Genomic DNA, 264,597 nt, shown 5'->3' on the forward strand with positions numbered 1-264,597 from the left:
TGGAGCAGGGGGAGAGAGGAGGAGGAGGGAGAATAGAGAGAGATGAGGGGAAGAGGGAGGGTGCCTGCATGGAGAGAAGTTTACCCCAGCTCAGAGCTTTTGGCAGTCGTGACTTTCCTTCAGCTCGCTCCGGCCATCAGCTCCTTTGGCGCTCTCTACCTTGACGAGATGAGTGCTGGCATGTGTGTGCGTGTGCGTTTTGTGTGTGTATGTGTGTGTGTTTGTGTGTGTGTGTGTGCACGCACACATGTGCAGAGCCAGCAGGAGGTGTAGCTAATTAGAGCCCAGCCTCGCCCAGCCCCTCGTCCATCCGTCCGTCAGCTAACAAGGAGCCGGTTCCATCTCGACCCAATGGGAGTTGGAGTGTATGTGTATGTGTGTGGGGGGGGGGGGAGCTGGGAGAGGGCTGAGTGATGACCAGCAGCAGAGTCATTCTCATTGCCAGGGGTGGGGGGACCTGTGGAGAGGCCCCCTGAGGAGACCAGCACTTATCTAGGAGTCTGTAGGGTTGGGAAGAGGCCTGAGGAGCAGAATCCCTCTGGAGCCAAGGATCCAATGCTGTAGGCCAGGTGGCCCAGGGAGCCGGAGCCAGGGCAGTGGCATACGATTGGGAGAGAGAATCCTGCCGCTACCCTAGGGACCTGGATTAGTGCGACCACGGGAAGGGTAGATTGGGAAGGGGATGGACAGGAGGGGAAGGACAATGAGGAGGCTGCGGCCAGAGGTGCTGAAGAGACTTATGTGGGGAATGGCTGTGTCCTTGGAAGGGGATGGACAGCTTGCTCGATCCATCCTTTTTTTTAATGGCATTTATTAAGCAAAGCACTGTTCTAAGCGCTGGGGAGGTTACAGGGTGATCAGGTTGTCCCACGGGGGGCTCACAGTCTTAATCCACATTTTACAGATGAGGGAACTGAGGCACAGAGAAGTGAAATGACTTGCCCAAACTCACACAGCTGACAATTGGTGGAGCCGGAATTTGAACCTATGACCTCTGACTCCAAAGCCCGGGCTCTTTCCACTGAGCCATGCTGCTTCTCACCATCCTTCCACCCATCTGTCAGACAGTAGTCTTTACTGAGAACCCGGTTGTCAACCTTGATTGACAAACGAGAGGCTCCGACAGCCCCTCCCCTCCCTCTCACCTGTCAACTCCTGAGCCAGATTCCAGTCCCCCTCGGCACCACTGGTGAACATAATTAATAATAATTAATGAATAAACTGTATTTAGCTGGAGCCGTTTACTCAAAGACCTCTGGGTGTGTGACGCCAGAACGTAATTAAAAGTGGCACCTTTGGAAGTTCATTCATTCATTCAATCATATTTATTGAGAGCTTACTGCGTGCAGAGCACTGTACTAAGCGCTTGGAAAGTGCAATTCGACAACAGGTAGAGACAGCTCCTACCCAACAATGGGCTCACAGTCTAGAATGGGGAGACAAACAACAAAACAAGTTGACAGACATCAATAGCATAATAATAATAATTGTTTAAAGATAGTTTGAATGCAGTTTAAATGTGATATCAATTTTGAGATACTCAGGCTTTTTTAAATTTGAAGCTCATATTTCTTACATAGGCTTTTTGTTGGTAAAATTAACAAGTTGAAATTCAGAACGGAGAGTGGCTCCATTTCCTGGGACAGCCACTGTCTCTGAGGAGCGGACAGATGCGGAACGGTGGTGCTGGCCTCTCGGCCCTCCGGGGATGGGAAAGGAGATGGAATCGCGGCCTTCCCTGGGGGAGAGGGCTTCATCACCATCATCGTCATCAGTGTCGCCGGTCTAGCTGCCCGTCGTGCTCAGAGATGACGCCGCTGACAGACGAGTCCATCCCGGCTGCTGGTCCTTCTTGCTGGAGTCTGGCGGCCTTCAGAGCACGAGGAGGGCATGGCCAGAACAGTCCAGATGTTTCTCCGAGGCAGGGGAATTGCAGGTAATGACATGAATTAATCGCAGTAGTATCGATTCAGCGCTTAACTTGGTACTAAGCTCTGAGGTGGAGCTGAGGTCATCGCAGTCCCCGTCCCACAGCCTGAGGGGTCTGAAGTCCCATTTTGCAGATGGGCCAGGGTCTGATCAAGAACTCTTGGTTCAAGAGAAGAGAAGAGAAGCAGTGTGGCTATGAGAAGCAGTGTGGCTCAGTGGCAAGAGCAGGGGCTTTGGGGTCAGAGGTCACGGGTTCAAATTCCAGCTCTGCCAATTGTCAGCTGTGGGACTTTGGGCAAGTCACTTAACTTCTCTGGGCCTCAGTTACCACATCTGTAAAATGGGGATTAAGACTGTGAGCCCCCCGTGGGACAACCTGATCACCCTATATTTACCCCAGCGCTTAGAACAGTGCTTTGCACATAGTAAGTGCTTAATAAATGCCATTATTATTATTAAGTCCCAACTCTGACCTCCTGGGTGACCTTGGACAAGTCACTCAATCTCTCTGGGCCTCCGTTTGGACTATGTCCAATCTAGGCTCTACCCTAGCGCTCAGCACAGAGCCTGGCACACAGTAAGCACTTTCTAGGTACAAATAATTTGAGAGCCTCTCATTCTGAGGGTGTGAGCCGAGGGGAAGGTCGGGGTACTGGGGAGGACAGGGAATGATTGATCCGGAAAGGCTTCAAGGAGGAGGTGGGGGAAGATTTTGCCTTCCTTGTGGCACTTCAGAATTTTTTGAGTTAGAGACCTCTTTTGTGCCCCTGAATAACTCCTTGAGGTCCACTGTAGTGTTCCCAGCCCTTGCCTTTTTTCTCATCCTGCGTGGAGGGTCCGGGCCCCGAGGCAGGGGGCTAGCTGCCGTGACTGTCCTTTCTGAGGCTTCTCAGCCGGCTGAACGGTGAGATGTCATCCAATACCCTCCCCCTTCTCAATTATCTCTCTTAAATAATTAAACCCCAGGAAATGAATATGCTCAACCTGAAACCCAAATTACACTTTTGGGGGTAATTAGGCTTTTACTGAAGCATTGAAAATGGAAATGTTGCAGGGGGAGGGCTATGGGATCCCACTCAACGCCACTCTGAAATCACTGCACCCTCTCGTCCTGGAAAGGCGGGTGAACCGCCAACTCCAGAGGGCTTCCCACCCATCGCACTTTTCTGGGCTGGGCTCTAGGCCGCTGTTGGTTTTGGTCTTTCTGGAGCGTTTACTCAGTATCCAGCGGTGGGGTTCATGCTCTTAAAAGGGAGGGAGGGCAGAGATCTTACCCTCGTTTTACAGATGAGGAAACAGAGAGGTTAAGTGATTTGTCCTGGGTCAAACACAGATGACATAGGAGCAGAAACCACCCCAGCCACTGACAACAGACAGACAGACAGACAGAAGTCATATGGGAATGGGGGCCCAGGGAAGGACTCCTGGCCCAGCAGACAGAGACAGACAGACAGACAGACAGACAGACACACGTGCAGCAAAGAGCCCATCTGCCTCCACTCCTCCTGGCTAAGGGCTTTCCAGACGGTTCCTATGAGCCTCATGGGATTTTGACTTTGGGGGTGGGGGGAAGAGGTGTGTGGGTGTGGGTGCACCTGCTTGATCTTCATATTTTTGGAGACCTTTTGGTAAAGAGCACTCAGTCGTCCCCTGGGGAAAGGGACACCTCCACAGGTTCTTACTGGGTTACTTTTTTATAGCGATAATAATAATAGTTGTACTTGTTAAACACCTACTGTGTGTCCAGTGCTATCTTAGGTGTGGGGGTCGATATAAGGTATAAGGTCGACATAAGCTTATTCCCCCATAGGCTCACAATCTAAGGGAGGGGGAGAACAGCTACTGAATTGCCATTTTACAGGTGAGGAAACTGAGGCCCAGAGAAATCAAGTGATTTGCTCAAGGCCACGCGACGGGTCGATTGCGGTGTTGGAATTAGAACCACGATCACCTGGCTCCCAGTCCTGTGCTCTTTTCACTAGACTGAAAGAAAGTGACCATCACAGGGTCATTTTCTCCTTCTTCCCCAGGTTCAGCATGGCCTCTTTGCTGGACGTGGCTCCAGTGTGTTCTGTCTTCCCCCTTCTCCTATTTTTCCCTCTTCCGGCTCCAGCTAATTTGCTGCTTCTCCTCTTGGGCTGTGCCTGGGAGTGCAATGAGCCCAGCTGCCTTCCCCCTTTCCCTCCCATCCCCGTTTCCCAGATAAACGGTGAGCCATTAGCTGTCTGTTTGGAGGCCATCTTTCTCCTCTGTGATGAGAGCTCAGTATCTCTCCCAGGAGTTATTACACCAAGATCTTCTAGTCCTGGTCTTTTAAGTATGGAGCAATTACCCGGTACTCTCCCCAGCCCTGCCTGTGTTAAGACTCTTGGGAGCCTCTCTAGTTGCCTCTGGACGACTAGGAACTGGACCCAGCGGAAGAGATAGCCCTATACCCTTCTCTTGGCCTCATCCCCTGGTCCTCCCCCTCCTCTAGCCCCACTCCCACCACTCTCCTTCAGTCAATCAATGAATAATAATAATAATTTTGGTATTTGTTAAGCACTTACTATGTGCAAAGCACTGTTCTAAGTGCTGGGGAGGATACAAGGTGATCAGGTTGTCCCATGTGGGGCTCACAATCTTAATCCCCATTTTACAGATGAGGTAACTGAGGCATAGAGAAATTAAGTGACTTGCCCAAAGTCACACAGCTGACAAGTGGCGGAGATGGGATTCGAACCCATGACCTCTGACTCCCAAGCCCGTGCTCTTTCCACTGAGCCACACTGCTTCTCTATACCATTGAATCCATTAATGGTATTTATTGTGCGCAGAATACTGCCCTGAATGCTTGGGAAAGTACAATACAAAAGAGTTGTTTTGTTGTCTGTCTTCTTCTAGACTGTGAGCCCATTGTTTGGTTGGCTCTTGGGAGAGTCCAACACAACAGAGTTGGTAGACAAGATCATTACCCACAAGGGATTTGCTCCCTTTATTCACCTCTCCCTCAGCCCCCCAGCATGTCTAGCCATAGCTGTAATTTATTTATAATAATAATAATGGTGGCATTTTGTTAAGCGCTTACTATGTGCTAAGCACTGTTCTAAGCACTGGGGGATACAAGGTGATCACGTGGGGCTCACAGTCTTAGTCCCCATTTTTTACAGATGAGAGAACTGAGGCCCAGAAAAGTTAAGTGACTTGCTCAAGTTCACACAGCTGACAAGTGGCAGAGCTGGGATTCGAACCCATGACCTCTGACTCCCAGTGTCTGTCTCGCCCTCTAAGCTTGCTGTATGCAGGGGACCGTCTAACAGCTCTGCCGTATTGGACTCTCCTATGAGCTTAGTACAGTGTTCCGCTCACAGTAAGTGCCCGATAAATAGCTTTGACTGACTGATGGAGCTTACAGTCTGAAGCCCCAGTGTCCAGGGGCCAGTGATTGAGACTCTGAAGTACCTCGAAGATCAAAAGAATAGCTGTAAATCCAAGCATTGCACACACAGAGACGTATATATAGGACCAAATCAGTCAATTGTATTTATTGAGCACTTACTGTGTGCAGGGCACTGTACTAAGCACTTGGGAGATCACGTCACCTCTAGATTGTAAATTCATTGTGGGCAGGGAATGTGTCTGTTATATTATTATATTGTACTCTCCCAAGCATATTGTGCTCTGCATACAGTAAGTGCTCAATAAATAAGATTTACTACTACAACATAATATAGCAGACACATTCCCTGCCCATGAGCTTACAGTCTAGAGACGAGCTTATGATTTAAGCACCTGTGTGCCCATGCCCACAGACCCACATGGAGGCACCCCCACCCCCCACCCCGGCCCTCCATACATGTGCTCAGTCACACCCTTCCACATTCCCTTGCACACCTGCAAACATGCGGGCCCACACTCTGAAACCTGCTCTGGTCTGCACCACCTCCCTTCTTCCCTCCCCTGTGGGCACCGCACGATAAAAATAGTTGGCCAGGTGTAAATCGAGTTACCGGAGGAGGAACACAGAGGAGACAGCCCGACTCCAGACAAGTGGAAAATTTCAAAGGAGCCAGTTAGGAAGGGTTCCCGCTGACGGCAGCGACATTCTCCCCCGCTCGCTTCCCACCGTTAAACAGAGTCGTGGCTGCCGGTGGAGTAGCCATTATCTGATTGGACTGTTCTGCGTCACTCTTGGTGTCCCAGGGCCTGTTGTTGGAAATTGGGCCCTCCTCTGTGGCACTGTGGGACGGTGTCCCCGGAGAGGAGCTGAGCCTCCCTCTGAGAGGGAAAGCCTCCCACCGTGCCTCGTTCTCGCCTGTCCCGCCATCAACCCCCAGCCCATGTCATCCCCCGGGCCTGGAATGCCCTCCTTCTGCCCATCCGCCCAGCTTGCTCTCTTCCTCCCTTCAAGGCCCTACTGAGAGCTCACCTCCTCCAGGAGGCCTTCCCAGACTGAGCCCCTTCCTTCCTCTCCCCCTCGTCCCCCTCTCCATCCCCCCATCTTACCTCCTTCCCTTCCCCACAGCACCTGTATATATGTATATGTGTTTGTACATATTTATTTATTTATTTTACTTGTACATATCTATTCTATTTATTTTATTTTGTTAGTATGTTTGGTTTTGCTCTCTGTCTCCCCCTTTTAGACTGTGAGCCCACTGTTGGGTAGGGACTGTCTCTATATGTTGCCAACTTGTACTTCCCAAGCGCTTAGTACAGTGCTTTGCACACAGTAAGCGCTCAATAAATACGATTGATTGATTGAGAGCCAGCCGAAAGTTCCGAAGAGAAATCAAACCTTATCTAAGGTCGAGGGAGAGGGATCACGTCTACTAACTCTTGTATGGGGCTCTCCCAAGTGCTTAGTCCACTGCTGTACACATAGTAAGCACTCAGTAAATTCCACCCGTTGGTTGATTGTATCTGCCCCAGAGCTTAGTACAGTGCTTGGCACGTAGTGAATGCTCAATAAAGACCATTGATTAATTGACCGTATCTGTCTCAGAGCTTAGGACAGCGCTTGGTATAGAGAAAACACATAAATACTATTATTATTATTATTCATGGGGGAATCTAAGGCTGAATCTCTTGGTTCAACAACAAAACAGCTTGTTCCTTTTGAGTGTGGAAACGAACATTTAGACTGAGTCTTGGAGGAGCACAGAAGTGGTTCTTGACAGACACCTCCAGATCAATTTTTCAAGCCCGGCCAGTGGAGATTCATCCTATAATGAGGTGGTGGTGGGGAGGGGGAAATAAAATCAATGGCGACAATTAATTTAACAGAATCTAGTTGGTCTCCCTCTTTGCAGTCAGTGAGGAGGGGAAGATACTCCGGGGTCGAACTGAACATTTCCCCCTGGGGCCTCTGAAATCAACACTCATCAGGAAGCAGCACTCATAAATTACTTCAAGGCTTTTGCCTTTTTCTAATTAACTGGAGCAGCCTCAGAGCCCTGGATTGAAAGGGAAGATCGTTTTAGGATCGAATCTGTCCTCAGACGCTGTGCTCAGATAGCATTTGGGAGCAGAGGCCCCAGCACTGCCATTAGCTCTGAAAGGCGACGGCGATGACCCATTTAGCGTTTTCATCTGGTCCTCGAGAACTTTCTGGAATTCTCCTGGCTCTGGGGAGGAATACGAGGTATCCCAAGTATTTTATTATCCTGCCATTAATACTAATGGATAATGATTAAGGTACTTGAGTGCTTCTTATGGGCCAATGGACCGTGCTGGGGCAGACACAGGATAATCAGATCGGAAACAGTCCCTGTTCTTTACCGGGCTCGCTGCTCTGCAGGGAGAGCACTGTACTAAGCACTTGGGAGCGTGCGATACAACAGAATTTGCAGATTTGTGTCCCCCCCCGCCCCCCACCCCAGTATTGAGTTTACAGTCTCGTGGCCTAATCGAAAGGGCCTGGGAGTTGGACAGACCTGTGTTCTAATCCCAGCTCTGCCATTTGATTGCCCTGTGACCCTGGGCAAGTCACTTCACTTCTCCAAGGCCTTAGTCTTCTCCTCTGTGAGAGTGGGAATCAAATACCTATTCTGTCTCCTATTTAGACTGTGATTAATGCGTATCTACCCTGGCTCTTAGAACAGTGCTTGACACACAGTAAGCGCTTAACACATCCTGCATTTATTATTATTATTATTGTTGCTGTTGTTATTAAGCCCTGTCACTTCCTCTGAGGGCGCAGTCTCTGTGGTCTCCCCTGGCTCTCTGGCCGCTGGGGAGGTGAATTGCTCTGAAAACAGCTCTCTTGGGCTCCGTGGTGCCTTAAGCCACACAAAGACAAAGTGTCTCTGTGCTACTCACCCCCACCACCTCAACTCCCTTCCCCTTGCCTCCTTTTCCCGTCCACTCTCTCTCCTCCCTGTACTTCCACTGCTTCCTTTCCCCCTTTTCCTTATCTTCTTGCCTTCCTCTCTCCTCCTTTCCCTTCCCTACCCCCCTCCCCATTTACCCCCCCCCATTTCTCTCCTCTCCCATCTCCCTTCTCCCCTATCTTCCCAGGTACCCCCTCCCCTTCATTCAGGGGACCCAGCCCCCCGTCCACTTTGCAGACGGCCGCTGCCCAGGCAGCCGAGGAGGAGAGGGAGGGAGTTGGGGCCGTCGGTCGCCATGGCAACCCCGCTATTGCTCCGGGCCCGCCGGCTCCATCACTGCCCCCACAGGACCCTCCCCACAGAGGGGCCGACCCCCGCGGAGGGCTGGCCTCCAAACCAGCCCCTCTCGTGGCAATTGGAAAATCCCCCACCAAATGGCAGCTGTTGGCTGTAGCCTCAGGACAGGGGTTTGGGGGGGACATTGGCTCTCTGCACAGTCCTGGGGGGGCGGGTGGGGGAAGAGAGAAGAAGAAGAAGAGAGAGCATGCTTTCTGCTCTTTTCCTTTTCTCCTGGTTTTGCAAGGAAATAGAACACGCTTTCTTTCCCTTCTTCCCTCTCCACCTCCTCCCTCCCCCCCACCGAGCCATTCCGAGTATCATATCCTCAATGACGGTTCTACCAAATGGTTAAGGACCCAGAGAGGAGGAGGAGGAGGAGGAGGAGGAGGAGGCAAAGGAGAAAACAGCGCCAGGCACTGCAAACATTAAGCGTGACAGCACAACCAGGAACAGCCTTTTAGTGTGCACACACAGGGGCTGGGAATGGGGGGCTGGGAATGGGGACCTGGGAATGAGGGGCCTGCGTTGGCTCTGGCGGCTACAAATGCAATCGCAGGTGAATTTTATCATCAGTGATGGCTTCACATTCAAGAAAACTATAAAACTCCCTCTCCCTCCTTCTTCCCCTCTTTCCCTCCTTTCTCTTGCTCCTCTTTGTCCCTCTTTCCCTCCCTTTCTCTCCCTCCTTCTTTCTCCCCCTTTCCATTTCTCTTCCTCTTTTTCTCTCTCCCTCTCTTTCTTCTCCCCATTTCACCCCTTTCTTACTCCCTCTGTCTCTCTCCCTTCTCTTTCTCTCCCGCCCCCCCCCCCCCCCTTTCTTTCCCACCAAATGGTGTAAGGGTACAGTGATGTCTGCCACCATCGAGGTTTCAGAGGTATTCTGTTCTGTTCCAGGGGCTCTGAAACTTTCTTCTGTGAAAGCTTCCCCCCATCTCCCCAGGGTTCAGGGAGCTGGCAGCCGTGGTATCCCACCTGGGATATTTAAGCGCTTACTATGCAGCAGACATCGTACTAAGCACTGGGGTAGCTACAAGATAAGCTGGTTGGACGCAGTCCATGCCCCATAGACGGCTCACAGCCCCACATGGGACAGGGACTGTGTCCAACTTGATTTGCGTGTATCCACCCCAGCGCTTAGTACCGTGCTTGGCACATGGTAAGTGCTGAACAAATACCATCATTATCATTATTATTAAGCTCTCAGTAAATATATCGTGCTCTCCCAAGCGCTTGTTACAGTGCTCTGCACACAGTAAGCACTTAATAAATACGATTGAATGAATGATTGACTGACTGAATGTCTACTGACTAAGCTCCTCCTGTCAGTTGTTGCCAGTGGTGATCAGGAGCATCAGACTCCCTGGAGCAGGGAAAACTCATCAGTGTGCCCACTTGGTGGCCCCAGCCTTCCCAGCAGCTTTGGATCCCCGCCCTGGGCCGAGACGGCTCAGCTGCAATAATAATAAATAATAATAATAATGGCATTTATTAAGCGCTTACTATGTGCAAAGCACTGTTCTAAGTGCTGGGGAGGTTACAAAGTGATCAGCTGGTCCCCCGGGGGGCTCACAATCTTCATCCCCATTTTACAGATGAGGTAACTGAGGCCCAGAGAAATGAAGTGACTTGCCCAAAGTCACACAGCTGGCAATTGGTGGAGCCGGGATTTGAACCCATGACCTCTGACTCCAAAGCCCTTGCTCTTTCCACTGAGCCACTTGCAGAACAGTGTACCAAGTGCTTGGGAAAGTTCAGTACAACAGAGTGATTTTGCTTCTTCTTCCTCTCCCTGCCCCTCTCTCTGACTCTGTCCCTGTTTCTGTCTCTGTCTCTGTCTAAATTTCAGTACAACAGAGTGATTTTGCTGCTTCTTCCTCTCCCTGCCCCTCTCTCTGACTCTGTCTCTGTCTAAATTTCAGTACAAAAGAGTGATTTTGCTTCTTCTTCCTCTCCCTGCCCCTCTCTCTGACTCTGTCTCTGTCTAAAGTTCAGTACCACGGAGTGATTTTGCTGCTTCTTCTTCTCCCTGCCTCTCTCTCTGACTCTGTCTCTGTCTCTCTAAGAGGCCTTCCCAGACTGAGCCCTCTCCTTCCTCTCCCCCACCCCATCCCCCCCACCTTACCCCCTTCCCCTCTCCACACCACCTGTATATATGTATATATGTTTGTACAGATTTATTACTCTATTTATTTTACGTGTACATATTTATTCTATTTCATTTTGTTAATACATACAAATATATTGTATATTAATAATATATAATATAATATATTAATATATACAATATATGTTTGTACAGATTTATTACTCTATTTATTTTACTTGTACATATCTATTCTATTTTATTTTGTTAATATGTTTTATCTTGTTGTCTGTCTCCCCCTTCTAGACTGTGAGCCCACTGTTGGGTAGGGACCGTCTCTATACGTTGCCAATTTGTACTTCCCAAGCGCTTAGTACAGTGCTCTGCACACAGTAAGCGCTCAATAAATACGATTGAATGAATGAATGAATGAATAAATGCGATTGAATGAATGAATGAACGTTGCCAATTTGTACTTCCCAAGCGCTTAGTACAGTGCTCTGCACACAGTAAGCGCTCAATAAATACGATTGATGATGAATCTCGCCCCACTCCAGTTCCCCCAGCCTTTACTGCCATCTAGCGGTCAACGAAACCCCTAGCAGCAAGGAGCCTGGCAAGCAACCTTTCTTTTTTTTATATCTATGTATAAATAAACGTATAAATCCATTCAATCGTATTTATTGAGCGCTTACTGTGTGCAGAGCACTGGACTAAATTCATTCATTGACTCATTCAATCGTATTTACTGAACACTTAATCAATCAATCAATCGTATTTATTGAGCACTTACTGTGTGAAGAGTACTATTCTAAGCACCTGGGAGAGAATAAAATAACAATAAGCAGACACAATCCTATACATTTATATACATAGTTTCTATGGTATTTGTTAAGCACTTATCGTGTGGCTATGTGATTGTACTCAGCACTAGGATCGATTCAAAACAATCCGGTTGGATACAATCCCTGTCCCATATGGGGCTCACAATTCATTCATTCATTCATTCATTCAGTCGTATTTATTGAGTGCTTACTGTGTGCAGAGCACTGTACTAAGCGCTTGGGAAGTACAAGTTGGCAACATAGAGAGACGGTCCCTACCCAACAGTGGGCTCACAGTCTAGAAGGGGGAGACAGAGAACAAAACAAAACATATTAACAAAATAAAATAAATAGAATAAATATGTACAAATAAAATAAATAAATAGAGTAATAAATATGCACAAACATATATACAGCTTCACCAAGGATTCAGGTGGCACCCCAGGAAACACATAATAAATATCATGATTATTATTGTCTTAGGGAAGAAGATCCAAAGGCTTCTTGGGGGAGTTGAGAGGCTCGAAGAGTGCGGGTAGGACTGCCCCTAGGAACTACGAGTCCAACTCACCAAACCCCAGGCAAGACACCAGACAACCAGGACCACCGCCCAGCCTCCTTTCTCTGTTCTCGAGAAGCTGTACGGTCTAATGGAAAGAGCCCCAGCGTGGAAGTCAGGGGACCTGGGTTGTAATCCCGACTCTGCCACTTGCCTGTTTTGTCACCTTGGGTAAGTCACTTTTCTGGGCCTTGGTTTCCTCCTCTGCAAAATGGGGATTAAACAGCTGTTCTCGCTCCGCCTTAGCCTGTGAGCCCCATGAGGGACAGGGACTCTGTCTGATCTGATTGTATTGTATCCACCCGAGCGTTTAGTACAGTGTTTGATGCATAGCAAGCACTTAGAAAATACATTATTATTATTATTATTATTATCCCCTGCTGCAGGACACCCATAGGAGGAATTTCAGATCGTGGCGAGACCCCAGTCCCCTAGGCATGGCCTAGGAGCCTAAGAGTCAGAAGGACATGGGTTCTAATCCAGGCTCTGCCACTTTTCTGCTGTGTGACCTTGGGCAAGCCACTTAACTTCTCTGTGCCTCAGTTCCTTTATCTATAAAATGGGGATTAAGACTGTGAGCCCTACGTAGCACAGGGACTGTGTCCAATCTGACTATCTTGTAACTATCTCAGCATTTAGAACAATGCGTGGCACATAGTAAGTGCTTAACAAATAACATTCTTCTTCTTCTTCTTCTTCTTCTTCTTCTTCTTATTATTATTATTATTATTAGGCCCCCAGCCCCAAAGCGTGTGAGTTGAGGGGGAGAAACATTAGCTTCTGGCTCCCAGTCTCACCAAGCCAGTCCATCCTGGCAGAGCAACAAGGCTCCCCTGCTCCCAGCCAGCTCCCACGGTGACCGGTAGACAACCCAGCTGGGCGGATCCTGTTCGGACACCAACCTAACGGACCATGTAGGGACAAACCTATGCTCCCTCCTGCGTAGATTGGGAGCCCTCCACTCCTCCTCCTTCCCGCTGTCACCCGCCAGTCCCAAACCCCTTTCTTTCTTCTCCTTGGGCAGGTGGGCACCTTGTATTTTCCGAGTGACCTTTCCCCACCCTCCTCTCCACACCCAGAGCCAGGAGGAGTTGGTCAAGCACTTTACCCATATACTGGCCAAGTACTGCCCTGCTTCATTGGTTGAGCACTGCCCCTGTTTACTGGTCACCTTCATACCCAAACTCTCTCGGACCGGACCATCATGTTCCGTCGGGCCGACAGGCTTTCCAACCTGGGAGAATGGTTCCAACCCAACTAAATAAACGGGATCTGGGAAGAGAAGTGGATTGGGAAAAGGCATCTAAGGTTGAACCAAGGAAGGAATGTTTGGCCCGGAATGTGGGATACGGGGTTAATGGGCAGGGACGTTTCCAAGCTCAACCAGGGTGTGTGTGTTGGGGGCGAGGGGGTGACTCAGAGACATGGAGATGAAACTCTTTAACCAACTGTTTTTTGGGGTTCTTTTGGTATTTGTTAAGCACTTACCATGTGGCCATGGAGATGAAACTCTTTAACCAACTGTTTTATGGGTTTTTTTTTGGTATTTGTTAAGCACTTACCATGTGTTAGGCACTGTACTAACTGCTGGGGGTAAATACAAGCTAATCGGGTTAGACAGAGTCCCTGTCCCTTACAGGGCTCACAGTCTTAACCTCCATTTTAGAGATGAGGGAACTGAGATGCTGAGAAATGAAGTGACTTTTCCCAGGCCACACAGCAGACAAGTGGCAGAGCTGGGATTAGAACCCAGGTCCTTCTGACTGCCGGGCCTGGGCTACAGCCACTAGATTTCGCTGCCTCTGCTTGGTTTAAGGTGTTAGCCAGGGCTTTTGGCTTCTAGAGGGCCTCTGCTCCCCACTGCTGAGAAAAACACCCACACACCCATGCCTTCTCTTTTTTCTTTTTCCAATCAGCAGAAAATACAATCTCCAGTTGACAGCAACACAAAGAAATAAACTGACCCCTGTCTTCTCAGATATTTCTAGAGCAATTTGCTTTGCTCTTCTATCTTATCGCCACCTTCAAGACACACTCCCTCTATTTTCATTGTAGAAGCGGTTGCCAATTTGGCAGGAGAAGCTCACCCTGTCTGTATCTCTCATTCTCTCTCAGATAAACCTTTCTACCAACCCCCTGGGTGGCTCACACACGACATATCGCTGTTGATACCGTGAACACAGAGTGTCTTGGCAGGAAGCTGTCAGATCAAGTCACCACCTGCCTAAGGAATAGCCCCTTATTATTATTATTATGATTATCATCATCATTGTATTTAACTGCTTAGCGTGTCTTCGGCACTGTTCCAAGTGCCCTGATTAATGAGGTTGGACACAGTCCCTGTTCCACGTGGGGCTCACACGCCTTGGCCCTGACCACCTTTCCCTGCCCCTGCCTCCCCGGCCCTGACCGTCTTCCCCTGCCTCCCCGGCCCTGACCGCCTGCCCCTGCCTCCCCGGCCCTGACCGCCTTCCCCTGCCCCTGCCTCCCCGGTCCTGACCACCTTTCCCTGCCCCTGCCTCCCCGGCACTGACCGCCTGCCCCTGCCTCCCCGGCCCTGACCACCTTCCCCTGCCCCTGCCTCCCTGGCCCTGGCCACCTTCCCCTGGCCCCTGCCTCCCCGGCCTTGACCGCCTGCCCCTGCCCCTGCCTTCCCTGCCCTGACCCCCTTCCCCTGCCCCTGCCTCCCCGGCCCTGACCGTCTGCCCCTGCCTCCCCGGCCCTGACCGTCTTCCCATGCCTCCCCGGCCCTGACCGCCTTCCCTGCCCCTGCCTCCCCGGCCCTGACCGTCTGCCCCTGCCTCCCTGGCCCTGACCGTGTGCCCCTGCCCCTGCCTCCCCGGCCCTGACCGCCTTCCCCTGCCCCTGCCTCCCTGGCCCTGACCTTCTGCCCCTGCCTCCCCGGCCCTGACCGTGTGCCCCTGCCCCTGCCTCCCCGCCCCTGACCGTCTGCCCCTGCCCCTGCCTCCCTGGCCCTGACCACCTTCCCCTGCCTCTGCCTCCCCGGCCCTGACCCGTCTGCCCCTGCCTCCCCGGCCCTGACCGCCTTCCCCTGCCCCTGCCTCCCCGGCCCTGACCGTCTGCCCCTGCCTCCCCGGCCCTGACCGCCTTCCCTGCCCCTGCCTCCCCGGCCCTGACCGTCTGCCCCTGCCTCCCCGGCCCTGACCGTCTGCCCCTGCCCCTGCCTCCCCGCCCCCTGCCCCTGCCTCCCCGGCCCTGACCGCCTTCCCCTGCCCCTGCCTCCCCGGCCCTGACCCCCTTCCCCTGCCCCTGCCTCCCCGGCCCTGACCGTCTTCCCCTGCCTCCCTGACCCTGACCGTTTTCCCCTGCCTCTGCCTCCCCGGCCCTGACCGTCTGCCCCTGCCTCCCCGGCCCTGACCGCCTTCCGCCCCTGCCTCCCCGGCCCTGACCATCTGCCCCTGCCTCCCTGGCCCTGACCGCCTTCCCCGGCCCCTGCCTCCCTGGCCCTGACCGTTTTCCCCTGCCCCTGCCTCCCCGGCCCTGACCGTCTGCCCCTGCCTCCCCGGCCCTGACCGCGTGCCCCTGCCCCTGCCTCCCCGGCCCTGACCACCTTCTCCTGCTCCTGCCTCCCCGGCCCTGACCGTCTTCCCCTGCCTCCCCGGCCCTGACCGCCTTCCGCCCCTGCCTCCCCGGCCCTGACCATCTGCCCCTGCCTCCCTGGCCCTGACCGCCTTCCCCGGCCCCTGCCTCCCTGGCCCTGACTGTTTTCCCCTGCCCCTGCCTCCCCGGCCCTGACCGTCTGCCCCTGCCTCCCCGGCCCTGACCGCGTGCCCCTGCCCCTGCCTCCCCGGCCCTGACCGCCTTCTCCTGCTCCTGCCTCCCCGGCCCTGACCGTCTTCCCCTGCCTCCCCGGCCCTGACCGCCTTCCGCCCCTGCCTCCCTGGCCCTGTCCGCCTTCCCCGGCCCCTGCCTCCCTGGCCCTGACCGTTTTCCCCTGCCCCTGCCTCCCCGGCCCTGACCGTCTGCCCCTGCCTCCCCGGCCCTGACCGCGTGCCCCTGCCCCTGCCTCCCCGGCCCTGACCGCCTTCTCCTGCTCCTGCCTCCCCGGCCCTGACCGTCTTCCCCTGCCTCCCCGGCCCTGACCGCCTTCCGCCCCTGCCTCCCTGGCCCTGACCGCCTTCCCCGGCCCCTGCCTCCCTGGCCCTGACCGTTTTCCCCTGCCCCTGACTCCCCGGCCCTGACCGTCTGCCCCTGCCTCCCCGGCCCTGACCACCTTCCCCTGCCTCTGCCTCCCTGGCCCTGACCGTCTGCCCCTGCCTCCCCGGCCCTGACCGCCTTCCCCTGCCTCTGCCTCCCCGGCCCTGACCGTCTGCCCCTGCCCCTGCCTCCTCGGCCCTGAACGCCTTCCCCTGCCCCTGCCTCCCTGGCCCTGAACGCCTTCCCCTGCCCCTGCCTCCCTGGCCCTGACCTCCTTCCCCTGCCTCTGCCTCCCTGGCCCTGACCGTCTGCCCATGCCTCTGCCTCCCCGGCCCTGACCATCTGCCCCTGCCCCTGCCTCCCCGGCCCTGACCGCCTTCCCCTGCCCCTGCCTCCCTGGCCCTGACCACCTTCCCCTGCCCCTGCCTCCCCGGCCCTGACTGTCTGCCCCTGCCTCCCCAGCCCTGACCACCTTCCCCCGCCCCTGCCTCCCTGGCCCTGGCAGTCTTCCCCTGCCTCCCCGGCCCTGACCGCCTTCCCCTGCCCCTGCCTCCCCGGCCCTGACCGCCTTTCCCTGCCCCTGCCTCCCCGGCCCTGACCGCCTTTCCCTGCCCCTGCCTCCCCGTCCCTGACCGTCTGCCCCTGCCCCTGCCTCCCTGTCCCTGACCGCCTTCCCCTGCCCCTGCCCCCCTGGCCCTGACCGCCTTCCCCTGCCTCAGCCTACCCGACCCTGACCGCCTTCCCCTGCCCCTGCCTCCCCGGCCCTGACCGCCTTCCCCTGCCCCTGCCTCCCCGGCCCTGACCCCCTTTCCCTGCCCCTGCCTCCCCGGCCCTGACCGTCTGCCCCTGCCCCTGCCTCCCCGGCCCTGACTGTCTGGCCCTGACCCTGCCTCCCCGGCCATGACCACCTTCCCCTGCCCCTGCCCCTGCCTCCCCGGCCCTGACCATCTGCCCCTGCCCCTGCCTCCCTGTCCCTGACCATCTGGCCCTGACCCTGCCTCCCCGGCCATGACCGCCTTCCCCTGCCCCTGCCCCTGCCTCCCCGGGCCGGACCGTCTGCCCCTGCCCCTGCCTCCCCAGCCCTGACCGTCTGGCCCTGCCCCTGCCTCCCCGGGCCGGACCGTCTGCCCCTGCCCCTGCCTCCCCGGCCCTGACCACCTGCCCCTGCCCCTGCTTCCCCGGCCCTGACCACCTTTCCCTGCCCCTGCCTCCCGGCCCTGACCATCTGCCCCTGCCCCTGCCTCCCCGGCCCTGACCGCCTTCTCCTGCTCCTGCCTCCCCGGCCCTGACCATCTGCCCCTGCCTATCCGGCCCTGACTGCCTTCCCCTGCCCCTGCCTCCCCGGCCCTGACCATCTGCCCCTGCCTCCCCGGCCCTGACCGTCTGCCCCTGCCCCTGCCTCCCCGGCCCTGACCGCCTTCCCCTGCCCCTGCCTCCCCGGCCCTGACTGCCTTCCCCTGCCTCTGCCTCCCCGGCCCTGACCGCCTTCCCCTGCCTCAGCCTACCCGACCCTGACCGCCTTCCCCTGCCCCTGCCACCCCGGCCCTGACCGTCTACCCCTGCCCCTGCTTCCCCGGCCCTGACCGCCTTCCCCTGCCCCTGCCTCCCTGGCCCTGACCTTCTGCCCCTGCCTCCCCGGCCCTGACCGCCTGGCCCTGCCCCTGCCTCCCCGCCCCTGACCGTCTGCCCCTGCCCCTGCCTCCCCGGCCCTGACCACCTTCCCCTGCCTCTGCCTCCCCAGCCCTGACCCGTCTGCCCCTGCCTCCCCGGCCCTGACCGTCTGCCCCTGCCCCTGCCTCCCCGCCCCCTGCCCCTGCCTCCCCGGCCCTGACCATCTGCCCCTGCCTCCCCGGCCCTGACCGCCTTCTCCTCCTGCCTCCCCGGCCCTGACCGTCTTCCCCTGCCTCCCCGGCCCTGACCACCTTCCGCCCCTGCCTCCCTGGCCCTGACCATCTGCCCCTGCCTCCCTGGCCCTGACTGCCTTCCCCGGCCCCTGCCTCCCTGGCCCTGACCGTTTTCCCCTGCCTCTGCCTCCCCGGCCCTGACCGTCTGCCCCTGCCTCCCCGGCCCTGACCACCTTCCCCTGCCTCTGCCTCCCTGGCCCTGACCGTCTGCCCCTGCCCCTGCCTCCTCGGCCCTGAACGCCTTCCCCTGCCCCTGCCTCCCTGGCCCTGACCGCCTTCCCCTGCCCCTGCCTCTCCGGCCCTGACCGTCTGCCCCTGCCTCCCTGGCCCTGACCGTCTGCCCCTGCCTCCCCGGCCCTTACCGTCTGCCCTTGCCTCCCCGGCCCTGACCGTCTACCCCTGCCTCTGCCTCCCCTGCTCTGACCGCCTTCCCCTGCCCCTGCCTCCCCGGCCCTGACCGTCTGCCCTTGCCTCCCCGGCCCTGACCGTCTACCCCTGCCTCTGCCTCCCTGGCCCTGACCACCTTCCTCTGCCCCTGCTTCCCCGGCCCTGACCACCTTCCCCTGCCCCTACCTCCCCGGCCCTGACCGTCTGCCCCTGCCTCCCCGGCTCTGACCGCCTTCCCCTGCCCCTGCCTCCCCGGCCCTGACCGCCTTCCCCTGCCTTTGCCTCCCTGGCCCTGACCGTCTTCCCCTGCCACTGCCTCCCTGGCCCTGACCGTCTGCCCCTGCCCCTGCCTCCCTGGCCCTGACCATCTGCCCCTGCCTGCCCGGCCCTGACCGCCTTCCCCTGCCCCTGCCTCCCCGGCCCTGACCGTCTTCCCCTGCCCCTGCCTCCCCGGCCCTGACCACCTTCCCCTGCCCCTGCCTCCCCGGCCCTGACCGCATGCCCCTGCCCCTGCCTCCCTGGCCCTGACCGTCTTCCCCTGCCCCTGCCTCCCCGGCCCTGACCGTCTGCCCCTGCCTCCCTGGCCTTGACCGTCTTCCCCTGCCTCTGCCTCCCCGGCCCTGACCATCTGCCCTTGCCTCCCTGGCCCTGACCGTCTGCCCCTGCCTCCCCGGCCCTGACCGCCTTCCCCTGCCCTTGCCTCCCTGGCCCTGACCGTCTGCCCCTGCCTCCTTGGCCCTGACCGTCTGCGCCTGCCTCCCCGGCCCTGACCGCCTTCCCCAGCCCCTGCCTCCCTGGCCCTGACCGCCATCCCCTGCCTCCCCGGCCCTGACCGCCTTCCCCTGCCCCTGCCTCCCCGGCCCTGACCATCTGCCCCTGCCCCTGCCTCCCCGGCCCTGCCCGCCTTCCCCTGCCCCTGCCTCCCCGGCCCTGTCCGCCTTCCCCTGCCCCTGTCTCCCCGGCCCTGACCATCTGCCCCTGCCCCTGCCTCCCCGGCCCTGCCCGCCTTCCCCTGCCTCTGCCTTCCCGGCCCTGTCCGCCTTCCCCTGCCCCTGCCTCCCCGGCCCTGACCATCTGCCCCTGCCCCTGCCTCCCTGGCCCTGACCGCCTTCCCCTGCCTCTGCCTCCCTGGCCCTGACCGTCTGCTCCTGCCCCTGCCTCCCCGGCCCTGACTGCCTTCCCCTGCCCCTGCCTCCGTGGCCCTGACCGTCTTCCCCTGCCCCTGCCTCCCTGGCCCTGACTGTCTGCCCCTGCTTCCCCAGCCCTGACCATCTTCCCCTGCCTCTGCCTCCCTGGCCCTGACCATCTGTCCCTGCCTCCCTGGCCCTGACCGTCTGCCCCTGCCTCCCCGGCCCTGTCCGCCTTCCCCTGCCCCTGACTCCCCGGCCCTGACCGTCTGCCCCTGCCTCCTTGGCCCTGACCATCTGCCCCTGCCTCCCCTGCCCTGACCGTCTTCCCCTGCCCCTGCCTCCCCGGCCCTGACCGTCTTCCCCTGCCCCTGCCTCCCTGGCCCTGACCGCCTTCCCCTGCCCCTGCCTCCCCAGCCCTGACCGCCTGCCCCTGCCCCTGCCTCCCCGGCCCTGACCATCTGACCCTGCCTCCCCGGCCCTGACCGCCTTCCCCTGCCCCTGCCTCCCCGGCCCTGACCGTCTGCCCCTGCCCCTGCCTCCCCAGCCCTGACCGCCTGCCCCTGCCTCCCCGGCCCTGACCGTCTTCCCCTGCCTCTGCCTCCCCGGCCCTGACCGTCTGTCCCTGCCACCCCGGCCCTGATCGTCTGCCCCTGCCCCTGCCCCTGCCCCTGCCTCCCCGGCCCTGACCGTCTACCCCTGCCAATTGTCAGCTGTGTGACTTTGGGCAAGTCACTTAACTTCTTCTATACCTCAGTTACCTCATCTGTAAAATGGGGGTTAAGACTGTGAACCCCCCCGTGGGATAACCTGATCACTTTGTAACCTCCCCAGCACTTAGAACAGTGCTTTGCACATAGTAAACACTTAATAAATGCTATTATTATTATTATCATTAACAAAATAAGCAGAATAGTAAATATGTACAAGTAAAATAAAGTGATAAATCTGTACAAACATATATACAAGTGCTGTGGGGAGGGGAAGGAGGTAGGGCAGGGGGGATGGGGAGGAGGAGAGGAAAAAGGTGGCTCAGTCTGGGAGGCCTCCTGGAGGAGGTGGGCTCTCAGTAGGGCTTTGGAGGAAGGAAGAGAGCTAGCTTGGCGGATGTGCAGAGGGATTGGGGGCATTCCGGGCCAAAGGGAGGACGTGGGCCGGGGGTCGACGGCGGGACAGGCGAGAACGAGGCACAGTGAGGAGGTTAGCGGTGGCAGAGGAGCGGAGGGTGCGGGCTGGGCTGGAGAAGGAGAGAAGGGAGGTGAGGGAGGAGGGGGCGAGGGGATGGACAGCCTTGAAGCTGAGAGTGAGGGGTTTTTGCTTGAAACTTATCCCTCATGGGACTCCCAGTTGTAATCCCCATTTTATGACGAGGTAACCGAGGCCCAGAGAAGTTAAGTGACTTGCCCTAGGTCACGAAACAGCAGGCAAGCGGTGGCGGATGCCGGATCCCCCAGGTCAAGCTGATTCTCCCTTGTGAGGAAAGTGGTTTTCTGGACAACACGATATCCAGAAAACCAACTCCTCCTTTGTGTGGAAGGTGGCTCCTCTTTCTCCTATTGCTCTGGATGAAGATGACGCCTTCAAGGCGGAGGTGGGCCGTTAGAGGGAGGGTTGAGCTCAATTAATCGATCAATGGTATTGAGCACTTACTCTGTGCGGAACAATGTACTAAGCGCTTGGGAGAGGACAATCCCACGGAATTAGCAGATACATTCCCTGCCCTGCAGGAGCTCACAGTTTACAAGGAGAAACAGGAGGGAATGGATTTTTAACTGCAGCAAGAGCGATTTGCAATAGATTATATGCATGTTGAGCAACAAGGCAAGAGGGGTGCGAAGCCTCCCCGGTGACGTTTCCCGGCCCGCAGAGAACAGATATTTTTCCACTGATGATAATAACAGTAATAATACTCATCGCGGTATTTCTGAAGTGCTTATTTTTTGCCAAACACTGTGCTAAGTGCTGGGAAAGATAGAACATAATCAGATTGGACACAGTTCCTGTCCCGCCTGGGACTCACAGTCTAAGTAGGATGTAATCCCCATTTGACAGGTGAGGAAACTGAGGCACAGAGAAGTGAAGTGTTTTGCCCAGGGTCACACAGCGGGCCAGTGGGAGACCAGATCTCCTGAGTCCCAGCATGGGATGGGGAGGAAGGAGCATAGGCCCAGCAGTCAGAGAACCTGATTCTAATCCCAGTTCTGCCATCTGCCTCCGCTTTGACCTTGGGCAAATCACTTAATTTCTCTGTGCCTCCGTTGCCTCATCTGTAAAATGGGGATTAAATACCCCTTCTCCCTCCTTCTGAGACTGTGAGCCCCAGTTGTTGCCCGTCTCCCCCTCCTAGACCTCCTTCCCTTCCCCACAGCACCTGTATATATGTATATATGTTTGTACATATTTATTACTCTATTTATTTATTTTACTTGTACATATCTATTCTATTTATTTTATTTTGTCAATATGTTTGGTTTTGTTCTCTGTCTCCCCCTTCTAGACTGTGAGCCCACTGTTGGGTAGGGACTGTCTCTATATGTTGCCAACTTGTACTTCCCAAGCGCTTAGTACAGTGCTCTGCACACAGTAAGCGCTTAATAAATACGATTGATTGATTGATTAGGGATCATCTCTATATGTTGCCAACTTGTACTTCTCAAGTGCTTAGAACAGTAAGCGCTCAGTAAATACGAATGAATGAATTAAATGCTCTCTAAATACCTTTCTTTGTTTGCTTAGTGCAGTGCCAGGCGCAGAGTGAGCAATGAACAAACCTCCTAGAAGGAAACAAAGAAAAAAAGCTGGAGCAGTGAAGAAGAGCTGCAGACCCTCAAGCAGGGGGTAGAGAAGCAGCGTGACTCAGTGGAAAGAGCACGGGCTTTGGAGTCAGAGGTCATGGGTTCGAATCCCCTGTGTGACCTTGGGCAAGTCACTTAACTTGTTGTCTTATGGAGTCGTGTGCGATGCCATGGACACATCTCTCCCAGAACGCCCCACCTCCAACTGCAATCGTTCTGTAGTATGTTTGGTTTTATTTTGTTAGTATGTTTGGTTTTGTTCTCTGTCTCCCCCTTTTAGACTGTGAGCCCACTGTTGTGTAGGGACTGTCTCTACATGTTGCCAACTTGGACTTCCCAAGCACTTAGTACAGTGCTCTGCACACAGTAAGCGCTCAATAAATACGATTGATTGATTGATTAACTTCTCTGAGCCTCAGTTACCTCATCTGTAAATGGGGATTGACTGTATACATGTGTATATGTATATATGTTTGTACATATTCATTACTCTATTTATTTTACTTGTACATATCTATTCTATTTATTTTATTTTGTTAGTATGTTTGGTTTTGTTCTCCGCCTCTCCCTTTTAGACTGTGAGCCCACTGTTGGGTAGGGACTGTCTCTGCATGTTGCCAACTTGTACTTCCCAAGCGCTTAGTACAGTGCTCTGCACACAGTAAGCGCTCAATAAATACGATTGATTGATTGACTGTGAGCCCCACGTAGGACAACCTGACCATGTTATATCCCCCCAGCGCTTAGAACAGTGCTTTGCACACAGTAAACGCTTAACAAACGCCATCCCACTGTTGGGTAGGGACTGTCTCTATATGTTGCCAACTTGTACTTCCCAAGCGCTTAGTACACTGCTCTGCACACAGTAAGCGCTCAATAAATACGATTGATTGATTGACTGTGAGCCCCACGTAGGACAACCTGATCATGTTATATCCCCCCAGCGCTTAGAACACATAGTAAGCGCTTAACAAACGCCATCCCACTGTTGGGTAGGGACTGTCTCTATATGTTTCCAGCTTGTACTTCCCCAGCGCTTAGTCCAGTGCTCTGCACACAGTAAGCGCTCAATAAATACGATTGATGATGATGATGATTATTGCTTTTTCCCGTGGGGGTCCTCCCGTCCGCGGGGCGGCTCCACCGGAGGACTCGGCGCCCCGCTGGCTGCGGCTCTCTATGCTCCGCCGCCTCGTTGGTGACGTCGTCTCGTTGGGGGGGGGGCGCTGCCGCGCCGCGCATGCGCGGGCGCCTTCGGCCTAGCGGCGGTGGGTGAGTCGTGGGGTGGGTGCACGTGGAGCGCGCTCGGATTACCCTCATTTTACCTCCTTCCCTTCCCCACAGCACCTGTATATATGGATATATGTTTGTACATATTTATTACTCTATTTATTTTACTTGTACATCTCTATTCTATTTATTTTATTTGGTTAGTATGTTTGGTTTTGTTCTCTGTCTCCCCCTTTTAGACTGTGAGCCCACTATTGGGTAGGGACTGTCTCTATATGTTGCTAATTTGTACTTTCCAAGCGCTTAGTACAGTGCTCTGCACACAGTAAGCGCTCAATAAATACAATTGATTGATTGATTGACCGGAAGCCGCACGCGCCTCAGGGGCCTCGGGCCTGGGCCGCCTCAGCCTTGTCTGCTTCCCGCCATCCCTCAGCCCTCCCTGCCCCTCGCCATTTGATAATAATAATAATGATGATGATGGCATTTGTTAAGTGCTTACTATGTGCAAAGCACTGTTCTAAGCGCTGGGGAGGTTACAAGGTGATCAGGTTGTTCCACGGGGGGCTCACAGTCTTCATCCCCGTTTTACAGATGAGGGAACTGAGGCCCAGAGAATAATAATAATAATGATAGCGTTTGTTAAGCGCTTACTATGTGCAAAGCACTGTTCTAAGCGCTGGGGGGGATACAGTGTGATCAAGTTGTCCCACGGGGGGCTCACAGTCTTCATCCCCGTTTTACAGATGAGGGAACTGAGGCCCAGAGAATAATAATAATGATAAAGTTTGTTAAGCGCTTACTATGTGCAAAGCACTGTTTTAAGCGCTGGGGAGGTTACAAGGTGATCAGGTTGTCTCACGGGGGGCTCACAGTTTTAATCCCCATTTTACAGATGAGGGAACTGAGGCCCAGAGAATAATAATAATGATAGCATTTGTTAAACGCTTACTATGTGCAAAGCACTGTTTTAAGTGCTGGGGAGGTTACAGGGTGATCATGTTGTCCCACGTGGGGCTCACAGTTTTAATCCCCGTTTTACAAATAAGGGAACTGAGGCCCAGAGAATAATAATAATAATAATGATAGCATTTGTTAAGCGCTTACTATGGGTAAAGCACTGTTGTAAGCGCTGGGTAGGTTACAAGGTGATCAGGTTGTCCCACGGGGGGCTCACAGTTTTAATCCCCATTTTACAGATGAGGTAACAGGCCCAGAGAAGTGAAGTGACTTGCCCAAAGTCACACAGCCGACAATTGGCAGAGCCGGGATTTGAACCCTGACCTCTGACTCCAAAGCCCGGGCTTTTTCCACTGAGCCACGCTGCTTCATTTGAGAAGCATTTGAGAAGCAGCGTGGCTTAGGAGTCAGAGGTTGTGGCTTCTAATCCAGGCTCCCCCACATGTCTGCTGTGTGACCTTGGGCAAGTCACTTCACTTCTCTGAGCCTGTTCCCCCATCTGTAAAATGGGGATGACTGTGAGCCCCACGTGGGACAACCTGATCACCCTGTATTCCCCCCCCAGCGCTTAGAGCAGTGCCTCGCACATAGTAATAATAATAATGATGGTATTTATTAAGTGCTTACTATGTGCAAAGCACTGCTCTAAGCCCTGGGGAGGTTACAAGGTGATCAGGTTGTCCCACGGGGGGCTCACAGTCTTAGTCCCCATTTTACAGATGAGGTCACTGAGGCACTGAGAAGTGAAGTGACTTGCTCCCAGTCACACAGCTGACGATTGGCGGAGCCGGGGTTTGAACCCATGATCTCTGACTCCAAAGCCGGTGCTCTTTTCCACTGAGCCACGCTGCTTCTCTGTAAAATGGGGATGACTGTGAGCCCCACGTGGGACAACTTGATCACCTTGTATTCCCCCCTCTCCCAGCGCTTAGAACAGTGCCTCGCACATAGTAAGCGCTTAACAAATGCCATTGTTGTTATTATTGTTGTTGTTGTCATCATCCCTCCTCGGCCTTGCCTGGCTCCCGCCAACCAACCCTCAGCCCTCCCTGGCCCTCGAAGCGGTGCGGTTCAGTGGAAAGAGCCCGGGCTTGGGAGTCAGAGGTGATGGGTTCAAATCAGGCTCCGCCATTTGTCAGCTGTGTGACTTGGGGCAAGTTACTTCACTTTTCTGGGCCTCAGTTTCCTTATCTGTAAAATGGGGGTGAAGACTGTGACCCCACGTGGGACAACCTCATTACCTTGTATCCCCCAGCGCTTAGAACAGTGTTTGGCACATAGTAAGCGCCTAATAAATGCCCTCATTATCCCTCCTCGACCTTGTCCGGCCCCCGACAGCCCTAAACCCTGTATGGCCCTGGCCATCCTTTCCCCCGGGCTGGGGGTTTGGGCCGAGGGGAGGCCTGGCGAGGCCAATCCGGGGCGTTATTGTGAGGCAAAAGGGACAACGGGGCGGCCATGCAGGAAGTCCTGTTGAAACCCCACGGGGAGACGGGCCTGAAGGGCCCCGATTCTCCTCCCCCCCCCCGCAACACTTCTGTATATATGTTTACTTCCATAATTCTGTTTATTTATAATGATTCCTGTTTGCTTGTATTGATGTTTGTCTTCCCCTCTCTAGACCGTGAGCTCATTGTGGGCAGGGATTGTCTCTCTTTATTGCTGTATTGTACTCTCCAAGCGCTCAGAAGCGCTCAATAAATACGATTGAACGAATTTGCCTACTCTGTGACCTTGGGCAAGTCACTTAACTGCTCTGTGCCTCAGTTTCCTCAACTGCAAAATGGGGATTCAATCTTCCTCCTTCCTATTTCGACTACTTATTTATTTATTTTACTTGTACATATCTATTCTATTTATTTTGTTAGTATGTTTGGTTTTGTTCTCTGTCTCCCCCTTTAAGACTGTGAACCCACTGTTGGGTAGGGACTGTCTCTATATGTTGCCAACTTGTACTTCCCAAGCGCTTAGTACAGTGCTCTGCACACAGTAAGCTCCCAGCTCCACCAATTGTCAGCTGTGTGACTTTGGGCAAGTCACTTCACTTCTCTGTGCCTCATCTGTAAAATGGGGTTTAAGATTGTGAGTCCCACTTGGGACAACCTGATCACCTTGTATCCTCCCCAGCGCTTAGAACAGTGCTTTGCACATAGTAAGCGCTTAACAAATACCAAAATTATTATTAGTAGTAGTAGTAGTAAGCGCTCAATAAATACGATTGGTTGATTGATTGACTGTGAGCCCCAAGTGGGACAGGGATCGCGTCCAACCTGATTAGCGTGTATCTACCCCAGCGCTTAGAACAGTACTTGACACATAGCATGTAACAAATGCCGTGGTAATCATAATGTCAGTAGCTGGCAAACCCCAGGATTTGTCAACCCCACCTCCGACTTTACATTCAGTTTCCGCAGGAAAGTCCTTCCGAATGAGTGACACGTGCCAGGCCGTCGTTCATCTTAAGCCATGGGAGCCGTTGCCGTTTTCGAAACCGCCCGGAAGGGTGGCCGGCCGGACCTCGCCTTCCCCCGGCTCAGTACCAGGTACCGTTCCCGGCATCCACCGGCCCCGTTGCCGCATTTGCAGCTCGCCCAGTCCCGCCACTGCTTCCCCCCAGTCGTTTTCTCCTCATCCCACCCCCAGCCTGGGGAATGGAGACAGGGACGGGGCAGAAGATGCTGATATAAGCAGAGATAAAAATGTATATGTATCACTGGAACCACATGTGTGTGTCGGGGGGAGGCTGGTGTTCGAGACACGGGGTGGGCAATGAAGCCCCTTGGAATAGGGGTGGGGTGGGATTTGCATTATAGGCCCCAGTCATCTTATTGGTGCTAGTACTGGTACAGAAACCAACAAATCGCAATCCAGCCATTCACATTATACCCACCTTTATGAGGCTTATGTCATTGCTGTATCACACAATACGTTTAATAATAATAATAATAATCAATCGTATTTATTGAGCACTTACTGTGTGCAGAGCACTGTACTTGGGAAGCGCTTGGTAAGTACAAGTTGGCAACATATAAAGACAGTCCCTACCCAACAGTGGGATGGCGTTTGTTAAGCGCTTACTATGTGCAAAGCACTGTTCTAAGCGCTGGGGGGATATAACATGATCAGGTTGTCCTACGTGGGGCTCACAGTCAATCAGTCATTCAATTGTATTTATTGAGCACTTACTGTGTGCAGAGCAGTGTACTAAGCGCTTGGGAAGTACAAGTTGGCAACATATAGAGACAGTCCCTACCCAACAGTGGGCTCACAGTCTAAAAGGGGGAGACAAAACCAAACATACTAACTGTTCTAAGCACTGGGGAGGTTACAAGGTGATCAAGTTGTCCCATGTGGGGCTCACAGTCTTCATCCTCATTTTACAGATGAGGTAACTGAGGCCCAGAGAAGTGAAGTGACTTGCCCAAAGTCACACAGCTGACAGTTGGCAGAGCCGGGATTTGAACCCATGACCTCTGACTCCAAAGCCCGGACTCTTTCCACTGAGCCACGCTGCTTCTCTACGTAGAGGTTTAGGTAGAGATAAAATGGGTGATCTGTGGTTTGTTGTACAAAATACTTTTTTTTTTATCAGCACATGTTTTCCAAACAAATCCCTGAACATAGTGTTCTGAGCGGAGAGCCGGTCCTGTGCCATTTCTTCTCGCTCTCCTGGGGATCTGCGGGCCTGTGCAGGGGGTGGAGAAAAGGCCAGCTGAGGATGGAGCCGGGAAATAGAGCAGCAGCGCTCCGGAGAGGGAAGCGCAGAAGGTAGAAACGATCTGTGCAGAACGGTCGGTACCCGGAACCTCCCGGCAGACGGCGATTTCGGCAGACCGTGGACAGATGGGCCGGACGTTAACGTTTTGGGAGGTGAGTTGGTGAGAAAAGCTGATCCTTGCGAGGGGTTGACCGCGGCCATAGCAGGGCAGACCAGATCCGGACCCTGGGCGGAGGGTGGGTCGCCAGGAAACTCAAATCAATTCGATGAGTGGTATTTACTATATGCAGAGCACTGTACTAAGCTCTTGAGAGAGGACAACACAATAGAGTTGGTAGACAGGATCCCTGCCCACAGGGTGCCGACAGTCTAGAGGGCAGTTGGAAACTGATCCTGCCCATCGGAAAGAGCTCCAGATGGATTTTTGCCCTGGTGACATTTCCGGCAGAGCGCGGCTGGGCTTCCTTTTGGGGGAGATAACGAGGCGGTTGGATCCCCCGATATCGGAATCATGTGGTCATCAAGGAATTACTGAGTCAGTTGCGTCCTTCCCCTTGAACAAGTGTGTAACGCCACCCGGAGCAGGAAGGTTTTCCTATCTTTCCTTAGTAGGCTGTGGGGGGTGGACATATCCGATGGGATGACACAGAGGGGACTTTTGGAAATAAACAGTCATCTGTATATATATATATATATATATATATATATATATATATATATATATATATATATATACATACATATATATATATGTATATTTGTTTGTACATATTTATTACTCTATTTTACTTGTACATATCTATTCTATTTATTTTATTTTGTTAGTATGTTTGGTTTTGTTCTCTGTCTCCCCCCTTTTAGACCGTGAGCCCACTGTTGGGTAGGGACTGTCTCTAGATGTTGCCAATTTGTACTTCCCAAGCGCTTAGTACAGTGCTCTGCACATAGTAAGTGCTCAATAAATACGATTGATGATGATGATCTGTGGGCTATGGGGTTCATGTGATTGGAGTGAATTTCCTACTCCGCCTCGCATGGCCTGTGTAGCTACCGTGGCTACACAGCAGGGTGTAGGGTGGTCTAATGGGCAGAGCCTGGGCCTGGAAATCAGAAAGACCTGGGTTCTAATCCCAACTCTGCCACTTGTCTGCTGGGTGGCCCTGGGCAAGTTACTTCTGGGTCTCAGTGACCTCGTCTGTAAAATGGGGATGAAGACTGAGAGCCCTTTGTGGTTCATGGACTGTGTCCAACCTGACAATCATGCATCTACCCTAGCGCTTAGTACAGTGCTCAGCATATAGTAGGCACTTAGCAGATGCCGTTAAACAAATATCACTCTGGCGTTTGGTCCTGGCATTTCTGAAGAAGACGGATAGCGATGTGGCCGGTCACCGAAGCTGCAGCCACGTCCGGCCCATGGGTGTGGGAGCAAGGCCCTCTGAGAGAGCGGGAGCCGGCCGCAGCTCACCGCCTCGGCTCTGGCGCCCGGAAGGAAGCGCGTTGTCACCCTCGGTCGTATCGCCCGCCCGGCGGGACTGGTGGTCAGGAGAAAGGCTGCTGAGTGGTTGAGCCTGGCCAGCCGGGCACAGCCTTGTAGCAGTTGGCCTTGATCCCCGACCTAGAGTAAACCCCCAGAAGGCTTCTTTCTGGGATTTGAACTTTGCAGTAGCAGGTGTGAGCATTCTAGCAGCAGTTTGATGATCATGTATGATACTGCAAACAAGTTGCCCCCGGCCTCTGCCCTCCCCCTAAAAGCCGCCCAGCACCGGTTGTGGGTGGAGGGGCGGACCAGGGCCACTGGGCTGCACCCTCAGGCCTGGCGATAGGGTTTCATTCCCGTCCATCATGTCTCCCCGTCTCCTCTCCACCTCCGAACTGCACCCCCCACCCGCACCCCACTTCCTATTTAACGTGGCACCTGCTCTCAGGCAAGCGGAGCCTTTTCAGGACTCAGTTTATTTTCTCACCGGTCTTGTTTTTCTGGCTTCCCTGGGTAAGCCACATTCCTATCCAGACTTCCTCCGTTCGTCACCTGTCGGTCTGAAAGTTGGATTCTTCAGCGGGGGTGAGGGGTGGGGGAGATAGGACCAGGAATTCATCCAAACCCGGACTTAATGCCCCAACCCTGTCTTTTCAGGCCAGCGTCCTAGAGGAGCGCCTTGTCACGGTGGTACCAGGGAGGACCCCTCCGTCAGCCATGGATTGAGGTTTGGGTTTTCTTGGTGGGGGGTATTTTTCTCACTGCCGCGCTCGAGTCTTCAGAATAAAACCAGACCGTCGCAATGTGGTTTTGGTTGCTTTGAAGAAGCCGGAGCCGCCGTGTAGAAAGTCTCGTCGTCGACCCAAGCCCTGGTGATCGGAACCGTCAGCCAGTCAATCGGTAATGATGACACGCCTACCGTGGGCAGAGCACGGTCCACAGCGCTTGGGAGAGGATAATGGAATTAGTAGACATGATCCCTGCCCTCAAGGAGCCTACAGTTGGCCATATGTGGTTCACTGTACTAATAATGGCATTTGTTAAGCGCTTACTATGTGCGAAGCACTGTGGTGCTTGAGCTAGTACACTAGAATTAGTAGACTTGGGAAGCGGTGTGGCCTAGTGGAAAGAGCCTGGGCCTAGGAGCCCGAGGACCCAGCTCCGTCACGTGTCCACTGTGTGACCTTGGGTCACTTTATTTCCTCTGTACCTCAGTTACCTCATCTGAAATGGGGATTAAGACTGTGAGCTCCACATGGGATAGGGACCATCTCTGACCTGATTTAGTGTGTGTCTACCCCAGCGCTTAATACAGTGCCTGGCACATGGTAAGTGGTTAACAGATAACCATTAAAAGCAAACCGAAACAAAAAGCAGCTTGATCCCTGCCCTTGAGGAATCTACTGTGTGGGCAGAGAACTGGACTAGGTGCTCGGGCAAGTCCGATGGAATTGGTAGATTTGGTCTCTGCCCTCGAGGAGCTTACAGGCTAGATGGGGAAGGGTTCCAGCCTCGTGCTTGTGGTGCCAATGGGAGGCTTCCCCTACTTCCCAGAGCCAGCGACTGTAAGCTCATTGTGGACAGGAAATGTGTCTGTTTGTCATTCTGTTGTACTCTCCCAAGTACAGTGCTGTGCACACAGTAAGCGCTCAGTGACGACAGTTGACTGACAACGCCAGTCCCGGGATACGCCCTATGGGTGGAGCACGTGCCCGAGGCTGCTTTCCCGGCTGGCGAGAAGGGGAATGGAATGCCGCGGCCGGGGCGACGATGATTACGGATGATGAGAAACATTCCAAGCCACCGACGTGGCCACAGCGTGTCATGCCACCACTCCCCAGATCGCAGCTGGGTTGTCCCGTGAAAGCCTCCCGTGACGGCCACCGGGCCCCGACTGGTCCAAGGGACGAGGGTGAGGGAGGATTCTGCCCTGAGCACGGGCCCCCTCCCAGCAGAGGCTTGCAAACTATACGAGGCCGAGGCCGAAAGGAATGATGAGGCCACCCTTACCCTTGGCCTCAGATGGCGTTCGGGGAAAGAGGTGCCTCGGTGCCGCCGCCGGGGCAGGGCCGGGGGAGATCTTAGAATGAGAGATATGTGGGTGATTGCACGGGCCACTCCTCCAGAGCCTGCTTTGCTGTCTGATAGTCTCACTTGTCTGGACTGTGTTGGTCCGAACTGGCTGTGGAGACGACATGGGGCAACTGTCCCTTTAGGAAACCATCTTTTGGGGGGCTCAGGGTGCCCCCGCCCCAGCTGTCTGATTGGATTTCTGGCCTCACTCCGCACACGCCTCCGACTGGGCCCGAGAGTCTCCAGGCAGGGCTGAGGAGATTCAGAATGGCAGCTCTTTGGGCTGTTAGACGCCAGCCCCCTTCCCAGTCCTCATCTCCCCTAAAGCCCCTGCCCTCAGGGTGAAAAGTCAGCCCCATGGAACCAAAACCTGGGGGTTTGCCGGTGCCGTTCACTGTGAAGATTGTTCCCCCGTGCGGTAGTGTGAGTCGGGAGGCCTGCTGGGTAACCGGGTCGAACAACAGACCCCCTTTGACAGCATTTCTTTTGGTCTAGGCATAGAGCATGTTCTTCTTTGGAGTACTCAAAATGGAGAAATTGGCTGGAAACTGGGGAAATCAGTAGTTTGTGGAAAATAAGGGCTCCGGCACAGAGCGCAATAGTCAGAGTTCTGTAATCTGAAATGTAACTGGTTTCACTTCCATCGCTAAAATGGTTAAAAATCCAGGCAAGACAATATAGTATCGTTGGTTGGTGTGATTACATCCATTTGGTAAATTCAGGCTAAAACCCGTAACAGATGAGAAAGGTCATTCGCCTCATCTCCGGTCCAATGGAGAGTGACAGGCCCTTCACCAGCCAGTGTCAGTGGGTGACACTGGCCCGTGGGAGCCAAGTGAAAATATGAGGGATAACGAGCAGCCACGACCGGGGCTAGCAGCAATTTGTTAAGAAAATTTATGAAGATCTTACCCTGCCATGAAACTTGCGGTAGATATAAGAGAATCAGGTCAGACACGGTCCCCGTCCCACACGGGGCCCCTAGTCGATAAGAGATAGGGAAGGCAGAGATCTCATCTCCATTTTAGACATGAGGAAGTCAAGAGCCAGAGAGGTTAAGCGATTTGCCCAAGATCACACAGTAGGGCCGGGCCGGGATGGAACTCAGGTCTCCTGGATCTCCACCAGGCCTGTTGCCTCCCAATGAAGGGCAAATGTACAAATCTCTCTGATACCTGAATGACATTCGGTTGCATCGTCCTCTCCCAAGGGCTCCGTACAGTGCCCTGCATTTAGTAAGCTTTCAATAAATACCATCGACTGATTAATAGCTTGGCTCTTCGTTTGGAAATGACAAAGGTTTTTCCAGAAAAGAAACGTTAGATCCATGTTCTTGGCAGCTCCCGTGCACGTTCATTCATTCAATGGTATTTATCGAGTCCTTACTGTGTGCGCAAAGCACTGTACTAAGCACTTGGGAAACAGTGACATTCCCTGCCTTCAACAAGCTCACTGAGATAGTTTACCCACTCAGGGCTGCTTCAGCCGAACTCCTAGTGCTGCCCCGCCCTCTTCCCCCATCATCCTCTCCCGACTCCCTGGCCTCCCAAGTGTCAGCCGTGAGTGCTACGGAGCCCGGGAGTCAGAAGGATCTGGGTTCTAATCCTGGCTTTACCACTTGCCTGCTCTGTGGCCTTCACTTCACTTCTCTGGGCCTCTGTTACATCATCTGTAAAATGAGGATTAAGACTGAGCCCCACTTGGGATATTAGCTTGGGACAAGCGATTAGCTTGTCTCTCCCCAAGCGCTTAGTACAGTGCCTGGCACATAGTAAGTGTTTAACAAGTACCATCATTATTATTGCCATATGATGATATTTATTAAGCCCCTCTTATGTGTGAAGCAATATGGGGAAGGGGGCTGTACAAGATAAGCAGCTGGGACACAGTCCCTGACCCATGCCAGGCTCGAGTCTAAGGGGGAGGGAGGCCAGGGTTTGAATCTCCATTTTTCAGATGAAATCGCGGCCCAGAGAAATGAAGTGACCTTTCCAAGGTCATATGGCAGGCAAGTGACGGAATGGGGACTGGAACATGGGTCTCCCGGCTCCCAGGCCGTGTTCTTTCCACGAGGCCACACTGCCACAGATCTGAAGAGGGCTTGGGCTGACCTGGCCGAACCTGCAGAGAACCTACAAACCAGAGCCAGAGCAAATTGCCATTATGTAACAGTGAAACCGCAGTCTGGGCAGCACAAACATTTGGGCTTTGCACAGAATTTACAGTATATTTGCTGCTGCCTGTCCCTAAGGGCTATATGACTAAGCTTCCTCGTGGAGAGAGATTTCATCACCTCCCTTCCACTTACTGGGAAGACTCTAAAAGAGGTGAAGTTTTTTTTTTTTTAATGGCATTAAGTGCTTACTAGGTGCCAGGTACTCTAGTACTGGGAAAGATAGAAGCTAATCAAGTTGGACCCAATCCCTGTCCCACCTGGGACTCACAGTCTTAATCTCCATTTTACAGATGAGGTAACTAAGGCACAAAGAAGTTAAGTGACTTGTCCTAGGTCTGCTGTGGGGCCTCGGGATGCTGGAAATCTGGAGGCGACGAGAAAGGGGTGTTGGTGAAGTCAATCCATAGTGGTTATTGAACATTAACTCTGGGCAGAGCACTCTTCTAGAGTTAGTAGACACCCTCCCCCCTGTTTTATTATCTAACCGGGGAGACAGACACTAAAATAAACTGCAGGTAGAAGGAAGCAAAAGACAATAAGGAATTATACGTGCTGTGGGAGGAGGTGAGGTCCCTTGTGTTCGGCAGAAGGTGGACAGATGAGAGATTAATTAGGGGAAGGCCTCCTGGAGGGTAAGATTTTTGAAGGGATTTCAAGGTGGTGAGAGCAGGCCCGCTGGATGTGAACGGGGAGGGAGCCAGAGATCATGGCAAGAGATGAGTGGTTTGTACATATTTATTACTCTATTTATTTATTTTACTTGTACATATCTATCCTATTTATTTTATTTTGTTAGTGCACAGCACAGCGAGTAAGCTGGTTTTAGCATAGTGAAGTGTGGGAGCTGGGGTGTACTGGGAGGGGAGCAAGGATGAGCAGTGGGGAGAAAGCTGAGAACCATAAAGCTGGCCGGCCGTCAGAGCTGTATGATAATAAAAGTTGTGGGCAGGGAATGTGCCTGCTTATTGTCATCCTCTCCCAAGTGCTTAGTACAGTGCTTTGCACACAGTAAGCTCTCAATCAGTGCAATTGAACAAATGAATGAAGGGTATTTAAGTGCTTACTAAATTCCAGACACTGCCAAGCGCTGGGGACAGGGAATACAAGCAAACAAAATTGGATGCAGTCCCTGTCCCACATGGGGCTCACAGTCTTGATCCCTATTTTACCAGTGAGGTAACTGAGGCACAGAGAAGTGAAGCGACTTGCCCAGGGTCATACAACAGACAAGTGGTGGAGCCGGGATTAAAACCCATGACCTTCTGACCCCCAGGTCTGGGCTCTATCCATTAGGCCTCGCTGCTGCTAAAGAAACTGGGAGAGTGTAGCCACATAATTCATTTGGATTCTGACCTAGCTGTCTGGGGAAGTATCCGCTTCGAATTTCTACATTTCTCCACTAGAGGATGTAAGCAGACCCCGAATGACGTCTTCCCGGAAACCTAGAGCCTCGGAAAATCATTCAGGGAACGGGTCCAGGTTTGGAGTTACCCGGTGCCCAGGAATTCTGCCAAATGGCTCCAATGGAGTGGAATCGCAGATTGGTGTCGGTCACACAAGGAGCCAGCTGAGTAAGGAACGGGCCCTCGCGCTCCGAAGAGGTAGAAAGCGCAACTTTTAGCACAGTGTGATGAAAGGGCTCTAAAAGTGGGCGGCAAGTGTCTAAAGGTCAAAATGGTCTTGAAGGGAAAAGTTTGTTTTTTGCTATTGCCTTGGAAAAGGATTTCTGCTCCCCCCCCCACCCCCCGCACCCAACCCCAACAATTAGGAATTTACGAGTAGTGCCTTGGCCAGAACTTCAGGATTTTACTTATGTTGGATTTTAAGAGCAGCCTGTAATCTGGGCAAGATTGATACAAAACTTCTTATTGTTATTTTTAGACAGTAGAACATAAGCTTCTTGTGGGCGGGAAATGTGGCTATCAACTCTATTGAACCGTCCTTTCCCAAGTACTTAGTACAGTGCTCTGCACGAGGTAAGGTCTCAATAAATGGGATTAATGTATTATTATTAATAATAATAATAGTAATAATAACAATAAACTGGTTACTCACCATGTGCCAAGTGCTGTACTCATTGCAGGGATAGATACAAGCCAATCTGGTCAGACAGTCCTTTGTCCCACATGGGGCTCACAAAACTAAGGGGGACGGAGAACAGGGGTGTTATTTTTTTTTTTTTTTTTACAGATGAGAAAACCGGGGCTCTGAGAAGTGAAGCGGTGCCCAAGGTCACATAGCAAGTAAGTGGCAGAACCAGAATTAGTACCCAGGTCCTCTGAGTCCCAGGCCCATGCTCTTTCCACTAGGCCACACCGCTTCTTCGTCAGACTCAGAGTTAACATTGGCATTTATTTAGGGTCTGTTATATTTTGAAGCCCAACTAAGTCCAGCCCTGCTCCTCCCATGGGGCTGGAGGGTGACGAACTAACAGTGACCATCGAGGGATGGATTAAGTGCTTTCTGTGTGCTCAAGCACTGTGCTAAGTGCTGGGGTGGATCAGAGAAACAGTGTGGCTTAGTGGACAAAGCCCGGGCTGGGGACTCAGAGGACCTGGGTTCTAGGCCCAGCTCTGCCACTTTCCTATTGTGTGACCTTGGGCTGGTCACTTCACTTCTCTGGGCCTCAGTGACCTCATCTGTAAAATGGGCATTCAGACTCTGAGCCCCATGTGGGATACGGATTGTGTCCGATCTGATTAGCTTCTATCTACCCCAGCGCTTAATACAGTGTCTGACTATACAGTACTTTGTAAGCACTATAGACATATATAAACACCATAAAAGAGAGGAGGTAAAGGCAAAAATAGCACCAGGCACTGTGAACTACAAATGTAGCAACACAAGGGACAGTGTGTGGTGTATGTGTGTGTGTGTGCGCATTCATATGCTCAGGGTGTGATCAGGACTGACATTTTTTGAGTTCAGCTGGGTTTGTGTCTCAAAGGTCGGTAGTCTATATTAATCCTGCAAGTGAAACATCTCTGAACTTGCTGTTGATTAATTAAAACTATTTTTTTGACCACTTGCTATGCGCTAAGCCTGAGGGAGATACAAGTGTGGAGACTGGTCACTGACCTTAGCCCACCTGAGGCTCACAACCTCTCTTACCTCCATTTTACCCGTGACGGAACTGAGGTGAGGTGACTTGTCCAAGGACACGTTGCAGGCCAGTGGCTGAGCTGGGACTTGACCCTACGACGCCTGACTCCAAATCCATGGTCTTTCCACCACACCATGATGGAAAGCACCCCGTCTGCGTTTGCACCCAGATTTCCTGACTCCCTCTCCCTCGCCGTCCCCCTTAGGAGAAGCACCGTGGCCTTGTCGATAGAGTACGAACCTGGGAGTCAGAGGACTTATCCTGGCTCTGCCGTTTATCTGCTGGGTTATCTTGGGCAAGCCACTTAACTTCTCTGAGCCTCAGTTGCCTCATCTGTAAAGTGGGGATTAAGACTGTGAGCCTCATGTGGGACAGGGACTGTCTCCAACTGGACTAGCTTTTATCTACCCCAGTGCATAGTAAACGCTTAACAAGTACCATAATTACTATTTTAATTCCCTCCTCCTCTCCCTCCTACTCTTCCTTTACCCCTCTCCACCTCCCACTTTCCCCTCTCTCCCTGGTCTCCTTTCCCTCTCTTCTTTTCTCTCTCCCTCCTCCAAGACACCTAGGTCGGGCACGGTTGACTGACATACGACTAACTGGTACTTCAGTGACCTGAAAGAATTACTGCTTCCCCCCTAGGACCTCCTTTCCAGGGAGTCTCTTATGCTCCGGAAGCCATTAGATGATTAATTAATGAAGCACTTTAATGCCTGAAAGCTCTGAGAAGTCCTGAGTGAAACTGTGGGGTAACATTCTAGTTTGCACTAATCCGGGATCCACAGAAAGTCCAAAGACCCAGGCTCGGACCAATATTTTATACTGGCCACTTGTTCAGGATAATAGCAACTGATTGAATGGTAATAATAATATTAATGATCAGATCCATTCAGCACTTACTATATGCCAAGCATTGTGCTAAGCCATGGGGGTCTGTATAAGATAATCAATCAATCAATCGTATTTATTGAGCGCTTACTGTGTGCAGAGCACTGTACTAAGATAATGAGATGAAACCCAGTCTCTGCCCATCCCGGGTGTACTATCCTCATTTTAAGGAAGAGGAAATGGACACAGGGAAGTGAAGTGACTCACCCAAGGTCACGCAACAGGCGAGTGGTAGAGTTGGGCCTGGATCCCAAGTAGTCCCACTCCCAGGCCCAAGTTTTTTCCACCAGACTGCCTTTAAAGGTTTCTCTTTTCTTAGTGCCTTTGCTCATGGATTGGGGGTGAGGGGTGGGGAAGTAGACAGGTTAAAAGAAGAAAACAGTGATCTGATCATTTAGGGAACATTTATTTACACAATAAAGTCAAGCGCTGTTCTCTATCTAGCCCCGGCTCCAGGAAGTTTGGAAGCATTCCCTAATTGGCCGATTGTATAATCTGTTACATAACCCAACTCTGAAATGCTGCTTCTTCTTAGTAGCAGCATTTTTTTATTTGAGTTATTGCAGGGAAGTTTTCTGATATCGTTGAATTGCTTCCTACTCTGGCTTTGATCTCCCCCCCCCCCCCACTATTTGGAAAGAATTTTGGTCTAGTTTTGTCCTCCATAAAGGGCAGGGAATGAGCGCCTTACTTCCTGGGACACTTTACCCCAAGCACTTAGCACAGCACTTATCACTCAGTAGGCACCCAGGAGGTGCCACTAATTGACTGACTGATTGATTGATTGAGGCAGAGATTCGTTCTGAAGGAATGGGGTGGGAGGAGCAGCGCTTCCAGGCAGAAACATGGTTCAGGCTGCAGCCAACTTGCTTTAAATTCGACTGTTGGAGTGTTCACAAAGGTATTAAGTGCTTACTGTGTGCCAGGCACTGTACTAAGCAGTGGGGTAGATACAAGTTAATCGGGTTGGACAAAGTCCGTGTCACACATGGAGCTCACAGTCTTAATCCCCATTTTACCAGATCTGTCTGGGTGCAAATTTGTCCCCCCTTTGATGATGCGGGAAAAACGAACGAGTGGTGCCAGTAATTGGGAAGTGGTTGTTCCCATCTTCCTCTAGTGCTTAGGACCTTATCTTCAGACTCTAGTGCTTCCCCGTATCTGTGGTTTATTCCAGCGTCTATCTCCCCGACTGGACTTTTAAGTTCCTTGAGGGCAGGGCTCATTTCCACTAACTCTTGTCCTTTCTTCAGGGCCTAAAAATAATAATTGTGGTGTTTGTTAAGCGCCTGCTATCTGCCAGGCACCGTACTAAGCACTGGGGTGGATACAAGCAAATCGGGTTGGACACAATTCCTGTCCCACATGGAGTTCACAGTCTTAATCCCCATTTTACAGGCGAGGGAGCTGAGGCCCGGAGAAGTGAAGTGACTTGCCCATGGTCACACAGCAGACAAGTGATTCCTTCTGACGCCGAGGCTCTGTTCATTAGGCCAGGCTACTGCACGCTGTAAGAGCTCAGTAAATACTATCGATTGAATAGAAATGGCCCCTTCCAGTTCACCCGGGGTAAATCAGCCTGATCTCACTAGCTTTTGCCCCCACAGCGGGAATGTTTTTCTGCCCATTCGAATAGTGAATTAGCAGGAATCTCAGTCATCGGTAGTATTATTGTTGATGGTCTTTATTAAGCGTTTACTATGTGCTTGGGGTAGGTAGCTGATAATCGGATCGGACATAGTCCGTGGCCCACCTGGGACTCAGAGGGCTTAAGAGGAAGGAGAACCATATGATGGATGAGGAAATTGAGGCCCAGAGGTGTCGAGTGACTTGCCCGAAGTCACCCAGCAGGCCGGGTGATTCCATTGCTTCCAGGCCTGGGCTGGGAAGACACTTGTACATCTCGGAACCAAACCGTTCCAGCTCCTGCAGCTTCTCCGGAATCAGCTGACACTGCGGCGGGGTGGAGGCGGGGTGGGGGGAGGCCTCGGCAAGGAGCTTGGAAGCCTCCGTCTCAGCGAAAGCCTCACGCTCCGCTCCTTCCCAAACCCCGGAGAGAAGCCAGCATTCCCCGAATGGCGAAAGACAAAATCAGCCCAGGAGGAGAGACTAGGAACTCCACCTTCCCGGTTTCCTTCCCGTCAGGCGGTGTGCGGTTGGTGTTACATCTGTTTAAAACCCTCATTCCTCCCTCCCCGTCCTCCTCACTGTTCAAGTGGAAAATCCCCTCAGAGGGAGAGAAAATCCAGGCCGATGGGGAAAGGTGGCCTCCCCCAGTAAACGCCAGTCGAGTGGGGGCCCGGGCTGGTCAGCCCCTAGACCCTCCTTGTGCCGTCCGTCGTGTTTCCAGCAGAGCTGAATCTGACACCTCCATCCCGCCGAAAGGTCAGGCATTTTTGCTGCTTGCGGATCCCATTAGGAAGGTTATTTTACACAGGAACAGTATGTTCCAACTCCTGGAATTTCACAGGCCTGTAACAGTCTCCCATTTCACTGCTGAGGTGTAGCCGCTTCTGGAGGGGAGCCTAGCAGGCAGGTTTTGCAGACCTCTTGTAGTGTAACAAAGACGTGAGGAGAAGGAAGTTCGGGGCCCAAAGTCCGGGGCCAAAGCCCTCTTCCCACAAACGGCGACCTCAGACGCCCTTTCCAGCTGGCAGAGGCATGCTCTCTGCCAGATTTTTGTTCAAGGCCCAAACCCCAGGCCCCGCCTCTGCCCTTCCAACCTCCTCCTCCCTCCGCTGCCCTCAGGGGCTAGGGATTTGTATGCAGTGAGGGTATTTTCAGTGCCTGCAAAGAAACCCAAGAGGGAGTTCTGCTAAAGATGGGATCAAAAAGTCTCCCATTCACAGCCTGAGCCTAAATAGGGAAGCAGCAGGGCCTAGTGGAAAGAGCCCGGGCTTGGGTGTCAGAGGACTTGGGTTCTAATCCCAGCTCTGCCCCTTACCTCCTGGGTGACCTTGTGCAAATCAGTTCTCTCTACCTCAGTTGCCTAATTTGTACAATGGGGATTAAGACTGGGAGTCCCAAGTGGGACAGGGACTGTGTCCAACCTGATTACCTTGTGTCTACTCCAGGGCCGAGAACAGTGCTTGGCACATAGCAAGTGCTTTATAAATACCGCTATTATTATTGGTATTAATAATAGTAATGTCACTCAGTGTATCCTGCAGCTTTTAGACTGGATCGAGGGTCATTTAGCTGACAGGGCTGAGGGAACTTTTTCTCTCAGTTGAATTGGCCAGTCTCTGAGCCTGAGTTGATTCTGGCCGCTGGACAAGCCGGGTCTAAGTGTTGGGCGTCACTTTCCCACCCCCTCCACGAAGCCTTCCCCGATTCATTCCCAACCCTCAGCCTGTAGCCCTGGTATTTATGTACACCTGCCCCGTCAGTGTGTAACAAATACCGCAGTTATTGTTATTATACTGCTGCCCATCTGACGGCCTCTGAAATGAATCTGGAGCCGCCTCCCCCAGTGGCTTTCATTTAAAAAAAAACACAAAACCCACCAAAAAAACCTCGGGGAAAAAAACAGATTTCCTAATGCTGGGGTATAATTAAGCTGCAAGGAAGCCTCTTTCCTTTAATTGTTCTCGAGTACAGGGGGTGCCTACAAGTGCAGTTCTTCTATTTAGCTGCCCCCGGATCCTTAGAGCAGAAATTTGGGGTCTGTGTGCAGAAGCACGGCAGTGTTGTCGACTGGCCCGGCGACCCCAGCGGGAAAGAAAGAGCAGCCACCTGCTAGCCATCATCCCAACCGATTCTGTTGTATCGGACTCTCCCAAGCACTCAGTACAGTACTCTGCCCACGATAAGTGCTCGGTAACTGCCAGTGATTGATTTATTGGTCGTTAACTCTATCATCTTCTCCCAAGCACTTAGAAAAGGGCTCTCACACAGAGAAAGTGCTCGGTAAATAAGATCGATGAATTGGTCGGTAAGCATTCCTCCTGCAGGTTTGGTGCATGTTAGAGGCAATTTGTCCAAGGATTTAGTCTTTTCAGCATGGTTTGGTTTGCTGTTTGCCCAAGAAACAAGTTCAGAAGCCCGGGCGACAGGTCGGCAGAGCCCCAGAAAAGGGGGTAAAGATTCCTAATTTGCATAATGGGTTTTGAAACAATGGAGGAGAGGAAGGCAAAAAAAGAGCTTCCTGTTATGTTTCAATGTATTTTTCTCTCGTGTCAATCTCCGCCTGCCTCCCTACCACCTCCTGCTTTATAAAGTTTTTCAACCCCTACTTCTTCCTCTTTGTTTGTGCCACCCCAGGGCCCGTTCTAGAATATTCAAGTCCCAAGTGCCTCCGGAGTGCTATGCCCTGTGCGGAGCACTTGGGAGAAGACAAAAGAAAGCCATTTCCTGCCCCTAAGGACTCTAATTGGGGCAGACAGAAAAATTTCATGTGAAAAAGTGGGAGCAGGAGGGGGCTTCAGATAGAGAAGCAGCGTGGCTCAGTGGAAAGAGCACGGGCTTTGGAGTCAGAGGTCATGGGTTCGAATCCTGACTCCACCACATGTCTGCTGTGTGACCTTGGGCAAGTCACTTAACTTCTCTGAGCCTCAGTTGCCTCATCTGTAAAATGGAGAGTAAGACTGTGAGCCCCACGTGGGACAACCTGATCACTTTGCATCCCCCCAAGCGCTTAGAACAGTGCTTTGCACATAGCGCTTAACAAATGCCAACATTATTATTATTATTATTATTATAGAGGGGCGCAGGGCTGCGCTAGTGCGGGATAGCAGAGGAAATCCAAAGAAATCACAGCCTGGAGGAGGGGTAGAAATAAACAGAGAAGTGCTAGAGGTGGGGAAGGTTGGGGGAAGTTTCATCTCAGGGGTGTTGGGAAGGAATTGAAGAGGAAGCCCGGGAACAGTGAGTAGGCTGGGATGCCCGCCCGCTCCACTCGGGAATGGGACGCTGATCCGTTGTTCCCTGACATGACCGTACTGGCCTTTGTCCTGGAAGAAGACGCTCTGGACGGAGCGGCTCCACGGGCGAGTGCAGGGCTGGAAAGGGCCGACGCGGGGCCCGCGTTCCTGGCTGCACCCTGTTCGGGCACAGTCCATTCCTTGTTGCGCTGTTGTGTAACGCTGCCGCCTCAGGGACCGGTCACTTCCCAAGCCCTGAGGCCCACTTGTACCCTCCCCCGCCCCTGGGGTCCTGGCGCCGCTGTCTCCGCCTAGCAGAGATCCAGGCTGAAAACCACCTTTGTCTTGGACTGACTGGGCCGGGCGCTGGGACTGCATCTCCTTCCCTCCCCCTCCTGCCCCAACCCACGTCCTTCCTTCAACTATTCTAGAACCATAGGCGCTTGTGGAATAGGCATGGGGGGTTTACGTGGGAGAGGTGGGCCACGGACCCTAGCACTCGCCTGCAAGGTGGGTTGCGATACCCTTCCGTAGGAGGGGGAAACTGCTTCCAGCTGGGGCTTGTGGATCTCTGGGAAGAGGACAGGAAGACCCCTGTGGTCCCCAGAGGCTGGTCGGGTGGTGTCTCTCCATGGTAGGCCCAACGCAGTCCTCACTCCCAGTCAGCTGATTGCCGGAGATAGCTGGGATGGCATATTCATGGTGGGTGGACAGGCCCTCCTCCTGTTGGGGGGCTTCTGGGTACCAGCTGGGAGCCAGGGACCCCGTGACTCTGTGTGCAGCCTGACACTTTTTTGGGGACATACACACATACACACCCTGCCCTGGGTGTCGGCAAGGGAGCCCGTGGTTGGGTAGGGACCATCTCTATATGTTGCCAACTTGTACTTCCCAAGTGCTTAGTACAGTGCTCTGCACACAGTAAGCGCTCAATGAATATGAATGAATGAATATCCGGGTCTCACTCTTCTGCTGGCAGAGGCAGCCGGGAGGCCTGAACTCCTAAACCCTCATCCGGAGGGATGGGGCCTGGGGAAAAAGAAGCGAAGGAGCAGGGAGGATGCCTTAGCTCAGTCGTCGGTTGCTCCTCCTCCTCCTTTTTCTTTCATCTATCGGCTCAGCATCTTTCCGGAGTTTGAACCCCTGAGAATTGAGGTTTTGGCCCAGGGAGGACGGGCTTTTGTGCTTTTCACTAGGGTACGTTTTCAGAGTCTCCGCTTCCACAGATAGAGAGTAGGCCCCTCGAGGGCAGGGATTGTACCTTCTACCTATCGCACACTCCCAAGGGCTCAGTTCAGTGCTCCATTCACAGCAGGCATTCAGTTGATGCTTCACAACACTCAGTTCTCCCATTCTACAGATAAAGAGGCCCCTAGAGGTTGAGATTTTTTTCTTCCCCTCAACCACACCAAATTAATTGTGATATATAAGAGCTTACTATGTGAGAGCGCTGTACCAGGTGCTGAAGTAGATATAGGATAATCGGGTCGGACACAGTCCCTATCCCAGGTGGGGCGCTCAGCCCAAGGGGGAGGATTTTTAAAAATCAACTTCAGATTAAAGTGGCTCAAGGGAAGAACTTGAGGCAGTTTGTACTCTGGGCTTTTTCAGGGAATGGGCAGGAAATGGGAACTCTAGCTAGTTCTGGTATATGTTCTCTGTCTCCCCCTTTTAGACTGTGAGCCCACTGTTGGGTAAGGACTGTCTCTATATGTTGCCAATTTGTACTTCCCAAGCGCTTAGTACAGTGCTCTGCACATAGTAAGCGCTCAATAAATACGATTGATGATGATATATTAAACACTTAATAGTGTTCAGTGTATTTACTAGTGGTTAGCCGAGCACTGTGCTAAATGCCAGGGTAGCTAAACCATAGATTGGACCTAGTCCCTGCCCCACTGGGACTCACAGTCTAAGCGGCAAAGTTCTTCCCATTTTGCAGAGGAGAAAACTGAGGCCCACGCAGGTTAAGTGACTGGACCAAGGACATGCAGCAGGCTGGGCAGGGAGGGACAGGAGTTTGGAGATGATGAGCAACAAATCCATACACCAAAGTGGCCATTTCCTTCCCCTGCATTGGGTGGTGGTCAGAAAGTGGGAGAGTCCTGCGGTCTCTGCCCCGGGCTGGTCTCTCACTCCCCCCTACCCTGTCTTAATCTCTGCGGCAGAACCGAAGGTGGAGGAGGATTTTCTTCTATATTTAGCCCAGGAGAAATGGCTTGAAGTAATCCGATTTAGGGCGGTGTGCTCGTTATTTATTTATTTTTAGGTTCTTGTCACGGGGCTGTCGGTCCTTCAGCCTGTTGGCTTTCAGGAAGCCCAATTCAAAGCCTCCAAGACGAGCACTTCCAGCTGTGTGATTTGCAGCTGCCAGGCCCACGGGCTCATTAACAGACGCGTGAACCCGAGTCTTAATTTGGCATCCTCAAGGACCGTGCAGCTGCCTCAGAATCAGCAGGGAAGGACAATACCTCATGCGAAGAAAAATAAGAAAAAGGACTTTGATTGGGGCAGGGAGGGAAGGCCCTATTTTTAACTTCTGAAGCTGTGTGCAGCAAAGCCCCCAGGCCATCTTTTGTCCTCTGGGATCTGAGCACCTGCATCTGCGTGTAGAGCCCTCATGATTCCGGTTCTGCCTGTTGGGGCTGAGGGATCGTGGGGCTGAGACTGGTCATCCACAACCAGGCCACTGGTGGTATTTACTGAGCGCTAAACTGTGCAGAGCACTGTCCTAGGTGGTCAGGAGACGACAACACAATCGAGTTGGTAGATGCGCTTGACCGGGAGAACGGAGTTGGGGATGGCTGAGGAAGTCCTCATCTAAGATCGCGGGGGTTGGGAGCGGGTCTCCCAGATCCTGGACAGTGGGGTGGGGAAGGTTGAGGATGTCCGAGGAAGTCCTCAGATCTCCCAGGATTGCCCATTCCTCAGACTCTGGGATCAACACACATCAACTCTCCTCCACCACCGCTTCCCAGCTCACCCTCTGATTCCTCCCAAGCTTCCCCTCTTTGCCCCACTCTCCACTCTCTATCCCCAGCTCCTCCCTCACTGCGTTCCCCCCCCCCCCATAACCAAAGCCCTCCTAAGAGTCCACCACATTCAGGGTTCCTTCCCAGATTAATTCCTGACATCTACAGTCATATTTATTCTCTATTTATTATAATATTATATTTTATCATTATATTATTCATTGTATGTTTATTTTTATACATAAATATAATCTATTTTACTTGTACATATTTACTATTCTATTTATTTTGTTAATGATGTGCACCTAGCTTTATTTCTGTTTATTGTGATGACTTGACACCTGTCCACGTGTTTTGTTTTAATGTCTGTCTCCCCCTTCTAGACTGTGAGCCCATTGTTGGGTAGGGACCGTCTCTATATGTTGCCAACTTGGACTTCCCAAGCGCTTAGTACAGTGCTGTGCACACAGTAAGCGCTCAGTAAATACAGTTGAATGAATATTAATCCAGCAGCCACTCAAAGGACTTGCATATCTACCCCCCTGCCCACCATTGTCAGACCTTTTATATACTCTAGATGTTGCCAACTTGTATTTCCCAAGTGCCTAGTACAATGCTCTGCACACAGTAAGCGCTCAATAAATACTATTGAATGAATGAATATACATGAATAATTACTTTACCTTTATTCTGATATTTCATCCTAGCATAATAACATTAATACCTGTGGTATTTGTTAAGCGCTGTGTGCCAGGCACTGTACTAAATCCTGGGTAGATACAAGATAATTGGGTTGGACACAATCCCTGTCCCACATGGGGGCTCACATTCTTAATTCCCATTTTACAGATGAGGTAACTGAGGCACAGTGAAGTGATTTGCTTAAGGTCACACAGCAGCCAAGTGGCAGAGTGGGGATTAAAATACGGGTCCTTTTGGCCCCCAGGCCCAGGCCTAGTCACTGGACCACGCTGCTTCCTACTGCCATACAGGTGCTGCCCCACAGAGAGGCAACTTAGGAGCCGCTGCTCTCATCTCGTCCTGCCCACAGAGCATGGTTCCCCTCCCTGGGCGCTGGGAGCCACTGGGGTCTCGGGTCAACGAGGAAGTTGAGCAAACTTGCCAGTTCTGCTGCTGATTCACCGCTGTTTGGTTCTCATCAAACTTCAGAACAACAACCCGTCTGGAACAGCACCTTGGCCGAGAGGCTCGAGAGGTCTGCCTGGGGGGCTCTGCGGGGCTGGGGGGACGTGGCCCAGACCCCCTAGAAATGGCTGGTGCCCTCGTGCCCGACTGTGGGAAGAGTGGTGGAGAGCCTCCCCGGTGCGCCCCTCTTCTCTGGGGACAACATCAGCAGCTCAGGGGCTGACCTAGCCCACCCTGGACCCCTCCCTGGGGTTTCCAGCATGACCATTCATTCATTCATTCATTCATTCATTCATTCATTCATTCAGTAGTATTTATTGAGCACTTACTGTGTGCAGAGCACTGTACTAAGCGCTTGGGAAGTACAAGATGGCGACATATAGAGACAGTCCCTACCCAACAGTGGGCTCACAGTCTAGAAGGGGGAGACAGAGAACAAAACCAAACATACTAGCAAAATAAATAGAATAGATACGTACAAGTAAAATCAATAAATACAGTAATAAATATGTACAAACATATATACAGGTGCTGTGGGGAAGGGAAGGAGGTAAGATGGGGGGATGGAGCGGGAGATGAGGGGGAGAGGAAGGAAGGGGCTCAGTTACAAGGTGATCAGGTTGTCCCACGGGGGGGGCTCACAGTGTTAATCCCCATTTTACAGATGAGGTAACTGAGGCACAGAGAAGTGAAGTGACTTGCCCAAAGTCACCCAGCTGACAATTGTCAGAGCCGGGATTTGAACCCATGACCTCTGACTCCAAAGCCCGGGCTCTTTCCACTGAGCCACACTGCTTCTCCGTGGCCTAATGCCCCCCTTCAGAATGGCCAGAGTTGCCAGGATGGAGTCACAAGCTGCCAGGGTCCCCATCCTATCAATCAACCAATCAATCAATTGTACTTATTGAGCACTTTCTGTGGGCAGAGCACTGTATTAAGTGCTTGGGAGAATCTTCCTCAGGCCTAGCAGCCCACCCGTGGCTGCTTCCCTGGCCCCGGTGAGCTCCTGCACCTCGAGGGCAGGGGGGGGCCTGGAAGGGGGGGAACTGTGGGAACAACTAGTGAGTAGTAAACAACCAAATGAGGAAATACAAGGCAGAAGTTCTGACTCTGACCCATTGTAGGGCAATGGCATCCATGCCTAGGGTACGGGAAGAGCAGCCCAGACTAGATCGCTCAACCGCCACAGGCCTGGGCCTCGAAACCACTTTCTCCAGCATGGCTCAGTGGAAAGAGCCCGGGCTTTGGAGTCATTCATTCATTCAATCGTAATTATTGAGCGCTTACTGTGTGCAGAGCACTGTACTAAGCGCTTGGGAAATACGGTGATATTTGGGATTGTACAGTGCTTAGGATTGTCAATTCTCGGTGTGAACTGGGCAAGCGCTGTACTAAGCACTCGGGAGAGGATAATGCAATAATAAAAAGACACATTCCCTGCCCACAATGAGCTTACTTCCTAGAGGACAGTCTAAAGCCCAGACAGTCAATAATAATTATATTTGTTAAGCGCTTACTATGTGCCAAGCACTGTTCTAAGATCTGGGGTAGATGCAAGGTAATCAAGTTTCTAGACTGTGAGTCCGTTGTTGGGTAGGGACCGTCTCTATATGTTGCCAACCTGCACCTCCCAAGCGCCCAGTACAGTGCTCTGCACACAGTAAGCTCTCAACAAATACGATGGAATGAATGAATGAATGAAGCCAGAGGTCATGGGTTCAAATCCCGGCTCTGCCAATTGTCAGCTGTGTGACTTTGGGCAAGTCACTTCACTTCTCTGGGCCTCAGTTACCTCGTCTGGAAAATGGGGATGAAGACTGGGAGCCCCCCGAGGGACAACCTGATTCATTCATTCATTCAATCGTATTTATTGATCACTTACTATGTGCAGAGCACTGTACTAAGCGCTTGGGAAGTACAAGTCGGCAACGTATACAGACGGCCCCTAACCAACAGTGGGCTCACAGTCTAGAAGGGGGAGACAGGCAACAAAACAAAACATGTGGACAGGTGTCAAGTCGTCAGAACAAACAGAATTAAAGTTAAATGCACATCATTAACAAAATAGAGTAGTAGATATGTACAAGTAAAATAAATAGAATAATAAATCTGTACAAACATATAAACAGGTGCTGTGGGGAAGGAGGTAGGGTGTGGGGGGATGGGGAGGAGGAGAGGAAAAAGGGGGCTCAGTCTGATGTGGGCCAGGGGCTGTGTACCATCTGATTATTTTGTATTTACTCCAGTGCTTAGCACACAGTAAGCACTTACCAAATACCATAATTATTATTATGGTATTATTATTATTATATTATTATTATTATTATTATTTTAGACTGTGAGCCCACTGTTGGGTAGGGACTGTCTCTACATGTTGCCAATTTGTACTTCCCAAGCGCTTAGTACAGTGCTCTGCACATAGTAAGCGCTCCATAAATACGATTGATGATGATGATTATTATTAGATTGAACCTGATCACCTGGTAACCTCCCCAGCGCTTAGAACAGTGCTTTGCACATAGTAAGCGCTTAATAAATGCCATTATTATTCTTATTATTATTCTCCGCCATGACCCCCCCCGTCGCCTCAGCCCCTTGAGGGAGGGGGGGAGGGGGCGTGGGCCCAGAGTGCGTGACGTCAGTCGCCGCGCGTCACGCCCTTACGTCGCCTACTAAGCGTTCCACGCAAGCTTGGCTCCTTTCGCGCCTGCGTGTCGGGGCCCTAGCAACCGTCGTTCCCCGTCGCTTCCCCCCCCCCCCCCCCCCCCCCCCGCCGCCCACCGTCCCCGTCTCACCCGACGCGCAGGCGCACTACTGCCCCCAGAGCCCCGCCCACCCCGTCCCCCGTCCAGGGCCGCCTCCGGAACCGGCAGTTGGAGGAGCCGTGGCCGCCGTCGCCCTAGCAGCAGCAGCAGCCGCAGCAGCAGCAGCAGCAGCCTTAGCCTTAGCCGCAGCCTCAGCCGCTCCGGAGCCGCCGGGATGACCGCGTCCCGCCGACCCGTTTTCCGGCCCCGGCTTTTCTGACAGGAGGTAGGTAGGCGCCCTCGTGCCGCCGCTCCCCCTGACCCCGCGCACCTCTACCTCTCAAGATCCCTCGCGCGCCTCTCAAGGCCCCCCCCGCGCCCCTCAAGGCCCCCCGCGCCTCTCAAGGCCCCCCCCCCCGCGCCCATCAAGGCCCCCCGCGCGCCCCTCAAGGCCTCCCGCGCCTCTCAAGGCCCCCCGCGCGCCCCTCAGGGTCCCCCGCGCGCCCCTCAAGGCCCCCCACGCATCCCTCAAGGCTCCCCGTGCGCCCCTCAGGGTCCCCCGCGCGCCCCTCAAGGCCCCCCACGCGCCCCCCGCGTGCCCCTCAAGGCCCCCCGCGTGCCCCTCAAGGCCCCCCGCGCGCCTCTCAAGGCCCCCCACGCGCCCCTCAGGGTCCCCCGCGCGCCCCTCAAGGCTCCCCGTTTGCCCCTCAAGGCCCCCCGCGCGCCTCCCAAGGCCCCCAGCGCGCCCCTCAGGGTCCCCCGCGCGCCCCTCAAGGCTCCCTGCGCGCCCCTCAAGACCCCCCCGCGCCTGTCAAGGCTCCCCGCGCGCCCCTCAGGGTCCCCCGCCCCCATCAAGGCCCCCCGCGCGCCCCTCAGGGTCCCCCGCGCGCCCCTCAGGGTCCCCCGCGCGCCCCTCAAGGCCCCCCGCGCGCCCTTCAAGGCCCCCCGCGCGCCCCTCAAAGCACTCTCGCGCGCCCCTCAAGGCCCCCCGCTCGCCCCTCAGGCCCCCTCGTACGCCCCTCAAGGCCCCCCGCCCGCCCCTCAAGGCCCCCCGCGCGCCCTTCAAGGCCCCCCGCTAGCCCCTCAAGGCCCCCCACTTGCCCCTCAAGGCCCCCCGCTTGCCCGTTAAGGCCTCCCGCCTCACCGGTCAGTGAGGTCGCCCGGCGGCCCGACCCTTGGGCCACGGGGTCCCCCCCCGCCCCCGGCCGCCCCCACTTGGGCCTCTGGCCCCCCTTCTCTCCCTCCGCCAACCACCCTCCCCACTCACACTTACTCACACCCTCACCCACACCCATCAGTGGTATTTATTGAGCGCTTACTGTGCGCACAGTACTCGTCCTAAGCGCTTGGGAGAGCACCCTACAACAGAGCAGGTAAACATGGTCCTTGCCCACAGACAGCTTGCGGTATATAAGCACCCACACGTATATGTATACAATAATCGTGGTATTTGGTAAACGCTTACCCCGTGGCAGGCACCGTACTAAGCGCTGGGGTGGATACAAGCAAATCGGGTTGGACACGGTCCCGGTCACTCGTGGGGTTCACAGTCTCAATCCCCATTTTCCAGATTGAGGGGATTGAGGCACAGAGGAGTGAAGTGACTTGCCCAAGGTCATGCAACAGACAAGTGGCAGAGTGGGGATTAGAACCCATGACCTTCTGACTCCCAGGCTGTACTAAGCGCTTGGGAAGTACAAATTGACAATATAAAGAGACGGTCCCTATCCAACAACGGGCTCACAGTCTCTCTCCCAAGCCCTTAGTACAATGCTTTGCACACAGTAAGCACTCAATAAATCCGATTGAACGAATGGATGTACTTCCACTTGTCTGGCCCTTAACATCTGGTACCCGAGGCTGAAGTCCCAAACTGAGGTGTCCGTCCATCCCTTCGCCTCTACGGCTGGCCGACAACGCACCCTTCTCTCTTTTTCCCGGCCGGGATCCCGGCAGGTGTCCAGGGAGGTGGGCCAGAAGTCCAGCTGGGCCCCTGTGACCGGCCAGAGCAATGAATGGCCATAGCGGAAATAACAATAATGGCATTTATTAAGTGCTTACTATGTCCAAAGCACTGTTCGAAGCGCTGGGGAGGTTACAAGGTGATCAGGTTGTCCCTCGGGGGGCTCACAGTCTTAATCCCCATTTTACAGATGGGGTAACTGAGGCCCAGAGAAGTTAAGAGCCTGGGCTGACCTAGGTTTTCATCCCGGCCCCACCCTGTGCCTGCTGTGTGACCTTGGGCAAGTCATTTCACTTCTCTGGGCCTCGGTTCTCTCCCCTGCAGAATGGGGGTCCAATACCCGTTCTCCACCCTACTTAGACTGGAAGCCCCATGTGGGACTTGATTATTTTGTGTTTATCTCAGTGTTTAGTATAGTGCTCGGCACATAGTAAATGCTTAACGCATATGATTATTAATATTATTATTGTTATTATGCACATCCTCTAGGGAGCACATGGGGCCCGAGGCTTTAAAAAATCCCACCCAAGAACCATCTCCCCAGCCCAAAGCTGTGCCCCACAGGCAGAAGAGGTGGCCTTTTTTTAAATTTAATATGGGGTCTTCGCAGTAAGGGGCAAAGCCGGGGACTGGGATTTTTAGACTTTTAGACTGTGAGCCCACTGTTGGGTAGGGACTGTCTCTATATGTTGCCAATTTGTACTTCCCAAGCGCTTAGTACAGTGCTCTGCACATAGTAAGCGCTCAATAAATGCGATTGATGATGATGATGATGATGATGATGATTGCCCCCTCGTGTCCTAAGAACCCAGGGGTTCCGGAGGGTCCCAGCCCAGGATGGAGCCGACTTCCGATCTGACCTTTATGGGCTCGTGATGCCGGGCCGGGGGGAGCCGCCAAGCAATGGGAATGTAGTGGGGGAGGAGGCACGGGTGCCACAGTTGTTTCATAGCAAAGGCGCCAATGTTCCGTTTTATCCCGAGATCTTGTTGTGCCTTACACGTGCTCCTCAACCCTCCAGGAGGGCCAGGCCTGAACTACGAGAGAGCACCGTCTCCCCGAGATGAAAGATGGTGAGTCCGTAGTGCCGCTTGGAAGAGAGTTGAAGATTTTTTTATTTTGGCGCGGGGAGGGGGCCCTGACATCTGTGCTAGGAAAAGCAACAACCCGACAAGCATGAAGCAGAATGCTCTCCAACACAAACAGGAAGTTGCTCACCGGATCCGTTGGCTCAAAAGAGTAGTGATGTGAGAGAACTTCAGAAGTGAATATTTAAGAAGACTTCAGGCGAAGATCACACTAGGGCTTTTCCAAGCTCCTCTTCGTACCGTATTGGCAGGTGGGTATTAGAGACGGTGGATTCTCTCGCTCGATCGGTTTGTGAGACTTATCGCGCTCCTATCCGAATGCTAGGCGCTGTGCTAAGTACTTAGGAGAGGTGCACGACTTGTGTTCCCTGTCTTCAGGGAGCTTTCAATCTAATGGATGGCATGCATGAAAATAGGCAAGGGGACATCCATTTGGTTGGGGAAAAGATTCCCTTTCAAATGAAATCTCGACATATTACCGGTTTTACTTTAATCTTCATTGGGTATTGGTAGGTGATTTTTTTTCTACCCTTAGACTCCCACCCACTCCAATAAAATAACTAGATGGGCGATGACTGGTGGCCTTGTTCTAATAGCACTCTTCCTCCATTAGTTATGATTCTAATCCCTTTAGAGTGTCAGTCCCTTGTGGACAGGAAATGCGTCACGCTTTTGTTCTGTACTTCCCCCTCAGTTCAGTGGGTGGTCAGTCAATACTGTTAACTACTACTGCTAATATTAGTACTGTCTTTTTTTCCCTTCCATGACAGATATTAACGCTATCCTCTGCTTCTCCCAATATGGGACAGAATGTCAGGGGCAGGGGGGTGGGTGTGGGTGGGTGTGTATACATCATGCGTTTTCAGATTTGGAAAATTCCTTGTGGCGTTGACATGGGAACTGTTTTGCAGGATCAACGAGCACTGCTCCTTCGCAATCATGGTCCAGAAATACCAGTCCCCCGTGAGGGTGTATAAGCACCCTTTCGAGTTGATTATGGCGGTAAGTGTTAATGCTCGACTCCCTCTCTCTCCTCATATCTTTGGGGTATAAGAGGCAGATTCAGCGCTCCTTAAATCCACTGAAATTTCCCACGGACACGTCACCTCCCCGCTTTTATTCGTCACGTGATTGGACCCATCTCTGGAATATCTCTAATGATAATTCTGTGGGATTTGTCAAGCACTTCCGGTGTAAGCACCGGAGACGATCCAAGGTCATCATGTCGGGCAAGGTCCCCAAACCTCCCAGGGCCAACGGTCTAAGCAGGAGGGAGGACAGGGACTGAATCCCCATTTTACAGACGAGGTCCGGAGAAGTGAAGTGACTTGCCCAAGATCACCCAGCAGGCAAGCGTCTGAGCTGGGATTAGAACCCGTGTCCTCTAATTCCCAGGCCTGAGGCTCTTTCCACCAGGCCACGCTGCTTCTCATAGTTCTCAAGCCCTACCTCCCCCACAAAGTAGTTGGCTGAGAACATTAACCTTCAAAATGCAACCCCTTGCGTGACAATGAGTTTTATTAAAAAACCAAAAAAAAAAACCCCTGACTAATTCTTCCACCACAGGCTGAATACTTTTTTTAGCCTAACTTGAAAAAGGATATGAGGAATGTTGTCTCTACACTTCCTTGTTTAGAGTAGAAAGAATTCTGCAGAAACTGAATCTATTCCTCTTAGCTGGGTCCAGAGTGTACTGACGTTGAGTGAATTTTGGCTTTAAGAACAATGTACTCATTTCCCCCCATTTACTCAGATCTTTCATTTCCATTATCCTGAACAAGGTTTGCACCTATGAAGTGGCTGAAATGGGAATTCACTCAGGGCTTTACTTGGATGTCAATGCCGCAAACTCCGTAGGAATCAATATACGTTTCACTGGGTGCAAAAGAAATTGGAGCTGTAGAAAGGAAAAACCCAAAAACAAAACCTTGACTGGGGATAATTAAGTCAATCAATTGTGCTTATTGAGTGTTTCTTGTGTGCCGAACACTGTACTAAGTGCTTGGAAGAGTACACTATAATGGAGTTGAAAGGCATGTTCCCTGCCCGCGATGAGCTGGCAGTTTGTGGGGGCGGGCAGTAATATAAATAACATAAAGAAATAGTTCAGGCGTGTTGGGCAAATTGTGCTCGTGCTGGTGGATTGTTGTTTTTCACTCCTTGTGTATCACTTGTTTAATTATGGTTCACTTTTGTACTGCTGAGCCTGGCGCTTCTTTAGACGAATTTATTTTGGTGTAAATGAAGATGGGGGCGGGGGTGGGGGGGCGGATCCCCCCAGTCTCTGACTTCGTGCAGGATTTTAAAGCCCACATCATCCTGAACGTTTTGTCATTTTAATTAAGGTATTGTCCCACCGCTCCCATTAGGCATAAGTATTTCACTTTCCATCGAGCCGTCAGTCACGAAATCATGGCGGATTTAATTGGGATACGTGTCCGTTGCCCACCGCGGTTTGCGGCTTGTCGTTTGTTTTTTTTAGTGCATGTAACCGGTTTCCCCCACACCCGCCCGGACCCGGGAGTTTCTGATCGAGGCCGAAAGTCCCAGTCAAAGCAATCAATGGATTGTTGGTATTTAGTGCCCGATTACTGGGTGCAGAGCACTGTACTAAGCGATTGGGAAAGAACAATGGCGATCCCTGCCCATGAGGAGCTGACAGTCTAGCGGGATGTAAAATGGTGCCCTCTGACTCGTGAGCCCTTTTGGAAAATCTGCCCTTTTGAGGGGAGGGAGGAGGGTTCCAGTGTCTTGATTTTTGTGGAGCTATTTGGCTTTTTGACAGTACCAGTCCGTTCAGTGTCAGTCAGTGGTACTTTTCCCCTCTGAATTTTGGGAACTTTAGAAATCCTCCATGGATTTTTTTTTTTTTAACATTCCCCCCTCTGGTTTTTCACCACTCGAGGGAGAGCATCAGCCTGTTAATGGAATTGCATTAAAAATTGCCTCTCCTTTAGTGACTTTCCTTGGAAGAGAAGGCATAAAGCCAACGAAATTGTAGGCTTGCCCAGTACTTATTTCATTTTAATTTGCTGATCCTTTTTTTTTTTTAAATGCTATTTGTTAAGCGCCTATGTGCCCGGCACTTTATTAAGTGCTAGAGTGGATACAAGCTAATGAAGTTGGACACAGTCCATGTCACACAACAGAAGAGTGGCAGAGCCAGGAGTAGAACTTAGATCTTTCCAACTCCCAAGCCCAAGCTCTGTGCATTAGGCCACGCTGCTTCTCTAAGAGAAGTGAAGTGACTTGCCCAGAATCATATAACAGAGAAGTGGCAGAGCCAAGATTAGAACCCATATCCTTCTGACCCCCATGCCTCGGGCTCTACACACTAGGCCACACTGCTTGTCTTGTCTGTCTCTGGACCTTCACTGGCTTTTCATTTATTTAAAAGACCAACTGGGAGTTGAGGAAAAAGGGAGGTTCCCCACCCCCCCAGCCCCAATCTCACTTAGGTGCTTTTCAGGGAATACACATACCTCATCATGAGAGCTTCCCAGAAAGATCTCTGGGGCAGAATTTCCTTTAGGATGAAAGGCATTTAGCACCAGGCTCCTGGTTGGTGCTCAGCTCTGCTGAGAACAGGTTGCTTGCTCTCCCAGTATGTTCTCTGAACAAAGTTCCCAGTCTCTTCCTGTCCTACACATATGGTGCGTGAAATCAGTGAAACACTGATTTCCTTGGCACTTTAATTTCCAGATCCCTTTACCACAGGCAAAGTGTTTCTTTTGGAAGTGGTGGTTTATTCCTTCTTTGGGTTGAGGGGTACAGGGGTGTCATTTTTCAAGTGTGTTACTGTAGCAAACCTTTTGAGTGGGCAGGTGAGGTGGGAAGCTGATGCAGTGTGTACAGTATATACTTGTTTCTGGATTGTGGGTTTTTTTTTTCCCCCCTGTACAGCATCACCTTTCCTTCAATCAGTGGTATTACTGAGAGCTTGCTGTGTGCGGAACACTGTACTGAGCGCTTGGGAGTTTGTAGATGTTTCTAGACCGTAAGCTCATTGTGGGCAGGGATTATGTGCTTATTGTTATATTGTACTCTCCCAAGCTCTTAGTACAGTGCTTTGCACACAGTAAGTGCTTAATAAATATGATTGAATGAATGAATGTGATCCCTGCCCAGAAGGAGCTTCCAGTCTACAGGGGAGTCAGACATAGAGAAGGGAAATAGTCGAGTTTAAGAGTATTTAAGGGAATGAAAGAGCAGGGAGCTTGTCTATCAAATCTGTCATATTGGACTCCCCCAAGCGTGTAGTACGGTGCCCCGCACAAAGTCAGCATACGATAAATATGATTGATTGATTGATGGAAGTACCAGGAGGGGCTGGGATGAATATTGAAAGTTGGCCAGTTGGGTGAGTGAATCCTGAATGAGTAGATCACGTAGGTCGATGTGTCCGAAAGAGCGGTGGCTCATGAGAAAGCCCGTTTTTTCATCTGGGAAGAAAGAAGCCCTGTTTTGAAAAGTACAGCTTCTTGGCCCCCACCTATGGTAGAGCCCATTTGTCCTCAGCCAAGGGGAAAAATTGACGCTTCAGGACAGCTGGATTAGTTCCCCTGGTGTCTTCTGGGAAGGGAACAGGAATTTCTGCTTCTCTCTGCCCCTTGTCTCCATTTTTCCCCTCCCCACCTCTGGTGTAAAGACCAAATAGTAAGGCATGAACAGCTAGCTAGAAGGGATGAGGCTTTTTGTCTTGCCTAAAGTCAGCCGAGCTAGAAAGGCCAATTTTAGAAGGCCGCTTGCTTCAGGTGCAGAAGTGGACCTTCAGGATTTGATGGTCAATTGGCTTTTGACGTCTTTGGCCATGAAGAAGTTCCTGTTTTGTTGAGTTATAGTGAAACAAAGAGATTTAAAGTTTGCTTTTCATTCACCAGAGTGTAGAAGTTTGTTCCTCTGAGGAAGCAGTAAATGGCTACTGCCCTTAATCACCCAGTCAGTGGTGTTTATGGTGGGCTCATTGTGTGCAGAGCACTGAACTAAGCACTTGGGAAAGGAGGCTGCAACAAGAGTCTGGTTCCCTCAGCCCCACAAGCACTTATGTCCATTTCTGTAATTCATAGTAATGTGTATTTCCCCCTCTAGACTGTAAGCTCCTCGTGGGCTGGGAACGCATCAACCAACTCTGTCGTATTGTCCTCCCTCAAGTGCTTTGTAGAGTGCACTGCACACAGTAAGCACTCAATAAATACCACTGAGTGATCGGTCCCCTGAGTTACCCTCACCACCCTCACTCCCTTTTAAATGCCTGCCCAACCAGTATAATCCAATCTCTGCTTTGGGGGACAGTGGGAGCGGCTGTGGAAAGCGATACGTTCTTGACACTGACAGAATAGGGATCTAATTTCCAGGCTGAGGTCTCTGTGAAAGCAGCTTAATCCTTAGGGTCGGATTACAGCTGTCTCTTTTATCCTGAGGAAAAAAACAGCTCTGAAACACTGGACAGCCCTGTCCATGAGATGGCTTTTGACACAAGGGCCAGTGAATAATGGCAGAAAATGCACGTGCGGAGAGAAGGGTCAGAGCTGAAAAGTCCAGTCGATGGCTGAAACTATGTCTGCGGTCAGTTTGAGGAAATGTTGGTTGGCTGGCATGGTTCTTGATAGGGGTTGTGGTGTGTGCATGTGTGTATGTGGGTGTATAAGAGAAAAAGAGAAAAAGAAAAAGAAAAAAGTAGGACAGATTCATTTTGCAGCCACCCATCTTGGTTGGCTTGAGTTGATCAAGTTCAGTACTTGGTTTCCATTTTGTAGCCGGTACAACGGGGCAAAAGATACAATTCTCAACCATCTCACACTCTGAGGTTCCGTTTTCCAAGAATAGCTCCTTCTGGGCTCTTTCTCCAGTGGAAGTTGTCGGGGTTAAAGAGTCCTCTGTCTTTCCAACTTCCGATCCTGTCTAAATCCGAAATTCTCCCTTCAGTGTCTGTCCGGAACACTGGGTGCGGACTTGAGTATTGGGCCACCCAAGATCAAGGCCTCGGTTTTCCCGAATCAGGAGTCCAGAGTGCCCTGGTGTTGCCCTCTGCACCCCTCAGTGGGTCAGCAAAATTCCCTTGCCTGTGGCAAATTCCAGTAGAAGCAGAAATTCTTGGTTGCTTGCGGGTGGGGGCCTCCTCTCTCTTAACTGGGAAAAAAAAAAACTCAGCACGGCTTATTGGATAGCACCTGGTCCTGGGAGTCAGTGGACCTGGGTTTCTAATCCCAGCTCCGCCACTTGTCTGCCGCGTGATCTTGGGCAAGTCACTTCACTTCTCTGCCGCTCAATTCCCTCATCTGTAAAATGGATATTAAGACCGTGAGCCCCAAGTGGGAAATGGACCACGTCCATGGGCCACCTCAGCTCTTAGTCCAGTGGCTGGCACGTAGTAAGTGCTTAACAACACCACCACCACCAAAAAAAAGACTTCTTCCCGCGAACCAGGCTTTTCCTCATCGCTCTCAATCCACCGACTCTCTTGTTTTTGTGCACTGGCCGCTTCAGTGGGTCAGCGGGCAGGGCTGCTGGCGGCCTCCCCCGTCGCAGTGGAGAAAGGAACAGAAGAGCAGGGTGGGGTGGGGCGGGGTTCTTCCACACGTTAGGAACGAAGAGAAACAGTTGAACATGGGGTGGGGTGAGGGGGTTGGGGTGCCATCAGATGAGACTGTTCCTGAGAAACGGGCGAGAGCTTCTGCTCCAGAGGGAAGAAGGGAGGGAGGGGCCTGTGGGCGGGAGGCGGGCCATCTGCCTCTTGGCTGACAGCTGCTTTTGTCTTTTCTTCCCCCTCCCTCCTCTCCCCTCCCCGTGTGCTTGTCCTCTAGGACAGGGGCTGGGTCTGTGTTCCGTACCATGGGGCTAGGGGATAACTGGGATATAAACGAGTGGATTTTTCAGCACCGGGAAAGATGTTGACTTAGCCACCCTCTGAGCATCAGCGGGCTAGTGCCTGGCTCACGTGATACTCCCGCGGCCTGGCCCGGCCTGGGACCCGACTGCTGCTTTTACCGGTCCACCGGCTGACTGTGGTCAGCCGATGGTATCAGTGGTATCCTGTCTACTGATTGCCCATAATCGGGAGGGCCTGGCGGGCCCCTGCCCTGTCAAAAGGGTTTTAAAGAGGGGCCTGTGAGTTTGATGGGACATAGTGAATGCCAGTATTTTGGTACCGTGGGTTTTTGGAGGGAACCCTTTGGAAATAGGGTAATAATAATAAGAATAATTACGGTATTTGTTAAGCGCTTACTATGTGCAAAACAGTGTTCTAAGCGCCGGGGAGGTTACAAGGTCATCAGGTTGTCCCATGGGGGGCTCACAGTTTTAATCCCCATTTTACAGATGAGGGAACTGAGGCACAGAGAAGCTAAGTGACTTGCCCAAAGTCACACAGCTGACAGTTGGCGGAGTTGGGATTTGAACCCATGACCTCTGACTCCAAAGCCCGGGCTCTTTCCACTGAGCCAAGTTGCTTCTTACACTAGTCAGGAAATCGTGAGTTTGCTCCTTGAGGACAAACTCTAAATCAACTGGTATTTGGGGCAAAATTTGTGGACACTACCTCCCCACACCTGCTCACCGGTAATATTTCCTCTCCTCCCTGTTTCTTTCTTTCTGGCTAGATTATCAGCTCCAGGAGGGTGGGGATTTGCGTCTACTGTTTCTGCTGTACTCTCCCACCTAGTCAAGTGCCTTGTACACAGTAGTCATTCAGTCAATACCCCTGATTGATCGGGAACAATTAGCCAACCTTTTAGGGACCGTTGGAAGCCTGCGGGAGTTGGGGGGTGAAGGAGCCCCCCCAACTCTAGAGAGACCCGGCAACTGGCAATATGAGAGTGTTTTAGCAGCCAAAACTTGAGCAGTTGGGAAACCTGGGAAAAGTCTTCAAGGTTTGTTCAATCCGTCAGTCCCCCTCTAGCCTAGAAGCTTGTTGCGGTCAGGGAATGTGCCTGTTTATTGTTACATTGGACTCTCCCAACTGCTTAGTCCAGTGTTCTGCACTCAATAAATGCGACTATTGAGCACCCAGCGTGGGCAGAGCACGACATCAGGTGCTCAGAAGAGTACGTAGACGTGCTCCCTGTACCTCAGGGAGCTTACAGATGATCCGGGGAGACGAGCGCGAAAATCATGTGCCATCCTAAGGAAGAGGGAAGAAGGGAGGTGGATGGGAAGAAGGGAGGTGGACGGGAATAAGAAAGGTCCAGTGACAGAGAGTTTGTAACCGCTGCCCTCTGGGAAGCTGAGCCCATGGTTCATGAATCCAACTTCATCCTGCTGGTGACTCCAGCTGTTTGGGGAGGGGTTGTTTTCTTTGGTGAGTGGGCCTTGAACCTGCCATTGGCCTGGGGGCTCCGCAGCTTAAACCCCCCTCTGGTGACTCCAAACGAGGAAAAGCCCAGGGAAGTTCATGGATGCGAGGAGCCCAACTCAGTTCCCCAAACAGCTGGGCAGCCAGTGTTTGGGACTCTCCAGGCCTGGGGGTGGCCTCTTTTTTAACTTTAAATTCTGTTTTTAGGAAGAGTCAGTGGTGTGCAGGGTTAGCTGGAGGACTGTGCGAACAGCAGGGTCAGGTTTGGTTTTGTTCGGGCCACAATGGGAGCCCGGTCATGAGTTTCCTGCCCCAGCCCTGCCCCTCCCGGCCTCATTGTGTTTCTCCATTCTGTGGAAAATGTAAATACCAGGAGGGCTGGGAGTGACCAGAATCCTCCTCTCTCCACCCCAGGTTGGGGGCGGGGTGGGGGCCACTTGGGTTCCTGTTTAGGTGTGGAAAGTAGTTCTAATAAATAATAATAATGATGGCATTTATCAAGCGCTTATTATGTGCAAAGCACTGTTCTAATGGCAGCAGAGATAGCTTTTTTTATGGTTTTTGTTAAGCACTTACAGTGGGACAGACACTATACTAAGCTACACTATACAAGCTGATCAGGTTGGATTTAGTCCCCGTTCCACGTGGAGCTTATAGACTTACTCCCCATTTTGCAGATGAGGGGACTGAGGCCCAGAGATGAGAAGTGCTTGTCAGAGTTCAGAAAGCACAGAAGTGATGGAGTCGGGATTAGAACCCAGGGCGTTCTGACTCCCAGGCCCAAAATCTGTCCACTAAGCCCTGCTGCTCCAAGGAGGTATTTCAGTGCTATTTAGTGACGCTGTGTGCAGAGCACTGTAGTAGGTGCTTGGGAGAGTGTAGTACAACAGATTTAGCAGACACGTTCCCTGCCCATAGCGCCCACGTAGCTCAGTGCCCTCTTCACAGCGCCTGGGAGATGGCCAGTGTGGGAGCAGGGGAGCAGTTATAAGATTCTGAATTTACCGCCTGGCTATATTTAGTCACTTGGCATTCCCGGGGGATGCCTAGCGTTTCACTGGAATGAAAATCTCGAATGCAAGCAGTCCTGTTTCACTTGGACTGTACACTGTAAAATCATTATGGGCAGGGACTGCTTCTACCAACTCTCATATTGTACTGTCACAAGAGCTTAGTGCAGTGCTCTGCACACAGTAAGTGCTCGATAAATACCATGGATCGATTGATCGGCTCCGCCGCCAAAGCACCGGTCTCTTTCTCTGGCCTCCGTCTCCCCGCCGAGGACAGGGAAAGACAGTTTCATCCCTTGGCCGTAAGGAGCAAATTAACGCTGCTCACCAGGACGCCTCAAGAGGTGGGCGTCTTGCTTTTAGGGCCTCGTGGGAGAAAGCAACTATAAATATATTCGAGAGAACAAGCAGTGTTCGGCGCCGGGGACGGTTTGGTGAATGCAGAGATTTAAACGAGCAGCAGAGACTCCTTTTTCTGAGTTTGAGCTGAGCCTGTTCAAGTGACTCTCTCAGGAAGCCGGCTTCCCCTGATCCATTCCCTGCTGCCGTCACACCAAGAAAGGTGGTTAATAATAATAATTATGGTATTTATGTGCTGACTTTGTGCCAAGCACCGTTCTAAGTGCTGGGGCGGATGCAAGTGACGCAATTGGACATAGTCCCTGTCCCACATGGAGCTCACACTCTTAATCCCCATTTTACAGGGGAGGTAACTGAGGCCCAGAGAAGTGATATTGCTTGCCCAAGGTCACACAGCAGACATGTGGCGGAGCTGAGATTGGAACCCAGGTCCTTCTGACTCGAGGCCCGGGCTCTATCCACTAAGCCATGTTGCTTCTCAAGCTTCGTGTTTGATGCCCACCCATGCCCTCGTGGTCTGCCCCCTCTCAACCTCTTGGTGGTCACCACTGATCTCTTCCCCCATCCCCAGCGGCCGCGGAATCATCTGCCGGTCCCTAGCCGGCCTCCTGCCTGCCCGTGATGCCTTGGTGAAGACCTTTTATCCAGAGGGCTTTTTTGTGTTCGTCAGCATGAAGAAGGCAGTTTAATTTTAAGCTGTTGTTTTGTGCTTTTTTTCTCTCCCCCAGCGAGCTTTAAAGTTAAGTGCAGCAAAATGAACCAGTCATCTGGCACCGAAAAGGCTTTCTCACTTAGATGGCTTAACGGGTCGATTTTCCAAAGCTATTGAAAATTTCCCCCGCCAACGGGTAACTAGCGTTTCAGTCCCACTAGGAACGGTTGCGGAAACTGTGCGCCATTCAGCCCCTCCTGGGGGTGACTGGAGGCGGGAGTGGGTGGACGTAGCACTGGAACCGATGGGTTTGAGAAGTCGGTCAGCCAGGAAGCCCGGAGGCCTGGCCAGCACTGACCTCTTTGCCCCCATACCCCTCTTCCCCTCTGGAGAGAAGTCGCTGAAGCTGTCCGGTTTCTACGGGCTCAGGCTTGGCACGGGATCCCGGGCAGCTGCCATCGATGCCAAGGAGAACCGCAAGGGTGCCAGCCCACGGGAAGCCACCTGAGATCTCCATCTTTCAGTTGCCACCCTGGGGGAGAGGGAACCGCTGTCGTTCTGGGAACAAGCAAGAAGCTGGAAGATCAACAAGCCCTGAACAGTGTTGGTTTTTCCAAGTGAATGGAAGCGGCGCTGGTCTTCGTTCAGTGCTGACTTAGACGTAAAGCCCTGTGCTGAGCCTGGGGTGGGCGTGAGGTGATCAGCTTGGACCCAGGTCCCTGCCTGCCAACAGGGCTCACGGTTTTAGATGGGATTGGAGGGGAGCAGGGATCTTATCCCTGTTTTGCAGCTGAGGGAACTGGGGCTCGGGGAAGCCAAGTATCCTGCCCAAGGGCACCTGGCAGGCGAGTGGCAGAGCTGTGACCACCACCATGATCATCAATGGTATTTATGAAGCGCTTACTGTTTGCAGAGCACTGTACTAAACACTTGGGAGAGTGCAGTATAGTAATTGTGGCAAGCCCCTTTCTAAGCGCTGGGCTAGATACAAGGTTGGACACAGTCCCTGTCCCACATGGGGCTCACAGTCTTAATCCCCATTTTATACAGGAGGGAACTGAGGTACAGAGAAGGGAAGTGCCCAAGATCACATAGCAGCAGACACGTAGCAGAGCAGAAATTAGAACCCAGAACGCACATTCGTTAAGGCCATCCAGATTCTGCATCTGCCAAGTTACTCTTCCCTGGCTCACAGATCAGGTCTCAAATCTGTTTAGAAGATGTGGACTACCCTTTTTTTTCTTTCTTCCCCCCCCCATGGTGCTTAATTTCTCATGCCAGCTCTGCCGCTATCCACCATATAGTCCAGCCTGGCCCTGCTTTGGTTTGTCTTTGGGTGCCAGGGCATTCCTGGCCACTGGAATTAGAGATGCGGTCTCTTTTCTCCTCCCGTACCCCCCGACTCCCACCCCTCCCCGCCTGGAAGGGTCTCCGTACCTCCCATTGCTATCTCTAAACCAGCCGAGTTTTTATTTTTGACTGAATCGAACTGTGCTCACGTGGGATCGTTGTGGTGAAAAAGCCCAATCTGAAAGACTTGCAATGAAGACAGTTGCAACCGTAAAAGCTAATGAAGGACCTAAGTTCCTTGTGGTCAGGGAACATTTCCTGGGCTTGCGTTTGAATTTTCCAGTCTCTTAGTAATAGTAATAATTGTGGTAGTTGTGACGTGATGACTGTGTGCCAAAGCACAGTGCAGAGAGAATCAGATCGGACACAATCCTTGGCCCCCACGGGGCTTTTAAGGTTAAAGAGTGGGGGGAAAGCAGGTGTCGAATCCCCCATTTTACAGATGAGGTATCTGAGGTCCAGCAAAGTGACTCTCCCAAGGTCGCTGCAGCAAGCCAGGGGCCAAGCTGGGATTAGAAATTCCAAGTCTCCTGATTTTCAGGCCCGGGCTCTGCCACTTTGCAGCAGACTTCAAAGTTCAATAAGTCTTTGAAGGTGGGGAGAGTGATGATCTGTCGAATATGAGGAGGGAGGGAGGGCATTCATGAGCCAGAGGTTGGTAGCGAGAGAGATGAGATGAAGTTCCGGTGAGTAGGTTGGCATTAAAGGAGTGAAGTGTGTGTGAACCATGAGGGAATTAGTATGGTGCCTGGCACATAGTTAAGTGCTTAACAAATACCGTCATTATTATTACTAATTATGGCAAATTTTCTTCCTCAGCAGCCCCTGGGGTTGGCATTTCGGGGAGGCCGAAGTTTTGGGAGGACGTTTGAATCCGCTGCTTTCCGGCTGCAGGCACCGGCCTGGAGCTGGCGTGGGGGGCCGGGGGAGCAGAGAGGGGCCGGGCTGCGTGTTGAGTCCTGCGGCTTGAGGATCATCATCAATCGTATTTATTGAGCGCTTACTGTGTGCAGAGCACTGTACTGAGCGGATGCCCCTGGCCCCCTAGAGTTCCACATTCCATCCTCCCGGCGGGGATGACCATCAACCAGTCTTCTTGGAGACCCTCATTTCCGGGCTGTGGAGCTTATTTCTCAAACGGCCGTGACTTTTGACTGGCTGTGGCAGCGGGCACGGAACTGCTCCGGGCCCGGCCTCCACCTCTATCGCATCTGCCCAGGTCGGCATCTCTTCGAGCCTTCTTCCCCCCCTCCCCTAACGGGAAGGGTAGCGGGCCTCCGCTCGCCTGGCGTTAAAGTGCCTCGTACCCACGGGGAGGCTAAACTTCCTCTTGGCATCGCAGAGCTGTTTATTTTCAAATCTCGGATTCTGCAGATCTCTGACAACGACCGATTTAGAATGGCTGTGTAGGCAGTCGAGCGGTAACCGTAGCAACGGAGCTGACTTTGGGGGAAGAGCACGGAGCTGTCCTTGCTCAGAGCTTGAACCCGTGGGTAAGCTCTAACTAACCACTCCGTGTGACTCTCTCCCTCCCCCCGGGCGCCTTGCCGCCACCACCTCTTCCTCCTCCTCCACAAACTCTTCAAATAGGGAATTGAAATGCGCCATCGAGCAGAGTTCAGGCTACTTGGCATTGTCCACTTTGCTCTCCTCCAGTGGCTCTTGACCAGTGAGAAAGGGCATTTAGCCAATGGCCACTTCAAGCCCACGCCCTCGAGAGAAACGACCCGTTCCTTTGCATCACCCGGGCTGAAGTTTGCAGCCCAACCCAGAGGCAGCCCTTGCTGCGTACACTGAGGGGCTGGTATTGCTTGGTTGTTTCAGCTGGGCAAAATGCCTCGTTGTCTAAGGGCTGGGTGTGTGGGTGTGTGTGTGGGTGAAATGTGAAGCCCAGAAACAGAGCTAAGGAGGGCTTGCGGTGAACCCGCCTGGGGAAACGAGCCACAAAGAGCTCGAGTCGTCCTTTGGAGGTCGCTCCGGCCAGGAGGCAGGGCCAGCGAGGTTCTGGGCAAGCAGAATCCAAGAGTTCAGTGCTGGTCCGCAGCCTCGCTTTCATCGCCTTAGGGCGCACACGTTGAACGGATGGCCCGGGGTTGGCCGGCTGCCGACTCGGGGCTCTTGGCCTTCCCTGGCCACTCTAGTTGACTCTCTAGTGATTCCTAAACCCGGTGCTCTCACTCTGAAAACGCCACCCCTCTCCATCACAACCTAGGCCCCAAACTGTATGTTGTTATTCTTCTCCTCCTGCTTAGGGCCTGGTAACCCCACAGAGGGACCTACCAGCAGCCTCAGGCAGGTGAAGCGGGAGACCCCCCCCCCCCCCGGCCCCCACCCCGAGGTGCTGAAAGGGAGGGGACGGGGGCCCTCAAAGATACCAATTATCCTCAAGAGAGCTAGATGGTGAGCCTGAAGTAGTGTTTTAGGGGGCTGTTGGTCACAGAAAGCTGCCTGAGAGGCAGCCCATTGCCCCGTTGCTCGGACTAGAATGGAGCGAGGGAGGCTGGGGGGAGAGCGATGTCGGGCTCTGGCCACCTAAGGGGCACTCGCGGGTAATCCATCCCCCGTGCCAAAAGGTTGTAGAGTTCTGTTTTGTGGTGGGCGAGGGTGGCCAAAATACTTGGATCTCCCCACACATCGGTGCCTGACATTCAGCGGCACGGGTAACACCCGCCCTTCCGACTACGAAGAGTCCTTCGAAATGTGTACGAGGAGCTCCCGGAGCCGAAAAGCCTTGCTCCATCTCGCTGAGCTAGGGGCCCGCTTCGGTTTTCCCACTGAGGGCCTTTAGCGTCCTCTGAGAAGCTCTCTCGTTCGAGTCGATTAACCGCTGCTTGCCTGAGTCATATGTCTCCTGTTCCGGCCACCCTTGGGACTCTTGAATCGGTTCTGAGTCTAAAGGAAACGGGAGAGAAGTTTGAGAGAGTGGGAGGGGGCGGCGCGGGGGGCGGACCTTGAAAAATAATGTGGTCTTCGTAAAGGAGCCCGGTCAAGCCCTCCTGGAGTTGTATTCTGAGAGAACCAGGCAGTTCCGTGCTCTCGCCTGGACTGTTTCTCCTGAACCCGGGTTGCGTTGCATGCAGATGGTCAGAAAGCCCCATCTCCCCACCTCTTTTCCCTCTCCCAGTTCCTCCAGAACATCCTGAAGCCCTCCTGCTGTGCAGCAAAATCTCCCCAAACCCTTATCAATTTATTTAAAGCATGGTAGCGTTTAATGCAGAACGCCTGCTGTTCCCAAGATGTCTCAACGTGCACATGTTCTGTAATGAAAGCGATGGATCATCCAAACCCAGTTAATGCCGCATCCATTTCTTTAAGGTTTTGGAGGTTTTTTTTTTTTTTTTCCTAAAATGGAGTTTATTTGGGGCTGTAGAGAGTCTTCCTTCAGAGGAGAGTGGGTTCGGACAAACGTATGTGGGACGGTTTTTTTGTTTTTTCCCTGAGCATCTGCTATTCTCCGGCTAAAACTAGGTCAGTTTCTGGAGCCCGAAATGAGACCTCCTTCAAAACTCTGTAGAAGGGAACTGTCCAACCTTCCCTCGGCTGCATCCTTCAGTCCTGTGGTCGGGGGCCGGAAAGGAGGGGGGATAGGAGAGGCAGTGTTATGTAGTTATGGTGGAATGCAGTCCATCAGGCCCCCAGGATGCCCAGGTCAGCTGACACCCGATGTCCGGCGCGATGCTATCGGCACCTCGGAAGCGTGGGGCCCAATCCGGCGTTGTGGCATCCCGCCTCCATGGGCAGCAGCCGATCCTGCCTGCGCTGCCTCACGTTATCCCCCTTAGGAGTCAGAGCCCCCACCCCTCAGCTGTTCAGTACAATCCTTAGGCTCGTCAGAAACAATAGGACCACTGCCTTCCTCCCGGCATCCTCTGGCACGTCTCTCTCCAGAATGGAGTAGGGGACAGGGGACTGGGCATGCCTCCGGTCTCCCTTGGGTGGTCGTCTTTGGGCCTGGAAGGGCCCACTTTCATTTTTCTTTCTTTAAGTGGTATTTGTTAAGGGTCTACTATGTGCCAGGCACAGGGGAAGATGAAAGCTAATCAGGCCGGACACAGTCCACGTCGCACATGGGGCTCACAATATCTTAATCCCCATTTTGCAGGTGAGGGAACTGAGGCTCAGAGAAGTGAAGCGACTTGCCCGAGGTCACACAGCAGACAAGTGAGGGTGCGGGGATTAGACCCCAAGTCCTTTTGACTCCCAGACCCGAGGTGTAGCCACTAGGCCACGCTTCTTTCATCTTCTTTCATCTAGAAGCAGCGTGGCTCAGTGGGAAGAGCCCGGGCTTTGGAGTCAGAGGTCATGGGTTCAAATCCCGGCTCCACCACTTGTCAGCTGTGTGACTTTGGGCAAGTCACTTCACTTCTCTGGGCCTCAGTTCCCTCATCTGTAAAATGGGGATTAAGACTGTGAGCCCCCCGTGGGACAACCTCATCACCTTGTAACCTCCCCAGCGCTTAGAACAGTGCTTTGCACATAGTAAGCGCTTAATAAATGCCGTCATCATCATCATCATCTTCTTAGGTGGTCGTTACGCCTCGTCACATCCTTTGGGGCTTCACCTTGGAGTGTGGCCTGCCCTTGAATGTGCATCTCAGAGAGCACTTATCCTCTTCTCAAGCTCTCCCTCCCACCTGTAAACTACTGTGGGTCTATCTCCTTGCTAGACGGTGAACTCCTTGAGGGCGGGGGTCATGTCTTTCAATTATCTCATGCTCTCCCAAGCTCTGGGGACAACACTCTGCACGCAGGAGGCAAGCGCTCAAGAGGTACTGTTGATTGATGGATGGGTGGGTCTCTGCCAGCTGCTTCAGTGTGAGGGTCTGGGCTGGCTTCATCAATCAGTCAATCTAGACCGTGAGCTCGTGGGCGGGGAACAGGTCTACCAGCTCCGTACCCACTAAGCGCTCGATAAATACCATGTATTGAGGGCGAACAGCTGTCTTAGTCCCATCTAACACACGTGGAAACTAAAGCCCAGAGAAGTGAAGTGGCTTGTCACCGGTCGAATGGCGGGCAAGTGGCGGAGCCGGAATTCGAACCCTGGTATCCTGACTCTGGGCTCTCTCCCCTCAGCCACACGGCCTCTGACGGGGCTCCTCTCAGCCAAATGAATCCTTGCTCTCCGACGCTGTCGTTTTTTCCTCTTCACGGAACGGTGCCTGCTATTAATCTGCCAGGCGTGCCCGCCTTCCAGAGGCTGGTTAGGAACCGAAAAGAATGCCTGTCCGGCTTCCAGAGCGCGAAGTCTTTCTCGAAAGCGGTTGGGTGGGCGGAAGTGGGTGGAAGTGTGAGGAGTTTAGCCTTTGTTTCAGCTACCCACCCCAGTTGTCTGGAATTCTGTGTGTGCTCTTGAGCCTTCTGACACGTTGAATGTAGAATCAGTGGAGTGCAGGCGAGAGATTGGAACAACTCCACTCTCCCTGCCGCTTCCGTTTTCTCGGTTCCAAACGATGCCCGCTTGAGCATTTCCAATCTTTCCGGAAGCCTGCATTCCACCCAGTCCCTCTCAATTCATCCCGTGAAACCAATGCTGGAGGTGATGAAGTAATCATCTCCTTGAGCTCCTGCCAATAGCTCAGAAATAAGGGCTGGGGCTGGAAGGCTGGGGCGGCGGTCCAGACGTCCTGGAAGTTTGATCGTCCCCATAGAAGTTCCTCTCTGGAGTTTTGGGGGACCCTTACCCTGGGTCCCCCAAAACTCCCCCTTTTACCTCTCCCCCTTTTAGACTGTGAGCCCACTGTTGGATAGGGACTGTCTCTCTAGGTTGCCAACTTGTACTTCCCAAGCGCTTAGTACAGTGCTCTGCACACAGTAAGCGCTCAATAAATACGATTGATTGATTGATTGATTGGGGACTGCCAGCGATTTTTCTGGGCTGTTTTTGTGGCCCGGTTCAGCCTTAGTAAAACACCCTAGAACCTTTATTTTTTAATAAATTCAGTACAGTCAAATATCAGTAGACTGTTTTCCTACCAAAAACAGTTCAGATGGAACAGATGTGTTCTCTTCTGTCACTGCCGACGCTCTAATTATCTGTAGAAAGTGCCTCCCTCCTCCTCCTCCTCCTCCTTCTCCTCAGTCACTTTGGTCCTCTGGGAGTTGCTTTTTGACGTGGGGCATAAGCAGTTTGTGGCGTCGGGCCTTTTTCTCCACAACAGGAACTTTCCACACTGAAGTTCAACCGAGAGCCCTGCTCCAAGACCATGAAGTGGTCCCTCCCTCAGGTGTTGATTGTCCTGACTTTTTTAACAAAACCTCCTCTGACCGCGCTGTCCGAAGAAGGCTCCTTCTTCCCACTGTCTTAAAGTAGGCTCACCCTCCTGGAGGTAACTGGGCCGGCGGCCTGGTCAGCTACCTGGCGCAAGGGGTGGGTCGGGGCTGCGTTACGGGGGTCCACAGCTGAGAGCTTCAGGCAGCACAGCTGGGCTCGGTGCAGGAACTGGGCATGGCTGAGGCTCCCAGTGCCGGATTGCGAATGGGTGTGTTTGGTGATTTTTCAAAAATTGAATCGAACCTCCCCCGTGAGCATCCATTCTTTGGGAAGCACTCTGCAGGGAGTGGGGGTTTGACCCCCATCCGTTCTCCTCCTGCCTCAGGACTTGCTGGGAAGGCCAGGTTTGGCCCACGGTGCTCTCCTGCAGCAGGGAATCCCATCAACCCTTCCAGCCCTGACCAGCTTCAGGGCCGCGCCTGCGGGGGTGGGGTTCAGTGGTTTCCAGCCCACAGTGCGTCCGTCTAGGCGGAAGCTCAGCCCGCAGAGGCGGGGCCCCGAGTCGGACGAGGCTGGTGAGGGTGTGTGTGCCAAAGGGGCCCCACTGCTGCAAAGCGCCCGAGCGGCTCCTCCGCTGAAAAGTCCCCAGATCGATGGCCCCGGGGGAAGAGTCTGGGCCCGGGAGTCCGAGGACCTGACTTCTCATCCTCCTCTGCCACCTGTCAGCTATGAGACTTCGGGCAAGTCACTTCACTCCTCTGGGCCTCAGTTTCCTCAGTTGGAAAATGGGCACTGAATCCCTGCTCTCCCTTCCCCTTCGATTTGGAGCCCAACGTGGGACAGGGACCATGTCTGACCTGATTGTCTCCCCCAGTGGTGAATACAGTGCTTGGAACACCTAGTCCACGCGTAACAAATGTGACGGAGTGATCGAGTGAATGAATCTGTGGGGTGTGAGCTGTGAGTTAGAGGCTTGTGCCTGCCTCCAGGAGGCTTTTCCTCCCTCGTCCACCCAACGGCAACGGCTTAACCCTGCTCTCTCCCTGTCCGCTGTGCAGGCCTACGAGAGGAGGTTCCCCACGTGCCCTCTGATCCCCATGTTCGTGGACAGTGACACTGTGAATGAAGTTAAGAGTGACGACGGGGCCATCCATGTCATCGAGAGGCGCTGTAAACTGGACATTGATGCCCCCAGACTGCTCAAGAAGGTGAGCTAACAGGGCCCTTGACTCCCTCCTGCCCTGCTTCTTTTTGCCCGTCCTTCCCCCCTTTCTTCCCCCCTGTTTCCCTCCTTCTTCCCCCTTTCTTCCCCCCTCCTTCTCTCCTTCTTTCCCCTTCTTTCCTCCTTTTCTTCCCCCTTCCCTCCCCCCTTTCTTCTCCCTTCCTTCCCCCCACCTTGCCCTCTGCCCGTCTGGCTTCCGTAGCCATCGGCACTTGTTCTGACCCGAAGTCTCCGGTCTGTCTTAGATTGCGGGAGTCGATTACGTTTACTTTGTCCAGAAAAACTCCTTGAATCGCCGGGAGCGAACTTTGCACATAGAAGCATACAACGAAACCTTCTCCAACCGAGTCATTATTAACGAGCACTGTTGTTACACGGTGAGTCACCCGGGGCTGGGACTTGGCAAGACACATTCCCTGCCCTCAAGGAATCTGCAGTCTAATTGGGGAGACAGTCATACAGTGGAAAAAATGCTTAACAAGTAGTGGCAGCAGGAGGAGAAACGAGGTTATTGAGCAGGATGAAATAGAATAGAAACTTATCAGGGTGAAGTGGTGAAATAGATAATTGCAGGCACCGATAAATGCACATATAAGTAGGTACATTTAATAGTGCTGAGGAAAGCAACCACTTCCTCCTTCTCCTTTTCCTCCTCCTCCTCCTCCCCATCCTCCTCCTCCCCCTTCCCCTGACTTTCTCCAGACCAAAGGCAATTCAGCCCCACACTCTCCTTCCCCCTCGCAGGTTCATCCAGACAACGAAGACTGGACCTGCTTTGAACAGTCTGCGAGTTTAGACATCAAATCTTTCTTCGGCTTTGAAAGCACCGTGGAAAAGATTGCCATGAAACAGTACACCAGCAACATTAAAAAAGTGAGTTGGGGCCCTCGAGGCTCTCTGAAGAGACGGCCAAAGTGGGCCGCCGGCAACTGAGGAGGGGACTAACTGGAAAGAGTCTCCGGTAGCCCTGAATGTCCGTCGGGGCCCAACTCCCGTTTGGTTTGCCCGACGACCACAGGCTCCCTGGGAGAGGGCCTACGAGAACCTCTCTGCTAGGGCATATTTTTGGCACATGAGGGCAGGGCCAAGGCTCTCACTCTGGGGGCCCAGCCCAGTATTGGCACGTATTGATGTGCAGATCCTTTGAGTCAGAGGTGTTTGTTGAGCGCTTTCTATGTCAGAGCACTGTACTAAGTGCTTGGGAGAGTACAGTCTTGTCTTTGGACTTTTGGGAGGGAGAGGGCAGAATAAGACCTTGGACGTGTGTTGATTATTTCACCTCCCTCAGTCCTCCATTCTGCATCTGGTTTCATTTTATACATCACCTCATAATCATCCTCCCCGCCTGGCAAGGGGCCTTCTTTGCTGTGTCTTCCCTGGCTTTGAAACGTGGCTTTGTTTTGAAGGGAAAAGAAATCATTGAATACTACCTGCGCCAGATGGAGGAAGAAGGCATAACGTTTATTCCCCGCTGGACCCCCGCCCCTCTGACCGGTTCCTCTGAGAAGAGCATGTCGTGCATGCCGCGGCCCGTGTCTCCCGCCATGAGCATCCCGGACCCGCCCCTGAAGGAAGGGCCGACAAGTGAGATGCTCAGCAGCTCCAACAGTCCCACTGAGCCTGCGGCGGGAACGCCAGATGGTACGTCTTCCAGACCTCGGCCACCCCCAGCCGCGGCCATCCGGGCTTGATTCCGGACTGGCCTCTCTCAGGTCTCGGACAAGATCTGAGAGTTTTCCATCTTGGCCGAAAAGACCCTAAGTGGAGGTTTCTTTGACCTATGAGCTCTCTGAAATCTCAGAGAATCTCAGGCAGCTTCCCGCGCCTCCACCCTCTCATTCCCTGACCCTCAAAGCAGAAAGTTGGCCCTTCTGCTTCAAGGCCCTTTTGTCAAACTTGGCCCTGCAAGCCGGCCCGGGCGTCAGACTATACTCCTGGACCCCAGCCGACGCCACGGCATCGCCCCAACCCGTCCTCGCCTGGCTAGGGCACCGGCTGCAGCATCCCTGCTAGAGCCGGGGAGTCTCCCAAAGCCGCTCCAGCCCATTGATCGGCGACGGCTTCCCTAACTCGTTCGGCTTCCTTCCCAAGGGGAGGAAAGATTACAGGTCCCAGCCCGCATCTTCCCCAGTGCTTCGGCCCACAGGAAGGGCCTGAAATAATGATAGCAGTGATGCAGTAATGATAATTATCACTTCCTCTTCTTCGGTGGGAATTTCCCTCTGTGCCATCGCTAGAATTTGGCCACTTGTTACTTCTGGTTTCTCCCATTGGCCAATGTGAGGATGGGGGATTTGTGCCTCCATTTTTTTTTCTTCTAATGAGAAAGTGCCCTGGCTCGTGGCCTTGGCCCAGCCTCCAAACTGTTTCCTCTTCTTATGGGTATCTTGTTTTGCAGTTTCATAGCCCATGAGACTCAAAGACCTCTCCACCCACGCTTGTAGAAACTCTGGTTGGTACCCGTTCAACCACCGGGGTGAGGGTCGCCGCCACGGCGGAAATCGGAGAAAAGCATCCGGCCTGACCGAGCTTTTCCCGGCTGCTTTCCGGTCAGGTGCCTTCAGTGGGAGGCTGGAGGGGCGAGAACCTCCACCACCTGATGGAGAGGACGCTTGGGTTCTTCCCCGCCCGTGGGGCTGTTGGAAGTCAGCAGCTTGTCATTTGCCTTTGGCCTCAGATAAATTGGATGCGGATTACATCAAGAGATACCTGGGGGACCTGACACCCCTGCAGGAAAGCTGTCTCATCCGGCTCCGACAGTGGCTTCAGGAGACCCACAAGGGCAAGGTAAGGGGACGGTCAACCCGGGAACGTGGTTCTCTCCCACCTGATGGGCCGGCGGGGCCCGAGGTGAGCTCGCTGCCGCCCCTGGCCTTCTGCCCCAGGAAGCCGCCTCTCTCCCCGTCGTCCAGGGCTGTTGCTTCCTCGAGGGGCCCCTCCCTCCCCTGTAACGGATCGGCTCCTCGTGTCCCGGGGCGTGGTGGGGAAGCCCCCTCTCTGGGAGGAGCCCGCCTGTTGGATGGGTCCCGTTCCACACGTACCTGAAACTAGTAAGAGGGTCCGTGGCCCGGGCCCCACCTGCCAAACAACACAGCCGGACCAGCTCTTAGGACCATTACCACACCCGCCCCCTTTCTGAGGGCCAGCAATCCGTCGGTCAACTCTGTGGAAATGAAGCAATCCGGGGTCTATGTCCCGGGATTTGGGGGATGCATTTTAATGCGGGAACTCTCTCGGGCCTCTTTCCTGGTATTTCACCTCGGGTGAGGCAGAGTTACTCTCTTGGCCCCCCTGGAGCGAGCGAAAGAGCCGAGGGGTTGGGCTGGGGGAGCGGAGGGGCGGCCCCGGGGTCTGGAGCGGGCCCCTTCTCCGCTTCAGCAGGGATTGGAAACCCTCCCCCCGACGACCCTGGGGAGTGGCAGAGCCCAGCCGCTTTTCGGATGCGATCCACCAGTGTGTGTGGTTGCCCCCCCTCCCAGGGGGCCCAGTGGTGAGCTCCCTATTCCCAGGGATCACTCACCGCCGACTCGTCACTCTTGACCATGGATGGGGGAGCCTGTCACCTCTCCTCCTCCCCGCCCGCTCCCGGCACCGAGTCCGAAATGCTCCCCTCTCCGGGCAGATCCCAAAGGACGAGCACATCCTGCGGTTCCTACGGGCCCGGGACTTCAACATCGACAAAGCCAGGGAGTTCCTGTGCCAGTCTCTCACGTGGCGGAAGCAGCACCAGGTGGACTACCTCCTGGACACCTGGAACCCACCCCAGGTCCTCCAGGACTACTATGCAGGAGGCTGGCACCATCACGACAAAGGTGAGGAGCCGGGGCTCGGACCCGCTTCGCGACCGTCTCTCCCCGGCCTGAGATTCTCTGCCTTCCAAGCAGTTCTCCGGGTGTTTGCAGTAGAATAATATAACAGATAGATTCCCTGCCCACAACGTGTTTACAGTCTAGAGGACAAGCGGGGACATCACGTTCCGTTTGCGGTTACTTGCAGATGGTCAACGGAGAAGCAGCATGGCTTAGTGGGAAGAGCACAGCTTGGGAGTCAGAGGTCATGGGTTCTAATCCCGGCTCCGCCACTTATCAGCCGTGTGACTTTGGGCAAGTCACTTTACTTCTCTGTGCCACAGTTACCTCATCTGTTAAATGGGGATTAAGACTGTGAGCCTCACGTGGGACAACCCGATTACCTTGTATCTACCCCAGTGCTTAGAACAGTGCTTGGCACATAGCGCTTAACAAATATTATTGTTATTATTATTCAGGAGCCGAGGGAACCAGGGAAGAGCTGCTATTCCGAAAGCCGGGCTGGGGATGGGAGTGTGGGGGTGGGGAGACCACCCGGACAAAGGTTCGGATCCCGTTAGAGCGGAAGCTCCTGGAGGGCAGGGGTTGCATGCCTTGCCTCAGTCGCACTTCCCTTAGGGCCCGTTGCGGCGGCCGTGCACCCTGTAGGATTCCGCAAGTGCCTTTGGCCCATTGGCCGGTCTTCATCAGGGCCTGTGAGGACCAGAGGGCCCGGGCCTCACTCTGACTTTGGGTTGCATCGGACCCCCCCCACCCCACCCCCAGGAGAGCACTAACAGCCGACGTTTCGTCCTCCATTTAGACGGCCGCCCCCTGTACGTGCTCAGGCTGGGGCAGATGGACACCAAAGGCTTAGTTCGAGCTCTCGGAGAGGAAGCCCTGCTGAGATACGTAAGTGCCCGGACGTCGAACCAATTTCGTCTCTCCACTTGGCCCTCCGAGGCAAGGCCGGATCCATCCGATCCCCGGGAAGGTTTTTTTTCCATTAAAGCCGCCTGGGTCCTCGGCTCCCAAGGGGTGGTGGGGCGGCCTTCCTTGGGGGGCGGATTGGGCCGGGCCAAAGGCAGGCTGGTGGAAAGAAAAGATCCTGCGGGTCTTTCTCTCCCAAGCCTTTGATCCAGCCTCTTGGCCGGGACTCCCAGTTCTCCAGCACCCGTCTTCCTCCCCCGACTGAAAACACAAACAAAAATCATGTTCCTCCGGGGATCCTCCCCCACTCGCTCTATGAATATGAAGTGTTCCCTCCTCCTCTTCCTCTCCCACCCCGAATCGTCCCCGGCCCACGTCTTCCGGCCGGCTGGGTGCCCGCTCTCCTTGGGTGGGCAAAGAAACTGTTCTTGTTCCCGTTGGCAGTGTGGCATGACCCGGGCCTGTTCGTGTGGCTGAAAACAGTCTAGATCTAGGACGTGTGGGGAGGGTTCCTGGGTCCCAGAAGGGTGGCTTTTGGGGGATGGTTTTTCAGAAGAAAACTGTGTGTTTGGCTGGAGGCGGCTCAGGGCATACCTGACGCTAGGCACCTTTGCTTTACTTGACCGGGCTTGAGCTAGGCGGGCGGAGCAGACGTCGGCGGGGCCGTGGATGGCTTGTAGCACTTCCAAGGCCTGCTTCTGGGGCCGTAGCTCAGCCGCTGAGGGCGGCAGCTCTCAACCATCCAAGGCCTGCCGGGCGGGGGTGGACTTTACCCCCCGACCCTCCTGCCTCGTCTGCTTGAGCCCCAACCCTGCGATGTCCGACCCCGGCGGTCTCGACCGAGACCGAGAACCGTTTGCCCGGCGCCCTCCCGGAAGCCCTTGAATGAGTCAGGTCGCGTGAGCCCTGGGAAGAAACGGATGAGATGCGCGACATTCCCGGGTTCAGCGGCGACAGAGGTTGCCTTGTCTCAGCACTGGGGCCTCGGCTCCAAGATTCGGGTCACCTTAACCTGCCCGCTGGCTCTTCACCGAAGGGCGGCCGACCGTAGCCCTCAGCCCACCCAGTCCTCCAGACCGGTCTCACCCCTCCCACCCTCCGCCCTATCCTAGCCAAGTTTCAAACCAGCCCCTCTGTGACTGTTCTGTTATCCGTACCCAGGTGCTCTCTATAAATGAAGAAGGACTGAGGCGGTGCGAGGAGAACACTAAAGTGTTTGGCCGACCTATCAGGTAATCTGGGATTTGGGGAGCTAGTCTCACTCAGTATGGGGCCCCTCTGAAATGGGAACTTCTGAATTTTTCAGTGAAGCGCTGGGTGGAGGCCGGAGAGAGCCTCTGTTAAAGCATCCTAAATGAGGGGGAGAATCAGAGCTGGGAGGGATTTCCCTGCCTCTGGCTTCTAGACCGGTGAATGTGTTCCCCACTTAATATATATGTATGTATGTAGGTATGTATGTATGTGTGTGTGTGTGTGTGTGTGTACCTATGCGTATTCATTCATTCAATCGTATTTATTGAGCGCTTACTGTGTGCAGAGCACTGTACTAAGCGCTTGGGAAGTATAAGTTGGCAACATACAGAGACGGTCCCTACCCAACAATGGGCTCACAGTCTAGAAGGGGGAGACAGACAACAAAACAAAACATGTAGACAGATTTGTCAGACAATATTCATTCATTCGTTCAATCGTATTTATTGAGCGCTTACTGTGTGCCGAGCACTGTACTAAGTGCTTGGGAAGTATAAGTCGGCAACATATAGAGACGGTCCTACCCAACAATGGGCTCACAGTCTAGAAGAGGGAGACAGGCAACAAAACATGTAGACAGATTATGCTCATGTGTGTTGATGTATCCATGTCTGTCTCAGTCTTTGAGCATAGTTTGGTGTGTGATGATGAGTCTATAAATAACACTCTGGGTGACCAGTTGCTTGCTCCTGGGGAAGTTGAGGCCCCGAAAGGGAAAGGGACGAAGGGGCTGCCATCATAGGCATGAGGAAATCTGAAGCTCAGAGGGGTGGTGGTGTAGAAACGGCTCAGAGGCCGAGCGGGTGGCCGGCTGGGCTCTCGAGGGAGAGGAGCATTTTCGGTCAACTACAGGGCGGCGGCCCTTTGGCAGCCTCGTTGCCCCTCGGCGGCTAACGCCTCTCTCCTTCCCGCGGCCAGCTCGTGGACCTGCCTGGTGGATCTGGAGGGGCTGAACATGAGGCACCTGTGGCGCCCGGGTGTCAAGGCCCTGCTCAGGATCATCGAGGTGGTGGAGGCCAACTACCCCGAGACCCTGGGCCGCCTTCTCATCCTCCGCGCCCCGAGAGTGTTTCCGGTCCTCTGGACCCTGGTGGGTCTGCGTCCCCGACCCTGGCCGGGCTCCTGGGCCCATGCTCATGGCTGCTGAGGATGCAGCAGGGAGCGGGGCCGGCGGCGGGGAGCTGGGGTGGGGGTATCTTGGAAGAATTCCAACGGTGGGGGAAGAGAAGCGTCCCCTTCCTCCTCCTCTTCTTTCCCCTAGTCTGGCCAGGCCGGGGGCTGTGCCGGGCGGCATCACGCAGACCCGAATCCTCCCGACGGCCTTGGCAGCCATGCGTTCGGGGAGGTGGCCATTGACTCGAGGGCTCTACTGTCTCCCCATCCTCCCGCAGGTCAGTCCTTTCATCGATGACAACACTAGGAAGAAGTTCCTCATTTACGCGGGCAACGACTACCAGGGCCCCGGAGGCCTGCTGGACTACATTGACAAAGAGATCATTCCGGACTTCCTGAGCGGAGAGTGCATGGTGAGGGTCTGCGCTGGTCGTGGCGCCTGGGCGCTTGCCCACCTGGACCCATCCCGGGCTGGGCCGGGCTCTCTTCTGCTGCAGCTCCTCTTATCCTGTCTCGCTGCCTGCTGAAGTCTCGGTTTAACCGGCGGCTTCCGACTTGCTCGGTTCCATTTCCACTTGAGCTCTTGGGCTTCCAGAGAATCGTGCAGGCCTCGGGGAGGCCGGAGTCTGGGGCAACAGGCCTGGGGTGGAGGGGGAGCCCCCGCCCTCTCCTCCCCACCTCCAGTTAGTTGCGACTTCCATTAATGGCATCGAAGCACCCGGTCCAGGCCGACCCCCGCGGCGGTCAGTAATAATAGTAATAATAATTAAGGTAGCTGTTTAGCACTTACCATGCGCCGGGTACTGTACTAAATGCTGGGTTCGATCCATGTGAATCAGGTTGGACAGAGTGCCCGTCCCACGTGGGGCCCACATTTTAAGTAGGAGGGACAGCCTGCTGTGCTCTAGGGACTCTACTGTATCCATTACAGTCTTGAGTAGGTGGATAAAGAACGATAGGTGTTGGGGGCTTAAAGTGTTGTGGAAACCCTTGTTTTTTGGGCCAGAAGAGGAGTCTTGGGTCCTTAAAGAGAAGATCCCCGAAGAAATGTTTGAGAATTGGGAGAGTGCAGGGGACCCTCAGGGAGGGATGTGGCCCGCTCCGTAAGGCACATGACTGCTGGAGAGGAAGTGTTCCAAACACTTGGACTGGCTCCTTTCCCACTTGCCCCCGTCACAGGCAGGGAGAACAGGCTGGCTTCTGGGTTTCCTGGGAGCAAAAGAGGTGCCCTTCCCCAGGGCGGTAGTCCTCCGCCGTCGATTTTGCCGACTTGGAACCAAGTCGGGTATTTGGGGTGCTACCGGAGAAGGCGAGTTGAGTCTCTCTGCTCCAACTGGAATCAAGGGCCTGAGGGCCGTGGTTCTAGTTTCAGTCCACTGAGCACCTAGCAACCTTCTTCCTCTGAGCAGAAGGGTCGAGCACTTGGCTTGGGCACGGAGCAGGTGCTGGGGGTCTGAGTTCTGCCCACATCTTTGTAGCCACCTCTTTAGGTCAGCCAGAATGCCGATACTGAATTGCTGTCTGCGCCATCTTTGGGAACTGAGCATGGGAGCCCAGGTTTCTCTTGTGCCGGCCGAGCAGAGGGGAACTGCCTTCCTCAATGGAAAGAGCACGGACTTTGGAGTCAGAGGTCATGGGTTCAAATCCCGGCTCCGCTACTTGTCAGCTGTGTGACTTTGGGCAAGTCACTTCACTTCTCTGGGCCTCAGTTACTTCATCTGCAAAATGGGGATTAAGACTGTGAGCCCCCTTGGGACAACCTGATCACCTTGTAACCTCCCCAGCGCTTAGAACAGTGCCTTGCACATAGTAAGCGCTTAATAAATGCCATTATTATTATTATTATTATTGTTATTCACCCGCTCACCCACAGCCGAGTGCTCCAGTTGGAGTGGCTGCCTGAGGATTTTGGGCAGGTCTGCTGCTAAGCAGCTGGCATTTCCCACTCTGTACTGTACTCAGTGCACTGCTCGGCACTGAACAAATGCTACCAGTTGACTTGTTTGTCACTGTCGCTCGGGCTGATGCGTCTGGGATCCGAGGAGCGCTAAAGCCCGTGTACCTGCCTCTTCCCCGGTTCCTTTGTCGATCTAGTGTGAAGTCCCCGAGGGCGGGCTGGTGCCCAAGTCTCTGTACCGGACGGCGGAGGAATTGGAGAACGAAGACCTGACGCTCTGGACGGAGACCATCTATCAGTGCGCGAGCGTTTTCAAAGGCGCACCCCACGAGGTACGGCTGCCGGAGGAGGAGGCAAGGATGGTCTGAGGCGTGGCTGGTCCCGCGGGTGGGCGGGCGGGCCCCGCTCTCACCTTTGGAGGGCCAGACCGTCATTGGAATGGCCAAGGCAGCTGCATCCATCCATCCCCCCCATCTTACCTCCTTCCCTTCCCCACAGCACCTGTATATATGTATATATGTTTGTACATTTTTTTAACTCTATTTATTTATTTTATTTGTACATATCTATTCTATTTATTTTATTTTGTTAGTATGTTTAGTTTTGTTCTCTGTCTCCCCCTTTTAGACTGTGAGCCCACTGTTGGGTAGGGACTGTCTCTGTATGTTGCCAATTTGTACTTCCCAAGCGCTTAGTACAGTGCTCTGCACATAGTAAGCGCTCAATAAATACGATTGATGATGATGATGATGCCGTGGCCCCAACTGCTGGGAAGAGCCTTCCAGCTGGGCCCCTTCTACCCAACAAAGGGGCCGGAGGGGCGTGGGGCGGGTGGGGTGAGGCGCCAAAGGAGTGATTAGTGAGGCTGGGAACAGTAGGTTGGCGGAGCAGGCCCTGGAGGGGAGCAGGAGGAGAGCTCCATTCTCCTCTATCTCCCCCAGCCCCCTGCCACCCCAACACCCAGGCCAGCCCGGAGCCCCACTTCCTCTCCTGCTATTTCCACTCTACTACTCCACTCGAGGCCTAGCTCAGCCTCCCGGCCACCCCCCTAACCAGGAGGGAGACCCAGGGCCCACCTCTCCAGGTAGCCTGGCCACAGCCCGGCCTTCCAGCTCCTGGAAAGACCCGGAGGTCTGTGCCGAGAAATCTCTCTCAGTAGAGCGCCTTTGGACTCTCCCCAGATCTTAATTCAGATCGTGGAAGCCACCTCCGTCATCACTTGGGATTTTGACGTGTGCAAAGGGGACATTGTCTTTAACATCTACCACTCCAAGAGGTCCCCGCAGGCCCCGAAGAAGGACTCCCTGGGAGCTCACAGCATCACGTCGCCGGGCGGGAACAACGTGCAGCTGATTGACAAAGTGTGGCAGCTGGGGCGGGACTACAGCATGGTCGAATCCCCTCTGATCTGCAAGGAAGGGGAGAGCGTGCAGGTGACGGCCCCGGGCGACTGGCCACAGCGTGGTCCTGGGGGCGCGGGGGGCTTAGCACAGTGCTTGGTACGCGGTAAGTGCTTAACAAGTACCAGCGTTATTAATATCATTCTGGGAGCGGGCAAGGCCGGAAGTCAGTCGGCCCATCAGTGTGGGGTATCGCCTGAGCATCCGCTAGAATAATAAGGAATAATTATGGTATTTAAGTGCTTACTATGTTCCAAGCACTGTACAGGTGCAAAATGGTCAGGTTGGGCGTAGTCCCTGCCTCACAAGGGTCTCATGGCCTGAGTCAGAGCGAGAACAGGTATTGAATGCCCATTTAAAGATGACAAAACTGAGGCCCTGAGAAGTTGTGACTCGCCCAGGGTCACACAGCAGGTGAGTGGCAGAGCCGGGTGTAGAACCCAGGTCTTCTGATTCCCAGGGTCTTCCCACTAGTTCATGCTGTTCACTCTGTGCAGAGCACTGTCCTGAGCGCTTGAGAGAGTCCAGTAGAGTTAGTGGACACCATCCCTGCCCTCAAGGAGCTTCCAGTGTAGCCGAAAGTTTGGCTCGGTTCTCATTCAGTGAGGACGAGGGTACCCGGCCTGGAAACTGTAACCCGCGGGAGCAAATGCCAAGCTCCTGTAATTGGTGTGCAGAAAGGCATGGTCTTTGGCGTGTGCCCACGGCACCTGTGCCCCGTGGGTGGCCCTCAGGGCCCCCACCCTCCTAAGCTGCAACGGCGGGGCCCCAGGCCGGGCCAGCAGTGGACCTGCCCGACCCAGAGGGAAAGGGATGGATGGGGACCAAGTGCCTGCTCCCGGTGGTCCTCCCCAGCCCCCCGCCTCACACCCGCGGCTCTCCGGCCACCCCCCCACAGGGCTCACACGTCACCCGCTGGCCCGGCTTCTACATCCTGCAATGGAAGTTCCACAGCATGCCCGCCTGCGCCGCCACCAACCTGCCCCGTGTGGACGACGTGCTGGCTTCTCTCCAGGTCTCCTCCCACAAGTGCAAGGTCATGTACTACACGGAGGTCATCGGCTCCGAGGACTTCAGGTGCGAAGCCGCCCCCGCCCCCTCCGGCGTCGGCCCTGCTCTCGGGGCTCCCTCCGGGTGTGTTGGGGGGCGGGAGGTTGTCCCGTTTCGGTGGGCTCGCGCGGCCTAGCATCCAGGCCTGGTCTCTGACTTCCCCCTCTGCATTTCTCCCCGCCTCACCCCAGGGGCTCCATGACCAGCTTGGAATCAAGCCACAGCGGTTTCTCCCAGCTCAGCGCCGCCACCACTTCGTCCAGCCAGTCCCACTCCAGTTCCATGATTTCCAGGTAGTGCCGCCGCCAGGTGCCCGGCGGGACCTCCTCGGAGACGCCCCCCAGCCCGGCAGCGGGACTGGCAGTGACTCTGGCCCGGAATAAGGCCCTCTAGCTAAGCCCCGCCTGCCTGCCGGCCGGAGCTTAAATGGGGCGGTCAGTCCCGAGGCCTGACTCTGAGGACAGGTGGTCCTCACCCGCCCCCCCCCCCCCCGCCCCCCTGACCTGAGTAGCCATAGGTTTTGTAAGCGGTGTGCACAAAATCCAACCAGCACAAGGGCTCTGGTGAAAAGAGAACAGGAATTTGTGTTTTGCTGATTGACACGGATGCAAAAAAAAAGCCCCATCCTCCACACCATTCCTCCCCGAGCCCCTCGGGAGTGCGTTCAGTGACCGAATTCCTGAGGGAGCCTGCCGAGATGCCCCAGTTCCTTCATCTCGTCCCAAGCGGGAGTCGGCTGGCTCGCCTCCCGCAGCGACCCTCCCCGCTGACCTTCACGTTGTTCCCCGGCTGAGGGATCTGTCCCACCGGCCTCCCGAGGAAATCTGGGATAACCCCCTCCCCGCCCCCCCCCCCCCGTCCTCTTGTCCTCAGTAGGGATGGTGGGGGTGGAGGGGGGACCACGGGGGTCACACGGTCAGGTCAGAGACCATCCCCGTGGTTGGAGAGTGGACCTCTCTTGTCCCTGGGGGAGCATGCCGTGCTCCTCTCCCAGGGGGCCGTCCGTCTCCTGACAAGGGACGGAATACCCCTCCTTTCCCCTTCTCCTTCCTGAGGGTTCTGGAATTTCAGTTCTGGAATTTTCCAGGGGAGAAGGAGGGGCAGCACTACCCCCTGCCTCCGTGCCCCCGCTGACACACACAGTCCTCCCGGCCCGCCCTCCCTCCCGGAGCCTCTGGCGCCCGAGCGACCACCCGGGGTTTCCGATTTCAGGCCTGAGCAAAGATGAGAGGGATCTGACCCTCCACATTCCATCTCCTCGCTCCCTCCCTCGCTCTCTCGTTCACTGGAAGAGATAGGATTTGGAAACATGGTGCAGGCGGCCAGGGGCCCGAGATGTCCCGGTTGGCCCTTGGCCTGCCTCAGTTGTGGGGGACGACTGGGACCCCCCGCCCCCGCTACTTGCCAGCAGGCCCAGCCCTCCATGAGCTTGCTTGACCAACCGTTTTGAACATCGCCAGGCTGAAGCAGGAGAAAAATTGAGATGTTTTAGAGCAAAGATTTTGGTCCCGGTCACCCAGGGGGACTTCCTAAGAGAAAATTGAGGTGGGATCAGCTTGGGGCTTTACAAAAAAAATAAGTTTTTAATGACCTAGGGCAGTAGCGCTTGTTTTTAAAATCTCGCCCTCACCACCTGTGGCAGGAGCCGCAGCTGACTCACAGCCCCGACCTGGAGCGGCCGTGAAGGAACTCGCTTAAATCAAGATGTTCAGAGCATGTTTATTGTGTAGAAATCGTGCCCGTACGTTTGAAGCCTCCAATCGGGGGCATGGTAGATGGGAGGAATCATTTCCAAAACAAAGACATCTCTGGCCCTGGGTCTCCGAGAACTGTAGTGAGGTTTGGGAGGAAAGAGAGGGTATTTATGAGGGATTGGGAGAGGTAGAAGCTGTAAGGGGGGAAATTGGGCGGAGGAGCAGAGCATGCTGGTCCCTGACGGTGGGACGTTGCTCTCTTCCCCGGGGAAGCGGGCTCACTGAAACCATTTTGGGGGTTTTGGTTGTCGAATATCCAGTCTTCTAGAGCCCAGCTCCAAGTCTCCAGTCAAGGACGAACTCCCACCTCTCCCTACCTCGCCCTCCCCACAAAGTCTTGTTTCCAGGAAGCACAATAGGGTTGTTCACATCCGGGGCATTTGGGCCTCTTTCAGATGAGCACATCCTGTTTTCCCAGATAAAAGGGGCTGAAGATGGTCCCTTTCTCTTTCTCTCTCTTTCTCCCCTCTCCCCCTCTTTCTCCTCTCTCCCTCTCTTCTCTCATCTCTCCCTTTCTCTTGTCTCATTCTTTCTCTTCCTGTGCTCTCCTGCTTTCTCCCTGTGTGTGTTCCTTTCTGTCCATCTCTCTCTCCCCCTCTTTCTCTTCCTTTCTCTTCCTCTCTCAGATGGCGATTTTGCTGACAACGGCAGAGAAAACGCTCCACTCAACAGTCTTCATCTGCCCAGGGATGTTTGTAGGAACAATTTGAATTTCAGCCACTTTCCCCCTCCCCGAGCCTGAAGATGTATTTTTTTAAAGTTTGCTCAGAAGTGGCACTTGTTTTCGGTATTTTCGTTTTCTTCCTTCCCCCAGTAGTCTGATACATCTTGAAAAGCCCCAAGCACATTTGCCACACAAATGCTTTTAGGGTTTCTTCATGAGAAAAGCAAGATCCAGTTCTCTCCTTAAGAGAATCGATGCGGGCAACACGACTTGTTTATGCAGTTTTGAAAGATGCCTGTTGAAAATCTGAACCCTCTCTCCTCTCCTGGTTTCTTTTTTAAAAATGTGATAGAATTCCCGCCGGCCTCACTCCTCCTCCTTGACGATTCCGTTTTGCTTCATTCTCCTCCCCCCCGCCACCATCACCCCGGTCTCCACGGTCCCAGTATCCCAACCCACCCTCCTCCCTGATTTCATTATTCGCATATCAAATTCTGTAAATGTTTTGTAAACATATTACCTCACGGTTGGTAATAAGATACAGATAGTCTTTAAAAGATTTTTTTATTGTTCTCAATAATAAATGTGAACAGTTTGAAAAAAAAATGCGGTAGCCTTCTGGACTCACTCACCCTTGCTTAACGTCCCCAGGAGGGACAACGTTAGTCAGAGAAAAGGTATTTGTTGAGCACTCTCGCTGGGTGCAACACCCTGGACTGAGCACAGGAGAGAAGCATCGATTGTATAATTAATCAGGACGTAAGGGCTGAGGGAAAGAAGGAACTACATGTATATAACTGGTTGACGTGACTTGGGTTTTAGGGTTGTGGGAAGGAACGAAGTTCCTCTGGCCTTGGGGGGCGGGGGTAGCTTTTCCGCCACACTTGGTTCAGCTGCTTCAGCGACAGGCACTTGGCTCTTGAGCTGAAGCGGCACTTTTTCTTGGCGATTTCGGAAGGTAAGTGGAGGCTGGGCTGAGCCTCCGCCCCGCTGCCGGAAGCCTGAATCTGCCTGTGTTGGATGCTGGGCCTCGTGAGACGTAAGGAATGTCATGACAGAGTCAGACAGCGGTCCGCCCGGTGGGGTGGCTAGTGGCCTCACTGCCCAACCTTGCCTTTGGGCTTCCTGTGGTTTTGGCTTCTGTAATCAATCAATCAATCAATCGTATTTATTGAGCGCTTACTATGTGCAGAGCACTGTACTAAGCGCTTGGGAAGTACAAATTGGCATCACATAGAGACAGTCCCTACCCAACAGTGGGCTCACAGTCTAAAAGGGGGAGACAGAGAACAGAACCAAACATACCAACAAAATAAAATAAGTAGGATAGAAATGTACAAGTAAAATAAATAAATAAATAAATAGAGTAATAAATATGTAGTTACAGAACCAAGTTCTGTAACTTCCTGTGCCAACAAATGCCAAGTGATCCTCCTTCCTGCCCCCCATCGAGGTGAGAAGGAGTGTTTGGTTTGAGGATGGGGAAGCAACGTGGCCTAGTGGAAAGAGCCCAGGCCTGGGAATCAGAGGTCCTGGGTCCTAATCCTGGCTCCACCACTTACGTGCTGTGTGACCTTGGGCAAGTCACCTCCTTTCTCTGTGCTTCAGTTCCCTCATCTGCATTCCCTATTCTCCCTCCTGCTTAGATTGGGAACCCCATGTGGGACCCGATTCTCTTGTATCTACCCCAGTACTTAGTTCAGTGTTGGGCACATAGTAAGTGCTTAACAAATACCACTATTATTATTCTTCGGATCTGCCTCCTTTGAACTTCAATGAGGGACAGAGATGAGAGTGAGTACCCTTGTTGCGATTAGAGAAGCATCGTGGCTCAGTGGAAAGAGCACGGGCTTTGGAGTCAGAGGTCATGGGTTCGAACTCCAGCTCCACCATTTGTCTGCTGTGTGACCTTGGGCAAGTCACTTAACTTCTCGGAGCCTCAGTTACCTCATCTGTAAAATGGGGATGAAGCCTGTGAGCCCCATGCGGGACAACCTGATCACCTTGTATCCCCCCCAGCGCTTGGAACAGTGCTTTGCACATAGTAAGCGCTTAACAAATGCCATCATTATTATTATTATCTGGAGGGATTTGGTGACCATTTCACCCATCCTTTCCTCCCCAGTCAGTGAGGTGCCAGTCTTCTTCCCCTTGCTGGGCTGTTCCCTGTCCAGTATGGCATTTGAAGCCTTTTTTTATATATAGATGGTATCTAAGAACTTAATACGCACTAAGCCCTGGGATAGATAGGAGTCAGGTTGGGCACAGTCCCTGTCCCGCCTGGGGCTCACAGTCTAAGTAGGAGGGAGAACAAGAGAACTGAGGCCCAGAGAAGTGAAGCGACTTACCCAAGGTCGCACAGCAAGCAATTGGCAGAGAACCCAGGTACTCTGCCCCCGGGGTCCATCCTCTTTGCCCTAAGCCACGCTGCTGCTTTAATCTTCAGCCCCCAAGCTCCAGCTGCTGAGTTCTCCAAGCCCAGAGGGGAGCTGAGAGGGGAATGCGGCAGCTCTGGGGCAACGGGTTCCCCGGCCCACGTCCTCCCCCTGGCCTGGAATGCCCTCCCTCCGCACATCCGCCAAACTAGCTCTCTTCCTCCCTTCAAGGCCCTACGGAGAGCTCACCTCCTCCAGGAGGCCTTCCCAGACTGAGCCCCCTCCTTCCTCTCCCCCCTCCTCCCCCTCCCCATTCCCCCCCGCCTTACCTCCTTCCCCTCCCCACAGCCCCTGTATATATGTTTGTACATATTTATTACTCTATTTATTTTACTTGTGCATATCTATTCTATTTATTTTATTTTGTTAGTAAGCTTGGTTTTGTTCTCCGTCTCCCCCTTCTAGACTGTGAGCCCACTGTTGGGTAGGGACCGTCTCTCTATGTTGCCAACTTGGACTTCCCAAGCGCTTAGTCCAGTGCTCTGCACACAGTAAGCGCTCAATAAATACGATTGATTGATTGATTTACTACTCTATTTTATTTGTACATATTTATTCTATTTATTTTATTTTATTAATATGTTTAGTTTTGTTTGTCTCCCCCTTCTAGACTGTGAGCCCGCTGTTGGGTAGGGACCGTCTCTAGATGTTGCCAACTTGGACTTCCCAAGCGCATAGTACAGTGCTCTGCACACAGTAAGCTCTCAATAAATACGATTGAATGAATGAGTGAATGAAAATGAGGGGTCCGGAATTCAGTAACCGAAGAGATTGTCGAAATTCTTAGGCCCTGTGGCTTCAGGAGGGAGGAAGCGCCCGAAGGGGCAGCGCCGGGCCGCAGTGCCGCCTCCTGGCCGCCAGGGGGCGCGGGGCGGAGCCAGCCCGGCCGCTAGGGGGCGAGCCGGGCCGCTGCCCCCGGCTCGTGCCGCCTTCCCGTCGGCCCCCGCGCGCGCGCGCGCGCGCGCGCGGTCGGGAGCGGGCCGTGTGCAGAGACTGGGCAGCCTCAGGCCAGTGCCTGAGGAGGAGGAGGAGGAGGCCTGGCCCCACACCCAAAATTTCTCCTCAGCCACCGACCCCAGACTCATTTCTCCCCGTCTCCCATTCCTAATGAGCTGAAGCTCATTTCTCCTCTTCCTCTCCCTACTTTCCCCAAGCTGGACCTCATTTCTTCCTCCTCCTCCCAGGTTGGACCTCATTTTTCCCCTCTTCCCCCTTTTCCTCTCCGCCTCAAGCAGGAACGCCTTCCTCCCTTTCGCCTCCCTCCTTCCCCCAGGCTGGAGCTCATTTCTCCCCCTCCATTCCTAGGCTAGAGCTCATTCCTTCCCTTCCTCTTCCAGCCCGGACCTCATTTATCCCCTTCTTTCCCTCTACCCTAGGCTGGACCTCATTTCTCCCCTCTTCCTCCTTTTCCTCTCCGCCTCAGGCTAGAGCGCCTTCCTCCCTTTCGTTTCCCTCCTTCCCCCAGACTGGAGCTCATTTCTCCCCACCCCTTCCTAGGCTAGAGCTCATTCCTTCCCTTCCTCCTCCTCCCAGCCCGGACCTCATTTCTCCCCTTCCTTCCCTCTACCCAAGGCTGGAGCTCATTTCTCCCCTCTTCCCCCTTTTCCTCTCCGCCTCAGGCAGGAGCACCTTCCTCCCTTTTGTCTCCCTCCTTCCCCCAGGCTGGAGCTCATTTCTCCCCCCCCCTTCCTAGGCTAGAGCTCATTCCTTCCTGTCCTCCTCCCAGCCCAGACCTCATTTCTCCTCTTCCTTCCCCCTACCTTAGGCTGGACCTCATTTCTCCCCTCTTCTTCCTTTTCCTCTCCACCTCAGGCTAGAGCACCTTCCTCCCTTTCGTCTCCCTCCATCCTCCAGGCTGGAGCTCATTTCTCCCTCCCTTCCTAGGCTAGAGCTCATTCCTTCCCTTCCTCCTTCCTTCCCTTCCTCCTCCTCCCAGCCCGGACCTCATTTCTCCCCTTCCTTCCCTCTACCCTAGGCTGGAGCTCATTTCTCCCCTCTTCCCCCTTTTCCTCTCCGCCTCATGCTGGAGCGCCTTCCTCCCTTGCGCCTCCCTCCTTCCCCCAGGCTGGAACTCATTTCTCCCTCCCTCCCTATGCTAGAGCTCATTCCTTCCCTTCCTCCTCCTCCCAGGCTGGACCTCATTTCTCCCCTTCCTTCCCCCTACCCTAAGCTAGCGCTCGTTTCTCTCCTCCTCCTCCTCCTCCGGCTGGAGCACCTTGGTCCCCTTCCTCTCCCTCCTTCCCCCAGGCTGGAGCTCATTTCTCCTCCCCATCTTAGGCTAGAGATCCTCTCTTCCCTTCCGCCTACTCCAGGTTGGAGCTCATTTCTCCCCTTCCTCCTCCTCCCAGGCTGGACCCCGTTTCCCCCCTTCCCACTATCCCAGGTGGGAGCTCGTTTCTCCCCACTCCTCCTATCAAGCAATGCAGGGTTGCCTTCAGTCAGCAGGTCCGGGGCTCAGTTCATTAATTAATTAATTAATTCATCCATTCATTCAATAGTATTTATTGAGTTCCACTCCTGGAGATTGTCGTGCAAACTCTCCAGGGAAGGTCACTTTTGTCCCCACTCCTGCCCCTGCAAAAAATTCCACCTGCCCTATACCCACGTGTGCAAAGCCCCTACCATGTCTATCCTTGCCCCAGCGATCCCCCAACCTTCTCCGTCCTCACCCCTGCTGCAAATTCTCCACCTTCCCCATCCCAGCCCCTCCAGGCCCTCCATCTCCATCCTCATTCCTGCAAATTCTCCACCTTCTCCATCCCCACCCTGGCCAATCTTCCACCTTCTCTGTCCCCACCCTTGCAAACCCTCCATCTTCTCCTTCCACCTCCCTGAAAATCCCTCACCTCCACCCTCACCCCTGCTGTAAACCCTCCACCTTCTCTGTCCCCACCTTTGCCCCCATGGCCCAAGAGTGGCTTCCCACCGGTCCTGGCATTCCTGAAAGAAGGAACAGTCTTCTTACCAGACCAGACAGCACCCGGGCCTTGCGGTGGAACAGCGGGGGTCGTAAGTACAGCACATCTGTCGTTTGTTTTCCCGCCGGGGCCTTGCTCGCCAACACGCTCTCCCAAGGCTCGTGCGGCCGGTCAGCACCGTCGAGTGAGGTTGAGATCCAGGACCTGCCCCCCATCCCCTCTCACCCAGCTTCCGACTGCCCCATGAGGCTTAGACCCCGTTTTACAGATTGGCAAACTGAGGCCCCAGGAATTTGTGAGTCCTCATCTGATGTGTTGTCACCGCATCTTAGTGAAAGCAGTGGCCGCTGGGCTGCCTGTCTTTCATTTTTTTTCCTGTGAACTTCCTCAGAAGTTCTGAAAGAGGTTAGAAATCAGTGTCATGGGCCAGCAGCCTTTGGTGTGTGTGTGCACGCATGTGTGTTTCCTGCTGACCCGAAACCATTCATAATAATAGTCATTCTAGCTGATGATGAGCCTTTACTAAATGCCAAGTGCTGGGCTAGATACAGGATAATCCGGTCGGACACAGTCCCTGCCCTGAGCAGGAGGGGGAACTGGTATTTAATGTCCATTTTGAAGATGAGGAAACTGAGGCCCAGAGCAATGAAGTGACTTGCCTAAGGTCTGACAGCTGACAGGTGGTGGAGCCGGAATTAGAACCTCCGGCTCTTAGGCCCGGGCTCTTTCCACTAGGCCGAACTGCCGCCCTGTGACCAGGCAGTTACTGAGGGAGATTCTCCCACCTGCCCTTAGCCCTTGGTCATGGATGTCGATTCAGTTGGATTGTATTCTCCCAAGTGCTTGGTACAGTGCTCTGCTCATAGGAAGTAGTCAGTAAATACTATTGATGATGATGATTCTGCGATTTCACCCCAGGCCTGACCCCCTGCTCCCACTATTGATAAATCACCTGGGTGTCCGACTCCACTAGATTGACAGCCCTCTGAGGGCAGAAACCGTTTGCTCTGGTCCTGGTGTGCTCTGCTCCTGGTGTGCTCCCCTCAGTCTTCAGTCCAGTGTTGTGCTCTCGGTGTGCCCCCTCAGCATTCGGAACAGTGCCCTCCACTCAGCAGGTGCTCTATGAATACCATGGATTGATTGATTGATTGAAGGCCTATTTTAAAGGGGCAGTGGGGAGAAAAGGGAGGCGAATGGAAGGCCGAGTTGCTCTCCAACTCTCTGTACCCTAGATTTGGCTTCCAGGGTTGTGGGCGGAAAGAGTCAGCAGCCTCCTCTCCCTGTCTCCCCTTCCTCTTTCCCTCTTCTCCCCTTCCTCTCTTCCTCCCCTCTCCCTGCTCTCTTCCTCCTCTCCCCCTGCTCTCCCCTTCCTCTCTCCCTCCTCTCCCCTTCCTCTCTCCTTGCTCTCCCTTTCCTTTCTCCCTACTGTCCTCTTCCTCTCCTCTCCTCGTCCCCTCCCCCTGCTCTCTCCCCCTGCTCTCCCGGTTCTCTCCCCCTCCCGGCCTCGTCCTCCGGTCCTGGTCTGGGCCTGGTCTGGTCTGATCTGATCTGGGCCTGGTCTGGTCTGATCTGGTCTGGTCTGGTCTGGGCCTGGTCTGGTCTGATCTGGTCTGGGCCTGGTCTGATCTGGTCTGGGCCTGTCTGGTCTGATCTGGCCTGGGCCTGGTCTGGTCTGGGCCTGGTCTGGTCTGGGCCTGGTCTGGGCCTGGTCTTATCTGGTCTGGGCCTGGTCTGGGCTGATCTGGCCTGGGCCTGTTCTGGTCTGGGCCTGGTCTGTTCTGGTACGATCTGGTTTGGGTCTGGTCTGGGACTGGTGTGGTCTGGGCCTGGTGTGGTCTTGGCCTGGTCTGGTCTGGTCTGGGACTGGTCTGGTCTAGGCCTGGTCTGGTTTGGTCTGAGTCTGGTCTGGTCTGGTTTGGGTTTGGGTCGGGGGCTCCAGGCCTCTACTAGCCGCCGGTGGGATCGCAGGGCATTGTGAGGAGAGGGCAGTGGGGTGGGGGGCTGCCTGCGATGGGAAGACCCCGCCAGAGTCAGCGGGCTCAGGTTGGGGGCGAGGGATGCCCGGTCTCTAGACTGAGCTCGTTGTGGACTGGAATGTGTCTGTGGTTCTAGTGTCCTCTCCAAAGTGCTTAGTCCAGTGCTCTGCACACAGTAAGCGCCCAATAAATTTGATTGAATGAATGAATGGCTGGGGTCGGGCCCAGGGCCAGGGGGTGGGCCTAGGGTCCGGAGGGGAGGGCCAGGGGCGACCCTGGACCTCAGCATCTCCTGCTATCAGTGCAGGCCAGTTATGGACATGATGATGATGATGATGGTGGTGGTGGCACTTGTTAAACACTTTCTATAAGCCATTCATTCAGTCGTATTTATTGGGCACTTACTGTGTGCAGAGCCCTGCACTAAGCCCCTGAGAGAGGACAATAGAGCAGTAAACAGCCACAGGCACTGTACTTGTGCATATATGTACATACCTATAATCCTATATGATGATGATGGTATTTGTTAAGCGCTTACTATGTGCAAAGCACTGTTCTAAGCGCTGGGGGGGGATACAAGGTGATCAGGTTGTCCCACGTGGGGCTCACAGTCTTAATCCCCATTTTACAGATGAGGGAACTGAGGCACAGAGAAGTGAAGTGGCTTGCCCAAGGTCACACAGCTGACAAGTGGCAGAGCTGGTATTCGAACCCATGACCTCTGACTCCCAAGCCCGTGCTCTTTCCACTGAGCCACGCTGCTTCTCTCTATATATTAATGCCCGTTCACTTGTTTTGATGTGTACATATACCTATAATTCTATTTATATTGATTCTATTGATACATGTTTACTTGTTTTGATGTCTGTCTCCCCCCCTTCTAGACCATGAGCCCGTTGTGGGCAGGGACTGTCTTTCTCTGTTGCTGAATTGTACTTTCCAAGTACTAGTCCAGTGCTCTGCACACAGTAAGCGCCCAGTAAATACGATTGAATGCATGAATTAATACTTAGCACTGGGGAAGGTGCAATCTAATGGGGTGGGATGCAGTCCCTGCCCCTCTTAGGGCTCACAGTGGAGGGGAAGGAGGGGTTCTTCACCCAGGGTCAGCATTTTCCATTCATTCAAGCGTATTTATTGAGTGCTTGCTGTGTGCAGAGCACTGTACTAGCAGGCTCCCTGAAAAGCCGAGGAGAAGACAGCGTCACCCTGTTTACTGGGCCGGGTCGTGGGGTGCCCTGGGCAGTGGGGGTGCCCTCCCCAGGGAGCGGGGGCCGGCGTGCCCAGCTGTCCAGCCAGAAATCAATCAAGGCCTCTCCGGGCCCCTCCTGCCCAGCAGCTGGGCCCTGTGGCCCCCAGGCAGCCGGAATAATAATTGTGATTGGGCTGTCAGCCGCCGGAATACATCATAATAATAATAATATATAATAATCATTAGTTAATAATGATAATACATAATTATTAATAATAATAATAACAATAATGTAAAATTTGGGTGGCAGGAGGCCGAGAGGCAGGACCACACTCCCAGGGGCCCAGCGCCCTCTGGTGTCGCGAGGTGGAACCGCCTGCAGGAAAGAGCGCTTCCTTTTTTTAAATTTTTTTTACGGTATTTAATAATAATAATAATAATGATGGCATTTATTAAGCGCTTACTATGTGCAAAGCACTGTTCTAAGTGCTTTACACTGTTCTAAGTGGACTGTGAGCCCACTGTTGGGTAGGGACTGTCTCTATATGTTGCCAACTTGTACTTCCCAAGCGCTTAGTACAGTGCTCTGCACACAGTAAGCGCTCAATAAATACGATTGATTCTAAGCGCTGGGGAGGTTACAAGGTGATCAGGTTGTCCCTCAGGGGGCTCACAGTCTTAATCCCCATTTTACAGATGGGGTCACTGAGGCACGGAGAAGTTAAGTGACTTGCCCAAAGTCACGCGGCTGACAACTGTCAGAGCTGGGATTCGAACCCATGACCTCTGACTCCAAAGCCCGTGCTCTTTCCATTGAGCCACGTTCGTTCATTCATTTATTCAATCGTATTTATTGAGTGCTTACTGTGTGCAGAGCACTGTACTAAGCGCTTGCAAAGTACAAGTTGGCAACATATAGAGACGGGCCCTACCCAACAGCGGGCTCACAGTCTAGAAGGGGGAGACAGGCAACAAAACAAAACATATTAACAAAATAAAATAAATAGAATAAATATGTACAAGTAAAATAAATAGAGTAATAAATGCATATAAACATATATACATATACTGTGGGGAGGGGAAGGAGGTAAGGCAAGGGGGGATTGGGGGAAGGGGGCAGAGGAAGGAGGGGGCTCAGTGTGGGAAGGCCTCCTGGAGGAGGTGAGCTCTCAGTAGGGCTTTGAAGGGAGGAAGAGAGCTAGTTTGGTGGATGTGCGGGGAGCCCTTGTTAAGCCTTTACATTGTGTCACGCTCTGTTCTAAGCGCCGCCGGGGTAGATGCAAAATCATCAGGTGGGACCCTCCTTCTGGCTTTCCTCCCTCACTGAGGTCTGGCCGGGGACTAGTCAGGGAGGAGGCTGATGCCTCTCTAGACTGTAAGCTCCTTGGGGGCAGGGAATGTCACTGTTTATTGTTGTATTCATTCAATCGTATTTATTGAGTGCTTACTGTGTGCTGAGTACTTTGCACTTTCCCAAGGGCTTAGTAATAATAATAATGGCATTTATTAAGCTCTTACTATGTGCAAAGCCCTTTTCTGAGCACTGGGGAGGTTACAAGGTGATCAGATTGTCCCACGGGGGCTCACTGTCTTCATCCCCATTTTACAGATGAGGTAACTGAGGCCCAGAGAAGTTGTGACTTGCCAAAAGTCACGCAGCTGACAATCGGTAGAGCCGGGATTTGAACCCATGACCTCTGACTCCAAAGTCTGTGCTCTTTCCACCAAGCCACGCTGCTTCTCACTGCTTCACAGTGCTCCTCACCCAGTAAGCGCTCAGTAAATACGATTGAATGAATGAATGCTGTCGTCCTGTCTTGGATCAGCGTGGTAGCAGTTTGGATGGAGAGGAAAGGTTTCCTCTTCCTTTCCTCCTCTTGCTGTAGCTTTTTAAATTTTTTTTGTTCATGGTGTTAAGGGCTTACTGGGTGTCAAGCACTGTTCTAAGCGCTGGGGTGGACACAGGTTTTTCAGGTTGGGGACAGTCCCTGTCCCACGGGGCACTCACAGTCCAAATTGGAGGGAGGTGGATTTAATCTCCATTTTACAGATGAGGTAACTGAGGCCCAGAGAAGTGAAGCGACTTGCCCAAGGTCACACAGCAGGTAGCTGGCGGACCTGGGATGAAAACCCAGGTCCTCTGTCTCCCAGGGCCGGGCTCTTTCCACTAGGCCACGCTGCTTCTCCATTTCACATTTTACATTTATTTCCTCTGGCTGTGTCGTCTGTGGTCAGCCTCATCCCCATTCTGGGTAATTGTTGTTTTGTATTTCTTAACCTCAGGCCTACAGGCCCTGGAAAGCTGCGGGTTTACCTGAGTGGTCTAGTGGAAAGAGTCCGGGTTCTCATCCCAGCCCCACCACTTTTTGGTTTTATGGTATTTATTAAGTACTTATGATGTGCTAGGCACTGTACTGAGCTCTGGGGTAGATACAAGCTAATCAGGTTGGACACAGTCCACGTCCCACGTGGGCTCCCCGGACTTCATCCTCAGAGAAGCAGCGTGGCTCGGTGGAAAGAGCCCGGGCTTTGGAGTCAGAGGTCATGGGTTCAAATCTCAGCTCCCCACTTGTCAGCTGTGTGACTTTGGGCAAGTCACTTAACTTCGCTGGGCCTCAGTTCAGTGACCTCATCTGTGAAATGGGGATGAAGACTGTGAGCCCCCCGTGGGACAACCTGATCACTTTGTAACCTCCCCAGTGCTTAGAACAGAGCTTTGCACATAGTAAGCGCTCAATAAATGCCATCATTATTATTATTATTATTTTATAGATGAGGTAATCGGGCCTGGAATGCCCTCCCTCTGCCCATCCGCCAAGCTAGCTCTCTTCCTCCCTTCAAGGCCCTACTGAGAGCTCACCTCCTCCAGGAGGCCTTCCCACACTGAGCCCCTTCCTTCCTCTCCCCCTCGTCCCCCTCTCCATCCCCCCATCTTACCTCCTTCCCTTCCCCACAGCACCTGTATATATGTATATATGCTTGTACATATCTATTCTATTTATTTTATTTTGTTGTTAGTATGTTTGGTTTTGTTCTCCGTCTCCCCCTTTTAGACTGTGAGCCCACTGTTGGGTAGGGTCCGTCTCTATATGTTGCCAACTTGTACTTCCCAAGCGCTTAGTACAGTGCTCTGCACACAGTAAGCACTCAATAAATACGATTGATGATGATGATGATGATAATCGAGGCCCAGAGAAGTGAATTAACTTTCCCAAGGTCACACAGCAGACAAGTGGCAGAGCTGGGATTAGAACTCAGGTCCTCTGACTCCCAGGCCCCTGCTCTTTCAACTAGGCCACACAGCTTCTCATTGGCTTGCCTTGTGACCTTGGGCAAGTCACTTCCCTTTTCTGGGCCTCAGTTTCCTCTTCTGTAAAATGGGGGCTGTGCCTGTTCTCCTGTCTACCTAGGCTGTGAGCCCCATGCATCTGACCTGATGATCTTGTTGTGTCTACCCCAGCATTTAGCACAGTCCTTGGCACCTAGAAAGTGCTTAACAAGTACCACTCTAATTACCGCCTACAGAACAGCCCGGGCAGAGGGACTGGCAAGCTGCTGGCAGGAGGCCTTCCCAGACTGAGCCCCCTCCTTCCTCTCCCCCTCGTCCCCCTCTCCAGCCCCCCGTCTTACCTCCTTCCCTTCCCCACAGCACCTGTATATATGTATATATGTTTGTACATATTTATTACTCTATTTATTTATTGTACTTGTACATATCTATTCTATTTATTTTATTTTGTTAATATGTTTGGTTTCGTTCTCTGTCTCCCCCTTCTAGACTGTGAGCCCACTGTTGGGTAGGGACTGTCTCTATATGTTGCCAACCTGTACTTCCCAAGCGCTTAGTACAGTGCTGTGCACACAGTAAGCGCTCAATAAATACGATTGATTGATTGATTGGTAGCTGGGTGCTAGGCCCCGGGGACCCCGTCTCCATGGTAACCAGACCTTGACCATTTGGGGGGAAATGGCACTGAGGTGAAAATGAACGGATCCCTTAAAATGGGGATTCAGTACCCCTTCTAGACCGTGAGCCCGTTGTTGGGTAGGTACCGTCTCTATGTGTTGCCAACTTGGACTTCCCAAGCGTTTAGTACAGTGCTCTGCACACAGTAAGTGCTCAATAAATACGATTGAATGAATGAATGAATGTCCCAGCTGGGGAGCTGGGCTTCAATGGGAGTTCCTAGCTTCTCTTCCCAGGCGTGTCGGGCGGGGGGGATTGTGTGGGGCCTTCCAGCCCATTCCAAGGCTCGCCACGGTTCTCCTCTTGGAAGGCCGAAGGGATTTTCCCCATCCCACTGCACTGTGGAGAATGGCCAGCCCGCGGGCGGGCGAATGGACAGATGGCTGTCCTTTAACTTCCCCTTCCCTTGCCACCTTTGGGTTAGAAGCCTTCTTGATGCCCCCTCACACCCACCCCATCCCCGCTCCCCCCCGCCCCCAACCTGTCCAGGGAGCTGATGCGTCACCGCCACTTCCAGGGATGGCATTTAGTCAGCACTTGCTTTGTGCCAGACCCTAGGGTGGGCACAGGCTAAGTCAGACCCAGAGCCAGTCCCGCACCCAGGATCTCATGGTGAGGCGACTGCCACCCTCCCCCCACCTGGGGTCCGAGACCTGAGTCCTGCCTCGGGCGCTGCCCCCAGGGAGGGCGTGGGTCTGGGTGCCCAGCTGTCCGAGTGCCAGGGGAGTGGGGAGTGGGGGATGAGTCCACCTCCAAGCCCCCAACCAGGCCAGGGAGCAGGGGAGGCCCTGCTGGGTAGGCCAGCAGGGAAAACCACCTCCCGTGGGAGGCGGGACCAGTGTGGGGGGGTGTTGGGGCCGGGGAGGGAAGATGTGGTGAGTTGGAGACACTCCTCACTCCCCCAGTCCCTGCCCCTACGAGACTTAGAGAAGCAGCGTGGCTCAGTGGAAAGAGCCCAGGCTTGGGAGCCAGAGGTCATGGGTTCTAATCCCAGCTCCGCCACTTGTCAGCTGTGTGACTTTGGGCAAGTCACTTAACTTCTCTGAGCCTCAGATCTCTCATCTGTAAAATGGGGATTAAGACTTCTCCCCACCCACCCTCCTCCCTGGCCCCCTGTGGGGTGGAAGCCAGCTGATCACATTTCCTCCGGGGACCAGAAAAGGGGCTTGGGGGGCCGGGAAGGGGAATGTAGGAGGCCAGGGTAATCGAGCCAAGCCTCCATTCCATCCCATCCCATCCCATCCGGGAAGACTGAGCCCTGCGGCGACAAAAGGGGAGGGGAGGGGAGGAGAGGGGAGTGGGTATGATTCATTTTTGAATATTTGTAGCCTCGGGAATCTGGCAGTTTGGAAGCAGCGCAGTGAGGAGAGGGTGGGGAGGGAGCAGAGAGCGCAAGTAAGCCAGTTCCGGGAATAAGCCGGCACACGCTTCCCTGTCCTGAGGGGACAGGGTAGCTCCCGCATCCCTCTCAGGAAGCCATTTCCTTCCTCAGGTTCCCAGTGGACCCTAAAAGACCACCTTTTGTTTTTATGGTATTTGTTAAGCACTGTACTAAGCGCTAATCAGATTGGACACAGTCCATGTCCCATATGGGGTTCTGAGTCTTCATCCCCATGTTACAGAGGAGGTCACTGAGGCCCAGAGAAGTGAAGTGACTTGTCCCAGGTCACACAGCAGACTAGTAGCAGAGCTGGGATTGGAACCCAGGTCCTTCTGATTCCCAGACCCATGCTCTATTCACTAAGCCATATTGCCTCTCACCTCTTCTAAGGTCAGTCAACCTGGACAGGACATTCCCCCAGGGGAAGGCCCTTCTTCATCTCATGCCTCAGTTTCCCTATCTGAAGAATAGCTCCAGGAACCCTGATTATAATATTAATGAAGCACTCATGTGCCAAGCATTAGACTATAAGCCCACTGTGAGCGCACTGTTGGGTAGGGACTGTCTTTATATGTTGCCAACTTGTACTTCCCAAGCGCTTAGTACAGTGCTCTGCACACAGTAAGCGCTCAATAAATACGATTGATTGATTGATTGATATAAGCTTGGGCAGGGAATGTTTCTGTTTATTCTTATATTATACTTTCCCAAGTGCTTAGTACAGTGCTCTGCACACAATAAGCGCTCAATAAATATGATTGAATGAATGAATGAGTTAGATAGCTACAGAATAATCAGATCCAACTTAACCCCCGTCATCCTTGGGGCTCACGATCTCAGATGAAGAGACACTGGGGATCTCATTGTATCCTGTGCCTTTCAATCAATCATTTATTAAGTGATTACTGTGTGCAGAGCACTGTAGTAAGTGCTTGGGAATAAAATGAGGATACTGAGGCCCAGAGAGATTGAGTGACTTGCAGAGAAGGGAGTACAGTGCTCTGCACACAGTAAGCGCTCAATAAATACGATTGAATGGGAAGGGGTGGGGGGCAGGGGATAGGGCCAGGGTCCTGCCTGGATTGGACTGGTGTATTCTGTCCCAGCGCTTAGTACAGTGCTCTGGACTCAATAAATACTATCAGTGCTATTACTCCCAGGTCAAAGGAGCCCCAAATTCTCAACGATCATGGAGTCCTAGGGAGAAGGAGGACCCTGGCCCTTCTTGGGGTGCTGACTGGAGGTCATATGGGCTTGTGGGCGGGGAATTAGTCCCCGGGGCCTGAGAGACTGGAGACTGTCAGCTTCTTGTGGGCAGGGATCCGGCCTACCCACTCTATTGTGTTGTCCTTTCCCAAGTGCTTAGTACAGTGCTCTGTACATAGCAGACTGTCAGCTCTTTGTGGGCAGGGATCGTGTTCACCGGCTCTGTTATATTGTATTCTCCCTAGCGCTTAGTACAGTGCTCAGCACACAGCAGACGGCCAGGTCTTTGTGGGCAGCTATTGTGTTCATTCATTCAATCGTATTTATTCATTCATTCATTCAATTGTATTTATTGAGCGCTTACTGTGTGCAGAGCACTGTACTAAGCACTTGGAAAGTACAATTCGGCAACAAATAGACACAATCCCTACCCAGCAACGGGCTCACAGTCTAGAATGAGCGCTTACTATGTGCAGAGCACTGTACTAAGCGCTTGGGAAGTACAAGTTGGCAACATGTAGAGACGGTCCCTACCCAACAGCGGGCCTAGAGGAACAGCATGGCCTAGTGGATAGACCACGGGCCTGGGAGTCAGAAGGACCTGGGTTCTAATCCTGGCTCTGCCCCTTTTCTGCCGTGTGACCTTGGGCGAGTCGCTTCACTTCTCTGTGTCTCAGGTAATTCATTCATTCATTCATTCAATCGTATTTATTGAGCGCTTACTGTGTGCAGAGCACTGTACTAAGCGCTTGGGAAGTACAAGTCGGCATCCTATAAAGACGGTCCCTACCCAACAGCGGGCTCACAGTCTACTCTACCACCTCCGTTTGTATTGTCCTTTCCCAAGCTCTCAGTCCAGTGCTGTGCACACAGTAAGCGCTCAGTAAGGACCACTAATTGATTGAAACAAGAGTGGATTGGGAGGGGGCTTTCCTGCTCCCCCTGGAAATGGTGGGTGTGGGCCGTCGGGCTTTGGGCTGGGGTGGGCGCAGGGGCCCACCGCAGCCCTTCCCCTAATTGCCACCCCAGCCAGCCCGGCCAGCCGCACTTTGAACTTAACCCTGGCCTTGGTTTTGAACCTGGCCTTGGCTGCCAAGAGACGAACCATCGGTGGCGGCGGAGGGGAGCTGGGGGGTCCCGGGCAGGGGCCGGGGAGCCGGGACGGGGCCGGCTCGTGTGACCGAGGGCCATCAGTCTCCGCCGGGCCCGTGACGGACCCGGGGAGCGGAAAGGCCACCCCGGGAACGGAGAGGGGAATCTCGAATTGAGGAGTTGTGTGCCCCGGCCCCCGCCGCCTCGATGGATCGGCCCATCCTGCACGCTGCTCATCAGGTGAGGTGTAAGCGGAGGACGATGGGGACCGGGAGACTGGCAAGACTGGGGAGACTTGGGACAGCGCGGCAGGCACGGGCCGGGCCCGGCTAGGGAGGAGCGAGGGCCTCGCCTTGCAGGTAGGAGCCCGCAGGCACAAGACTCCTCCTCCTCCTCCTCCTCTACCTCTTCCTCCTCCTTCCTCTCGTCCTCCCTCCTGGGATTAACAGAAACCTGTGGAGCTGCCACCCCCCCGGAGTTCACCTCCCATGCCCCTTGCCCAGCAGCAGCAGCAGCATGAAGAAATCCTCTTACTCAGGTGAGTGCCATAATGGGGCTGGGGGCAGGAGCAGGGTGTGGGCAGGGCCAGGCTGAGCCAACTGGCCTAGAGAGGAAGGGGGCACCCCGGGATAGAAAGTTGACTTTGCCAAGTGGCACAGAGAGGCGCCTGGGGAGAAAGAAGAGGCTCGGCAGGTGGGCCCAGAAGGGGAAGGTTGTGAAGAGGAGGACGAGGAGGACTAGGAAGGCTGGAGATGGCCGGTGTGTGTGGCTTCCAGCCAGGTTTCAAGGGCAGTTGGGAGTGCCCGGGGCCATGTCCGTCGTATCCCCAGGGTCTGGGCATGTGGGGGCTGCAGATGCCCGAGGCCCAGCCCCACCTCTCCTGTCGCAGTTGGCTTCCTGCCCCCAGCCGGCCCCCAGGCCCTCCCAACCCACTTGCTGCCCTGCCAGGGCCATGCCGGCATATTCCTGGTGTATCTGGGTGACAGAGCCAAGCAGCTGGGAGCCAGCAGTCTCAGTCCCTCCTGCGGCCCCCAGTCCCCACCCTGGGGGAGTCTGGCGGCTTCGGAAATCTCGGACTTGGGAACAGTCCCCCAGAACCCCTCTTGGCCCCCTGGGACTCTCAAACGATGCCTGCACTTGTCTGATCGACAGACTGCAGGTGGGCAGCTTCTCTCCTCTGCCTCCTGCCCCTTAGGAGAGTGCCTGTCAGGGGCTTAATCAGTTGTATTTATTGAGCACTCACTTTGTTCAGTGCTCCCCAACTTCAAGGAGCTTCCAGTCTAGTGGAGGAGACGGACACTAGAGTAATGTGCAGAGAGGAGGAGGAAGTATGTTCCAGCCAGAGCTTAAACAGCAGGTGTGTCGGTTCCGGCCGCAGGCTGTGCCAGTCGTTATTGGGGCTGGGAGGCTGTTCAGAGGGCGTTCAACTCCTGCCCGTCTGCCAGGGCTTCGCTCCTCCCCTGGGCTGGGCGTCAGAAGCATTTTTGCCCCTTTGGCCCCGGTGCTCTGAGCCCCCAAGGTCCCGTGGTCCAGCCTCCCGGTGACGTCCCCTGCTGGGTCCCGTTATCCGGTAGATCGAGTAGGGGAAAAGAGAGAGCTCAGGCAGGGAAGGCCCCTTGGAGGAGGTGTGAATTGAGAAGGGCTTTGAAGATGAGGAGAGACGTGGTATGCCGGATGTGAAGGGGGAGAGAATTCCAGGCCAGAGGGAGGATGTGGGCGAGGATAGGCAAGATTTTCCCCGTTGCCAAGGTTTTCTCCTTGTCTCCTCACATCCAAGCTCGTCGGGGCGCCGATTCTTCATGAAGCCCTTGGGCCTGGAGAGCAGAGCGGCCCTACCCTTCCCCCCCAACTCCCCTTCCCCAAAACATGTCCCCTCTGCCCCCCAAGCTACTTACACTCTCTTGGGGCACTCAGCCAGCGTGCTTACCTCTCACTCATGGATTGACACAATCAGCACCTCAAGTACCTCCCCTTTCCCCCTGCCCTGCCTCCCCTTCCCCTCCTTGGTGTCTGGGGTCACTGAGCAGCCTGGCGACCACATCCTGGGATTGCCAGGGTTCCCGGCCAGGCTCTGAGTCAGGAACGCCACCGGTCAGGGGCCTGACCGGCCTGCCCGCCCCTCCCTCCCTCCCGGAAGCTGTGCCTGCCACTGCCTGGGGCTCCCCCTGTCCTGCCACCCATCCCACCTACCTGCTCTGCGCCCTGAGGGGTCTCCCTGCCCCGCCACCCGTTCCATCTATCCACTCTGCACCCAATAGGTGCCAGAAATTGTGTGTGGGGTGTGTGTGTGTGTACACCCCCCCCCCCCCCCCCCACAAGTAGGGGGAAAAGGATCCCAGTGTGTACACATGCGCCTGTCCCTGAGAAAAAGCATGGCCCAGTGGATAGAGCTCAGGCCCCGAAGTCAGAAGGACCCGGGTTCTAGTTCTGGCTCTTCCACTTGTCTGCTGTGGGACCTTGGACAAGCCGCTTCACTTCTCTGGGCCTCAGTGTCCTCATCTGGAAAATGGGGATCAAGACTGTGAGCCCAGGTTGGGACAGGGACTGTGTCCAACCTGATTAGCTTGTATCTGCCCCGGTACTTAGAGCGGTGCCTGGCACATAGTAAGCGCTTAACAAATCCCATTAAAAAAAAGAGGCACCTGGGAGGAAGCCCAGGCCGGCTGCCCAGCCTGCACTGGGGGAGGGGATTGTGAGTACTGCCCGAAGGCCTAGGGGAAAGAGCCAGGACCTGAGAAATAGAGCATGTGGCTTCTAGTCCTGGCTCCGTCAGTTGCTGGGTGACCTTGGGCAAGTCATTTCTCTGGGCCTCGTTTTCCTCCTCTGTAAAATAGAGCTTCATTCACTACCTGTTCTCTCTCTCCCCTTGAGGGAACTGTGTCCTCCCTGGTTAGCTCTGTGTGGGACCTGGACTGTGTCCAGCCTGGTTTGCTTGTATCTACCTTTGTGTTAGTACGCTGCCTGGAACGTAGTAAGCGCTTAATAAATACCATAAAAACAAAGCGCAATTTTATCAGGGTGAGAGAAACAAATCCATCATCAAAGAACCAATCAAGCAGTGGTGTTTATTTAGCGCCTGTTCTATGCAGAAAGTGCTTGGGAGAGCCCAGTACCACAAAATTAGCAGATGTGTTCCCTGCCCAGAACGAGCTTAAGGTCTAGAGGGACCATCAGTGCAGAGGAGAGGAATACAATACATAAGCACTAAGGGTGGCTGTTGGGTCGATGCAGTGAGAGCGTGGGGAATAAATCATGGAGGGCTTCCTGCGTCCAACCTGGGGATGGGGGTGAGGGTGGGGCACCGATGTCCTCTCCCAGGGAGCCCCTTCCCACCACTTCCCCCTCAGTGGGTCCCAAGCACCCAGCAGGATTCCCAGGGGATGGCTCTGCTCAGCAGCCCCTCCCACTCCATGCCAGGCTCCGAGTCTCAATGCCCCTGCAATCAATCAGTCAATCAATCGTATTTATTGAGCATTTACTGTGTGCAGAGCACTGTACTAAGCGCTTGGGAAGTACAAGTTGGCAACCCTGAGCTGTGGTATTCAGGGCATGCCTCGGGGTTTTTTTAGGGCTTTGCCTGACTTCTTTCCAGGCCCTTCTGAGGACCTGCTAAAAAGAGGGGCAGGAGTGGTGCAAAGCATTTGCTTAGTGCCCCTTTTCCTTCCCTCCCTCTTACTCCTCCTCCTGCTCTATTTTTAAACCGTGGTTAGAAGCAGCAGGCTGTCTGGGTGGCAAAGTGGGGTGTCAGTCCTTTTTCTAGGCCACTGCAGCCCCCCCCTCCATTGCCCACCCAAGCCCTGCGCTGTTGGCCCTGGGCCTGCCAAGGGTGAGGGAAAAGGAGGGGAGGGGAAGGAAGGCCTCTCTTGTCTGGGCAGGGGCGTGGGCCTTGAGGTTTGGGGGTTTGAGATTTTGTGCTCCCCCCCCAACTTTCTCTTAATAACGGAAAATGTTCTGCGTTTTCTCCGTGCCAGAGACAGACTGGCACTGTGGAGCACGAGTCCTTTCAGTTGAGGAAAATACACAGTGTAAATCGAACACAAGCCGGCCCCAGAAACCCAACGCCCATGCTGGTTTCTCCCCACCCCCACTGCCCCAAAGTGGCTTGGTTCGGTGGGCGAGCAGGCCGAAGGGGGGCACCGGGGCCAGGCAGTGGTTTGCCCAAGGTCACCCAGCAGGCTAAGGGCAAAACCTGGGTCTTTTAACTCCCAGACCCGTGCCTTTGTGCTCTTTGGTGCTTCCTGAGCGCTTAGTACAGGGCATCGCACCTAGCGGGTGCTTAGGGAGTGCTACTGCTGCCACTACAATCAGTCGATGGTACTAATTGAGCGCTCACTTCAGTCCTGGAGCCAGCGGTCATGGGATCGAGTGTATCCTATGTTGCATCTCGCCTCCTCTCCCAGGCCTGAGGCTCTTGTCAGATGGTAGCGCAGCCCCCACCCCAATAAGCCCCTGCTTTTGTCTTCAGTGTCTTCCCCCCCATCTTACCTCCTTCCCTTCCCCACGGCACCTGTATATATGTATATATGTTTGTACATTTTTATTACTCTATTTATTTATTTATTTATTTATTTTACTTGTACATATCTATTCTATTTATTTTATTTTGTTAGTATGTTTGGTTTTGTTCCCTGTCTCCCCCTTTTAGACTGTGAGCCCACTGTTGGGTAGGGACTGTCTCTATATGTTGCCAATTTGTACTTCCCAAGCGCTTAGTACAGTGCTCTGCACATAGTAAGCGCTCAATAAATACGATTGATTGATTGATTGATTCAGTGTCACCGCGCGTAACCTTGCAGATCCGTAGGGAAATGTGCTGAGGTTGAGCTTAGATCCCAAAATGCAAGCGGGGACTGATGGGTTGGTAAGATTTGGGGTATTTAGACTCAGTCGGGGAGGGCTTTGAAGGTGGGCCGGGCTGAGGTCTAGCGGGCACGGGGTTGGAGGTGGGGCGGGTCGGAGGTGGCTGAGACCAAAGTGAATTAGAGGCGGGAGGCGGGTTTGGGAGGAATGAAGAGCGTGAGCCGGGAGGCGGTGGGGGCTGAGGAGAGCCGCCCGCCGTGCTGGAGAGCCTGGAAGCCAGTGGAAAGGAGGCTTTGCTCAGTGTGGACGGAGGTGGGCAGCCCTTGGAGGGTGGGAGGTGAGGCCTGAGGCGAGCGAGGTTTCAGGAGGAGGAACCAGGCAGCGGCAGGGAGTATGGGCTGAAGTGCCCAGAGAAGGAGTGCGGCCTAGGGGATAGAGCATGGGCACCTGGGAGTCAGAAAGACCTGGGTTCTAAAGCCGACTCTGCCGCTTGTCTGTTGCGTGGCCTTGGGAAACTCACTTTACATCTCTGGGCCTCAGTGACCTCATCTGTAAAATCGGGATTAAGACTGGGAGCCCCGTGTGGGACACGGACTGTGTCCGACCTGACTGTCTTGTATCTACCCCAGCGCTTAGTACAGTGCCTGGGACATAGTAAGCACTGAACAAATACCATTTAAAACTAAAAGAAGCGGGGAGGAGCCGAAGGAGGGGCCCAGGGCCATGAGGAAGGAGGCCTGGATTCTTCACCCTGGGCTTTCTGGGTGACCTGGGGAAAGTCCGTCGCCTTCCGGGAGCCTCGCTTTCTGCGCCCGGAGGGCAGGGAGAAGGGCCCCCCTCCTCCCCCGCGCCTGTCGGGGGCAGATGAGGGATGCTGGGATGCTGAGCGCGGCTGTGAATGGGCACCTTTGAGAGGAGAGAGGTGCCGGAGGAGGCCTGGGTGGTGCTGGGGTTGTTTAAACAGTGGTGGCCACAGCCCTGCCCCAAGTGAAAAAGAAACCACCCGTCTCTGTAGAGCTACACACAGGCTCTCCTTCGTCCTGCATCTGCGCTGGGCGCGGGGGGCGAGGGGCAAGGCCGGAGCCCAGGCTCCCCGGAGGGAATATGGGCAGTCTGGGGAGAGAACAGACGTCCGGCCCTATGGGAAAACCTTGTGGGTGGGGAACATGGCCACCAACTCCGTTGTATTGGACTTGGTACAGTGCTCTGGGCACAGCAAGTGCTCAATAAGTGCTGTCGTACCGGCTTCTCCATCCTCATCATCATCAATCGTATTTATTGAGCGCTTACTATGTGCAGAGCACTGTACTAAGTGCTTGGGAAGTACAAATTGGCAACATATAGAGACAGTCCCTACCCAACAGTGGGCTCACAGTCCACTTGCGCTAGGTGATCTCGGGCAAGGAACTTCACTTCTCCGAGCCTCAGTGCCCTCCTCTGTAAAATGGGGTTTAAGAGCGTGAGCCCCCTGTGGGACAGGGACTGTGTCCAACCTGATTAGCTTGGATCTACCTAAGTGCTTAGTGCAGTGCTTGGCATATTGGAAGCGCTGAACAAATTCCATAAAAAAAGTAATAGATGCCATTGATGGTTTGAAACCGGGGCCTTGCTGCACCACATGGGTCCCGCCTCTGCCTTCTTTGGCACCCAGAAGGAGGTACACAGGGCAGGTGGGCTTGCCGGGTTACCTCATGGAGGCCGAGTGAGCCCGCTGTTGGGTAGGGACCGTCTCTATATGTTGCCAACTTGTACTTCCCAAGCGCTTAGTACAGTGCTCTGCACACAGTAAGCGCTCAATAAATACGATTGATGATGACCTCTGACTCCAAAGCCCGTACTCTTTCCACTGAGCCATGCTGCTTCCCTGCCCTGCCCCCAAGAAGCTTGCAGTCTAGAGGGATAGGATCCCCGTTCCAGTCCCAGCTCTGCCTCTGGCCTGCTGTGTCACGTGGGGCAAGTCATGCCCCCTCTCTGAGCCTCAGTTTCCTCATCTGTAAAATGAAGAGTGAGGTCCCACTCTCCCTCGGCCCGTGAACTGTGTGGGTGGACTGTGAGCCCTGTGAGGGGTGGGGAGCTGATGGGATCTGAGCCCATCCTCCTGGATCGACCCCAGCTCTTCTGAGGAAGAGGCACTTAGTAAGTGTTCTAATTAGAAACCCGGATTAAAAGATGAACAGGAGCCCAGTGCTTTGTTCCGAAGAGGGCCCCTAAGGGCCTGTTACAGGGCCACACCCCCATCCGGGAGTCAGCCCTGCCAAGCAGGCAGGCCGTCACAGGATTTCTCCAGGGTCCCCCTGACCCCGGGAAGACACCATCCTAGGGATTGGGGAAAGTAGGACAAAATAATAATAATAGTACCAATGGCATTTATTAAGCGCTTACTATGCGCAGAGCCCTGTTCTAAGCGGTGGGGAGGTTACAAGGTGATCAAGTTGTCCCACAGGGGTCTCACAGTCTTCATCCCCACTTTACAGATGAGGGAACTGAGGCCCAGAGAAGTTAAGTGACTTGCCCAAAGTCACACAGCTGACAATTGGCGGAGCGGGGATTTGAACCCATAACCTCTGACTCCAAAGCCCGGGCGCTTTCCACTGGGCCACGCTGCTTCTCAAATGGTGCCCCGGCCCCAAGGAGCAGGGGAAGCAGCGTGGTCTAGTGGAAAGAGCCCAGGCCTGGAAATCAGAGGACTTGGGTTCTCACCCCGGCTATGCCGATGGCTAGCTGTGTGACCCTGAGCAAGTCACTTCACTTCTCTGGGGCTCAGTTGCCTCAACTGTGAAATGGGGATTCAGTATCCGTTCTCCGTCCCACTTAGGATTGTGAGCCTCCTGCGGGACAGGGAGTCTCCCTGCCACTTCAGGCTGAGCCCTCTGCAGGACCAGGCTTGGGTCTGACCAAGTGGACTTGTACTTACTCCAGAGCTTAGAACAATATTTGCTTAACAAGTACCATAAAACAAACAAGGAGCTGCCCCTGAGTCGCAGGCCGGTTTTGAAACCCTTGTGATTCAGGCCAGCTGGACTCTTAAGACTTCCAAAGTCTGGAGGGGTGGAGGTGGGGGTAGGAGTCCCCGGGACTCCCGGAGGCTGGGCGGGTAGGGCAGATCCAGGGGTTTAGGGTGGCTCCAAGGTGGACGGGGAGGTCCAACGGGGCTCACGCCCCCCCAGAACACGGACCCCCAAGGCCGCCCTTAATGCGGAACCGGCCCACTGGGGGTCACCGGGACGGACCCACTGCCTGGAATCCCTTCAGCACCTGGTGGCCTGGATCCAGGCTCCCGGCTGGGCAGGAGGAGGCTGGTCTTGGGTGGGACGGGGTGTGGAAGAGCGAGCTGAAGCCAGGAGGGTGGGGGGACGGTGATCCGGTCGGTCCCAACCCTGACGAGCCCCGGCCCCCGCGGGGGCCCCAGGAAATGCTGCCTCAGCTCAGCCAGAAGCGTGACCTCTGCCTTGTTGACTTTAGGGATCACGAGGCGCTCCGGCGGATCCCTTCGGAGCCTCGGGGACATGACAGGACAAGGTAGGTGCTCGTCCGGCCGGATTCCTGGATCCCGGGGGCCCGAGGGGGGGGACCTGGGCGGGCACTTGGGGCCTCGCCAGCCGTCCCGCAGACCCGATCCTCGTCCGGAAGCGGCCGAAGGGCTGGCTTGGCTTCAAGACACTGGGATTGCCCCGAGGTGGGAGAACCTGCCGCCCCCTTCCTTTCCGTATGATGTCATCACGTTCTACCGTCTGTGCCCACAGTGACACACCGAAGTCACCCTGGGCCCAGAGCGGGTCACTCCGGAACCATCACGCTCCCTGGCCCTTGGGAAGGCAGGCGGGCACTGTGTCCAGCTTGGGAAAAAGGGGTGTGGGCGGGAGGCAGGGGGTGCAGGCGCTTTGAAGTGCTCAACCATTGACTATGCGCCCTGAGGTGCCCCTTCCCCTGAACAGACCCCCCCTCACCCGTGACCTCACCACTCATGTGGCGTCCCGTGATGGCATCTCCTGGGACGTTTCGTGGAAGTCTTTGTGACCGTATCCACCCAACCTAGAGCGGACCCCCCCACTTCCCTGGCTCGTGCCAGAGCGGAAGGTGTTGCCCCTTCCCCCGGGTCCCCGTATGCGCGGGGTCCACTTCTGAGCCTCGGCACTTGACGGCAGGAGCCACGGCGGTGGAGGGAGGCTACTTGCCGTTGGACAGTATGAACGCTGAATGCTGGAGTCTGGAGATGCAGCCGTGCCAGGCAGGGGACAGGAGGGCTGGACACTGGATGCGGGGTGAAGCACATGATTGGCCGCCCTGGCTTAGGCGGCCAGTGAGCTGGGAGGACCAGCATAATTGATCCATTTATGGCATTTATTGGGCGCTTCTTGTGTGCAGAGAGCACAGCATAATAGATTTGGTAGATGTGTTCCCTGTTCTCAGGGAGCTTGCAGTCTAGAGGGACAGATGTTAATATCAGTAAATGAATTACGGACTATCAGGTGCTGTAAGGGGACAGATACAAGCTCAAGGGCAATGATGCAGAAAGGAGAGGGAGGAGAGGAAGTGAGGAAGGTCTTTTGGAGGAGATGGGATTTTACTGAGTCTCTGAAAGTGGGGAGGGCAGTGGTCTGTCAGATGGGAAGGGGGAGGGAGTCCCAGCCCCGAGGGAGGACGAGGGCGGCGGGTCGGCGGCAAGAGGGATGAGATGGAGGTGCGGTGAGCAGGTTGGACGTTGGGTGGATGGCTCAGACCCATCCGGTCTCTCCCTTTGGCGAACTGCTGGTCAAGGCAGGTTCTTTGCCCTATTAGCGGTTGGCCAGGGTCCACACTGAGGCTTTTGGATGCGTTTCCTTGTGCATCCGTACAGCCATCTACTTTCGCCGCCATGGGGACCGCATGTGCACGATACGAAGTCTTCCTGCCGGCCTCCTTTGGGGGCCTGGCTCTTCCCCCGGCGTCTCCTCTCCCATCTCCTCCCTCCCCAATTCCCACCCCTCAGCCTCCAGGCTTGGGAAATTCATGTCCAGGCTGACACCGACACCATCTGTTTGCTTGACCCCCTGGCCTCACATGCTTGCTTCACCCTCCCTGGCTGCCTTGCCCACCGCATCTTCCCTGCCTGTGTGAATGTGTGTGCGTATGTGTGAAGGCCCAGGGAGGGAGATGCCAAAACCCTTCACCCAGTTGCCAAAGGCCAGTCCTGCTGAGCAGGGCAAGCCCCCAGCCCCTCTGCTTCTCTAACCAGCAACCTGGGCCAACTGCTGCCACTCCCATCTGGTGGGCTCTGGGACCCCCTTCCTTGTGTGCACACTCTCAGCTCTCCCCAACTGGGTGCTCATTCCCTCCTCCTGCCAAATGTGCAGGCAGGTGTGAAAACTGGCTGCACTAAAGGCACACACACACCCCCCACCTCCCCTGGTCCCATTGTTTAGGACGGATGATGAACCCACTGGGGGGTGGGGGGATGACGGAGGGACAGGTGATGGATCGGGGTGGGAGGGCGAGGCAGGCGATGGACCCCGGGGATCGTCCCAAGTCAGATTCAGCACCGCCTGGGTTAGTCTGCCGGAGGAGGGAGGTTCTGAGGCCTCCATTCATTCTGTGGAAGAATGAAAACCTCCCCCGGCAAAGCAGGCTGCCCTGTTAGGACACAGTAACGAACCAACCCCAGGCTCCCATGGGCTGAGATGAGCCCAAATGTATCCGTCTCGGGACTCGTGACCTTGGGCAGGGGAAGGGGAGACAAGAGCAGCGAGGGGCTGAAGGCTGAAGGGGCTGAGCCGGGGAGGTGGCAAGGGAAGCAGCAGGTGGCAGGGCTGGAGAAGGGGGCAGCGGTGTCTCTGCGGGCACTCGGCACCAGGTACGGGCGTGGGGAGCGTGGGCCGGGTTGAGGGGGGTTGCGGGAGGCCGCGCTGGCCCCTTGTCTCTGACAGCGGAGGAGAGAGAGTCTGATCGCTGGACGCAGGGTCATGCGGGGGTGGGGGGGGGAAGCAATGGAGAAACCGTCCCTCAATGGCCACTTCTCATTTCCTGGGCTCGTGGAGCCTGGCGGGGGCCAGGTGATGGGGGAGGGGAGAGCCTGGACCCAGGAGATCGGAAACTTCCCTGTCGCTCCCCGGCCCGGCCACCTCCCCCTTCCAAGGAGCCAGCCATATTCTCCTCTGCCCCCGGCCGCTTTTCCTGGCCCAGAGGAGACATCGGGCCACATTCCCCTCCCCCAAATCCAGGGATCCGGGTAACCCACCTTTGGGTGTGGTGGTCTTTGGAAAACAGCGGTTCGTTGCAGTGGAGGTTACAGCAGTGTGTGTTGTGTGTGTGTGCGCTTGTGTGTGCGTGTACCTTCCAGGTGATCTTCCATGCTCTCCAAGGCCGCGGGCGCCAGCTAGAGGCTTGCCTGGTTCGAGGCTGGACCATGGGGCAAGCAGGTGAACGCCACATTCTCCTTTCGGCCGTCTTGGAGGTGATTTTGGGCCTGGGGGCTGCGGTGGCTCCTGGGATACGTGTGCGTGGCAGCGCGTGGGGATAGGGGACGGGGACAAAGGGGGAACTGGCAGGCAGAGGGGCTCCCAAGGAGGCCCGTGTAACAGGGCTTAGACGCGCTCCGACCAGAGCCGGCCACAGTTTGGACGGAGAAGGAACGGAGAGAGCCGGGAGAGGGTGCGCAGGAAGATTGTGAGAACCGAAGGACCGCGGGACGTTGAGGGGGATGCTGGGGTGGCGGCCAGACCACCTGAAGTGGGAGAGTTAGTGGGGAAAGTGAGACTGGCGGAGGAGACGGACTGAGTTGGAGGGGCTGGCGGGTCGCCCAAGAGGAGAGGTACCCGGTGCAGGAGGAGATGAGGGTTTGCAGGTGGGGTCAGAGGTCGGGGCAGGAGGGGTGGGTTCAGGTGGTATCTGCCTCGAGGTGGTGGCCGAAGCCCTGGGAGCCAGATGAGCGATGGAGGGGGGAGCAGGCAAAGCCAGGGTGCCCAAATAGAGCCCGGTAGACCGGCCACAGTGAGAGGGGGCTCCCCCGGAGGGCTGGCCGGCCGGTTCCCAGCCGGTCCGGCTCCCTTCTGTCCGGGTCCTGTCGGGCTGAAGCCCGGTAGATCCAAGCGAACTCATGCGGACTTCTGCTAAAGAGTGTGTGATGTCGTTGGGTCATATCGACGTGCCAGGCCAAACACGCCTCAGGTGCCTGCCTGTCCAGTGTCCACGCGGGCCGCCTGGGGTACGGATTGGGCTCTTGGTACTGCTCCGGACCCATCCCTCAGGGCCCCTCTGGCCCGTTAGCTTGTGCCCGGGCTGCGTCTCCGTGCCCTGTGAGCCCTGTGTGCTCTCAGCTGGACTGAGAGATCTTGCCCGTGGGAGCCAGCAGGCGTGACGAGGGAAGAGAGCTCACAGGGGACAGGGTGACGCATGCGTGTGGGGCGGGGTGTCTGCGTGTGCACACAGCTGATGTGCCCGCAGTCCCCTCTCCCCACTTGGGGTTGTGACTGGCCTGGGGTCTCCTTGAGTGACAGCGAGAGGATGGGGCAGCCAGAGGGCACTGGGGACCCCCACCCTCTCCTGGGCCACGAGGGGGTCAGGACTCTTGGCCCAGGGAGACTGTAGCTTGCTTGGGGACACAGTTTGTCTGCCTTCCCTGGGCCTGTTCTCTCTCTCTGTCTCTCTTTTTCTCTCTCTCCCCCTCTCCTCCCCTCCCAGGGGGACAGAGGGACTGGAGTGACTCACAGCCACATGGCAGGAAGCTTCCTCCAAGGCCCCGCCTGCCAATCCCCAAGGAGCCACAAGGCAGGGCGTTGGGGCAGCCGTGGAGAGGGGGTGGGCAAGGGCGATTGCCCCGAAGCCACCTCCCCTCCAGGACGCCCTGGAGCCGTGTCCGGTGGCCCCCCACCTCCCAGGCCAGGCCGGTTGGACTTGGCCAAAGTGAACAGTGAACAGTGGGCATGGAGCGAGGGGTTGAGGGAGTGACAGAGGGAGCCCAAGGAAGCAGGAAGGAGGCCTGGGGAAGGCCGAGGCCCGAGGAGCGCACAGTAACGCTCCATCGCTCCATGGGGGAAAATGAAAGGCCTCGGGAAGTTTGCCAGGAATTGGACTCCGCGTGTCGGTTTCCAAGAAGCTAAGTTAAGCATCTCCAAGTGGTTGTTAAAAAAGAAGAAAGCCGAATGGAGCCGTGGGGCGGGGTCTGGGAGGAGGGGGGATCCCCACCGGCGGAAACGGAGCGCTGGCGCTTTAAGACGGTCTCACGGAAAATCGGACTTGTCGGGACTCCTGCCTGCTTGGAGTGGGCTGTGGGCTCCGTCGGAGTGTTCAGGTCACATGTCCGGTCTCCTTTCCCTCCCCTCCCACCCCTCCTTCTCATTTCTCCTCCACCTCCTCCTCCTCTTCTTCTTCTTCTTCTTCTTCATCTCTCTCTCCTATTTCAAAGAGACAATGCTGCTTCAGTTTGGAGCACAAACATATGATCAGCACATGGAAATGTGGTAATTTGGATGCATTCATGATTGCAACAGATTGAAGAAATTAGACCAGACAAAGAACTTTGTGGAGGAGGAGGGAGGGGGGGTGGAGGGAGGGAGGAGGGGGTGAGAAAGGGGACACCTCCCGAAACAGGGGCGGCCGTGACACTCAGCTGCTAAATATATCCCGTAGTAATGGAGAGAGACCGGATTTCAGGTAAGCCAACAACTCTTTCTTATTTGCCCCCTCTCTCCTCCCCTGGACTTACGGTTTTCACACGTTCGCGGCCGAGCTCCGGTTTTACTCCCTTTAAAAGAAAAAAAGGAGAAAAAAAAGGTTCGCTATTTTTTTTTTCTTTTTCTGTTGGATCCCAGTAGGTTCTCCGAGTGTCGCTCCAGAAAGGGGCGTGGGGCAGGTCTCCAGGTCTGGCTTTGGTTTATGTCTGTCTGGCTCTCTCTGGCCCTGGCTCGGTCTGTCTCCTTCTCTCTCTCTCTCTCTCTTTCTCTCCCCCCACCCCTGTCCCTCTCCTTCTCTGCTTGCCTCTGTCTCTCCCCTTGGAGGATCTGCAAGGAGGAGGGGGTGGTCAGAGGGGCGGATTCTGCTTGGATGCTTGGAGCTTGGATTTAAGGATCCTTTGTAGTTGGTAGGTTGGTCGGTCGTCTGCGTGTATCTGGCTGGCCAGACGGCTGGCCGGTTCAAAGGCTGTTTTCCAGGTTGTTCCCTGTCTTGTCATTCTCCCCCCGCCCACCCAGCCACTCCTGAAATAGCCCTTCTGTCCTTTCCCGGGAAGCTCGCATCACGAGGGAAGGAGGGAGCCTTTCTGTTCCCCAGGCTCGGGCTTTGGGGCGGCTCATTTGCCCACCCCCTCTTCCCCAGAGAGCCAATCTGGGACATCTGCTGGGGGCGAGGGCCGAATCGGGGGTGAGGGGGTTCTAGCTCGGTGAGAGAGGAATCCTTTTGGGGGTGGAGGTTGGGGTGGAAAGGGTGACCGTAGCAGCGGGGTCCCCCGAGCGAGCGGAGGGCCGGGCCCGAAGTGAAGCGGGCCGGAAATAGCCACGGGATCCAGGCCTGGGCCGAGGACAGGTCTTAGTAGGGGTCTTAGCTGTACACCCTGGGCTGTGGCCCAGGGCTGGGGCCTGCCCTGCCGGACCCCCCAGACTTCTGCGGAGTTCTCTGCCTGTGACTGGCCTGGAAACTCAGGCACCCTCGCCCCCCACCTCCCCAGTGGCTCCCCGTTTTTGGCACTGGATGTAGGCCCCTCTCCTCGGAGAGTCCCGAGGAAGTGAGTCACAGTCTTTTAGACTGTGAGCCCACTGTTGGGTAGGGACTGTCTCTATATGTTGCCAATTTGTACTTCCCAAGCGCTTAGTACAGTGCTCTGCACACAGTAAGCGCTCAATAAATACGATTGATTGATTGATTGAGGAAGCGTCCTGGTTGGGGAGCGTGTCCTGGGACCCGAGAGTTGTGCCGCTCGGTTCGAAGGGCAGCGGCTCCAGCCCCGCTGGTGGGGGCTGCTGCATATGCGTGTACATGCGTGTGCACCGGTGTGTGTGTGTGTGCTCGCGTGGTGGACTGAACCGTCGGGAGGAGGGGAGGCGATGGAGCTGGGGCAGCGGGCAGCGGCCCATGGTGAGACTGAGCTCTCAGCGCGCCAGTGACCTCGGGCTGCGGGGCTGGCTGGTGACCTCGGGCTGCGGGGCCGGCTGGGTGTGGGACCCAGACCTGTCTGGAGGACAGAGGAGGGGTTCGCTGGGATTTGCCAGGGGTGCCGAAGGCCCCTGAGGACCCCCAAGGGACGTCACTGCGGCAGAGAAGCCGGGCCTAGTCCTGGAGCCTTGAACCAGCCAGTCAGGGCCTGGGGGGGAAGAGCACAGGGCTGGGAGTCAGGACACTGGGGTTCTAATAATAATAAAATAGCACTTATTAAGCGCTTACTACATGCAAAGCACTGTTCTAAGCGCTGGGGAGGTTAACAAGGTGATCAGGTTATCCCACGGGGGGCTCACAGTCTTCATCCCCATTTTATAGGTGAGGTAACTGAGGCCCAGAGAAGTTAAGTGACTTGCCCAAAGTCACACAGCTGACAGTTGGTGGAGCCGGGATTTGAACCCATGACCTCTGACTCCAAAGCCCGGACTCTTTCCACTGAGCCGCACTGCTTCTCGTTAATAATAATGATAATGATGGCATTTGTTAAGCACTTACAATTTGCAAAGCACTGTTCTAAGCGCTGGGGAGGTTACAAGGTGATCAGGTTGTCCCCGGGGGGGCTCACAGGTGTGGCTCAGTGGAAAGAGCACGGGCTTTGGAGTCAGAGGTCATGGGTTCGAGTCCCGGCTCCGCCACATGTCTGCTGTGTGACCTTGGGTAAGTCACTTAACTTCTCGGAGCCTCAGTTACCTCATCTGTAAAATGGGGATGATGACTGTAAGCCCCACGTGGGACAACCTGATCACCTTGTATCCCCCACCCCAGCGCTTAGAACAGTGCTTTGCACATAGTAAGCGCTTAACAAATGCCATCATTATTATTATTCATCCCCATTTTCCAGATGAGGTCACTGAGGCCCAGAGAAGTGACGTGACCCGCCCAAAGTCACACAGCTGACAATTGGCGGAGCCGGAATTTGAACCCATGACCTCTGACTCCAAAGCCCGGACTCCTCTTTCCACTGAGCCACACTGCTTCTCATAGTAGTGATCTGTGCCTCAGTAAAATGGGAATTAAGACCGGGAGCCCCCCGTGGGACAACCTGGTCACCTTGTAACCTCCCCAGCGCTTAGAACAGTGATTGGCACATAGTAAGCGTTTAATAAATGCCATCTTTATTGTTATCTGCCCACAGTCAGCGATCAATAAGTACCATTGATTGGTGAATTGATTGGTTGCAGCCGGACGGGAGGGCCGGGGTGGAGGAGGGAGTGGGGGGCTGGGAGCCAAGGCGGGTGAGGGGTCCCTGGGGTCCCTGGGGGTCCCTGGGGTCGTTTTGGAGGTGAATTGAGCGCCAGGCGCCATTCGGCCAGCAGGTGGCAGTGCAAGATTCCTAATAATAATAATAATTATTATTAATAATAATGATGGCATTTGTTAAGCGCTTACTATGTGCAAAGCACTGTCCTAAGCGCTGGGGGGATACAGTGTGATCAAGTTGTCCCACGTGGGGCTCGCAGTCTTAAGAAGCAGCGTGGCTCAGTGGAAGGAGCCCGGGCTTTGGAGTCAGAGGTCACGGGTTCGAATCCAGGCTCCGCCACGTGTCTGCTGTGTGACCTTGGGCAAGTCACTTAACTTCTCTGAGCCTCAGTTCCCTCATCTGTAAAATGGGGATTGACTGTGAGCCCCACGTGGGACAACCTGATCACCTTGTATCCCCCCCAGCGCTTAGAACAGTGCTTTGCACATAGTAAGCGCTTAACAAATGCCATTATTATTATTATTATTAATCCCCATAATGATGATGATGATGATAATGATGATAATCCCCATAATAATGATGATGTTGGTATTTGTTAAGCACTTACTATTTGCCGAAACACTGTACCAAGCGCTGAGGCAGGTACAAGGTAATCAGGTTGTCCCACCTTGGGCTCCCAGTCTTCATCCCCATTTGACAGATGAGGTCACTGAGGCCCAGAGAAGTGAAGTGACTTGCCCAAGGTCACACAGCTGACAGGTGGCAGAGCCGGGATTCAAACCCGTGACCTCCGACTCCCAAGCCCGTGATCTTTCCACTGAGCCACGCTGCTTCTCAATCCAGGCCCGGGCAAGGACCGGGCAGCCCGCATCAGGAGCAGCGCGGCTCAGTGGAAAGAGCCCAGGCTTTGGGGTCAGAGGTCACGGGTTTGAATCCCGCTCCCCCACATGTCTGCTGTGTGACCTTGGGCAAGTCACTTAACTTCTCTGAGCCTCAGTTACTTCATCTGTAAAATGAGGGTTAAGACTGTCAGCCCCACATGGGACAACTTGATCACCTTGTAACCCCCCCAGCGCTTAGAACAGTGCTCTGCACATAGTAAGTGCTTAACAAATGCCATTATTATTATTATTATTATTATTATTATTATTATTATTATTATTATCATCCCACCTGCCGGGCCTGCAGGACTTTGGGGGCACCTTGGGGGCAGACGACCCATGGCTTGCCTCTGGTAGGCACTCCTAAGTGCTTAGGAATAATTATTGTGGTATTTGTTAAGCGCTTACTGTGTGCCAAGCACTGCAAGGAAGGGCCACCATTCATTCATTCATTCAGCCGTATTTATTGAGCGCTTACTGTGTGCAGAGCACTGTACTAAGCGCTTGGGAAGTCCAAGTTGGCTACATATAGAGACGGTCCCTACCCAACAGCAGGCTCACAGTCTAGAAGGGGCAGACAGACAATAAATATCCTATTTATTTTATTTTGTTGGTATGTTTGGTTCTGTTCTCTGTCTCCCCCTTTTAGACTGTGAGCCCACTGTTGGGTAGGGACTGTCTCTATGTGTTGCCAATTTGTACTTCCCAAGCGCTTAGTACAGTGCTCTGCACATAGTAAGTGCTCAATAAATACGATTGATTGATTGATTGAACAAAACAAAACATTAATAAAGTAAATAGAATAAATATGTACAAATTAAATGAATAGAGGTATAAATACGTACAAGCATATATACATGTTAAGCGCTTACTATGTGCAAAGCACTGTTCTAAGTGCTGGGGAGGTTACAAGGTGATCAGGTTCATTCATTCAGTCGTATTTATTGAGCACCTGTATATACAGGTGCTGTGGGAAGGGGAAGGCGGGGATGGGGAGTGCATACAATAAGCACTTAAATACTTTTTTTTTTAAAAAAAGTGATGCTCTTAAGGTACCACAGCAGCCAAGCGGCAGAGCTGGGATTAGAACCCAGGTCCTTCATTCATTCAGTTGTATTTATTGAGCACCTGGATATACAGGTGCTGTGGGAAGGGGAAGGAGGTGAGGGGGGGATGGGGAGTGCATACAATAAGCACTGAAATACTTTTTTTTTAAAAAAAGAGTGATGCTCATGAGGTCCCACAGCAGCCAAGCGGCAGAGCTGGGATTAGAACCCAGGTCCTTCATTCATTCAGTCGTATTTATTGAGCACCTGTATATACGGGTGCTGTGGGAAGGGGAAGGAGGTGGGGGGGGGATGGGGAGTGCATACAATAAGCACTTAAATACTTTTTTTTTTTTTTTTTAAAGTGATGCTCTTAAGGTCCCACAGCAGCCAAGCGGAAGAGCTGGGATTAGAACCCAGGTCCTTCTGACGCCCAGGTTGTCTCCACTAGGCCACACTGCTTCTCAGGCGCTCTGTGTTGGTGCTTCTCCCCCGCAACTGCCCGACTTGAAGATATTGCAAGTCGACTTGAGAAGCAGCATGATTATGATGATGATGATATTTATTAAGCGCTTACTATGTGCAAGGCACTGTTCTAAGCATGCATGATGATGATGATGATGATGATAACATTTATTAAGCGCTTACTATGTGCAAGGCACTGTTCTAAGCATGGCGTAGTGGCTAGAGCCCAGGCCAGTCAGAAGATCCTGGGTTCTAATCCCAGCTCTGCTACTTGTCTACTGCGTGACCCTGGGCAAGTTACTTCACTTCTCTGGGCCTCACCCCAGCGCTTAGTAAAGTGCCTGGAGGGAGGGTCATTCATTCCTTCGTTCATTCAGTCGTATTTATTGAGCGCTTACTGTGTGCGGAGCACTGTACTGAGCGCTTGGAAGTCCAAGTTGGCAACATAGAGAGAAGGTCCCTACCCTACCCTACAACGGGCTCGTTCATTCATTCGTTCAATCGTATTTATTGAGCGGTTACTGTACACACACACACACACACACACACACACGCGCACTAACAAGCGTGTTTTCATTCATTCAATCATATTGATTGAGTGCTTACTGTATGCAAAGCACCATACTGAGCGTTTCCGCATACATATGAGAAGCAGCGTGGCTCAGTGGAAAGAGCACGGACTTTGGAGTCAGAGGTCATGGGTTCAAGTCCCGGCTCCACCAAGTGCCAGCTGTGTGACTGGGCAAGTCACTTCACTTCTCTGTGCCTCAGTGACCTCATCTGTCAAATGGGGATTAAGACTGTGAGCCCCCCGTGGGACAACCTGATCACCTTGTAACCTCCCCAGTGCTTAGAACAGTGCTTGGCACATAGTAAGCGCTTAATAAATGCTATCATTATTATTATTATATGCCTACACAGCTACACTCCACCTTCCAGGCCTGTAGAAGGATTGAAAGTTTGTGCTGAGTTTGGCTCCCCACCCTGCCACCTCCATCCCATCTTGGGACTCCTATCTTGAATTCATTCATTCAGTCGTATTTATTGAGCGCTTACTGTGTGCAGAGCACTGTGCTAAGCACTTGGGAAGTCCAAGTTGGCAACATATAGAGACGGTCAATCAATCAATCGTATTTATTGAGTGCTTACTGTGTGCAGAGCACTGTACTAAGCGCTTGGGAAGTCCAAGTTGGCAACATATAGAGATGGTCCCTACCCAACAGCAGGCTCACAGTCTAGAAGGGGGAGACAGACAACAAAACCAAACATATTAACAAAATAAAATAAATAGACTAGTAACTATGTACAAGTAAAATAGAGTAATAAATATGTACAAACATATATACATATATATGGGTGCTGTGGGGAAGGGAAGGAGGTAAGATGGGGGGGATGGAGAGGGGGACGAGGGGGAGAGGAAGGAAGGGGCTCAGTCTGGGAAGACCTCCTGGAGGAGGTGAGCTCTCAGTAGGGCCTTGAAGGGAGGAAGAGAGCGAGCTTGGTGGATGGGCAGAGGGAGGGCATTCCAGGCCGGGGGGAGGACGTGGGCCGGGGGTCGACGGCGGGACAGGCGAGGCTACTAAGACAGGTTTAGTAGAAGCAGTGTGGCTCCGCGGAGAGAGCCCGGGCTTTGGAGTCAGAGGTCAGGGGTTCAAATCCCGGCTCCGCCACTTGTCAGCTGGGTGACTTCGGGCAAGTCACTTCACTTCTCTGCGCCTCAGTGATCTCATCTGTAAAATGGGGATGAAGACTATGAGCTCCCCGTGGGCCAACCTGATCACCTTGTAACCTCCCCAGTGCTTAGAACAGTGCTTTGCACATAGTAAGCGCTTAATGAATGCTATCAGTATTATTATTATTTAGTAGCCCTCGAGGTGCCCGGCTCCTGTGGGGCATCAGGACCCAGCCTTTCACCGTCCTCCACCCGGCTAGTCTTTCTGGTGGACACAATGGGGAGGGGGTGGATTTCTCCAGGCCCTGGGCCTTTACTTCCCAGGGCAGAGTGGGGAGTCCTGTTCCCGACCCCACACGGCAGCAATAGCCAATCCATATTAAAATGCCTCACCCCCACCCCAATACACACATACACACACCCCCAACACACTGGGTGTGTGTGTTTGTGCTGCGCCGCTCTCCTGCACAGGAAATGAGTCACTACCGCCCAGAGGTTGGATGCCAACAAGCCGGCAGTGCAAGGGTTAGTGGATGTTACCAAAGGAAAAGGAGAGCGGCAGGGGGAGGGCGGAAAGGGGGGAGCTGGAACAGATAGCAGCAGCAGCAGCTAAGGCCTCCTCCTCGGCCGCCCAGCGGGTCAGGCCGGGTCAGTCCTCAGTCCTGAGAGTCTTTTAGTCTTCATCATCAATCGTATTTATTGAGCGCTTACTGTGTGCAGAGCACTGGACTAAGCGCTTGGGAAGTCCAAGCTGGCAACATCTAGAGACGGTCCCTAACCAATAGTGGGCTCACGGTCTAAAAGGGGGAGACAGAGAACAAAACCAAACATACTAACAGAATAAAATAAATAGAATAGATGTGTACAAGTAAAATAAATAGAGTAACAAATACGTACAAACATATATACATATATACAGGTGCAGTGGGGAAGGGAAGGAGGTAAGATGGGGGAATGGAGAGGGGGAGAGGAAGGAAGGGGCTTAGTCTGGGAGGGCTTCCTGGAGGAGGTGAGCTCTCAGTAGGGCCAGACTGTGACAGGCTTTTAGACTGTGAGCCCACTGTTGGGTAGGGACTGTATATGTTGCCAACTTGTACTTCCCAAGCGATTAGTCCAGTGCTCTGCACACAGTAAGCGCTTAATAAATACGATTGATTGATTGAGAGAGAGAGAGAAGGGGTGGGTGTCCCATGTGAGGGCCGGCTGGCCAGAGCTCAGCCCCATCCCCCAGGCCGAAGGAGGCCCTCTCCCTCTCTTTGAGAGGGAGCCGGTCCATCCCTGTGCTGGGGGGGGGGTGGTGGCCCAGTTTGGGCCGTGCAGACCCCTGCTCCCTGAGCGGTGAGGGCCCTCCTTCCCGGGGAATCTGCAAACTTCCTCTCTCCACTGCCGGACAAGACGGCAGGGGTTTGGGACTCTTCCCTTGCCCCTGCCCCCTTCCTTCCCTGCCCTAGAGAAGCAGCGTGGCTCAGTGGAAAGAGCCCGGGCTTTGGAGTCAGAGGTCGTGGGTTCAAATGCGGGCTCTGCCAATTGTCAGCTGGGTGACTTCGGGCACGTCACTTAACTTCTCTGGGCCTCAGTTCCCTCATCTGTAAAATGGGGATGAAAACTGTGAGCCCCCCGTGGGACAACCTGATCACCTGGTAACCTCCCCAGCGCTTAGAACAGTGCTTTGCAATCCATCAATCAATCAATCATATTTATTGAGTGCTTACTGTGTGCAGAGCACTGTACTAAGCGCTTGGGAAGTACAAGCTGGCAACATATAGAGACAGTCCCTACCCAACAGTGGGCTCACAGTCTAGAAGGGGGAGACAGAGAGCAAAACCAAACATACTAACAAAATAAAATAAATAGAATAGATAGGTACAAGTAAAATAAATAAATAGAGTAATAAATATGTACAAACATATACATATATAGTAGTGCTGTGGGGAAGGGAAGGCACATAGTAAGCGCTCAACAAATGCCATCATTATTATTATCCCCCCCCCGGGTGCTGCCTCACGCTTACATGCTCACACATTATTCATTCATTCATTCAGTCGTATTTATTGAGCGCTTACTGTGGTGTGTATACTGCATCCAACCTGATTATCTTGTTTCTATCTACCCAGTGCTTAGAACAGTGCCTGACATATTCATTCATTCAGTCAGTCATAGTTACTGAGCGATTACTGTGTGCAGAGCACTGTACTGAGCGCTTGGGAAGTGCAAGTTGGCAACATCTAGAGACGGTCCCTACCCAACAGCGGGCTCACGGTCTAGAAGGGGGAGACAGAGAACAAAGCCAAACATATTAACAAAATCTCTAAGCATGTACACACACACACACACACACACACACACACACACACAGAGTCACATGCACCCGTGCACTAATGCACATCCGCACGTAGCCCCGCACACGCGCACTGTGGAAGCGAGAGGAAACGGGGGTCCGGGAATGTTTCTGGCCCCACCTTTGGCAGCGGGGCCTGTTTTTGTTGCTGGCTGAGAAAGAGCAGAAAGCTCAGCTCCCGACGCACGCGCCAGGGCTCGGCCCAGCGCGGCAGAACTGGGATCGTCATCGTCATCATCAATCGTATTTATTGAGCGCTTACTGTGTGCAGAGCACTGTACTAAGCGCTTGGGAAGTACAAGTTGGCAACATATAGAGACAGTCCCTACCCAACAGTGGGATCTGGGTCCTGCCCTCTCCTTTCACTGGAAGAGAGGCCCCCGAGGCCTCAGGCGCCACCCATCTGGGCCCGCTGCCAACGGGGCAGACCTCGGCCGGTGGGGCCATCCTGAGGGCAGATGTGGAGAAATTCCCCACCAGTTCTTTTCCCTGTGCTCCATAATAATAATAATTAATAATTTGGGTATTTGCTAAGCGCTTACTATGTGCAAATCACCGTTCTAAGCGCTGGGGAGGATACAAGGTGATCAGATTGTCCCATATGGGGCTCACAGTCTTCATCCCCATTTTACAGTTGAGGTAACTGAGGCCCAGAGAATCAATCAATCGCATTTATTGAGCGCTTACTGTGTGCAGAGCACTGTACTAAGCGCTTGGGAAGTACAAGGTGGCAACATACAGAGACGGTCCGTACCCAACAGCGGGCTCCCAGTCTAGAAGGGGGAGACAGAGAACAAAACAAAACATATTAACAAAATAAAATAAATAGAATAGATATGTACTAATAAAATAAATAAATAAATAGAGGAATAAATACGTACAAACGGATATACATGTATACAGGTGCTGTGGGGAAGGGAAGGAGGTAAGCCCCAAGTGGGACCTCATTATTTTGTTTAATAATAATAATAATGATGAGGCCCAGAGAAGTGAAGTGACTTGCCCAGAGTCACACAGCTGACAAGCGGCAGAGCAGGGATTTGAACCCGTGACCTCTGACTCCAAAGCCCGTGCTCTTTCCACTGAGCCACGCTGCTTCTCCCCCCCACCAGCTATCTCTCTTGGGGGTGACCTCCCCTCTAGACCCCAGAGTGAGGCTGCCCGCCCCCCGCCCCCTCCCCTCTATGGCGCTGCCGACTCTGAGCCCACTGTTGGGTAGGGACTGTCTCTATATGTTGCCAATTTGTACTTCCCAAGCGCTTAGTACAGTGCTCTGCACATAGTAAGCGCTCAATAAATACGATTGATGATGATGATGATGGAGTTCATGGGGGCTGCTCAGTTGAAGCTCAGTTGCTGACTTGTACTTTCCAAGCGCTTAGTACAGTGCTCCGCACACAGTAAGCGCTCAGTGAATACGATGGAATGAATGAAATGCTCAGCCGAGGGAATCGGGCAGGCTCCGGATCTCTCTGGGTCTCAGTTTCCTTCTCTGTAAAATGGGGATCAGATCCGTGCCCTCCCTCCCTCCCTCTTAGACCGGAGTCATCCCTTCCCTACCGTGGTGCTCAGCCCGATGCTTGGAACAGTGAGAGGTGAATAATGGCTGTGACATTAATGGTGATTAGCAGGGGTAGTGTTAGAATTCGTCATAGTTGGTAGTGTGGTGCTCGTCTAATAATAATAATAATAACTGTGGTATTTGTTAAGCACGTACTATGTGCCAAGCAGCGTACTAAGCGCTGGGATGGATACAAACAAATCAGGTTGGACACCGTCCTTGTCCCACATGGGGCTCACACTCTTACCTCGCCGTCGTGGTCTCTGCTTTCATTATCCTCACCGGGCCAGGCCTCCGGACACGTTCTGGTTCACACGTTTTCTCTTCGTCTTGTGCTCGGGAATTCTTACCCCTCGTAAGGAGTGCTCTCCTAAAATAATATCCCGCTTTCTTGCCACTGCTGCTGCACGTGGCTTCCCTCTTCGACTTCGCAGTCGCCCACCAAGGGACCTACGCTTGTGCTTTCTAGCCGGGGGCGCCCTTCGGGGTACACGGCCGTGTGGTTTCCCGGACCCGGGAATCTGGGGAACCGTTAGAATGGGGACTCCTCGAGGTCAGGGAATGGCGATCCTGTGGTTCGCTCCCGCGCTTTCAGTACGGTGCCCAGCAATCAGACGTTCACTAAATCCCCTGGATTGATTTCAGTTTGATTTCAGTTTTAAAGTGCTATATTGATGCTACTTGTATTTCCCAAGCGCTTAGTACAGTGCTCTGCACGCAGTAAGCGCTCAATAAATACGATTGATTGATTGATTGATTGATGCCTCATTCGCACGGCGGGCTCCCGCCGGGCCCTGGGGCGTCCTGAGTGAGTACTGGGGTCAGGGGGAAGCCCCGGATGGAGTGTGCCCACCCTCAGGCCTAGTGACCTGGAAAGGGCAGCACCGCCCACAGCGCTCTGCACACAGTAAGCGCTCAATAAATACGATTGAATAAATCCCACCTTCCGGGCTGTCCATTCATTCATTCATTCATTCAGTCGTATTTATTGAGCGCTTACTGTGTGCAGAGCACTGTGTCCAGTCACCCTAGAGCTCCGAGGGAGTCAGGGAGGCTGCTGGGGGGCCGGGATGGGATGGCACAGGTCGGACTCAGGGCCTGATTCTCCACCCCCTTTCTCTCCGAGCCTCCCGGTCCTCCGGGGGCGGTGGGTCCCTGGCTGCAAGGTGTGAGGCAGGAAGGAAGGGGCGGAATCGGCTCTACTTCCCTACTTCCCGACCAGATGCTGCACCCAAGCCGGACATTGTTCCCTCCCGGCTGTGGGAAGGCTGACTGGCAGGGTGGACGCTAGTCTGCCTTCATCCCGGGCTCTCGGTTTGCAGATCCCCTGTCCCCCGTGTGCGTGTGTGTGGACCTGTGAGTGTTTGTGGTATATATGTATATATCTGTATATATGTATATATGTTTGTACATATTTATTATTCTATTTATTTATTTTACTTGTACATATCTAGTCTATTTTATTTTGTTAATATGTTTGGTTTTGTTCTCTGTCTCCCCCTTTTAGACTGTGAGCCCACCGTTGGGTAGGGACTGTCTCTAGATGTTGCCAACTTGGACTTCCCAAGCGCTTAGTACAGTGCTCTGCACACAGGAAGCGCTCAATAAATACGATTGATGATGATGATGATGATGGCCAAAGGGTATCCAGTGTGCTCCAGGGCCACCAGAGTTGGGTCAAGGCTTGTGACATTGGCCTGAGGGGAGAACTTGGGGCGATGGTGACTCGTCTCTCGACTGTTATGGGCAGAGGGACGTGTCTGCTAATTCTCTGACTCTCCTGAGCACTTAATACAGTGCTCTGTACAAAGTAAGTGCTCAGTAAATACCATTGATCCATTGTTTTCATTAGACCGTAAGCCCCCTTGAGGGCTGGGACCTCTTACCTCGTTTCTCTTATACTGTCCTCTCTCAGGCACTCAGAGCAGTGTTGTGCACATGGGTGCTCAATAAGTAATAGATGCATCAGTATTTTTTGAGCACCCCCTTGGTGCAGGGCGCCAGCGATCCTAAGTAGTAGGGTTGGCGGAAGGGGTTAGATGGATTTGCGTGCGGGGAAATTAATGGGGGAAGGCTTGCTGGAGGAAGTGGGTTTTCGGGAGGGCTTTTGACTATAGGGAGAACAGTGGTGTGGAGTATTTGGGAAGGGAGGGACTTAAGTGGAAAGAGCCCGGGCTTTGGAGTCAGAGGTCATGGGTTCAAATTCCGGCTCCGCCACTTGTCAGTTGTGTGACTTTGGGCAAGTCACTTCACTTCTCTGGGCCTCAGTGACCTCATCTGTAAAATGGGGATGAAGACTGTGAGCCCCCCGTGGGACAACCTGATCACCTTGTAACCTCCCCAGTGCTTCGAACAGGGCTTTGCACATAGTAAGCGCTTAATAAATACCATCATTATTATTATTATTGTTATTAAGTCAATCAATCTGTGGAATTTATTGAAGGAGGGTGGTCTCCTCCTCCCACGCCGGGAGCCCCATTTGGGCCAGGGACTTTGTCTTCCCTGACGATCTTGTATCCACCCCAGCGCTTAGTACAGTGCTGGGCACGTAGTGCTTAAGAAAACACACAAATATTTCCTCTCTGGGCTTCAGGGTCCTCCTCTGTCTAAGGGGGCTAAGAAGACCCCGGCTCCCCCCCGCTCCCTCCCCGATTTTGAGCCCGTGTGGAGCAGAGATTGGGTCTGATCTGATAATCTCCTTTCACTCCCAGTGTTCCTAACAGGGCTGGGCACTGGGTAAGTGCTCAGATAGCATAAGGAAGAAGAAGAAGCAGCCACCTGTCTGGGAGGAGCAGCATGGCTCAGTGGAAAGAGCCCGGGCTTTGGAGCCAGAGGTCATGGGTTCAAATCCCGGCTCTGCCAACTGTCAGCTGTGTGACTTTGGGCAAGTCACTTGACTTCTCTGTGCCTCAGTTCCCTCATCTGTAAAATGGAGACTGTGAGCCCCCTGTGGGACAACCTGATCACCTTGTACCCTCCCCAGCGCTTAGAACAGTGCTTTGCACATAGTAAGCGCTTAATAAATGCCATTATTATTATTATTATCTTGGACCCACCCCAGTGCTTAGTACAATGCTTGGCACCTAGTGAGCATTTAACAAATACCACAGTTAGAAGTTTAGACTGCAAACCCCAGGTGGGACAGATCTGATCACCCTGGATTTTCTCCAGGGCTTGGCATCACGTAGTAATAATGACAATAATGCGATTAGACTGTGAGCCCACTGTTTAGACTGTGAGCCCACTGTTGGGTAGGGACTGTCTCTATATGTTGCCAATTTGTACTTCCCAAGCGCTTAGTACAGTGCTCTGCACATAGTAAGCGCTCAATAAATACGATTGATGATGATGATGATGATGATGATGATGATGCAAGTAGCAATTCCTGACAGCAGAGGGGTGAATTAGTCCAGCCTGACCAGAATGGCCCGGAGGCTGCGAGATGGACTGGGCACCCCGGGAGGAGCCTCCCAATCAATCAATCATTCAGTCGTATTTATTGAGTGCTTACTGTGTGCAGAGCACTGTACTAAGCGCTTGAGAAGTACAAGTTGGCAACATATAGAGACGGTCCCTACCCAACAGTGGGCTCACAGTCGAGAACTCCCAGGCACAGGGGCCCCCTCAGGGCGGCAGGACCGGCCGGGGCCCGGCTCCGGGCCTGGCAGTTCCTCTTGTGAGAAGGAAGGAGGGCACCCTCCTGTTGGCAGACTTAGGCTCGGACCCCGTAGCGGCCCTGGGAGGCGACTGAGGCCTGGTCAGCCTGGTCCGGCTCCCGTACTTGGAGAAACCGGCCTGGTTCGAGGGGTGCGGGCCGGCGGTCGGCACAGGCCCGTCGGCGGCTCGCTTGAGGTCTCCCAGGGCAGGACCGGGCTCCGGGGCGGGCAGTCAATCAATCCATCAATCAATCAATCAATCAATCGTATTTATTGAGCGCTTACTATGTGCAGAGCACTGTACTAAGCGCTTGGGAAGCACAAATTGGCAACATATAGAGACAGTCCCTACCCAACAGTGGGCTCACAGTCTAAAAGTACTAAAAAGGCAGCAGTTGACCCCTCCCGGGTCACTGCAGTCACCAACGGGCGCCTGATCTGACCTCTCAGTTCGCCGGACCCCCGGCTCTGCTCGCCCTTCTCACTGTCCAGGGGTCTTTGGGGCTGTTCAGCCCGGTGGCCGGAGGCCAGTCCCAGCCCCCTGCCCCAGCTGACCTCGCTCCGGAGACCGTGGGCCGGGCCTCAGGGGGCACCCTTAGTGCAGAGGGGGCCACACCTTCAAGCACCCAGTGCCACCCTAGTTCAAGTTGCCATTTTGCCCGGGGCTGGCTCTGTCCACTAGGACTTCATCCCCGCCACGGACGTGTCTACACTCGCGGGATGGGCGGGTGAAGGGAGCTGCAGAATCCCCGGCCAGGTGCAATGGTCCGGTAAGGACCCCCAGGGTGGGGCAGGGACAGGAGGGTGCGGCCGGGCCCGGGGAGAGGGCAGCGACGTCGGTCCAACCCGAGATCCAAAGTGGGCCGGGGCGGGAGCACAGCGGAGATGTCTGTGGTTTAGCAGCCTCCTTCTCCGCAAACTCGCTCGACTTAAAATAGCTGCAAAAATCTGAAGCACAACCAGGGCAGTGGGGAGGGACGGGGGGAGGAGGAGGAGGAAACTTCAGGAGGGGGAGGCCGGGGCCAGTCCCAGATTCCCTTCTGTGTTCAAAACAGCGCATTCCCGTTGAGGTGTCACTGCTCCACCCGGACCCACGGACCCGGGCCCAGCCGGCCGCCTCCGCGGAGCACGCGGGCGGCCACGTGAGCATGCCCTTCTCGGAGTTGGCTGGTGACGGCATCTCTTCAGCCGTGCCGAGTCCTGGGGGAGATCCAAGAGGATCGAACCGGACACGTCCCCATCCCCCACTGGCTTCCAGGCCCAGAGGGAAGGCGAGCGGCCATCTGATCCCCGCTTTACGGATGAGGAAACTGGAGCTCAGAGAGGTGGCGGGACTTGGTCCCTGTGACCCAGCGGGTCGGGGGCAGCTCCGGGACCGAAACTTGGGGCTCCCGTGCTCTCCCCAGCAGACTGCACCACGGACTGGGGTCGGGATGGGGCCTGGGAATGGCACAGGGAATGTAGGCGGGAGGACGTTGGGGCTGATCCTTCCTGTTGTAGGTTGTAAGCTCCTGGAGGGCAGGGATTGCACCCCTGCAGATGAGCCAGGGCCTGGACACGCAGATTTGAGAGCCCCCGAGGGTCCCTTTCGGCTGTCGGGGTCTTTGAGTGGTGGGACTCGGGCAGCGAGGGGGGACGGGGAAGACGCTCAGCTGCAGCCCCTCAGTGCCCACCTCTCACATCAGCGAGATGAGGAGGCAGGGAGGACCGCTCTGGGCGGCCTGGAGAGAGCGGGCGCGGAGGGGCTGGGCTGGGGGTTGCTCGCCCTGACCACCCGAGCCCCTTCTGCCCCCTGCCACCCCCTCTTTGGCTAGGGTACATACCGAATGCCCACAGGGTGCAACGCAGTGTACTAAATACCCAGTGAGAGGGCAACAGAGATACAAGACAGCTTCCCTGCCTTCAAGGCACCGTCACTGGAACGGAGGAGACACATAAAAATACTTCCAAATCGGTCAGTCAGTATGACACCATGGGCAGTTGATCATACGTATGTGTTGTTATTATCATTATGGTCTTTTAAAAAATGGTATCTAAGTGCTTACTGTGTGCCAGGCATTGTACAGAGAAGCAGCGTGGCTCGGTGGAAAGAGCCCGGGCTTTGGAGTCAGAGGTCGTGGGTTCAAATCCCGGCTCCACCAATTGTCAGCTGCGTGACTTTGGGCAAGTCACTTCACTTCCCTGGGCCTCAGTTCCCTCATCTGTAAAATGGGGGTTAAGACTGTGAGCCCCACATGGGACAACCTGATCACCCTGTATCCCCCAAGCGCTTAGAACAGTGTTTTGCACATAGTAAGCGCTTAACAAATACTGTTGTTATTATTGTTATTATTATTACAAAGGCCCGGGTAGATACAAGCTAATCAGGTGGGACACAGTCCGTGTCCCATGTGGGGCTCACAGTGTTTATCCCCATTTGACAGATGAGGTAACTAAGACACAGAGAAGTGGAGTGACTTGTCCAAGGTCATACAGCAGGAGTGGTTGTTGAGATTAGAACCCAGGTCCTCTGACTCGTAGGCCCCGGCTTTTATCTAGTAGGTCAAGTTTCTCTTTTAAGCACTTACTATATGCCAAGCACTGTACTAAAGGCTAGGATAGATACAAAGTATTCATGTTGGACACCGTCCCTGCCTCGTATGGGGCTCACAGTCTGAGTAAGGTACATGTATATATATCTAGATCTATATATCTTTGATTACCTCCCTCTCTGCCACTTCACAACAACCCAATGGCCACCTCTAGCCCTTCCACACTTATCTATTGATATTCTCCCTCAAAACTTTAGGTCGGGGGTGATGTATATATATACACACACATATATATATATATACATGCATACATATGTACATAAATATATATACACACATATATGTATATATCTACATATATACATACATGCATACATAAATATATATACATATATGCATACATAAATAAATATATATACACATATATATGTACATATATACATACGTACATGCATACATAAATACATCATCATCATCATCAATCGTATTTATTGAGCGCTTACTGTGTGCAGAGCACTGTACTAAGCGCTTGGGGAAGTACAAGTTGGCAACATATAGAGACAGTCCCTACCCAGCAGTGGGCTCACAGTCTAAAAGGGGGAGACAGAGAACAAAACCAAACATACTAACAAAATAAAATAAATAGAATAGATATGTACAAGTATATATATATATATATATATATATATATATATATATACACATACATATACATATATACATCCCTGCCCACCTAAAGGTTTGAGGGAGAATATCAATAGATAAGTGTGGACGGGCTAGAGGTGATGGATGGGTTGTTGTGAAGTGGCAGAGAGGGAGGTAATCAAAGGAGGTTTGTTTGAGGAGGTGGGATTTTATGGGGGCTTTGACTTCTTGCTCTTGTCCGGCCTGGGACTCCCTCCCCCATCACATCCGGCAGACCCCCGCTCCGCTCCCCACCTTCAAGGCCCTTTGGCGCTGGGCCCTTCCCGGATCAATCTCTTATCTTCCCACCCCTTCCCCACTTCCATCATCTCTCCCATCATTCAGATATATTCGCTCCTCCTCTGCTCCTCGCCCCCAGCACTTAGGTACTCTCCCTAAACTGTTGCACCCTTCCCCCCCCCGCCCCCCTTATAATTTATTTTGGCATCTGCTCGGCCGTAAGCCCCTTGAGGACAGGGGTCGGGCCCACCGACTCTTGTTCTTTCCCAAATGTTTAGTACAGTGCTCTGCGCAGAGAAAGCACTTAATAAATACTACAGAGAAGCAGCATGGTGTGGAAATAATAATAATTGTGATATTTGTTAAGCGCTTACTATGTGCCAAGCACTGTTCTAAGCACAGGAAGACCCTAGGCGTGGGAGTCTGAAGACCTGGGTTTCCTTTTGGCTCTGCCACTTGGCTGCTAAGTGACCTTGGGTATGTCATTTCATTTTGCTGGGCCTCAGTTTCCTCATTGGTAAAAAGATGTTTAAATACTTTCATTGATTGATTGATTGATTGATTGATTGATTGATTCATTCATTCATTCATTCCCCCCCTTCTAGACTGTGAGCCCTCTGTCGGGTAGGGACCGTCTCTATATGTTGCCAACTTGGACTTCCCAAGCACTTAGTCCAGTGCTCTGCACACATTAAGCGCTCAATAAATACGATTGAATGAATGAATATGTATATCACCTGTATATATGTATATATGTTTGTACATATTTATTGCTCTATTTCACTTGTACATACTTATTCTATTTATTTTATTTTGTTAATATGTTTTGTTTTGTCGTCTGTCTCCCCCTCCTAGACTGTGAGCCCGCTGTTGGGTAGGGACCGTCTCTAGATGTTGCCAACTTGTACCTCCCAAGTGCTTAGCACAGTGTTGTGCACACAGTAAGTGCTCATCCATTCATTCATTCAATCTTATTTATTGCGCGCTTACTGTGTGCAGAGCACTGGACTAAGTGCTTGGGAAGTCCAAGTTGGCAACATATAGAGACGGTCCCTACCCAACAGCAGGCTCAATAAATACGATTGAATGAATGAATAGTAAGCACTTAATAAATGCCATCACTAAGAGAAGCAGTGTGGCTCAATGGAAAAGAGCATGGGCTTTGGATTCAGAGGTCACGGGTTCAAATCCAGTCTCTGCCAACCGTCAGCTGGGTGACTGGGCAAGTCACTTCACTTCTCTGGGCCTCAGTTCCCTCATCTGGAAAATGGGGATGAAGACTGTGAGCCCCCCATGGGACAACCTGATCACCTTGTACCCCCCCAGCGCTTAGAACAGTGCTTGGCACATAGTAAGCGCTTAACAAATACCATCATCACCAGAGAAGCAGCGTGGCTCAGTGGAAAGAGCCCGGGCTTTGGAGTCAGAGGTCATGGGTTCGAATCCCGGCTCCACCACAAGTCTGCTGTGTGACCTTGGGCAAGTCACTTAACTTCTCTGAGCCTCAGTTACCTCATCTGTAAAAATGGGGATTAAGACTGTGAGCCCCACGTGGGACAACTTGATCACACTGTATCCCCCCCAGCGCTTAGAACAGTGCTTTGCACATAGTAAGCGCTTAACAAATGTCATCATTAGTATTATTATTTTCATTATTATTATTATTCTCCCTGAAAGCGGCGTTCGGCGGTGATCGGCCGCGTTCGGCGGAGGCCCCGCCCCCTGGGTTGACGGACGGGCCCAGCAGCCAATGGGGGGCGGGGACCTCGCGGAGGGGGCGTGGCCTGCGTGGACTTTCCGCCCCCATTCGGTGAGCAGGAGGCCGGGGCCTAGGCCCCGCCCCTTGGGGGTGACGGACGGGCCCACCAGCCAATGGGAGCCAGGGGCCTCGCGGAGGGGGCGTGTTCTGCGCGGACTTTCTGCGTGACGGACGGGCCCAGCATCCAATGGGGGGCGGGGGACTCGCGGAGGGGGCGTGTCTTGTGCGGACTTTCCGCCCCCATTCAGTGCGCCGGAGGCAGGGGCCCGGGCCCCGCCCCCTGGGGTGACGGACGGGCCCAGCAGCCAATGGGGGCGGGGACCTCGCGGAGGGGCGTGTCCTGCGCGGACTTTCCGCCCCATTCAGTGAGCCAGAGGCCGGGGCCCAGGCCCCCGCCCCCTGGGGGTGACGGACGGGCCCAGCAGCCAATGGGGGGCAGGGGACTCGCGGAGGGGGCGTGTCCTGCGCGGACTTTCCGCCCCCATTCAGTGAGCCAGAGGCCGGGGCCCAGGCCCCCGCCCCCTGGGGTGACGGACGGGCCCAGCAGCCAATGGGGGGCGGGAGCCTCGCGGAGGGGGCGTGTCCAGCGCGGACTTTCCGCCCTCATTCAGTGAGCCGGAGGCCGGGGCCTAGGCCCCGCCCCCTGAGGTAACGGACGGGCCCAGTAGCCAATGGGGGCGGGCCGGGGGGGGGGGTCTCGTAGAGGGGGCGTGGCCTCTCGGAGGGGGCGTGGCCTGTGCGGATTTTCCGCCCCCATTCAGTGAGCCGGAGGCGGGGTCCAGGCCCCCGCCCTCTGGGGTGACGGACGGGCCCAGCAGCCAATGGGGCGCGGGGGCCTCGCGGAGGGGGCGTGTCCTGCGCGGACTTTCCGCCCCTATTCATTGAGCCGGAGGCTGGGGCCCAGACCGCACCGCACCGCACCGCGCAGCACAGCACAGCACAGCACAGCACAGCACAACCCGGGGGCGACGGGCTTGGGCTCGGCCCTCGTCCGGGGGCTCCCACCCGAAGCCATCCGTCCGTCCGTCCGTCCTTCCATCCGTCCGTCCATCCATCCGTCACCATGGCCGACCCCACGGTGAACGCGCAGCTGGACGGGATCATCTCGGACTTCGAAGGTGGGTGGCCGGTCCTGCCCCGGCCGGGCGCGCTGGCCCTCCGACCTGACCCTCCTAGGCTGGGAGCCCGATGTTCGGTAGGGACCGTCTCTCTATGCCGCCGGTTTGGACTTCCGAGCGCTCAGTACAGTGCTCCGCACACAGTAAGCGCTCAATAAATGCGATGGGATGGATGAGTGAATGAGCCCGTTGTTGGGTAGGGACCGTCTCTCTATGCCGCCGACTTGGACTTCCCGAGCGCTCAGTACAGTGCTCCGCACACAGTAAGCGCTCAATAAATGCGATGGGATGGATGAATGAATGAGCCTGTTGTTGGGTAGGGACCGTCTCTCTATGCCGCCGACTTGGACTTCCCGAGCGCTCAGTACAGTGATACGCACACAGTAAGCGCTCAATAAATGCGATGGGATGGATGAATGAATGAGCCCGTTGTTGGGTAGGGACCTCCTCTCTATACCGTCGACTTGGACTTCCCGAGCGCCCAGTACACAGTAAGCGCTCAATAAATACGATGGGAGGGATGAGTGAATGAGCCCGCTGTTGGGTAGGGACCGTCTCTCTATGCCGCCGACTTGGACTTCCCGAGCACCCAGTACACCATCATCAATCGTATTTATTGAGCGCTTACTGTGTGCAGAGCACTGCAGTACACAGTAAGCGCTCAATAAATACGATGGGATGGATGAATGAATGAGCCCGTTGTTTCCCCCTTTTAGACTGTGAGCCCACTGTTGGGTAGGGACTGTCTCTCTGTGTTGCCAATTTGTGCTTCCCAAGCGCTTAGTACAGTGCTCTGCACGTAGTAAGCGCTCAATAAATACGATTGATTGATTGATTGATTGATTGATTGGGTAGGGACCGTCTCTCTATGCCGCCGACTTGGACTTCCCGAGCGCCCAGTACACCATCATCAATCGTATTTGTTGAGCGCTTACTGTGTGCAGAGCACTGCAGTACACAGTAAGCGCTCAGTAAGTACGATGGGATGGATGAATGAATGAGCCCGTTGTTTCCCCCTTTTAGACTGTGAGCCCACTGTTGGGTAGGGACTGTCTCTCTATGTTGCCAATTTGTGCTTCCCAAGCGCTTAGTACAGTGCTCTGCACATAGTAAGCGCTCAATAAATACGATTGATTGATTGATTGGGTAGGGACCGTCTCTCTATGCCGCCGACTTGGACTTCCCGAGCGCCCAGTACACAGTAAGCGCTCAATAAATACGATGGGATGGATGAATGAATGAGCCCGTTGTTGAGTAGGGACCGTCTCTCTGTACCGCCGACTTGGACTTCCCGAGCGCCCAGTACACAGTAAGCGCTCAGTAAATACGATGGGATGGATGAATGAATGAGCCCGTTGTTGGGTAGGGACCGTCTCTCTATGCCGCCGACTTGGACTTCCCGAGCGCTCAGTACAGTGCTCCGCACACAGTAAGCGCTCAATAAATACGACTGAATGAATGGAGGAATGAATGACCCTCCCTCCGGGCCTCCTCCAGGAGGCCTTCCCAGACTGAGCCCCCTCCTTCCTCTCCCCCTCCTCCCCCCCAGCACCTGTATATATGTATATATGTTTGTACGTATTTATTACTCTATTTATTTTACTTGTACATATTTAGTCTATTTATTTTACTTTGTCAATATGTTTTCTTTGGTTGTCTGTCTCCCCCTTCTAGACTGTGAGCCCGCTGTTGGGTAGGGACCGTCTCTAGATGTTGCCAACTTGTACCTCCCAGGCGCTCAGTCCAGTGCTCCGCACACAGTAAGCGCTCACTAAATACGATTGAGTGAATGAAGACTGAATGAATGTCGGCACTGGGAAGGAAGCCGGGGGAGGGGCCGGGGGGAGGCCGAGGAGCAGGAGGAGGCTTTAAACTCGGCACATATGGAGACGCTCAAGGAGTCTCATTCCGACTCACACACGTCCACTCCTTCCCCTCCTCCTCCCCTTCCCGCTCCCGCACTGTCCGGTCGTTGCGTTTTATTGTCTTTTTCGAGGTTTACTTCGGTGCCCAACTCCAACCCCGCAGTCAGGGCCGCAACGGGACGGATGCCCCTTCCCCTCCCTTCCCTTCCCTTCCCTTCTTCCCTTCCCTTCTTCCCTTCCCTTCTTCCCTTCCCTCCCTCCCTTCCCTTCCCTTCTTCCCTTCCCTCCCTCCCTTCCCTTCCCTTCTTCCCTTCCCTTCTTCCCTTCCTTTCCCTTCCCTTCCCTTCCCTTCCCTTCCCTTCCCTTCCCTTCCCCTCCGCCCCCCCGCCCCCGTCTAGATGCGGATTTTCTGCATCCCGAACTTTCTCTTCTCCGTTAGCGCGAAAAGGGGAAGTGTCCCGGGGGTGACGGCTCCCACTCCCCCCTTTTTTCCCCCCAACTTCCAAACCCCCGTTGGGTCCGGGATGAGACCCCGCGTCCCCCCCAGCCCCCGGGTTGCGGGGCGGGAAGGAGTTTGGGGGAGCCCTGCGGCGCCTTTTCCCGCTCGAGACCCCCATCGAGTCCGGGTGTTTGGGGGTCTGCGGGTGTGGTGTGTGTCTTTTTGTGTGTGTGTGTGTGTGTGTGTGTGTGTGTTGTGCTCGAGTGGCGGGCCCCTCTTTCTGACGCCGAGGGATAAATCAGGACTGGGCCCCAAGGAGCAGCTGCAGGGAGAAACACTGCGTAGTTGGAGCAGTTTCAGGGCTGGGGCCAGGCAGCCCGCCGAGCTGCGGACCCTCGGCCTTCCCGCTCCATCTGCCCTTGGTCCGGCCGCCGGGTCGTTTCCATCGTTCCGGGCACCCGCATCCTCAAATCGGCCTCTTTCCGAGGGGCGCAGCGCCTAGCGCAGTGTAGAGCAGGGCGAGGACCGTCCCTGTCTGGGGGAGAGCAGGCCCCGAGGCCAGGACCCCGGTGACGTCCCCTTTTTGGCAAGATGATGATGATGATGGCATTTGTTAAGCGCTTGCTATGTGCAAAGCACTGTTCTAAGCGCTGGGGGGGTACAAGGTGATCAGGTTGCCCCATGAGAGGCTCACGGTCTTAATCCCCATTTTACAGAGACTCAGAAAAGTTAAGTGACTTGCCCAAGGTCACACAGCAGACATGTGGCGGAGCCGGGATTCGAACCCATGACCTCTGACTCCAAAGCCCGGGCTCTTTCCACTGAGCCACGAGATGCCGCGGAAATGAGCGCCTCGTCCTGGGGACCGCGGTCAGCTTCCGAATAGGCCCGCAGGCTGGGGCCACCCACCCACAAAGTGGGCCCCGGGGTGGGCGTGATCCCAGCCCACTAGTTTTGTCCTACCCCTCACTCTGCCAACTTTTGACGCCCTGCCCCCCCAGAGTGCACGTGACCAGGGCAGGAGGAAAGGGGGTGTCCTTGCCCACACTGGCCTATCAATCAATCGTATTTATTGAGCGCTTACTGTGTGCAGAGCACTGTACTAAGCGCTTGGGAAGTACAAGTTGGCAACATATAGAGACAGTCCCTACCCAACAAACCCCTCCTCACGGATGGGGCAGGAAGATCCCAGCTTGGGGGGCGGGGGGCGGGGGAAGGCTGGCATCACACCAGGAGCCCCAGGCCTGCCTAGGTCTTGGGCATCTGCTGGAGAATCCAGGGGCAGGGCCGCATGGAAGGGAGGTCTCAGTAATAGCAGTGACATCGTTGAGCATCTGCTCAAGAAGCAGCGTGGCTCCGTGGAAAGAGCCCAGGCTTTGGAGTCAGAGGTCATGGGTTCAAATCCCGACTCCAACTGTCAGCTGTGTGACTTTGGGCAAGTCACTTAACTTCTCTGCCTCAGTTCCCTCATCTGTAAAATGGGGATTAAGACTGTGAGCCCCCCGTGGGACAACCTGATCACCTTGTAACCTCCCCAGCGCTTGGAACAGTGCTTTGCACATAGTAAGTGCTTAATAAATGCCATTATTATTATTATCTGCTGGGTGCAGTGCGTTGCACTAAGCAGTAGAAGCAGTGTTGCCTAATGGTTAGAGCTTGGGCCCGGGAGTCAGAAGGACCCGATTCCGGCTCCTCCCCGTGTCTGCCATGTGACCTGGGGCAAGTGACTTCACTTCTCTGGGCCTCCTTTACCTCACCTGAAAAAAGTGGGATTATGACCGTAGGCCACATGTGGGACCTGGACTGCGTCCAACTTGATTAACCTGTGTCCATCCCAACGCTTAGTACAGTTCCTGGCACATACTACGCGTTTAACACGTACCACGTACCGTTACCAGAAAATAAAGGCTCTTGGGAAAGTACAACTGAAGCGAGAGGGCGTGTTCCCTGCCCTCAGTGAGCTTAAACTGCACAGGGATAGTCGGGCATAAAGGGATTTATAAGTAGCCGGCCTCGTGTGCCTACCCGAGGCACTTTTAGACTGTGAGCCCAATGTTGGGTAGGGACTGTCTCTATATGTTGCCAATTTGTACTTCCCAAGCGCTTAGTACAGTGCTCTGCACATAGTAAGCACTCAATAAATATGATTGATTGATTGCTTACCCGTCGGCACTGGTCCCAGAGACCCTGAGGTTTAGCCCCCCGCTGTTGTGGGAGGAAGCGAGTACCCCGACAAGCCCCTTGGAAGACAGATCTTCCGGGGAGAAGAGCTTCCGGACCCCAGCGGACTGCGGGAATCCGATGTTCGGATCCGGGTCCCTCAAGCCAGCCCGGAGTGTGGGGTTAATGGGAGTTCTGGGAGGTCTGGGGTTGATTATGATGGACAGTTGGGGGACGCTTCAGCCTTCCCCTTCCCTGTCTTCCAACCCCCTTACGAGCAGAGGGGAAGGGGCTACCCGAGGAGAAACCAGGAAAGGTCCGACCCTGTATTTATTGAGCACCTAAGGTGGGCGGAGTTCGGAAGACATACAGGAGAAGGCACGATCCCCGCCCACGAGGCGCTTACAGTCTAGCTGTGAAGAGACCTAAAATAACTTGTAAATAGGAGGAAGAAATACACAAATAGTACAGCATGTCTGATGTTGTCTACGCCGAGATGATGGCAGGGTGGATGTGACCACGAGGGGGAAAGGAAAATGAATCAGGAAAAGCCCCCTCGGAGGAGGTGGCAGTTTAGAAGGGTTTTCAGGGCGGGGAGAGCTGCAGTCTGGTCGCTTTCAGGAGGAAGAGAGTTTTGGGTAGGAGGAAGGGCGAGAGCCAGGGCACAGAGTAGAAGCTTGAAATTTGAGCGAGGGCAAAGCTGAGCTTGGGAAGGAGCAGAGTGTGAGCTGGGGTGCGGTGGGAGAAGAGAGCAGATAGGGTGAGGAAGGAGAGAGCCGCGTGTGATGGGGAGACTGGCACGTTGTGTGCCTTCTGCGTGTGTTTGCCTGTCTTAAGACCCATGGGGACATGCCAGAAAGCCGGTGTGTGTAGCCTACGGCCATGGCCAGGCCCTTCCTAGGATGACTGACTTGCTGGGGTCAAGCAGAGGTCTCCTTGGGTCATCTGGCGCTGGCGTCTTTGATGTGATCAGAGATGGGCGGGGAGAGGTGGTGGCGGGGAGAGAGTTAGTCATCTAATAAGCAGCCGGGAGACCCTGGCCCCCGCCCCCAAACTCCCTGCGTTAGTGAGGTTGTGGCCCATGGGGGTCCTGGCCCGGTCTCCCTTCCCGGAGCAGGGACCATGGTGGTTCTTGTCCCAGAAATGACCCTGGGCCACCTCGACCCCTCACAGATCCGGGGCGCCCGGGGGGCGGAGCGGCCGAACGGCACCCTGTGATCGCCGGGCACGGCCAGGGCAGTGACGCTGTCACGGGGAGCGGCGAGAGTGTGGCGGGGTGCCAGGCTGGTGGGCGGGGACGGCACCAGCCCTCGGGCATCTCGCTTTCCCCTGGCCAACGATTTGTCAGTTTCCCCAGACGGGGAGCCTGGCTGCTCGCCTGTGAGCCAACCACGATGTCCCGGAGACTTGGGAACTGGGTACGTGCTGCCTGGTGGATGACACCTTTATCCGGTTCTCACACCTCATTCTCCCTGTCCCCGCCCCTCTCAAGAGGTGCTGAGGGAGCCCCAGTCCATCCTGGCTATTTGCTGAGCACCCCTGAGTGTCCAGCTCGGTCCACAGGGCTGGGGAAAGGTCCACATTGGAAGTAGCAGGAGTAGTATTTAATGAATGTTGATTGTGGGCAGGGCATTGTACTAAGCACTGGGACAGAGTACCCTAGTGGGAATTAGATAGTGCCCCTTGTGTGGGTGTCACACTGCCTCTACTACATCTTTGTCCTGTTCTAGCCCTTAAAGCCCACCTGGAACACTTTCCCTCCTCCCCCATCAATATCCATCACCTTCCCTGTAATATCCCAGCAGCCACCTCTGCACCCTTAATCATGATTATTATTATTGTTCTCGTATTACTGCTTACTATGTGCCAAGCACTCTACCGAGCTCTGGGGCAAATTACAAGATTATTGGGTCAGACCAGACTCCCTGACTCATGTGGTCCAAGTAGGAGGAAGAACAGGTCTTGAATTCCTGTTTTACAGATGAGGAAACTGAGGCCCGAAGAAGTGAAGTAACTTGCCCAAGGCCACAGAGCAGGGTAGTGGCAAAGTTGTGGGGAGAACCCTGGTCCTCTCCCTCCCAGACCCGAGCTCTTTCCTCTAGGCCACGCTGCTTCCCTTGGATAAGAACTACGGTGTATCTGTCACTTTATACCTTACCATCTCTGATTAGACTGTGAGCCCTGGGGGGGTTGGCACCGTATCTCTTACTTCCAGTGCTTCGGAGAGTGCCCTGTCCTCAGAGGCTTCCCCAGTTTCCTTGCCAACCGTCGACGTTGAGAAATGCCCCCCAGAGAGCCCAGCGCCACAATTAGACTGGAAGGCCCAGGTTGAACAGGGACTGTGCCCAACCTCTTTCTTCCAGCACCTAGTGAACGCCCACCAATTACCACCAACAGCTAATTTCTTGGGCAATAAAGCCTGGCTTTACAAGAGGTGAGACTGGCTCTTGAAGCAGCGGGCGGGGGGAACGGCCAGATCGGCACCGTCTTTCTGACGTTCAGTGCGGTCAGATTTTCGAAATGAGGAGCTTGGGGGCGCGGGGGTTGGCTTGGGTTGGGGGCGAGTGGTCCGTCGGTCTGCGGAGCTTCCTCGGCCCCTCCTGCGGGCAGAGCACGGAAGGGTGCTTGGGAGAGTTTGGCGGTGGCAGCAGCGAGATGCCCTCCCCTTGCCCTCCGTCCCCAAGAGACGGTGGAGTCGGATCCCAGCCGGGCAAGGGAGGTCCTCGGCACCCGCTCCCAGCCTCTCCGGAGGATCCCGGCCCCCACCCGAACCCGCAGCCCCACAGCCTGGAGGCTTGAACGGAGCCCCGCAGGAGCTAGGGTGGACTGGAGCCCCCTGGCACGCAAGCCCCCTCTCTTTGTGCCCTCCCTACCCCAAACACATCAATTGTCCTCTTGCTCACTTTCTCGGGAGGGAGGGAGGGACAGAGAGAAAGAGAGAGAGTGTGTGTGTGTGTTTGTGTGTCGGGGCGAGGGGCACCATTGGCACACTCTCCTTGACATTGCATCCCTCGAGCACCCTGTCACTCCCTCTGTCCGAATCTCCCCTGGTCCTATGCCTCTCCCCGCCCCTGTCGGAGCCCACCTCCCCAGCCCAGCTGGGAAGCCTTGGAGATTGAGAGCCCAGCGGGCAGGCGGGACGTGCTTCCAGAAGATTCCCAAACCAAGAGAAGGAGGGGAGGTGCGGCAATCCGTCCCGGGGTTTTTGCCCGTGCCGTGACCCGGGGCTCCCATTCCTCTGACCAGATGAGAAGATGGACCCGTGGACGCTGGGCAAGGCCAAGGCAGCAGGCACAGGCACAGTCCGAGTGGGGGACGGACTGGCCTGTGGTGATGGCCGGGCCCCTCCATCTTTTGTGGTCCAGTTCCTGGGTCCCCGTTGCAGCTCCTCTTCTATTGGCCCCGGGCGAGGGGGGAGACTTGGCTGTGGCAGTCACACCTGCCTCAGGGGGAGTGCCAGCCTTGCCAGCCAGCCCACCTTGTTCCTCCGGCCCCTCCCCGCAGGGTAAATAAAGAGGTGAATGAAAATTATAGAGGGATCCCCCTGGACCCTGGATTTCAGGCCCCGATTCCCCTGCCGGGTGACCCCATCCTCTCTGAGCCTATCATCTGTGCACCTGTAAAGTAGGGATCGCGGCTGGCATTCTCCACTCTCGTGGTCACCCCCTGGGCTGGAACTGGGTGAGCACAATGGGAACGGTCCCCCTTCACCCGTCCTGCATGTGGTGTCACCGTCTCCTGATACCCTGGCTCTGATTCCCCAGCCCCTCAGAGGAGCTCGTGGCCCAAGAAGCCTGGCTCTGGGCCCCAACTCCCTGGGCTTGTGGGGCTGGCTGAGGAGCCCCCAGGGCCACTAGTAGAGTCCCGTCCCAGGTGATCAAGGACAAGAGGGAGAAGAGCCGCCCGCTGGCCCGTGGCTGGACACCTTGGACACGGGGGTCTGAGCCCCGGGGACCACATGACCCAAGCGAGGACACGAATGGACCCCCCCCCCGCCTGTACTGTTACGTGTTGGTGCCGCCCACCCTAATGTATATGTCTCCAACTTGTACTTCCCAAGTGCATAGTACAGTGCTCTGCACACAGTAAGCGCTCAATAAATGATTTAATGAATGAATAATAATGAATGTAATGTGGGGGTGGGAGGCCTCAGGGCCCAAGAGCCAGGAGGGCATGTCCTCCCCCCCCAATACTCTCTCCCCCCGGTCCTGGACCACTTGTCCTCTGTGTGACCGTGGGCAAATCACTTCGCTTCTCAGGCCCTCAGTGACCTCCTCTGTAAAATGGGGATTAAGGCTGTGAGCCCCATGTAGAACAGGGACTGTGTCCAGCTGATAAACTTTTATCTACCTCAGCACTGAGTACAATGCCTGGCACATAGGAAGCGCTTAACAAATACCATAAAAAATCAAAACAAAACCACCCCGTTCTCATTCCAGAACTGCTGCTGCTCCCGCGCCCTGCCCAAATCCGCAATCGCTTCCTAGCTGCCCGACCAGGCGGTTGGGGGGCGGGTGGGCGGGCATGGAAAACCGCGGACCAGGGCGAGGCGGACCAGCTGGAAGCCGGGTGGGGGTCACCACCACCTGGGCCCTGGACCAGGGAGCTGCCGCGTGTGCCTGGGACACGTGTACCCAGGCCGCCCTTTGTGCTCTCTCTGCCCTCCCCGCCTCCTTGGCCGCCCTACCCCTCCCCTCCCGGGGTTCACTCCAACAGATGTTGCTGGCCTGGGGCACCCATTAAGGGGCCGCTGACCCAGGCCCTGTTAATTGGCTTGCCGAAAGCACAGGGGAAAACCGGGCTGGATTCCCACCCTCCCCGGAGCTGGATTCCAAGATTGGCCCTCCGCCTGCCTCCTCGGGCCCAGGAGGTTGGAAGCGCATTTCGGTTCCCGGCTGGCCACCTGGCCCATCAGGTCAGCGGGTAGCTCTCCTCCCCCAAGGACTGCACGTGGCTCCCTCAGCTCACTGGGAAAAACTTTGCCGGCCCACGCCTCGGACGCAAGAGCGTCCGAAGGGAACTCCCACCGCGTGGAGTGAGGGAGCCAGTGGGAGGTTGGCATGTTTTCCTTTGGAAGATGGGGTGCCCCCGGTCCTTGGGCCCACACCCGAGACAGGACACCCTGGAGTCCTCCAGCTAGCCAGCGTTAACATTTGAGCTCTGCTCGTGTTTGTGGAAAAGTGACTTGCAAATAGGTGCCTGCCTTTTTTTTATAAAATGGTATTTGTTAAGCACCCACTATATGCAAAGCACTGGGATAGATTCAAGCTCACAGTCCCTGTTCCACAGGGGGCTCCCAGTCTTAATCCCCATTTTCCAGATGAGGTAACTGAGAAGTGAAGTTCCACAGGGGGCTCCCAGTCTTAATCCCCATTTTCCAGATGAGGTAACTGAGAAGTGAAGTGATTTGCCCAAGGTCATGCAGCAGACAGGTGGCAGAGGGGGATTAGAACCCAAGTCCTCTGACCAGGCAGCCTGGGAGATGGCCCCCTCTGACCTGGCCATTGTCGGAGGGTAGGAGGGGCGCTAAACTTGATAGTTTCATTATTGGAGAGAGAAACCCTATTTCTGAATGGCTAAGTCAAATATACGTCTTCCCCTATCTAGAAATTGTTTCAGTGTCTAATATCACCCACGTAATACTGGCAGTTCCATGAGGGCAGGGATTGTGTCTGCCAACTCTACTGGACTCTCTCAAGGGCTTAGTCTAGTGCCCTTCACCCTGTAAGTAGGATGCAAGCTCCTTGGGGGCAGGGATCACGTCTACTGACTCTGTTATTCTTTCCCAAGTGTTTAGTCCAGTGCTGTGCGTGCAGCAGATACTCAATCACTACTACCGACTGATTAGAAAGGTGTGGGAACCTGTTTGTCATCAGTCAAATCAGTGGTGTTTGTTGAGCACTGTACTAAGTGCCTGGGAGACTTTGGAGGTTCACCATCAGTCAGTCAGTGGTGTTTATTGAGCACTGTATTCCATGTTTGGGGGAGTTGGGTGGTGGTAGTAGACACAATCAAGCGGCTTGCAAACCAGTGAGTAGACAAAGCAGCCAACCCTCCCTGCCCAGTTTAGTGCTTTCCCCTTCCTCTGGGGTCTGACAGCGGAGCAAGGGTGAGTCCCTCTAATTATAATAATTGCGGTAGTTCTTCAGCCCTTGCTATGGGCCTTGCGAGTGCCAAAGTAGGTACAAGCGCAGAACTACCCAGCATGTGGAAACGGCCGCCCGAGGTCACCCCCGAGGCCCTGGGCAGGGACTCCAGGTCAGGCAGGGGGTCTAGCTAGACGTGGGGTCTAGCCAGGGGTCCACGGAGGGGAAACGCATCCGATCAGACCCGGCCCGCGTCGTACCCAAACAGTGCCGAGATGGCGGTGTGGCTGCGGAACTGGGAGGGTCGGGATTTAGCTGAGCACGCTGAGCCTTGACTCTCCGCCCGACGGTGATTTACGATTCCCCAACTGGACTCTCTGGAGCTGTCGAGGCTGCAGAGTTGAAAGTGAGCGAGCACCTGGATGCAGGGGGGAGTTGGGGGAGGGAGGGGCCCCCGCATCTGTTAGCCCCAGAACGTTCACGCTCCGGTCCGCCTTCTCCCCAGCCTCCAGCCACGAGCGGCTCCCAGCGATCGGACAGCAGGAACCTCGGGGATCAGTTTTCCATTTTTTCGGCATCAGTTCAGTACCAGCTCCGTGGGCCGAGCACCGGGGCGCGTACAGGACAATCGGATGGGATCCGGTCCCAGCCCGACCTGGGGCTCGACGTCTGAAGGAACAAGGATGGGTAGCTTATCCTCATTTCACCGATGAGGAAACTGAGGCCAGAGAGGCCAAGTGACCTGCCCGAAGTCCCACAGTGGTCCGGTGGCAGAGGCGGGACTGGAACCCAGGTTTGCGGCCTCTGGGCTCCAGCCTCATCCCCCGGGGTCCCGCGGCCTCCATCCGGACCCTGACTCGAGTCTTCCTTGCTAGTGGCCTGATTTCTCCCCGCACCTTGTTGGTGTCTCCCCTTTGCCCGTTCGCTGAAATATTATTATTAAGCACTTACTGTGTATCAGGCGCTGTACGAATGCTGGGGTAGATGTGAGCAAATCAGGCTGGACACAGTCCCTATCTCATGTGGGGCTCCCAGTCTCAATCCCCATTTTCCAGATGAGGTAATTGAGGCCCAGAGAAATGAAGTGACTTGCCCAAGGTCACACAGCAGGCAAGTAGCAGAGCATTAATTAGAACCTACAACCCTCCAACTCCCAGGCCCGGGCTCTATCCACTATGCCAAGCTACTTCTCGAATGACGGAGGTGTTTTGAGGAAGCCTCTCCCTCCAGCCCCTCTGGAAAGGGGCCCAGCATGGCAGAGTGGGGAGGGGTCCCGGGGACGGTCGGGGGTGGTGATAATAATAATAATAATAATAATAACAATAATAATAATAATAATAATGGCATTTGTTAAGCGCTTACTATGTGCAGAGCACTGTTCTAAGCGCTGGGGTGGATACAAGGTGATCAAGTTGTCCCACATGGGGCTCACAGTCTTAATCCCCATTTTACAGATGAGGTAACTGAGGCTCAGAGAAGTTAAGTGACTTGCCCAAGGTCACACAGCAGACATGTGGCGGAGCCGGGATTCGAACCCATGACCTCTGACTCCAAAGCCCGTGCCCTTCTCCACTGAGCCACTCTGCCGGCTGTCCGGGCTGGGGTGGAACCCGGCAGCGCCAGGGGAGGTGGGAGTCTGGCCCCTGGGCGGGCTCCTCTGCCAGGGTCAGTGATGATCGGCAGGGCTTCAGCTGGGAAGGGCCCAGGCCCGGGTCAGGGCTTATCTGGCCGAGAAAGGAACTCCTCTGGGCGGCGGAGGAGACCCTCAGAAGAAGCTGAAGTGGGGAGCTGGGGGAGACCCAGAGAAAGAATGAGCGCCCACCGGGAAATACCACGGAAAATGGGTTTATAATAGTAACGGTAGACGATGATGACCGTCAGCTCAAAATAGTTCAGTCTAACACGGTGCCTGTTCCTCACGGGCTACCGAGAAGGATTCTTCCCGACGATTCCTCCAATGGGAAGAGGAGCAATGCGGCCTAGTGGATGGAGCCCGGGCCTGGGAGCCAGAAGGACCCAAGTTCCAATCCCGGTTTGGCCACCTGTCCGCTGTGTGACCTAGGGCAAGTCACTTCTCTGGGCCTCGGTTCCTTCATCGCTAAAATGGGGATTAAGAGTGGGAGCCCTATGTGGGACAAAGACCGTTTCCAACCTGATGATCTTGTACCTGCCCAGTGCTTAGTAGTGTCTGGCCACTTGGAAGGGCCGTTGGCATAACTTGTCAGAGGTGATTCTTGGGGACTTAGTCCCGGGGCCCAGGGGTGGCAGGCCTGTGAGGTTGCCCCAACACGGCTGGGTCTGGGGTTACGTTGATCGGTCATATTGACTGAATGCCTACTTGGTGCCGAGCGCTGTACTAGGTGCTTGGCAGATTCCAAGAGCGTTAGTAGACAAGATCCCAGTCACCGTACCTCGTTCTCACCTGTCCCGCCATCGACCCCCGTACCTGGAATGCCCTCCCTCTGCCCATCCACCAAGCTCGCTCTCTTCCTCCCTTCAAGGCCCTACTGAGAGCTCACCTCCTCCAAGAGGCCTTCCCAGACTGAGCCCCTTCCTTCCTCTCCCCCTCGTCCCCCTCTCCATCCCCCCATCTTACCTCCTTCCCTTCCCCACAGCACCTGTATATATGTATATATGTTTGTACATATTTATTACTCTATTTATTTTACTTGTACATATCTATTCTATTTATTTTATTTTGTTAGTATGTTTGGTTTTGTTCTCTGTCTCCCCCTTTTAGACTGTGAGCCCACTGTTGGGTAGGAACTGTCTCTATATGTTGCCAATTTGTACTTCCCAAGCGCTTAGTACAGTGCTCTGCACACAGTAAGCACTCAATAAATACGATTGATGATGATGATAATGATGATGATCCCAGTCCTTACGGAGCTTCCAGTCTCCTGGATGCAGAGCACCGGGGTAAGCGCTTGGGTGAGTTCAGTACAGTCAGTAGACTCCATCCCTGCCCTTGAGATGCTTGCCGCCTAGCGGGTTTGATCAGACTAGGGCTGCATCTTTGTCTGTCTGGAGATGTGCAGGGCGGGCAAGAGCCCCACCCGGGCGCCCCAGCCCCCGTGCCCATCCTTGGGGTCTGGGTGGCGGAGAGGGGTGGGGCACGGAGCGGGAACCTGGAAGGAGCCATAAGCCCGGCCCGCCTTTCGGACTCGGACTCCGACTTAGGGCCGAACCCTGGCCACCCGGGATCACCCCCTCTGTAATTCAGGCCAAATCCATCTGCAGGGCCCCCCGGGGCCCCAACGCCCCAGCCGCCTGCTCCCAATGGCTTCTGGCTAATTGATGGTGGGGCCTCCGTTGGAACTGGGAGCCCCTGGTATTTGACTCTTCACTTTTGGAGGGGACAGGACGGGGCAGGGGGGCGGTTGTTTTCTTCACGGTCTCCCCTCCTGTCTACTGCCTCCGCTCTGGGAGGTGGAACTGACCGTGGGATAATTTTTTTTTTTGATGGCATTTATTAAGCGCTTACTATGTGCAAAGCACTGTTCTAAGCGCTGGGGAGGTTACAAAGTGATCAGCTTGTCCCACGGGAGGCTCACAGTCTTAATCCCCATTTTACAGATGAGGTAACTGAGGCCCGGAGAAGTGAAGTGACTTGCCCAAAGTCACACAGCTGACAATTGGCAGAGCCGGGATTTGAACCCATGACCTCTGACTCCAAAGCCCGCGCTCTTTCCATTGAGCCATGCTGCTTCTCCTAGAATTCAGACCCTTATTTAAAAAAAAAAAAAGCAGCTGAGGGTATCATATTGATTAGACTACGAGGCCAGCAGTCATCTCAGCCCCAAAGTGAAGGAACTTGGGGAAGAGCTGAGCGCTTTTCGGTTCAGAGGCTAAGACCGAAATGCCGGGGATCGGCTTGAAGTTGGAACAAGGAAGGGTGGTGTTTAATAATGTGTCAGCGAGGCCTAGTGGAAAGAGCCCGGGGCCAAGAGCCAGGACACCTGGATATTCAGCCTCCCAGGAAGGTGGTTTCCTCGCCTGGGAAATGAGACTGAGACCTGCTGTCCCACCTGGCTAGGGCTGGGAGTCTCTTCTGGGACAGAGAGTGGGTCTGATCTGATGATTTTGCACCTACCCCTGGCGCTTAGCACAGGGCTTGGCACGTAGTAAGCACTCGATACCGTCGTCGTTACGGGCTTCGGGGAAGGGGCTGCGCTTGTCAGGCTTCCCCGGGCCTTGCCAAGAAGTGGCCTCAGGTCAGGCGCTGCGTTTTGGTCTCCGGGGTCTGGGGAAGCAGGCGTTTCAGGGAGCGATGGTCTCCGGGTGACGGTTCCCAAATCCATCAGTCCGTCGTATTTATTGAGCGATTATCATGTGCAGGGCACTGTGCTGAGTGCTCGGGAGAGTGCAACACAACGATATCTTCATGGGGCCCGTGTGCCCAGCGGCGGCTGATGCCCCGATCCCGACTCCCTGGGGGGCTGCTTCCGCAGGCCCACGTGCTGACAGGCGCTGGCGAGAGAGCAGCGTCCAGTAAGGTTACCTTGGAGGCCGGGGTGGGGTGGCTGCCTGGGGGGGTGGAGGGGAGAGTTCATTTGCGGAGCCTGTAGGAAGGTGGTCCCCTTCAGGGGATGTGTGAACATATATGTAATTTATTTGTTATACCTGTAATTTACTTATATTAACATCTGTCTCCCTCTCTAGACTGTGAGCTCACTGTGAGCAGATGGGGCCCTACCAACTCTGTTATATCGTACTCTCCCAAGTGCTTAGTACAGTGCTCTGCACACAGTAAGTGCTCAATTAGTATGACTGATTGATTGAGGTAGGGAGGGTCTGAGTTTGTGGTGTGGGCTTCTCCCTGACCCCGGCAATCTCCCCGGCAACGTATTGCAGTCATCCTCCGGAGGGGGGGACCAAGAGGTCAGGGTCCATCCAACATCTTAGAAAATTGGTGAAAATGACCAGGCAAGACCACCCCACCCACCCTCCAGCTAATCTCCAAAGAGGAAACCCCATCGCCCGACAGATTGGTAGTCAGTCACTGACCGGGCGAATCGGCAGGTAGGTGAAGTTAGGGTGGTGGGCGGGCTGGTAAATTTGTTCTTAACCGCAAGGCTATCCGAAGGGTTTCCAGGCAGACGTTGAATACGCGTCTCCTCGCCTTTCCATGGCTAGGCAGGAGTCTTGGAGTCCAGCTGGGGGCTTGTGGCTTCTTCTTCTGCACCGGACATCACATTTGGGGTTCCATCTGTGACCAAGAAAGGAGAGGGCCAAGGTCGCAGCTTCAGTTGTTTCCCAGGTGACCAGGAGACACCCCCACGGGGTTTCCCAGGGTTCTTCTGGAAAACAGTCACAGAGGCCCTGCTCTCTCATGCCTGACTCACTGACAGCCCAGCATCTCACTCTCCCATAAGGTAGCGAGCAGAAGCCTCCCGGCGCTTGCAAATATCCCGTGATCGAATATCTTTCTCCCCTCACCCCGTGGCCCCCTCCAACCCCCTGGGCGAGTCATGTGGTCCGAGGTCGCTGTCACCTCGTAAATAACGAAACTGAAATCCACTGGTCCCAGCGAATCCAGGCTGGGCCGGAGGGGAGCCTGGTTCCCAGATGGTTCTTGCCTTTGCCCTGGGCCGGTGATGCCAGTGACTGAACCTCAGGGCCCGGTCTCACCCCTCTAATTCCCAGCACTCGGTGACCTGCAGTGACGTGTCCGTCGGATGCAAAGAGGAAGCAGGATTTCAGATATGTGTGGGGCTGAGCCCAGCACTCTGGGAGGAGCAATCAGAGGATGGATGGAGGGAGGGAAGAGGGGCAGAGGGAAGGAGAGGAGAGAGACGGTCTCTGGGCAAGGGTACCTGTCAGCCTGACCTTGCTGCTCTCCTGTCACGGGGTCAGCTCCAGGCTCACCTCCTGGCATGTGCTCTGGACCCCTGGGCAGAGGTCAGGCCTAAGCTGAGCGGCGGGAACGGGGTTGGGGTTGCGGGCAAAGGGATGCTTTCTTGACACCGCCTTGTCCCGCTGGTCCCGTGCCGTCCTACAAAATAGGGAGTTGCAGACGAGACCGAGGCTAGAGTCGGGGCCTTCCCTCGAGGTCCCGGGCTGGCCAAGAACCGGACCGGAGCGGGGCCTCCTCCTGAAGTCCCGGGCTGTCCGAGAATCGGGACCTGAGCCGGGGCCTTCCGCCCGAGGCCCGAGATCCTGGGCTGGCTTGGAGCAAATCCCCTGCCCCCACCCCCGTGCCCGTATTCAGGCCTTCCCGGTGGCCTTGCTTTGGATTGAACTTTATCGAGCGCTGGCTTCCCCGAAGGAAGCCGGGAGCCGGGACCGAGAGGGGCACGCGCCGTTTGCTGACTTCCCTTCGCTTGGCTTTCTTCAGCTCCAGCTATTTTTAAGTCCTCTCGTTTTCTCTTTTGGACTGCTTGGCTTCCTGAAAGCCTTCTCTCTTCCTCCGTCCCTCCACTCCCCCCACCAACCCTCCCCCCTCGCCGCCACCCGGCTCCTCTGAGCGCCCTGGCCCAGGGAAGACTTTCGACAAACAGGGAGATAGGCTCAGGGGAAGGCCGAGGACGGGAAGGGCGTGGGGAGAGAGCAGGCAATCCTTCCAGTCGGGCTGGGAGCTCCTCGTGGGGCAGGAACTGTGTCCCACGGGATAACCTAGATTCAAGTCCAGCACTTAGCACGGCCTCTACTAAGTGTTTCACCAGGTGGTGATTAAATGTTCCAATCCTGTTAGGGGCCTCCAGCTGTGGGTGTATCCACTGAGGGCTGAAGAGGAGGAAACCCAGAGGCTTAGACTCCTCTCCCGTTTTTGAGAACCCACTGGGCGCCAAGCCCCGTACCAGGCGCTTGGGAGCACGCACGTCTTCTGCTTTGTGTGCTCCCAGGTGTCTCGAACAGCGTGCCGCACTCTGTGTCCCCCGTACAATAAAAGCAGGAGACTCCGCTCCTGACCTTGAAGAGTGGACAGTTCAGGGCAGGAGACAGGAAGGCCTGGGTTGTGTCTGGACAGTAAACATAAGAAGTAGGGGAGAGAGGGAGAGAACACACACGAACTGGTGGAAACAAAAGGAAGCCCCAAAGGAATAAATAAACGGAATAAATAAATAGAGCGCAATGTAATAAATAGGCAGATTATGCACATGAACAAAGAAGGTGGCTTACGATTGCTCAAGGGAGGCCCTAGGACTGGGAGTTGGAAGACCTGGGTTCTAATCCCGGCTCTCCCAATGGCCTTCTGTATGTCCTTGGGTAAGTCACTCCACCTCCCTGGCCTTCTGTTTCCTCACCTGGAAAATGGGGAGAAGACAGATTGTGAGCCCCCTCATGTGGGACAGGGCTAGCCTCGTGTCTACCCTAGCACTAAGCGTGCAGTAGGTGCTTAGTGCTTAGTAAATGCGGTAATGACACTGGGATGGCGTGACTGTGGAGGTGAGGATTAGTCAGGGAAGGCCTCCTGGCAGAGGTGGCTTTTTTGGAGGCTTCAAAAATGTAAATGGGGGTTGGGGAGAGTTCCAGGCAGGGGATAGGGAGGTTACAAGGGAGCATCGTCGGTTCTCCCCTCCAGCCCCCCGGGGCCTCAGCGATAGTCACGGAGGTGGGCTCGGGTGCCAAGCGGCAGGTGGCCGACGGAAGGGGTGGGATACCGCCCGTAGCGAAGTTAGCGTCTCTGTGGGGGTGTGATGTGGTCCTGCTGGGGCATTGAGAGAATGTCGGAGATGTGAAGGGGAGAGTCAGAAGTGTGGGATGGTCCTCGTCGGGTCACTGGGGGAGAGAGTCAGGGATGGAGATGGGAGAGTCGGGGTTGTGGGATGGTCCCTGCTGGGTCACGGGGGAGAAAGTCGGGGTCGGAGAGGAGAGAGGCGGGGGTGTCGGCTGGCCCGTGTTGGGTCCGGTGAGGGGAGAGCCAAGGGTGTCGGAGGGACCACGTTAGGGTGGGAAGAGTCAGAGACCGAGAGGGGTGTTGAAGGGTCATTGGTAAGTCACCGCAGGGAGGGAGTAGGGTGGAGAGAGCTAGGGCTGCCGAGTGGTCCGTCGTGGGAGGAGAGAGGCGTGGAGAGGGGAGAGTCGGGTGTTGTGCGGCCTGCGTCGGGTCACCTCAGGGACAGTGGGGGGGCGGAGAGGGGAAAGTCGGGGAAAGGGTCCGGTCCCCGCGCTGACCTGCCCTCCCCCCTCTGCTGTCCTGTGTTCCAGCCCTGAAGAGGTCCTTTGAGGTCGAGGAGGTCGAGGCCCCCAACTCGTCCAGCCTGCCGCGGCGGCCCCAGCCCCCCCTGCTGCGCACGGCCGTCGCCAGCTCCACGCACAAGTTCCAGGACCCGGGCGCCAAGCCCCCCGCCGAGCCCCTCGGCCGCCATGTGGACGTCCCCCATCAGAGGTCCCCCAAGGCTGCGCTGAGGCGGGTGGAGCCCCCCGGGCCCAAGGCCGCCGAGCCCGTGTCCCGGCGGACAGAGATCTCCATCGACATCTCCTCCAAGCAGGTGGAGGGCGCCGGCGGCGCTGGCCTGTCCCGCTTCGGCCTCAAGCGCGCCGAGGCGCCGGGACACCGGACGCCGGAGCCGCCTCCCCGCAGGACGGAGATCACCCTCGTCAAGGCTGCGGAGCCGCCGGGCCCGCGCAGGGTGGACGCCCCGGCCTCCAAGATCCCCGAGCCCCTGGCCCTGTCGCGCAAGCCCGAGGCTGCCGACGGGGCCGCCAGGAGGGCCGAGGCCCCGGCCCCGGCCCTGAAGCCGTCACCCCCGCCGCCGGAGGGCCCCGCCCCGCCCGGACGGACGGCGGAGAACTCGGACCCCGGCCCTACCGTGCCATCTCAGCCCGAACCCAAGCCCCAGGCGCCCGTGGAGCCCGAGGCGCTGCCCAGGCGTCACGAGGGTGAGTTGCGGGGGCTGCGGAGGGAGGCGGGGCGGAGCGGACAGAGGCAGGGCTGGCTGTGGGGGGCCGCCGGCACGAGGCTGATGGTCAGGGGACTTGGGGGCTGGGCCCGGCCCGCCGGGCGACCCCGACCTGGGCGCTTCGCCTCTCCGGGCCTGCTGTCAAATGGGGAGAAGATCCCTGTCTCCTCATCTCCCTGGGTGGGATGAGGGGCTGTGTCTTGTCGGGTCATTCCCCTATTCTGTGGCCTGACACTCGGCACGCTGCCGGGCCCAGAGTAAGAGTTGAACGGAAGGCACCGTTTGCTGATTGTCTATTATCGTCGTTATCGATCCGGCCACGGGCGTGTCCTGCCTTGGGCTGCCGTTCGAACCGGGTCCGGGCAGCTCTTGGATGCCTTGCGGGCCCCGGGCCTGAGCTGCGGGAGTGGAAGCTAGGCGGGAGGCAGGCTCAGAGCGTCGAGAGGAACTCTCCCCACTCCCTCAGCGGCAGGGTGGGGGACCCGCCGGCTGCTCCCCCAATTTGTAACGGGGGGTCCAGAAGGCTAGCTGGCTGTTCCCCTTCCTCACCCAGGTCCCGCAGCGTCTCTTCTAGTCTCCAGGGCCTCGGACTCTGCTGTGCCCCGCGTCCCTTGCCGCCTTGCCTCCGAGGCTTCCTGTGACTGCCCGTCCTGCCCCTTCCAGCCCTTGAGGCCAGCACTGGTCATGTGGGACCGCGGGCGACCTTGTGTCCCTGAGTAGGAGAAGCCCGGAGGCAGGGGATTCCCAGCAAGCACAGGGAGTCAGGGGCACAGCTTCCTCTCTCTCAGCGGCTCTCGTCAGTCACGGCCCGGGTTACGTTCCGGGTGGATTTCACCTTCCTGCGGTGGCTCTGGCAGGGTGGTCAGCCCGGCTCGGTCTGCTGGGATGTGGCCCCACCGCCCCACCCTCAAGGGCCAATAACCACTCCTGGGGTGGGGGAGTTGGAGAGGAACCGCTCGAGACCACTCCCCAGGTTCTCGTCTTCTCCCCTCACCCTCCTCCAGTTCATCTCTGTCCCATCCCCTTCCACCACCCCCTGCCACCTCAAAACACCCCTTGGCCCAAACTGCCCCATCGCCAGCATCAGCATTGGGACAGGTCGAGCTCCTGGCTTCGGAGCAACGGTGATGGGCATCTGTCACGAGTCGACTTTGTGCAGCGCTCTACCGGGCTCTGGAAAGGTGGTACCCGGAGGGGAGAGAGGCCTTGGCCCCCAAGGGACTCCGGTCTAAGTGTAAACTGGGGAGGAGGAAAGAGGAGGTAAAAACGTAAATGCCAGGGGCGACGATCAATACAGACCGGCACCGTGTCGGGAGGAGGGAGTGGGGGCAGTGGTACTTGTGTGGTGCGGTGTGGTGGGTCGGAGTTGGAGCGCCGTCTTCGGGGTGCACCGTCCCTGACCTCGAGGAGTTTATAACATCTCCTTCCCTTGGACGGACCTTCCCTGGGTGGGCCGCTTCCTTGGCTGCTGCTTGGGCCCTGCTTCCTCGCCTCCGGGAGGGGAATCGGCTCCTCCCGGCCCTCGGCTACCTGGCCCACGGGGGCCCGGGCCCTCCTCTGGCCTGCCTGCCTCTGTGGCTCTGCTCTACAGTGGGCTGCTGCCAGGTCCTGCTCTGGGGAGCAGCAAGGAAATGGGGGGTCTGGAGAATGGGGACCACCCCAGCCCACCCCCATCTTTCCTTTCTTAAGAATCCCTCTCCACATCTTCATGCACCCAGCCTGTCCCCCCAGTCACCCGCCAGGAAAGTGGGCACCTCTCCTGGCCCCGTTCTTCCCCGGGGTTACCGGCCCCCCCCAGGCCCTCAGAGAGATCCCTCCCGGGAACTTGGAGCCTGGCCGCCCCCGCCGCCCCCCGGGAGCCCGACTCCAAGGGGCTGCCCCGTCTCTGGGCTTTGGGCGCCGCCAGCCCACGCAGGCCGAGCAGACTTCCTTATAAGGTGGCATCTTCCGAACTCCTGGCTCCCTGGACCGGCCGCTCTGTTATCTCCGGACGGCCGGGAGACGCGGTGGCTGTGGAGGCGGCCTCTTCTGCCTTCTCCCTGCCGGGCGCCGCCCAGTGACCAGTTGCTGGGCCAAGTTCGGGGTTGGGAGACTCTGGGGTGATGGGTCAGTCAGCCCGGAAGGCCCCCTCCGCCCGGCCCCGGCGCTGTATTCCTTGCCCGCGGGCTGGGGGACCCTCAGGAGGGTGGGCCTGATGCCCTGGGCACCTCCGAGAGACGTCGTGCACCCCGGAGTCACCTTGGCCGACGTAGTCTCACGAGGGGCTCCGAGGATCCGAACCCCGAGCCCCACGCGGGACAGGGACTGGGCTCGGATATCGTCCCCTCCCAAGCGTTTAGTGCAGTCCTCGGCAGCAGTAGGCCCTCAGTAAATACCATCGATTGATTGATTGTTCATCCCAGAGTCACCCCGATGCCCGGCCCATGGTGGGGTTTTGAGGAAATGTCGCCTGGGACGCCCTCTGCCCCCAGGGCCCAGCCCACCCTGCTTGCTGCTCCAGCTCCTGTGCCCGGGGAAACTCGGGGAGGTGTGGCACCGCCCAAGCAGCCGTGGCGGGTGGTCAGCGGCAGCCGGAGTCCGAACGTGGAAGCCCTAGTCATCGTCCGCCCCCTGCCCCAATCCCTCTGATTCCCCCTCACCACACCAAATCTCAGCTGTCTGCAAAGACCCGGGGCCTTGTGGGCACAGCTAGGGGTACGGTCCAAACCGCGGCCGGCACAATGCCCCGCTGTCCAGCGCCTGCTCCCCCCGCCCCTGACAGCCGGACCGGACCGGCAGACTCAGACAAAAGGGACTTTGAGGAGGCGAGAGCCGCCCTTGCATTCCATCCGAAAGCTCCCCGAGGGGGTCGGGGGGCCGGGGGTTGGGGGTGCCACCTCCCCCAGCTCCTCCCCCGCCCTCTCCCGCGGGCTTCTCCACCCCCAGCGGTGTGGTGCCCAGCTTGGCCATAGCGATCGGCGGGTGGGCGTCTGACCTGGGGGGGTGGAGAGGGTCAGAGTTGGAGGTGAGTGGAAGGGCCCCTCGGCGACCAGAAGCCCTTGATTTCAGTTTGACAAAGAGGCCCCCCCATCCCGCTCCGAGCCAGGCCAGCCCTGCTCTGTAAGTGGGCACCGGGGAAGGGGGCGAAGAGCGTGCCCACGTGGCTCTCCTGATGGGCACGGTGGGAAGCTGGAAGCCCCTAAGCCGCCCGTGGCATTTTTGGGAGGAGGCTCGGGGCTGGGCAGAGGCCAACCCTGACTCTGCCACTGTGGGGGCCACACTTCCCCAGCCAGCCAGCCGTCAGTATGCCCGCAGGCCCGGCCACCTTGTGCAACACCCTGGGGAGTTCTCGACTACTGGGACAACCATTCATTCATTCATTCAATCGTATTTATTGAGTGCTTACTGTGTGCAGAGCACTGTACTAAGCGCTTGGGAAGTACAAGTTGGCAACCTAGAGAGACGGTCCCTACCCAACAGCGGGCTCACAGTCTGGAAGGGGGAGACAGACAACAAAACAAACCGCCCACTGGGGCTTGAAGAGGGGCACGAGCTGTGCTCATTTGGGCTGGCAGTGGGACCCGGCCGTCTGACGCCCGTTTAAGCTTCGTGATGGGCCACCTCTTCCCACCAGCTCGCTTCTCAGTTAGTCAGTGATATTTACTGAGTGCTTATTGTGTGCAGAGCACTGTACTAAGTGCTTGGGAGAGGCCAAATAACAATCTAACAGACACATTCCCTGCTGAAAACGAGCTGCAGTCTAGAGGGGGAGACAGACATTAAATAAATAAAACTGCAGACGGCAGGGAGGGCCCCGGCGGGCGGGGAGGAGGGCACGAGCACCAACGCCTCTGTGCAGGTTCCCGGCCCCGGCCCCTCGGGCCTGAACCTCGTCCGCCGTTTCAGCGAGCTCAATAATAATAATAATGATGGCACTTATTAAGTGCTTACTATGTGCAAAGCACTGTTCTAAGCACTGGGGAGGTTACAAGGTGATCAGGTTGTCCCACGGGGGGCTCACAGTCTTAATCCCCATTTTACAGATGAGGCTCAGAGAAGTGAAGTGACTTGCCCGAAGTCACACAGCTGACAATTGGCGGAGCCGGGATTTGAACCCATGACCCCTGCCTCCAAAGCCCGGGCTCTTTCCGCTGAGCCACGCTGCTTCTCTAAGGACCCCAGCCTCACCCACCCAGCGGGAACCAGGGCTTCATCCCACTTTGCCAGCCCGCCGGGCAGACCTCCCGGGCAGGAGAACCGGACTGCCACGAGCCGCCGGGTGCCTCCCTTCTGGGCCAGCCCGGGGCCCCGAGGCCACAGGTGCCTTCCGCTAGCCATCAGTTAATGGCATTTACTGAGCACCTCCTGTGTACAGAGCGGTGTAGTAAACACTTGGGAGAGGGCAGCACAATAGAGTTAGTAGAGGTGATTCCTACCCTTAGGGAGCTTACAGACTACTGGGTGCTGTGCACTGATTCTGAAAAAGGGACTTAATCCCTGGCCTGTGTCTTGACTGGTCAGCTCCTCTGGACCACTCCGGGTACCCCCAGGCCCCAAGTTGCAGCCCTGCTTTGTTCGTGGTGCCTCATAGAAGAGGAGAAGGAGGAGCAGAGAGGAGCCCCCTGCCCCGGCTTCCCACCTCCCTGCCCCCCGGGCTCCGGTTACACCAGATGCTGCAGTGCTAAGCCGGGGCCTCCCTGATTCCCTCCCACCCGCCTGGTCCTCCCCGGGCCCTTCGCATTCCCAGCTGCTCCAGCTCTGCCGGATGGACAGACGGACGGACGGACAGGTGGGCGGCCCCGGGGCAGCCTCGAGATGGAACAGAGCAACGTGGGGGCGAGGCGGGTGGGGAGGGGAAGGTTTGGGTCCCTAGCTGGCCGGCGGTGAGACCCTGCTACCGTAGGCTGGGTAGCAGTGGCCAGAGGGGGTGGTGGGTGTGTATGGGTGTTTGTGTGTGTGCACTTGGCACACTTGGGGGGAAGCCCAGCCCTGCCCTGCCCTGCCCACTGTGACTCAGGGGTTTGGAGACAGACAATGGTCCAGACAAAGAACGCCGCTGTGTTTCTGAGAAACCTCTGCTGTCTTTGTGGATCCCCTAGCCCGGAGCCAGTTCCAGCCCTCTCGTCCCGAGAGTGGAAGTGGGGCGACCCAGCCACTCCCGCCCCCGAGGGGGTGGGGGGCACCCAGGGGCAGGGCACCAGCTGGCCAAGCCTCGGAGAGCTGTTGGAGAAATCGTTCCACTAGGGCCCCTTGGCAGAACCCCCAGGAACAGCGACACTGCACCCTCCCGCCCCCGTTTCAGGGTCCGAGTCGTGGTCCACCCCTCTGGTTCTTAGTGTGCAACTCTTCCCCACTGCCTGACTTCATTTAGGTCGGGCCTCATTTCTTTCTGGCCCCCAGTGGGATGTGCCCTTTCCCATCTGGGGGCAGCAGGGGGTTGGGGCAGAGCAGAGCGGATGACGGCGGAGCCTGTTCTGTGGGCAGATCTCTATCTAGGACTGGAGCCTCAGGTTACTTCCTGTTTTTGATGTCTGGGGTGGTGATTTCCTGGCTTGGGGGAACCGACTGGGTGAGGATGTGGGGGTCACTTGGCGAGGTGGGAGCCCCCTACCCTCTCCCCTGCCCACCCTAGCCTCACGCAGAACCATTTTTTATTCCAGCTCCCTGCAGAGGAGCAGTGCCCGAGGGGCCCATAGCGGGCATCACGGGCATAGTGCTGAGAGGTGGGGTGGGCCACTGGAAGGCACCCAGGGCCGGGGGGCAGGAGACTGGGGTTTTGGGCCCCTGGCTTGCTGGGTGACCTGAGGCAAATTGCTTACCCTCTCTAGGCCTTAATTTTCTCATCTGTTCAATGGATACAGTAGGCAGGGTAGCCTAGCCCAGGGCCGGGCACCACGAGGCCCAGTCCAGCTCCGGGCCAGCTGTTGGGCACGCCCAACCTGCTCTGTTTTTTTTTTAAGCTTCCTCCTGGCTCTGCGCAACAGGGATGAAGCAGCAACTAGGATGGAGAAGACAGCTACAAACCATCTTTATTATTATTATTTTTTTAATAGTAGTTGTTAAGCTCCTACTATGTGCCAGGCACTCTACTAAGCACTGGAGGAGATCTAGATAACCAGGTTGGACCCAGTCCGTGTCCAGTTTAGGGTTCACAGTCTTAATCCCCGTTTTCCAGGTGAGGTAACTGAGGCAGAGGAGTGAGGTGACATGCCCAAGGTCACACGGCAGACAAGTGGCAGAGCAGGAATTAGAATCCAGGTTCTTTTGATTCCTAGGATCGGGCTCTCTCCGCTAGGCCCATGCTGCTTCTCACCTGTCTTTCGGTTCCAGGGAGCCCACTGTTGGGTGGGGACTGTATATGTTGCCAATTTGTACTTCCCAAGCGCTTAGTACAGTGCTCTGCACATAGTAAGCGCTCAATAAATACGATTGATGATGATGAAATAAGAACCAGCTCGCAGAGCAGACATCAACGTGGTCGCGTTCCTCCCCTAAATCCCAGGCGACCTCCCCTTCATCTTCCTCCCGGATCCCTCCGAAGCTGAGGTCGTCCTTCCCCCCTCATCCTGACGCCTCTCGCCTTTCCTCTCCGCACCCATCACCCACTCCCCTCCCTTAGCAGGCGGACTCAGGCACGGCGGAGGCCGTTGAGGGGGAAGAAACGGTGGACTGATGGGGGTTTTGTGGTGGGGTGAGTTCGAGCTTCCCGGAGTTTGAGTCACCCAGCTTTGCTCTAGAAAGATGCCAAGCAAGCGTTGGGTGGTGATTTCTCCCAGTCAGTCAACAGAGGCGGGCTTCTTCTTCTTCATCATCATCATCATCATCAATCGTATTTATTGAGCGCTTACTGTGTGCAGAGCACTGGACTAAGCGCTTGGGAAGTACAAATTGGCAACATATAGAGACAGTCCCTACCCAACAGTGGGCTCACAGTCTAAAAGGGGGAGACAGAGAACAAAACCAAACATACTAACAAAATAAAATAAATAGAATAGATAAAATAAAATAAATAGAATAGATAGATAGAACAAATTCATATTCTTATTGGAATGTATCCCCATTACTACTAGATCAGGTAGGGGAGACTCTATTTCTTCTCATGCCCTAGCCCCCCACCCCAGTCAGCCGCAGGGTGGGAGCCAATCCGGTGGAGACTCTTCTCCTCTTATACAATGTTTACTGTGTGACCTTGGGAAAGTGACTTAACTTCTCTGTGGGACAGGAACTGTGTGGTCTTGTATCTACCCCAGAGCTTAGAATAGTGCTTGACACATAGTAAGTGCTTAACAAATACAATCATCATCATCATCAATCGTATTTATTGAGCGCTTACTGTGTGCAGAGCACTGGACTGAGCGCTTGGGAAGTACAAATTGGCGACATATAGAGACGGTCCCTACCCAACGGTGGCCCCGTGGGTGTTTTCCCACCGCGGGATGGTCCGTCCTGAGGCGGACTGACTTTTCTGGTCCACGGAGCCGGCTGCCTCGCTGGCTGGGAGAAGGGCGGCTGGGTGAACGGGCTGGTAAATGTGCAGAACTTCCAGCTCGGATGATGGACGTGCAGGGATTGCGGCAAGTCCCTGGGCCTTTCTGGCCTTCCTCTTCCTGGTTCCCCGCCCCAGCAGAGCCGGCCCTCGGGGGTTGGAGTGCAGGAAGCGCAGTCGAGCTTGGGGTTTTTTGGCCGACGCAGAGAGATACCTGGTTGAGCGGATGAGTGGGCTTGTGCTGTGGCCACCGCCCGGGGCCCGTGGTTTGGCCTGACATTCGTTCTGTCATTCATTTATTCATTCATTCATTCTTTTAGACTGTGAGCCCACTGTTGGGTAGGGACTGTCTCTGTATGTTGCCAGTTTGTACTTCCCAAGCGCTCAGTACAGTGCTCTGCACACAGTAAGCGCTCAATAAATACGATTGATGATGATGATTTATGCAGTCGTATTTATTGAACGCTGATTGTGTGCAGAGCAGTGTACTAAGAGGTTGGGAAAGTACAGTAGAACGCCCACTGTTGGGTAGGGACTGTCTCTATGTGTTGCCAGTTTGTACTTCCCAAGCGCTTAGTACAGTGCTCTGCACATAGTAAGCGCTCAATAAATACGATTGATGATGATGATGATGATAAACAGGGACATTCCCTGCCCACAATGAGCTTACAGTCTAGAGGGGGAGACCGACATTAATAGAAATACATAAATTACGGATGTGTACATACCCCCTTCCCTTCCCCACAGCACCTGTATATATGTATATATGTTTGTACATATTTATTACTCTATTTTACTTGTACATATCTATTCTATTTATTTTATTTTGTTAAGTATGTTTGGTTTTGTTCTCTGTCTCCCCCTTTTAGACTGTGAGCCCACTGTTGGGTAGGGACTGTCTCTATATGTTGCCAACTTGGACTTCTCAAGCGCTTAGTACAGTGCTCTGCAATCAATCAATCAATCAATCAATCGTATTTATTGAGCACTTACTGTGTGCAGAGCACCGTACTAAGCGCTTGGGAAGTCCAAATTGGCAACATCTAGAGACAGTCCCTACCCACCAGTGGGCTCCCAGTCTAAAAGGGGGAGACAGAGAACAAAACCAAACATACTAACAAAATAAAATAAATAGAATAGATATGTACAAGTAAAATAAATAGAGTAATAAATATGTACACACATATATACATATATACAGGTGCTGTGGGGAAGGGAAGGAGGTAAGATGAGGGGGATGGAGAGGGGGACGAGGGGGAGAGGAAGGAAGGGGCTCAGTCTGGGAAGGCCTCTTGGAGGAGGTGAGCTCTCAGTAGGGCTTACTGCACACAGTAAGCACTCAATAAATACAATTGAACGAATGAGTGAATACGCCAGGCACTGCATTAAGGCCTGGGGGAGATGCAAGCTAAACGGGTTGGACGCAGTCCACGTCCCGCATGAGACTCACCGTCTCAACCCCTGTTTTACAGATGCGAAACTGAGGCCCAGGTCACCCAGCAGACAAGCGGCAGAGCCGGGATTAGAACACGGGTCCTTCAGGCTCTCGGACCTGGGCTCTAACCAGTAGGCCACGCTGCTTCTCTGGTTGATGGATTGGCGCCCCCGAACTGGGACAACCCCTGTGCTCTAGGGACCCCGGACCCCAAGGCTTGGGGAGAGCCAGGTGGGTTGGTGCCAGGCGCCAGGGTGCCAAGGTGCGTGCCCCCGGTCCCCCCCGCCCTGTGCCCACCCTTCTCACTGGGACAACCTGATCAACCTGTAACCTCCCCAGCGCTTAGAACAGTGCTTTGCACATAGTAAGCGCTTAGTGAATGCCATTATTATTATTATTATTATTATTATTATTGGGCCACTCCCCGCTGGTCCAGGGACAGCATGTGGAGGGCAGACATGCCCCCTGGTGGCAAGACAGGGCTCTACCTTCTTTGACTCCTTCAGTCTCTCATCTTCCCTTAATAATAATAATAATAATAATGATGATGGCGTTTATTAAGCGCTTACTATGTGCAAAGCACTGTTCCAAGCGCTGGGGAGGTTACAAGGTGATCAGGTTGTCCCACGGGGGGCTCACAGCCTTCACCCCCATTTTACAGATGAGGAAACTGAGGCACAGAGAAAATAATAAATAAATGATGGCATTTGTTAAGCGCTTACTATGCGCAAAGCACTGTTCTAAGCGCTGGGGGGGATACGAGGTGATCAGGTTGTCCCGCGTGGGGCTCACAGTGCTCATCCCCATTTTACAGATGAGGTAACTGAGGCTCCGAGAAGTGAAGTGGCTTGCCCAAGGTCACACAGCAGACATGTGGCGGAGCCAGGATTCGAACCCATGACCTCTGACTCCAAAGCCCGCGCTCTTTCCACTGAGAAGTGAAGTGCTTCTCCCATAGTCACATAGCTGACAGTTGGTGGAGCCGGGATTTGAACCCTTGACCTCTGACTCCAAAGCCCGGGCTCTTTTCCACTGAGCCACGCTGCTTCTCGTCTTCCCACTCTCCTGCCCCCAGTCCCCGGGCCCCGAGTCTCCCCGGATCATCCTTCCTGCTGGGGGCAGGATGTTGCTTGGAGAAACCTGGGAATGGTTGCCCTCTCCCAGATCTGGAGATATGGGCATTAAGACTGTGAACCCCATGTGGGACACCCTGAGCACCTTGTCACCTCCCCAGCGCTTAGAACAGCGCTTTGCACATAGTAAGCGCTTAACAAATACCAAAATTATTATTATTATTTATTGAGCACTGGACTAAGCGCTTAGGAGAGGACAATACAACAATAAACAGACGCATTCTCTGCTCACAAGGAGCTTACAGGCTAGAGTTTGTTGTTACCAAATTGTACTTTCCAAGCGCTTCGTACAGTGCTCTGCACACAATAAATGCTCAATAAATAATAATAATAATAATTTCGGTATTTGTTAAGCGCTTACTACATACAAAGCACTGTTCTAAGCACTGGGGAGGTGACAAGGTGCTCCATAAATATGATTGAATGAATTCTCTGCCTTGTATCCACCCCAGTGCTTAGTACAGTGCCTGGCAAGTAGTAAGCGTTTAACAAATACAACAGCAGCAGCAAATAAGTGCAGAGGAAGCGGAGGGGTGAGCAGGGCTCCGGATTGCCCAAGGCCTCTCGGATCCGGAGCCGAGATGGTGGAGAAGGGAGAGGTGGGCCGCTCTGAGAGCCGGGGGCCTGTGGGAACCGGAGGCCACGCGGCCCGGGGAGCCGGAATGAGTGATCCGGGGCTGGACGGACCTAGAGAAGGTAAGAGTCCAGAGCCCCGGTCCCTAGATGAGGAAGGAGGCCGGGGCAGCGTGGATCGGCCACGAGGATCCCTTCCCAATCCCGGCCAGCTGGTTAGGAGTCGGACTGCCCCCTGGCAGAGCCCGGGTGACGGGGAGAGGAGGAACGGACAGGGCGTGGGGGGAGGCCTTCCCTTCAAGGCGGCTGACACGTTTGGCCTCCACTATTGGTTTCTGAGCAGGAATGAGCCTGGGAGCTGGGGGAGAGGGCGGGCAGGCCCGCCAGCGGGAGGTCAGGGGGAAGGGGCAGGGGGTGGGAGAGAGAGACAGAGCGAGCCCGGAAGCCCCAGCGTGTATGTGTGTGTGTAGGCGAGGTAGGGGCCAAACATGAGATCATCTGGAAAGATTGACAACTGCCCTAGGAGTCCCCCGAGGAAGGAGGCGGCCAGAGCTGGGGAGGGAGGTTTTCGGGAAGGGAATTTGGTGCTGCTGGGAGCTGCTGGGAGTGCCGGCCCCAGGGTTCAAGGCGGGATTGGTTCTGTGGGGCTGACGGACCGAGAGGGAGCCCTGTTTAAACGGCCGCCCCTCCTGAATCTGTGTACATAGGGAGCTATTAGGTTTTGTCCCCAGTCCAGCTCCCCTTGCTGAGCTTCCAGGGGTGGAGCATCCTCAGTGCTTGTCGGTGATGCCCCTGCCTCAAAGGGCCCGGGCGCCACCAGGTCAGGGCCTGTTCGCATCTTCTGACAGTGTATTGTATCGGACTGTCCCCGGCGCTCTGCCCACAGGAAGTGCTCAGGAAAAACCACTCATCAATGAGGGGACCCCAAGCCCGGTGGGGGCCGTTACCACTCGGAAGCGGACAGGGGGCACGGCACGGTAGATGCCCCCCGAATCTCCAGATCCGCGGCTACCTCTCCTCGGGGGGTACCGGCTCCCCGGGCCCTGACTGGACCACTTCCCAGGGCCTGGTTCTGCTGAGGGAGGGAGGCCAGGTGGAGAGTACCCCGTTGGTCCCCAATTCTGGGGGCTGTCAAGGTCCATGAGGGCTGACGTTTGGGGGCCTCCGGTGGGGAGGTGATGGACAGGAGTGCCCCCCAGCCACCGCCACCACCTCACTCCTGTCCCGGGGCTGTTTCCGATTCACTCCTGTCCCTGGGATGGAAACTCTCCACCTGCTTCTTGGTCGTCCTGACTCATGGGCAGGAAGGCTGGGCCGGGGGCCCCGGGGAATGGGCTTCCCGGCCCACGGTGGGGCTCCGCATTCAGAGAGGGGAGCCAGGGAATCCCACGCCCCTCAGCTGAAGCGGGGCCCTCCCAAGCCAGGGCAGGGAGTGGGAGGGCTGTCCTCCGTCCAGGAACCACTGAGCTCTCAGGGCCGCCGCCATCCTGTCCCCTTGACTCATTCCACACCTAAAGGCCCGTGCCAGCCAGCCCCACGGGAGCCACATTTAGCTGTGGCCCATTCTCAAGCACCTAGTACGGTGCTCTGCACAAAGTAAGAACCTAACAAACACCATAAAAAAATAAGGGGGAGGAGTCACTTATTCACACTTCCTGCCTCTCTCTGGGTTCTGTGGGCCTGAGTCAATCAATCAATCAATCAATCAATCAATCGTATTTATTGAGTGCTTACTGTGTGCAGAGCACTGTACTAAGCACTTGGGAAGTAGAAGTTGGCAATATATAGAGATGGTCCCTACGCAACAGTGGGCTCACAGTCTAGAAGGGGGAGACAGAGAACAAAACCAAACATATTAACCAAATAAAATAAATAGAATGGATATGTACAAGTAAAATAGAGTAATAAATACCTACAAACATATATACATATATACAGGTGCTGTGGGGAAGGGAGAAGGTAAGGCGGGGGTGATGGGGAGAGGAAGGAGGGGGCTCAGTGTGGGAAGGCCTCCTGGAGGAGGTGAGCTCTCAGTATGGCCTAGAAGGGAGGAAGAGAGCTAACTTGGCAGATCAATCAATCAATCAATCATATTGATTGATTATTGCTTGATTGATTGATTGAGTCAGGGAGACAGTGCAGGCTGCTGCTCTCAGCTGACCCCCAGGATCCCCCACACCCAGGGCTGGGGGCCAACCCGCCTTGGAACGCCAACCCCGGGAGGGCAGAGCAGCTCGGGCTCGGTGCCCCAGCTCTGTCCCGGGGAGACGAGATCCCAGGTGTAGCCCGGCTCGGGGGGAATGGGCATCTTGGGGAGTGCTTCGAGAGCTGGGTAATAATAATAATAATGATGATGGTATTTGTCAAGCGCTTACTATGTGCAAAGCACTGTTCTAAGCGCTGGGGAGGTTACAAGGTGATCAGGTTGTCCCATGTGGGGCTCACAGTCTTAATCCCCATTTTCCAGATGAGGTCATGAGGCCCAGAGAAGGGAAGTGACTTGCCCAAAGTCACACAGCTGACAAGTGGCGGAGCTGGGATTTGAACCCACGACCTCTGACTCCAAAGCCCGGGCTCTTTCCACTGAGCCACGTTGCTTCTCTTCTCAAGGTTTAGTTTAGGCTGTTACGGTGGTTAGTGAACGATCAGTGGTATCTGCCAAGCGCTTACTTTGTGCAGAGTTCTGTATTAAGCGCCTGAGAGAGCGTCATGCAACAGAGGTGGCAGACGCATTCCCTGCCCACAATGAGCTGACAGTCTAGAGGGGAGCACTTACTATCCACTAAGCACTATGCTGAGTGCTGCTGGGGTGACAAGATAACGAGAGCGGAAACCATCTCTCGCCAACATTGGGGTTCATTCATTCATTCATTCAACCGTATTCATTCATTCAATTGTATTTATTGAGCGCTTACTGTGTGCAGAGCACTGTACTAAGCGCTTGGGAAGTACAAGTCGAGTTTAAGAGGGAAGGACTTTTATTCCCATTCTGCAGAGGGTGAAACTGAGGCCCAGAGATGTTCAGTGGCTTGCCTGAGGGGGACCAGCAGTGGGACCGGAACCCAGGACTCGGGACTCCCAGCCCCATTCGCTCCCCACCCCGGGGCCGGCCGGCCTGGCAGAGAGTCTGCCTGGGAAGAGCAGGCCGGCTGCTAGGCCGTGGGAGAGTTGTTCTGCGGAGGAGGCCGGAAAGGGCAGGGCTGGCCGCGCGCTTGCTCCCCGTCCCCCCCAAGCCCGTGCCCCCCCAGGCCTGCAGCTCAGCAGGTTGAACCCCGGGGGCGGTGGGGGCAGGAAGTGGGGGCTGTTGACTCAGGAGGGAGGAACTCTTCCCCTCCTGCTCCCCGCCCGCCCGCCCGCCCCGGCCAGGGGCCAGGGCCACAGCAGCCGGGCTGCCAGTGGTACCTCCCCTCTCCCCTGCCCTTCCGGCCCACGCGGGGGAGGAGGGCAAGTGGTGGCCTCTAGCCCGCCCGCCCGGCCCGGTTCCCTCTGCCGCTTTCCCGTCGGTCTTCCTGACCGGACCCCGTGGCCCCCGGAGGCCCACTGAGGCTGTCGCTCTCTTGGCGGGAGGAGGGGGCGGCGGAGCTGCCAGAGCACCTAGGGCCCCGGGAGAGTCTGCCCGTGGTAGGGGTAGGCCTCGTCTTGGGAAGCCCAGTGCCCCATCTTTTTCTTTTGTTTTCCAGTGGCATCTGTTAATCAATCAGTCAATCAATTGTATTTATTGAGCGCTTACTGTGTGCAGAGCACCGTACTAAGCGCTTGGGAAGTACAAGCTGGCAACATATAGAGACAGTCCCTACCCAACAGTGGGCTCACAGTCTAGAAGGGGGAGACGGAGAACAAAACCGAACGTATTAACAAAATAAAATAAATAGAATAGATATTTACACGTAAAATAAATAGAGTAATAAATGTGTACAAACATATATACAGGTGCTGTGGGGAAGGGAAGGAGGTAAGATGGGGGGGATGGAGAGGGGGACGAGGGGGAGAGGAAGGAGGGGGCTGAGTGTGGGAAGGCCTCCTGGAGGAGGTGAGCTCTCAGTAGGGCCTTGAAGGGAGGAAGAGAGCTAGTTTGGCGGATGTGGGGAGGGAAGGCATTCCAGGCCAGGGGGGCGACGTGGGCCGGGGGTCGACAGCGGGACAGGAGAGAACGAGGCTTAACGGTGAGGAGATTAGCGGCAGAGGAGCGGAGGGTGCGGGCTGGGCTAGAGAAGGAGAGAAGGGAGGTGAGGTAGGAGGGGGCCAGGGGATGGACAGCCTTAAAGCCCAGGGTGAGGAGTTTCTGCCTGATGCGCAGGTTGATTGGTAGCCACTGGAGATTTTTGAGGAGGGGAGTAACATGCCCAGAGCGTTTCTGGACAAAGGTTAAGTGCTCATTATATGCCAGCACTGAAGTGGGACCCAGTCCACAACCCATCCGGGGCTCTCTGTCCGAGTGGACACTTAGACTAACCCTCCGTCGACGGGCCCAGCCCCGCAGGGACAACCTGGTGACGGGCCGTTCTGCCCCCGGCCTTCGGTTCGGCATCAAACGCCCCTTCCGGTCCGCCGTTTTCCCGGCCAGCTCCCCCTCCGCCGAATCCCACGGCCCGAAAGCAGGGCCTGTGCTCATCCGCGCCCCGGCACAGGGATGCCGACAGCTCTGGAGCAAGTCGGGGTGTCAGAGACTGCCCCCCCAACCCCAGGGACACAGGCGGCAGCTCTCGAGATTCCACAGTGTTTTCTGAGGAGCCTCTGTGGGGGTCACTTGTTCCTCGCGGGTTGTCAGTCACGTTTTGGGGTCGGCTCAGGGTGTCCGGGGTTCAGCATCCCCCGCAGCCCCGCCCGCAGCCGAGGGAAGCGCTTCCTGTAGCTGCCGGAAAGGCCGGGGTGCCAACCGGCTGTGGGATCAAGCGGATCCGTGTTTAGACAAACTCCGGTTGAACTCGCTTCCTCTTGCCTCCGAGCCTTCTGGGAATTGGAACCGGGTTGGGGGCGGAGGGGAGGGAATGACCTCATTGCGGTGTATGTGGGGGGGTTTCTGTCTCCCCTGGTCTCAGCCCTTGGGGGGCAGCTCTCCCATCCCCAAGCACCGGATGGGGCACAAGTGGGCGACCACTGGGTGCCTCTTGGGCCAGTTGGCCTCAAGCCAAGAGGCTGCCCAGAGAGTCTACCACCTCACTGTTGGGTAGGGACTGTCTCTATATGTTGCCAACTTGTACTTCCCAAGTGCTTAGTACAGTGCTCTGCACACAGTAAGCGCTCAATAAATACGATTGATGATGATGATCTGGCTCCCCTTGACCCGTCTTTCTTGGGCAGGGCCGAGAGCATCGCGCCAAGTTGAGGAGGAGACATTGGGACCGGGGAGTTTTCCGGAGAACAGAGGGGAAAACGGGCTGACGTTGCAGTGAGAGGGATGGCAGCGAGGCAAAATTCAGACTGTCCCAACTAACCAGGACTGGAGAAGGGGAATCACCTTCCTCGGAGGCCTTTGAAGCGTGGGAGAGGCCTCCGTGTCAGTCTTGGCTGGGTTAGGGGCCAGCCCACCCCGAGGCAGGAAGACCCTGACCTCTGAGGAACATCAGATTTGTGATTATTCCCAGTTCCTGGGACTTGAGGGAGCCCACTGGGATTGGCAGAGGACGGATCACGCGAGAGAGCCGAGCCTTCCTTCGGCCCCAGGGATGCTGTCCGCGGGGAGGGTGCATCCGTGAGAGCGAACCCCTTGCACTCTGTGCCCATGGCCGGGCACCGGGTGTGGGCCTTGGTCACCATGGGGCGAGGGCCACTCAGATGCCAGTCACGGGGCCGGTTCTGGAGTGACACCAGAGGACGAGACTGTCAGGGTTTGGGCAAGTCGCTTCGCTTCTCCATGCCTCAGTTCCCTCATCTGTAAAATGGGGATTAAGACTGGGAGCCCCCTGTGGGACAACACGATCACCTTATAACCTCCCTAGAGCCGGAGGGAAATGAGCTCAGAGAGGGCATGGAGGAGGGTCCCCAGGAGGATTCTGCCACCATTGGCCAAGGCAGAATCCCCCTTCCCCTCTCTCTCTGTCAAAGGAAAGAAAAAAACAGTCCAGTTGGCCCCTCACTGGAAAGTGTCAAACCGCAGGTTCCTGTGGGGTTTTTCTGGGTGCCAACTCTGTTGTGTTGTACTCTCCCAACCACTCAGTGTACAGTGCTCCACACATAGTAAGCACTCAATAGATGCCATTGATGATGATGATGATGATGTGCTCCACACATAGTAAGCACTCAATAGATGCCATTGATGATGATGATGATGATTATGATGCAGGCCTCTGACTCTTGGGTCTCCCCACATCTTTCTTTTTTCCTGTTTCCCTTGCTGCAGACTAGAGGACGGGTCTTTAGTTTCTCTCTCTCTCTCTCTCTCTCTCTCTCTCGTTCCCTGTGTATGGTCCTAATTAAGGCCTTCCGCTCACTGAGGCCCCACTGGGGGAGGGGAGACCCTCGCCTCTCTGCCCGAATTTCAGGGGCCACTGGCCGAATTTGCCTCCTTGCTGCACTGCAGGGAAGGCCGAGCAAATGAGGGCCAGGGAGTACAAATGGGGGTGTTTGTGAGAGTGTTTGAGGGGGGAGGTATGTATTTGTGTTTTTTAAGGGAGAGGTGCCGTCCGGGGGCTGGGAATGAGAACGCGTGGGAGGGTGTCGCTGGGTTATCCATGCTGGGACTCAGAGAATTTCATTCAATCGATTTATTAAGCGCTTACTATCCAGAGGGTTTGCAGGCCGGCAGCTTGGCTTCAGCTTTTAAGGCAAATCTGGAGCCCTTTGAGTCACCGAGAAGGTACAGGTAACACCACTGGCCCCGAAGCCACAGCCGCCATACCTGAAGGAGGGGAGAAAAAATATCACAGGAAGTGGTTGGGGCATCCGGCCCCCCTCCAAACACACAAACAGTCTTCACCTGAAAGGAGGGAGAGCGTGAGGGGGCATGTGAAGCGGGGAGAAGGGTGGGAGGAGAGGTAAAGCGAGAGCTGAGCAGCTCGATTCCCCCGTCCCCCCGTCTCCGTCCCCTGTCCCCCCCATCTCTGCCTCCCTGCCGCAGATGGGCAATCGGACAGTTGGACAGACCCCCGTGGGACGCTCAGCACCAGGGTGGGCCGAGAAGCTCTGGGGCCTGTTCTCCTTAAGTCAGGTCGCGATGACCCGATTAGATTCCCCCACCCTCCTCCTAAAAGGGCTGGGTCCCTCTTGGGTGCTAACCGGGGGAGGTGATGGAGGGGAGCGTGGGGAGGGGCGAGTAGGGGCTGCTGGCTAGAGCTGTACGGCATACAGGCCAAGACTGTGAGCCCACTGTTGGGTAGGGACTGTCTCTATATGTTGCCAACTTGTACTTCCCAAGTGCTTAGTACAGTGCTCTGCACACAGTAAGCGCTCAATAAATATGATTGATGATGATGATGATGACAACTCACGCGTGGCTCCTTCTACGTCGGGAAGGCCAGGCCAGCCGAGCCCCGCGGGACTGTGGGCAGGGTGACGTTGGACCCCCACAGTCGCTCATGTGAGAGTTCGGTCTTTTGGCAAGGATCTGCCCGCTGTCCCTGGGGTTGTCCTAAATAATAATAATAATGATAATGGCATTTATTAAGCGCTTACTATGTGCAAAGCACTGTTCTAAGCGCTGGTCTACCTTATGATTCTCATCATACCTCGGACCATGTGGAGGCAGAGCCTATGATGCACAGGTGGAAGGACAGCCCCAGCCTTCCTCTGCCCCTCATGGTTTTCTGTCCTTTTTTTTTTTTAATGGTACTTGTTAAGCGCTTACACTGTGCCAGACACTGTACGAAGTGCAAGATAATCAGGTTGGACACAGTCCCTGTTCCACGTGGGGCTCACAGTCTTCATCCCCATTTTACAGATGAGGTCACCGAGGCATGGAAAAGCGAACTGCCTTGCGGAAGATCCCACAGCAGGCAAGTGGCGGAGCGGGGATGAGAACCCAGGTCCTTCGGACTCCCAGGACTGGGCCCTATCCACGAGGCCACACTGCTTCCCTGTCCAAACCGCTCTCCCGCCCTGCCACACACACAAACACACGTATTCATTCATTCATTCAATCGTATTTATTGAGCGCTTACTGTGTGCAGGGCACTGTACTAAGCGCTCAATCGTATTTATTGAGCGCTTACTGTGTGCAGGGCACTGCACTAAGCGCTTGGGAAGTACAAGTTGGAAGCATATAGAGATGGGCCCTACCCAACAACGAGCTCACGGTCTAGAGGGGGAGACAGACATTAATACAAATAGATAAAATAATAAATTACAGATAGATACATATCACTCTGCAGTGCCTGACGAGGGAGAAGGCCGCAGGAAGCCCGAGTCAATGAAAGAGTTAATTAAGTCTCCTCTTCCTCCGCCTCCTTCCTCTTTGCCCTCCCTCTCTCGGGGAAGGGAAGGGGGGCAGCGACAGAGAGCGGAGGAAGGGGGCGGGGTTGCCTTGTGCAGAACAGAAAAGAGCTTTTTTCACCGAGGTGGCTTGGAGCCGTCCTGAATATTTAATTTCACCAACTTCTGCAGACCAGCTGTTCTGAGGAAGAACAGAAGGTGGAGGGACGAGGAGGGAGATATGGGATTCATTGCAGGCTTGGGCTGCGCCAGAAGCCGAGCTTGTTCTCTCTCCTAGGGGCTGAGGCCCTCCCTAAAACCCAGAACCCAGCTCTGGGGCAAGGGGGAGAGAGGGAAAAGGTGGGTGTGGGATTCCTTGCCAGTCATTTCCCAAGGACTTTGAATTTCCCTTTCCATGTAGCCCTCCCTGTCCCTCAAAAAGCCCAAACCACAATCACTGGCAGTCTTCGCCTCCTCCTCTTCCTCCTCCTCCCCATCCTTCTCCTCCTCCTCTCCCTGCTCCAAACCAAGGAAGAACTGTCATTCAGCCCAGGACGGCATCATCGGCAACACCGTCCCGGCTTCTGGAAGCACCCTTCTTCCAAAAGTTCCATTGGCTTTCCTCAAATTCGATCCCATTTTTCCTGGGAGGTGGGAAGGGAGGGGTCGTCTCCATTTTGCAGACAGAGAAAAGGAGCCCAGAGAGGTAAAGCAACCTGACCGATGTCCCACAGCAGGATCTTGGTGTAGCCAGATGTGGCAGCGGCCTTCAGTCGGTGGCATTTATTGAGCGCTTACTTCATGCAGGGCTCTGGACTCCCCCTTCTAGACTGTGAGCCCGCTGTTGGGTAGGGACCGTCTCTATATGTTGCCAACTTGGACTTCCCAAGCGCTTCGTACAGTGCTCTGCCCACAGTAAGCGCTCAATAAATACGATTGATTGATTGACTGTGTCCAACCTGATTATCCTGGGTCTACCCCAGCACTTAGTACAGTGCCTGGCACATGGTAAGCACCTCACAAATAGCCATATTAAAAAAGGGGTAGGGGGGCAAGCGGTAGAGCCAGGATTAGAACCCAGGTTTCCTGATTCCTCGTCCTATGCTCTTTCCACTAGGCTGTGCTGCTTCTCTTTCCACTAAGGGATGGGCCCGTAGGGGACAGGGAACCAGTGTCCAGTGGTCAGTTGGCCTTCTACTGCCCCCAGATCGGCCCCCGACTCAGCCCTGTGGTTTCCATAGCAATGCCCCCGCTTTTCCCCCCACCCCGGGGACTCCCGGAAGACGCGGGGGCCCCTCCCTGGAAAGACTGCACACTCCTTCTGGGAAGGAGGCCTTCCCAGACTGAGCCCCTTCCTTCTTCTTCCCCTCGTCTCCCTCTCCATCCCCCCATCTTACCTCCTTTCCTTCCCCACAGCACCTGTATATATGGATATATATTTGTACATATGTATTACTCTATCTATTTATTTATTTATTTTACTTGTACTTGTCTATCCTATTTATTTTATTTTGTCAGTATGTTTGGTTTTGTTCTCTGTCTCCCCCTTTTAGACTGTGAGCCCACTGTTGGGTAGGGACTGTCTCTATATGTTGCCAATTTGTACTTCCCAAGTGCTTAGTACAGTGCTCTGCACATAGTAAGTGCTCAATAAATACGATTGATTGATTGATTGATTGATTGATTGATTGATTCACAGGCCATTCTCCGACGTGCCTGTCCTGTCAGGAGGAAAATCTCAGCCAGACAGACGGCAGCTGGGACTCGGACGGGAGTCCCCCCTTCTCCCCCCAACCCCGGCCAGGGCGATCCCGGGCCGGCCCTAACCGTCCCACTCGCCGCCTTCAGCTCCCAATCCTCTCCTGGTCCTCGGTAGCCCTGGCTCAGCGCCTGTTGTGCGTGTAGAGCACTGTACTGGACGCCGAAAAGGGGATAACAGAAGCCAAATGCTCTGTCCCTGCCCCTCTAAGACTGTGAGCCCCTTCTATCAATCAATCAATCAATCAATCGTATTTATTGAGCGCTTACTGTGTGCAGAGCACTGTACTAAGCGCTTGGGAAGTCCAAGTTGGCAACATATAGAGACAATCCCTACCCAACAGTGGGCTCACAGTCTAAAAGGGGGAGACAGAGAACAAAACCAAACATACTAACAAAATAAAATAAATAGAATAGATATCATCGTCAATCGTATTTATTGAGCGCTTACTGTGTGCAGAGCACTGTACTAAGCGCTTGGGAAGTACAAGTTGGCAACATATAGAGACGGTCCCTACCCAACAGTGGGCTCACAGTCTAAAAGGGGGAGACAGGGAACAAAACCAAACATACTAACAAAATAAAATAAATAGAATAGATAGGTACAAGTAAAATAAATAAATAAATAAATAAATAGAATAATACTTATCAAAGTATCTTCCAGAGAGCTGACCAATCATTCATTCATTCAACCGATGGTATTTATTGAGTGCTTACTATCTGCAGAGCATTGTACTAAGCACTTCTAGACTGTGAGCCAGCTGTTGGGTAGGGACTGTCTCTATGTGTTGCCGACTTGTACTTCCCAAGCGCTTAGTACAGTGCGCCTCACACAGTAAGCGCTCAATAAATACGATTGATTGATTGATTGATTAGAGTCTAGTAGAGGAGGTGGACAGACCAAAAGGATTGACCAGTAGCAGGAGAAAGGACCCTTCAACAGCCTTTCTGAAAGCCCACCTTCTCCAGGAGGCCTTCCCTGATTAATCTCTCATCTTCCCACTCTGAATCCCCTGCTGCCCACCCCCGACTGCCGCTCAAACACTTCCACATCACCCAAGCACTTGGATACGCATTCCTTCCTCCACCCGCCCTTTCCACTCTGGTAGCAGTTATAGACATATCTTTCCCCCAGTGCTTAATATGGTGCTTGGAATATATCCGGCGCTTAGAACAGTACTTGGCACATAATAAGCACTTAACAAATACCATCATTATTATTAAGTGCTCAAATACCCCGATTATGATTCTTTCTACCCCTCTGACCTGTACTTTAGTATCTGTCTCCCCAGCTAGATGGCAAGCTCCTTGAGGGTAGGGATTGTGTCTTAAAAAAAAAACGCAGTATTACAGGACTCCCCGAGTGCTCCGGGCAATCGCTGGTATTTACCCTTGACGGTAGGGATTGTGTCTTAAAATACAACATTACTGGACTCCCCCGAGCGCTCCGGGCAATCACTGGTATTTACTGAGCGCCTGGTTACAGAGTGCTGTACTGAGCACTAGGGAGAGGCCAACTGAAATGAAAGACCTGGCAGTAATAATGCTATTTACTGGTTGCCTAGTGCATGCAATGCACTCAGCTGCTAATGGTGATGATAAGAATAATGATATTAATATTAATGATAGTAGTACTTGTTAAGTGCTTACTGTGAGGCGGAGTGGCCTCGTGGAAAGAGCAGGGGCCTGGGAGCCCGAGGTTCTGGGTTCTAATCATGGCTTCAACACGCGTCTGATGTATGACCTTGGGCAAGTCACTTAACTTCCCTCCACCTCAGTTACCTCTTCTGCAAAATGGGGATTCAATACGTGTTCTCCCTCCTGCTTAGACTTGTGAGCCCCATTTGGGATGTGATTATCTTGTATTTACCCCAGCACTCAGTACAGTGCTTGACACCTAGTAAGTGCTTAACAAATACCACAGTTATTATGTCAAGCCCTGTCATGAGCTCTAGGGTGGCTAGAAGATAACCAGGGCAGCGTCCCATATGTGAGCCCGCTGTTGGGTAGGGGCCGTCTCTATATGTTGCCAACTTGTATTTCCCAAGTGCTTAGTACAGTGCTCTGCACACAGTAAGTGCTCAATAAATATGATTGAATGAATGAATGAATGACTATGGGGTTCACAGGTTAACTAGGGAGTAGGGCTTAATCTCCACTTTACAGAGGAGGAAACTGAGGCCCAGATAAGTGAAGTGTCTTGCCCAAGGTCACCCAGCAGACAAACTGGAGGAACTGGGATTAAAACTCAGGTCCTCTGCCGGGCCTGGGCTCCGTCCACCAGGCCATGCTGCTTCCCTTTTGAGCAGGGAAGGCAAAGCTCTATATCAAGTGTTTGGAAATTTCTTTGTTTATTTCTTTTACTTGTAAATATCTATCCTATTTATTTTATTTTGTTAGCATGTTTGGTTTTGTTCTCTGTCTCCCCCTTTTAGACTGTGAGCCCACTGTTGGGGAGGGACTGTCTCTGTATGTTGCCAACTTGTGCTTCCCAAGTGCTTAGTACAGTGTTCTGCACACAGTAAGTGCTCAATAAATACGATTGATTGATTGGAAAAGTGCAACAGAAGCAAAACGCAGGGTTTTTTTTACCCTCAAGGAGCTTACCACATAATGATTGTAACACTTAAGGGGAATTCCTTCAGTTGTATTTATTGAGCGCTTACTGTGTGCAGAGCACTGTACTAATGTGGGGTCTGGGGGCCGGGGGGTGCCGTGGGGGTTGCTGTTTGGACAGGCTTGGAGATCAGTTCCTTCTCACCCGCCCTGTCCCCCACAGCCCTTTGAGGTGGGGGGGTTGTTTTGGCCGCTGATTGGAGCCAGCTGCTGCCGCATCCTGTGTGCAGGGCCTTGGGCCCCCACTCAGCTGGACGGGAGCCCGTCCGCCCAATCTCCTCTCCTCTCCGCTCACAGAGCAAGAGCTCTTGGGCCAGCTCCGGAGGGAGCAGGGAGGATGCGGGAGAGATATGGATCGACTCAAACTGCACTAGTGCTAGTGATTCTGCCAATAATAATAATAATAATGGCATTTATTAAGCACTTACCAGGTGCAAAGCACTGTACTAAGCGCTGGGGAATTTACAAGGTGATCAGGTTGTCCCACGTGGGGCTCACGGTCTTAATCCCCATTTTACCAGCTGGTTCTCAGCCCCAGCCAGGGCAGGGGGGATTGCAGGAGGCCCGGCCGCCCTGGAGGGCCACCACCACCACCACCACCTCTGGACCTCCAGCGCCAGAAGCGGGGCCCTGCCCCGGGCTGTGCGCGAGATTCATTCATTCAGTCGTATTTATTGAGCGCTTACTGCGTGCAGAGCACTCTACTAAGCGCTTGGGAAGTCCAAGTTGGCAACATATGGAGACAGTCCCTACCTACAGTCTAGAAGATGGGACGAGCCCTGGGAAGGGTCTGGAGTTACCCCGGGACCCGGCTCATTCCCGGCCCGAAGCTCCCCAAGAGTCCAGCTCAGGCCTACTGGACAATCGAGTCCACTCCTAGACCAGACCTGGGTGGACCAGGGAACCGAACCCAACCCCTGGGAGTCCGAGGTTCTGGGTTCTAATCATGGCTTCGACACTCGTCTGATGTCCACCCCTGGGGTGGAATTGGGTGAGGCCCAGGCCTGGCTAAAGGCCACCCCCACAGGATTAGTCCCCAGGAAGGGGTGAGGGTCCTTAACATGCCTCCTGCAAACTTGGATGAGATCATCAACCCATTGATAGTTTTTCCTCTATTCCCCGCTGAACCCCAACTGAGAGCGTGGGAGAGGACAACAGAGGTAGGAGATCATCATCATCATCAATCATATTTATTGAGCGCTAACTGTGTGCAGAGCACTGTACTAAGTGCTTGGGAAGTACAAGTTGGCAACATATAGAGACAGTCCTGTGATCTCTGCCCTCAAGGAGCTTCCAGTCTAGCTGGGGAGATAGACCCTAAATCAAAAATAGGGAGAGGAAGCTAGCGAATAGAACACGGGCCTGGGAGTTGAAGGACCTGGGTTCTAATCCTGGTTCTGTCCCATGTCTGCCGTGAGAACTTGGGCAAGTCACTTCCCTTCTCTGGGCCTCTGTTACCTCATCTGCAAAATGGGGATTAAGACTGTGAGCCCCATGTGGGACTGGGACTGTGTCCAACATGATTAGCTGGTAGCTCCCCCAGTGCTCCGTGCAGCATCTGGCACCGTAAGATTGTAAGGTGTAGACTGTCAGCTCGTTATGGGCAGTGAACGTGTCCGCTAATTCTGTTGTACTGGACTCTCCGAAGCGCTCAGTACAGTGTTCTGTGCAAAGTAAGCGCTCAATAAATATTATTAAATACCATTGATTGGCATATAGTAAGCACCTAACAAATACCATTAAAAAAAGGAAATAAGGGGTCGAGGGGGATCTCCAGGAAGGTGTCCTCAGGGACCCGGAGGGGGCGGCCGCCGAGGGGGGACCACCACTCCTTCGGCCAAGCCAGTTTGTTCCCCCGGCGACCCGCTCGGCACGAGGGTCTGAACCGCCCGCTCCGGCTGATGGAAGCCAGACGTGGCCCAGCCGCCCCTGCCCTCCGCCCGCCCTGTGAGGGGGTGTCCCCAGGAGGCCCCCATCGCTCTTGGAAATTTCAGGGTCGCATTCCGGGTCTGCCCAGAGCCCCGTCCCGCGGAGATTTATGCAACTTCTCTCTCTGTGTGGAGGATGGGGGAGGTGGGGCCTGCAGCTCCGGCCCTCTGGACCGGCTCCAACCTCAGCCTGGGCCCCTTAAGACTTTCTTCGCCTCGCGCCCGCTAAGGCCCCAGACCTGACAATCTAGCCTGTAAACTCACTGTGGACAGGAAATGTGTTTTGTTTATCTAATCCCGACTCCGCCGCTTGTCGGCTGTGTGAGTTTGGGCACGTCACTTAACTTCTCTGTGCCTCAGTTCCCTCATCTGTAAAATGGGGATTAAAACTGTGAGCCCCACGTGGGACAACCTGAGAGCCTTGTATCTATCTACCTCAGCGCTTAGAACAATTAAGAGTGTGAGCCCCACGTGGGACAACCTGATCACCTTGTATCTCCCCCAGCGCTTAGAACAGTGCTTTGCACATAGTAAGCGATTAACAAATACCATTATTATTATTATTATTATTATTATTATTAACCAATACCATCTTTTTTTAAATTCTATTTTACTCTCCTAAGAGCTTCGGGCAGTGCTCTGCACACAGTAAGTGCTCAAAAAATACGTTTGTCTGACTGACTGACTGGTTTGGGGCTCTGCTTGTCGAAGTCCTGATCCACAGCAGCTTAGTCAATCAATCAATCAATCAATCAATCATATTTATTAAGCGCTTACTGTGTGCAGAGCATTGTACTAAGCGCTTGGGAAGTACAAGCTGGCAACACATAGAGACGGTCCCTACCCAACAGTTGGCTCAGTCGATCCTTCTTCTGGGGCAGCCGGGGACCTAGAGCCCGAAGGGTGTGAACCCCTCAGAGCCCTGTAAGGAGACGGATAATAATAATGATGGCATTTGTTAAGCGCTTACTATGTGCAAAGCACTGTTCTAAGCGCTGACGGATGCAGACGGATGCAGGACACATCCTCCCCCTTTGCCCCCATTCCTCCTCGCTCTCCCTCTCAGAGGGATGTGCCCTGGGGAAGCCCGCCCTGGGATGCTTTCCATCCCTCGCATCTTCTTAGCAAACATCCTTGTGTGGGAGTCCCGAATTTGCAGCTTAACAGTCTTGCATCAGAATTTCCACAGGCTTTTAATCGGCAAAGCACGGTATTTATTTCAGTTTGTGTGTCGCACCCCCCCACCACATAATTTTTTGTTATCGTATTTGTTAAGTGCTTCCTATGTGCCAGGCACTGTACTAAGCGCTGGGGTAGATCAGGCTAATCCGATTGGACACGGTCCCTGTCCCACATAGGGCGCACAGTCCTCACAGTCTTAATTCCTCATTTTACAGATGAGTAAACTGAGGCCCAGTGAAGTGATTTGCCTAAGGTCACCCAGCAGGTTAAGGGTAGGTAGAGCACGAGCTGGAATCCGGGGTGTCCTAACTTGCAGTTTCCAGCCATTCTCCCCCTCGTCCCCCTCTCCATCCCCCCCCATCTTACCTCCTTCCCTTCCCCACAGCACCTGTATATATGTATATATGTTTGTACATATTTATTACTCTATTTATTTATTTTACTTGTACCTATCTATTCTATTTATTTTATTTTGTTAGTATGTTTGGTTTTGTTCTCCGTCTCCCCCTTCTAGACTGTGAGCCCACTGTTGGGTAGGGACCGTCTCTATATGTTGCCAGCTTGTACTTCCCAAGCGCTTAGTGCAGTGCTCTGCACACAATAAGTGCTCAATAGATACGAATGATTAATAAATACGATTGATTGATTTTTACTAGGACATGCTCACATACTTCCAACTCCCCTCCCGCCACCCCCAGCTCTGCTCCCTCTGGGGTCCACAGGAGCCAGTGGTCAGGCAGGGCTGCAGCACACTGCCATGTCCATTCTAGGCAGCGCCCAGAATCATGATCAAGTGATTCATTCATTCAATCGTATTTATTGAGCGCCTACTGAGTGCAGAGCACTGTGATGTGCATATAGCGTTAATTCTATTTGTTCTGACGACTTTGACACCTGTCTGCATGTTTTGTTTTGTTGTCTGTCTCCCCCTTCTAGACTGTGAGCCCATTGTTGGGTAGGGGCTGTCTCTCTATGTTGCCAACTTGGACTTCCCAAGCGCTTAGTACAGTGCTCTGCACACAGTAAGCGCTCAATAAATACTATTGAATAAATGAATGAATACTAAGCGCTTGGAAAGTACAATTCAGCAACATATAGAGACAGTCTCTACCCAACAACGGGCTCACAGTGCTCTGCATGTAGTAAGCACTCAATAAATATCATTGAATAAATGAATGAATACTAGGCGCTTGGAAAGTACAATTCAGCAACATATAGAGACAGTCCCTACCCAACAATCAATCAATCGTATTTATTGAGCGTTTACTGTGTGCAGAGCACTGTACTAAGCGCTTGGGAAGTACAAGTTGGCAACATATAGAGACAGTCCCTACCCAATAACGGGCTCACAGTCTTGGTACAGTGCTCTGCACATAGTAAGCGATCAGTAAATACGATTGAATGAATGAGTGAATGATGATTGTGATGAGGTCTTGGCAAGCTGGGGTGAAGCACCCCTCTTGGGCCTGTGTACAGTCCCCCTGGATAGAACCAACCCCCCTACTTCCCACACTGTGAGGCAGCGGTCCTTCCCCATTCATTCATTCATTCATTCATTCATTCATATTTATTGAGCACTTACTGTGTGCAGAGCACTGTACTAAGTGCTTGGAAAGTACAATTCGGCAACCAATAGTGACAATCCCTACCCAACAGGCCCACATATATACACAAGTGCTGTGGGGCAGGCGGGGATAGAGCAGAGGGAGGGAGTAGGGGCGAGGGGGAGGGAAGGAGGAGCAGAGGAAAAGGTGGGCTCAGTCTGGGAAGGCCTCCTGGAGGAGGTGAGCTTTCAATGGGGCTTTGAAGGTGGGAAAGTGTGATTTCCCTGGCCTGGGATTCCCCGTCCCCTTCAGATGCCCCGGCTCTCCCAGCTTCAGCCTCCTGCAGTCACCTCTCTCCTCTCCTCCCCAGGGCTACTGCGCCCAACCTGTGTCCCTAGACTGTATTTTAGGACTAACTTATATCTACAATTAACTTGTATCTTGTAACTTGTAAAATTACCTTGTACGATTAACTTGTCCCAACCTGTGTCCCTAGACTGTATTTTAGGACTAACTTGTATCTACAATTAACTTGTATCTTGTACCTTGTAAAATTACCTTGTACGATTAACTTGTCCCAACCTGTGTCCCTAGACTGTATTTTAGGACTAACTTGTATCTACAATTAACTTGTATCTTGTAACTTGTAAAATTACCTTGTACGATTAACTTGTATCTACCCCAGCACCTAGAACAGTAATTTACCCACAGTAAGGGCTTAACAAGTACTACAATAGTCAGTCAATCAATTAGCAGACTGCCACTTGTCTGCTTTGTGGCCTTGGGCATGTCATTTAACTTCTCTGGGCCTCAGTGACCTCATCTGTAAAAGTGGGATTAAGACTGTGAGCCCCATATGGGACATATGTCCCATATTAAGACTGTGAGCCCCATATGTTGCCAACTTGTACTTCCCAAGCACTTAGTACAGTGCTCTGCACACAGTAAGCACTCAATAAATACGCTTGATGATGACAGGGACTGTGTCCAACCTGATTAGTTTGTTATCTCCCCCATTGCTCAGTACAGTACTTGGCACATAGTAAGTGCTTAAATACTATTAAATAATAATAATGGCATTTATTAAGTGCTTAAATACTATTAAATAATAATAATAATAATGGCATTTATTAAGCGCTTACTATGTGCAAAGCACTGTTGTAAGCACTGGGGAGGTTACAAGGTGATCAGGTTGTCCCACAGGAGGCTCACAGGCTTCATCCCCATTGTACAGATGAGGGAACTGGGCCACAGAGAAGTTAAGTGACTTACCCAACGTCACACAGCTGACAAGTGACAGAGCCGGGATTCGAACCCATGACCTCTGACTCCAAAGCCCGGGCTCTTTCCACTGAGCCACGCTGCTTCTGTAACGCCCAATGCCCTTATCCTTCTCCCAGCACAGAGCTCCCTCCCCTCCCCACCTTCAGAGCCTTCTTAGAAACAGCCTCCTCCAGGAGGCCTTCCTTGAATAGTCCCTGCCCTTCCTCTTGTCATCCCATCAGCCGCTCTCAACACTAATGGGAAAATGGGTGTATTTATTTCATTTATTCATTTGCTTAACCATCTGTTGCTTACTGTGATTATCAGTTGTCCCCGTTTTTCATCTTGCTTCCATTGTGCGTTCACTGCCTGTGTCTGCCTCCCCCGTTTGATTGTAAGCTTCTTAAGGGCCGGGACCCTGTCCATTATATGCTCTCAAGTGCCCTAGTACAGCGCTCAGGCCAGTAGTAAGTAGGAGCAAGTGGGAGCAAGCCTGTCCAGGGTTGGGCAGCGTGGCTCAGTGGAAAGAGCCCGGGCCTTGGAGTCGGAGGTCACAGGTTCAAATCCCGGATCCGCCACTTGTCAGCTGTGTGACTTTGGGCAAGTGATTTAACTTCTCTGGGCCTCAGTTACCTCATCTGGAAAATGGGGATGAAGACTGTCAGCCCCACGTGGGACAACCTGATCACTTTGTAACCTCCCCAGTGTTTAGAACAGTGCTTTGCACATAGTAAGTGTTCGATAAATGCCATTATCATTATTATTATTATTGGGCGAGGTGGACAAGCTCGTATGGGGCAGTTCCCCGCCACTTCCGCCCAGCCCAGCAGCACTGCGTTTGGGTCAGGGGACTGACCCCTGGGAGTTTCTAGACCAGCAAGGGGCACTTCTCATTTCCAGATCCTTGGGGGTGGGGTGGCAATTATATAATAATAATAATAATAATAATGGCATTTTTAAGTGCTTACTATGTGCAAAGCACTGTTCTAAGCACAGGAGAGGTTACAAGGTGATCAGGTTGTCCCACGTGGGGCTCACAGTGTTCATCTAATATTATTATTAGAAGCACCTTGGCTCAATGGAAAGAGCCCGGGCTTTGGAGTCAGAGGTCATGGGTTCAAATCACAGCTCCGCCACTTGTCAGCTGTGTGACTTTGGGCGAGTCACTTCACTTCTCTGGGCCTCAGTTACCTCATCTGTAAAATGGGGATTAAGACTGTGAGCCCCATGTGGGACAACCTGATCCCCTTGTATCTCCCCCAGCGCTTAGAACAATGCTTGGCACATAGCAAGCGTTTAACAAATACCAAAATTTATTTTATTTTTTATCCCCATTTTACAGATGAGGGAAATGAGGCACAGAGAAGTTAAGGGACTTGCCCGAAGTCACACAGCTGACAAGTGGCAGAGCCTGCATTTGAACCCATGACCTCTGATTCCAAAGCCTGTGCTCTTTCCACCGAGCCACGCTGCTTCTCTGGTATATCGGGGGAAGTCCTCATATCGGCGGAAGGCACGCACACACGTCTCACACTGAGACATGAAACTCCGGGGGCGACAAACCAGGGACACACTAGACTGTAGAGTGTCACTCCTTGTTATCATTATTATTTTTTTTTAAGCACTCAGCTCTGTCAAGCACTGTTCTAGTGCTAGGGTAGATAGAAGTTAATCAGTTTAGACACAGTCACTGTCCCACACAGGGCTTAAAATCGATGATGGAAGAACAGGCATTGAATCCTTCTTTACAGTCGAGGAAACTAAGGCACAGAGAAGTGAAGTGACCGACCCAAGGTCACCCCGCAAGCGGTGGGCAGAGCCGAGACGGGAACCCTGGTCCTCTGATACCAGGCCGTTGCCCTTTCCACTAGGCCATGCTGCTCCTTTAGGGCAGGGGCCGTGTCTACCATCTCTGTGGTATTGTCCTCTCCCAAGTGCTTACAACAGTGCTCTGCTTTATGCAGGAAGTGTTCAGTCAGCACCATCGACTGAGGAAGTGAAAGAGCAAACTTTGAAGGGCTGAACCTCCCGGGGCCTGGCAGGGAGATGCTGTCCTGACCCTTTGTGCCTTTGTAGCCCCCTCTCCACCCCCCCCCCCCCCCCCCCCCCCCGCCGTCTTACCTCCTTCCCTTCCCCATGGCACCTGTATATATGTATATATGTTTGTACATATTTATTACTTTATTTATTTATTTTACTTGTACATATCTATTCTATTTATTTTATTTTGTTAATATGTTTGGTTTTGTTCTCTGTCTCCCCCTTCTATCATCATCATCAATCGTATTTATTGAGCGCTTACTATGTGCAGAGCACTGTACCAAGCGCTTGGGAAGTACAAATTGGCAACACAATTTGTAGACTGTGAGCCCGCTGTTGGGTAGGGACCGGCTCTATATGTTGCCAACTTGTACTTCCCCAGCGCTTAGTACAATGCTTGGCACACAGTAAGCGCTCAATAAATGCGATTGATTGATTGATTGATTGACTGGGCTCTGAGGGAGGAAGTGAAGGTAGGGGAGGCCTGGGAGGGCTGAGTCCTCAGGGATCACGGTCTAAAAGGGGGAGACAGAACAAAACCAAACATACTAACAAAATAAAATAAATAGAACAGATATGTACAAGTAAAATAAATAAAGAGTAATAAATATGTACAAACATATATACATATATACAGGTGCTGTGGGGAAGGGAAGGAGGTAAGATGTGGGGGATGGAGAGGGGGACGGCCGGGGGAGAGGAAGTCAGTCAGTCAATCGTATTTATTGAGCGCTTACTGTGTGCAGAGCACTGTACTAAGCGCTTGGGAAGTACAAGTTGGCAACATATAGAGACAGTCCCTACCCAACAGTGGGCTCACAGAGACAGTCCCTACCCAACAGTGGGCTCACAGTCTAAAACGGGGAGACAGCAAAACCAAACGTACTAACAAATTAAAATAAATAGAATAGATATGTACAAGTAAAATAAATAGAGTAATAAATATCACCATCAATCGTATTTATTGAGCGCTTACTGTGTGCCGAGCACTGTACTAAGCGCTTGGGAAGTCCAAGTTGGCAACCTATAGAGACGGTCCCTACCCAACAGTGGGCTCACAGTCTAGAAGGGGGAGACAGAGAACAAAACCAAAAACACAATAAAATCAATAGAATGGATATGTACAAGTAAAATAAATAGAGTAATAAATATGTACAAACATATATACAGGTGCTGTGGGGAAGGGAAGGAGGTAAGATGAGGGGGATGGAGAGGGGGACATCTAGAGACAGTCCCTACCCAACAGCGGGCTCCCAGTCTAAAAGGGGGAGACAGAGAACAAAAGCAAACATATTAACACAATAAAATCAATAGAATAGATAGGTACAAGTAAAATAAATAAATAAATAGAGTAATAAATATGTACAAACATATATACAGGTGCTGTGGGGAAGGGAAGGAGGTAAGATGAGGGGGATGGAGAGGGGGACATCTAGAGACAGTCCCTACCCAACAGCGGGCTCCCAGTCTAAAAGGGGGAGACAGAGAACAAAAGCAAACATATTAACACAATAAAATCAATAGAATAGATAGGTACAAGTAAAATAAATAAATAAATAGAGTAATAAATATGTACAAACATATATACAGGTGCTGTGGGGAAGGGAAGGAGGTAAAATGAGGGGGATGGAGAGGGGGACATCTAGAGACAGTCCCTACCCAACAGCGGGCTCCCAGTCTAAAAGGGGGAGACAGAGAACAAAACCAAACATATTAACAAAACAAAATAAATAGAATAGATAGGTACAAGTAAAATAAATAGAGTAATAAATATGTACAAATATATATACATATATACAGGTGCTGTGGGGAAGGGAAGGAGGTCAGATGGGGGGGGATGGAGAGGGGGACATCTAGAGACAGTCCCTACCCAACAGCGGGCTCCCAGTCTAAAAGGGGGAGACAGAGAACCAAACCAAACATACTAACAAAATAAAATAAATAGAATAGATAGGTACAAGTAAAATAAATAAATAAATAGAGTAATAAATATGTACAAACATATATACAGATATACAGGTGCTGTGGGGAAGGGAAGGAGGTAAGATGAGGGGGACATCTAGAGACAGTCCCTACCCAACAGCGGGCTCCCAGTCTAAAAGGGGGAGGCAGAGAACAAAACCAAACATACTAACAAAATAAAATAAATAGAATGGATATGTACAAGTAAAAGAAATAAATAAATAGGGGAAGTAGGGGTGTTGGGGCCCCCGGCCCACAAAGCCCGTTCGATGGCGGGCAAGGCCGGGGCCCACGTGAGGGGGCGGCCCGGGGGGCGGACCCTCTTTCCCCTCCTTCCCTCCCGTCCCCTCCCGTCCCTTCCCAACGCCTCCCGCAGGCTCCCGAGCTGCAGCAGGCCGGGTGAGTCCCCCCTTCTCCGCCGCCTTTGTTCTTCTTGCTCCCGCAGCCGGTCCCCCGACGGCGGGAGAGCCCCCCGACCCCGCATCCCCCATCCCGGGGGGTCCACGGGGGGCCCCAAGGCCTAAGCAAAGAAAGGGCCTTTGTGCGCTCCTAAAGAGCGGGCCACCCGGCTTCGGACCGGGGATTGCTCCTCCAGAACTGGCCTTCCTCCTCCTCCCTTCCCTTCCCTCGCCCCTCTCCAATTTTCGTTGCTTTTAACGGAGAAAAGCCGCGCCTTGCATCCCGCATGCCGCCGGTGGGATGAAAGGTTTGCTCCCAAGGGACATGGTGTGCTCGGGGGAGGGGAAGTTTTAGCCCGGACCCTCGGAACCAATTTGTGGCTGAGTAAATGGAGTTGGTGGGGGGCTCCTCAATGGTAGGTCAGTTGCTAAATGGTACTTTCCAAGCGCTTAGTACAGCGTGCGGAGGCACACAGTAAGCGCTCAATAAATGGAGTTGATGGGGGCTCCTCAATTGCACCTCAGTTGCTGAATTGTGCTTTCCAAGCGTTTAGTACAGTGCTCTGAAAACAGCGCTCAATAAATGGAGTTGGTAGGGGCTCCTCAGTTGTAGGTCAGTTGCTAAATGGTACTTTCCAAGCGCTTAGTACAGCGTGCGGAGGCACACAGTAAGCGCTCAATAAATGGAGTTGATGGGGGCCTTCTAGACTGTGAGCCCACTGTTGGGTAGGGACCGTCTCCATCTGTTGCCAACTTGGACTTCCCAAGCGCTTAGTACAGTGCTCTGCACACAGTAAGCGCTCAATAAATACGATTGATTGAATTGCACTTTCCAAGCGTTTAGTACAGTGCTCTGAAAACAGCGCTCAATAAATGGAGTTGGTGGGGGCTCCTCAGTTGTAGGTCAGTTGCTAAATGGTACTTTCCAAGCGCTTAGTACAGCGTGCGGAGGCACACAGTAAGCGCTCAATAAATGGAGTTGATGGGGGCCTTCTAGACTGTGAGCCCACTGTTGGGTAGGGACCGTCTCCATCTGTTGCCAACTTGGACTTCCCAAGCGCTTAGTACAGTGCTCTGCACACAGTAAGCGCTCAATAAATACGATTGATTGAATTGCACTTTCCAAGCGTTTAGTACAGTGCTCTGAAAACAGCGCTCAATAAGTGGAGTTGGTGGGGGCTCCTCAATTGTAGGTCAGTTGCTAAATGGTACTTTCCAACCGCTTAGTACAGTGTGCGGAGGCACACAGTAAGCGCTCCATAAATGGAGTTGATGGGGGCTCCTCAGTTGCACCTCAGTTGCTGAATTGTACTTTCCAACCGTTTAGTACAGTGCCCTGAAAACAGCGCTCAATAAATGGAATTGGTGGGGGCTGCTAAATTGTACTTTTCAAGCGCTTAGTACAGTGTACGGAGGCACACAGTAAGCGCTCAATAAATGGAGTTGATGGGAGCTCCTCAATTGCTGAATTGTACTTTCCAAGCGTTTAGTACAGTGCTCTGAAAACAGCGCCCCATAAATGGAGTTGGTGGGGGCTCCTCAATTGTAGGTCAGTTGCTAAACGGTACTTTCCAAGCGCTTAGTACAGAGTGCGGAGGCACACCGTAAGCGCTCAATAAATGGAGTTGATGGGGGCTCCTCAATTGCACCTCAGTTGCTGAATTGTACTTTCCAAGCGTTTAGTAGAGTGCTCTGAAAACAGCGCTCAATAAATGGAGTTGGTGGGCGCTGCTAAATTGTACTTTCCAAGCGCCTAGTACAGTGTACGGAGGCACACAGTAAGCGCTCAATAAATGGAGTTGATGGGGGCTCCTCAATTGCTGAATTGTACTTTCCAAGCGTTTAGTACAGTGTTCTGAAAACAGCGCTCAATAAATGGAGTTGGTGGGGGCTGCTAAATTGTAGGTCAGTTGCCAAATGGTACTTTCCAAGCGCTTAGTACAGCGTGCGGAGGCACACAGTAAGCGCTCAATAAATGGAGTTGATGGGGGCTCCTCAATTGCACCTCAGTTGCTCCCCCTTCTAGACTGTGAGCCCACTGTTGGGTAGGGACTGTCTCAATATGTTGCCAACTTGGACTTCCCAAGCGCTTAGTACAGTGCTCCGCACACAGTAAGCGCTCAATAAATACGATTGATTGATTGAATTGTACTTTCCAAGCGTTTAGTACAGTGCTCTGAAAACAGCACTCAATAAATGGAGTTGGTGGGGGCTCCTCAATTGTAGGTCAGTTGCTAAATGGTACTTTCCAAGCGCTTAGTACAGTGTGCGGAGGCACACAGTAAGCGCTCAATAAATGGAGTTGATGGGGGCTCCCCAATTGCACCTCAATTGCTGAATTGTACTTTCCAAGCGTTTAGTACAGTGTTCTGAAAACAGCACTCAATAAATGGAGTTGGTGGGGGCTGCTAAATTGTACTTTCCAAGCGCTTAGTACAGTGTGCGGAGGCACACAATAAGTGCTCAATAAATGGAGTTGATGGGGGCTCCTCAATTGCACCTCAATTGCTGAATTGTACTTTCCAAGCGTTTAGTACAGTGCTCTGAAAACAGCACTCAATAAATGGAGTTGGTGGGGGCTCCTCAACTGTAGGTCAATTGCTAAATGGTACTTTCCAAGCGCTTAGTATAGTGCTCTGCACACAGTAACTGTTCAATGAATGGAGTTGATTGGGGCTGCTCAATTGTAGCTCCGTTGCTGAATTGTACTTTCCAAGCGCTTAGTACAGTGCTCTACGCACAGAAAGCGTTCAGTAAAACGAGTTGATGGGGGCTGCTCAGTTGTAGTTCCATTGCGGAATTGTACTTTCCAAGCGCTTAGTACAGTGCTCTGCACACGGAAAGCGCTTAGTGAATGGAGTTGATGGGGTCGGCTCAGTTGTAGTTCCATTTCTGAATTGTGCTATCCAAGCGCTTAGTACAGTGCCCTGCACACAGAAACCGTTCAGTAAATGGAGTTGATGGGGGCTGCTCAGTTGTAGCTCCATTGCCGAATTGTTCTTTCCAAGCGCTTAGTACGGTGCTCTGCACACAGTAAGCGCTCAATAAGCGCTCTGCACACAGTAAGCGCTCCAAGAGGACGCGAGCCTCTTTTATTTGTGCATATTTATTCTATTTATTTTATTTTGTTAATATGTTTTGTTTTGTTGTCTGTCTCCCCCTTCTAGACTGTGAGCCCGCAGTTGGGTAGGGACCGTCTCTAGATGTTGCCAACTTGGACTTCCCAAGCGCTTAGTACAGTGCTCTGCACACAGTAAACGCCCAATAAATACGATTGAATGAATGAATGAGCCCTGCGGGCGACCTTTGTTTCCTCCCCCTTGCCCTGGAAACTTTGGAAGGCCCTACTGAGAACTCACCTCCTCCAGGAGGCCTTCCCAGACTGAGCCCCTTCCTTCCTCTCCCCCTCGTCCCCCTCTCCATCCCCCCATCTTACCTCCTTCCCTTCCCCACAGCACCTGTATATATGTATATATGTTTGTACATATTTATTACTCTATTTTACTTGTACATATCTATCCTATTTATTTTATTTTGTTAGTATGTTTGGTTTTGTTCTCTGTCTCCCCCTTTTAGACTGTGAGTCCACTGTTGGGTAGGGACTGTCTCTATATGTTGCCAACTTGGACTTCCCAATCGCTTAGTACAGTGCTCTGCACACAATAAGCGCTCAATAAATATGATTGATTGATTGATTGGAAGCCGGGTGATGGGCAGGAGGATTTAGGGGGTCTGTGGGCGGAGGGGGCGGGTGCCCTGGAGGCGAATGTCATCTTGGGGGGAGGATGGGTACGGTGGCTTAGTAGGGTGCTCTGCACACAGTAAGCGCTCAATTAGCGCTCTGCACACAGTAAGCGCTCCAAGAGGACACGAGCCTCTTTTATTTGTGCATATTTATTCTATTTATTTTATTTTGTTAATATGTTTTGTTTTGTTGTCTCCCCCTCTAGACTGTGAGCCCACTGTTGGGTAGGGACTGTCTGTATATGTTGCCAACTTGGACTTCCCAAGCGCTTAGTACAGTGCTCTGCACTCAGTAAGCTCTCAATAAATGCGATTGAACCTGTGATGGTGACCGGGCTGAGGAACCTCACTAAGTAGCCAAAAATGCAGCCTGGGAGGCGGGTTCGCCCGCTCCATCTGCTCCCGAAATGCCAGCCTGCGTTGAACCCCGCGTTGGGAGCTTGGGAGGCCGAAGCTGGCAACATATAGAGCCCAACAGCAGGCTCAATAAATACGATTGAATGAATAGAAAGCGCTTAATAAATGCCATCACTAAGAGAAGCAGCGTGGCTCAATGGAAAAGAGCCCGGGCTTTGGAGTCAGAGGTCACGGGTTCAAATCCTGGCCCCGCCAGTTGTCAGCAGTGTGACTTTGGGCAAGTCACTTCACTTCTCTGGGCCTCAGTTACCTCATCTGGAAAATGGGGATGAAGGCTGTAAGCTGCACATGGGGACAACCTGATCACCTTCCCAGCGCTTAGACCAGTGCTTTGCACATAGTAAGCTCTTAATAAATCAATATCGTGGCTCAGTGGAAAGAGCACAGGCTTTGGAGTCAGAGGTCATGGGTTCGAATGCCGGCTCCACCACAAGTCTGCTGTGTGACCTTGGGCAAGTCACTTAACTTCTCTGAGCCTCAGTTACCTCATCTGTAAAAATGGGGATTAAGACTGTGAGCCCCACGTGGGACAACTTGATCACATTGTATCCCCCCAGCGCTTAGAACAGTGCTTTGCACATAGTAAGCGCTTAACAAATGCCATTATTATTATTATTATTATTATTGTGACTCACTGGCACAGCGCGCCCATTCCCTGGAACCCCCCCGATTCCCCGCACAGTGCCCGACTCCCCGAAGGAAGTCCAAATGCCTTCCCTTCGTCGAGGGATAAAGTGAACAGCCAGTAGGTGCCCCTTCCGGGCCCAAATCTTTTCTGAAAGATAATAATAATAATGGTGTTTGTTAAGCGCTTACCCTGTGCAAAGCACTGTTCTAAGCGCTGGGGGGATACAAGGTGATCAGGTTGTCCCACGTGGGGCTCACAGTCTTCATCCCCATTTTCCAGATGAGGTAACTGAGGCACAGAGAGGTAAAGTGACTTGCCCAAAGTCACCCAGCTGACAGTTGGTGAAGCCGGGATTTGAACCCAGGACCTCTGACTCCAAAGCCCGGGCGCTTTCCACTGAGCCATGCTGCTTCTCTATCTTCTGAAAGATGATTGCCCACACCCGAAGTGGTGGGAGCGCTAACGGGGGCACCCCGGTGGGGTTTTGCGACGACCCGTGAGGATTCGGTTTTGCATCAGGTGGCACGGCTAGTGGACGTTGGCACGGGGATCATTTATTCATTCATTCAATCGTATTTATTGAGCGCTTACTGTGTGCAGAGCACTGTACTAAGCGCTTGGGAAGCACAAGTTGGCAACATAAAGAGACAGTCCCTACCCAACAGAGGGCTCACAGCCTAGAAGTGGGCTCACAGTCTAGATCAGTCATGGTTCATATCAGTTCATATCAATCATGGTCATGGGTTCTTACCCCAGCTCCGCCAATTGTCAGCTGTGTGACTTTGGGCAAGTCACTTAACTTCTCTGTGCCTCAGTTACCTCATCTGTAAAATGGGGATTGAGACTGTGAGCCCCACATGGGACAACCTGATCACCTTGTAACCTCCCCAGCGCTTAGAACAGTGCTTTGCACGTAGTAAGCGCTTAATAAATGCCATCATTATTATTATTATCAGAGAGCCAAGCGGGAGAGATGGAAACCCCGGCCACCTATTAGGAACTCGGCGCTTCCCTCCCCAAAGGGCGCCCGTTGTTGTTTGTGCCTTTGCCTTCATGGGGCACAAATACAATGTTTATAGTTGAAACCGGGCCCCTCTTTTTCCCCACCGAAGCCACCTTGGCTCAACTCCCTACTGCCCGGGGAGGAGCCGGAGGGGCACCCGGCCATCCGAACCACGGTAGTGACCTCGAATGGGGACGATCTCACCAGCCTCCCCGAGCTGCCCGGGAGGATTTTCTGGAGGTGGAGGCCCTAACACTTCCAGCCTGTATATATGTATATATGGTTGTACATATTTATTACTCTATTTATTTATTTATTTATTTATTTTACTTGTACATTTCTATCCTATTTATTTTATTTTGTTGGTATGTTTGGTTCTGTTCTCTGTCTCCCCCTTTTAGACTGTGAGCCCACTGTTGGGTAGGGACTGTCTCTATGTGTTGCCAATTTGTACTTCCCAAGCGCTTAGTACAGTGCTCTGCACATAGTATGCGCTCAATAAATACGATTGATTGATTGATTGATTGATTCCAGCCCTTCTAGAGGCCGGGAGTGGGACCCCCTTTCTCCCGGTGAAGGAGGAGGTGGAGAAGGGGTAAGCTTCTGGTGGGCAGGGAATGTGACCACAAAATCTTCCGTATTGTTCTCCCAAGTACTCTCAATAAATTCCGTTGATAGATTGATTGGATTAAGCCCAGTGGTGAGGGGATTGGCTGCAGGGAAGTCAGTCCCCTATGCTGCCCACATGCTACTTACAGTCCATTTTGAGGGTCATCTCAGGAGCACCCGGGTTTCTTTAGTGCTGGCCAGATAATAATAATAATAATGATGGCATTTATTAAGCGCTTACTATGTGCAAAGCACTGTTCTAAGCGCAGATGCCCCCCATTTGCCTCTTCCTCACCCCAAATTTATTTATAAATTTATAAATAAATAGATTTGATCTGGTCGATCAAAGCCTCCCCACCCCCTCCAAGTTTCGGTTGGGCACAGTGACCTCCTTCACTTCCTGTTCTGAAACGCTTGGGCTGTTCAGCAGCTGTGGGGTCAGGGTGGGCCGGGCGTTGTTTCCCCCGGGAAGAATAGACAAGAGTCTTGCCCCCCTGAGTGCCCTCCCCTTCATTGTGCCCCCTCGCCCCCCACTCTTCAACGCAGCTTCTTAAGGTGTCAGGTCTCTGAGGCCAGTTTTTATTTTTGTACTGGGGTTGTTTTTTTAAAGAAGCTTCGAAACACTTGCTACAGTGTGGCTCAGTGGAAAGAGCCCGGGCTTTGAAGTCAGAGGTCATGGGTTCGAATACCCGCTCCGCTACATGTCTGCTGTGTGACCTTGGGCAAGTCACTTAACTTCTCTGGGCCTCAGTTACCTCATCTGTAAAATGGGGATTAAGACTGGGAGCTCCCCGTGGGACAACCTGATCCCCTTGTAACCTCGCCAGCGCTTAGAACAGTGCTTTGCACCTAGTAAGCGCTTAATAAATGCCATCATTATTATTATTATTATTACTTCAGAGGTTTCATCCTCTGTGCCAGAAGGGGATTTTAGGGGTAGATACAGTAGGAAAGGGGAGTCCCATCTCAGGCCCTCCCGCACGGTCCAGTCCAGTCTCCTCCCATCTCTTGAGTTCGAATTCGTGACCAGCTCTCCCCCAGCCCCCCATGTGTGGCACACATACCCCCTTCCCCAATCCTGCAGAAACCTGGGATCAGGGAGGCTTCCCTGGGGGCACTCATGAAAGGAGAGGAAGCTGTGTGGTTTGTCGGGTTTATTCTGCTATTCAGGTAGAGAGTGCTCAGTAGAGCGCCTGACTTGGGATGGATCGCTTCCCAGTGATTGGAGTTGGGACAGCTTCAAGTGGAGGGCTTTTCCGATGGAGGCAGTTTGGCCCAGTGGAAAGAACAGGGCCCTGGGAGTAAGGAGACCTGGGTTCTAGTCCCAGCTCTTCTCAATCAATCAATCGTATTTATTGAGCGCTTACTGTATGCAGAGCACTGTACTAAGTGCTTGGGAAGTACAGGTTGGCAACATATAGAGACAGTCCCTACCCAACAGTGGGCTCATAGTCTAAAAGGGGGAGACAGAGAACAAAACCAAACATACTAACAAAATAAAATAGACTAGATATGTACAAGTAAAATAAATAGAGTAATAAATATGTCCAAACATATATACATATATACAGGTCCTGGCTGGCTTGCTGCGTGACCTTGGGTAAGTCCCTTAACGTCACTGGGCCTCAGATTTCTCATCTGTAAAACGGGGCTGTTACTCATTTTAGACACAAGTCCCATGTGGGACAGGGACTGCATTTGCTTCTAGACCGTGAGCCGCTTCTAGACTGTGAGCCCGCTGTTGGGCAGGGACCGTCTCTATATGTTGCCAACTTGTACATTCCAAGCGCTTAGTACAGTGCTCTGCACACAGTAAGCACTCAATAAATACGATTGAATGAATGAATTTGCTCTATTTAGTATCTACTCCAGCATTCAGCACAGTGCTTGGCAAGTAGTATGTGTTTAATAAATACTCTTATTATTGTTATTTGTAGGATCTGGAGGGATTGCCTTTGATCTCATCCATTTTTCTCAGGAAGGTGGAAGTAGGATTCTGACTCACTCTGCTGTGTAGCAGTCCTGCTTAATTCTTCCCATTTTGTAGGGTTAGAGGGAGAATCATCCCAGAAACTGCTGGTAGTAGTTAGAGGGGATAGTAGTAATGGTATTCCTTGGATACTCACTGGGAAAGCACCTCTTCCTGGGCTAGGTAGGGAATCCAAAGCAGGGAGCAACAGACCTCAGAGTTCTCTGGGTTCTAATCCTGCTCTGTCCTTAATTTGCTGTGTGACTTTGGGCAAGGCCCCTCCCCTCTCTGAACTTAGGGTACTCGCTTTGACCCTGGGCATTGAAGGAGTTTTTTTCAGAGGTTATCCTGGATCTGATGTGACTAAAAGAAGGGAGTAAGCTCATTTCTAATCTTAAAGACTTTTGGATCCAGGTAATCAAGGAGCCGGAAACCTTAACTCATGTGAAATGATCAACACGGAAACCTTCTCTGGCAGAAGCAGGCTCTGACCTTTGTTTTAAGTACCTGTTCTTCTTCTTATTATGATATATAAGTGCTTACTATGTGCCAGGCAGTGTACTAAGCACTTGGATAGATATAAGTTAATCAGGCTGGACACAGTCCTTGTCCCGCCTATGGCTCACAGTCTTAATCCCTATTTTACAGATGAGGTAATGGAGGCCCCGAGAAGTTAAGTGACTTGCCCAGAGTCACACAGCAGACATGTGTTGGAGCCGGAATTAGAACCCAGGTCCTTCTGACGCCCAGGGCTGGGCTGTATCCACTAGGCCACGTTGCTATTCTCCCTCCTACTTAGACTGTGAGCCCCATGTGGGACCGGGACTGTGTCCGATCTAATTACCTTGTACCTACCCCAGTGCTTAGAACAGTGTTTGACACATGGTAAGCGCTTAACAAACACCATAAAAAAATTAGCTACAGTGTCATGCTCACTCGAGGACAGGGTGGCATTGCCAGCTGCGTGCCTGGTGTGGACTGGTGGCTTGCAGGACTGTCAGGCTGTCAATCAACCAATCAATCAGACAGTTAATCGATAGTATTTACTGATTAACTTACTGTGGGTGGAGCACTTGGGGGGAGTACAGAAGATGCAGGAGACAGGGGAAACTACCCACAAGAAGCTTACAGTTTAGCAGGGGAGACAGACCCTTTAAAGGTTATAAGTGGGGGCGAGTGACAGCGTAAAAAGATATTTGCATAAGGACTGTAAACTCCTTAAGGGTAGGGAAAGTGTCTCCCAACTCTCTTATAGTGTATTCATTCAGTCATATTTGTTGAGCGCTTACTGTGTGCAGAGCACTGTACTAAGCGCTTGGGAAAGTACAGTACAACAATAAAGAGTGACATTCTCTAGTACTCTAGTACATACAGTAAGCCCTCAATGATCACAATTCCTTGATTGATTAACTGCAGGGGTTATGAGAATTTAGGTCCTTAGGTGGCACAGAGTGGTTGAAGTGGTAGTTTTTTTAAAAATTTGTTAAGTGCTTTTATGCTAGACACTGTACTAAGCGCTGTGTCAGGTTGGCCACAGTCTTATTCCTTGTTTTTCGGATGAAGTAGCTGAGGCCCAGAAAAGTGAAGTGACTTGCCCAAGGTCACCCAGTAGTCATGTGGCAGAGCCAGGATTAGAACCCAGGACCTTCTGACTCCCAGGCCTGAGCTCTAGCCATTAGACCGTGCTGCTTTCTAGGGTAGAGTGGCAGTTATGAGGGATGTAGGGTGGGATGATGAGAGATGAATCACGGAAGACCTCTTGGATAAGGTGTGGCATCAGAAGGATTTAGTGGTTGGGGAGAGGCATATTCTGCTGGGTGAGAAGGAGGAGGGGAATCAGTCAGTCAAACGTATTTATTGAATGCTTGATGTATGCAGAGCACTGTACTAAGCACTTGGGAGAGTACAATATAACACATTCCCTGCTCACAGCAAGTCTAGATGGGAGATTAAGGGGGGGCTCCTGATGTGGAGTCAGAGGTCATGGGTTCTAATCCCACCTCTGCCACTTGCCAGCTGTGTGACTTTGGGCAAGTCACTTCACTTCTGTGCCTCAGTTACCTCATCTGGAAAACGGGGATTGAGACTTTGAGCCCCCTGTGGGACAATCTGATCACCTTGTATCCTTCCCAGTGCTTAGAACAGTGCTTGGCAAATAGTAAGTGCTTAACAAATATCATTATTATTATTATTATTGTTGTTATTGTTATTATGTGGAGGCCCGGGTCAGCCCCCCAGTCGGGACTTGGTGACGGAGCCTGATGTTGTGGGGGTTTGGAGAGCTGAGCCACGTCAGAAAGAATAATTAACTCTCCCGGGCCTGGACTCCTGCCCACCACAGGCGTGACAGGGAGCTCAGGATCAAGGATAGGCCAGAGCGGGACTTTCCCACTCTCCCAAGGAATGCCAGCCTTCCCCGGATTGGTTTTTCCTCCCACGTTAGATCCTTACTCGTCTGTTTTGCAAGGACCCGACTTCGCAAGCCAGTGTGGGAATCTGAAGCAGATGCCGATGGCTCCAACCCCACAGAGCTAAATGAAGGCTTTCCTGGAAGCAGGGGATTGGACTAAATGACCTCTTGGTGCTCTGTCCGTTTCAGAAAGTACCAGTTGGCTGATGGAGCCATCAATTGATGGTGTATATATCGAACGTTTCCTGTGTGCAGAGCACTACGCTAACCGCTTGGGAGAGTGCAGTATGATAGTACAGTTCAGTAGCGGCTGTACTTCCTCCCCCTCCTGAAGAACCTCCACTGGTTGCCCATCTACTTCCTCATCAACCAGAAACTCCTCACCATTGGCTTTAAAGCAGTTAATCACCTCCTAACACTCCTCGCTACAACCCAGCCCGCACACTTAGCTCCTCTGATTCTAACTTTCTCACTGTACCTCTGTCTCATCTATCTCACGCCGACTTCTGGCCCTTATCCTACCTCTGGACTGCCCTCCCTCCTCATATCTGACAGACAAGGACTCTCCCCCAGCCCTTCAAAGACTTATTGAAGGCACATCTTCCAGAGGCCTTCCCTAAACCCCCCTTTCCTCTTCTCCCACCCTCTTCAGACTTCAGCAAGTCCTTCTTTAGCAGGTAGCCCTGACTTGCTCCCTTTATTCATCCCCTCTCCCAGCCCCACAGCACTTATGTCCATAACTGTCATTTATCTATTGATACTAATGTCTGTCCCCCTCTCTAGACTGTAAGCTTGTTGTGTGTAGGGAATGTGTGTTGTACTGTACTTTCCCAAACAGTCCAATGCTGTGCACACAGTAAGCGCTAACTAAATACATTGATTGAGTGAGATCTGGCTACACGTACTGTAGGCTGGGGCCAGTGTAGGCCGAGGGCCAGGGAGAGCCCAGGATTAGAGGAGCGACAGATCCACAGGGTGGAAACAGATGGAGACAGGGAAAACATAAACAAGAGGGACAAGGAAACAGCATTGAGGAGGAGGAGAACACAGGCACAAAGGAGCTGGCTCCAGGCGGGAGACGGGAGAGAGGGGGAACTGGATGGAAGGAGGCGCGCACACAGGGGCTGATTTACGAACCACAAAGCTGCACAAATACCAGCCTTATCTCTGTGTGTTTTCACTAGGGGAGTAAACATATGCAGTCATCTTCGGGGAAAAGTGTGGAGGAGAATAAATCAGACCTCCCTGGCTGATGGTAGGGGAGATAGCAGGAGAGAGAGATATAAAGAGAGAAGTGGAGAGAGAAAGAGAAGTGGAAAAAGAGAGGTAAAGAGAAATGGAGAGAGAAAGGTACAGAGAAAGGGAAAGAGGTAAAGTGAGGAAAAGAGAAAGGTAAATAGAAGTAAAGAGAGAAAGGGGTAGGGAGAGAGGCATAAAGAGAGAAAGGGAGGATGAGAGAGAAAAGCTTCCAGAGTATCTTCCTGTGTTTATATGCTGGTCACACTGTATGTGTGATGGCTGTCTGTAGACTCTAAGCTCCTTGTGGGCAGGGATCATGATAATGAATACTAGCATTAGTATATTAAAAAACACATAGAGACGTGGTAATACATACATCCTGGAACCTGAGGGTTGTGTAAGTCTCAGTAAATATGACTGCTTGACTCCCAGTGCCACACTCTTTCCACTGGGCCGTGGTGCTTCCCTGAAGTCATCACTGCCGCTGGGCCTTGCCAAGTCACTTGACCTCTCATGGCCTCAGTTTCCTCAACTGAAAAATGGGGATAATTAGTACCTGCCTCTCCTGCCTCACAGGGAGGTTGTGAGGACAAAGAATTCTAATAATGGTGGCATTTGTGAAGCGCTTACTGTACACTGGAAATGTATTAGGGTGGATACAAAATAGATCAGACACTGGCCCCGTTCCACATCCTATTCACAGCCTACTGGGATGAGAAACGAGATAGGAAATTTGGTGGGCTTTGGAAAAAATAAGAGTTCGATATATGTAAGGTATCTAGAATAGACTGCTAATTTATCCCCCTCTAGACATGTAAGCTTGTTTCGGGCAGGGAATGTATCTGCTAATTCTGTTGTATCGGACTCTCCCAAGTGTCTAATACAGTGCTGTGCATATAGTAAGCACTCAATAAATACAGCTGATCTACTGATTAGCGTTCCTTGGTGGATGGATTGGAATGTTTATTGTTATGTGGCACTCTCCCAAGCGCTTAGTACAGTGCTTCACACGCAGTAAGTGCTCTGTAAATACGACTGAATGAATGAATTGGTGTTGGGGGTAAAAAAAAATTAACAAAAAGGTCAACCTGTGGGTTTTATATTGGTGAATTTGAGAGACTGTCCAGACCCCCTATCTGGAGGAAGGTTTACCTAAGAGAAGCAGCGTGGCGCAGTGGAAAGAGCACGGGCTTTGGAGTCAAGGGTCATGGGTTCAAATCCCGCCTCCGCCAATTGTCAGCTGTGTGACTTTGGGCAAGTCACTTCACTTCTCCGGGCCTCAGTTCCCCTATTTGTAAAACGGGGATTAAGATTGTGAGCCCCACGTGGGGCAACCTGATCACCTTGTATCCCCCCCAGCGCTTAGAACAGTGCTTTGCACTTAGCGCTAAACAAATACCATTATTATTATTATTATTATTATTATTATTATTATTATCTCACCGTCTATCTTGTCCCTTCTGAAAGGAATTGAAGGTAGCGTTTGTGGTCACCCATTTTTACAGACATGGAAACTGAGGCCCAGAGTGGGGAAGAGATTTGCCCGAATGAGGTTTCCGTGCTCGAACGGTGACTTCCTGATTCTGAGGTGGAGGAAAGAAAAGTAGCTTTTTAAAAGGCTCCTGAGAGTCCCTGCCCCGCCCCCCACCTCCCACCGTAAACATGTCAAAGGCCTCTTGCCCCAGGGCCCGGAGTGAAGTGTTGGAGCGACCAAAAAGGTGAATTTCGTTTTTCTGCTGTTTCCTGTGCATGTAAGAGGCTGCGAGTGTTTTATTTAACTCAGGGTGTGAAGGACTTTAAAAAAAAATGGTTTTTAAGCACTTACTGTGTGCCAAGATACTTTGGAAACAGTTCCTGTCTCATGTGGGGCTCTCAGTCTTAATCCCTATTTTAAAGATGAGGGAACCGAGGTAAAGGGAAGTGAAGTGATTTGCCCAAGGTTACAAAGCACGGCGCTTAAGGAATTGGAGAAGCAGCGTGGCTCAGTGGAAAGAGCCCGGGCTTTGGAGTCAGAGGTCAGGGGTTCAAATCCCGGCTCCACCAATTGTCAGCTGTGTGGCTTTGGGCAAGTCACTTAACTTCTCTGTGCCTCAGTTACCTCATCTGTAAAATGGGGATGAAGACTGTGAGCCCCCCCAGTGGGACAACCTGATCACCTTGTAACCTCCCCAGCGCTTAGAACAGTGCTTTGCACATAGTAAGTGCTTAATAAATGCCATTATTATTATAAAGCAGACAAGTGGCAGAGCTGGGATTAGAGCCTCGGTCTTTCTGACTCTACCTGCTAGGCTATGCTGCTTCTCTGCTGACTTGAGCAGAGCTCTCGGCTCTGCCCCTCTCCAGGTGTGGCCTCCCTCCTGCCCCTGTTGTGACAGACCTGTCTCCTGTCATGACAGACCTGTCCCCTGTGTCATGACAGAGCTATCCCTTGGCCGCTCCTGCCCCCCTGCCCCCCAAAGACCCTAGGATTTTCGGTCCCCCAGAGAGGAAGCGAGTAAAGAAGTCAAGATGAGAGCCCCTAGCTAGGGGCCATTCACTTAAGTAAAATCAATCAATCGTATTTATTGAGCGCTTACTGTGTGCAGAGCACTGTACTAAGCGCTTGGGAAGTACAAGTTGGCAACATATAGGGACAGTCCCTACCCAACAGTGGGCTCACAGTCTAAAAGCCTTTCCCTCTTCCTCACCCCTCCGAACGATCAATACTGTTATATTCCACTTTCCCAAATGCATAGTACAGTGCCCTGCATACAGTAAGCGCTCAGTGCTTAGAAGCAGCCTGGCTCAGTGGAAAGAGCCCGGGCTTTGGAGTCAGAGGTCATGGGTTCAAATCCCAGTTCCGCCACTTGTCAGCTGTGCGACTTTGCGCACATCACTTAACTTCTCTGGGCTTCAGTTACCTCATCTGTAAAATGGGGATTAAGACTGTGAGCCCCACTTGGGACAACCTAATCACCTTGTAACCTCCTCAGCGCTTAGAACCATGCTTTGCACATAGTATGCGCTTAATAAATGCCATTATTATTATTATTATATACGATCGATTGACTACTGAGCACCCACTGAATGCCAAGCACTGTACTAAATTCTTGAGGGAACACAATAGAGCAAAGATAATCCTGTCCTCAAGGAGCTTGCAGTCTAGCAGAGGAGACAGACACTGAAATAGAATTAACAGACAGGAGGCAGGAGGAGGGCCTGTGTGAGCCTGAGCTAAGTAATGGCAGTGTGCGCCGTGTATATATAGAAGACAAGTGGGTAGTGGGCGTGCTGAAGTGGCAGTTGGGGGAGAAAACCTAGGGAGAACAGAGCAGGAATTCATTGATGCCATTTGCAGCTCTCCATAACGGAGACCCTCCAACCCGAGAATCCACTTCACTTGTAGGTGAGGAAGATTGATGGGGCATTTGCCCCTCTCCCCTGCTTTGAGCCCAAGCAGCTCTGACCAGTCAATATAATTTATTGACCGCTTAATCTGTGCAGAGCAGTGGACTAAGCCCTTTCCCAGAAGCATTTATTATGGAGAACACTGCCGTAAGCGCTTGGCAGCGTGCAATTGAACTGGGACAGCATTCTGCAGAGGACGAATCCGAGGCCCAGAGAGGTGGAGAGGCTTGCCCAGGGTGAGCCAGCAGGCAAGTGGCGGAGCCGGGATTAGAACCCAGGTCTCCTGGCTTCCAGCCCCAGAGCAGGGAGGTCGGGGAGGGTTCGGGGCTCCTTTTCCCCGGGCGGGGTCTCTCGGACTGAGCCCCCCTCCAAGGCCTGGGAGGTTCCCGATTGTCCCAGGCCTGTGTGGGCTTGCACAGATCCGGGATCCGGGCTCGAGGCTACCACTTGTCATCCCTTCTTGGCCGAGGCCGGGGGGCAGGGCACGTTTGTGCTTGCATTTGCCCGGGAGAGGGGCCGGAGAAGCCCCCAAGTCGCCCCCGGGTCCCCCGAGACAGGTTAAACCTTGCTGTGACAGAGGGGAGGAGGAGCCCCTTCCTGGCCACCCAGAGTAGGGGTGGAGGCATTCATTCATTTAATCGTATTTATTGAGTGCTTACTGTGTGCAGAACACTGTACTAAGCGCCTGGAAAGTACAATTCGGCAATAGAGACAATCTCAGCCCACAACGGACTAACAGTCTAGAATGAGGGAGACAGACATCAAAACAACTAAACAGGCATCAATAGCATCAGTATAAATAGAATTATAGATATAAACACATCAAAACATAAGCAGGCATTAATATAAATAGAATTATAGATATGTATATATAGACACAAGTGTTCTGGGGCGGGGGTGGTAGAGCAAAGGGGGTGAGTCAGGGTGATGAGAGGGAGCTGAGGAAAAGGGGGGCTTAGCCTGGGAAGGCCTCCTGGAGGAGGTGAGCCTTCAGTAGGGCTTTAAAGGGGGGGAAGTGTGATTGATTGGCAGATTTGAGGAGGGAGGGCATTCCAGGCAGGGAGTTCCAGCTGGATAGGTCAACCACACGCTAAAATTTAACAGTTCTTTCCTGAGGGGCATTGGAAGACCTGCCTGTGTGTCCTCTGTATGGACCTCAGAAAAGGTGGGGGCAACGTTCCGTCTATAAACTTTGTAGAGAAGGCCTTTGGGAATCAGGGAATGTTCTTGCAACAAGGCACACCTGTCTGGATAGAACGCAACACGGTAGTGGGAGCCGTCGGGCATCTGAAGACTCGTGTGTTTTCTTAAGCGCCGACTTCACAAACGTCGCTCCTGCGTTATAGGAGAATCGACTATTAGTTTCCTCCTGAAAGCTCGTCGTGGGCAGGGAACGTGTCCACCAACCTTTTAGTGTCCAGGACTCTGCGCACAGTAAGTGCTCAGAAAATATGATTGATTGATGGAGAGGAAAGAAAGGGGCAAGGGATAGGCTTTAAAACAGGCCAAAGGAGTGTGTTGAGAACGGCCCCCAGATTAAAATACAGAATCTCCCCTCCAGTAGTGGGAAGGGTGGGTGGGGGGGCGGGAGGGTCTCTACAAAGATTCAAGGAATTCCATCAATGGAAGCAACCAGTTTTTATCATTTCGGCTGGAAAATGCCCCCATCTCTTTTTTTTTCAGGCGCAAACCCCTCCCTCGCTCCCTCAGCCACCCCCGGTCTGAGGTCTTGGACAGTTCGTGCAGTGGGAACTGTGCTATTTGGACAGAACTGCTTCCCAGGCGTACTCGGCATCCCGAGGCCTTCTGCCTTTCTTAATCCTGGGAGAGGCTGCCCCTGCCTCTCTCTCTCTCTCCCCCTTCCCACCTCGCCAAGTTTCAGAGGAGGAAATGGGGGCCGTGTGTGTGGGTTGACTGTCCCCCGGGAAGGGGTCTCCAGGAGTAGGTGGAGGGGAGGGTCTACAGCTGAGGGAGCTTTTTCCCTCCTCCCCCCCCACACCCCCGCAGCTGGCCCTGTAGGGTGTGGGGAGGGCAAGCTAAGGGGTCATCATTGGCACTGCCCCCAGTGAGCTGGGCCTCCAGTGAAAAAAGGGAGGAAAGCAGAATCTGTGCAGTGCCCCCACCCCCCCCCCCCCCCCCCCCCGCCCCAAGAACCCCAGGCAACCCCTGCCCCCCTTTCCCAGCCCCCAAGAGCCCCAGGCAGCTGCAGAAGCATCAAATTGCTCCTGCAGGAGGGGGCCCCAGGCTCCTGCAGGGGAGGAGGAGAAGGGGCCGCCTTGTTCCCTCTCTTCCTTGGGGGAGAAATTACCATATGAATTCTAGAATGCGCCTTCTACCCACCGGGGGTGAGGAGGAATTTGGGGGGTGGGGGGCTGGGCAAGGAGAATTCTCCCAGCCCGACCAAGCTGGAGCCCGGGGACTGGACCTTTCCCTTCCAGTTGGCTGAGCCAATACAGACCTAACACCCTGGAGGAAATTCTCAAGCCAGAGGTTTGGCACCTGGCTGGAAAATCAGCCCTCCCAGCCCAGGGTGAGAACTTGGCTCCACGAGGCGGGTGGGGGGAAGGCAGGAAGGTAGGGGTCTGAAATCCCACTGCCCGCCCTCCCCTCACACCCCCAGGGGTGCATCCTCTGGAAGTGAGTTAACCTACCCTTGAGTTGTTGTAACACCACTGTACAGTGTCATTCCCAGGGCTAGTGAGCCAACTCTCCTAAAGAATCCACCCCGTCTCTAGAACCCAGAGCCAAACCAGGACTTCAAAGGCCCGGAAGCGAGTTGACTTCTGTAGCTGGCCTAGTATAGATATGTAAAACCTTAAAAGCGGAAGCTGAAGTGCCTAAAAACACGAGTTTTTGGCCCCAGGAAGAACCTCTAAACCGGAAAGAGAATTAGCACGATTTTCCCTTCGCCTCAGCACTCCAGGCAGTTGTAGAGTGGGAGCCCCAGTCACCCTCCCAGCACGTCCTCTGTCTCTGTTGGAGAGAAGTCCGTGGCACCCAAAGGCAGGGCATGATTCGGATGCAGTTATAGCACCAGTCTGGGGAAGCTGCCAGATCTGGAGTCCTGAAGCCAGACTGGAAGAGTCAGTCGGTCAAATTTATTGAACATGTACTGTGTGCAGAGCACTGTACTAAGCACTTGGGAACCTGCGGTTCCCCCTGCCCCCGTTCCCATCCCCTTTAGGGTCCAGAGCTCTTCCTGTACTATTATTATTTATTAATAATATAATGGCATTTGTTAAGCACTTACTATATGCCAGGCACTCTATTAAGCACTATTATTATTTATTAATAATATAATGGCATTTGTTAAGCACTTACTATGTGCCAAGCACTGTATTAAGCACTGGGGTAGAAACAGTATAAGTTCTGACGTGGTCCCTTTCCCTCATGGGGTTCTCAAACCCCATCATGGGGGGTAGGTGTAATATAGGCCCCTAGCCAGGCTGGAGGCAGTGACAGAGAGGAACAATGATGCCTAATGCTTAGAACAGTGCTTTGCACATAGTAAGCGCTTAACAAATGCCATCATTATTATTATTATTGTTATTATTACTGGAAAGCGTTCTGGCCTGGGAGACATAGGACCTGGCCTCTCAATCCCGATCCATCACTTGCCCGCTGCGAGACCTTAGGTGTGTCACTTCACTGATTTGGGCCTCAGTTTGCTCAACTTTGAAAGGGGCATCAATTCTCTTCTCCCTTATGTTGCCAACTTGTACTTCCCAAGCGCTTAGTACAGTGCTCTGCACACAGTAAGCACTCAATAAATACGATGGATGGATTGATTGATTGATTCCACTTAGTCTGGGAGCCCTATGAGGGAAAGGGACCGTGTCAGAACTGATAAGCTTGTGTCTCCCCCAGTGCTTAATGGGGTGTTTGGCCCTTAGTAAGCACTTAACAAATATAATAATAATACTAATGATAAGGCATCAAGAGATTCCCACGCGTAAACCCAGCTGGCCGGCCCAGCTGGTCAGCTCCTTTCCTGGTCTTGTGTGGGAAGGGGCATGGGCCAGGCGGCTGGGAGTGGCTGGGAGAGGAAGCAGGAGCAGGTGGGAGTGGCCCAGAGCTCTCCCTCTAAGACGGAAGGAAGGGGAAAAGGGATCTGAACCCCATTTCACGGATGAGGGACCGAGGCCCGGGAGAGGGAAGTGACCAGCTGAGGTCACGCAGCCGGCCAGAGACAGAGCGAGAACTAGAATCCGGGTCTCCTGGCTTCCAGGCTGGTGCTCGTCTTACTAGGTCGCATCACCTCCCTTTTGCATTGTTTGAGCTCTAGTCTTCCAAGCAAGAGCACCCTTTCTTCTGTTGCTCCAGCATATTGCCCCTTTCCCACGGACCCCCAGGGCTTGAACATGTTAAGGGCCGATGTATGCTTGGGAGGGGGCTCTTGGGAACGAACCTACTTGGAGCAGAGGGCTCTTGGGCAGGAAGCTATGGTTTTGGAGTGTCAGAAGCCCCCATGGAAGGCAGGCTGGGCCCAGGACGTGCGGCTGAGGGCAGAGAGTCCCTCTTCACACGAGGGAGAGGTGGGCTCTCGCCCTCCGTCGCTGTGCCCCTTGGGGACGTGGAGCGGGGTTGGGGGTACCTCCTTGGTGCTGTTTCAGCGTGGTAATCGGGTCTCAGAGTCCGGTCTCCCTGCTTCGTCCCTCCCGCCCTCGCCCTGACAGAACAGCTGGAAGGAAGGAAGCCCCAGTGGAACCGCTGGGGTGAGAGGAAATGAGTCAAACTCCCCGAACCCACTCCAGGCATCTGTCCATTGGTCCATTCATCCACCCGACCTCCCGGTGACAGAATTTGGAGTGGCCCCCCGGGGTCGGCGTTTCTTTCCACATCCCCACCAACCTGGAAGCCCCCAGTGTGTGCCCTCTGGTGACATCCCTGCCGGTAAGCTAGCTCAGCCTTGCTAACTTCAGAGGCCTCTGGGATCCTCAGTTCCAGCTCCCACTCCCCGCTGTTCCTCCTCCCTCCAACCTCCCCCCACAAGGCTTCTGGAGTGACACCACCCACCCCAGGAAAGATCAGCTGTGAGGTGGAGCGGACTGGTCTCAGACTGGTCTCCTAGACTGTAAAATCCTCCTGGGCTGGGATTGCCTTGAGGGCGGAGGTCATTTCAGGGGGGCCAAGCCTCTTCCCTTCCTTTTATTTTTAGTTTGTGAACCCTCCTGAGGGACAGGGATGCTAACTAACTTCCAGTCAGGCAGTCAGTCATATTTGTTGAGTGCTTACTCTTGTGCAGAGCGCTGTACTAAGCGCTTGGGAGAGTTAGTGCTTACTGTGTGCAGAGCACTGTACTAAGCGCTTGGGAAGTACAAGTTGGCAACATATAGAGACAGTCCCTACCCAACAGTGGGCTCACAGTCTAAAAGGGGGAGACAGAACAAAACCAAACATACTAACAAAATAAAATAAATAGAATAGATATGTACAAGTAAAATAAATAAATAAATAGAGTAATAAATATGTACAAACATATATACATATATACAGGTGCTGTGGGGAAGGGAAGGAGGTAAGATGGGTAAAATGAGTCCAGTATAACAATACAGCAGACAACAGTCCCTGCCCACAGTGAGCTCACAGTCTAGATGGGGAGACAGACATTAATATAAATAAGTAAATTGCAGGTATGGACATATCTTTTCCCACCGGTGCATTCTTTACCAGCACTCAGTGCAGTGCTCGGCACACAGTAAGCGCTTAATAAGCGGTGTTGCTACTGTTACTACGACTACTGTTTTACTATCCCAAATACTCAGTACAGTGCTCTGCACAGAGTAGACTGTAAGCTCCTTGAGGTCAGAGAGCATGTCTCCCAACTCTATTGAACCCTCCTAAGCGCTTAGTGTAATGCTGTACACGCAGTACGCTAAATTCCTTGAGGCCAGGGATCGTGTCTACTAATTTGTACTATCCGCGGGGCTTAGTACGGTGCCCTGCACAGAGTAAATGATATTGGTTGATTAGATAGGTTGGATTCGTGCCCACCCCCCCAACAAGAACTGCAGGGGAAAATTGGTTTTGTGCAGAGGGGGAGGTGAGAGTGTGTGGCTGGGGGATGTGGGAGTGGGCCATCTTGCAGACTGGGGTGAGGTGGGGTCCCATCCGAGGGAGCCCTTGTTTTCCTTGTTTTCAAATCCCGGCTCCACCACTGGTCGGCTGTATGACTTTGGGCAAGTCACTTCACTTCTCTGGGCCTCAGTTACCTCATCTGCAAAATGGGGATGAAGACTGTGAACCCCCCATGGGACAACCTGATCACCTTGTAACCTCCCTAGCGCTTAGAACAGTGCTTTGCACATAGTAAGCGCTTAATAAATGCTATCATTATTATTATTCCCGACTCTGTGCTTGGTGGGGGCCTCCTGGGAGGGACTATCCCCGGAAAGGGTAATGGGAATCCGTAGGGAGCCCCCAGGGCAGCTTTTCCGGGTGAGCAGACACCATCTTTGCTCAGGCCCGGAGCCAGATCAGTGCGCAGATGGAGGTGGGCGGCCCCACCCTGCCCAAACTGGCTGAAACAGGAAAAGAAAGAAAGAAAAGGGGCTGCTCTGCCTGCCTTTGGGAAAAGGGTGAGAAGGGGAGGAGCCTGGATTTTGTCCAAGGCTCAGGAGCATAGACGAATTCCAATGGAGCCTCCGCTCGGAGCAAGCGGACAGTACAGCAGTAGGGTGTCTGAGAAGCTCCTCCATCTGTGAGAGGCCAGAAAGTTTGTCCCGTTGCCGCTTGACCGCGTGAGGAGAGTTGCCCCGGCCAGCCAGCACATTGTCCGGGACAGTCAGCCCACGACTTCCTGGACTCCAAGGCGAAGATCTCTTGGAGAAGACCCCCTTGGTGTAGTGATAGATCCCAGGCCCAGGAGTCAGAAAGTCACGGTTTCTAATCCCGGGTCCGCCACTTGTCTGTTGTATGGGCTTGGGCTGTCTGCTGTTTGGGCTTGAGCAAGTCACTTCACTTCTCTGTGCCTCAGTTCCCTCATCTGTAAGACTCGGAGCCCTATGAGGGACGGGGACTGTGTCCAACCCGATTTGCTTGTATCCACTCCAGTGCTTAGTGCAGGGCCTGGCACATAGTAAGTGCTTAGCAAATATTATTATTATTATTATTTCCCCAAGCTCACCTTTCTCCCCAGCCGCACTTCAGGACCCTCCCTGGGCCCCCCCCACACCATTCAGCTCCGTCCAGTCGCGTTTATTTAGCAAGGGCAGGGAGCCAAGGACATCTTGGATTATGGTGTCCACGGTTTTATTTCCCATTCACAAACTCGGAGAGCCTGGCCCGGACACCAAGTGTTTCCGCAGTAGCACCGGACCGGAAATCCCCGCGGCTGCCCCGCTCGACGGTTAGGTTCTGTGACCTGCAAGGAAACCGGACACCTCATCCTGTCCATCTTCCCAGCCTCTAGGCCTGGTCTCCCCCCCGAGACCATTCCTGTGGAGCGGATTCCCCAAGAGTCCCCCGTGTCGGTGCCCATCCGCCCCCTCGTCTCTAAGAATTCCTCCCGTGCTGAGCCCGAGTCACTGCCTCCGTGCGTTTTTCCTCAATTATGATAATAATAATAATGATGATATTTGTTAAGCACTTGCTATGTGCCAGACACCGTACTAAGCACTAGGGTGGATGTGAGTAAATCAGGTTGGACAAAGTCCCTGCCCCATGTGGGACTCACAGTCTTAATCCCCATTTTACAGATGAGGGAACTGAGGCCCAGAGAAGTGAAGGGACTTGCACAAGGTCACACAGCAGATGTCCTCGGGGAGAGAGGGGGAGCATCTGGTTCCTGCCCGCAGAGTAAAAAGCCCTCTTGGGACTGTTGTCTCGGATCATGGCAGAACTGATCCCGCCTCTCTCTCTGCATCTGGTGCCGGGGACAGACGCAGAACAGACATAGACAGGAGGAGGTGGGAGGCAAAAGAATGGATTCGTGGGTGAGTCAGTACTTAAATGGGACAGTGGGAACCTAGGCAGCTTTTGGACCTCTCCTGTTGCCTCGTGGTCAGCCTATGGGCCACTCTGACCCCCGGATCTGGCTTTTTTGTTGTTGGGTTTTTTTTTGATGGCATTTGTTAAACGCTTACTATGTGCAAAGCACTGTTCTAAGCACTGGGGGGGATACTAGGTGATCAGGTTGCCCCACGTGGGGCTTACAGTCTTCATCCCCATTTTATAATGAGGTAACTGAGGCTCCGAGAAGTTAAGTGACTTGCCCAAGGTCACACTGCAGACATGTGGCGGAGCCGGGATTCGAACCCACGACCTCTGACTCCAGAGCCCGGGCTCTTTCCACTGAGCCACGCTGGTTCTTCCAGGTGTGGATGAGGCCTGCACGTGTCTTCCCAGCAGCCGGTACTGCACAGTTTGAAAGGCTCTTGGCTCCCAGCTCGTGCCCTGAAGTGGAAACAAGTTTACGGGTCCGGCTTGGGAGAGCCCCCAGGTCCCCAGTCTCTCTCAGAGTGGAAGTTCCCTGTTGGTAGGGAATTTGTCGTCTCGTGCCTCTGTTGCAAAGGGCCTTCCACCCAGTGGGTAACTACTTCTGCCCCGCCAGAATACCACAGTGGGGTTTTTTTAATTTTTTCTTTTTACCCTGGCTTGAGTTTCAAACTTTTGGGGAGCATTTCAGGCAGCGGAGCTAACAGCAGGGTGCGGCCCCGTTAAGAGACTGCAGGGACCAGGCGGGACGGAGGTGCTCGCCCTCTTAGTGTCTGGGTGCGAGTCTGCCCCAGGGGTCCCAGTTGCTGCCCCTCCCCAGCAGATCGTTCGGAACCAGATGGGGAATCTCCGAACCAGATGGGGAATCTCTGAGATCCCTGCGGGTGGAACGACTCCTAATTGAATTCTGCTTGGAAGGAATTGCACAGGGGGAGAGGAATTTGTCACTCTGTCCCCAAATGGCAGACGGCCTGGGGTGGGGTGGGATGGGGGGATAGGGGTGCTGGGGTGGAGAGGGAAGGAGAGAGAGAGAGAGAGAGAGAGGAGTGAGGCTGGGGTGAGGGGTAAGGGGGGTGGGAGGCCCCCAGTTTTTTGAGGAACTCCGTGGGAGACAAGAATGCATGGGTGTTGTCGGAGGGAAGAACAACAGCAGCTCCAGAGCTGACTCCTGCTCGGCTCAGCCCCGCTCCCGGAACCATCCACCGCCGTGGGTCCCGGCAGAGTGGCCCGGTGGGGAGAGTGTGAAGCCGGGAGCCAGGAGACCCAGGTTCAAGTCCCAGCTTTCCCTCTGCCCTGCTGTGTCATCTTGGGCCAGCCACTCAACCTCTCTGGATCTCCATTTCCCCATTTCTCAAGTGGGGAGAAGATTCCCTCCCTCCCAGACTGTGAGAGCTCTGGGGTCCAGGGACCAACGTCCGATCTGGTCCTCTTGACTCTCCCCCGGTGCTTGGCATGGGACTCTTTTTTAAAATGGCATTCATTAAGCGCTTAACTATGTGCAAAGCACTGTTCTAAGCACTGGGGAGGTTACAGGTGATCAGGTTGTCCCATAAAGGGCTCACAGCCTTAATCCCCATTTTACAGATGAGGTAACTGAGGCACGGAGAAGTGAAGTGACTTGCCCAAAGTCACACAGCTGACGATTGGCGGAGCTGGGATTTGAACCCATGACCTCTGACTCCAATCAATCAATCAATCAATCAATCATATTTATTGAGCGCTTACTGTGTGCAGAGCACTGACTCCAAAGCCCATGCTCATTACACTGAGCCACGTTGCGTCTCTGACTTGCTTTAATAATAATAATAATTGTGGTATTTGTTAAGCATGTACTGTGTGCCCGGCACTAAATTAAGCGCTGGGGCGGATACGAGCGAATTGGGTCAGAGGTGGCTCGATCCTCCCCCTGGGGAACAGCTGTGGCGGACGGTGGAGAGAATGTGATCACAGCTTCAAAAATAATAAGAATGACACCAATAGTAAATTCATTCGACCGTATTTATTGAGCGCTTACTGTGTGCGGAACACTGTACTAAGCGCTTGGGAAGTACAAGCTGGAAACATATAGATTTGACATATAGATGAGAAGCTGTGTGGCTATTGTATCTGTCAAGCTCTGGGGTAGGTACAGAGTTACGAGCTTGACCCAGTCCCCGTCCCACGTGGGACTCACAACCTAAGTAAGAGGAAGACCAGGCCCCTCGGCTCCGTTTTGCGAATGAGGAAACTGAGTCCCAGAGAGGTGAAGCGACGGGCCCAGGTCACACAGCGGGCGGGGGTCGGGACAGATCTCCTGACTGTCAGACTTGCGCTTTTTTTCCCCGGAAGCCTCCGCTGCTCGTCCGGGTCCCGTCGCCCCCCGTCCTCCCGTACAGGGAGGGTTATGTGGCGAGTCCGGGGTCTGGGGCAGCGGGTCACCCACCAGCTGCTTTCCCGGCTGCCCTCGGTCCCACAGGAAGTGGCCGGGGGTCAGCAGGGTCCTTAGCTCCTGGAAGTCAGGAATGGATGTGGGTCTCCCCGCAAAGCGGAAAAAGTCGGGGGGTGTGGTTTTCACCGCCCCTTGGGAAGCTTTTGGGGGCTGGAGATGAAGTCCTTCCCAGCTACGCCCCTCTGGGCCCAGGGGCCCTGTGGGGGTACCACCATACCGTTGGCTGGGATTAATAATAATAATAATAATAATGATGATGATGGTATTTGTTAAGTGCTTACTATGTGCAAAGCACTGTTCTAAGCGCTGGGGGGCTACAAAGCCATCAAGTTGTCCCACGTGGGGCTCACAATCTTAATCCCCATTTTGCAGATGAGGGAACTGAGGCCCAGAGAAGTGAAGTGACTTGCCCAGAGTCACACAGCTGACAATTGGCGGAGCCGGGATCTGAACCCATGACCTCTGACTCCAAAGCCCGGGCTCTTTCCATTGAGCCACGCCGCTTCTCGTGGGCGGACGGTGGCTGGACTGTATCCTCTGCGTGGGGGGCCTACGGGTTGCGGAAATAGGGGCGGACTCCGTGATCGGAGCCCACTGTTGGGTAGGGACTGTCTCTATATGTTGCCAACTTGGACTACCCAAGCGCTTAGTACAGTGCTCTGCACACAGTAAGCGCTCAATAAATACAATTGATTGATTGATTGATTGAGAGTCAGGGGACCTGGGTTCTCACCCCGGCCCCGCCACTTGCCAGCAGGTTGTCCTCAGGCAAGTCACTTCACCTTTCCAGGCCTCAGTTTCTTTCTCCGTACAATGGGATTGAAATAACCTGTTCTCCCTCACCCTTAGACTGGGAGCCCCATGTGGGACATAACCCTGTCTCTACCCCAGCGCTTAGTTCAGTGCTCGGCGCACAGTTCCAAATGCCAAAATTAATTATAGGTCGGCAGTCTAGGGGTTTTGGGGGAGAGTGCTGGTGGGCAGAGGGGGTTACATGTATATGTATTTATACATATATATTTATATATATAAATATATATAAATGCATATATATGTATTTATAAATACATATTTATTACTCTATTTTACTTGTACATATCTATTCTATTTATTTTATTTTGTTAATATGTTTTGTTTTGTTCTCTGTCTCCCCCTTCTAGACTGTGAGCCCACTGTTGGGTAGGGACCATCTCTATGTGTTGCCAACTTGTGCTTCCCAAGCGCTTAGTACAGTGCTCTGCACACAGTAAGCGCTCAATAAATACGATTAATTGATTGATGAGCCAAGGTTCGTTCTTTGTCCATTTTGGGTCCTGCCTGTAGTAGTGAGGAGGGAGCTGGGCTGAAGACAAAGAACCGCTCCCTTAGGGGTAAGAGTGTTTAATATAGTGTGTCACATTTAGTGGGTGCTTAATAAATACTGTAACTACTGTGAAAGGGAACCCCCTAAACCCACGGTGATGGCGTGATGTGCTCTCAAAGGGTGGAGGCAGAGTGGCCCTGTGTTTGGCAAGGCAGTGTGGCTCAGTGGAAAGAGCACGGGCTTTGGAGTCAGAGGTCATGGGTTCGAATCCCGGCTCCGCCACTTGTCTGCTGTGTGATCTTGAGCATGTCACTTCACTGAGCCTCAGTTACCTCATCTGTAAAATGGGGATTAAGACTGAGAGCCCCACATGGGACAACCTGATCACCTTGTATCCTCTCCAGCGCTTAGAACAGTGCTTGGCACAGAGTAAGCGCTTAACAAATGCCATTATTATTATTTTAGACTGTGAGCCCACTGTTGGGTAGGGACTGTCTCTGTATGTTGCCAACTTGTACTTCCCAAGCGCTTAGTACAGTGCTCTGCACACAGTAAGCGCTCAATAAATACGATTGATTGATTGATTATTATTATTATTCTGTCTGAGAAGGGAGTTTTGGTGACCGAGAAGGGAGGCCTAGCTGAGTAGGCAGACCCAAGCCTGGCCCCCCCTGCTCTGTTGTCCTCAGCGGTCCAAAGCCCACCCCTGGCCGCCTTGCCTGGTGGGGCAGAAGGACGGTTTGGGGTTTGGGGCTTAAGAGAGAGAGAAAAAGAAAGCGCCCGCCCGGATTCTGCGGAAAATGTCTGCCGGACCCGTGAACAGATGGGAATGATTTTGCGTCACGTGGGCTGGGTTTGAACCTCCAGCCCAGGAGAGCCGGCCGGCCCTGTCTCAGTGAGTGGGCCCCCAACACGCTCTTCTCATTCTTTTGTTTATTTCAAGATGCGAGCAACCCGAGGGAGGGATATTCCTGAAACCGGCGGCCCTACCCCTCGGCTCCACCCCCCTTTCCCTCTCCATCTCCCACTTGCCCTGCTCTGTCTTCCCGAGGCCCGTGGCACGTTGCGGGGCCCGTGGCATCTCGCCGGGCCGAGCTGGAAGGAAAGGAGAAGGTCCGGGCCCCTGGGGATTTGGAACAGAACTAGACCCAGTGGGCAGCAGAAGCCTGGAGCCCGTGTCCCGACTGCCCTCTCTTCCCTGTCACCTCTCACCCCGGGGGTGAGCTTGAGAGCAGGAACGGCCTCGGGAGCCCAGACCGAGAGGGACCGAGCTGCAGTCCCGGGGTGGTGTGTCCGAAAAGCCGAGACGGTCACAAGACGCCCCAGACGCCTGGGTGCCATCTGCTCTCCTTGACTGCCACACGCGCCGCGGGAAGGATCCCTGCAGGAAACAGGCCGCCCCTCCCTCCCCCACTTTGCTCCCTCCTCCCGCCCCCACCCTGTTCTCCAAGCCAGGCTCACCCGCCAGGGGAGGGGCGCGGAGGGCCTGGGCCTCACGCTGGGTGGTCGCTGTTAAACTCTGGAGTTCTCAGCCCGGTGCACTTTGTCCTCTCAGAGGGGAGAGGAAGGCCCTGGGGTGGATATGAGAGAGACAGAGGCAGAGAGAGAGAGATATCGTGGGCAGGGAGACATCGGAAGGGTGTGGGAGAGGGGAAGCAGAAGGGGCCCCTGGAAATCTGTCTGGGGGGCGGGGGGCGTCTCAGTCTGCTGGAGCCAGAGAGAGAGAATGTATGTGTGTGTTTTGGGGGATGGGGGGGACGGGGATGCCGTGCGCATGCTTTATTCCAGCCTTTCAGCGGGGAGTTCAAGGGGCCAGGCCCAGAAGAGCTGGGACAGGATGGATGAAAGACTGCGGCAGTCAGCAAGGGGCAGTGGGGGCTGAGGGGGTGCCCTTCTCCGGTTCAACTCGGGGGCTGCCGCACTGCTTTTCAGCTTCCCATCGCCAAGTGCCCTAGCTTGGAGGCAGCTCCCGAGTTCACGGGGAGCGAGAGGGGGATGCTGCGGGTCTGAAGAGAGGACGGGGGTCAGGGGTCCCCCGGGACCGCGTGCCGTGGGCTCAGTGGGATTCTGTCAGAGAACCTTCCCATCCCACCGATGTCCTCACATTACACCACGGGACCCGTGTCCCCTGAGGGACACCTGCTGCCCCGTGGGCATTCGGTAGGGTGCCTTGGCAGGCGCCTCTGACGGTTCTTCTCGTTCCTTCCCGGCAGCGGCCGAGGCAGCGCCCAGCTACGTGAGCAGCATGGCAGACACCCCCAGAGATGCCGGCCCCAAGCAGGCCCCCCCGGTGCGCACCGAGAAAACCACCCTGGACTTCGGCTACGTGGGGATCGACGCCATCCTGGAGCAGATGAGGAGGAAAGCCATGAAGCAGGGGTTCGAATTCAACATCATGGTGGTCGGTGAGTCATCCACTCGCCCCTCGGAGCCCCGTCCTCGTCCCCTGATCTCCCCCCACAGCCTCCTCCACCCTCCATCTGCCCTCCACCCTCACTGACCTCCTATCCTTCTTCCCCCCCCCATTCTCTTATCCCCCTCTCCCCCCGTTCTCCCATCCCTCTGCCCTCCCATTCCTCCATCCCTTCTCCCCGTTCTGCAATTTCCTGATGGCTGGGGAGGGCAGAGGTCGGGCAGTGTGCTGTTTCCTAGTTACAGTCCACCCTTGTTGGGGAGGGAGTGCTACAGGGGAACAGCTCCTTCAGAGCCGCCTTTAAAATTCACCCCAAGCTCCTTAAACAGCCATCTTCAAAATTCACCTGTTCTCCTGGAACATGCATGCCAACTGCTCCCTTTTCCTGTGTGGAAATGAAGAGTCAACTGCATTTCTCCAAACCCCCTCCCCCCTGGCACACACACCCACCCACAACCCCACGTGCATACATTCTTTCTCTCCCTGCCTCTCGGTGCCTTTCACTACTCTTTCCCTCCCTCCCTATCCCTCCCTCCTTCCTTCTTTTTCTCCTTCCTTCCTTCTCCCCCTCCCCTGGTTGTCAAGGATGATTTTGGATTCTCCTCTGGCTCCTAGTTTCCCATTTAGGCCTGAAAGCTGAGCTGCTCCAGGCCGGCTCCCTCCCTCTCTCCCTTCTTCCCTCCCTCATGGCCCGTGGTCCCAGGGGCGCCTGCAGGAATTGCCATCTTTCAGCTGCCGGGCCCCAAGGCCGAGTAGGAGGGCCACCATGCCTCTCAGAGCCAGTCCCCTCTCTTCCCTCTCCGGGGAGACGCATCATGGGGTTGGGATTCACACCTGGGCGAGGGAGGGCATAGGGAAAGGGGTCCCAAAGACCCCACATGCTGAATTATCCCAGGTGGCGAGGGCCGGGGGTCAGTCATGAGCCCTGAGACGGCAGCCGGCCTTGCCCGGGGCTCTGAACCAGGCTGATGCCCAAGCTGCAGAAGGCCCCAGCTGGGAGGGGGCAGGAGTTCTAGTCCCAGCACTGCTGCTGGCGGCTGTGTGACCCCGGGAGGGCTGCTTGCCCACTCTGGGCCTCAGTTTCTCTTATCAGCACAATGATCCGCCCCTCTTGGGACCCCCGCTGCTGGCCATCTTATCGTATGGCGGACAGGGAGCGGGTGGTACATGGGAGCAGACCCCAAGACCCGTGTTTGGTGGGCGTGAGAGGAAGGAAGCCTGATCTGCTGCCGGGCAGTGTGGAGTGGGCTTTGGGGTGGATTTCATGAACCGGCGATGAGTCGCCTTCCGTCCGAGGTGGGTGTGGGGAAGTGGCATGGGATGGCATTTTGGGTGGCAGTGCCCGGGGAGCCCAAGACAGGCCTGCCTTTGTTGCCTGGACTGCTGGTGGGTCAGCGTGGGATTCCACGGAGCGGGGAGGGGAGCCCGCAAGCCAGGAAGCTGGGGAGGATGGGGGGCTGGGGAGAAGCACCCTTTCCTTCCTGGCCGGAGGTGCCTGGTGGCCAGCCCGGCCCCGTCCACTCCCCACTTCCCCCGGGTCTGTCCTGGGTGGGAGGTGGGCGCTGGGGTCCGGCTGGGGAGGTTGGGAGTTGTAGTCCTGGCCCAGCCGCCGATGGGTTGGGTGGCCCCAAGCGGGCTGCTGGCTCTCAGTGGGCTCCAGCTGCTCGCCTCAGTGCTGGGGGGAAAGCCATCCCTCCTGCCTGCTTCTCTGAAGGGGTGCTGGGCGGAAGAGGGGAGAGGGCTGATGGGGACAGTGGCCCGGAAGCTCTACGAGAACGGGGCCCGCAGAGCTTGTGGGGACCTGGTGACCGAGCAGTGATGTCTGCCGAGGATGTTGCTCCCGGGGTCCTCGCATGACTGTGATCTCTCATGGGGAGCTCTCTGGGGACCAGTCAGTAGTCTGGGGTCCCGGCAGCCAGATGCGGGCTGAAAGGGTGCCCCTAATGCCCCCATGCTGAGCTTCCTTTCACCCTGCGGCCGGGGCTTCTGGGCCGCCCGCGGCCGCTCCCCGGTTCCTGCCGTACTCCCCCAAACAGCAGGCCCGGCGGCACCTGAGTGTCAGGTGGGGTCCCGAGCACGTATGCCCTGATACCTGGCATCTTTCACCAGCAGACCGGCTGGCCCGGCCCAGGGAAATTGGGCGGGTGGGTAGGCTGGCCATCGGGGTCTCGGGTTTGGGCCCATGTGGGGCCGCCCGAGCGACCCCTGAATCCGGGGTCCCTCGCAGCATTGGCCGCCGTCACCGGCTTCCGTGGGCATCGAGGGGGCAGAGGTCGGAGGACAGACTGGCCATACTCCGGCCAGGGTGGGTCCAGAGAGCCCGGTTCACAGCCGGACGGCCCTCACGTCCCACCAGGCTCGTGCTGCCACCCCTGCCACGGCCTGGTTGGGGAAACCGCCTCCGCCAAACCCCCGAGGCCCTGACCGATCGGTCTCCCTGCTCTCCCCTACCCCCTTTCAGGGCAGAGCGGCCTGGGGAAGTCCACGCTGATCAACACCCTGTTCAAGTCCAAAGTCAGCCGGAAGTCGGTGCAGCCCTCGCCCGAGGAGCGGATCCCCAAAACGATCGAGATCAAGTCCATCACCCATGGTGAGTGCCGGCCCCGGGGCACAGCGAGCCCCCGGGGGCCGGAGGAGTCGGCAGGTGTCTGACTGTGCCCCTTTCGCTGACTACGCTGTCGCCGGGTCTGAGCCTGCGGCTGCCTCCACGGATCCACGTGCCGTTTGGGGACGACTCGGCCTGCCCCATTTGAAGCTGTGACCCTCTGGCCCGTGGAGACCGTAGCGGTTCTAGTCTGGAGTCGCTTCACCTCTCTGGGCCTCAGCCTGTCAAATAGGGATCAGAGTCCTGCTCCCCTCTCTGCTTGGCAGTGAGCCCCTTTGGGGACAGGGATGATGTCTGATCTGCTTATCCCGAGTCTGCGTTCAGCACAGATTAAATGCTTAACTGACCCCGACACTACAGCAGGCTGGTCTGGACCCCTGACCCCTGCTGTAGATCCAGCAGGCTGGATCTCCCCCGGCCATCCAGACTCAGAGAGCCCCCGTCCTTTCCTCTGGTGGCACGGGATTCCTCTGGTGGCACGGGAATCGAGCCCCCGATGAGGTCCTGCTCCCCTCCCAGTCCCCGAGAGGCCTGGGTCCGGGCCCGTCCTCACCCCTTCGCGCCCGGCTGCCGCTTCTGTTGCAGATATCGAGGAGAAGGGCGTCCGCATGAAGCTGACGGTGATTGACACGCCGGGGTTTGGGGACCACATCAACAATGAGAACTGGTGAGGCTCCCGGCCCCCAACCCGTCTGTCCGGGCCGGGGTCCTTAGGAGCAGGACAGCATTCGGGGGTGGGCGCGTTGCTGCCCTTTGGTCCCCCAAAGCCATTGCCCCATTCTCTCCAGTTCCCAGGAGTGGGTAGCACAGCCCCCTCCCACCGTCAACTGTAAGCTCGCTGTGGGCAGAGAAAGCATCTGTTTAATGTTAATATTGTCCTCTCTCAAGCGCTTAGTTCAGCGCTCTCCACACAGTACGAGCTCAGTAAATATGATTGAATGAATAGAAAGAGCCGGGGCTCAGGAGGCAGAAGACCTGGCTTCTCACCTCAGCTTCACCTCTTGTCTGCTTTTTGACCCTGGGCAAATCACTTGCTTCTTCCGTGCCTCCGGTTCCTCAGCTGCAAAACGGGGGTGGTCAATACCTGTGCTCCCTCCCCCTTAGACCGTGAGCCCCCGTGTGAGGCAGGGACTGTGCCCCTCATGATTGTCTTGTATCTACTTTGGCGCTTAGTACAGTACTTGGTACATACTAAGCGCTCTACAAATACCACTGTGATTATTATTCGGATAAGTCCCACTCCACCGAGGAAAGGGCCCAGTTGGCCCTGGTGCAGACTCTGGTCATCCCCCGGCCAGGATGGGAGGTTGTGGGGGGGCAGTCTGAGGTTGCGGCCCGGCAGCAGTGAAATGGACGCCCCCTTCCCCCCCCGCAGCTGGCAGCCAATCATGCGGTTCATCAACGACCAGTACGAGAAATACCTGCAGGAGGAGATCAACATCAACCGGAAGAAGAGGATCCCGGACACCCGGGTCCACTGCTGCCTCTACTTCATCCCAGCCACCGGCCACTCGTGCGTGGAGGTTGGGGAGTTGGGGGGCGGGTTGGGGGGAGTCTTTCCCAGCAGGGAATCCCTATGATCCCCTGAGAAATTTCCTCCCCGAGGCCTGGGGTCGCTGGCTTTCCGGGCTCTTTGCCCTCCTCTCCTCCTTCCCCTTCCCTCCTGGGCGAATCTCCCAGCAGCGTCTGCTTGCAGCACTGCATTTCTGCCCTTGAGCCGGTCCATCTGGTGGGGGCCGGAGGAGGGTCTCACCCCGGCCACCCACCCTCCCGCTTTGCCTCCGCACTCCAGGGGAGCTGGCGGCCGGGCCATCTGTCCCACTTGGCCCCGGAGCGGGGCGGCCCTCTCCCTACCCCGTCCCTGGTCCCCTGGCCCGGGTGGTGCCGCTTCCTGCTTCCTCCCCGGGGAGGACCTTCCGTGCTGGTGACGGGCTCCCGGCTGTCCTCTTTCAGACTGCGGCCGCTGGACATCGAGTTCATGAGGCGCCTGAGCAAAGTGGTCAACATCGTGCCGGTGATCGCCAAAGCCGACACGCTGACGCTGGAGGAGAGGGACTACTTCAAACAGCGGGTACTTCTACCCTGTGCCCCGCTGGTGGGCCCTATGCCCTTCCTCCCGTCTCTCCCCTGCCACCATGCCCTTCTCTCCCTGGCGTTTGAGTGGTAGCGTACCCATTTTACCAGTGAAGACGCGGAGGCCTACAGGGCTGATGGCTCAGGGGCACCTATCAGGCCTGTGGAGGAACCGGGCCTCGAACTCCGGTCCTGTGACCTTTCCGCTCGGCCCACTGGGTCCCGCTCGATCGATTGGGAAAGGAACCATGGCACTGTTTCAGCCAGACCAGGAACACCGCCTTCCACCGCCCCACTAGCGGGGAGCCCCCCGGGTCCCATCCGGTTGCTGGACTTTTTTTTTTATGGCATTTATTAAGCGCTTACTACGTGCACTGTTCTAAGACTTGGGACGGCAGCCCAGAGTAGGGGGGTGGAGGCCCGTCCCGGGGCTGGGGGGTTTGGACCTAGGGCGGCACGGTAGACCTTGGCTTTGGGGGACCCCACGGGTCCTCACACTCCCCTCTCACGCCCCTTGGCCGGCCCCAGATCACGGCGGATCTGCTGTCCAACGGCATCGACGTGTACCCCCAGAAGGAGTTCGATGAGGACTCGGAGGACAGGATAGTGAACGAGAAATTCAGGGTGAGTGGATCCCCCATGGCACCGGGTGACGACTCGCTCTGGCTCGGGGCTGTGGGGGTGCCTTGGATGGGTGGACCAATCCCTCGGGCAGGGGGTGGAGGGAGAGCTGATCGGAAGTGGCAGGGGATCTGGACACGCGTGATATCCGTCCCCCATTCTGACCCCTTTGGTATTCCCTTGCCTCCCCAGGAGATGATCCCGTTTGCGGTGGTCGGCAGTGACCACGAGTACCAGGTGAACGGGAAGAGGGTTCTCGGCAGGAAGACCAAATGGGGCACCATCGAAGGTAACCTCGCTCCTCGCCCTCCCCACTCGGCCCTCCTCCTCCCGCTCGGGCGGATTGGCCCCTGCGATTGGCTGCTCCCCGAGGGCAGGGGCCACATCTTCTGCATCTGCTGTACTCCCCCCGGACGCTTGATACGGTCCTCCACAAGCCGTGGGCGCTCAGTAAATACCTACCGTCGATTGGCCGGTCCTTCCTGAGGGGGTGCACGGGCCAGGCTAGCATCAGGGGGCTGTAGGACTCAGAGGGGCTCCCATTCTCCTCTGCCCCAAGAGGCCCCCTTAGGGGAGATGCCCGGGGCAGGCCACTGCTGACTGGCGGTGAAGGGGAGCTGATTGGCTCCTGGCACTGCTGGTGGAGGCCAATGCATGAATTGGTGCAGAGTGACCTGCCCAGTTCCCGTCCCCTTCCGCCTGATTTTGGCCGTGCGCCTGATGGGCCTGGGCTCGCCTGACTCAGCCCCAAGCAATTGGTCCGACTGCCCAGCTGGGCCAGAGCCAGCGCACAGCTGGAAGGCTGGGACGTCGGGCTCGTTGGGGGAAGGAAGTGCCGCCACCCCTCCAGAGAGCCACGCTGGGCCTTGCGGGAGAAATCCGGGGACCTCAACCCCTCTCTAGGGTGGCAGCCCGTGGGGAAGGGGCAGAGGGGTGCGGCCTTGGTGTGGTGAGGGGGGTGGTCCCCGTCCTGGGCCTCAGAGGGGAGGGGCCCTTCCTGCCTTCTCCACCGGGCCCGCCTCCCTCCCACAAGGGATTTTCTCTTCCAAAGGGAGATTTTTCACCGCTGCCACGTAGACCCGGACACTTGTATCCCTGCGGCCGCTTCCGCCTGGCTCTCCCTGGCCGGGCACTGCTGCGGGGAGGATGGGGGTGGACTCTTATCCAGTTGGCCCCTTCCTCTGCAATTATAGCCCAGCCCTTCCTCCCTGACTCCAGCCCTGCTGCCTTGCCAAAGGAAAGGGGCTGCTGTCTGTCTCTTTGCCTCCTTCCTTCCCTTCCTGCCCTGGCATGGCTGCACCTCCCTCTCCTCCCCCTCCACCAGGAGGCACACACACAAGTGTGCAGTTAATAGCACTGATTGATTGCCCTCCCTCCTGGCAGATTGTTCCCGTTCAGGTACCTCTTTGGGAAGCTGTATTTGGGGAATTTTCCCAAAGAGAAGGAAGAGAAACAGGGAATGGATGACACGGAGCTCCAGAATCCCCGAGATTGGAGGGCCTCCGCTGCCCCCTGCTGGCTGCTCGCTGCATCGCGGGCTGCCCCCTGCCGGCTGCTCGCTGCATCGCGGGCTGCCCCCTGCCGGCTGCTCGCTGCATCGCGGGCTGCCCCCTGCCGGCTGCTCGCTGCAGCGCGGGCTGCCCCCTGCCGGCTGCTCGCTGCAGCGCGGGCTGCCCCCTGTCGGCTGCTCGCTGCAGCGCAGGCTGCCCCCTGCTGGCTGCTCGCTGCAGCGCGGCCTGCCCCCTGCTGGCTGTTGGGTGCAAGGACGGAACCAAAGCCGGGTTTTTGTTTTTGCTTTAAAGTTTGGGGTTTGTTTTTTTTAATAATAATGGTGGCATTTGTTAAGCGCCTGCTATGTGCAAAGCACTGTGCTAAGCGCTGGGGAGGATATAAGGTGATCAGGTTGTCCCGTGTGAGGCCCACAATCTTAATCTTAGGGGAAGCAGCGTGGCTCAGTGGAAAGAGCCCGGGCTTTGGAGTCAGAGGTCATGGGTTCGAATCCCGGCTCCGCCACCTTGTCAGCTGTGTGACTTTGGGCAAGTCACTTGACTTCTCTGGGCCTCAGTTACCTCATCTGTCAAATGGGGATTAAAACTGTGAGCCCCCCGTGGGACAACCTGATCTCCTTGTAATTTCCCCAGCGCTTAGAACAGTGCTTTGCACATAGTAAGTGCTTAATAAATGCCATTATTATTATTATTAATCCCCATTTTACAGATGAGGTAACTGAGGCTCAGAGAAGTTAAGTGACTTGCCCAAGGTCACACAGCAGGCACGTGGCGGAGCTGGGATGCAAACCCACGACCTCTGACTCCAAAGCCTGGGCTCTTTCCACTAAACCATGCTGCTTCTCTAGTGGTTTTTGATAATGATAATAATAATAATAATAATAATGGCATTTGTTAAGCGCTTACTGTGTGCAAAGCACTGTTCTAAGCGCTGGGGGGGTACAAGGTGATCGGGTTGTCCCACGGGGGGCTCAGTCTTAATCCCCATTTTACAGATGAGGTCACTGAGGCTCAGAGAAGTTAAGTGACTTGCCCAAGGTCACACAGCAGACATGTAGCGGAGCCAGGATTAGAACCCATGACCTCTCACTCCCAAGCCCATGCTGTTTCCAATGAGTCATGCTGCTTCTCTAGACGACTCGTTCAAGGAGTTTGGAGAGGAATGGTAGGAGGGAGACAGGGCGATAACTAGAAGGGGAGGTGGGGTCGAGAGTTTTTTTTAGGATGGGATAAGTGCTTACTATGTTCCAGGCACTGTACTAAGAGTGGGAATAGGTATACGCTAATCAGCTTAGGCCAGGTCCATGTCCCAGTCTTTCCCCATTTCACAGATGACGGAACTGAGGCCCAGAGAAGTGAAATGATTTGCCCAAGGTCACACAGCAGCCCAGTGGTGGGGCCGGAATTAGAACCCAGGTCCTTCCGACTGTCAGGCCTGTGCTCTGCCCACTAGGCTACGCGGCTTCTCCTGGTTTAATCATTCATTCGGTCGTATTTATTGAGCGCTCGGTTGGTGCCAGTTGTCGGAAGGGGATAAATGGTGGCGATGGTTGGGTCAGTGGCCCTGCCACTGGCCTCTGAAGAGACTCGGAGGGGAATTCTGAGTCTCCCCCTGCCCTGGTGACTGCAGCCAGACCGTTACCACCTGCCATTTGCTGGCTCAAATCAGTCGTATTTATTGAGCGCTTACTGTGTGCAGAGCACTGTACTAAGCGCTTGGGAAGTCCAAGTTGGCAACACATAGAGACAGTCCCTACCCAACAGTGGGCTCACAGTCTAAAAGGCCCACTGTCTCGCGGGGGGGTGGCTGGTAGTGGTTTTCCTTTTCATTCCTATCAAAGACCTCTGTGTGTGGTAGTTATGTCTTCCAAGTAGTCTTCAAATATTACTTAGTATTACAAATATTCAAATAGTCTTCAGGGTCTTCAAATAGTACTCTATTTTATTTGTACACATTTATTCTACTTATTTTATTTTGTTAATATGTTTTGTTCTCTGTCTCCCCCTTCTAGACTGTGAGCCCACTGTTGGGTAGGGACCGTCTCTCTATGTTGCCAACTTGTACTTCCCAAGCGCTTACTACAGTGCTCTGCACACAGTAAGCGCTCAATACATACGATTGAATGAATGAATGGTAGTGCCCCTCCCCAGAGCTGAGCCACCCTACTTTGGGGGTCTTCCTCCCCCAGCCTGAGTTTGAGGAAAGGCTGGAGGTAGTGACCGTACCCCGCGGATTTCCTTGGTTCGGAATCGGGCCTGGGGGCCCTGGTTTGCGAGAAGGGGAGGGGAGGGGACCCTGACGGGCAGGGCGGAGCACCGAACCCAGAGTAGGTGAAGAGTACGATAGAGGATTGATTCCCTGCCCCCAAGGGGCCTCCAGTCTAACTTTCCCACCCTGCCCACCCACCCCCACGAGAGATGAACCTGATTCCCCTTCCTGGGCAGGGAACGTGTCCAATCTGGCCACGCCGGGAACCCCGGGGAAATCAATCAATCAAGCAATCGTATTAATTGAGCGCTTACTATGTGCAGAGCACTGTACTAAGCGCTTGGGAAGTACAAATTGGCAACACATAGAGACAGTCCCTACCCAACAGTGGGCTCACAGTCTTTAAGGGGGAGACAGAGAACAGAACCAAACATACCAACAAAATAAAATAAATAGGATAGAAATGTACAAGTAAAATAAATAGAGTAATAAATATGTACAAACATATATACAGGTGCTGTGGGGAAGGGAAGGAGGTAAGATAGGGGGATGGAGAGGGGGATGAGGGGGAGAGGAAGGAAGGGGAAAGCAAGCCAGCGCACCCCCTGGCCCGAGCGCTGGGACTCTGGCTCACGGGGGCTCTGTCTCTTTCCCTTAGTTGAAAATACAACACACTGTGAGTTTGCCTACCTGCGGGACCTCCTCATCAGGTGAGTGAGTGGTAGCGCTTTGGTTCTGCCTGGCAAAGGGGGCCCGGGACCCCCCAGCTTTCAGCACGGGCAGCGGGCCGGGCGGGGGCCCCGTACTCCCGGGGGAGTGGGTGTCACCCGTGAGGTGGGTCCCCCTTCCCCCCTCACGGCCGAAAGGGAGGGAGGCGAGGGGGTCACCTTCCCACGCTGGGGCTCCAATGGGAGCCGCCCACCCCGGGGCCGCCGGGCCGCCCCCTCACCCCTCTCTCCGCTGCCGGTCCCTCCCTCCCCGCCACAGGACACACATGCAGAACATTAAGGACATCACCAGTAGCATCCACTTCGAAGCCTACCGGGTCAAGCGTCTGAACGAAAGCAACAGCGGCAGCGGCGGCGCGCTTTCCAACGGCGTGGAAGGGAAGATGGTGGCCCACGAGATGTAGAAGCCCCCCCCCCCCGTCCCATCTTCCGTGATTCCCCCCGCCCCTCCCCACCCCATCCCACTCCTTCCACGCTGCCAATGTTCCCTTGACCAAATGACAAGACCCCACGTCCCATCGTGGAGTGATAGTTAAGCCCACGGCGGGCACCTGCTGGTGCTCCCCCGCCCCTGGGCCCAGGCTAGGGGACAGGGGAGCGGGCTCAGGGTCCGTCCGCCTGGCCCGGGCTGCCTGAACCCACCGGCCCTGGGGCGCCCAGACCTCTCGGAGGGACCCCCTCGCCTGCTCTCCCCCCACCCCACCAGCTCATTTCAAAGCCCACTTCTCCCCCACACCCCCTCCCCGCTTTCCGCTCCGTGACCAAGGGGGTCGGGGGTGGGACTGTCCGTCCTGGCCGTTGCTCGTGTTCCACGTCGGATCTCTGTCGACCCTCCCGTCTAGGGACGTGTGCTCAGTGCCAAATAGCCTCAGGTGTGTGTGTGTCTGCGTGTGGGCATATGTGTGCAGGTGTGAGTGGGTGGGTTGGCACGAATGAGTGGGTCCAGCTGGCGCCGTGTGTGTTGGCACGTATCCCGTCCTCCATCCGCCTCAGACCGGGACTTCTTAGGGACTGCAATTTTCAGGTATGTATTGTCGAATGTCATGTTTTCTCTCTCTCCCCTCTGCGTAAACAGCCCCCCTAGACAAAGTAACCCAAAGACGGGTCCATCCAGCCCCCAGGCCTCCCCACCCTGACCACAGAAGCCGGCCGCCTGCGGCTCCGGGGGGAGAAGTGCCTTAACTCAGCCAGTCAGCACGGCTTTGTGCTGTGTTTCGCAGGAATCCCGTGGAGACTTCCTCCCCACACCCCCATCCCGAGGGCCCCCTGGGTGGGATCCCGCCTAGATCTCCGGCCCCCGAGGAAGCAGGGCTGTGGGCAGGGGACTAGGGGGGCTGGGACCCGGGGAGAGGTAGTACGACTTTTGAACCAGGTAGTCCGGCAGCGATCGTCGGAACCAGGGATCTGGTCCCTGACCTGGGCCGTTGTGCCGTTGACCTGTATTCGGTGGTGACCCGTCCCTCTCTCCGCTCCTTCTCCCATTCTATGCACTCAAACGTATGCCACCCACGTGCGTCCACACAAAACAACACGCCTCCCAGCTCTCCATGCTCCCTTCGGCGGCCCACCCCTCATCCCAGGTCCAAATGCCTCCTCCAGCACCCCAACTTCTATCTTTAGGGAAAAGTCTTTTCTGGAGCTGGGTTAAAAGTGGAGATGTGACCCCTAGATTTCTGCAGGAAAGGTTTCTACGTGCGGGGTGCGGATTCTGTTTTCAAATCTGAGAGCCAAAGTTGGGGGGTGGAGGTGTTCCCTTGATCTTCCCCTGTAAGGAGACACCCCACCCTCCAAATCTTTCCCCTCCTGGCTGAGTTCTTTTTCTCCACACTCTTGGAAGAGGACGGGGAAGTGTCCTGTGCCCTCCCACCCAAGGCCCTCTGAGAAAAGGCCAGGGTCAGGAAGTGACCCACCAGTTTGTAGGGGAAAACGGGGCCGGCGGTGTGGTGTGGTGTGGGGATGGGCACGAACTCTTCAAAGATCTGGCCGGAAAGGTCTCCTTCCTGCTTACTCCGGTAGTGGAGACGTGTAGCAGCCCTGGTTTTGAAGCTCAAGGAGCCCAGCTGTGCCCAGTTCCTGCCCCGTGGGGTGTATGTTTGTGTGTATGCGTGCGTCTGCGTGCACGCCGCGCGTGTGTCTGTCCAGCCATGTGCGCACGTGTCTGTCTAGGGCGATGGTCCAAATTCCATTTGTAACTCTTCCTCCTTCCTGAGAAGTGTCAGAGTCCTTTCCGAACTGTAAGTTGAGGAAATCTATTTACTTGCTGACTTGCTATGTTGTAGCAAAAAAAAATAGCGTATGAACTGAAACGTCGACTTCGGTTTTCGAGGTCGGGGAGGGGGGCGGGGGGCGGGGGCGGGGGGAGACGGGGTCCCGTTTTCATGCACGGCAACAATGCAGCCCCGGGCCAAAGCCGCAGGGCCAAGCGGGAAGCTGGGCTTTTCTTCTCTGTAATCGAATTTGGGGGAAAATGGTTGAAATTTCACTGAGATCTATCCGAAAGGCCTTTGAGGTTATGGTATACGCATCATGACAAACTAGTCTTTTTTTTGTATAAATAATAAAGTGTTTAATATGTATTTCCCGAAATAAATGTTTCAAATGCCACCCGAGAGGCTCCTGCAGGTGGAGTGTTTCTCGCCCGTGACCCGAGGGGGTCTGGTGGGCTCCCCCTCTGTGTCCGGCCGGCCGGCCCGGCGGCTGAGGCCCGGACTGTGCCAGCTTGTGCCAGCTTATGTTGCCAACTTGTACTTCCCAAGCGCTTAGTACAGTGCTCTGCACACAGTAAGAGCTCAATAAATACGATTGATGATGATGATGATGATGCCAGCACCTCCGAGCCGGTGAGTTTGACCGCACCGATCGTCCTTGGCGGCCCTGGCCGTTCTCTTTGGTTTCGGGGGGGGTGGCGGCTGGGACACGGAGCGGAGCCGTTGCTTACGCTGCAGTCTCGGAGGGCTTTTGCGGGGCTGGCCCCTTGAGATAATACTAGTAATAATAATGATGGCATTTATTAAGCGCTTACTATGTGCAAGGCACTGTTCTAAGCGCTGGGGAGGTTACAAGGTGATCAGGTTGTCCCACAGGGAGCTCACAGTCTTAATCCCCATTTTACCGTTGAGGTCACTGAGGCCCAGAGAAGTGAAGTGACTTAAAGTCACACAGCTGGCAATTGGCGGAGCTGGGATTTGAACCCATGACCCCTGACTCCAAAGCCTGGGCTCTTTCCGCTGAGCCACGCTGCTTCTGAGATCAGTCAATCAATCAATCAATCGTATTTATTGAGCGCTTACTATGTGCAGAGCACTGTACTAAGCGCTTGGGAAGTACAAATTGGCATCACATAGAGACAGTCCCTACCCGATAGTGGGCTCACAGTCTAAAAGGGGGAGACAGAGAACAGAACCAAGCATACCAACAAAATAAAATAAGTAGGATAGAAATGTACAAGTAAAATAAATAAATAAATAAATAAACAGAGTAATAAATATGTATTATTATATGAGATCCCTTTCAGATCCGGCTGCCTGCCCCCTGTCAGAGTTCAGCCACAGTCCGGCCTGGGCCTCCGCCTCGCTGGCCTCCGAGCCCCGGGCTTCACCAGGTCTCTTTGCCCTGGGCCTCTGCTTGGCCTGGCCTCCACCCGGAGACCGCTAATGGCTCGCATCCCCCTCCACCTCACGGGCTCCTCGGGGCTGAACCAGTGGGATGGACGCAGGGGCGGCGCACGGCGGAGAAGAGGCCAGGCTGGGGCTGGGGGGGACGAGGACGGGGAGGAGTTGGCGGTCAGCTCCATTCCAGCTTAGTCCGGGGAAACCACTTTATTGGGTCAAAAAGGTGGTTTCCTGTGCCTGGTACAAGAAATGACTTCCAGATGGCAGCGCCCCTTCGACAGTGCAGGGAGCTGGGTGGGCAGCAATCAATCAATCAATCGTATTTATTGAGCGCTTACTATGTGCAGAGCACTGTACTAAGCGCTTGGGAAGTACAAATTGGCAACACATAGAGCCACCCAACAGTGGGCTCACAGTCTAAAAGGGGGAGACAGAGAACAGAACCAAACATACCAACAAAATAAAATAAATAGGATAGAAATGTACAAGTAAAATAAATAGAGTAATAAATATGTACAGCCATATATACATATATACAGGTGCTGTGGGGAAGGGAAGGAGGTAAGATGGGGGGATGGAGAGGGGGACGAGGGGGAGAGGAGGGAAGGGGCTCAGTCTGGGAAGGCCTCCTGGAGGAGGTGAGCTCTCAGCAGGGCCTTGAAGGGAGGAAGAGAGCGAGCTTGGCGGGTGGGCAGAGGGATTGGGGGCATTCCAGGCCCGGGGGATGACGTGGGCCGGGGGTCGACGGCGGGACAGGCGAGAACGAGGTACAGTGAGGAGATTAGCGGTGGAGGAGCGGAGGTTGTGGCAGCACCGCCGAGGGGGGGCTCCCCCAACATCCCCCCGCCCCTTGCTGCCTCCCTCCCACCCCCTTCCTCTTCACCATCCTCCCTCGCCCACCCTTTTAATCCTGCTTCTCATTTTCATGCCTCCTTCCTCCTTTCATCCCACTTCCCTCCCCCCTCATCTCCCCATAGGGCAGAGAGCAGACCAGCTGAAGAGCGGGCCCTGGCGCAAAAAAGGGAAAAAGAGGGAGCCCCCAGCCCGGCCCTTGGACCAAGTGTTTCCGAAGGGCCTTGGGAGAGCCGTGGCAGGCCATCTGCAAGTTCTTTGGCCACCCTGCCAGAGACATTTCAGTGGACACCAACTGGGAGCAGATCCTCAGGCTCCAGAGCAGGTGACCCCCTGCTCTGTACTCTCCTAAGCACTTAGCACAGTAATCTGCACATGGTAAGCACTGAATAAATGCCATTGCTTGATTGCTGCCCTGGGGAAGCTAGAGAGGAGTCTGTGTTTCAGGGAGACCCCAAGAGAGCCAAGAAGTAGTAGGCTGTAAGCTCACTGTGGGCAGGGAATGTGGCCACCAACTCTGTTATATTGTATTCTCCAAAGTGCTTAGTCCAGTGCTTTGCTCGGAGTAGAAGCTCAATAAATACCATTGATTGAGTACATGCCCGGTGCAGAGCACTGGCCTAAGTACTTGAAAGCGATAGTAGATGCAGAATCTGCTTACAAGATTCTTACAAGAGCGTACAATTTAATAATAATAATAATAATGATGATGGCATTTATTAAGCGCTTACTAAGTGCAAAGCACTGTTCTAAGCACTGGGGAGGCTACAAGGTGATCTAGAATCTACTTACAAGATCCTTACAAGAGCTTACAATTTAATAATAATAATAATGGCATTTATTAAGCGCTTACTATGTGCAAAGTACTGTTCTAAGCGCTGGGGAGGTTACAAGGCGATCAGAATCTACTTACAAGATTCTTACAAGAGCTTACAATTTAATAATAATAATAATGGCATTTATTAAGCGCTTACTATGTGCAAAGCACTGTTCTAAGCACTGGGGAGGTTACAAGGTGATCTAGAATCTACTTACAAGATCCTTACAAGAGCTTACAATTTAACAATAATAATAATAATAATGGCATTTATTAAGCACTTACTATGTGCAAAGCACTGTTCTAAGCGCTGGGGAGGTTACAAGGTAATCAGGTTGTCCCACCGGGAGGGATCACAGTCTTTAATCCCCATTTTCCAGATGAGGAAACTGAGGCCCGGAGAAGTGAAGTGACTTACCCAAAGTCCCACAGCTGACAATCAATCAATCAATCAATCAATCAATCGTATTTATTGAGCGCTTACTATGTGCAGAGCACTGTACTAAGCGCTTGGGAAGTACAAATTGGCATCACATAGAGACAGTCCCTACCCAACAGTGGGCTCACAGTCTAAAAGGGGGAGACAGAGAACAGAACCAAACATACCAACAAAATAAAATAAGTAGGATAGAAATGTACAAGTAAAATAAATAAATAAATAAATAGAGTAATAAATATGTACAACCATATATACATATATACAGGTGCTGTGGGGAAGGGAAGGAGGTAAGACGGGGGGATGGAGAGGGGGACGAGGGGAGAGGAAAGAAGGGGCTCAGTCTGGGAAGGCCTCCTGGAGGAGGTGAGCTCTCAGCAGGGCCTTGAAGGGAGGAAGAGAGCTAGCTTGGCGGATGGGCAGAGGGAGGGCATTCCAGGCCGGGGGGATGACGTGGGCCGGGGGTCGATGGCGGGACAGGCGAGAGCGAGGTACAGTGAGGAGATTAGTGGTGGAGGAGCGGAGGGTGCGGGCTGGGCAGTAGAAGGAGAGAAGGGAGGTGAGGTAGGAGGGGGCGAGGTGATGGAGAGCCTTGAAGCCCAGGGTGAGGAGTTTCTGCTTGATGCGCAGATTGATCGGTAGCCATTGGAGGTTTTTGAGGAATGACAATGGGCGGAGCCGGGGTTTGAACCCATGAGCTCTGACTCCAAAGCCTGGGCTCTTTCCACTGAGCTTTTATAATAATAATAATAATAATGTTGGTATTTGTTAAGTGCTTACTATGTGCCAAGCACTGTTCTAAGCACTGGGGTAGATACAAGGTAATCAGGTTATCCCACATGAGGCTCACAGTCTTCATCCCCATTTTTACAGATGAGGGAACTGAGGCCCAGAGAACTTAAGTGACTTGCCCAAGGTCACACAGCTGACAAGCGGCGGAGCAGGATTAGAACCCACGACCTCTGGCTCCCGAGCCCATGCTCTTTCCACTGAGCCAAGCTTAGACTGTGAGCCCACTGTTGGGTAGGGACTGTCTCTATATGTTGCCAACTTGTACTTCCCAAGCGCTTAGTACAGTGCTCTGCACACAGTAAGCGCTCAATAAATACGACTGATTGATTGATTGATTGATTGTGCCACGCTAGAAGTTGAGGCCGAGCAGTATGCAGGCTGCGGGCTCCCATCTCAGCAAGGCCGGGGTTTGGACCGGACCATTCGGCCGCCCCCCCCCCGCCGCTCCCGCAATGGGCCGGTCCACCCTCTCGGGTTGAGTTTGTGCCTCTCCAAAATGGCGCCCCTGCCCCCGGCCAATGGGGAGGGGAGGGCGGGCGCGGGGCATTCTGGGACTTGTAGTCCCAGCCGTCCGGGGGCCCGAGAAGGGAGGGAGAGGCGGGGCATTCTGGGACTTGTAGTCCCAGCCGTCTGGGGCCACGAGGAGGGATGGAGAGGCGGGGCATTCTGGGACTTGTAGTCCCAGCCGTCCAGGGCCCCGAGGAGGGAGTCATTCATGCAATCAATCGTGTTTATTGAGCGCTTCCTGTGTGCAGAGCACTGTGCTAACCGCTTGGGAAGTCCAAGTTGGCAACCTAGAGAGACGGTCCCTACCCAACAGTGGGCTCACAGTCGAGAAGTCACCTGAGGCTTGGCAGGACCCACCGTCCCAGACGCCCTTGCGGCGAGGGGGAGCGTGATTTTGGGCCTAGACGACGGGATGGCCCGCGTCGCGGTGGCGGCCACCCCGGCCCCTCCCCGAGAGGCCCGACCAGTCCGCCGGGTCGCCCCCACGACGGTAAGTCCTCCGGGACCAACGACGGGGGTCGACGGGACCCACGCAAGCGCTTAGTACAGTGCTCTGCACACAGTAAGCGCTCAATAAATACGACTGAATGAATGACCCTCCTCTGAGGGGAGGGGTCTCCTCAGGTTAATAATAATAATGATGATGATGGCATTGAGCCCTCAATTGGGTAGGGACCGGCACTATATGTTGCTAACTTGTACTTCCCAAGCGCTTAGTACAGTGCTCTGCACACAGTAAGCGCTCAATAAATACGATTGAAGGAATGAATCTCCCTTGAGGGGAGGGGTCTCCTCAGAGTAATAATAATAATGACGATGGCATTGAGCCTTCTGTTGGGTAGGGACCGTCTCTACATGTTGCTAACTTGGACTTCCCAAGCGCTTAATACAGTGCTCTGCACACGGTAAGCGCTCAATAAGTGCGATTGAATGAATGAATCTTCTGAGGGGAGGGGTCTCCTCAGGCTAATAATAATAATGAGACTTTGAGCCCGCTGTTGGGTAGGGACCGTCCCTATATGTTGCCAGCTTGTACTTCCCAAGCGCTTAGTACAGTGCTCTGCACACAGTAAGCGCTCAATAAATACGATTGAATGAATGAATCTCTTCTGAGGGGAGGGGTCTCCTCAGGCTAATAATAATAATAATAATGAGACTTTGAGCCCGCTGTTGGGTAGGGACCGTCCCTATATGTTGCCAACTTGTACTTCCCAAGCGCTTAGTACAGTGCTCTGCACGCAGTAGGCGCTCAGTAAGTACGATTGAATGAATGAATGATGATGGCATTGAGCCCGCTGTTGGGTAGGGACCGTCTCTCAGAAAATCGGCTTTACCACCTGCCCAGAGATGGGGGTCCATTACAGAGAAGCAGCGTGGCTCAGTGGAAAGAGCACGGGCTTGGGAGTCAGAGGTCACGGGTTCGAATCCCGACTCCGCCACGTCTGCAGTGTGACTTTGGGCAAGTCACTTCACTTCTCTGAGCCTCAGTTCCCTCATCTGCAAAATGGGGATTAAGACTGTGAGCCCCACGTGGGACAACTTGATCACCCTGTATCCCCCCCAGCGCTTAGAACAGTGCTCTGCACGTAGTAAGCGCTTAATCAATCGTATTTTCCTTCCTGAGTTCTTTCAAAATGCTGGGGCCTTTTAGGCTTAACAAATGCCATCATCATTATTATTATTATGGGCTCAGCCCCGGCCCCCGGCCCTCCTCATGGCCGAAGCGGGGGAAAGCAGGGCTGGAACCCCCATTTTACGGAAGGGGAAAACCGAGGCCCAGAGAGGTCCCGACTCCCAACCCCGTGCGCTTCACGTGTCCCCGAGACTGCCGGAATGGACCCAAACGATGTAAATCGGCATGAAACGAGAAATCAGCAAAACAGCGACGAGCGAAGGTAGGTTACCTGATCGGTGGGCAGTGTAAATCTGTGCCAAGAAGGAACGATTTTGAATAATTTTGTGCTTGTGCCAGAGTCTCTACATACGTAAATGCGGTGCTTCACCCTCCTAGTGTCCTCTTCCCCAGGACACTTTCATTTCCTTTTCTTTTCATCCTTTTCTTTCGTTTCCTTTTCCGCACAGAGGCCCCTTGCTAGCGGATCGCCCATTATCAATGCTAAATGTGCTAAGTTATCCGTGCTTCACTGATGTTAAACGGAAATGGGTTTTAATCTCAATGTGAAGTCAGGCGGGCCACTTCACAGGCAGTGAAAAAGAGGTGCTAAGCAGCTTAAACGTTCCTGAGTTCTTTCGAAATGCTGGGGCCTTGTAGAGGAGCATCTTTGTAACGGGGAAGTCTAATTTAAATACAGAGTCGATTTGTATAATCAATCAATCAATTGTATTGAGCGCTTACTGTGTTCAGAGCAGTGTACTAAGCGCTTGGGAAGTACTAGTTGGCAACATATAGAGACAGTCCCTGCCCAACAGTGGGCTCACAGTATAGTGTGACAGCGGGGAACCAGCATTGTATTGAGCAGCGTGGCTCAGTGGAAAGAGCCCGGGCTTTGGAGTCCGAGGTCAGGGGTTCAAATCCCGGCTCTGCCAATTGCCAGCTGTGTGACTTTGGGCAAGTCGCTTCACTTCTCTGGGCCTCAGTTACTTCATCTGTAAAATGGGGGTGAAGACTGTGAGACCCCGTGGGACAACCTGATCACCTTGTACCCTCCCCAGCGCTTAGAACAGTGCTTTGCACACAGTAAGCGCTTAATAAATGCCATCATTATTGTTATCATTATTGAGGCATTTGGCTTTTTGTGTGGGAGAGGGCTAACTCAGCCTATCTCTAAAGCACTTCTGATATCCCTCCTTCAGGAAGCCTTTCCTGATTAGTTTTTCTTCTTAGGTACGGTTCTCCCAGCTGATGCTGTCAGTCGGTTGTCTCCCCCTTTTAGACTGTCTCCCCCTTTTAGACTGTGAGCCCACTGTTGGGTAGGGACTGTCTCTATATGTTGCCAACTTGTACTTCCCAAGCGCTTAGTACAGTGCTCTGCACACAGTAAGCGCTCAATAAATACGATTGATTGACTGGAACAACAGAGCTTCACTCCTCTGTGAGCCTGTTGTTGGGTGGGGACCGTCTCTATATGTTGCCAACTTGTACTTCCCAAGCGCTTAGTACAGTGCTCTGCACACAGTAAGCACTCAATAAATATGATTGATTGATTGAACAGGAGTTTTTATTGAGCGCTTACTCTGCAGACCTCTGTAATGAGCATTGAGGAGAGTCCAGTAGAGTTGGTAGACATGATCCTCATGCTTCTTTTACACTGTGAGCCCACTGTTGGGTAGGGACCGTCTCTATATGTTGCCAACTTGTACTTCCCAAGCGCTTAGTACAGTGCTCTGCACACAGTAAGCGCTCAATAAATGCGATTGATTGATTAAGGAGTTTGTAGTCTGCTGTGTGCAGAGTGCTGTACTGAGGGCTTGGAAGAGGACAGTAGGATTAGAAGACACAGTCCCTGCCCTCATGGAGTTTACATGTTAGAGGTGCAGATAAAAACTAAGTAAGGGGTAGGGAGAAACAATGGAGTGTAAAGGTTTGAACTAAGCGCTGTCAGGGACGAGGGTAAGAGGAGGATCCAAGTACTTAAGGGGTGAGGACACAAGGGCCTGGGTGATGCATCGCGGGGGTTGGGGAGAAGAACCCTTTGTAAAAGAAGCAGCGTGGCTCAGTGGAAAAAGCCCGGGCTTTGGAGTCAGAGGTCGTGGGTTCGAATCCCGGCTCCACCACAAGTCTGCTGTGTGACCTTGGGCAAGTCACTTAACTTCTCTGAGCCTCAGTTACCTCATCTGTAAAAATGGGGATTAAGACTGTGAGCCCTACGTGGGACAACTTGATCACATTGTATCCCCCCAGCGCTTAGAACAGTGCTTTGCACGTAGTAAGAGCTTAACAAATGCCATTATTAATTAATAATAGTAATAATAAATAATGATGGTATTTATTAAGCGCTGACTATGTGCAAAGCACTGTTCTAAGCGCTGGGGGGATACAAGGTGATCAGGTTATCCCACGTCTTAATCCCCATTTTACAGATGAGGTAACTGTGATCGTACACATCCAATCTGTACTCTGCTTATCACGCATTTCCTTTTCTGCTTCTGCATCCTCCCAGTCTCCTCTGGCAGTCTCCTCTAGATTAGTAATAGTGTTTATTAAGAGCGTACTGTATCCTCTGCACTGGGAAAGAATACACACTGGGAATTTCTTTTATGGTATTTGTTAAGCACTTACTATGTGCCAGGCACTGCACTAAGTGCTGGGGTAGATAAAAGCTAAACCAATTCGGTTAGGCTCAGTCCCTGTCCCGCATGGGGCTCCCAGTCTCAATCCCCATTTTATGGATGAGGTCACTAAGGCCTAGAGAAGTGAAGTATGCCCAATAATAATAATGATGGCATTTGTTAAGCGCTTACTATGTGCTGCCCAAGGTGTACTCTTCCAAGCACTTAGTACTCTGCTCTGCATGCAGTAATAATAATAATGATGATGGCATTTGTTAAGCGCTTACTATGTGCAGAGCACTGTTCTAAGCGCTGGGTGGGGGATACAAGGTGATCAGGTTGTCCCATGGGGGGCTCACAGTCTTAATCCCCATTTTACAGATGAGGGAACTGAGGCTCAGAGAAGTTAAGTGACTTGCCCAAGGTCACACAGCAGACATGTGGCAGAGCTGGGATTCGAACCCATGACCTCGGACTCCCAAGCCCGGGCTCTTTCCACTGTGCCACGCCGCTTCTCAGTAGGCACTCAATAAATACAACTGAATGAACAGCGGGTGAATGGCGGAGTCAGGATCAGAACCCAGGTCCTTCTGACTCCCAAGCGCTTAGTTCAGTGCTTTGCACTCAGTGAATACCGTTGATTGACTGGTGGGAGTCTCAGGTGTCTCCTTGAGGCCGCCCCTCCATTGCTCTTTCAAGGGAGCATTCATTCAATCATATCTATTGAGCGCTTACTGTGTGCAGAGCACTGTACTAAGCGCTTGGGAAGTACAAGTTGGCAACATGTAGGGACGGTCCCTACCCAACAGCAGGCTCAATGCCATCATCATATTATTATTATCCTGAGGAGATCCCTCCCCTCAGAGGAGATTCATTCATTCATTCAATCGTATTTATTGAGTGCTTACTGAGTGCAGAGCACTGTACTAAGCGCTTGGGAAGTACAAGTTGGCAACATATAGAGACGGTCCCTACCCAACAGCGGGCTCAATGCCATCATCATTATTATTATTACTCTGAGGAGACCCCTCCCCTCAGAGGAGATTCATTCATTCCTTCAATCGTATTTATTGAGCGCTTACCGTGTGCAGAGCACTGTACTAAGCGCTTGGGAAGTCCAAGTTGGCAACATATAGGGATGGTCCCTACCCAACAGCGGGCTCAATGCCGTCATCATTATTATTATTACTCTGAGGAGACCCCTCCCCTCAGAGCAGTTGCACCCCACGAGCTGCTGCTCGGAGAGACCCCCGCAGAGCAGATCACAGGAGACAAGCCCTTCCCTTGTGGGGGTGGTGGTGGAGGCGGCTATCAATAATCAGAATAAAAAGGGAGTATAAATAATTAAAGCCGCCCAGAACGAGTAGTTCTTGAAACGTCTGCCTGATTTAAAAACTAATTACCTGGAGAGTAATCACCGCCTGAGAGGGGCTGTGTGTGTTTACCCACAATGCCGTGCTGCCCTTGGCTTCCTCCTCCTCCTCCTCCTCCCGCCAGGCTTATCGCTCAGTCGAGGCACGTAGCAAACTGCAGTGGAGGCTTCTGTCTCGCTGATTAATAACTTCATCCCAGGAAGATTAGCCTAAAGGGACATGGTGGTAGCAGCCTGGCCGGCTGCCAGGGTCCAGAGAAGGCTGGTATCTGGCGTTAGATTTCTGGGGGGTCCTGGGCCCTTTCTCCTGGGATAAATACGGCCCTTAGGAGAAGGGAGAATATGTGGCGCTCCCCATATTGCGCATAAAGGAACTGAGCCTCGGAGAAGTGAAGTGACCTGCCCAAGGTCACGCAGCAGGTAAGTAGCGGAGCCAGGATTAGAACCCAAGTCCTGTGACGCCCAGGCTCTTTCCACCAGGCCGCTTCTCTCTTTTCGTCATCCCGGGGAGTCTGCGAGTTTACTCTGGGGAAGGGTCTCTCGGGGAACGTCCCCTCCCTAGGTGAGGAGATGGGTTGGGGGGCGGCGAGGCCTCTCCCCCTGCCCGCCATTGGATCCTCAGGTCCAATTTGGCTGAGAAGGGGAAAAGGGAGAAGATAATTAGCATCCTCCCACTCCTGGGTGGGAGCCAGGGCCCTTCAGCTCTGGTTCAGATCTTCTTAGAAAAATGAAGAGGGGGGGGGCGGTGGCAGGGCAGGGGGAAACGCTTCCTCAGGCAACTTTATTTGGGTAAAACATGAAGAGCGGCGGTGCGGTCAGCCCTATAGAAGTTACAGCGGGAGCCGTCAGCCAGCGGTTCTTTCCGACGAGAGCCCAGCTAGGCGGAGTGAGCCGAAGAGGCAGACAGTAGCCTCCCAGGATTTGCCGCCAAGCGATTAACCCAAATAGAGATCTGATTAAGGAGGAGCGTCTGGGTCTCTCTCACTCACTCAAGCGCCCACTCGCCTGCCCGCCCAGCGTCTCCTTCCTCTTTTCCCAGTAGGGCTTCCCTGTACCTACCCCAATGCCTCTCCGCCAGCTCCGCTCGGGGACCCCGTGGCTCCTCACCGGGATCCCTGTCGGAGGCCCCCCGGCCCTGAATGCTGGGTAAGCGCACGGGATTTGAGTTTGAAGTCAGAGCTGTGTAATTTAGTAATTACCGAAACCCACACTTGTAATTTAGGGGTTTTCTGGAAATTCTTGCTTACGTGCGCTCTTTATTCCTCTTCTAATCTGTTGCCTGAAAAGCCTCTTTTTTACTTCCCAGAAGGCCGCCCTCCATCCTACCCCCTCCAACCCCCGCCGGCCCCCGGCCCCGTGCGAGATGGCCACCCAGACCCGTCCCCCCGGACCAGTAAGGGGGGACGCTTTGTCATATGCCAGCTACAGGAGCCGGACCCTCGCGATGTGCCGGGTGCCCCGGTAGGCCGGAGGGAGTTGGAGAAGGAGGCGGAGGTGGCCCTGCCCCTCCAGGAGCTGGCGGCCACTGAGAGAGGCAGGATGGACAGAAACACGCCCTGGCATCCGTGCCCTTCGGTGGCATCCCTGGCCGCGTTCAGCCCAGGCTCCAACCAGACCCAGGAATTTGTGCTCAGGACCTAAAATGGCCACTCTCTGTCCCAAAGTCTTAACAAATACCATTATTATTATTATTTTGGGTGCCTGTTCTCCCCTCCCCACCCCATGCTCAGAACGCAGAGCGGACAACCGGGCCTTTCCAAATCCTGGGGGGACGTAGAAATTCAGTATCAGAGCCAAACTTCCCAGGCCGACGGTGAGGCCCCGGTCTCCCGGAACAGCTCGACTCTTCCCTCGTGGCCGGAGCCGTGGGAGAGGAGGAAGGGCAGGGGGTCCAAGTGTTCAATTAGCCCAGCTGACCTCCCCTTCCACCCACCAGGATAAAGGCAAGCAGCCCTGTGCCCCTTCCCCAGCGAGGCTAGCGGCCCCGAAGGCTGATTCTTGGGGCGACTGAGGTACCGCCAGCCACTCAGTTCTGGCCTTAGATCAGCCCACCAATCGGTCAGTTGTATTAATTCTAGACTGTGAGCCCACTGTTGCCAATTAGTACTTCCCAAGCGCTTAGTACAGTGCTCTGCACACAGTAAGCGCTCAATAAATACGATTGAATGAATGAATGAATGAATGGAGTGCTTGCCACGTGCAGAGCGCTGTACTACGTGCTTGGGAGAGGATAATAGAATAATATAACAGACACATTCCCTGCCCACAGGGAGCTGACAGTCTAGAGGGTTCGCAAGGCTGACCCGTGGGTGCCTGGGAGAGTTTTCACTAAGAGTCAGAGGAGGGTCTGAAAGTGTCGCCCCTCTTTCTGCCCTCGTTTAACTAAACCACAGAAGGAACTAGACCGATTCGTTTTCTCCGGCCACTCCCTGTCTGGGCTGTGGCGAGGATCTTGGAGTTTCTGGGACAAAGGGAGGGAGCAGCGTGACACACCCAGGACGTTGAAAATAAAATATTTTTGCCGATGTCGCTTGACCGGCCAACCTTCTGGAGTTTTTGCATAATTGTGCTACTGACACGTCCTCATGAACGCTCTTAAGAAATAATAATGATGGTACTTGTTAAGCAGTCACTATGTGCCAAGCATTCATTCATTCAGTCGTATTTATTGAGTGCTTACTGTGTGCAGAGCGCTGTACTGAGCGCTTGGGGAGAACAAGTTGGCAACATATAGAGAAGCAGCGTGGCTCAGTGGAAAGAGCCCGGGCTTTGGAGTCAGAGGTCATGGGTTCGAATCCCGACTCCACCACATGTCTGCTGTGTGACCTTGGGCAAGTCACTTAACTTCTCTGCGCCTCAGTTCCCTCATCTGTAAAATGGGGATTAAGACTGTGAGCCCCACGTGGGACAACTTGATCACCTTGTATCCCCCCAGCTCTTAGAACAGTGCTCTGCACATAGTAAGCGCTTAATAAATGCCATTATATAGAGACCCAACAACGGGAACACAGTCTAGAAGGGGGAAGCGCCGTATTAAGCATCGGGGGAGATCAAGATAATCACGTTGGACACAGTTCCTGACGTGGGACTCGTAAGTCAGAGGGAGGACTGGGATTGAATCCCCATTTTACAGATGAGGAAACTGAGGCATGGAAAACTGAAACAATTTGCTTAAAGTCACTCAGCAGGCAGGTGGCGGAGCCAGTATTAGAACCCAGGTCTTCTGACTCCCACGCTCGGGCTCTTTCCACTAGATCCCGGTGCCTCAAGTGGACAACCTTTCTCGTGGTGCTGCAAAGTTGAAACTGAGTAAAATGGAACGTTTTGACCCGACCCCGTTAGATTGTCAGCCCCTGAAGAGCAAGGAACCTGTGCGTGGCTTCTGTTGCTCTCTCCCCACTGCTCAGTCCACAGCATCGCGTTCAATAAGGGCCCAGGAAATATTATCGATTTGATTGATGGATTAATTTCTCCCGGCCCAATGCCCTAACTTCTCTCAAAATAATACGAGCTGCAGACTGACTCCTAAACTCTCATAGTCCTTGATGCCGTTCCACGCCTATCTCACTTACCTGATAACCTAAGTAGTAATGCACGGCTGGCCCTCTTCCTTCCTCCTGCCTGTAAGTTACTCTAGCATCAGTCTCCTCCACTGAATTGGAAACTCCTTGAGGGCAGGGATCGTGTCTTCTAACTCTGTTCTCCTCTCCCAAGTGCTCAGTACAGTACTCTGCACTGTAGCAGATGGGCCATCATTACTATTTTCTGAGGAACAAAATGATGGCCCTCCCTGGTTGCCGTGGTGACTAGGATGTTTTGTTTTTTTCCTCCTCTTGGACCAGGAGAGACGGTCAGGGCCAGAGAAGGGATAGAGGATTCAAGGCCATCGTGGAGCTTTCTTCGATTCCTCCTCCAGGAAGCTTTCTCTGATTGATTTCCTTCTCCCCACAAGGTGCCTCCCCTCAACTACCTCCTCACTAAACCCAGTCCGCGGGATATTTTTTGTTCATATTGATTGACGCCTTTTACTATTTAAGCTCTTATTTACTCATCTATCCATCTCTCCTTCCTCTCTGTCCTCCCATCCATAGTTTATCTCCCGCCTACCCCCTCCGCCCTCTCTCCCCAGGTAAGCTCCTTGAAGGCAGGGGTTGTGTCTCCGACCGCTCCCATTCTGGCCTTGGCCTCGTATGACCGACTGACCTGGAAGCCGGCAGTCGCACGGTGTCCGTATCGGACAAAGACACGCGTCGTCCCCGAAAGCCGAATATCCATCAATCAATCAATCGTATTTATTGAGCGCTTACTGTGTGCAGAGCACTGTACTAAGCGCTTGGGAAGTACAAGTTGGCAACATATAGAGACAGTCCCTACTGTCCCTTACATTGCCCTTAGATATGCCCTTAGATTGGCGCTGGGGTGGGGGGAGTCGCTCTGAGATTTAAGACCGCTACTCTAGTGGCTGTGTCCAGTCTTCTAGACTGTGAGCCCGCTGTTGGGTAGGGACCGTCTCTAGATGTTGCCAACTTGTACTTCCCAAGCGCTTAGTCCAGTGCTTTGCACACAGTAAGCGCTCAGTAAATACGATTGATTGATTGATTGGCCCGGCGAGGCACGTGGAACCGTTGAAGGCGTCGTGCGGCTCGGGGACAACGGGCTGTTCCCAGCGGCCGTTTTGGGGCCGGTGGAATTGAGTCCGGACCCGTCCGTTGCAGCGGGAGAAGACGGTGGCCCCGCATCCAGGCAGGATGCCTGCTCGTTCCTCCTCTCCCTTTCTCGTCCCTCCTTCCTCCCCTACTTTAGTGGCGCAGGGTCTCGACTCCTCCTCTCCCCCCACTACCTGCCCAGATGTCACCCCTGGCCGCTGGCTCCCCTTTGGGTGGAAGACGCGGGGAGAAGTCAATCTGTGCCAGCCCTGGCGCAGGTCATTTGCGTATCCCAGACTCGCCCCTCCCTCCCCCATCCCCACGTGCTTCTTCATGTAATTAATTAATATCGCCTTCATCAGAGCTTAATTCATGTTCCTGTAGTACACGAGGATTACAAGGAGAAAAGAGCCTGCCGAGACCGCTCTGATGGGCCGCGGCTCGGCCGAGTCCGTCCGCTGCCGTGAGGCTCAATCAATCAATCAGTCGTATTTATTGAGCGCTTACTGTGTGCAGAGCACTGTACTAAGCGCTTGGGAAGTACAAGTTGGCAACATATAGAGATGGTCCCTACCCAACAGTGGGCTCACAGTCTAAAAGACTGTGAGGATGCCCGGGGGGCCTTCTCGTGCCCCCGGCTCTTCTGCCCCGGCTGCCACAGCGGCCGCGCTCAGGGTGGGCACGGAAGAAGCGGGCGAGGGAGATGATGGCAGGTGAAGCTGGGGCCATCAGTTTGGTTTCAGGTGGGACATTCCCCCGTCCAGCCAGTGCCGTGGAGGTCAATCAATCAATCAATCAATCGTATTTATTGAGCGCTTACTGTGTGCAGAGCACTGTACTAAGCGCTTGGGAAGTACAAGCTGGCAACGTATAGAGACAGTCCCTACCCAACAGTGGGCTCACAGTCTAGAAGGGGGAGACAGAGAACAAAACCAAACATACCAACAAAATAAAATAAATAGAATAGATAGGTACAAGTAAAATAAATAAATAAATAGAGTAATAAATATGTACAGAAGGTGAGCCAGTGGAAAGGAGCCCTGAATACATTCAATAATTCATCTTTCCTCGGCCCAGTACAAAAATGGTTCCAAATCCTTGGACGACTCCTTTTGAATCAAAGCTTAATACTGCCTGGAGAACTCCTCCACCTGGCACTGAGCCTGCTGCTGGCAGAGATTCCCTTGGTTGGGGGCGGGGGTGTCCTGTCTCCTTGGCACCCCGGGTGCCTAGGAGTTTAGGGGATCTGGAAGTTGGTCAGGGAGAGGTTGGCTTCACCTCCCGGGCTCTGACCCTCGCCTTCCCTGTTGTTCCATCATGACGCCTCCACTCCAGCACCATCGTTTTCTCCACCCATTCCCCCGACTGGTGCCCCTGATTGAGTCCTAGTTGGGCTGGTGTCTGGCTGCAGGCCCAGCAGGTGGGTGGCGGTGACCTCCGCCACCTTCCCTGTTAGCTGGAAGCAGGCCATCGGGCTCCGGGATGGCTTTTCCCATCCCCTCCATACGTGCGAGGTCTCTTCCATCTCTCACTTCCTGTCGACTTAAGTACCGGGCCGGAATCGGAGCCCAGGAGCGCTCTCCCTTTCCTGCTCTCTCCGTGTTCAGATTGTCCCTTCCTCAGTTGCATCTGGACAGGACACGGACACACACATATGTGTAACCCCAAGCACAGGTGGCCCCGTGAGCCTAGAGGAGAGGCGACCCAACCGGGAACTTGGTTTCGGCATTGGCACTGCCACCTCCCGAGTTCCTAGAAAACCCAAACGGAAAAGCCACTGTTATGGGCCTTGCTGGATGGGGGAAGTGAGGGTGGCCCGGAGAGACTCACTGGGCAGAGCATGGAGGTTTTAAGACCGTGAGAGTCACCAGAGTTCCTTGGACCAGAATTGGGGCCTGCCCTCCCTGTCCTAACTATTTCCGGACCACTCCATCACTGCCCACTGAGCCCCCCGGGAAAGCCCGGAGGAGCGGCTAGGGAGAGCGAAGGCAGGCGGCCCCAGGGATGTCACGGTCGTTCTCCGTGATGGCGGAAGAGATGATGGGGGTGGGTCTGAGTTGTAACCCGCCACCTGTCAAGTAATCCTCCTTCATTCATTCAGTCGTATTTATTGAGCGCTTACCGTGTGCGGAGCACTGTACTAAGCGCTTGGGAAGTACAAGTTGGAAACATATAGAGGCGGTCCCTACCCAACAACGAGCTCACGGTCTAGAGGGGGAGACAGACGTTAATACAAATAGAGAAAGCAATAAATTACAGATAGATACAGATAGATACATATGTGCTGTGGGGAGTCATTCGAGTTGGAAACATATAGAGACGGTCCCTACCCAACAACGAGCTCATGGTCTAGAGGGGGAGATAGACGTTAATACAAATAGAGAAAACAGTAAATTACAGATAGATACAGATAGATACATATGTGCTGTGGGGATTCATTCATTCAATGGTATTTATTGAGCGCTTACTGTGTGTGGAGCACTGTACTAAGGGCTTGGGAAGTACAAGTTGGAAACATAGAGACGGTCCCTACCCAACAGCGGGCTCACGGTCTAGAGGGGGAGACAGACGTTAATACAAATAGAGAAAACAATAAATTACAGATAGATACAGATAGATACATATGTGCTGTGGGGAGTCATTCATTCAATCGTATTTATTGAGCGCTTACTGTGTGCGGAGCACTGTACTAAGGGCTTGGGAAGTACAAGTTGGAAACATATAGAGGCGGTCCCTACCCAACAACGAGTTCATGGTCTAGAGGGGGAGACAGACGTTAATACAAATAGAGAAAACAATAAATTACAGATAGATACAGATAGATACATATGTGCTGTGGGGAGTCATTCATTCAATTGTATTATTGAGCACTTACTGTGTGCGGAGCACTGTACTAAGCGCTTGGGAAGTACGAGTTGGAAACATATAGAGGCGGTCCCTACCCAACAATGAGCTCATGGTCCAGAGGGGGAGACATGTTAATAAAAATAGATAAAACAATAAATTACAGATAGATACAGATAGATACATATGTGCTGTGGGGAGTCATTCGAGTTGGAAACATATAGAGACGGTCCCTACCCAACAACGAGATCATGGTCTAGAGAGGGAGACAGACGTTAATGCAAATAGATAAAACAATAAATTACAGATATATACAGATAGATACATATGTGCTGTGGGGAGTCATTCATTCAATCGTATTTATTGAGTGCTTACTGTGTGCGGAGCACTGTACTAAGCGCTTGGGAAGTACAAGTTGGAAACATATAGATGTGACATATAGATGAGAAGCAGTGTGGCTCAGATGGAAAGAGCCCGGGCTTTGGAGTCAGAGGTCAGGGGTTCAAATCCCGGCTGACCCACCTCCCCCCAGCTGATGAGGGTGGGCAAAGGCCCGGCCCCACAGGGTGGATCTTCTAGCCTGTGAGCCCACTGTTGGGTAGGGACCGTCTCTATATGTTGCCAACTTGGACTTCCCGAGCGCTTAGTACAGTGCTCTGCACACAGTAAGCGCTCAATAAATACGATTGAATGAATGAGTGACCACTGCTGGTGAGCTGAAATATCAGCAAGAGCCCCCACTACATACTGGAGAGGCTGAGGGACCTGGCCGCTCTGACTTGGTGCGTGTGAGCAAGCGCCCAGTACAGTGCTCAGACCTCATGACCCTGTGGACAAGTCACTTGGGCAAGTGCTCAGTACAGTGCTCTGCACACAAGAAGCATTCAGCAGCGTCAATTGACTGTTCGTCTTGGGGGTCCCACCCCTGTGTCATTGTGCCATCCAGCCTGGACACCCGATGCTTTCCCGGTTGGAAACGCCTTTGAGGGGTCTCGTTTCTCCTGATTTTTATTTAAAAAAACAATAATAATGACGTCGACCAGAAGCAGCCACCGCATCTCTTGGTCCCAGGCCCTCCCCGGGCCCCAGGTGGCAACCAGCTTTGCGACGTCTGTGAGCCCACTGTTGGGTAGGGACCATCTCTTTTTGTTGCCAACTTGGACTTCCCAAGCGCTTAGTCCAGTGCTCCGCACACAGTAAGCGCTCAATAAATACGATTGATTGACTTAGAAAATAAAACCAGTCTCCGAATTCGCCTATCTCCTGACCTCGGCGATGGCTCCCAGAAAGTAGCCGAAGTGCGGAGGGCAGGAAGGTCTCGGGGGGAGCCCGGGCACCAACACCCGCAGGCATCCACGGCCCCTCTTTATTTCCTTTCCTTCTCCCCAGAGGGATTTATTAACAAACTTTTAATTTTGTTCCCTAGGAAATGTATTTACACAACACGTCAGAATTTAAATACCCGCTTGGAAAACAATTATGAGTGCGCGCTCACCTGTCAGAGGAGGGAGACTCCTGGGGGCTTTTCCAGTTGACTGGGGAAATAATCAGCTTTTTTTTTTTAAAAAGGTGCTCAGTAATTATGCACTTCCCTTTGTGACGGTGTCAAGCCTCCCACTCCTCCAGAAGGAGGGGAAAGGCGGAGCGGGGCTCAGTGGAAAGAGCACAGGCTTGGGAGTCGGAGGTCGTGGGTTCTAATCCCGGCTCCGTCGATTATCGGCTGTGTGACTTTGGGCAAGTCACTTAACTCCTCCGTGCCTCAGTTCCCTCATCTGGAAAATGGGGATTAAGATTGTGAGCCCCACGTGGGCCAACCTGAACACCCTGTATCCCCCCCAGTGCTTAGAACAGTGCTTTGCACATGGTAAGCGCTTAACAAATGCCATCGCTTAGAACAGTGCTTTGCACATAGTAAGCGCTTAACAAATACCATCATTATTATTATTATCATTATTATTATCGCTTCTAGACTGTGAGCCCACTGTTGGGTAGGGACCGTCTCTATATGTTGCCAACTTGAACTTCCCAAGCGCCTAGTACAGTGCTCTGCACACAGTAAGCGCTCAATATATATCTGTAATTTATTGTTTTATCTATTTGTATTAATGTCTTTCCCCCCCTCTAGACCGTGAGCTCGTTGTTGGGTAGGGACCGTCTCTATATGTTTCCAACTTGTACTTCCCAAGCGCTTAGTACAGTGCTCCGCACACAGTGAGCGCTCAATAAATACGATTGAATGAATGACTGAATGAATAAATGCGGTTGAATGAATGAATGAAAAGGGGGGCTTCTGAGGAAGCGAGAATGGGCGAGGTGTTTTGGGGAGACCGGAGAAAAGGAGGAAGAATTCAATCATTCAAGCGCTTAGTACAGTGCTCTGCACACAGTAAGCGCTCAATAAATACGTGAATGAAATTCGTTCAATCGTATTCATTCATTCATTCATTCGTATTGAGCGTTTACTGTGTGCAGAGCACTGCACTAAGCGCTTGGGAAGTACAAATTGGCAACATATTCATTCATTCAATCGTATTTATTGAGCGCTTACTGTGTGCAGAGCACTGTACTAAGCGCTTGGGAAGTACAAGTTGGCAACATATAGAGACGGGCCCTACCCACCACTGGGCTGAGCACTTACTGTGTGCAGAGCACTGTACTAAGCGCTTGGGAAGTACAAATCGGCAACATAAGAATCTCAAGTTTGCCCCGGGGAGGGCCGGGTGGCTGGCGGGGCTGGGGGGATGCCCCTGTGGATGGTGATGGCTTGGACCACCCTACTGGTATAAGGGGTGGAGGTGGGCACGTCCATGCAGTGCTCAGTCCGTGCCGAGCACTGTTCTGAGCTCTGGGGTAGACGTTTATTCATATTTGTGTCTGTCCCCCCGCTTCTAGACTTTAAGCTCATTAGGGGCAGGGAGCGTGTCTGTTACACTGGACTCTCCCAAACTGAGGGCGGTGCTCTGCAAATAGTGCTCAGTAAACACTATTGATGGATTGATTGACAGATCGGCCCCTGTGCCTGTCCCCGTCGGGGCTCACAGCCTAGGGGATCTGAACCCAATCAATAATATTGAGCGCATCTTGTTCATTCGTTCATTCATTCATTCAATCGTATTTATTGAGCGCTAACTGTGTGCAGAGCACTGTACTAAGTGCTTGGGAAGTCCAAGCTGGCAACATATAGAGATGGTCCCTACCCAACAGCAGGCTCAAAGCCTCATCATTATTGTTATTATTATTATCCTGAGGAGATCCCTCCCCTCAGAGGAGATTCATTCATTCATTCAACCATATTTAATGAGCGCTTACTGTGTGCAGAGCACTGTACTAAGCGCTTGGGAAGTCCAAGTTGGCAACATCTAGAGACGGTCCCTACCCAACAGAGGGCTCAATGCCATCATCATTATTATTATTACTCTGAGGAGACCCCTCACCTCAGAGGAGAATCATTCATTCAGTCGTATTTATTGAGCGCTTACTGTGTGCAGAGCACTGTCCTAAGCGCTTGGGAAGTACAAGTTGGCCACATCTAGAGACGGTCCCTACCCAACAGCGGGCTCACAGTCTAGAAGGGGGAGACAGACAACGAAACAAAACATATTAACAAAATAAAATAAATAGAATAAATATGTACAAATAAAATAGAGTAATAAATACGTACAAACATATATACATATATACTGTTCTAAGCGCTGGGGAGGTTACAAGGTGATCAGATGTGTGGAGCACTGTACTAAGCACTTGGGAGAGTGGGTTGGGGGTGGGGGAAACCCTGGAACATTTGTTCACTCATTCAGTCGTATTTATTGAGCGCTTAATGTGTGCAGTGCACTGTACTAAGCGCTTGGGAAGTCCAAGTTGGCAACATATAGAGACGGTCCCTACCCAACAGCGGGCTCGCAGTCTAGAAGGGGGAGACAGACAAGAACACAAAACATAGTAACAAAATAAAAGAAATAGAATAGTAAATATGTACAAGTAAAATAAATAGGGTCATAAATCTGTACAAACATATATACAGGTGCTGTGGGGAGGGGGACACAGTTATCATCGGGGACAGTGTATCTTCCCGTGGTCCCTGTCCGGGGCCGCTTCCCAGCAACCGCTGGTGCTGGAAATTTAATTTGTAATAAATCTGTATTACAGTAGAAGTAAATCTGCTCCGGTGGCTATAAAAATTAATTCCTTATCCTAAACATTATTATATAGCTTTGAAAATGAATTGGCTGGAGCCAGGCTCCTGGTACGGGCCATTATTAGTAATTAGTGTGACCAAATAACAGCACCGGTCACGCTCCCCGCCCCGGGTTTTTCCGGGAGCAGTCGGTCTTGGAAATGGGATCTCGGTGGTGGAGGAATGAAGGAAGGAAAAGCAGTGCGGCCTAATGAGTAGCGCCCGGGCCCGGGAGACAAAGGACGTGGGTCCTCAGCCCGGCTCCCCCAATTGCTCGCTGTGTCGTCTTGGGCAGGTCTCTTTTATGAGAAGCAGCGTGGCTCAGTGGAAAGAGCCCGGGCTTTGGAGTCAGAGGTTATGGGTTCGAATCCCGACTCCGCCACATGTCTGCTGTGTGATCTTGGGCAAGTCACTTAACTTCTCTGGGCCTCAGTTCCCTCATCTGTAAAATGGGGATTAAAATTGTGAGTCCCCCGTGGGACAACCTGATCACCCTGTATCCTCCCCAGCACTTAGAACAGTGCTTTGCACATAGTAAGCGCTTAACAAATGCCAATTATTATTATTATTTTAACTTCTCCGTGCCTTAGTACTCTTCTTCTCCCTACTGTTTAGACTGGGAGCGCCAAATTCATTCATTCATTCATTCAATCGTATTTATTGAGCGCTTACTGTGTGCAGAGCACTGTACTAAGCGCTTGGGAAGTCCAAGCTGGCAACATCTAGAGACGCTCCCTACCCAACAGTGGGCTCACAGTCTAGAAGGGGGAGACAGAGAACAAAACAAAACATATTAAAATAAGTAGAATAAAAATGTACAAGTAAAATAAATAAATAAATAGAGTAATAAATACGAACAAACATATATACAGGTATATGATGATGATGGCATCTGTTAAGCGCTTACTACGTGCAGAGCACTGTTCTAAGCGCTGGAATAATAATAATGATGGCATTTATTAAGCACTTAGTACATGCAAAGCACCGTTCTAAGCACTGGGGAGGTTATAAAGTGATCAGGTTGTCCCACGGGGGGCTCACAGTCTTCATCCCCATTTGACAGATGAGGGAACTGAGGCCCAGAGAAGTGAAGTGACTTGCCCAAAGTCACACAGCTGACAATTGGCAGAGCTGGGATTTGAACCCACGACCTCTGACTCCAAAGCCCAGGCTCTTTATATGCCATATAATATAATAATGATGGCATTTGTTAAGCGCTTACTATGTGCAGAGCACTGTTCTAAGCGCTGGGGAGGATACAAGGTGATCAGGTTGTCCCACGGGGGTGCTCCCAGTCTTAATCCCCATTTTACAGATGAGGTAACTGAGGCACAGAGAAGTCAAGTGACTTGCCCAAAGTCACACAGCTGACAACTGGCGCTTACTATGTGCCAGGCACTGTACGGGGTCAGAGAAGCAGCGTGGCTCAATGGAAAAGAGCCCGGGCTTTGGAGTCAAGGGTCATGGGTTCAAATGCCGGCTCCGCCAATTGTCAGCTGTGTGACTTTGGGCAAGTCACTTCACTTCTCTGGGCCTCAGTTACCTCATCTGGAAAATGGGGATTAAGACTGTGAGCCCCCCGTGGGACAACCTGATCACCTTGTAACCTCCTCAGCGCCTAGAACAGTGCTTTGCACATAGTAAGCGCTTAATAAATGCCATTATAAAAAAATATATTAAAAAAAGGGGCAAGGGGAGGCCGAGGGGACGAAGCTGGAGGTCTGAGGCGTGGGCTTATGGGACAGAGACTGTGTCCAACCTAATTAACTTGTATTTGCCCCAACGCTTAGGGCAGGGTTTGACACATAGGAAGAGCTTAACAAATACCATTAAAAAAAAATAAGATTCCGGCCTTTGGTCCAACTGCTCCCCAAGCAGAGGCGGGCCCAGGGCCAGTCCAGAGGGGGCTTGGGTAGTCTTGGGAAGCAGCGTGGCTCAGTGCAAAGAGCCTGGGCTTCGGAGTCAAAGGCCATGAGTTCAAATCCCCGCTCTGCCAATTGTCAGCTGTGTGACTTTGGGCAAGTCACTTAACTTCTCTGTGCCTCGGTTACCTCATCTGTCAAATGGGGATTGACTGTGAGCCCCCCGTGGGACAACCTGATCACCTTGAGCAGCGTAGCTCAGTGGAAAGCGCCCGGGCTTTGGAGTCAGAGGTCATGGGTTCAAATCCCAGCTCCACCAATTGGCAGCTGTGTGACTTTGGGCCAGTCACTTAATAACTTCTTAATAACTTAATAGCTTCTTCCTCTCCATCCCCCCCCGCCTTACCTCCTTCCCCTCCCCACAGCACCTGTATATATGTATGTATTTATTACACTATCTTCTAGACTGTGAGCCCACTGTTGGGTAGGGACTGTCTCTATATGTTGCCAACTTGGACTTCCCAAGCACTTAGTACAGTGCTCTGCAAACAGTAAGCGCTCAATAAATATGATTGATTCATTGATTGATTACCTCCCCAGCGCTTAGAACAGTGCTTTGCACATAGTAAGCGCTTAATAAATGCCGTTATTATTATTATTATTGGGGCGATAGTTCCCCTCTGAACCCCAAAGCCACTTGCTCCATCCTTATGACGTGAGCCCACTGTTGGGTAGGGACTGTCTCTATATGTTGCCAACTTGGACTTCCCAAGCGTTTAGTACAGTGCTCTGCACACAGTAAGCGCTCAATAAATACGATTTATTGAACCCCATCCTGCTGGGATGAGAGGTCCCTGGGTACCACCACTGGATTCCAGCGGGGATTATTTGGGCTCCCAGTCTATGTAGGAGCGGGAAGAGGAGAAGCAACGTGGCCTAGTGGGTCGTTCATGGCCCTGAGAGTCAGAAGGACCTGGGTTCTAATCCCGGCTCCGCCACTCGTCTGCTCTGTGACCATGGGCGAGTCACTTCACTTCTCTTTGCTTCAGTTTCCTCATCTATAAAATGGGGATTAAGACGGCAAATCCCTTGTGGGACATAGACTGTGTCCAACCCGTTTTGCTTGTAGGTACAAGATACCCCAGATACCTCGGCACTTAGAACAGTCCTGGCACCTAGTAAACACTTAACAGATGCCTCACATCATTTTTACTGTCTGTGAAATGGGGATTAAGACTGTGAGCCCCATGTGGGAGGTGGACTGGATGCAACCCGATTAGCTTGTATCTACCCTAGCGCTTATTCTGGTGCCTGGCACATTGTAAGCACTGCCCAATGAGCAGAAAAAAAAACCAAAAAGCAGAAGCAGGGTGGCCTAGTAAAAAGTGCCCGGCCCCGGGAGTCAGGGGACCTGAGTTCTAATCCTGGCTCCGCCATTTTTTTTTCGTATTAAGCGCTTACTATGTGCAAAGCACTGTTCAAAGCGCTGGGGAGGTTACAAGGTGATCAGGTTGGCCCATGTGGGGCTCACAATCTTAATCCTCATTTTACAGATGAGGGAACTGAGGCCCAGAGAAGTGAAGTGACTTGCCCGAAGTCACGCAGCTGACAAGTGGCAGACCCGGGATTTGAACCCATGACCTCTGACTCCAAAGCCCGAGCTCTTTCCCCTGAGCCATGCTGCTTCTCTCGGCCATTTATCTCCTCTGTAGCCTTGGGCGAGTCACTTCTCCGGGCCTCAGTTTTATTAGTTCTTTTCCAATTGTATTTATTGAGCGGTTACTCTGTGTGGAACCCTAATCAGTTATACCACACCTGGAAAATGGGGATTAAGACTGAAGCCCCATGTGGGACAGGGACTGTGTCCAGCGTGATTTGCTTGTGTCCAGTCCAGTGCCCGGAACAGAGTAAGCGCTTAAGAACCATTTCTATTATTATTATTATTATTATTATTATTTTCATTAATTATACATTATATTATATATTATATAACATAATATATTATATATCATACATTATATAATCATACAAAATATAATATAATATAATATAATATGTAATATCATATACAATGCAATATTATATACAATCAATAATAATAATAATAATAATAATAATAATAATAATAATTCCCTCAAGCCGGGCGCGCTCCCTGCGGCGGCCACGGGGTGGCAGTAGAGAACCAAGAGCCCCGAATTGGCGCCTTGTTTATTCATTCATTCATTCAATCGTATTTATTGAGCGCCTAGTGGAGAGCTCCATTCATTCATTCATTCACTCAGTCGTATTTATTGAGCGCTTACTGTGTGCAGAGCACTGTACTAAGCGCTTGGGGGGTACAAATGAAATCCAGTGGAGAACTCCGTATGTTCTATATGTTGCCAACTTGTACTTCCCAAGCGCTTAGTACAGTGGTCTGCACACAGTAAGCGCTCAATAAGTACGATTGATTGATTGACTCCATCCCCTCTAGGCCAAAACCCATCCTGGGGGGCTGGGTAGGGGGCTGGGGGGCCATAGCCCACCCCCGGACAGACTGGCCATCACACGAGAACATCCCCCGGAAGGCCATCGCACGCAGCCTCCGACGGGCTTATTAGCCGGGCTGGGAACACGCCGATAAAAAGTTAATTTCTATTTGCCGTGGCTTTGTAATTGGATGAACACGAAAGCAATTAAATATTAAAACATACAAACAAATAACCAAGTCACTGTAATTAGCCCAAGTTTGATCACTGTCATATTTATTTAGGAGGCGATGATATGTCTCAGCAGGTGACATCTTAAATACCTCGGCTGTCTTTGGCGTTGTCTTTGGAGAATCCTGAATAATATACGGGAGAATTTAATTAAACCCTGTTGTAAATCACCTCTGATGACAGGGAAATGACAGCCACATGTTGAAGAGAGAATTAGTCCGCAGCGAGATATATTAATTAACTCTTTTCTGAAGAGCCCCCTGGCACAGAGGGGTATTTTAAAAAGAGAAATCAGCTCTCTGACAGGGGGAGGGGACTCTGGCGGTTATCATTATTCTTATTTTTTAACGACGCTCGTGATTTACGACTCCGTTTTCTTTCCCCTGTGGAAGAGCCGGGGGGAGTCCTCCTTGGGAGAGCAGCCCGAAATCTGTGGGAAAGACGCTGGAAATGTCGCGCCGTTGCGGGGTGGGTCGAGCCTCTTTGAACGCTTGAACATTTTCACCCGGAGGAACTGGTTTCATGAGGAACTGGTTTCACGGTTCCATTCCCGCTCCTCCCCGCGGGTGTTTTCCAGGCCGGAGGCTGCTGGAAAATATTGGGATGTAGGTGTGGAGTGAAGCAGAGGGGGAATGGGAGGCCGGGAAGATGGAGGCGAAGATGAGGAAGCCCTGAAGAGTCCGGCGCCCGCCCTTTCTCCCCACTCTGAGGCCCAGGCGTGCCGAGCACATGGTCTCCGTCAGCTGGAAGACTGACAAGCCACGAGGGAGGACTCCCTGACGTCATCTTCTCGCTCGCTATTTCTCCTCCTCGGGCCGTCGGCAACATTCGAGTGCCTGATCAATCAATCAATCAATCAATCAATCGTATTTATTGAGCACTTACTGTGTGCAGAGCACTGTACTAAGCGCTTGGGAAGTACAAATTGGCAACATACAGAGACAGTCCCTACCCAACAGTGGGCTCACAGTCTAAAAGGGGGAGACAGAGAACAAAACCAAACATACTAACAAAATAAAATAAATAGGATAGATATGTACAAGTAAAATAAATAGAGTAATGAATATGTACAAACATATATATACAGGTGCTGTGGGGAAGGGAAGGAGGTAAGATGGGGGGATGGAGAGGGGGACGAGGGGGAGAGGAAGGAAGGGGCTCAGTCTGGGAAGACCTCCTGGAGGAGGTGAGCTCTCAGTAGGGCCTGATATGTGCAGCGTGCTATACTGAGCGCTTGGGAGAGAACAATGGACTTGGTACAGCTGGTCCTGGCTCTCCAGGATGAGTGTACTAAGCGCTTTGGGGAGAACAGTAGAGTTGGTACAGCTGGGCCTTGCCCTCAAGGAGCTTCCAGTCCAGCGGGGGAGACAGGCTCATCAATAAATTGCGGGTTGGGGGAAGCAGTGTTCCTCGATTGGGGTGTGTGTCCATTGTGGTCCACATGTTTTGTTCTGTTGTCTGTGTCTCCCCCTTCTAGACTCTGAGCCCGTTGTTGGGTAGGGACCGTCTCTATATGATGCCGACTTGTACTTCCCAAGCGCTTAGTACAGTGCTCTGCACACAGTAAGCGCTCAATAAATACGATTGAATGAATGAATGGTACTCAAGGGAAGGGGGGAGGAGAGAGAAAGAGCACAGTCTGTGTTTTCAGTTAACCGAGAGTGAGTGTGTGTGGGCATGCATAGGTGTGCATCATCATCAATCGTATTTATTGAGCGCTTACTGTGTGCAGAGCACTGTACTAAGCGCTTGGGAAGTACAAATTGGCAACATATAGAGACAGTCCCTGCCCAACAGTGGGCTCACAGTCTAAAAGGGGGAGACAGAAAACAAAACCAATCATACTAACAACTGTACTGTGTGCATATGTTGTGCTCCTCGAGCACCCTGAGTGGTTTTTGTGTGCACGTGTGCTCGCGTACATATGTGCTTGTTTCACTCGAGATATGTGTATGCACATGCACTGTGTTCCTCAGACACCCTGAGAAAGTGTTTTGTGTGTGGTGTGTGTGTGTGTGCGTGCTTGCTGTGTTGCTCAGGATATGTGTGGGGTATTTGCGTGCTGTTCATCAGACACCCTGAGAGAGTGTTTTTGTGTGTGTGAGCGCCTGCGCGGGCCCATGTGGAGGCCCCGCCCGCTCTTCCCGCTGGGTGCCTATGGTGCCCGACGATAAAAATAGAATCGTGCTTCCCGGCGAGATTCTCAAGTGACACCCGCCAAGTGCACATTAACTCATCAAAGCGGCGATTCCAAATTGATTATTTCAATTGTGAGCCGTAATAACGTGTTCATCATGGGAAATAATTAGCAGCGGAGCGCGGCCCCCGCGCCTCCACCGCCTGCTGGCCTGCCTTGGGCGACGTGGGCGGCCTTTGAGGGTGGTGCCAGCCACGTGGGTGACCGTGGGGGGCTGCCGAGGGTAACGGGGCCAATGTGCCGTACGGCCTGCCCAGGTGACCCGGGGGAGCTGGGCATCGGGATCAGAGCCGTCATCAAGCCGCTTCTGGGTTGCCCCCTACACCCCCCGGACTCTCCCCCGCCGGTAGGGCCGGGTGGATGGATGAGGGGGTGGACAGGCGGGTGGGTGGGCAAGCGGGCGGGAGGCAGTAATTGGCCCGGCTCCCCTCGAGCACGCGGGGCTACGGATGACACACATTCTTCACCCACACGGTGCGGGCGGCCGCCCCCGGGTACCTCCACATCGGTCTCCTTGGCAACCGAATCCCTGTGCTGGCGCGCAGCAGTGTGGAAAACAAACAGGAAATAAGACGGCAGCGGGGAGGCCTGCCCTCCCTTCTCCCTTCCCTCCCTGCTCACTGCCCTTCTGCCTCCCTCTGCCCCGGTAATTCCCCTTGGGACATCCTTGCTGGGGGTGGTCCAGGGGCATCAGCTGGAACTACCCGCCATTGGGGAGGGCAGGAGAGCATCTCCCGGGAAAGAGGACTTGCCAACAGCATGCTCAGCAAGGCCTGGAGTGGGGGTGGGGGGTCAGCCCCTGGATGGATGGGGTCAGCCCCATACTTCATGCTGCTGCCCGGATTATCTTTGTCCAGAAATGCTCTGGGCATATTACTCCCCTCCTCAAAAACCTCCAATGGCTACCAATCAATCTGCGCATCAGGCAGAAACTCCTCACCCTGGGCTTCAAGGCTGTCCATCCCCTGGCCCCCTCCTACCTCACCTCCCTTCTCTCCTTCTCCAGCCCAGCCCGCACCCTCCGCTCCTCCACCGCTAATCTCCTCACCGTTAGGCCTCGTTCTCGCCTGTCCCGCCATCGACCCCCGGCCCACGTCATCCCCCGGGCCTGGAATGCCCTCCCTCTGCCCCTCCGCCAAGCTAGCTCTCTTCCTCCCTTCAAGGCCCTGCTGAGAGCTCCCCTCCTCCAGGAGGCCTTCCCAGACTGAGCCCCTTCCTTCCTCTCCCCCTCGTCCCCCTCTCCATCCCCCCATCTTACCTCCTTCCCTTCCCCACAGCACCTGTATATATGTATATATGGTTGTACGTATTTATTACTCTATTTATTTATTTATTTATTTATTTTACTTGTACATTTCTATCCTATTTATTTTATTTTGTTGGTATGTTTGGTTTTGTTCTCTGTCTCCCCCTTTTAGACTGTGAGCCCACTGTTGGGTAGGGACTGTCTCTATGTGTTGCCAATTTGTACTTCCCAAGTGCTTAGTACAGTGCTCTGCACATAGTAAGCGCTCAATAAATACGATTGATGGATTGATTGATTTCGTCCTCCTGGCCTGTGCCCCAGAGTGGACTCTGCAGGGTCCGCCGGGCCTCCCTGGGGCCTTGGCTTTTGCCCCCTCCCCTCTTTTCCCACCAGGGAAACTGGGCTTCAAGAAGCAAAAATGCAGGCACCAGGTGTTTGCCCCAGTCTTCTGACTCCCTTTTGAGTGGCGGGCCTAACATTAGAAAAGCAGCGTGCCTCAGTGGAAAAGAGCCCGGGCTTTGGAGTCAGAGGTCATGGGTTCAAATCCCGGCTCCGCCAATTGTCAGCCGTGTGACTTTGGGCAAGTCACTTCACTTCTCTGGGCCTCAGTTACCTCCTCTGTAAAATGGGGACTAAGACTGTGAGCCCCCCGTGGGACAACCTGATCACCTTGTAACCTCCCCAGCACTTAGAACAGTGCTTTGCACATAGTAAGCGCTTAATAAATGCCATTATTATTATTATTATTATTATTATTATTATCCATCTCCCCTGCTAGATTGTAAGCTCCTCGAGGGCAGGAATCCTGTCTTCTAAACCTACTGTGCTCTCCAAAGTGCCTAGTACAGTGTTTTGCACATAGAAGACAGTAGGCTTCTTGAGGGTAGGGATCGTGTCTAACAGTCTAACGATTGCAGTCATTCATTCAGTTGTATTTATTGAGCACTTACGGTGTGCAGAGCAAAGCACTGTTCTAAGCGCTGGGGAGGTTACAAGGTGATCAGGTTGTCCCACGGGGGGCTCACAGTCTTAGTCCCCATTTTACAGATGGGGTAACCGAGGCTCGGAGAAGTGAAGTGACTTGCCCAAAGTCACACAGCAGACAAGTGGCAGAGCCGGGATTAGAACCCATAACCTCTGACGCCCAAGCCCAGGCTCTTACATATTTATTACTCTATTTATTTATTTATTTATTTATTTTACTTGTACATTTCTATCCTATTTATTTTATTTTGTTGGTATGTTTGGTTCTGTTCTCTGTCTCCCCCTTTTAGACTGTGAGCCCGCTGTTGGGTAGGGACTGTCTCTATGTGTTGCCAATTTGTACTTCCCAAGCGCTTAGTACAGTGCTCTGCACATAGTAAGCGCTCAATAAATACGATTGATTGATTGATTGATTTCCACGCTGCTGGAGAGAGTGAGGAGCCGGGAGCCAGGCTGTGACGCTACCCTGCTGGCTTCTTGTGGGCAGGGAATGTGTCTGCTTATTGTTCTGCTGTACTCTCCCAAGCGCTCAGTACAGTCACAGTCACTTCTCTGTGCCTCAGTTCCCTCATCTGTGAAATGGGGATTAAGACTGTGAGCCCCCCCCGTGAGACAACCTGATCACCTTGTAACCTCCCCAGCGCTTAGAACAGTGCTTTGCACATAGTAAGCGCTTAATAAATGCCATCATTATTATTACTATGCCCAGTGCTGGGGCAGTTCTGTCCCTTGTCTGCTGTGTGTTCTTGGGCGAGTCACTTCACTCTTCTGATCCTCTGTTCCCTCATCTGTAAAATGGGGATGGAGACTGTGAGCCCCTTGTTGGTTAGGGACCATCTCTATATGGTGCTGATTTGTGCTTCCCAAGGGCTTAGTACAGTGCTTTGCACACAGTAAGCGCTCAATAAATATGATTGAATGAATGAATACAGTGTCCTGCACACAGTAAGCGCTCAATAAATACAACTGAACGAATGAATGAGATCCCTCCTCCCAGTTTTTGATCGGCGGTGGGGGCTTTGGCCCCACAGCGAGTTCCTAGGTGCCTCCTCTGCTAAAACATCAGCTCCTCTGGGCCTGGGAACATGTCTACAATCTCTACGGGATTGTGTTCGCTCAGTCCAGTCCTCTACCCATAGTAGACTGTCAGCGCACACACACACACTATCCGTCCCCCCCCTCTTTCCCTTTCTCTCTCTCCCCCCCTCCTTTCCCCCTCTCTCCTTCCCTCCTTCATTCATTCAATCGTATTTATTGAGCGCTTACTGTGTGCAGAGCACTGTACTAAGCGCTTGGGAAATACAAGTTGGCTACATATATGTATATATGTTTGTACATATTTATTACTCTATTTTACTTGTACATATCTATTCTATTTATTTTATTGTGTTAGTACGTTTGGTTTTGTTCTCTGTCTTCCCCTTTTAGACTGTGAGCCCACTGTTGGGTAGGGACTGTCTCTATAGGTTGCCAATTTGTACTTCCCAAGCGCTTAGTACAGTGCTCTGCGCATAGTAAGCGCTCAATAAATACGATTGATGATGATTGATGATACAGAGACAGTCCCTACCCAACAGCAGGCTCACAGTCTAGAAGGGGGAGACAGACAGCAAAGCATATTAACAAAATAAAATAAATAGAATATGTACAAAGAAAATAAGAGGTTCACATCCTCTTGGAGCGCTTACTGTGTGCAGAGCGCTTATTGAGCGCTTACTGTGTGCAGAGCACTGTACTAAGCGCTTGGAAAGAATTCAGCAATGGAGCTACGACTGAGCTCAACTCCATTTACTGAGCGCTTTCTGTGTGCAGAGCACTTCCCTGAGCAGGGCTTTGCCAACTTGTACTTCCCAAGCGCTTAGTACAGTGCTCTGTACACAGTAAGCACTCAATAAATGCGATTGATTGATTGATTGATTGATTTGTCCAGTGGGAATGGGCAGCCCCGGCCCCCGGGCCCGTGGGGGGTGGAGGGATGCGGGGGCAGCTCGGGGAAGGAGCGAGGACAGAAGTAGGATGTCATTTTTCAGCTCTATTTCCCCGCGTTTAATGTCACCATCCATTACGGGCCCCAGTCACCGATGTGTCATGTTGATGTTTTATGGTGTCGGGGGGTTTTAGGTGAGGGAAAAATTAAATTTGAACCGTGTGGTCCTTCAGAGACCCCCACGGGCCGGAGAATACAAAGTTGGAGAGGTATTATTTTATTTTTTTAAATTCACTCAAGGTGAGATAAATAGAACTCATCCATCGCATGCTGGCATTGAGAGAAAATTAAAAATCATCTCAGCCTCACGAACTCCCCCCCCACTCCGGGTTTTGGAGGGAACCCTCCCCTTCAAGAGATTAACGGCATGCCGGGGCAAAGGAATGCGCTATTGATGGGTCCATCCTGATCATCTTCTATCTACATCAATCAGTCAATCAATCAATCGTATTTATTGAGCGCTTACCGTGTGCAGAGCACTGTACTAAGCGCTTGGGAAGTACAAGTTGGCAACACATAGAGACGGCCCCTACCCAACAGTGGGCTCACAGTCTAGAAGACATCAGCGCCTAATACAGTGCCAGGTGCATAGTAAGCGCTTAACAAATACCATAATGATGATTGAGTATATCATCCAATTCCTTCCTGCAGTAACTCCGATCATCCGTCTCACCCGGACTGCCTGTCGGGGAATTATAGCAAATGCCTTTCCCTTGGAAGATTTCATTCATTCATTCATTCAATCGTATTTATTGAGCACTTACTGTGTGCGGAGCACTGTACTAAGCGCTTGGGAAGTACAAGTTGGAAACATATAGATTTGACATATAGATGAGAAGCAGTGTGGCCCAGATGGAAAGAGCCCGGGCTTTGGAGTCAGAGGTCGGGGGTTCAAATCCCGGCTCCGCCAACTGTCCGCTGTGTGACTGTGGGCAAGTCACTTCACTTCTCTGGGCCTCAGTGACCTCATCTGGAAAATGGGGATGAAAACTGTGAGCCCCCAGTGGGACAACCTGGTCACCTTGTAAGCTCCCCAGCGCTTAGAACAGTGCCTGGCACATA

The 264,597-nt window shown here is 53.7% G+C and overlaps 3 protein-coding genes and 1 non-coding gene across 7 annotated transcripts; all 4 read left to right on the forward strand.

Moving 5' to 3' along the window:
* Window positions 1-29,862: 29,862 nt before the first annotated feature.
* LOC119922091 lies at window positions 29,863-30,049 on the forward strand. The gene has a single exon (XR_005448629.1).
* A 17,102-nt stretch (window positions 30,050-47,151) lies between these two features.
* LOC119921960 (proline-rich protein 2-like) lies at window positions 47,152-50,900 on the forward strand. The gene is made up of 3 exons (XM_038741921.1): window positions 47,152-47,204; window positions 49,880-50,014; window positions 50,159-50,900. Exons 1-3 carry the CDS (start codon window positions 47,152-47,154, stop codon window positions 50,898-50,900), a joined length of 930 nt encoding a protein of 309 aa, XP_038597849.1.
* Window positions 49,954-83,830, forward strand: SEC14L1 (SEC14 like lipid binding 1). The gene is made up of 17 exons (XM_038741995.1): window positions 49,954-50,057; window positions 52,756-53,073; window positions 53,734-53,824; window positions 71,757-71,906; window positions 72,166-72,297; window positions 72,665-72,793; window positions 73,327-73,561; window positions 74,598-74,707; window positions 75,543-75,732; window positions 76,532-76,620; window positions 77,800-77,870; window positions 78,808-78,979; window positions 79,281-79,415; window positions 81,097-81,231; window positions 82,081-82,332; window positions 83,198-83,376; window positions 83,541-83,830. Exons 3-17 carry the CDS (start codon window positions 53,762-53,764, stop codon window positions 83,644-83,646), a joined length of 2,148 nt encoding a protein of 715 aa, XP_038597923.1. The 5' UTR covers window positions 49,954-50,057; window positions 52,756-53,073; window positions 53,734-53,761; the 3' UTR covers window positions 83,647-83,830.
* Window positions 83,831-102,244: 18,414 nt separating this feature from the next.
* On the forward strand, window positions 102,245-230,883 carry SEPTIN9 (septin 9). 4 transcript variants are annotated; one of them, XM_038741979.1, is made up of 12 exons: window positions 102,245-102,293; window positions 110,197-110,253; window positions 154,713-155,387; window positions 218,336-218,527; window positions 220,997-221,125; window positions 221,726-221,807; window positions 222,516-222,653; window positions 223,094-223,211; window positions 223,742-223,837; window positions 224,027-224,123; window positions 228,210-228,261; window positions 228,539-230,883. In XM_038741979.1, exons 2-12 carry the CDS (start codon window positions 110,241-110,243, stop codon window positions 228,681-228,683), a joined length of 1,737 nt encoding a protein of 578 aa, XP_038597907.1. In that variant the 5' UTR covers window positions 102,245-102,293; window positions 110,197-110,240; the 3' UTR covers window positions 228,684-230,883. The 4 variants fall into 4 exon arrangements, with proteins under 4 accessions (XP_038597907.1, XP_038597904.1, XP_038597906.1 ...); XM_038741976.1 differs by having other exon boundaries at window positions 102,282-102,472; XM_038741978.1 differs by lacking the exons at window positions 102,245-102,293; window positions 110,197-110,253 and adding an exon at window positions 115,298-115,362.
* The last annotated feature ends 33,714 nt before the right edge of the window (window positions 230,884-264,597 follow it).

The sequence above is a fragment of the Tachyglossus aculeatus genome, unplaced genomic scaffold (assembly GCF_015852505.1).
Source record: "Tachyglossus aculeatus isolate mTacAcu1 unplaced genomic scaffold, mTacAcu1.pri SUPER_34, whole genome shotgun sequence".
NCBI classification, from domain to species: Eukaryota; Metazoa; Chordata; class Mammalia; order Monotremata; family Tachyglossidae; genus Tachyglossus; species Tachyglossus aculeatus.

Excerpts from the sequence above, each read along its gene's own strand:
- LOC119921960 (XM_038741921.1), top strand. The coding sequence starts at position 47,152 with ATGGCTGGTGCCCTCGTGCCCGACTGTGGGAAGAGTGGTGGAGAGCCT. Across the intron at positions 47,205-49,879 it reads AGTGGTGGAGAGCCTCCCCG|GGCCGCCTCCGGAACCGGCA; the intron begins GTGCGCCCCTCT and ends TCCCCCGTCCAG. Across the intron at positions 50,015-50,158 it reads GGAGCCGCCGGGATGACCGC|GCCCCCCGCGCCTCTCAAGG; the intron begins GTCCCGCCGACC and ends GCGCCCCTCAAG.
- SEC14L1 (XM_038741995.1), top strand. The coding sequence starts at position 53,762 with ATGGTCCAGAAATACCAGTCCCCCGTGAGGGTGTATAAGCACCCTTTC. Across the intron at positions 79,416-81,096 it reads TCCTGAGCGGAGAGTGCATG|TGTGAAGTCCCCGAGGGCGG; the intron begins GTGAGGGTCTGC and ends TTGTCGATCTAG. Across the intron at positions 81,232-82,080 it reads TCAAAGGCGCACCCCACGAG|ATCTTAATTCAGATCGTGGA; the intron begins GTACGGCTGCCG and ends GACTCTCCCCAG.
- SEPTIN9 (XM_038741976.1), top strand. The coding sequence starts at position 102,451 with ATGAAGAAATCCTCTTACTCAG. Across the intron at positions 110,254-154,712 it reads CGGGGACATGACAGGACAAG|CCCTGAAGAGGTCCTTTGAG; the intron begins GTAGGTGCTCGT and ends CCTGTGTTCCAG. Across the intron at positions 224,124-228,209 it reads CAAATGGGGCACCATCGAAG|TTGAAAATACAACACACTGT; the intron begins GTAACCTCGCTC and ends TCTTTCCCTTAG.